Genomic DNA, 280,396 nt, shown 5'->3' with positions numbered 1-280,396 from the left:
TGATTTTTACCTCTGAAATGCTTTTTGACCCAGGTGCTGTAGTATATTATTGTGATGTTCCTAAGGGTAAAGATCACAAGGTGAAAAATTCTTCAAATTACAGCTCTCCCCATCAATTCACAGGTGGAAAATTTTGTTTTGTTGTAACAAATCTCAGTGCTGTATTAGTACCTTGACCAAATTGATAAAAAGCAGATTTAGTGTGGTTTTCTTAAAAAACCAAAAAAGGCTCTTTCAAGGTGTATCAGTTGTACTAATTAAGGGGATAATTTCTGTGCCATGATGAACAGAATGCTCAGCAGAAGCAAATTCATTTATCTGCAGCACCTACTTTGCAGTGGAATTGGTGGTGACACTTTTTTTGTGCCCTTTCTGCTGAGCTTTGCAAACTCTCTGTAAAGCCAAGCAGGACATGACAGAGTTTGTGCTCTGACTCTCCTTAAGAAAGACCAGCCCTAGCTGATTTGGGAGACTGCTAACAGCATTATAAAGCATTTTGGAGGTTGTTGTGGTGTACAAAAGCTGCAGATAGAGGTGATTTCCACTTTATCCTTTTTCCTTCTGTTTCAGAGTTGGCCAAAGAGGGGCTGGCCTTTCAGCAACCATTGCCAGAAGTGAGCACGAGATTTCAGAAATCATCGATGGGCTCTCTGAGCAGGAGGTGAGCCTGGTGCCTGTGCTTTGCTGTAGAAGCACAGCCAATAGATCTCCTCTCACTGGCAGTGCAAGGTGTCTTGTAGAGGGTTTGTTTCATTGAGAAGAGAAAGTTCTTCTCTCTTTAAGAGAATCTGTGTGAAGTGTGGCTTGAAGCAGATCTTACAAACACTTTTCTTTTGAGGGTTTTGCTTTCTAATTGTATCTGCCCTAGATTTTTCTCATGTGGCTGTTCATTGCAGGCTTGCTGCAACCTAGTTTTTAACAGCTGTAACAAACATGTGAAAACTCTTCCTTTTCTCAACCCCTCCATCATTTTGGTGTTTCACCAGTTGTGACACTATTTCCTTTAGCTGCCCATAAGCGTTTATTGCAATAGTGACAACTTCTGCAAGAGTGGTGTACAAAAAGAACTTCCAAGCTGCCTGTGAACGTGGAGCTTTAAGAGCTGTGTAATTCAAGAACTGTAAACATCAGTAGCAGCATTTTGGGTGTTCTTTACTTTGTCTTTTGTTCTGCAGAATAATGAGAAGCAAATGCGGCAGCTCTCTGTCATCCCTCCCATGATGTTCGATGCAGAGCAGAGAAGGGTGAAGTTCATCAACATGAACGGGCTCATGGAGGATCCCATGAAGGTTTATAAGGACAGGCAGTTCATGAATGTCTGGACAGACCATGAGAAGGAGATTTTTAAGGAAAAGTAATGGCCTTTCTTATCTTTTCTTTTTATTGCATTGAAATGACAGAATAACAGTTAAATGCCCAACCCCATAAAGCTAAATCAGGAATGCTGAAGCTTTTGTGCAATAATATTTGAAAATGTTCTTAATTGGCTATCATGAATATGGCAAAAGTTTTAGACTATTTTTCATCTGGGTGTGCTCACATGCATTTAGTCCTTAAATACAAAATTTTCTCAAAAGTACTTTAGTTCTGTGCTAAGATTAAAATGAGAACTGTAGGTAAGGAATTTCATTTTATCATTTTAAGTGCTGAGTTCTAAATTTGCACAATCTGAAAACTGGGCTTTTTAGGCAAATTTCATTTGTGTAAATGAAGGGCTTGCTGATGGAACAGATTGTTTGCAAGATGGTTTTTGCTTGTTGGATCATGGATTATGTTGTTAAACTGAAATAATTTCTGATTTGTTAAAGGTTTGTCCAACATCCCAAGAACTTTGGTCTAATTGCTTCCTACTTGGAACGAAAGGTAAGACATTTTTTGATATAAACATAGGATGAGATCCCTAACTTTCCAATATAATAATAAATTCTATTATAATAGATATATATAATATATAGAAACTTTTCTACTTTAGTCTGAGGGCTAAATAGTTTTAAGTGTTTGGAGAAATTAAAAACTAAAATCTTTTCATTAGTAAACCCTACTTTCTCCTGTTTTTTTCACTTTAGAATGTTCCTGACTGTGTATTATATTATTATTTGACCAAGAAAAATGAAAATTATAAAGCCCTTGTGCGAAGGAATTATGGCAAACGCAGAGGAAGAAACCAGGTACATTGAATTTATTCATCACTTGGGTATTGTTATTTTATTGCTTCATATTTACAACTGTTTCATTATCTGAGATAGCAACATATTTTAACCATTGAGGGGAAATAATTGTTTTTCCTTTATTATATTGTTGCCCTTTTAAAATTTAAGTGATCCTGACCTCAAGGGTGTTGTTGATTATTTTGGTTTTAATTCTCTGAAATATCTTCTTCCTTTGCACATTTCTTACTTGGTTTAATATGACATTTCATTTTCTTTGAGGAGTCTGCCACAGATATTGAGGTTGAATCCATCCCTAAATCCTCTGTTGGAGCCAAGAGAAATTAGGTTTAGCATGTGACTTGCAGTGGAAAATATATAATCAGTTCATAATGTCAGTGTTTGTCAAAAAGCAGAAATTAATAGTGGTCTTTATTTGGTGGTCAGGCTGAAAGTCAAAGTGGAACTTCAGAGCCAGAAGAGACCAATTTAATGCATGTGAATAAAAAATTCTGCTGATTCAGGAAGTGTTCCTTTGGATGTCTTCAGAGATGAAAATAACAGCATTTTATGTAGCAAAAGCTTATAAATACATGTGCTGGGCTAGCAGGGTTAATGTGGGTATTGAGAAACCTGAAAAAAATACCCCTGAAACTCTGGGGCTGCACAAATCTGCTCTGCAAGCCAGTAAATATTGCACTGAAATACACAATGAGCGTTCTCTAGGAGTCCCAGTAAAAGAATATTTTTAATATAAAATTGTTGCAAACAGCTTCAGCTGAGGAGTGGATCCTGTTCAGTAGAAATGACCACGGGCTTGTGCTTCTGTGGTGCTGTTGTACTTAAACCTTTGGAATGATGGGCTGGTGTTCCACCAGGGGAGTCCTGTCATGGCAGAGCACCTTGGCTGTACCCCACAAAGGATGGATTGCTTAGGATAAGGGCATTGTCATTGTGCACAGGATTTCACAGAGCTTCTGCTCTGATGGGGGAAATCACTGGAAATAATTTCAATTTTGCCAGGACTTCTGTTAGAATTTCTAAGTCTTATAATCCTTTTTAATAGGAAGGGTTATTGCTGTTGGAGTAGTGGCTGGGGAAGGATTGCAGTTAAAGTCTGGGTGTGTGGCAAATGAAAAGAAGATGGAAATAACTGTGGACAGTCTCTGTGGACACTTGGCAGAGGTAGTGCTGCCATTTGGAGTGGCTCAGCTCCCTGTGCCACTGTAAGATGAGGTTGGTGTGGCCATGGAAGTGTCACATGTTGAGGGGTGCCTTTGCTGGGTGCTCTTCTGAGGGGTGAGGAGACAGAACTGGCTCAGCCTAGTGCAGTGGAACTGGAGATTCTGAGATATTTAGAAAATCATTACTGTATATTTAAATGTCTTTTCCACATTGTTAAATTTCAGAATATTGGAAATGTTAGAATTCAAAATTTATATGGACTTTTCTATCCATAAATGCTTGCTTACCTTGGATAATGTATATAGACCAGAAAGATTTTAATTCCAGCTTTAGACACAAGGGCATGGATTTGCTTGGTGAGCTCAGCTCAAGGTGCTCTGCCTGACTTTGTGACTGCTCCTGTGAGTGCTGGTTTATATGTGAGTAACTGAATACATCAGCTGGAGCACTGAAGGTTTGTTCAGCTCAGATTACTTGCTCTTGGAATTGAAGCAGAATTGTACTCTGTAATTGCTGGTTGTTGATCCACTCTAAGTGCTACAGCAGATCCCTAAACTTTTGGCAAGGCTGGCCAGGCTTCATGTGTGCTCTGGGAAGGATGCAAGAAAGTGCCAGGATTTTAGCTCTGGAGAGGGTTGAGCTGGACTTGCCAGCTCAAGGAAATACTCTCAGCACTCTGAAAGGGAAATTGTACCACTTCTGGAAGTTTGAATTCAGAAGTATTGCAGTTAGCATGTTAATAGTAAAGAACTACATGGTGCAAAAAAAAAAATTTGTATTTATAATTTTATTAATGATTAATTAGCAACATCTATAACAGCTAGTAAAAAAGAACTTGAGAGGGTTGAACTGCCTGGCTTGCCAGAACTTTTATCTTCCAGTTGCAGAAAGCAGCTCACCCCTTCCCCCTCCCGTGCCCCAGCTTTGTTTGAAGCTGATATTTTTCATATCTCTCAGTAGCAACTTGAAACTTTCTTGCTGATTGGCAAACACAAGTCATGTAAGATTTATGAGGTGCTCCAGGATGGGCTTAGGCCAATAACAGGTGCTTCAGCTTAAACTCTTAATAGTTCATATATTTTTGTAAATTAGAAGGCAAGCAAGTGGAATATTGCAGTGGAGGAGATATTAATCATGGTAAGGACGTTGAAGTCCTTCAGAGAATGCAGTGAGCACAGCTTGGCTCAGGTTTCAGTGTGGGGGGTTCCACATGACAGAAACTGAGTCCTGGATCAAGGATGTGAAGAGGTGCAAGGCTAATAAAATTGTGATGTGTGTTTGTCCTCAAATAGGTCTAGAAAGGGCTTTTTATAAAATGCTGCCTGAACTGTTCTAGTGTCACAGAGGCAACTGAACAAATGTGTCTTAAACCAAAGCTTGTCAATTGTAGAGCAAGTTTTTAACATAGAATTGAGAGAAAGCCATGGCTGTATGGTGCTTTAAATTGCCTATCCCTGGAAATGTTCAGGACAGGACTTGGAGCAGCCTGGTCTGGTGGGAGATGTCCCTGCCCATGGCAGGGGTTTGGAATTGGATGATCTTTAAGGTCCCTTCAAACCCAAACCACCCAGTGATTCTATGATTACAGAGAATTCCTTAAACAACTCATTGGAAGAAGGTTTCTTTAAGTGAAGTTTTAAGTGACTGTGGTGGCCCAGCAGCACTCAGCGCTGGCTGTGTCCCTGCAGGGTGTGTGGCTGGCAGCAGGTGGGAGGCAGTGATGTGAGCAGACAGAAATTCAGGGCTGTGTGTGACGGGGATCACCTCTGGTGACTCCGGGGAGATTAGAAGGTGCTGTGTGAGAGGGGCAGCACTGCTGCAGGAGCTTAAGTGGCAGAATGACACCATTTCCTGGAATAAACACGTTGCTGGGTCAGGCAGCCTCTGCTAAGGAGCTCTGGGATGTTGCTGCTGGGTGGGTTTTGCCCTTTTGAGCCGTGCCCTGAGCTCAAGCCCATCCCCTTGTGCGGACAGTAAAAGTTTCGATCAGCAGATGAATGTGCAGGAACGTCGCTGACCGAGGCTTCGACTCCTTCAAGGTTTGTGTTTATGCATTGATTATGCAGCTTAAATAAAGTTACTGGGTAACAGAGAACCAACCAAGTGATGTTAACTTGTCCTATTAAGAACAGGATTGTCAACAACTATTTTCTCAATAGATTATATACAAAATAATTTTCTTTAATTTTTTAAATGCAGTTTTAACTCCTTGTTTTCAGGTCAGTCTCTCTAGCAAGGTGGAAATAATTTATCTTAGCACGTCTCTGACATCTTGCTTGAAGGAAGTCTTTGCATAATCAATAACCAGCACCTTAATTGCTAATAATTTGCAGCAAGATGATAGTGGTTAGTGTTTAGGGTTTCTGATCCAGTTCACATTATAAAATGTCAAAACCAAGTCAGTTTGTGACTATTTCGAGCCTCAGTTTAGTTAGTGAAACAGTGACACCTGCTGCTGCACTCATAGGGAGGTTGCTTCCTCTGTGAAAAAGAAAAGCCTATTTTGGGAAATTTTTTAGTAGACTGTAAAATCTGAGTTCATGAAGTGCTAGAACAGCAATCTTGTAATTCTCTGTCCTTGTCTTGTCGTTCTCTGTCCTTGTGTTTCCATGAATTGCCAAATGTACTCTGGGTATCTGAGACAAGCACTGTGCTTGTAAAACTGTCATCTCAGCAGAGAAAAGAGTTTTTGTTAGTTCTTTTAATAATTCTTTCTGTAAACTCACTGGAAATGTAAGTCTAAAATTCCCAACCCAATTTTTTAACAATTATATTTTTTAAATATTAGTGACAGTTCTGACAAAGCCACTTGGAGTTGCTGATAACTTTCATGCTACAAGACCTTCTGCTCCCCAGTTGTAAGATCATGTTTCACTATAAAATGCACAAAGTTAAAAATAAAACTTGAGAGGAGAAACACCCTCTCACTACACGGGTCAAACCTCCCTAAGCACTTTTAAAATTCAGCTGTTCATTTTTAGTGGGACACACAGCAGCCAGTGTGTGATTGTACACAACCACCTCCATACTCATGCTGCAGAAAACTCCTGTACTTCCATGGAATTTATATGATATAAAGCAGAGTTATTCTGTTCTTATGCTGACCCCTGTGCAGTGCCAGTAACTTAAAATATTACCAAGTGGGAAGTAAGGCAGCATCAGTTTTTGTGCTGCTCTGAGGACAAGATGCTGCACTTTTGTGTGATCAAATGTTCATCTAAATCCTATTTCATTTCAGCAACAGATTGCTCGTCCTTCTCAAGAAGAAAAGGTAGAAGAAAAAGTAGAAGAGGAAAAATCAGACAAATCAGAAAAAAAAGAGGAGGAAAAGAAAGATGAGGAGGAGAAGGATGAGAAGGAGGAATCTAAGTAAGTGTGTATGTGCTGAAATGCATTAATTCACCCTAGATTGCTGGTTTTGGCAAAGATCAGAATAGGATTTGCATTAGCCTGCCAGTGAAATCTGAACTGAAAACTATTCCTTTTGTGTATGAAACAATTTTTTTTTTGGACATACAAATTTCTCTGTCTTGTTGAGCTAATGAGATCAGTGGAAAAAGTAATGGAATTATTATTTTGCACATGTAATAATTTCCATGTCTTGTTGATTTGGGCTTTTCTCATGTTCTATCACACATGGAGTATTCATCTTTTCTTTGAAGTTGACAAAATCTGTGTCACTGTCTGGCAGCTGGAAGTTGTGGGCAATAAGTGAATTCTGTTTCACTAAAGGCATCCTTTGGGTTTGTGGAGTTTTGTTTGTGTCTGTTGATATTCAGGAATATTTGCTCACAATGGCTCTCTGAATGTGACTGAATTATATTTTACCTATTCCCAGAGAAAATACCAAAGAAAAGGACAAAACTGAAGCTGCACCAGAGGAAACAGAGGAGAGGGAACAGGCAGCTCCTCGGGGCCGAAAAACCGCCAACAGCCAAGGGCGGCGTAAGGGCAGAATCACCAGGTCAATGACAAATGAGGCTGCACAGGCAAATGCTGCAGCAGCTGCAGCCACTGAAGAGCCACCACCACCTCTGCCACCCCCACCAGAACCTTGTGAGTAGCATTTACAGCACTCCCAGCTGGTGTAGGCTCCTCACTGACACGGGCATGCAGTGCACTTCTGTTTTCCTGGTTAATATTCCAGCTTTATTCTTAGCCCTGCTTATAATTTTGTGACTGTGTGGAACTGCTAAACTTCACAAGTGTAACTTCATGAATAGTGCATGTGCAATCAGCTGACTGTTAGAATGATGTGAGGGGAGAAAAGGCAGTTCAGCCCTTGTGTGGTAACACCTTGTCTCCCTGGGCAGGTTCGTGATGGGGCTGCAGAGATCCAGGTGACACAGATTCACTTACAGGCTGCAGCTCACTGAGGATGCTGTTAAATAATTGGCCTGATATTTGAGTACTTCAGGGAGTTTCATAAGCTGAAATAGATCTTGGCAAGTTGTTGTTTCTGCATTAGATGGCAAGAGGCTTTTTAAAATGAAATGTTACTTTCTTGGCTGGTATGATTAAAAAAGACGATGCAGTCTCTGAGTGTATTTTGGAAAAGGCTGACCTACTTTGTGTTGATGCAGAAATACCAGAATATCTTGTGGCTGGTAAATAATTATCCAGGATGGCTGGGCAGGTTGTGGTTTTTTCTTGTGGTGCTCTGCAGTGGCAAAATTTGTTATTCCTCATGCTTCAGCTGGGTAGTTACAGGCAGCTGCTATTCTAGAGCTTGTAACTACTCTTCTGTTACTCAGATGTTCTGCCTATAAAGAACAAAGTGAGCACATCAGGTCTTGTATAGCTGTAAACAACAGAGATTGTGAGAAACATTCTTGCTCCATTGATACAGTGGGGTTTTATAAGTCTGAAGCAATAGTGGGTTTTGCTTTTTTTTTATTTTTAAACCATTTTTGCAGGGTTTTCTGAAAAACCCAAAATAGTTTTTCAGTGGATCAGATACTTTACAGTGTCCTATTTTTGTGGTTTGTTAATGGAAGCTGTTGCAGGGTCTTTGTTACATGCTGTGTGTAATGGCAGATTTTATAGAAAGGAAATGGAGGCTGGTGCAGCTCAGTGCTGTTCAGAAATTTAAACAGAATTATACGAAATCCAGAGGAGTGAATGAAAAGCACTAAAAGCACTTTGTATTGAATCATACTTCGTTTCCTGCTTACTTTTACTGGTTTTTTTTGTTTTCTTTTCTTTTTGTCCATTTATCCAGTTGGAGACTCAGTTAATACAGGAAGAGTAGATTCCTTGACACTACTAACCAATAAATAACCATTCCAGCAGTGAGACAGCACTGAACTAGCTTAGAGCATGTTGGATTGCTGCTTTTACTAGCTGATGGTAATTACTGACATTTTAAATAAAATTTTAGTGATAAATGCATCTAAGTTACTTACAAATCTTCCTTGACAGAGAATTAATCCCAGTTTTGCAGGCAGAATAGTTTTGAAGAGTTTTCTCTGCTGAGCTTTTGGTGGTTCCTTCTCTACCTCTGACTTGGTTTAATGGAGATTGACTGTTTCCCTCTGACAAGAGAGCTTTCCGCAGTGGCCTGAGCAAGCCATAATGTAAATAGATTTCTGGACTATGGGATGCATAATTGGTGTCATGATAATGAATCCTGGTCTTTTCTCTGCTCAGTGTCTTTGTTTCTCTTTCAGCTTCTACAGAGCCTGTGGAGACATCCCGCTGGACAGAAGAAGAAATGGAAGTTGCTAAGAAAGGTAAACCTTGTAAAGCCTTTGATTTCCTTCTGGATACTTGCATTTACAAAATTTCAAGGATTCACTGAATCACTGAATATATTTGCTGGGACTTTTGCCAACGCTATGCTGATTTGAAAATTGCTGTTGGTTTTTTTGGAAAAAAAGAAAAAGCAAGCAGCTTTAAGAGACAAAATCATCTTTTGAGACTTATGTTGACTCTTTTCCTGTGGGTTACTTAGAACTGTTTGGACATCTTGCCTTCCTGTAGGCATTGTTGTTCCATTTATTGAGGTTTGGATAGCTGAGTTATTGATCACGTAAATATTGCTTCCTTTATGTCTGACCAGGTCTGGTGGAACACGGGCGAAACTGGGCAGCGATTGCCAAAATGGTTGGGACGAAAAGTGAAGCTCAGTGTAAGAACTTCTACTTCAACTACAAAAGGAGACACAACCTGGACAGTCTCCTCCAACAGCACAAACAGAAGGTGAGTGCTGTGGACATTGAGTTTTTTGCAGGGAAAAACTTGGATCTTTCTGAAGTCATTCATCACACTTCATTAAGGCTGTTTTGCAATCTCCACTCATTTCCTTTTCTACTTGTTTTTGTGTTGTGACATAAATCTCCTACAAAGGGTGGCCAAGGCTCACTGACCTGTGACAGTAACCACTTCTTGCTTTAAAATGCAAGAGAAGGTTTTGTACTAGGTAAAACACTTGAGCCTGAAGAGTTCTTCAGTGCTCTGGAAGCCCCGTTCCTCACCAGTGCATGAGCAGCTGTAGATGTACAACAGCTCCTTGAGACACAGCAGGCACTGACCTTACCAACCAGAGCAGGACAGGTGGCAGAAGTCCAGGAACTGAAGGTTTGGGGGCATTGAAAGTAGAATGTTGTGTGTTGGAATCCTCTAAGCTGCAGTGCTGCCTTGGTCTTCTCTCACTGAGGTGAAGAACATCAGGGTCTGTTTGCTGCAATTGTTTTGTTGTCCCCCAAACTTGCTGTGAGACCATGGTTGATTGCCAAACTTGGTTTTGGTCAGGAGCAGCAAAAGTTGGTCTGAAGTTGGAAAAGTGTCTCTTTGTGAATGACGATGCTAAACAGAGATTCTCTGTCCTTCATTTCAACCTCAGATTGGTAAATGGGAATGTGTAAAAGGCAATAATTGTGAATTTTCAGTACATTGTCAATGCTGTGTCTTCCTCAGTCTTCGCGAAGGCCCCGAGAGGAGCGAGATGTGTCCCAGTGTGAGAGTGTGGCTTCCACTGTGTCAGCTCAGGAGGATGAAGACATTGAAGCATCTAATGAAGAAGAGAACCCAGAAGACAGTGAAGGTAACTTTTCTGGGAAGGAAACTGGTGTGTGCACAGAAAGGGGCCCATGGTTTGTGCTAATCATATGCTCAGAAAGCTGTGTTCCACTTGATGGTGTTGTTGTTGTTGTTGTTCAAATGCTCTTTCAGTTGAGTTTGAGTGACTTGAACTCACTCAAGGGGATGCAGCATTTTTAGAATTTAGCAGCCTAAAGATGTTTACTGCTTAGTATTTTGAGATGCTTTGATTATGCTGTCATCTGGAGTGCTGAAACAAGTTGAATCAAATAAATGTAACCTTTGGTAGTCAGTAGTCTCAGTAAAGCTTCAGACAAGCAAATTCAAGTGTTTTTTTTGTTGTTGTTGTTGTGGTTTTTTTAATATATATTTTTTGGTTGCAACTGCTTATTTATAGACACTCAATATCAGTCAATCTTGGCTGGCCTTTTGTAGAGCAAAAGCCAATAGAATTCATAAACAATGAATGAGAGAAGATGACTAAGGGTTGGTTTTGAATAGTTGGTATTTTTTAGTTGCAGTGTTTCTGTAATTCAGCCAATTGTCCATTTCTATAATAAGTCAAAATTGTTGTTGCAGATGAATTGGTTAAAATTGATGGATCCTTACTGCACCCAATTTTTCAGATTTCATTGATTCAACCTTCCATGGCAAAACATTTTTTCCCCAGGTGCTGAAAATAGTTCTGATACAGAAAGTGCTCCATCTCCAACTCCAGCAGAACCTGCTAAACCGACTGAAGAAACTCCATCTGAGCCTGCTGCTCCAAAAGTAACCACTGAGGCCCCAGCAGAGCAGGAATCTGCCATTAAACCTGCAGCCAGCACATCTCCCTCCTTACCAGCCCAAAGTGTAACAACAACTGAAACTCAGAACCCTGAGCCCCAGGTCAAGGAAGAAATAAACACTGAGGCTGAGGAGCCTATGGAGGTGGACAGTAGGAGCCATTCAGCTGAAGCTAAGCCTGTGATTACTCTTCCAGTTCATACCAAAGTAGAACCTGTAGAGACTGAAATGAGGCTACCAGAGAATATTCAAGTGAAAATAGAGAGTGATACCAAAGAGAGAGAGATGGAGAAACCCAAGGAAAAGTCAGAACCAGAGGAAATGGACTACAGCCTGTCCCAGCCAGTGACTGCAGCCAGACCAGAATCCCATTCAGATAATGACTCCAGTGCCACCTGCAGTGCTGATGAGGAAGTTGATGGAGAACCTGACAGGCAGGGGTGAGTAGAGCTTTGGATGGACAATCTCTGGAGCTGGTTCTCTTTTGGGAGTGGCTGACACCACTGAGGGTATTTGAAGTCCTTTCAGTGTTCTGTTGGTGCAGTTCCTGTGTCACCCCAGTGTGGCTCTGGAGCCAGTGCCCCCCTCCCTCTCAGTGATTTAATATACACACAGTGCCAGGGATAGATGTTTAAATGTCAAAAGTATCCAGTGTCATGGAGTGCATGTGGGCTTTGGAAGAGTGCAGTGATGGTGTTTGTGCATTCCCTTGCCTCTTCAAACATCATTTTTCCACAAATGTCTTAGCCCTCCATGTGAAATCATTTTATTGTAGACTACTGTTAATTTTCTGTGCACTAGATACATGTAGTCCTTCCTACCTTTTGTGTTTTTCCAAAGCACTCTCTAGAAAGAAGGTTGCATTGATGTAAGTACTGCACACATAAATTTCTGATGTGGGAGATTCTGAGCTCATATTTTGGTATTTCTGTGTATTATGAAAATGTAGCAGCATCTGTTGCCTCTTCTACCGTATGTGCTGTGGGACAAAACACAACATGGTTGTGACTTTTCAGCTCTTTGTCCACTTTGATAATTTTGTTGGTTTTTTGAATTTAAGAGTTGTGGCTGTACATTTTTTAAGATGTATAATCTTGCTCCTTTTGGTAATATTTTTCCCTTCTATCTCTTTTTCCAGTATCTTCAGCAGGGAGTCAAAGCCCTCACTGTTAAATCCCACTGGGTCAATCCTGGTATCATCCACAATAAAGCAAGGGCAGATGGACCTGCAACAGCTTCACCACCGAGCTGCTGTCATCCCACCTATGGTATGGGCACTTTTCATTGATGTTTGAAGGAGTGTTTGTTACCCCTATATCTAGTCAGGAAAAAAAAATGTTAAACAAATGAAGAAAAATATGATTTGCTTTATTATTGTATTGTTCATGGGGAAAGTAAGTTAAGTAGCTTAAAACCAGGTGTGAACCTTTTGAAACACCCAGACTGCAGGGGTGAGGGTGTCCCTGGCATTGTCCCCTTGCTGTCCCCAGGTTTCCTGCAGCCCCTGCTCTGTCCCTGTGGGCACCCCAGTCAGTGGTTATGCCCTGTACCAGAGGCACATCAAGGCCATGCACGAGTCAGCCCTGCTGGAGGAGCAGCGGCAGCGCCAGGAGCAGCTGGACATGGAGTATCGGAGTGCTGTGAGCCCCTGTGGCACCTCCAAGAGCCCCAGTGTGGAGTGGGAAGGTTGGTGTTCCCTCAGCTGTGCTTGGTGTCTGTGTGTTACACTGCTGCCTTGTTGGAGAGTGGCAGTTTAGTGTGACAAGGAACTGATAATGAACTTGCTGGAAGGGACCTGCCCCCTATGCTGCACTTACTGTTGAACAGCTGCCTTGTTGCCCCTTTCTGTAAAGGCAGAAAACTGGTTCTGTTTGGGTCAAACCCAGAAATGCGTTGTTCCTACAGAGAAAGATGGAGCATGAGGGTGAGAAGAGCAGATGATTCTGTTCTAGGGGAGGCCTTTCCAGAAGCTTAAGGTATAGGTGGGAGAGTGCACTCCATGCAGTAAAACATTCATCTTAACTGTGCTCATACATGAACACTGAGCGCTGAAATAGGGCACAAAAGTTTGCTGGAACACAGTAATACTTCTTTTTAATCGCATTGTTTGTACCTGCTGGGTGTGTCTAACATTGGAGTAGTCCCTTCTTTAAAACTGTGCTGTGAATTGGACTTTTTGACTCCAGTTTCTAACCCAGGCTTCTTCTCTTTCTGATTACTTCACCCCTCCCAGGAAAACCAGTGGCCTATATGCCTTATGCTGAGGTCAAGAGAATAGAACAGGAAGCACAAGTGCAAAATGCAGCCACAAGGTCAGCATCACCCTACAGGTTATCTCCAAGAGAAGTCAATAAAGCCTCTCCCCAGCCTGAGATGAATGCAGCTCGCTACAGTGTCCCTCCAGGTAAAGATCTGGAGCACCAAATTATTCTCTAAACACTTTGAGTTAATAGAAGAAAGATAATTTTCTGTGTGTGTATGTGAATAGGTGCTCAGTGTTCCTCTAGCCCAGTGAGGCTGTACTGTGCTATTTCTGTTCACACTGCAGTGTTTAATGTACAATTTTTCCCCTCAAGTTCTCCAGCCAGCCCCTCACCAGGTGATAACCAATATTCCTGAAGGAGTTCGCCTGCCCACAACCAGACCCACCAGACCACCACCACCTCTCATTCCATCCTCCAAAACCAGTGTGCCATCAGAAAAACCTTCCTTCATCATGGGAGGCTCGATCTCACAAGTAAGAGAATTATTATTTGAAAATCTGTCTTGTGTCAATTTTTTTTGCCCTTTCTCCAATCTTCAGCTTTTTGTACTCATTTATGGAATCACAGCATTAACCCTTAAGACCTATCTGTACATATAATTCTAAAAGTCCAAAGGAGCTTTAGAAATGAAACATTTACCCACATTTAATGGCATGAATATCCAGTTTAGGTGATCTGCATCTCCAGACTACCAGTGACACTCCACTCCTGCTGTTGTGTGCTCTACAGTGAGGCACTGTAGCATTTCCAGATAGGATCACAGTAGTTTTAGCATTCTCCTTTAAAGAGAGATGTGACTCCTCATTCCAGAAACAAGAATTAACATCTATTTGTTGTTTCAGGGAACACCTGGCACTTATTTAACATCCCACAGTCAAGCTTCCTATGCCCAAGAAACTGCAAAGCCATCAGTGGGTTCAATATCCCTTGGGCTGCCAAGGCAGCAAGAGTCAGCCAAATCTGGTAAGGAAAGAAAAGCTGACATGTTTTATACAGACTATTTAATGATCCATAATTAAAGAAAATTTTAAAACCTCAACCTTTTTCTTCTTTTCAATAGCTTCTCTGCCCTATATCAAGCAAGAAGAATTCTCACCCAGAAGCCAGAATTCCCAGCCCGAGGGACTCCTAGTCAGGGCACAGCATGAAAGTGTGGTGAGAGGTAAAGAAAGTCACACAGATTAAAAAACTCTTGTCAGAGCCTGAGAAAACCAAGAGAATTAACTGCTGAAGTGTTATTTTAAAGTATTCTATGATTATATAAGAATCATAAGATTACAGGGTTAATTTGTTCCCTGTTTTCCAAGGCATGTGTATTTGTAGCTGGCTCCTCCTGTCTGCATGGCTCACTTCAAAATATTTGTTATGAGCCATGCCATTTTTGAAGTAAAACTGCTCACTATAGCAAATTCATCAAAAGAAAATAAATTAACTGCTGTGAGTTAATGCTGTAAAATACTTATGGTCTGTAAAAGGCTGTGTTAAAAGAGGAAATAGCCTAACTGCCTCATATGCCAGCTGTTAAATTGAAATTTCCCCTGTATTTTAATGTAAACTAACAGTTCTCAATAGAATTTTTGATTATTTCAAATTGAGTGGATATTTTTTTATTCTCTGATTTATCAGGATGTCTTTATTTCAAATCAGGTACCACAACAATACAGGAGGGGAGCATAACACGAGGAACTCCAACCAATAAAGTTTCAGTTGAGACCATTCCTTCTTTGAGAGGCTCCATAACTCAGGTATTTTACCTTTCACTGCTGGGAAGGCTGTAGCAAAACAGATCATCTTCAGACTATCACTGTGAATGTATTTGCATGTCTGAAAAAGTAAATTATTATCACAGGATAAGAACTGCCTTGGGAAAAGAACTTTCAATCCAATCAGATGTTCAAACCCCACTACTGCTGAAGTCAGCATTACCATGATTTCATCTTCATATATATGAGTTTTCAAATAAATAATACCAGAGCCTTTGATAAACCTAACTGAGGGCAACTTTCCTGAAAATTGCATCACACCTGAGTTCAAATATTCAAACCAAATGTAACCAATCTTGTGCAGATTCTATTTAAATCCAAGAAGGGAAATTCAGGCCTTTTGTCTTATTTCAAATGCTGTTGTTTTGGTTGGTTTGGCATCCCTTTGTAACCAGTCTTGTGTAGATTCTATTTAAATTCAAGAAGGGAAAATCAAGCCTTTTGTTCCTACCATTTTAAATGCTGCTGTTTTGGTTTGTTTGGCATCCCTTTGTACAAAGAACAATCTGCTTTGAGATGAGAGGAGGAGGTTTCATTGTTTGGACAGAAATAAAACCTAATGGCACCATGTGGTATATGTTATCCTCCCCCCAAATGGTATTTATAGGTTAAATGTTCTAGGTTGTAAATACACTGGTAATATTGTTTAACAAGATAACCTAAATACGAGTGAGATTATTTCTGCTAAGTGTCTATAATAGAGGCAGAAGTTTAAGCCGTACTTGATAAATTAGTTGGTATTATAGACCCAAGAATTTTTTTTGTTTTGTTGTGTTTCCCCTTCACTCCCCCTGTTCTGTGAAGCCTCAGAGGCTGTAAATTGATTGCTGTGCTGGCTTTGCTCTCAGGGTACCCCAGCTCTGGCCCAGCCCGGCATCGCCGCCGATGCGCTGCTCAAGGGAACCATCACCCGCCTGGCCACCGAGGACAGCAGCCCTGAGAAGTGCAGGGAGGAGGCCTCAGCCAAGGGCCATGTCATTTATGAAGGCAAAAGTGGGCATATTCTATCTTATGATGGTGAGTATTTGTGTATTCTACCTGATCAAAGTCAGGGTCTTCTTTGATAACCCACAGCTGAAGTGTTTCTACTTCCAAGCAGATGGGTGTTTAAAATACAGGTCAGCTATTCCTTTGCCATTTATTTCCTATCTGTCATTAAATTGTATTGTGAAAGGGTAAATAACCAGGTTTAAAATGACCTCCATTAAAATAAAAATAAATGTATCATGTAACGTTAAACTTCAATGAAATATTGATAAATGAGTAACTTAACAAGTACCTTTTTGACAAACTATAAAGTATCTTTCTAAGATTGGTATTTAATGTTATAATATTATATTGAAGATGTGTTGTTTAAATATTAATGACCTGTGGTCTCATTAATGTAATATTCATGTGTCCTTTTTTGTTGTCCACATTTCCTGACCACACTCTTGTATATTTTGCCAGCTATTAAAAATGTCCGTGAAGGAACAAGGAGTCCCAGAACTGCTCATGAAATTGGTTTAAAGAGAACCTATGATACAATGGAAGGAAATATAAAGCAGGGGATGTCTCTGAGGGAGTCTCCAGGGTCTGCACCACTGGAAGGTAAAAAAAGCTGCTTGCAAGATGTTTTATCTTTTATCCATTGATGCAAGAGCATTTAGAGTTTTCTTAGGGTGCAGACTAACAGGGAAGTTAAATTTAAATTACACTAATGACTAAATCCATGCAATAACATTGCAGTTAGAGCACTGCAGTTGGAAGCAGGACTGGAGTAGATCCCAGTTTTCTGTTTTATCACAGCTGCTGCTACTGCAGGTGGCATTTCCAGCTCTTAGCACATCTGACAGATGTCCCTGGCTCTGCACAATCCCAGTGGTCCTGTGGAGCTCAAACACTGGGTCACACCAGCACAGCCTCTGACACACCCATTAGTTAAATATTAATATCACACTGCCCCGACCTTTTGCATTCCTGCAAAAAACCTCTCTGAACTGCAGGATCCTGCTTCAGGGCATCCCTAGTGCTGTGGTGTTTTAATAAACTGTAATCAAACAGAGCCTGCAGAGGCCAAGGCAGGTCATTACATAACTTTGCTGATGTTTTGTAAAAATACAAACACAAGAAAATATTTCCTACCTCAACCATGGAGCCTGGCTCCTTAAACATTTTGTCCCATTTTTTTGGATAGCCCTTGGAGACTATTTTGTGGACATGTCCATCCAATGGAACAAGGTGTATGTGAGGTTTGTAGGCTGCACACAGAAATTCAGTGTTGCCTCTAAGTTGCTGCTCTGATACTTCCATACTTTGTCTCATCAGTGACACATTTTCTGTCTTTGAACTGTGAAAAATTTTGAGTGTTTTAAGCGCTTTTAGATTCTTGCTGTAGGCGCGGTAAATTCATCTCTTCCCCAATGATTCAGTATGAACTTTGATAATTTGGAGCATGCTGAGACATATTTTGAAATTTTTTTCTCTTGGTTCCACTTCCTACCATGAACACCTTTCTTTCTAGGCAAGGAAAGTGGAGTGTGAGAAAAGCAGTGATTGCTTTTGAAACAAAGGTTAAGCTTAATTATAAAAAAACACCTCCTGTTTTCTAAATATGTTAAAACTTGCAACTATGCAATAGCACAAATACTTGAACTGAAAGATTATTTTTTTAGGGCAGGAGGTGTTTATAACATGTTGCTGCAATGCCTGGCATACTGAGGCCTGGCCCTCTGGGCACTGCCAGGGTACAGATATCATCTCTCATGTGTGAGAAGGAGGGGGTTTGTTGGTTTGGAGGTTGAATTTTTTTTAACACTTGTTTAATTCCCTAAATTATTTTCATTTTAATTTTAGGTTTAATCTGCCGAGCGCTGCCTCGGGGTAGCCCACACGCTGAACTAAAGGAGAGAACAGTCTTGTCTGGCTCTATAATGCAAGGTGAGATATTGCAGGCTAAGAAAGGGGAGCATTAATTAATCCTCAAAAATCTGGATTTCTGAACCTTAAAGTTCTTATTAACTGTGGGAGCCGTGTTAAAGGTGGAGCTTATTTTATGAAAAGTTTTCAGAGCATAAATCAGCAGCTTTTTGATATGCTGTGTTCAAAGCTAGTGTGTAAACATAGATTTTATTTCTTATTGGAAAATAGAGTTTTTAATATGAATACTTGGTAATCAGCACTTTTGAAGAAAAGAACACATTTATTTCTTTTGTTTCAGCACCTGAAATAACAGGAGGTTTTCTGTAGTTTATTTTTCAGTATTATTTTTGTGATGATTTTTTTAGACTTTGAGTATCTTACCACAGACTACAGCAAACCAAAGCTTCACTGTTATATATAATTAATTACTCTGCTTATGAAGAAAAAGACTTAGTAGCTATTATTACCATTCATGTGACCCTTTCTTTCTATAAAAGGCACACCAAGGGCAACAGCTGAAAGTTTTGAAGAAGGTTTGAAGTACCCCAAGCAGATCAAGAGGGAGTCACCTCCCATCAGGACATTTGAAGGAGCCATCACCAAGGGCAAGCCCTACGATGGGGTCACCACCATAAAGGAGATGGGTCGCTCCATCCACGAGATCCCCAGGCAGGACCTCCTAAGCCAAGAGAGTCGCAAGACTCCCGAAATGGTGCAGACAAGCAGGCCAATCATAGAAGGCTCCATATCTCAGGTAAATACAGAAGGAACTGTTACACTCACACAGGAGTCAATCAGCTCAGGCTGTGCGAGTTTTTTCCACTACATGACCTTAACCTGAACTTTTCCTCCTCTTCAGGGCACACCCATAAAATATGAAAGCAACTCTGGCCAGTCTGCCATCAAACACAATGTAAAATCTTTAATCACTGGACCGAGCAAGCTGCCCCGGGGAATGCCTCAGCTGGAAATGGTGCCAGAAAACGTGAAGGTGGTGGAGCGAGGAAAATACGAAGATGTGAAGACCGGGGATGCCGTGCGGTCCCGTCACACGTCCGTAGTCAGCTCTGGTCCCTCTGTTCTCAGGTCAACCCTTCATGAAACTCCCAAATCACAGCTGAGCCCTGGGATTTATGATGATACAAATGCTCGGAGGACACCTGTGAACTATCAGAGTCCCATGTCCAGGAGTTCACCCATGATGAATAGAGTTAGTGAGGGTATGTCATTCCTGTCCACAGTAAGACAAATGGTTTTATTATTTGATTGTTTTATTTACTCCATTCTTCTTTATTTTATTCTAGTGGCTTGTCTCAATTTGGAAGTTGGCTAGAATGAATTTTAGAAAGCTGTAAGCTGTTAATTGAAATAAGGAAATGAAAATCTGCCACAATAGAAGAGGGAAGTGGGAATGCAATTCTGTCTCAATTTGCATTTGATTATGGATCATATTGAAAATTGTACCTACAAGGATAATGTTTTAAGGGCAGAAGCTATTCCTGATTTTAAAATGTCTAGATGAGGAAGATGCTTTAGTGAAGTGTAAACAATCTTAGTTTTAAAGTACAGTTCTTTCAGCAGAAGTGTTTTGTGATATAAAATATTCTCTGTGCTTTGTTGTATTGCAGTCATTAGAAATGTTCCTTGGGAGCCAATGTATTTTTACAGTTAAATTTTCAGTAGAGAAATAAGCATTTTATTAACTTGGGTTTTTCATTGCTTTTAGCTGGAGTATCTTCTGGGAAGTCAACAAATCATGAAAGGAAGAACACACTCACTCCAACACAGAGAGAGAGTGTGCCAGCAAAATCTCCCGTGCCAGGGGTTGATCCTGTAGTGGCTCACAGCCCTTTTGACCCTCACCACAGAGGAGCAACTCCTGAAGTCTACAGGGGTCACCTCCCTCCCCATTTAGATCCTGCTATGCCATTTCACAGGGCTCTGGATCCTGGTAAATACATTTGTGTTGGCTTTTTTTAGTTTTAGAAATACTGTGAGCTTTGATGCACAGAAAGGATACCTTTATAAGGCAGTTGTTAATGGCCAGATATCATTTATAAAGATGTATTTACTGCTATGATTTGATATCAGTCTAGTGGTGATTTAATATCTAACCAAGATACTTAAATTAGTATTGTATAATGTTGTAACTTCCCTTCAGAGCTGCCAACTTAACTTCTGTTTGGTTAAAAAGTTCACAGTATTTATAGAAAAGCATTTATGGAATGTATTAAAAGCCTTCAGGAAAGCTTTACAAAGAAGGATGTGGAAGAGGCTAGAGAATTAAAGTGCAATTCTGTATAATTATATATAGACTTATATATTCTATATAAATCCTCTGTTCAAGACTGATTATTTTCACTGAAGGATTATCAGGTGATATTAAATCCAGTGACTTCCTTTTAACCTATCCCTCAGATAACTTCTGTAAAGTATTTTCTAAGTTCTTTGGGTATTTCAGCCTTTTACATTTTCGGAATTTCAGGATTTACAGTTCTATTAAAGTCATCTCTCTAATCTGGATTGTTTAGCACTTTCAGTGTGCATGCAGTGCAGAAATTCAATAAAACACCAGTATTAAAATGCTATTTTCACTCATTTACCACCAACTAGAGAGACTTGATAGCACCTCTTATTGAAGCTTTACAAACACCTTGTGGTGGTGTTCACAGGGGTCTCAGGACAAGGGAAGAGATGAGAATCTTGATTCCATGTTTCAGAAGGCTGATTTATTATTTTATGATATATATTATATTAAAATTATATATTAAAACTATGCTAAAATAATAGAAGAAAGGATTTCATCAGAAGGCCAGCAAGGATAGAAAAGGAATGATAATAAAATCTTGTGACTGACCAGAGAGTCCAAGACAGCTGGACTGTAATTGGCCATTAATTAAAAACAACCACATGAGACCAATCACAGATGCACCTGTTGCATTCCACAGCAGCAGGTAATCAATGTTTACATTTCCTTTCTGAAGCCTCTCAGCCTCTCAGGAGAAAAGATCCCAATGAAAGGATTTTTCATAAAATATGTCCGTGACAACAGCTGAATGTTTTACTTAATCCAGAATCATCCTGCTTCCTAAATGCCTCTTTTTCCCTTCTTTCACCCTCAGCTGCTGCTGCTTACCTGTTCCAAAGGCAGCTGTCCCCCACGCCGGGGTACCCCAGCCAGTACCAGCTGTACGCCATGGAGAACACGCGCCAGACCATCCTCAACGACTACATCACCTCCCAGCAGATGCAAGTCAACCTCCGGCCCGATGTCACCAGGGGCTTGTCCCCCAGGGAGCAAACTCTGGCACTGCCTTATGCAGGAGCACGAGGTGGGCCTGCCTCTCTTTCTGTAATCCTCTCAAAAGTGTGTTTTGGCTGTGCCAGCTGTGGTTTGGATGCACTGATTCAAGGCTGTGTGGATAAATGTGTGTGTGATCTTGGATGTCTCACAGCTCATTTGGAAACTGCCTTTTGTGGAAAGGAAAACCACCTCTATAATCAATATTTTTAAGGAGAAGTCTCTGAGAGTTACTGGTGTTCAAGAGACAGGTTGTTTTCTGCTTGTTTAAATTGGTGATTGGAACCATATTTAGCTCACCATCAAACCTCAGAAAAGAAAATTATATCAAAATGATAACTTCTTCAAAAAGAATATAAAAGCAACAACCAGAAGTGTAATGTTTGTGATAATGTTGATTGTTTTATTTTTTGGGTAATACCCAAAATTGCTAAAAGATGGGATTATTGAATAGAAGTGGAGTGCATTTTTTCAAAGGGCAATTAAAGGGAGTGCTACAAATGCAGTTTCTGATATTTTATGTTCCTAAATTGCTGATTGGCAGATGTAAGAGAGTATAAGCAGCTAGAATATAGCTCTACACTTGCCTTATTCTTGTATTTTCTCCACCAAACATTCATTGCTGACTGTGTAGACCATGTCCTGGAGTGGCCATTCTCATGTGTGTCATCTCCTGACAGGAATCATTGACCTGAACAATATGGCCCCCACTATCTTAGTGCCTCATCCTGGAGGAACCAGCACCCCACCCATGGAGAGAATCACATATATCCCCGGCACCCAGCTTACCTTCCCTCCCAGGCCTTACAACCCTGCTTCTCTGTCACCAGGTAAGAGCTCTCATGGCTTGGTGATGGCTTTCATTGTCTGACATGTTGAGGGAATTGACCATCTTTATTCACCTTTCATTAATGCCATCTTTTGATGTTTTCTCAGGAGATGCTTTTTGTATGCACCTCTCACTTGGATAGCAAAGGGGTTTTGATGATATCCTGTGTAGTTACAGTAGAAGCACTGTCAAATTCTGAATTTGCCTCATTCTGTCAGGTCTTTATTTGTAGTAATTTGATTATAATTCACTAACCCCGCTTTACATCTGTTGAAGGGTAGAATTGGGGTCTAGAAGCTCTAACTTTATAGAACCACTTAAGTAAAAGGCTTTGGAGCCTTCCACTGTCACTGTTAAGCCTTGATCTTCCTAAATAAGTGAATAGTCTTGAGTGGAATTAAAATGTATTTGGGAAATTTTGCTGTAAGTGTATGGCAAAATATATAGGCAAGTGTTTACATCGCATGCTTCACTTAAGTAAATTTTTTTGCTCCTTCATTTTACCTTGTGGACCTTCCAGGACATCCCACACACCTGGCAGCTTCTGCAGCTGCAAATGCTGAAAGGGAACGGGAAAGGGAGAGGGAGAAGGAGCGGGAAAGGGAGAGGGAACGTGAACGAGAGCGGGAAAGAGAACGGGAACGAGAGAGGGAGAGAATCACCTCAGTCCCTGCTGAACTTTATCTCCGACCAGGTGAGGGCACATGGACACACTTGGATCACTTGTCTTGTACACTGTAACTGCTCATTTTCTGCAGTCACTGTTAGTAAATACCATTTACAGTGTGCTTTTACTCTGCACTTTAGGCAGGTTCCTGTTGCCCAGCAGTTCTGGTCATAATTGCAACTTCTGCAACTTTCTCTCAAAGCAATGTAGCACCCAAAGAGGAGTGAATCCTCATTGTCACTGGCACAGCTTGTATGTCATTTAGAGCACTGTGAACAGATTTAAATCTCATCCAGAGTGGTGGAGACAGCTGGGAAGGGATGTGGAGGAGGCAGCATTGATACATAGTCCTGCATTGTTATAAGAGTATCCAGAGTGGTGGAGACAGCTGGGAAGGGATGTGGGAACATTGATTCACAGTGCTACACTGTTGTAAGAGTAATAATTTCTTTTGGTTTGTTCCCCTCCACTCTGTCCTGCAGGTGCAGAGCAGCCTGGCAGACCCGGCAGCCACGGATACGTCCGGTCCCCATCCCCCTCTGTGAGAAGCCAGGAAAACATTCTGCAGCAAAGGCCAAGTATATTCCAAGGAACCAATGGGACAAGTGTAATCACACCTTTGGATCCTGCTGCTCAGCTACGTATCATGTATGTGTTAGAAGTTAATGTGGCACAGATATATATTCTAATATTTCAGCTTATTAAAAAGTGCGTTTAGGCTTAAGGATATTTCACTACATGAAATATAGTGGATTATTTGATATATCAAAGCATTTTCATCAGTGCATTTTGGGTAGAAATTAGTGTCAGAAAAGCTTTGCTTTATTGTGTTCATGGCTCTAGTTCTTTCCATGTGATGTAATTGAGGCTATTCAATGTTTGGCCACAGGCAGCTCACCCCTGGCGCTCCCTCTATCACTCAAGGCTTGCCAGCTTCCCGTTACAACACTGCTGCTGATGCCCTGGCAGCCCTCGTGGATGCTGCAGCCTCTGCTCCTCAGATGGAAGTTGCCAAAGCAAAGGAGAGCAAGCACGAAGGAACCAGGATAGAAGAGAACATGGGCCGCAGGTCAGCTGTGGTGACTGACCAGCAGCAGATGGAGCAGAAGACCCTGGAGGTAGAAAAGAGGCCTGTGCAGTGCCCCTATACATCTGCCAATTACTCTGGTGGCAAGTCCCAGGGACAGACTTCATCAGTAGTCTATTCAGAGGCTGGTAAAGAGAAAGGACCTCCTCCTAAATCCAGGTACGAGGAAGAGCTGAGAACTCGAGGAAAGACCACAATTACTGCTGCTAACTTCATAGATGTGATCATCACTCGCCAGATTGCTTCAGACAAGGATGCTCGAGATAGGGGCTCTCAAAGTTCAGATTCTTCCAGTAGTTGTACGTATCTTAGTCACTCTCTACTTCTTTGCTGTCTGTCTTAGCCTTTAGGGAAATGATGTGAAATGATTCAGATGTTTAATGATAAAATATTCAGCTCTGCAAAGCAGAAACACTTGATAGACAAATACAGTTATTGCATATAGTTACTCTTGCAAAATCAGAGTTGTTTGCTTTATTCAGATTCCATGCTACAGCAGGAATGCAGGATCATAAGAGTAACATTTTCAGAATTCAGGAAACTGAAAATTACTTTGTTTATGTTGGAACACTGTTTCATGGAAGTATTTGTATCACCATGGTTATTGTGAGAAGGCAACAGTGTTTTGACTTTCATTCACTGATGCCATTTTACTGGTGTTGCTAAGTATAGACAACAAAAATTTTCTGTTGTATTTACATCTTATTCCACAACCTTTGCTTGATATTCAGTGTCCTCACACCGGTATGAAGCTCCTGGAGATGCCATTGAGGTGATCAGCCCTGCAAATTCACCTGTACCTGCTCAAGAAAAGCTGCAGCCCTATCAACAAGAGACACCCAAACCAAGCCAGGCAGAGAGTAAGTTCATCTACATATGGAAATATTCTCACAGTCACCTTTCTTAGATTTGTAAGCACAGAAGTTTCAAGCCTTGAAGCTTAACAGAGTGACCTTTTCTGTTTCAAGCAGCTGACCCCAACAGGCCGTACGAGGGCCCCATTCACCGCTACAGGACACAGCAGGAGCCCCCCTCACCCCAGCAACCTCCACCTCCCTCTTCCCAGGCTGAGGGGATGGCACACGTGCCCAGGACCCATCGGCTCATCACCCTTGCTGATCACATCTGTGTAGGTTTTATAATTATGCCTTTTATTTGGGAGTATTACAAAACATTGTATCTGAATTTATAACCTCATTTGTTGCCATTAGTCTTGTCTAGTTCATGAATACCTACACTGTGGCCAGTGCCTAATCAAAATATCTTTTCTATTTCTTTTGGTGACATCCAGCAAATTATCACACAAGACTTTGCTAGAAACCAAGCAGCTTCTCAGGCCTCTTTGCAGCCTCCCACCACTACATTCCAGAATTCCAGCCCTGCTCCAACTCCTGCTTCTGGCCGGGCAAAGACCTCGAGCCGCTACAGCCCCGAGGCGCAGCCACAGCCCGTGCACCACCAGCGGCCAGGGGCCAGAGTGTCCCCTGAGAACCTCTCTGACAAGGCCAGGGGAAGGTAATCCAGGGATTCAGTCTAACTGCAGCTTTAATTGATGCCCAGATATGATAGAGTGCAGTAATCTTGGTGGAGATTGGAAGTAAAGGTGCCTTTTGATCTTATTTTTAGGCAAAGTCTGTCTCCTACTCTTTCACCAATTGCTTGGCTCCATAACATAATTTATAACTGTTTTCCCTTTGCTACTTCTCCTAATATCCAGTCTTTAGACAGCTGAAAACATGTAATAACTTAAAACATCCAGAGTTGTTATGGACAATGCATTGTCATCTTTTTAAGCTCACTAAAGCATGTAACATGTAACTACACATAAGCAGTTTTGTAGGAACTGTAAAATTACATGAGTTAACTACTGCTGTACATGCATTGAGAGTAATTATCTGTCTCTGAATCATGGATGTAGGCCTGGAAAATCTCCAGAGAGGAGTCATGTCCCCTCAGAGCCCTACGAGCCAATCTCGCCACCTCAGGTCCCGGTTGTACATGAGAAACAGGAAAATGTTCTTTTGCTTTCCCAAAGAACTGAGCCTACTGAACAGAGGTAGGTGTAAAACTGACTTTTAAAGACATAATTCTGAATATTTGTGCTGCAAACTGTGCCTTTATTAAAGAGCAATTCAACTGACCTTCCTCTGGTGCCACAGGCAAGTTGTTAATCACTGTCAATCCTTCTGCACTAACATCCAAAACTTGCAATTTGGGAAGTGCTTTGGGAATGCTGAGGGAAAGGTCACATGTTGGTGCTCTGTCTTAAGTTTCTTGGTGCAAGCAGAGTGTTCTGTGTCACATCTGAGAGAATGTTAGAGTGAAACTCCTCGTGGTTGCCAGTTCTGTAAAACTGAAGTGAGTTTTGAGAAAGGTTTTTATTAAATCATTCACTCTTTTCCTGCCTGGTTGGATTCCTGGTTACTGTCCTGGTGGAGAGGGGAGGAACCACTTGAAATATCACTAAGCTAAGGAGGTTCCAGGAGGAGTGAAGTGGGGTGTCCATGCATGGGGCAGCCCTGTCCCAGTCTGTCAGATCTGCACCCCAAAATTGCACAGAACCTTCACAGGGTTCCTGGCAGTGCTGGTGTCTGCAAACGTGTGGGAGATGCACACTGGAGTGGGAGCTCCTGTATCTGCCCTGCTGAGCAAGGAAGAGCACACCAAAGTACTTAAACCAAAGATTTAAGCCTCATGCTGATAAAACTGATTCTAATTTCCATGGGGTTTTTCAACTGTGCAGTTGCTGCAGGGCTGTCACGGTCCATGATGGATGTTAGGTAGATGCAAAGGGATTTTCAGAAGCATGGCTGGGGATATTGCACATTTTAGAAATGTAAGGATCTTGGGCTAGGAGATCTAGATTATTTTTTTCTTCATTTTTAGATTATTTTTTAATTTACGTACGCGTTGTTTGGTTTTTTAATTGAAGCTTATTTGTCAGATTGCTGCTGCTTAAGCAAACTCAGTTATTATTGAGCGCCCCAGTGTTCATATGACTGTTGGTGATTTCTGCCTGAGTACTTTGGGGAAGATTTAAATGTGCATCTTACAAGTTCTGTCTCTTTGACACGTGTTGGTCTTGGCAGGACTGACTCTCGCTCTCCAGGCAGTATCAGTTACCTGCCTTCGTTTTTCACCAAACTTGAGAACACTTCACCAATGGTAAAATCCAAGAAACAGGAGATATTTCGAAAGCTGAACTCATCTGGTGGAGGTGACTCTGACATGGGTATGCAGGACTTGCCTTTTCACTCAATTTTTCCAGCTTAAGCTTCATGTGACTTTCACCTGCAGATGTCCTGACCTGAATATGATCAAATTATACAAATTAATAGAAATCTATTAATATAAAACACATATAATAATTTATGACCATAGAACTAGAAGGCTGGATTTTTTTTATATACTGTTGTATGTAGGACTGTCACATCATTTTAACACTTAATTTAAGAGGTTGAAAACCACATAATTAATGAGAGAGTTGTTAAAACATGACATTATTCTAACTAACTGTGTCTGTAATTTGCTTTGTATCAATTCCTACACATTTTCCTATTTGGAAACGTGTCTTGAAATGAAATAGTTTGTGTTTTCTTGGCCCTTATGATTATGTCTTTTAAACAGCATTTTAATATAATTCCAGTAATGAACACTGACATTATGCAATATGATACTAGAACTATATTTTTGCTTTTTTTTTGTGCAGTAGGGCTACTGCTGATCACTTAGTGATCATCACTACTGAAAAATTCAGTGAAATGTTTTGTTTTAATTGCAGCAACTGCTCAGCCAGGGACTGAAATATTCAATTTGCCAGCAGTCACTACCTCAGGTAAGTTCTTCAATAAAAGAAACATCATATGTTCCAGAAAAATGTCATGTCTTTAATACCTTCAATTTATACTCTTTGGGGAGTTCAGTAAAAGAGGAAAATGGTGCAAATTTAAAAGCTAATATTCTACATGAAAACTTATTTCCTGCACCATAAGGAAAAGCAAAATGGCCAAATCTTTCCCCACACCCCTTTGTAATTTCTCCGAGATACACTTTCTGCCTCCATTCCCACTTTTCCCTGTGTTTTTTCTTCTATCCCAGGTGCAGTCAGTTCTAGGGGTCACTCCTTTGCAGATCCTGCCAGTAATCTGGGTCTGGAGGACATTATTAGGAAAGCACTGATGGGGAACTTTGATGACAAGAGTGAGGAGCACGGGGTTGTCATGTCCCAGCCTCTCGCCGTGGCCCCGGGCAGCTCCGGCGCCGCGGTGCCGGCGACTAACGAGACACGGAGGGAAGAAGCCAATCCATCTCCAAATTCAGGTATTGCAGCTCCCAAACATCCCAGGGCCTTAAAGAAAATAAATAAATCAAGGGCTTGAATAACGTGGGATCACTGAAAATCACTGTCTTTCCTCTGTAACTGGCAGAGGTGGTGTTTGCATTTATCATCCTGGCTTTTCCAACAACACTGATGGAACAGGAAAAGAAGAACAGGGTGTATTGGATACCTAAAACTTCTCAGTGCTACTTGATCATTTCTAGAAACAAACCACTAAAATGTGGTTGGTGAAATCTGTCCCTTGTGTTGCCAGGTGGGGCAGTCAGCAAGCAGAAGCTCATCGGCAAGTCAAACAGTAGGAAGTCAAAGTCTCCAATTCCTGGGCAGGGATATTTGGGAACTGAAAGACCTTCTTCTGTCTCATCTGTACATTCAGAAGGGGACTACCACAGACAGACTCCAGTGTGGGCCTGGGAAGACAGGCCTTCATCAACAGGTGAGGAAGGGGCTTCTTTCAGAGGTGTTTGCAGTCTCAGATGTTGTACTGGATATTGGCCAGAAGCTCCCAGCATTGGGGCTTTTCTGCAGTGGATTTTCTGCTAATTGTCACAACCCAGGCCAACATCAGATCTCTCAGAACAGCTCATGTTTTTGCCTTCTGATGCAGGTTCCACCCAGTTTCCATACAACCCTCTGACCATGAGGATGCTGAGCAGCACCCCCCCGACCTCCATCGCCTGTGCCCCCCCATCCATGAGCCAAGCAACCACTCACCCACAGAACAGGATCTGGGAGCGAGAGCCTGCACCACTGCTTTCAGCACAATATGAGACTCTGTCTGACAGTGATGACTGAACTATGCAGATTATTTTTTTTTTTAATTTGCGGGTCAAAAAAAAGAAATCTATTTTTGACTTGTGCCCACAGAGACTTTCCAAGAGAGCAAGGGCCACACAATGAAGAATTGCTGGAGAGTCCGTGAAATGCCTTCTGCACAGGCTGTGTGTGTTGGAGGATTGTGGTCGAGAAGGTTGACTTAGTAAAGATAAATATGTAAAGAGTTTTTAAAAATGTGGACTATTCCTGCTCTACATCTATTTGTAAAGAAAACCATAATGTCTTTTAAATCATTCTTCTGTAAATAGAGAGTACTTTTTGCAGTGTTTTTTCCCTTGCTATAGTATCTGGTGTACTTATGTTCAAATCATTGCCTAAACTTTGGGGGTCATTTTGTAATTTTTTTTAAGCATTTTCTCCAGTGTAGAATACTCTTCATAACCCTAGCCTCCCTTTCAGCCTAACCTAACCAGAACCCCAATCTCCCAACCATCATTGCCCATTTAATGCCGTGCCACTTCCTGCAGGCATTGTGCTTTTATATAATTTTTTCATGCCTAGACACACTTTCTCAGTGGTGTTCAAGCTCTTGTGAAAATGTTGATTTTTAAGACTGACCCCTTAGTGAATTCTGTACATTAACATAACTCCAGTTCGCTGGAATAAGATGATATATTTCTTTGGAATTTGAAATTCTGCCACATTGTAAATTTTTGGTGCAGTTGGTTTTATTTAGCAACACTGCAGAAATATTATTGCATGGGTATGTTATGGTTCATTTTTAAAAGGTTAAAGAAACAAAAAAAGAACAGCTTCTGGAGGCATACCTCACTGTTATGCACACTGGGAATTTTAACTGTGCCCTAAAAGCCTATTCTTAGTGTTCTCTGTTTCTGCATTGTATGCAGTCAAAACAGGCTACTAAATTTTACTGTCATATTTAACCACAGCAAATGGCTTTTCTGAACAGAGGCTCTGGGTGGGTTGATAAATCCTTTAAGAAGAAAAAGCTCCACATCCCAAGTTTAAATAAAACAAAGTGCTTTTATAGAATAATTGAGCAACACACGAGTCAACTACTTGGCTTCTGTTACAACCAGTTTGAAATAGGTACTGTGATTTTTTTCCTTCCTCCAATCTGGTTTTAAAATCTTTATGTAATAATTATTTTGAAGTTTGCGTCCCAGTCCCTGTCCCTCTAAGCAAGCCTTTGGTGGAAGTCCTTACAAATGCTTGGCTTAACTCCTGAAGTGTGCAATACTTGTTAGGGTGATTTTTATTTTTAAATTGTATATGGTACTAGGAGAGTCTCCTGAATCATTCATCTATCAATGCTTGCTATGATGTGCTTGTAGCTCATGTACACATCCATCCATCTGGGCAGTGATGGCACAGGCTGTCCTGACATCCATCTCCAAAAGCATCTTCATTTTATGCTGCACTGACCTCAGGAAGTGAATTCAAATCTTCTGGGGTAGAAGGACTGATTCACAGATAGCACTGAGCTGGGGGGTGGCGTGGTCTGTCAGATTCCAAACTGCGTTTGCATCTCATTCATCAACAGGGTCTTTGCCTTGGAGTTATTTCCAGTGAGAAATATTTTGGGATTTGCTGTATTTGTGATGCGTTGTATGGAAGGTGTAATGCAGTGTGTAACCTCGAGTCCTGTGAGCTCTGCAGCCCAGGGACTGCCATGGTCCACTTACAAACAGGAAGAAGCACAGAACTATTTATCAATAGCAAATTTATTTTCAGTCCTTTAAGGAAAGCCTTTTTGCCCCAAGTGTGGGAAACAAAATTCCAAAGGAACTCATTTGGAAACTTGACACTGTTGAAAATACAGAACTATTTTGCTACTTTTTGTAAACACTGCATCATAATAGATCCGTTGGCAGTCTTAAATCTCCTTGCAGTCTTTCTCTGAGAAAGATTTCTCTCATCCTCCCTTCCTTTACCCTTCTGGCTTGAAGCAGTGAAGTTTTCATCCTGTTTGTAGACCTGTGCTCTTTTTTTAACTTTCTTTTTTGGTTCCCACAGCAACATATACTGGAAAATGATCTGCCCTTTTTGTAGATTTAAATTTGGAGTGGAGAGTTAAGTTCCATTCTTAAACTCACTTGTTCTCACTTTCTTAGTGTAACAAATACAATGTGAAAGAGGCATGTACAGACAAATGTCTTTGCTACCTGTACAGTAAGTATAGCATGTTCATTGCAAAGCTTCATGTTACTGCTGCAGCAGCAGCAAGATATCCAAAGTAGGATAGTCACAATCTCCTAAGATACAGTTTGAGTGGCATTTGCACATAAAATGTTGCTGCTTTTTATTTGTTTGTTATCCGAGTTTTAACTTCTCCAGTGTAAAAACCTCTCCAGAGCCTAAGTTAGGGTTTACCACAATTCCAGTAATCTTCAAGTATGGAATTACATCTGCCCTGTTTCAGACAGGAAGGTGTTTGTAAGTCATGTTTACAAAGTGTAGTTTACTACAAATTTTTACCTGATTTCTGATCAGCGCTTTCACAATGCTTTCATCTTGATATGGTTCGTGATTCTGATATGAAATCATTTAAGACTTGAAAAACCCATGCATCATAATTTCCACACAATGTCTTCACTAGACAGTGACTTCTGGATTCAGACCAATCAATAAAGGGGATCAGTTCTCCACTTGCTTTTCCTGTGTCTCCCTTTGTTTTGCAGCAACAGGCAAGAGCCTGCTCCCAGGGTGCTGCAGGTGACACTGCTGCCCTCCAAGCTCTGCTGCTTCAAACCCCAAACCCAGCACTTGAGAGAAGGTTGGCTCTAATGTGCCAGAGCCTTTCTGTCAGTACAGCCCTGTTTTTATTTCCTAGCTTGCTGAGAACAAGTATGTATGTGACTGAAGTTTTCCAGTTCCCATGAACTTCTGCTCTAGAAAAACTGTGTGCCTCCTCCTTTTAGCTCAGAGTTCAGAGGTGAAGCTGCTACTGTAAGTAAATTAATAATGATGTAATTACATTGAGGGTTGTACCAACCAGCGGCAGTTCTGACAGCTGAGAGGTTAAAATAGTGACAGAATTAGTTCTACTATCCTAACTAAATAAGGATTTGGTAATTTCTGGTTTAATTATCTTCTTTTTTTAACATCAGGCTTCCTGGCAGGGCAGGACTGAGAAATTCTGTTATCTAAAGCAGCTGTTGACGCTTGATTCACATGAAGGCAGTAGCTGACAAAGCTGGGTTTGTACACAGCATCTTTTCCAACAGGAAGCCTCAGCATTCAAGCACTGACCTATCCAAGGGAGAAGACAACTCTGGCACTCCATGTGCTCTCCACTGCAGCCAAGTGTTTTATTTCTGACAGCAGCTCTGTGTGCTAACAGCCTCACCCCTCCTCTGAGAGGACAACTTCTATCTTTGGATAAAAGAAGAAATGAAAAGAAATTAAGAAATTTGTTGATCTTCAGGCAAGCTGTTGGCCCAGGACAAGGAGCTGCAGCTGTTACAGGACAGGTACAGCCTGGGAGATGCTCTGCTGCAGTTCAAACACACTGAACTGCAGCACTGATAAAAGTACAGCCCCTGCTGTGCTGTGCAACATGTAAAGAGTGAGACAATTCCTTCCTTGCAACATGTAAATTGTGAGACAATTGTTGATCAATGTTCCTTTTCCAGACTTGCTCCAGGACAGCCATGTTTTGAACCTGAACACTTGTGTGGGCAGGCAGGAGTAGCAAACTGACTCTAACACAGTGTTAATACCAGACCAAACTTGCACTTAGGCAGCCAAAATTAAATCACTTAGCACAGCAGGTCAGTCAAACCACAGACTACACCACAAATTCACACAGTTAAGATTTCACACCTTTATTTTGGGCTGTTAGGCAGTGGCAGCCCTTCCTCTTACACATTGCTTTTTCTCTGGAGAATTGCACCAAGCTGCTCCCAGGCTGCCTGTGCTGAGCAACCCTCGCTGCCTTCAGTCACCTCAAGCTTGGACTCTGTGCCCAAACTTATTTGGACCCCTTTCTCCTCTTGGCCAGCTCAGCTAGTTCCTCCTGGATATGCTGGACAGAAGCAGCATCTCCCTTCTCCTGTGCCTGCTTGAGAGCTTCTTTGTACAGTTGTTTTGCTTGCAGGAAATCTTCTGTAGCAAGAGGGAAAAGAGGCTTGGCTACCCAGTTCCATCACCCATTTTCAGAGCCCCCTCCTCATGCAGATCACATGCAAAGGACAAGGACTACTGGGAACACATCAAGATCTAGGGAGGCTCAGAAAACATCCTGCAGATTGCCAACTCTGAGAGCTGGAGAGCAGCAGTGATGATGGGATGTGATTCTGCTTAAACTGTCACAGAAACAAATCTCATGCATGTCTTCTGTCCTTTTGGAAAAGTTACTGGACACAAAGGACATGGGAAACAAGATGTCCTGGCAACCTTTTGGGTCAGTTTATGAAGTCAGACCTACTGTTTAAACCAAAACTAACTACCCCAAACCAGCACTGTAGCTCAGCCCTACAACACAGATCCAGATCTCTGCAGCCAGCACCAGCTCAGTGCCAGGCTGGGTGTGTATGCACTGACCTTTGTGCATGAGGATTGCTGCCAGGTTGCTGAGCACCATGTGCTCCTCGGGGTGCTGTGTGTCCCGTGCCAGCTGAGCTGCCCTCCTGCTGAGGGCCAGAGCCTCCTCGTAGCATCCCTGAGCGTCCAGCACCGTGGCCAGGTCACTCAGCAGCACCACACTCTGCACCAGGAGGGAAAAGGGAAGCTTGTGGAGCACTCTGGGCAGCACAAGCACCACATTCATCCCCTGCCACACCAGTTAAAGAAGTATCTCCCAGAGAAGCGTTCAGTAAGGAAGTGTCCTGTTATTTCCGTATTTGCAGGCTCGTCCTTCCTGGCAGGAAAACAGCCTCAGGTAGTGCTGATGTCTGACGGCAGCAGAGCTGCTCCAAGGCTGCCTCATTCCCTCCAGATCAGCCTTTCCTTCCCTGGAGCCCTACTGCTGTACAAATCACCTGTGGATGAGTCTCTCCCTGAACATCACTGGATATCTGCAGAGCCTTCTCATACATTTTCTGTGCTGCTGAGAGCTCGTTGATGTTCAGGAGGTAGCGGCCGTAGGAGTCCAGGCTCATCCCAAGCAGGAGCTGGGTGTTGGCCTTTTCTTCAGCTGCAAACAGAGAGGAGTGAGGTGAGCACTGCCTCAGGATCCAGCATCCATCCTGCCACAGCAGAAACTCAGGCAGTGGGAAGAGAATGGATTGACATGAAGATGGTGCTTAGGAATACAGAAACAACATCAAGGACAGGGAAATGGAGAAAATATGAGAAACCTTTGGCAGACAAGGCTGCCCACCTGATAAGACATCCTCAGGCAAGTCCTTCTGCTTGGCAATCTTCTCCTCTAAGGTCAGGATGCAGAACTGGTAGCCAGCTACAGCTAATTTGTGCCTGCAAAGTGCAAAGCAAAGCTCCTATTCTTGAAGGATCCCTCATTGAAAATCCTCTGCTTGGCCACCCCACCAGCCCTGCAAGGCTGAGGTGAAGGCAGGTGACACCTGCAGCTGGGAACTCACTGTTTCTGAGCAGCGTAGATACTGGCCAGCTTGAGGGACACCTCAAGGACCGCGTTGTCATCCTGCCAGGAGGACACACAATGCAACTGTTACTCTTCTTGTACCTCCTCAAGAGAAACATTACTTTGTCAGAGAGTTTAGACCTTAAAAATCCCCATCTTGTTGCCTCCAGTGCTAGCATCCATGAAACATTGCCAATTTCCAGTAAGAGGCATTACAGCACAAGAAATAAGGTAAAGAGAAGGGCACCACTGGGAGCCTGTCTCAGAACATACCTCCTTTGTGTCCCCTGCAAGCATGTAGCTCATCGTTGCTTTGTAGAGCTTTTCTGCCTGCAACAAGAGTTTTGAAGAGGATACTTAGAAATTGTGGCATTTAAAACAATACAGAGGCAAACTACATAGAGGGACCTGGCTCAAACTTGTTGCATTTACACTACACCAAGAGCAGTTTGGAGAGAAAGGCTGAGCAGAGCCCAAGTGGGACTGAACCAGTGGCTCCTTTCAGTTTCAACTGCAGTGCTGAACTGTAGCATTTCACAGAAAGAAGCATTCCTTCTCCTGCACACCATGTTGGAGCTCAACATTTACCTGTGAGAGCATCTTTCTTAACCTGCTGTGCTCATGGGACAGCAGTCCTGAGTTAGATCACTCTGATTTGCACTGGGACATCTCTGCCCCACAGCTCCGAGTCTGCAGCTTGTGCCAGCACCCCACACCTTTGACATCATGGACAAGATGTCAACATCTAAAAATTCATTGGGAAAACCCAGAGTTGCTCACATTGTCCAGCTGTCCCTGCATGTAGGCCACGTTCCCCATCTGGAAAAGACAGACAACGCTCAAGCTCTACCGAGGCGACACGGACGAGCCTCAGCCGCTTTTCCTTCTGTGCCCCGAGCCCAGCTCTCACCATGCTGTACGTGTAGATGATGGCCTGCCTGTTCTCCTGCTGGTGTGCCCGCCGCAGGGCCTGGTGCAGGAGCTGCTCGGCCTCCGCCAGCTCCCCCTTCATGGTGCTGAGCTGCGGGGGCAGCGGGATCGGTCAGTGCCGGGCAGTGCCGGCAGAGCCCAAGTGCCCGCAGCGCCCGCACAGCGCCTGCACAGCGTCTGTAGAGTCCGCACAGCGCCCGCAGCGCCGACAGTGCCCGCAGCGCCCGCACAGCGTCTATAGAGTCTGCACAGCGCCCGCAGAGCCGACAGTGCCCGCACAGTGCCCGTAGAGCCCGCACAGCTCCGGCAGTGCCCGCAGCGCCCGCAGAGTGCCCACACAGCGCCCGTAGAGCCCGCACAGGGCCCGCAGAGTGCCCGCACAGCGCCCGTAGAGCCCGCACAGCGCCCGCAGAGTGCCCGCACAGTGCCCGCAGAGCCCGCACAGTGTCCGCAGAGCCCGCACAGCGCCCGCACAGCGCCCGCAGAGTCCGCACAGCGCCCGCAGAGTCCGCACAGTGCCCGCAGAGCCCGCACAGCGCCCGTAGAGCCCGCACAGCGCCCGTAGCGCCCGCACAGTGCCCGCACATTGCCCGCAGAGCCCGCAGCACTGGCAGTGCCCGCAGCGCCCGCGCCTCACCTTGGCTCTCTTCAGCAGCAGGATGATGGCATCCTCGCCGTCCTCCTCGGCGTCCCGAGGGAACAGGGAGAGCCCTGCGGGGACAGCGCGGTGGGTGCCCGGTGCCGGTTCCGCGCCGCCCGTGCCCGCCGCCCAGCTCACCTCCCAGGAAGGCCAGCGCAGCGCCGGCGGGCCGTGCCCATCGCGGCCGCGCCCGCCCCGCGGTGCCGGTGCCGCTGTCCCCGCGGTGTCCCCGGTGTGCCGCTGTCCAGGCGGGCCGGGGCAGGGCGGGGCGGCGCCGGGGGCACAACCGAGACAGCGCCCGCGGCAGCGCGCCCGCCACCGCCGCCATCCCCTGCGGGCCCTTTAAGAGCGCGCGTGACGTCAGCAAGGGCACGGGGCGGTGTCATGACGTCACTCCCGGAGCGGGAACTGGAGCTGGAGCTGGATCGGGATCGAGACCGGGATCGGGCCGTGCTCAGGAACAGCCCCGGGAGTGGGGCGGGAGCGGGTCCCGCCGCTCTGCCCTCCCTGGTGAGCAGCGCCCCCGCCACGCCCGGCTCCTCAGGACACGGAGCGGGAGACAGAGATGGGGAAGGGGCGGGAGCAGCATCCGGGAAGGGCTGAGGGAGCCGGGGGGCAGAAGCCGATCTGATCCGTGTGTGTGAATGCCTGCGGAGGGCGCCGGGGGCTGCCCCGCGCTCTGCTCGTCCCGAGGAACGTGAGGAACATCCTGTGGGCAGCGAGCCGTGCTTCCCACAGGACCTGTCCGTGTGGGGACATCCCGGAGACACCCGTGTGTCTGTGGGGAATCCCCTTCCCAGAACGTGTAAAAAGAACATTTTAGGAGTTGTTTTAAAGCATCTTAAAGGATGCCGTTCCTTGGTCGGGATGGGGTGCCCAGCTAACCCCCTGATGCTCAGTGTCCATGGTGACCCCAAGGATTTCCCACTGTCTCGTTTGCAGGGATGAGCCCGTGCCTGAGGGATGGACGGCAGCACCTTGCCCGCAGTGGCAGAAGAGCTCCTGAGAGAGATCAGAAAGGCTTTTCAGGAGACCTCGCAGGGTATGTGGGGGATGCCAGCAGGAGGGGCCAGGCACTGTCACTGTCACAGGGCCTGTCACACCCCGGGCCTCACAGCTGGCCTGCAATAGAAGAAATAACAGTTAACAGAAGGAATTACAATTCTTGATTTTCGAGTTTATCAATAACAAAAAAGAAGACAAAGCCATTAGTATAAAAACAGATTTTAAAAGACACATGAAAATTTTTGTAACCTAACCTGCCTTCATAAGTAAATGTGTATACGTGCCTTATTAAATTTCTGTAAAACTTTTGGTAATTATATTAACACTAATTACTTTGCACTAATGAAAATAAGGTATTTTAATGTAGTTAATGACTTAAAATTATGCTTTGTTAAGAATATATAAGCTAGAGAACACGCAGAATAAAACCTTTTTATTTTAAACTCACGTAGCACCTGCACCTCACGCAGCGCTGATGAGGGCTCTGTGCCTCCCCTTTCCCGCCTGACTCTGCTGTCTCAGGGACCTCGATGTCCCTTTTTGTGACAACAGAAGCACAGATAATGAGGAGCAGCCCCTCCTCCAAGTCAAATTCAAAAATCACTGCACTTTGGACTCTTTATAATGTGACTTATGGGTTCTGCTGCTTCTTAGAGCTCCTGGTGCCCGTGGTCACACCTGAGGGATGATAAATTAATGCTCCGGGCAGGAATTCTGCTGTGCCTCTACCCTGCTGGTTCTACAGACTCACCAATCCCAAAACTGGGCTTGGGAAGGGGAATTTCCCAAAGCCGTGTCCCGGCTGACCGGCAGAGGGAGTGTGCTGCTGCTGCTCCCAGGGACAGGAACAACTTCCCATGGCTTCAGTGCAAGGAGCACCAGCCAGCGCTGAAATCCTGGCCAATTCCAGCAGCTAGTTAAGGATAATTACCTTTGCTGGATCTGTGCTGAGAGAATATCAGTGTTTGTGTTTGCTGGATGAGCTGCACAGAATGGCTCTTCCCAAGGAAAGGATGTGCTGAAGGAATATTTTTAACTGCACAAAACCCAAACAAATAAGAATTCAGATAAATCTGTCTTGAGCACTACGTGGGAGTGAGGAATGGGCAGAGAATTCATGTCTAAACTGTCAGAGTGACCCCAGTGACAGCTTTTTGGCACACTTACTTTATGGCTCCTGTCAGGTTAGGGTAGATCCAAAATCTACATGTGACTTTTAAAAGGGCTTTATAAATCCTGTTGTAAACTAAGCAAAAAGAGAAGTTCACATCCCTTTAAAAATGTCCTTCTTACAGCAGCAGAGTGGTACTAAAGCACACATTGAAGCAGACTGGAGACAAACTGATTGATCCCTTTGCAGAATTAAATTCAAATAAAGCTGGAAAATTCAAAGCAACAGTGCAGGTCATAGAGAGTGTTTTGAATTGTCGGAAGAAAATTATTTTAAAGTCAAAAATCCAGATCTTCCAGTGGGATATGGAGACAGAGTACACTGTGTCCCCTGAGTGATAACAGAAAGATCAGAGTGGACAAGCAGAGCCTGAGCTGTCAGCTCCAACAAACACAATTTGTGGAGTCTAACTTTCCATCTTGAGGAGAAGTTCCAATAAATGGAGACACAATGTTTCAGTGGGCTGCAGTAAAAGCCATAAACCAGTGGCGCCCTGCAAGACTGTGCTGGGAAAGGAACAACATTTCTAAAGTTGTGAGGCCTGAGTTCTCAGCTCATGCCAGGAGAGTTTCAGGGAAAACAATGTATATTTTTTTTTTTTAACCAGCTTCTTAAAGTGACAGAGTAAGATGCTGAGGCCTCCTGGGTGCTTTTAAAATAGGATGTCATAAAAGAAAGTGCATTTGGGCTTCTGCTCTTCTTTTTAAAATGAATCCCTGTGGTTGTGATTGCTGTGCTTGAAAAGTGCCTCAGCACTGGCACCATGGATCATTTCCCTGCTCCTTGTTGCTTTTTTGGTGGCTAGAGAGGGTGTTGAGAGCTCTGCAGTCCTGTGTGGCCTCTGGGGGTACCTTGGGGGACAGTGAGCCCCCTGTGATGTGAAATTCTGCAAAATCACCTTTCCTTTTCTTTCTGTTGCAGTCCCTGATGACCTGCTGCTGGGGTGAGTGTCTTCTGCTCCAGTTCCTGCCCCTGTCCTGCTGAAGGGCAGCTGGTGGTCAGCTCAGCTCTCATCCTGGCTTTCCCAGTGCAGCTGAAACACAGAAATGCTGGTGCCTTTGGTGGTACTGAAAATGAAGGTTCTGAAGGAGTTTTTTTCCAGAGATTAACAAAATTATCTCTGTATCACTGCATGTCCTGTGATTACTTGCTGTAATTTAAACCCAGGATAGTTAACCTGAGCTCTGGGTCCAGCCTCAGCTCTGGAAGGAGTTTGCTGTGGGAATGTTCCAGGGTGATTCATCCCTCTGTGAGCCCCCTGAGCTCACTCCTGCTCTTTGAGTCATGGGCACGTGTGGTGGAGAGGGAGAGGTGTCCTGAGCATCACCCTGCTCCAGGGAAATGTTAACTTGGAGACTGAGAGTTTTCTTCTGTTTGGGGGCGGTCTCAGGTCAGCTTTGTCACCCTGTGAATGCTTTAATCATTCCCAGCAGTGACCTAAGAGATCCAAGTTTCACAACTGCAGCCCTCCCCAGTTGGTGTTGAAGGTGGAGAAGGGGCATTGTCACAGTGAAAGAAACTTTCAGATTAATCTGAAAAAAAAATGTGTTCCTGCCTGCTGGGGCATGAGATCACCAGGAACCCTCCAGGCCTTGGTGCCTTTGTGTTAAAGTTATCTTTAACATAAAGTTATCACACACCACCTGTGACAGGTGTGCTGCCTCCCTCTCCTGGGACCACAGTGGCCTTTGAAAGGTGGGATCAGATTTGAAAGCTTTTGTTTCCTTCTCCTCAGAAAATAAAAGAGGGGACAAATTCCCTTGTTAAGTTTAATAATGGTGGTAACTCTTGGCAGCCAGATTTCCATCAATTCCCTGCATCCAGCAGCTCAGAAGTATTCTGATTTAATTTCCCAATCTCTTCCAAATCTCCAAAGTCCTTGAATTTCCTGTGGGCATTTCCTGTTGAAGTGATCAAATTATATACACAAGAAAAGAATTCCCTAGATTTGAAAAGAGTTCCTGAAACTCACTGAACTCAGCCCCCTTCTGGTCCCAAACCTAATCATGAAGGAATGTCTTACTTAAATGTTCCCCACCCACCTCCTCAGATGGAGCCAGCCCTTCTTGCCTTGAGTTTGTGCAAGTTTTGGTCTTCCTGGAATCTGTCTGTCTGTTTGGCTGCTTATCAGTCAGCTTGACTCAGCCTTGCTGGGGCTCTGCCTTGCTCTGTCCTCCCTGGACTTGGAAACTTTCCCCTTTCTCTTGAGCCCCTGCTCATGTTTGGTGCTATCTCTTCATCACTGCTGATTTCCTTGTTGTTTACCCTTGGAACCAATCTAGACTACACAGATTTTTCTCAGCTGGTGAAAGGTCTGTGAAGTTAACTGAGTTGCCCCTGAGCTCTTTGGAAACACTCAGAACAGCTGGATTTACTGGTCTAGAATGACTTTGGAGCCCCTGAGCTGTCTGGACAATGGGCTGAAGGTGCAGATGTCCATATTTAACACACACCTTATCCAAAACCCCCCTTTGGGATGTACAGTGATCCCCATCCCATAAATGCTGTGCATCCCTGAAAGGGAAAGGGGTTTTAGGGAGAGTGGAGGGACATCAGGCATGTGCTGCCCCTGGGTGTTTATCTGGAATAACTTGGCTGTCTCTGAGCCCTGCCCCTAGCTGGGTCACAGATGTAAAACTGATGCTCTCTGGTGTCTCCATGTGTCTCCATGTCTCTAGAGTAATTCCCTGATGTTCTCCAGCTTCCTCCTGATGCAGTTTGGTGGGTAGAGAAAGGATCATTTACCCCTCAGTTGTGACTGTGATGGAGGAGATGTGATCACTTCTAAATGATTCACTCATTCCCCAGGGTCTGAACTGATCTCCAGGGGATGAGGAAGGAACCCCAGTTCCTGTTGCTCTAAGAACTGTGGATCATCCTTGCACTCCCCTTTCTCCAGGGAGCTCCATGTGTGCTCCATGCCTGGAGGGGGGATCCAGGACCAACTGATCAATCCAGGGCAGAGATTGAGGGAGAATCCAGGGCAGCACATCCAGGACAGCCTGGCTGTAGGGTTGAGGTGTCCCAGAGCCCCTTTTGCCCTGAGCACCCCAAGTCTGGCTCTGTGTGCTTCACTGAAATCCCTAGTTGTTCCTTTGTGCTTGTGGGACATTTCCAGTTGCTGCAGCAAGGAAAAATGTCATTCCTTTGCAATGGGCTCCTTCAGGGCTGCCTCTGTCCCTGAGCTGAGCCAGGGGCTCTCCCTTTGTGCTCTGACCTAACCAGAGACACTTCTCTTGCAGGCTGAAGTTCATTTTTGGCCCATCTGCAGTGCCAGCTCTGGATTTGGTGGATCAGCGTTCTGTCACCCGGCTCAGGTCCCCCAGTGGGAGGATTCTCTACCAGGTACAGCTTCTCTTTGCTTTTCCTTTCTGATGGTTTCCAGCTGCCCTCTGAGACAATGTTTTCCTGACTTGCAGAGCATGGATAAACACAGGGAGGGCACCAGTGCTTTACAAACTCCTGAGGTGACACTGCAGAGCAGCAGCCACAGGCTGGAATTAGAGCAGCACAGTTCAGAACCATTTTCCCTGTGGCTCCCAGGCAGCCAGAGACGATTTATGTGTTTGTGGGCATCACAGTCAGGAGGAAGTTTTCCAGGGATTGCTAATTTTGCTTTATTACTCCCATCCTATCCAGCAGAGGAAGTTCTTCCTCTTGACCAGTTGTACACAACTCATCATTATCTGCCTTCACTCTGTTTCTTTCCTGTCATGACCTCTGCTTGGCAGGAGATCTCTGCTGCCTGGGAGGGAGCAGTGCTGGCCAAACCCGTGGGTTTCACTCTGGTTCAGTGTAGCCAAGGCTGTGAATCACAGAAACATCCCCATGAAATGGCATTTTGGGGAGAAGAGCTCACCTCAGCCCTGAGATCAGTTACAGCACAGGGTGGGAGTGAGGTGAGGAGCCGTTGGTGCTTCATTCTCACCTTCCTGTACTGTGCACAATTCCTTGTTCTGTGGTCCCCAGCACTGGTGGTGTCTCTTTTGGGACAATCTGTCCATGCTGTGAGCCATTGACCATCTGCATCCAGCCCATGGCTGAGCATTAGGACCCTGTGTCCCAAAGATTTTTGTCAAAAAGCACCAATTCCTTCTCCTTAGCACTCCCAACCCTCAGGTAGCACAGCTGGGCCTGGTTCTGTGCTGTTCACACACCAGAGAAAGGGAAATGTCTTTGCTCAGTGCTGCAGCACCCAAGAGGAACATTTCCAAGTGCCCCCTCTGCCAAGGACCTTTTCTCCTCCCCTGGAGGTGCTTTGGGGTCCTGTAGGGTGAGAAAAGGGCTGTGAAGTCAGGCCTGGTGCTGGCACAAACCCTTCCCACATGCTGAGCTTGCCCTGCTTGGTTTGCATGTGGAGCCTTTATCACTTCTGGGGCCATGGAGAGGACACAGCTCCTCCAGAGGGACATGAATCATAATCAGGGCTCCAGCACAGCCTTGGATTGCAGCTGAGGGCTTGCCTGTGGATGTTTGGTAAAGTCTAGGAAGCTTCCAGCACCCTTAGACAGCAGCTGCCTCCCTGATTAACTGAATGCTCAAAGGCTTTCCCTTTTTTACTGTTGCTTGTTTGAAAATGCCACTGGGCAGAGAATGGTCACATTCCCTTTGTCAGGCCCTGCAGGCTAAGGCAGAGCTTTGCTGGGCATCCATTATTAATCTGATATTAATAAAGGGCTCAGTTGGTGCACACTGAAAAGGAGCAAGTGTCAGAACTGCTCTCCTGCCTCTGCAGGGAGAGGGAGCCTCTGGTTTCCCTTGGAGAAGGAAGCCCTGGCCAGGGGGGTCAGGGAGTTAATGCAGGACAAAGCTCCAGGAAGGAGATTCCTGTGTGCCTCCAGATGCATTCCTCTCCTGTGGAGCTTGATTGCTGATTAAGGCCACGCTGATGAGTTCATTAACAGAGGAATCTGAAGAGATATTTTCTCTGGGGGTGTGAGGTTGGTGCCATTGTGAAATTCTCCCTCATCACAGCTGTCTGAGATGCAGAAATAAAGAGCAGAGTCTGCCCTGGGGCTGGAGCAGTGACAGGAACACATCTGGGGTCATAGAAACTCAGCCCTGGGTGGGACAGGGCACTGCAGCCACTGGCTCTTCATTCCTGTGCAGGAATGTGTGGGAATGTCCCCCAGCCTGCTCCTGGAGAGAGGGACATCCCTGGACACTGCACAACCATCCCTGCTATTATCCCCCACAGTCAGCCCTGCCATTGGCACCCAGATGTGGTTCAGCTGGAATGTGAGGTGCTGCTTCCACTTGCAGCTGCCTTGGAGAGCTCTTTGAGGCCTTGGGCAGGTTCTGTTGTGAAACTCCTCTGGGTCATTACAGCCAAATCTGAGCTGCTGATAACTCCCTATCAGCCAGCACATCTCAGGTCCTGCCTCAGGGGAGGAAGGCTCTGCTCAGACAGGCCCTGTGGTGTGGGCAGCCCTTGCCCTGAGGAGCTGAGATGGGAGAAGGAGGAGCCCTCAGTCAAATGAGAGCTGTGACGTGTCCCTTAATGCCCTTCTGATGGAGTGTCCCAGGGCTGGGTGCCTCAGAGCTGAAATCATCCCAGGAGAGCTTGGATGGCACCTGCCTGTGAGCTCAGGGTAAATCCCTGCCCTTGGATGGCACCTGCCCTGTGAGCTCAGGGTAAATCCCTGCCCTTGGATGGCACCTGCCCTGTGAGCTCAGGGTAAATCCCTGCCCTTGGATGGCACCTGCCCTGTGAGCTCAGGGTAAATCCCACCTGCTGCAGGGATGGTGGCTCTGGCTGTGCTGGATGTGGCAGTGTTGGCCTGGCAGCATTTGGGGCAGAGATGCTGAACTGTGGCAGTGGAGGAGGGCAGAGCTTCAGCCCTGCCAGCTCCTGCCCTGCTCACATCCTGCCCTGCTCACATCCTGCCCTGCTCACATCCTGCACTTTCACTTCTTTTTTATTTTGTCTTTTTTCATCCATTTCCCAGAACTGTGTGGCAGATGCCCCACAGTGAAGGGTTTGAGCAGCAGGCCCTGGCACAGGCTGTGGTGCTGTCTGTCTGTCTGTCTGTCTGTCCCTGTGCTGGTGCCTCAGCTGACCCTCCTGTGCCCCCACACACTGACAGGGACACTTCCAGGAGGATTTTTCCTCCTTGAGGCCCAGGGATGAGGACAGCAGAAGGAAATCTCAGCTCAGGGCCAGGGGAGCACCCAGTGCTTGGCAGGGCTGCAGCTGGCCAGGAACAGAGGCACCTTTTTCTCTGTCTTTGGATTGTAGATTTTGCTTTATTAGGCAGAGACTGTGTTCTTGCCATCTAGGTCAGGACTGGGAACGCTGAGCTCAGCCCAAATCTGGCACTGTCTGTGGCTCCCCCCCTCCCCAAAGAAAACACTTCTGAAGGAAAGGCACCATCAGAATCCTTCATCTTGGAAAAAGCAATCAAAGGGGCTGCAGGAAAACAAACTTATCACAAGTGAAACAAACTCAGCCTGCTGTAAAAGGAGGACCCAGGGTAAAGGCCAGACTGAAAAAGAAAAAAAAAAAAAGTTTACTCTGAAATGGAAATGTGAATTTTTTGTCCTGGATCTGGGAGTGAGGGGCACTTTGAGGCATTGGCATTTCTGGATGTTCCCTGTTGGGCAGAGGGTGCAGGGAGAGCTCCAGAGGGGGACAGGGCAGAGGGGGGACAGGGGAAGGCTCCCTTTGGACAGGGAGGGACAATGTTCCTCTGGAGGAGCTTGGGATGCCAGGGATGTTCTGGAGGGGAACAGCACTCTGCAGAGCTCCTCTGCCTTTTCACTTTTTGTGTTTATCTTTGGGTTTGGGGGTGTGTGTGCCACAAACCCAGCCAGATGGAGAGGGCTGGGCCCTGGGCCCTGTGCAAGTGTGTTCTGCTCCTGCAGATCCTTCCCTTCTCATAGGTTGGGCCCCTAAAGTCGTTTCCTAAAAGCGATTTTCCAGTCTTGAAGAGACCAAAAGAGAGCTAATAATCCACAGGCTGGCTTTCCTATATCCTGCAGTCAGCTCCAGCAGCTCACAGGTTGCTCCATGCTAGAAAAAATGCTTCCCTCACCTGTTTGCTCAGCCTTGTGCCTCAGCACCAGCCTTGCAGGGAACAGCATGTGGGAAAAGCAGGCAGTGCTGTTCCCAAAGCAGAGATGGAGCAGGGAGCTTCTCTGGAGACTTCAGCTTTGTTTATTCAGGCAGATCTGGATTCCAGTAGCTGCAGCTGGTTCTGAGAGCAGAACAGCTTCAGTGGCTGGGAAAGGAGAGGCCTCCCTGCAAGGGCTCAATGCTGCTCCCTCCTGTCCCCAGCCCGTGGTGGCCCTGGGCTCACACCTGTGACAAGAGTCTCTGTCATTTCCACCTGTGAGCCTGCAGGGCTGGGGGGAGCTCACGGGAGGGGCTGGCACTCGATGGCAGCTCAGGGAGTGGAGCCACCACCCCTGTCCTGGTCCCTGGGGCTGGGATCTGCTGCAGGCACTGCTACAGGACAGCCTCGCCTGCAGGGAGAGGAGCTTGTGGAGACCCTGAGAAACCTGAGCAGCTTCAAGTGCTTGGGGACACTTCTGTGCTGTGACATCTCCCCTCTCTGCTGGGGCAGTGCACACCCAACCTGAGTCACAGAAATTAAAGTGAATCCTGCCCTGACTCCTCCTCTGCCTCTGTTTCAGGTCCTTGGCAGCTCAGGCAAACTCTACACCTGCTACAGCTCCTGCCACTTCTGCACCTGCCCTGCCTTTGGCTTTTCTGTGCTGCAGAAGAGTGAGAGCCTTCTGGTGAGTTCTGTGCCTCAGCCTGGGGCTGCCATGGGCAGGGGACAAGGCTTTGCCCTGCCCCTTGAACCCCAAATTCCCCCCAGACACGAGTGGAGCTGGCCATGCAGGTTGAGCCTGACCCCTGTGTGGCCTCTGGGAGCCCCAGATTTTGGGTGCTGGGTGCAGGGAGGGATTTAGATGGTCAGCAGTGGTGGGGAGGGTGCCAGGGGCTGTGTGCCAGCTCCCTGCATGGTGCTGTGCTGGTGGCAGAGCTGGGGACACTGAGCCCCACCTGTGCCAGGAGGAACCACGTTCCTGGGGGGCTGAGCACTGCACTGAGCACATTTTGGCCAGGATGGGTTCCTGAGCCTGGCACCCCAGCCTTGCTCCTGCTCTTAACTTTGCAGTGCAAACACATCCTGGCTGTCTACCTCAGCCAGGCCTTGGGAGCCTGCCAGGAGCTGCCTGTGTCTGAGGAGCAGCTCACAAACATCCTCCTGGCTGAGGAAGAGGATGAAGGATGAAGGAGGAAGAATTTGGATCACTCCTGGATGTGTAACTGGCATTTTTAATATCTGTAAGGCTGTCAAATGCTCATTGAGGCTGGCAGATTTCTTCCTGTGCTGCAGCCAAGTGTGACATTAATTAGCAGCCTGGCACTGATAAATTAATTAATTAGGCCTGTGTTGACTTCAGTTTTATTTATTTATGCTGTTTTTGGGATTTCTGAAGATGTTTGAGCTAATCTGCAATGATTGTGATGTGAGGATGCAAACAGTCCTGCAGGTCTCAGTGATGCACAGATTAAAGAGCTGCTGTGGCTCTTTGCAGGTGGCAGCTCAGAGCAATTTCTGATTTTTCAGTGGCAAACCTGGTCCAGGGGAACCCCTCAACACCCTGAAACTCTGTGCCTCCACTGGAACAGGATCTTTGGAAGCATCAATGTGGTTGCTGTGCTTTAAATCAAACATTTTCAGACACACTGAGCAGCTCAAGGCTGCTGCCCTGGGAGCCAGCTGGGATTCCCTGTCCATGCTCTGTGCTCCCTGAGGGCAGTGTGGCCTCTCCTGCTGCATCAGCCACCAGAAATAATGGGGCACAGGCTGTGCCAGGTGCTGTGGGTGGTAAATGAAGCATTTTGGATGAAAATAACAGTTCCTGCAAATACAGAATCTCAGCAACATGAGAACACTTCATCCATGTACAGCAGAGCAGGGACAGCTTAATGGCCACAGCTGCACTGGCTACAAAAGTTCCTCTGCTGTTTTTCCTTCACATTTTTATGAGAAATGAGCTTTTTATTGAGGAGGGCAAGGGAGGTGTCCTATTTTTATTTTGCCTGGAAATATGTTTGGCTCAGATCCACAAAGGCACTTCCTGTGCCCAGGGACCATGGCCTGGCCAGAGTTCATGCCTGACAGCCCAAAGGCACAGCTGGACTAAGGATGCTCCAATCCAGCTCCAGGAATTCTGGCTCATGGGAAGGGAGCACTGGTGGATGCTGAGCTGCACTGGAAGCTCTGACATGTGCACAAATGTTCTGGGACCTTCTCTCTGGGTGTTACAGCACTGAGAGTTTCACTCTGCTGCTGCTGTGAGAGTTTGGGTTGGTTTCAGGCAGCCAAAGGCAGAGATTCCATCCTTTGTTGTGAGGATAAATGGGGCTTGCAACCACTTGGCAACCCTGCCAGGGCTGCAGGTGAAGCCCTGATGGTTTCCAGCCCTGATTAACAGCAGGAACAGGGCCAAAGATAACGCAGAAGGGAAGAGAAGGGATGCAGGGAGGACAGCCAGGCCCTGCCCTGGTGGCAGGAGGTGGCCCTGGCCAAGGCAGGGTCACAAAGCTGAGTGGGGTTGGTAAAGGAGGAGCACCTGGGACAGGGACTGGAACTGCTCAGACTCGTGCTGGAAGTGCCCAGATCTGAGACACTGAGCTGTAGCTAAATCTGGACATTGTATAAACACTGCAAAGCCCTTCAGAGCTCTCTGGTGATTTCACCCAGCTCTGGGGCTGAGCTGCTCCAGTGGCAGTGAAATCCAGCACTCCCAGGGAACCATTCCCTGTGCATGGTGGGCCCAGAGTCATTCCTACAGCTGCTGCCTGCAGCTCCTGCCAGCTGGCACAGGACATGCTGAAGGAACAAGATTTCTTCAGCTTTTCAATTGATTTTACACCATATTTGTCATTATATATGCCAGAGAAATGAAACTCTTGGGGTCTCATACCCCCCTTTTAGTGCAACAGAATTTTAAAAAATATAGAGTTGATTTCTGTGTGATTCAAGTACAATTTTTCAGGGATAAAAATATGAAAATTACTATTGGGGGGGAAAAAAAGCATTCACAGCTTCTGGGGGTTACAGGGCTGCAGAGATGTCCCAGCCAGACCAAGCTTTAGGAGTCAGGGAGCTGCAGCATCCACCTCTCACAGCTAAAACCTGCCCTTGTGGAGGCTCTGCAAGGGTGGCAGAGCAAAAACCCAACTGTGGGGCTCATGTCCCCAAGGCAGAGTGACACTGGCCTTGGTGGCTCTGGTTCAGAGCAGCCAGGACCATTGGGGCACTTCCTGCACTTTGGTAGCTGCAAACAGATCTGGAAGCAAACCTGGGCTGCACAGCCCTGTGAACCAAAGTGATTTAAAGGCAGTAAAACCTCTGCTCTAAAACCTTGGTGAAGTCTTTTCTCAAACCTTTCAATAAATGGGATTTCCATGCTGGGCTGGCCAGTCCTGACCTGGTTTTCCCATCCTCACAATCCCTCCCCTCAGTGCCTGGAACACAGATTGAGTTTCACACCAGCAACTGGGCTAAGTAAGACTTTTTCCCATCAGAGAATACAAGCTGCATCAAACAATTGATGGAATAATTAGGGTATTACCAAAGTGCTGTCAAGTATGAACTTGGAGAACAACTCAAAAAACAGACACAAAATTATTACTCCTAAATGAATCCAAATATTAAAAAATAATAATAATAATAATAATTAAAATAAAGATCCTATGACTTGACATGAGCAGCACAATTGGGGAAACACCCCCCCAGCAGGTGAGTCTTCCCCAGTCAGTGTCCAACGTGGAAAGGGAACACCTGGAAAGGGAACACAACGGGATCACAGCCCCAGGGGCTGCAGAGGAGGGCGAGCTGCACTCAGTGTCCCTGCTCAGGTCACTCCTCCACCAGGCACGACGTTAATTACAAAAATAAAAATAAACCCAGAGCTGCACGAGTCCATAGTGGTCATGTGTGAGCTCCTGGCAGGGCAGGGCAGTGCCAGGGCAGTGCCAGGGCAGCAGGGCCGGGCTCACACGGTCACTGAGGCTGCAGGAGAGCTGATGTTGATGGCAGTCAGGTGCTGGTTGTGCTCCGAGGGACACTTGGGGAGCTCCTGGGCCTTGCAGAGGATCTTGGAGAGGATCTTGCGGAAGGTGCAGCGGAATTCCCGGATCCTGTAGGCGTAGATGATGGGGTTGATGACGGAGTTGGCGTGGGACAGGATGATGGCCACGTACATCACCCACTCGGGCTTGGAGCGCGAGAAGCCCTCGTGGAAGTGCGTGATGCAGTTCAGGATGTGCAGGGGCAGCCAGCAGAAGGCAAAAAGGCCCACGATGATGGCCAGAGACTTGGCTGCGTGCACCTCCTTCTGCAGGGTGGTCCTGGAGTTGCCCATCAGCTCGATCTGGTGCAGCTGCTTGCAGGCCACCATGAATATCTTGATGTAGATCCCCAGCATGATGACGAGCGGGAGCAGCACGCAGCCGAAGAAGTTGAAGTAGACCATGTAGCTCATGGTCACCACGTTCTCAAAGAGGCACGAGATGAAGCAGCCCTGGGGCTCCGTCCCTGTCTCGTTGGTGGCGTTGGGACAGCCACTCATGGCTTTATGCCAGCCCATCAGAGGGGTCAGTCCAATCCCAAAGGACAGCAGCCACAGCACTGCGATGAGTCCCCTCGCCCGCTTGCCGGTCACCAGGCTGTTGTACCTGCAGCCCCCCCGGGACAAAACCACAGCAAATGTTACATAAACCAGCACTGGTGACTTCTCTGCAGTTAAAGGCATCGTGTTTTGGTTAATGAGACAAAAACCACACCCACGAGGGGGCCTCACCTCTCTGATCGCCTGAGGGGCAAAACCTCTCCCCTGTGTCTCCACCCACCCGCCGTGGTTTGGGGAGCTGACTCATTTACTATTCCTGAGAGGCACCAGCACTGCCCCAGCCCACAAACCCCCTGCAAGGGGAGGGAAGGGACTTGGAGGCTTAAAAAAACCTTTATCATTAGGTGATCCTAAACCACCAACGGCCAGCAGGGCACGGACAGGGAGGCTCCCTGGTGCTCTCTGGCTCTGAGCAGCCCCTGCTGGGCACGCTGGGGCAGCTGCTGGGCAGTTCCTGGGCTGACCCCGTCCAGCTGGGGCAGTGCTGGTGCCCAGCTCTCCATTGCAGTCCCACGTGGGTTATGAAGAAGCTCTGCTGTGGCCCAGGGACAGGTTGGTGCAGAGCTGAGCCTGGAGCTGCCCCACACCTTCCTCATGCCAGAGTCCCTTCGTGGCCCCTCCAGCCTTCAGATGCTCAGACACACAAGCAGAGCTGGAACCTGAAGCAGCAAAAGTCAAAAGTCTGCTTTGGGAGCAACCAGAGCAGCTGCCAAAATCAAAGCATCCATCAGATCCCTGTCTGGAGATAGGAAGAACCTGCAGGTGCCAGAAGAGAACATGAGAAACCCATTGCTGTCCTCTCCAGAGCCAGGCAGAGCCTGCTGGCTGCCACACGTCCCCTCCTTCCCACACCCTTCTCTCAGTGCTTGTTTACTCTGGCTGGGCTGCCCTGCTCCTCCTTCCCTAAGAACGTTTGTTCTGATTTTCTTCCGGCCGTGAGCAGGGGAGGGTTTTATTCCCACAGAACTGCAGCTGTGCTGTGAATCACTGTGTGAGTGAGCTCCTGCTCCTCTGCAAGGATGGGGGACACTGGGGGTCCAAGAGGGGCTGGGGGAGCCCTCAGCTCCTTCAGGCTGGGCTGGCTGGGAGGATGCAGGAGCAGCAGCCACATTTAGGTGCTGCTGAATTGTGGACACAGACCATGGGTTGGTGTCTGAAGGGTAGATCCAGTCACTGAGGGGCTTCTCCTGCATTTTTCTCTCATTATTAATAAGTTCCAATACTTAGAAGATGAGAGGTTCTTAAATAGGTCATCAGTGAGGCCAAGCCTGTTGCTTTGAGACCCCACATTAAGTTTTCAGAAGCTGGAGCTGGTCTGGGCTTGTGGGACCTGAAATCATTGAGATTTGAGAAGTTGACAGAAATCCAATCTCTTGGCAAAGTCTGAGTCTTGAGCTGCAGCCCTGGCCCAGCTCAGTCAGTGCTGCAGAGGCACCAGGAGCTGCTGCTCCCTCAGCTCTGCAGTGGGAAGGGAACACTGGCACTCTCCAGGTGCTCCATCCCAAACACTGCCATGGTGAGACTGGAAAATGCCAAGGGGCCATTGCTTAGAATCAGAAACTGAAGGAACAGAGGGGTTTTTGTGCTCAGGGACAGGAGGAGCCATCTTGGCCATGCTGAGGTCCCAGGCTGGTGACATTTGGTGCCTCTTGCTGGAAACATTCGGCCCCAAATGAGGCTTCTTCCATCTGCTTTTCTCCTGAACTCTGCTAAGATAAGGCCTGGCTTGAAGGCTCACAGGACCAGTCAAGGAGCCACTTGGTGTTCCAGGGGCTGTCCTGGTGTCCTGTTTATTTTGGAGCTGCTGGCTCCTCCCAGCAGAGCTGCACAGGGACCATGGCACGTGCGTTTTTATATCCCTCAAGGGAAGATGTGAAAACATCCCGGGCTGCAAAAACCAGAGCTGAGCAGTGGGGAGGGCTGGAGGCCCAGGACAGAGGTGGAGATGTTTTTTCACAGGGCACAACTGCCCTGCTCAGATTAGCTCTTCATTTCCCCAGAATTCGCATGGCAAAGCCCTCCCACCATCTCTGCATCCAGCTGGTGGTCACTGCTATGGGCAGCCCAAAGAGCCCAAGGTGAAACTGAGAATAGCCTGATGTCCTGGAGTTGTTAATTAATTACCTTCACGTACTTATTTGGTGGGACCCTGCCTGTATTGCCCTTAAGTCAACACAAGTTAAGCACAAGCTTAAAAAAATAAATTAATGAATGTTACCAGATCCAGGTATGAGGAGTCTCACAAGCTCTTCCCTAAGCTCCATAAAACAGGGTCAGACAGTGAGGAATCCACAGATTTCCACAGCTCAGAATCCTCCAAACCCCTCCTTCATTCTCTTTTAGGCTTAATATTATTAGACAAAAAAAGCCCATTAAAGTAAATTTACTCACCTAAGTCTGCTCAACTAATGTATAACAAATATTGAATCACCTCTATGCTTCCCCCTGGAGGCATCAAATGTTGCCTTAATGTAAACAACAGCTGAATATTCTCAAATGATTTATTGGAATTAAATAACCTGGCAATGTGTTAGTTCCTTCTGAAGTCTCTTTGCTGGTGCAATCAGCATGAAGGCTTTAATTACCCCAGCTCCCACCCCGAGGCCATGGTGGGAGGGGTCAGGCTCCTGTCCTGAGGCAGAAGCTGAGCATTGGCCACCAGTGTCACTGCAGGAGGACAAGGGGCTGCCTGAGGGACAGCCCAGCCCTGCAGTGTCCCATGGGCAGCTGGGGCTGTCCCTGCTGTGTCCTCACCCACACAGCCACAGCTCCACGAGGTGTCCCCTGCTCTGGTGGCCTTCCCACAGCAGCACCCCATGGCCCCTCCAAACCCCAGGGCTTTCCTGGAGGAGCTCACAGCAAACACCAAAGGAGTGAATTCTGGTCAGAACTCTTGCTCTGTGTGTTGGAGGATGGTTGGGGTTGGGTTTTTGCATTTCTGCTGCCACTTCCTGGGGCTGGGGAGCAGCCAAGGTGCCCAGGCTGGTGCTGAGCACAGCTGGCACAGAGCAGGACACGCTGCCAGCCCGGCCTGGCAGGAACTGAGTCATGTCCTGCACGTCCCTGGCAGCTGCCACCAGCCCCTGCTGGACCCTGGGGAGCCCAGCCCAGCCCTGCTGCCCCTGAGCTCGGTCAGACAAGGAAAGCACAGCAGGAGAAATTCAGCATTTGGGGTGATGGACTTGGGGCAGCCGGAGGAAACACTGGAACGGGGTTATGGCCACATGATTTATGTCAGAGAGCAGGAGCAGGAGAGCCCTGCCTGTCCCACATCACAGCCTGGGGGTGCCACACAGCCCTGGCCTGTCCCTGCTGTCCCTGGGCCACAGCAGAGGCTGCTCAGGGACTTTGGGCTCTCCCACTGCCTCCAGAGCAGGATCAGCCTCCAATGAACAATTCCAGAGCTTCAACTCCAAACCCAGCCAAGGTTTGTGCTCCCCAGCCCCCTCCCCACCCTGCCCCTGCCCAGGCTGTTGGATGCAGGAGAGGAGCAGATGGAATTTGCAGGGCTGGGACCAGGCAGGTGCTCTGGCATATATTTCTATTTTAAGTGTGAAGGGAAATGCACGGACACCTCCATTCACAACGGGTGAGAGCAGCTCGGCTGCCAAGCATTGTGTCCTTGTCACCTCCTCGCAGCTGTACTTTGCATCTTGCTCTTTTTAAAATTTATTTAATTTTTTTTAGCTATAACAAAATAAGCACCATTTCTGCCTCTGTGCTCCATGCACAGCCACGAAATGGAGATCACACAGCAGCTGAAATGTCCTGGCAGGACACTTTAAATGAATCATAAATTGCACCTTAGAGAGGAGGGGGGAGAAGAAAAAGAAATAAAAAGAAAAAGAAAGAAAAAGAAAGGAAAAAAAAGGAAAAAAAATGAAAAGAAAAAGCTGTGCTGTTGAGGCAGGAAGGAGTTGGCGGCCAGAGCTGTGCTCAGTGGTGACGCTGTCAGCTGGGGAAGTGGGACATCTGTGAGTGTCCCTGTCCTGGGCAGACAAATCACTTCCTCCTGCATCTGTCCCCATTGTGAGGGACAGCAGCAGCACTGCCGGCCTTCCGCTGGGCAGGACTGCCACGCTGCCACTGCCACAGTGTCACAATCACAGTGTCACAGTCACAGTGTCACTGTCACAGTCACACTGTCACAATATCACAGTCACACTGTCACAGTGTCACTGTCACACTGTTACAGTCTCAGTGTCATAGTGTCACATTGTCACAGTGTTACAGTGTCACACTGCCACACTGTCCCAGTGTCTGTCACCTGCCAACCCGGCTCAGGTGAGCTCAGGGGTCAGGAGCAGGAGGAGCAGAGGAGGGGGCACCCCCAGAGGAACGGGCACCCCCAGCCCTCCCGAGGGGAAGGCAGTGTCCCCTCCCTTGTCCCCGTGTCCCCAGCCACGAGCCGGGGCTGTCAAACACCTGCAGGTTTAAAACCTGCCCGGGATATTCTCATCCATGCCCTCATCCCTGCTGTGAGCCCTTCCTGCCTGGGTGATGACAGAACCGGCAGAGGGACAGAGGGACAGCCCCCGGCTGGGGACAGGGGACAGCCACGGGGCTGTGCAGCGATGTGGGAGGCAGGAACACGAAAGATGTAAAACCTGCAAATGGCACACGGCTGGGAATCTGGGGGTTCGCACGGGCTCTGCAGCCGGGGACTGCGGGGGCTCGCAGGGCCGGGCAGGCGCCTCTCGCCTCTCGGGGTTTGCAGGTGAGAGCTGCCCGCGATCGCTGCTCGGCAGGGTGAGAAAACGCGGCTGAAAGCCGAGCTCAGACACCGGGGGTGTCAGCGGGCTGGGCCAAGCGGGGCTGGGGCAAACGGAGGCCAAAGAGCCCCGGAGCACAGGAAGGAAATGAGCTCAGCCCCTCGCCCTGCTGCTGCTCCCACGCTCCGGCAGCCCCCGGCAGCCGAACAGCAGCAGCAGCAGCTGCCCCGAAACGGTGCTGTGCCTGCAGGGGAATGGGGGACTGGCGTGATACTGGTGTGGAACCAGTGTGTGATACTGGTGTGATACTGGGGTGGAACAAGTGTGTACTGGTGTGATACTTGTGTGGTAGTGGTGAGTAATCGGTGTGATCCTGGTGTGAAATCAGCATGATCCCGGTGCTTTCTGTTCCCGGGTCAGCCCTAGAGCACAGCCCCGCAGTTCTCCCCTGTTTAAGGCCTGAGCTCCTCCTCAGCACCCCGGGCTCTGCAGCCCAGCCTTATCAGCTCTATCAGCCTGCTGGGGCCTGGGGCTGGGGGTTTCTGTCCTCCCGAGGCTCCCCGAGGGCCAGGCCTGGCTGTGCAGAGTTTAAGGTGCCTGGCAGAGGGGAGATAGGGGCTGGGTCAGGGGCAGCTGCCCCTCCCAGCGCCGGCTCAAGCGATAGCAGATAAGGGGGGATGGCAGATCCCTGCTGGATCCTCCTTCTGCAATGAAAGGGGTGGAACCCCCTTCCCAAAGTTTCCAAAGTGCTGCCTTTGCCCCCAGCAAGGGGCTGCTCAACTGCGCTCAGAGTTGAGGGGCTGGGACGTGGGGCAGGGTCAGCCCCGAGCCCTCCCAGCCTCATCCCAGCAGCTCCAGGAGCCCATCCTGTCCTTCCTCCATGCCTGGACAGAGCCCCCAGCCCATTCTCATCCTCTCCTCCCTGCCTGGGCACTGCCAGGCTGGACAGAGCCCCCAGCCTGTGCCAGCACAAGGGGCACAACCCCATGCAAGGTTTGAGCAAAAGGGGGACATGGCCAAGAGCTGCTCCTGCGGGGACTGTGCTCTGTCCCCTGTCCCAGTGACACCAGAGCCCAGAGGGCACTGCAGGGTGGCAGAGCAGGGACACCCACAGGGACAGACCCCCACTGAGGCACTCCCAGGTTATTTGTGGCTCCTGCCCAGGCCTGATGTCATCCATTGGATTAGGAGTTAATACTCTCCTTGGATTGCACAAATTCCCTAAACTCAGTTCCTTCTGCAAGCCTGAGAGCCTGAGGACTGACACATCTGTAGGCACAGCTGGAGTCACCAATTCCTGGCATCTTGTGGATCAAATACAGTAAGAGGAGTCCCCAAACCCTGTGTGGTCACTGCCTGGGGCAGCCCAGGGCCAGGGCAGACTCTCATTGCTCTGGCAAACAGCAAATTTCATAAAAATCCCAAGCAGCATCTTGATAATTAACAAAGCAAAAACTTGCAACTTGAAGATAAAACAGTTTCTGCCAAAACATTTTGGTTTCATGTACTTTTTGCAGGGAGAGGTCAAAAGATCTTCTGTAGCAAAATTCTGCTGGATTTCAAAAGTTCCTTTTAAAAAAAAAAATATCTTAAAATTAACCTGTATTTTTTTACAGATTGAGCTGGCCAAAACAGAATAAAAACTTTCTAAATTCAAAAATCTGGGTTCTGACTCAACCCACTGGAGATCTGAGTGCCCTCAGCCAAGAGCCTGGAGCCAGCCCTGACTTCCCTGATGCTCCCTGGCATCCCTGCTGTCCCCCAGCTGCTGCAGAGGGGGCAGAGGTCCCAAAGAGGCCCCAATTCCTTTTCCTGTCAGGACTTTTGTTTTTTTGGGAAGTGGCCTCGGAGGTGCGGAAAAGATATAAAAACCTGGGATGTGCATTTTAAGGAAACCAGGCTGCTCACAGCTAAAAATAGCTGTGATTTCCCCTCTCTACTTTATTGCCATGAGGGCACGTGTGGTTATTCCTGATTTTGTTGTTGTGTTTTGGCTGCACCCAAAGGCTGGAGCAGCCTCACACATCCTTGGGCCCAGCTTGGCTGCCACAAACTTCCCCAAGATTGCTCAAGGGAACACCCCAGCCCTCCTGCCCCTGCTGGGTGTGTAACTCAGAGATAACCAAGGCCAGGCACAGCAGCTCTGGCAGCAGAATTGGGGTGCTCAGGAGTGGGCACAGCACAGGAGCCACAGGGGAGCAGCAGAACTGCCCAGGGGTTCAGATGGAGAGCAGTGCAAGGACAGAGGGAAATGAGGCAAGGGCACAGGGCACGGGGAGGAAGAGCAGCTCTGTGTGCTGGTGGCACTCACAGGGTGCCAGGTGAACACCAGGAGGATTTTCTCTGCTCCCCAGTGGCTCCTGACATCAAACCCCAGCAGTTTGCTTTGCTGAGCAAAGCTGGGATTTGACAGGGATCTGGGAACCTGCAGGGGAACATCTCAGAGGGAGCCCTTCCTCTGCAGCACAGAGCCTCAGCATCAGCCAGGCCACCTCTGGAAAGGATGAGGAAAAAGCAAAGCCCAAATTTAATGTGTCCCACAAGGCCAGCAGGAAGGAGCTGCACTCCTGCCTTCCTATGTCAGAGCCAAGGGAGCAGCAGCTCCTGTAGGACACTGGCAGGAGCAGAGGCAGCTCAGGGCAGCCATTAACAGATCCTGATCCCATTAACTGATTGGGAATCCACGGGAGCATCCTCTGGCTGCAGGGGGGCAGCAAGGGCTCAAAGATGTGCAGACAGGGAGAGGATGTGGCTGGGATTCCAGATCAGCAAACCTTCCCTGGAACATCAGCCCTGCACATCTGCAAGGGGTGAAGCTGAAGATGGGAGAGAACCAAACCCAGGACAAGCAGCAGATCAGCTCAGATCCCAGGGAACTGGGGATGATTTTCCCAGGGCAGGTCCCAGCTGGTGTTTGCCAGGCAGCAGCAGCACAGTCACTGTCCTGCAGGAGGTACCCGTGCACAGGGGCACACACTGGGCTGCTACTCAGTGCTTCACTCTCCTTTGGCTCTCTAAACACAGATTCTCTTCTCCCTCCCTAATTCCTGACACGTTTGTTCCAGGCATCCGTCCCTACCTACAATTCTTCTCCATGCCAAAGGATTTGGGTTAATGCAAATAAAAGGAAACTGTTTTATTCCACCTACAAATCTTCTTTGGCTCCCAGCTACGGGACTGTGGGGTGAAATCCAGCCCTGGAGGAATCCAGAGAGCAAAAAAAGCCTCTGTGCCAAGTGCTGTGTGCAGGATGGATTTGCTGCTGCTGAGAGATGCTGGATTCCCTGGCTGGGATGGAGCTGGGCACAGGATGGGCACTCAGGGGTGGCAGCAGCCAGGAGGGGGCAGGAAAAGGGGACAAGGACAAGGAGCTGCATCCTGGGATGGCCAAGGGAAGGGCTGGGAGATGCAGCTGCACAGAATGTGCAATGTGGGTGGGGGCTTCTCCACAAACAGAAAATTCATCAAAAGCAAACAAGCGAAATATGAGTTTCGAGGGACACAAAGAATTCATGGCTTTGGGTCAAATTCAGCAAATATTTTTAGCCAGAAGAGGGAGGGCTCTAAACCACCATTTTTAAAATCAGACTTTTTTTTGTTCTGTAGTTCTCCAGATAAGAAGTTGTCAGTTCCTTCCGCAGTGAGGAGGTCCTGACCTCAAAGAGCAGCACAGCCACATCGGAAGGGTTGGGAAACTCAACCCAAAATCTGCCAGGTTGGTCAGGATCACTTTGCTTCACTGAAACCTCCCAACATCCCAGTTTCACTGAAACAATTTTCAGTGAAAAAAAATGTTCCAGTTTCACTGGAAATTTTCCTCTTCCCCATGGGATTTCTTGGTTCAGCCACAGAGCTGAAAAATCCATTATTAGCCTGGCTGTAATGCAAAGTTCTGCTGTGCACCCCAGCCCACAGGCCTGCCCAGCCTCTCAAGCAGCTCTGAAAGGGTATTAAATAATGTGGCACAGCCAGTCCTTAATGTCCCTGCTGAGCTTTCCACAGGGAGCTGATGGAGCACTGGATGTGACAAGGACACTCATCTGCTCTGCAGCGACCACATTATTTATGGTAATCGCTGGGCAGGGCTGGGCACAAATCATTTTCTTAAACATTTAATACTTCATGGCCTGGTATCAGCCTCAGCACTGGCCTCCAGAACTGGTGTTTAAATGAGAAAAGCTTTTCCTACAGTCTCCATTCCTAGAAATTGATGATCACCTTCCTGCTGTGTTCCCACAGCACAGCCCAGAAATGGCACATGCTCCTGCCCAGAGAGGGTGGTGGGAGAGGTTCCTGCCCCCTCCCTGCCAGCAGCATTGTGGAATAATGATGCTGAAGAGCAAACTCCAACCAAGCCTTGCTGGGAAAGCCCTGCTGCAGTCCAGAAGGGTTTTGCCTGTGTAGATTTATAACCTCCTCTGCCCCCTTTTGATCTTGGTGCACAACTAAAAAAAGCCTTTCAGTATCAGTCCCTAAATCTCCTGTCCATTGTCCTGCTCCTCACAGGGAGAGCCCCCTCCTGTGGAAGGAGATTTTTGCTTGCTGGTCCCTCCTGAGAGCACTGAAAGAGGCCTCAATGCCAAGATGGAGTTAAATCCAAATTTCACACTTTAGCCAGCCTAGGATGGGACTCCTTGGTCTCCACTTGTGTCCAGCCTGAAAGGACTCATAGGAATTAAGATGTTTGTGCAAATGGAATAAAAGGTTTGGCGGGAGATGGGGTGAGGAAAGCAAAGCTGGGAAAGAATCCCAAAGCAAGGCAAAACTGCCCTGGGGTGAACTGCCCTGATGGAGAGTGGAGCAAACCTGCTCGAGAGCAGGACTAGGGGAAAAGGAGTGCAGGAAACATTGGCAGATTCGGCAGCTGGCAAAGGCGCCCTCTGCGAGCACAGGAACGATCCCTCAGGGCATTTCTGATCCTCTGCCTGCCCCCGGCTCCAGCAGAGCACAGACCCCTCACCACAGCTCCCTCAGCTGCAGAAAGTGCTTGTGGAACAAAAACAGAGTTATTGCCTGACAGCTTGTGGCTAGGGGTGTGATTAAACGGAAACTCAAAAATCTGACCTGCTTCTGTAGCTGCCGCTGCCCCAGCAGCCCGGGGAAACCCCGAGCGAGCGATGGAAAAGACACGGCAGCGTTTTCCGGGGCCGGGGTGGCTCTGGGAGGGTCAGAAACAGGGTCAGGGGTGCTGGAAACAGCCTGTCCCTGTCCCTGTCCCTGTCCCTGTGTGCTGCAGGTCCGCTCCCGCTGGCGCGACATCCCCCGGGATTTCCGTGCGCCGCGCTCGCATGACACACAGACAGACACACGGACACACAGACACACGGACACACAGACAGACAGACACACGGACACACAGACAGACAGACAGACACACGGACACACGGACACACAGACAGACACACAGACGGACACACGGACACACAGACAGACGGACACACGGACACACAGCCGCGCTTCTCCTCCTCGGCCCGATGACTAATTCATATTTGCTCAACCTCTGCGAGGCGTCAGATGCAAGGTGCCAGAACAGGGTGAAAGGGTTTTCTCTCGTTTGAAGCCGTTTCAGGGTGACTTCATTGCCGTGCACGGGGACGAGCGGAGTCCAGGGAAGCTGCGGCTTTGCGGGGTTCAGCTGAGGTCCCTGTTCCACATCTGCCCTCCTTCCCCACAGCCCCTGGAGCTGTCCTGCACTCCATCAATGTCCAATTCCCAGGGAAGGACAACCGAGACACGGAGGAGACTGAGATGAACAAACTCAGGTGGTTCACAATGCAAACCCGGAGTTTGGTGCACTTCAGCTTAAGGAAGCTGCTGCACCAGCCCACTGGAGAGGCGCCTGTAACTTCTACTCCATACATTTCCCCCCATTTTAATTCAATTCCCATGAATTAGAAGGAAAACAATTCATGTCTTGGATGAGACTGAACTATAAAACTCTTAAAATCTGCCGTGTGAACCTTTCTGCTCCCCTTTTCTCTTTTCACAGTAGGAAATAGGAAAAAGAGTGACTGCTCCTCTATTTAATCTATTTAATCACCTGGGAGATGCCGGGACACCGCAATAAAGGGGCTGTATAAATAAATACCTGCACAGATGAGCCACAACCATCCCAAACACAGCCATACACCGCTGCGGGCCCGCCCGGAAACCTCTGACCCTCCCAAGGCAAACATCCTCAAGAAACTGAACCTCCAGGTGTGTTCCGAAGCAAAAGTGGGACACTGATCCCATTCCTGCAGCGAGCCAGTGACAAACCTCTGCTATTCCCACCCCCTGTCAGCAGTGAAACTTTCGGGGCAGCACCAGGGATTGGAAGCGCCAAGAGAAGGAGGATCGGCCCCGGGCTGTCAGGGAATGCCGCTGCCCGCTCCCACTGCAGCTCTTACCTCAGGGGGATCTTGATAGCCAGGTACCTGTCGATGGCCACCGCCAGCAAGCTGAAAATGGAGCTCTGGGTCAGCACCAGCACGAAGCAGGCGAAGAAGAGGCAGCTGTGAAAATCCACCTGGAAGCCGATGCTGATGGTGATGGCGAAGGGGATGGCCAACAACCCCACGGCGATATCGGCCACGGCCAGCGACACCAGGAAATAGTTGGTGGCGTTCTTCAAGGTGCTGTTGATGGCCACGGCCCAGCAGACCAGCACGTTGCCAGCGATGGAGAGCACGGCGATGATGAGCTCCAGCACGATGTAGGTGGTTTTCACAGTGTCCATGGCGAGCGCCCCGCGCCGGGAGCAGGCGCTGCTCATGGGAAGAAGGGACTTTCCTCCGGGCGCCCTCCCGCAGGCACCAGCACGCCCCGGGGCAGCCGAACGCCCATGTCCGGGCTCCCCGCGGCCCTGGGGGGCCGGAGGGGCGCGGCGAGCCCCGGGTGGCGGCTCCCCGCTGCCCGCACCGCCCGGCCCCCGCCCGGCATCCGCGGGTCCGCTCAGCGCCCGCCCGCAGCCACCGCCACCCGCGGGGCCATCGGGGCTGCTCCGCCCGGGATGCTCCGCCGCTGCCGCCGCTGCCCGCGGAAAAGGCGCTGCCGGGGCGGCGGGGCTATTTCTGCTCGGGGCGAGCGGGGCGGGGAGTGCGCGGCGCGGAGCCATTGGCCGGGACCCGGCGGCACCGGCACCGCGCCCCCGCAGCGCCCGGCCCCGGTCCCGCACCCCCGACACCGGCACGGCTCCCCCGGCCCCGAACCCCCCAACCCCGCTCCTGCACCCCCGACACCGGCACGGCTCCCCCGGCCCCGCTCCTGAACTCCCCAGTGCTGCTCCCGCTCCCCCGGCCCCGGTGTGAGGCTCCCCCGAGGTTTTGGGCACCGCTTTGCACAATTCGGAGTAAAAAGTTGCCCTCAAAAAGTTGCCCTCGCTGTCCCCAAAGTCGAGGACTCCGGGTGCTGCTGCTGCTGCTCAGGGAGAGCGGAGTTGCAGCACCGAAAATAAAATTTGCCACCAGCAGAGCGCTGACCCAAAGTAGGAGATTTCACAAAATCCTGGCAGCGCTCGGTCTCTGTATGGTTGTGGCACAGCGGGGCATTTCCTGATGTAAGAAATGGCAAAATAGCACGGATTAGCAAATGCTGTTACTCACAGGGCTGAAGTGGTTGAGTTTCAGTCTAAGGAGCTTAAAAAAAGTTCAACCTGAAGGGGTTGTGTGCTCTGGTGGATCTTAAACCAGCAGGGGAGGTGAAAGTAATTTAATAACTGGTTACCTTTTCATTGCAGGTTTCATGCTTTATATTGTGTTCACCATCAAAACACAGAACAGGGATTGAACTTCACACCACTGCTGAGGCATCCAGCAGCACTGAATAGCTCAGGGTAGAAAGTGGAAAAAATTCAAACAATTAAAGAAAATAAACCTTCCTGTAGCAAACAGAAAGTAAAAGATATTGACATTGATTTCCTTTTTTTTAAAACAAAGTTGTAAACTAAATCCTGTGGAAGGGAATGCTTTCTGAGGATCCAGAGTTAAATCAGAGTAAAAAACATGGGAAAAATAGGATTGAAATTATTTCTTTGGGTGTAGTGCAAATGAAAACCCTCCTGTTGACCAGCAATTCTTTGGGTCAGACAGATACAAAGGGGGACTCTTAATTTATATTGAACAAAGTCATTTTTATCAAGTTGGGCATCTCAGGATGCTGAAAGAAAGCTGAGCCAGGAGTACATTTAATTTGATGGGATCTGCACACAGGAGCATCGCTGCCCCTTGCACTCCCACCTGGACCTTTGCACTTTGCATTCAGGCACTCTGCTGTCACAGGGAAGAACCAAACCACGATGGCATTAACAGGGAAGCCCCTAAATCCCGGGATTCAAACCTCACTTTTTGCCTGAAGTGCCCTGAAAGGAGCAGCAGAGTTTGAGGTGAGCTCAAGGTTCACAGCCCCAGCTCTGGCTGCTCCATCAGAGCTGGCTGGATCCTGAACTTGCCCACACTGGTTTGGTTTATTTATTGTTTTGGGATGAGTGCAGCTTCCCTCGTTCAGAGCCTGTTATAACCATGTGAACTATCACAGAGAAGCACTTTTCCCCCCAGAGGGATGGATTTACATCAGGGTTTTTACACACATTGTTTTCCTAGTGCAGGAACATGTGCCAACAGCCACCTTCTGCTGCTTTACAGCACCTCAGCAAAACCAGAATTAACTTTCTGCACTGGACACATTTTATTAGAGAAAGATCTGCTTTTGTGATCATGGAAGCACTTATTACAGACTGAGCCCAGGGAAATTGTGGTTTGTCAAGTCAGACATGAACAGAAAAACCATTATTTCAGGTTCTGATGAATAGGTTGTTTGGGCAAGGTCTCTGTGAGACAGGTAGTGAGGCAGTGAAAATTGTGGATTTTGCATTACAGGGAGATTCATGGCTCTCCAAAGCAGCAGAAGCTGTGCCAAGGTCCAGTGGTTTATTCTGGCAGGAACTGGTGCAACTGAGCTGACTCCCAATACAACTCCTGCAAGGGGAGCCAAGGACAAGTGTGCTCAGCTCTGTTCTACCAAACCTGGGTAAATCCTGCTGGCAGGAAAACCAGGATGAGTCCATTCCCAGATCCTGCCCTCCAGCTGTGCTCTTTGAGCCCCCTTTAAATACCTGGCACCACAAACCCTCCATGAAACACCAACTGAACTCTGCTGCCCTTGGAGAACGAGCTGAGCACTGAGAATCCCTGCAGCTCCCGGGGCTCCACAGGTGAGAGGCTGCAAACTGATCTTCTGGAATCTGTAAAGGAGCAAGGAAACCACAGAACCATCGAGGCAAACACAGCTCGGAGCCGGCAGCTGATGGGTGATGAACCCATTCAAGAATCGGAGTGCAGCAGCACCACGGCAGCCCCGGAGCCCCGCTGGATGCTCAGATGTCAGACGCAGATGAATCACCACTACTATTATTTTCCTGGATTCCACTTCCCTCCAGGGATTCGCCTCCCAAGCCTCACGTAGGGAACAGCAGCAGCCCCGATCTGCTGCTTTCAAGTGCAAGAGCTGCCCGGGCTCCTTTGTTCGAGAGAAGGCGATTGAGAGGGATCGCACGTTGTGCTGGAGCCGCGCTGGGAGAAGCGAGCGGCGCCCTGGGGCCGCTGTCCCGGCCTCGGCAGGAGCCCTCCAGCCTCGTACGTGCTGTTCCCTCTGTCGCTGCCGCTTCGCAGGCCGAGCTCTTCCTGCAGCCCCTGTGATCTCTCCTGAGCAGGCTCCGAGGGCTTCCCGAGCGAGCGGTGCCTTCGCACCTCCAGCGCTGTTGGCCCAAGCACAAAGAGCTGGGGAGGAGCCCCAGTAACACATCCCTGCACACACACCCGGCCCGGGGACAAGGCTCTGAGCACAAAAATCTCCCGAGCCAGGGACAGCTGAGATGTTCTTGCTGGTCCCGCAGCCAGATCTGCCAGCTCAGACACTCCTCAGCAGCCTCGACAACAGATTTTCCTCTCTAAGCCCACAGAGTTAAAGAACAAACATTGAAGTGGGAGAATCTCTGCTGCAAAGGGACACAGATATTGTCTGGCTATCAAAAATAAAGATAGATGCCATATAAGAAGTCCATCTGTTTTGCTGATTTAGGCACATCATCACAGTGGCTTTGGCAGCCCTGCACCGACCTGTGAGTGCTACAGCCGTGGGCAGAGCTGCCTCTGGGGTGTGCAGGGCATCAAACCCAGCACTGGTGGCTGTGCAAGCAGAGGAACTGCCACCCATCCCTTCCCGTGGAGGGCAGCTCCACCCCAAAACTGCTGCGACACGGGGGAATGGAGAGACAGAGACACTGCCACCAGCCTGGCACTGCCACCCAAACCCAAACCCATCCCCACTCAAGCCTCCACTGGTTCTTCTGAGCTGTTTTCCTGGACAAGACAGAGCCTGTCCGGAGCCTGACTCCAAGAAAGGATTCCCAAGGCACAACGCAACCCCTAAACCACAGAGCAGGTACAAAAACCGCCTTTGAAATGGTGCTGCCAGCGTCAGGCTGAACTGCCCCGTCTGCCCGAGCCAGCTGAAAGGAATGGATGGGGTTGGATAACTTGCAGGCACCCCTGCATGTTTATTGCCCACATTGTGTTGAGCATTAGCACATCAAAGGCTCCTGATGAGCCCTGAATTAAATGATGAGGAGAGAAATGGCCCAAGGTGAGGTTGGTAACTGTAGGGCTGCAGGCATTTTGCTGGAAGAGATGGAAAGCAAAGAGTGAAATTCCAGGGAAAGCTATTTCCATACTGGAGATTTCAATCGTTCGGCAAAACCCTTGGAAAACCAAACAGAAAAACTTGGTTAAGATCGTAAACTGTGGATGAACAAACTTGGATTTTCCTAGTCCCCAGGGTCATTGCCAGATAATAAATGTGTATTATCCTGGAATCTCAAACCGATGCTTTAAATTATCTGCAAGAACTCATCTCACAACAATGCAGGTGTGTGAATTCTTTAGAAATTGTTTCATTAGAAAACAAAGAAGTCACCACAGGACTGAAAAAAAAAAAAAAAAAACAAAACAGAAACCATAAACGGCTCCACCAAAGCAGTTGAATTAAAAAGGAAGGATTTTGGCTGAGTGGAATCCAAGGTATGAGAACATAATTTTGAAGAAACTTTTAATTTTTTTTCTCTGTGTTTGGTTTGTGTACTAACCAGCCTCTGGGGTGGAAAGCCAAGTGCCTGTTCCAGCAGGATTTGTGAAGTAAAGCTGCTGCTCAATGCCCACGGTGCTGAGCCCTGCACGGGGCTCCCGGTGGGTACCGGGCCCAGTGTCCCCTTTGTGCTGGTGGAGCTGGTCCAGCCAATCTCCCCAAGAAATCCATGGGAACTGTTGTGTTCCCAGGCCAACATCAGCTCCGGAGAAGCTGGACAGGCACTGATGCCCTTTGCAATTCAAACAACCTGTGATTGCCTCATTCAGAGCTGAGCTGCTTCCTGGGCAGAACCTTCACGAGTTCCTACGCCCAGAGCTTGCTGAGTGTCCTCTTCACTCCCAATCAACACTGCACAGCAAAAGGAGAAGTGGTTCTGCTCCCTGACATCGGGGAAATGAGTCCTCAGCCCCAGCCTTTAAAGCAATTCAGGTTTATGTACAGATGTGACATTTGGAGCTCCAAATAAATGCAGTGAAAGGTCTTGAACGGGTGCAACACAACTGCTCTGAATAAGGAATTATGCTCAAATACTAGAGAAAAGCAAGATTTGGTTCAAATCCCTCAGCTGGCTTTCTCTGCAAGATGAGCTCATGATTTATAAGAATCTGTTATTATTATTATTGAGATTATCTGTGGCTGTCAGAGGACTTAGAAACCTCTAGTGTTCATGTCCCAGCCAGAGCTCTGAAAATCACTTCTGATCCCCAAAAATCAGGCTCCTTTTCACAGGCAAGGCCAGGCAGGTCACCCAGGGGTTAAAGAGCAGCTTAGCTGTGGCGGGAAGCTGCAGAATGCACACAAAAATACAAATGAGCAAATGCAGGGGCAGGACCAACCCTCCTGTGCACAGGCAGCTGAATCTGCACTCAAAGCCTGTCTGAACCCCAAGGTCGGTATTGCACAGCCCCTGCTGGATTGCTCCATCAGAGATGAGGGTTTTGTTCCATCCACGCTCCAGCCACTGGCAAAAGGAAACCTGGTGCTGTTGAAGCCCAAGAATTTGGTTAATGTGGATTCCATCCTTGCAGGACTCCATCAGAAACCCTCTGAAAGCAATGCCCAATCACAGCTGAAAGGGAGAACTGCTCTGCACTATCCCATGGCACATTATTTATTATTAACATTATTAACCCCTCTGCAAGCCTCAGACAGAACTCTCCCTTCCCTGAAGGGCTCTCCAGGGCTGAGCTGTGCAGAGATTATTATTTATGAATAAATTATTTTTATTCAGACACATTCAGGTTGCCTGGGCTGAACACTTTCATTCATGGCTTTCACTGGACCTGTCCTGGTTGTAGCTCAAATTTGGGTAAGGAAAGTAACAAATGTTCTCTAACTGAAAAAAACCCAAGAGTCATGGTTGCAGCCTCACTTCCCAGGAATTTCATCCTGTTGGGAGAATGCTGGGAATGTCCTGAGGAATCGCTCACCTGGGGAGCTCCTTTGTCTCCATGATTAGAGCCTGGGAGTGGCTTCCTGTGAGACAAAGGATGAGCTGAGCGAGGAGGCAAAAGTTACAGCCATCAAGGTGGAACAAAGGTTTGAACTGCTATAAATTCTTTTTTTTTAAGCCGAGAGAAGTTTTAACGGGGGGGTTTGCACAGAAAGTGTGCAGCTGGGTGGAGCAGGTTAAGAAAGGCATTTGCTCCCACGTTAATTCTCTTAATCTTGTTACTTTTTCTTTAACCAGCTTAAACTCTTGCTGAGGGGCTGAGGATGAAGCCTCAGTCACTGCTGTGTATTTAAGAGGGGAAAGCAGCTCACTTTCTGGATGTGTGAATAATATTTACCCACGCTGACATTTTACAGCCTCATTTTCTTCCTGTTAAGCTCAATAAAACCAGTGACTCCCCCAGCACCTGACTCTCCTGGGTGACATTTACTCCAGAGCCCTCCAGTATTAAACTGGATAATTCTGTGAGGCTTCAACCACCTGCTTCTGACCTTTGCAGCCCATCTGGAAGACTCTTTATTCTACTCACATTTCTTATGCTTCTCTTCCATCTGCTCTGGCTTCCATCTTTCACCAGTCAGGAAGGGAATTCTTCTTTCCACACCAATCCACGTTCTCCAAGCACCAGGAGTCACTGAAAGCACACTGAGCAGCCCTGGATCTTGTCCTCCCACCCCACCTACAACCACCCACAAATGCCCCCAGGAAATTATTGGCTTTAGATTTCAGTCTCTTGCCGAACCAAACCTGTCCATGGCTCTCCCTCACTGGCCATGCCCACAGAGAATCCAGCTTTGCCCATAAATGACTCAAAGCACCAGGAGTGTACTCTGAAAAGAGACAGCAGAGCCTGGGAGCATCACTTCAGGCCCAGCAATAAAAATCCAGGTCTGAAACACAATACTTAGGTGGGGAAAAGCAAAGTAGCTTGGGTTATGTAAATGACAACTTTTCCCACAGGGCTTCACCTGCTCAGCTGGACACAAACACACCTGAGAGGCCTGAGGAGCTTTAAATGCCCATTTCTTTTATCATCTCAGTTTTCTTTGCTTACTTGGCAGCTGGATTGTTCTGGTATTGCTGTCACCACCTTGGTGAGACAAAAGCAGCCTCTGTGAAATTGTTCTGGAATTTGATCTCAGCACCTCTGAAAGCTCTGTGGGTAGAGGGGATGGTGGCTGCAGAAGACTCCAAGAGATGTTTCTGGCACTGTGCACACACTGCTCACCCTCTGCAATGTTCTGGCACTGCCTCCCAGGTGCTTTGAGCTCTGGGATCTGTCATCTCACCTTCCAGACTGCCTCCAAACTGGCCTTGAACACCTCCAGGGATGGGAGATACTTTTGGATTTTGTATTGTGTGTAGGTAACTGAAACATTTCAACAAACCTCAGAAACAAAAAAAGATTTATTAGAAATATTACACAGATTTTGCATCATACATTTTAATAATGTTAATATTTAAATATTAGCATGTCCAAATCTGCAATGCTTAGTATGTACATTCTAATGTGCTCTTTGTATAAATTAGATTACGATGGAACACCTGTACCCAACAGGGAAAGCTAAAACTGTCAGAGGTGATCATCCCGTATGACAAACTCAAGCCTGGACCAACAGTCAATAAAAACATTGTGTCCAGCACTGCCCAATGGGACTTGGCACACGTGCAAGTCAAAAATGGAGAGACCATCAGTTGAGAAAATAAAGTTACTTGCAGTTCAGTGAGAAGCTGCTTCTGCACCGTGTCGGTGAGCGAGCGTCGATGGCACTGCAGTTGGTACAAACCAACACAGCTGAGCATAGTAGAACTTATTGCTGGGTTTAAAAATGTCTTAATGCTCCATGCCCTGAGTCTTTTTAGGCAAAAAGCCCTCTTGTGACAGGAAAATGCATAATCTCATCCCATACAGCCCCTGCCTGTGATCAGATGCACAAGGCTCAGCTTTGCCAAGAGCTGGCCCAGTCAGATCCTTGCTGCTGGTACCCCCAGCACAGCAGGATGAGGGAGGTATGAACAAACCAACAAGCCTGGGCTCGTGTGGTCACTGCCAAGGAAGGGGGAAAGTCAGGGAAGACAAAAGGTGGATTTTTGAAGAGTTCCAGGTCAGGAATCAAACTGGGAAGAACCAATCATTCTGCCTGTGTGCACTTGGTTTGGACAGAAAACTTGCACAGAACTGGTTCCACGTCCAAAACAAGAGAGAAAACCTGTCAAAACCAACTTCCAATCACAGAAAGAAAACTGCCAGACCTCAAAGGGACCCTGCATAAGCCCCAAATCCCTCTGCTTAGCACAGCTGCCTTGCTGCAGAGCAGCAAGAACAGAAGTCTTTGTCCCCTTCGTGTTACCAGGACTGGCATGGGAAGGGGAGCCTGGCAAGGGCAGCCAGCTGTGCTGGGTCCTCTCCTCACCTGCTGAGACCCCCTGGCTGCTCTCTTAGGAGGAATGCCCCTCCAGCTGACAGCCCACACAGACCCTCTGATGTCCTTCGTGACAAAGAGCCCCAGGTGTGGCTGTGCCCTGTCCCTCTCCTCACACTCTGGGCTCTCCCTCAGCCTCACCAGGAACTTTCAGAAAAAGCTCCTCAGCCCTTCTAGAAAAGCTCCTCACAGGGCTGACTCTGGGCTCACCCCTCACTCCTCTGTACCTTCCCAAGCCATGAAACAATTTGTACCTTCTCTGTCTCACCTGAAATCCCAGGAGCAGGACTGCACCCCCCACACTCCAATCTCCTTTCCTCTCCTACACTACAGTACAACACACTGCCACATCCCTCCCTGGAATGTCACTGGCACCCCCTTCCTAACCCTTCTGCTCACCTGCTCATCCCAAATCAGCTGTTTGCTCCCCTGCAGTCCCAGACTCCCCAGGTGGTGCCTGGGAGTGACAATTCAAGGAGCAAGGGACAAGACAAGATTTATCTGCCTGCACACCAGGGAAAGAGCCATTACTCCTAAGAGGCAAAGTCAGAAAGCATTTAGGAGGTTCAGGCAAACCTCCTGCTCAACACCATCCCTGTCACATCATCACATTCAGGACATTTTCAGAGAATTCTCAGAACTTCTATAAAGACTACCGACATACTCTCTTGCTTAGCTTAATTAAATTCCCTAACCTTAAAGGCAGCTGGAACTTAAATTTTGCAGCTCCAATCTGAGATGTCTCACAAGGGCCTGAAGAGTCTCTGAAAACCAGGCCTGCAGCATCTCATATAGGATAAATTTAAATTCATATTGAAATTTTAAGGCAGCGTGAAAAAACAAGAGCAACTTGTGAAAATCAAAGTCTAGAAATGTAACTGTGCAATGTTTAAAAGGAAGAAACCCCCCAATATTGTAACAGTTAAATGAACAAATAAACAATATTCTTAATTTTAAAAAATAATCTGGAAAACCATCTCTCAAAGTATCAAAATAAGATGTTTTGCAGGTTTGAGGACAGAACAGTAACATTGAAGAAAAGATAAAATCAAGTATCTTCTTCCCTACTACAACTCTGTGTTGTAATTCCTACCTAAGTAAAAAAATTAGGAATACACCACTAGAACTAGGTAGAATTAGTGTTTGGACTATGCTGCTGGGAGTGGCATAGGAGAGGAAGCAGCAAAGAGATGACAGAAACATTGCAGAAACATTGCTTTGCACAAATCATTTGGGAAAAAAAAAAAAAAAAAAAAAAAAGAAAAAGCAGCTGGACCCCACAGAATGGTCTGCAAGGGTAAAGTGAGCCTTGAGAGCCAGAGCAGTGTCAGAGGAGCCCTGGGAGCAGAGGATGCTCACACAGGAGGTGACACACACCCCATGGACGCTGAGCCACACTGCAAACCCTTCCAGTGACCACAGGGTTAAAATTCCCTTTTTTACATCATTTACTCTGACTTTGAGATGTTTACCACACACTGGGAATTAAAAGTGTTTTTCTCATCCCTCCAAGTGCCCAATCCAAAGCCCATTGAGGAATATGGAATTTTCTGTGCTGACTTCACTCCAGCTTTGAACTCCAGCCCGTTGGAGAGAATTGGGATCCCTGCCAGGGGACACCTCCAGGGAAAAGAGCTGCTGATCCACAGGCAATGGGGCCCTGCAGTGCAAGTGCCTCAAGGAACTCTGCTCAGCACAGTTTTCCTCTTCCATCTCATCCTGTATTTTAGAGCAACTCATCTTGGGTTCTCCATGGACAGCAGGGTGTCCTGAGAAGTCCCAGAGTGAATTCCACCAAGAAAGGGTTCCCCTACGAGGAGCTGCCTTGGCAGCACTCAGCTGCTTGCTCACAGGGCAGGGTGGCAGCCAGCATCAGGGGCACTGCCTGTGCTCTCCCCTGGCCATTTTTACCACACAGCCTCTCCAAAGACTGCAACTGGACTTTCCCAGAGGCAATGGAGTAGAATAAATTTCAGACTAAAACCAAGAGCAAGAGATGGTTTTGTCCTCCCCCAGAACAGGCACTGCCTTCCTCCACGATCCTCTTTGTTCAAAGCACTCCCTGGCCTCTTCCATCTATTCCTGAATCCTTTATTCTGCTGTGAGAACACCAAGTCTGAAATACATTGTTTATTAATTAAATAGCATTACAAAGTAAAATCAAATCAAACAACAAAGCACTATGGGGAACCAGAGGCTGAGATCAGCCACCTGCAAAGCCCTTGAAAGCCTGAATCCAATTTTGTTCTGTGAAATCTCTTGTTTCCATTTCATGAGCTTTTTTCCAGGAGGCAGGAGCAGTGAGCACTAGTATTTTTTGCAAGAGAGAAATGATGCCTAGCTCCCTAGGACTAATGTCCACAAAGCATCAGGGTTAAGCACAGTAACTAAACACCAACTTTCTCCTACCAGCGTGCCCTGAAGCAGCCAGGCAGCCTTTACATGCTCTCCCAGACCTGCTCCTAGAACAAATCCAGCAGCCTGTTGGATGCTTCCATCCTTGGAGACAAACACAAAAATTAATTTCATCAGGTGAAATGAGAGACACAGAATAATGGACACTTCACACTGTCTATCAGGCATTTTCCTAACAGTGTTTCTGGTGGGAAGCTGCTCCCTGGCGCCTGATCTCCCTGGCACAGACGGGTTCCAGTTACATTGTTTGTCATCTGTGGAGTGAGGCTGCACCTTCCATTGGTGTTGATGTATGACTGTGTTCCTTCACAGCATGACATCACTTCCAAGCATGTCCCAGTGCCCCATGGGCTGTATTTCAAGGCACAGGGCACAGGCTGTCTCCAGATTCCTGCCTCTAGGCAGCAATGACACAGCTGTGCTGACCAGACAGGAGCAACACAGAGGGAAGAAGTTACTCCACTCAATCCACAAAAAATATGAGATGTCACTGTACTGCTCACCTGATTACTGGCACCTTTCAAGCTAAAGCTGTTAAATTGCATTTGCAATGTTCCTGTGATAACTGTGCCTGCACAGTCAGCCAGGAAACCAAGCTCTGGCTTCCCAGAGTAATCAAGTAATGAAGTTGGAGTAATAAACCTATTTTTCCTCAAAGACATTATTTCTGTTTGAGATGAAATGAAGTCCCAGCACCTAACAGGATCTTTCAGACTTATTTCACTAGCTGGTGATCAACAGAGGGTGGTTTCTGAGTTACAAATGATCCTGTTACCATCCTGCTGGTTATGCTATGAGTAAATTAGTGCAGTTATTGGGTGAGATCTGCAAGAGTAACTCATGTTAAGGTTCTACAACTTAAGTGCATCTGTCAAAGGTGTTTTATAAAATACATGGAGGCAAGAAAACAACATGTACTTGGGATGAATTAAGCATCTTTTGGCAAGAAGAGCATTTTTATGAGCTTTTGTATGAACATTAATCTCTCAGCCTCCCTTGAGTGCCAGCATAGTCCACATTGACTTAAAACTTCATTGTGTAGCAGGTCTCCTGTCAAGGCAAACGTTGTTAGCCCAAGGGATCCTCTTCAGAAATATCCCATGTGTGCTTGAGAACGCTTTGCAATTTCCATGTGGGAGCAAACTTACCAATGGATTTGGTTTGCAAAGGTGGACAACAGGGAATTATTTGGTTGCAGTCCCAGATGGAATCAAACCTACGGAAGAGCCTCCTTTCACACTAAGAGCTTCAGTTGGTTGTGGAAGAGGAGCAAGCAGGTTTTTAAAGTGATCGAGTGCATCTGTAGCATTCTTTGTTCTCTTCCCCACTCGTGTCCACCTCTTGCTCTGCAGCTCAGGTCTCAAAGTATTTGTAGATCTGGGCCACGTACTGCATGACGCTCTGCCAGTCGGGCCGGTCCGTGTACAGCATCTCGCTGAGCTCCTGCCAGACACAGCACCACGCTCAGGCAGCCCCACACGGCTCCCCTGAGCCCCTCAGCACTTCTGCTCCCACTCCTGAGCCCCTCACAGCCATCAGGACCACTGGGATGATCCACTGGCCAAGTGCAATTCTGAAATCTCTTCATGCATTCTACCTAAAGTATTTCTTCCATCTGCAATCAAAGATCAGTTCTCTATACAACTTCATTTAAGCTGATGCTCCTTTTCTTCTGAATCTAGCTCATGAACCCCATAATAGTTTTCCCTTCATATTAAACTTATATCTCCCTTGTCAGATAGTTAATTTTGGAAAAGTTTTTTTGAACAGTTTAACGTCTTTCTGTTTCTTAAAGCACTAAAAAAACAGGAAACAAAATGGTGCAACCATTAATGTAATGGTGTAATATGGCAAATCTGTCCATAAAATTATGAATAATCTGCAGCTGGCATCTAAAATAAGAACATAATCCATTCCCTCATTTCAATACTGGATGACTTTCAGCAGCTTCTCCAAATTATATTTATTCTGTGCTTCTACAGATTCTTTCTGGAAGTTCTCCTAACAGCATCCTGATGGTGGTGCAGCCCTCCCCAGCCCTGTGTGACACTCTGAGTGCAAGGTCACTGACTGGTCACATGGCAAGAAGGAAAGGTGTTGGAATGGTGGTTGCAGCAAATGTCCCCTTGCTCAAAGGTTACTCACCAGACTGGGTTTGATGCCCACACTTTCAGCAGCTTGAAATGCCAACAGCAGATTTCTCTTCTGTAAAAATAAAGTTCAAAAGGATTAACATCAAAGCACTGCTCCTGAACCTCTCCTTGCATCTGGTTACCCAGTAAGTTTAAATGAGCAGGTGTATTTGAAAACTAAACCCCTGGACTCCATACTTGCCGGCAGACTCTTTTTTGAGTCTCACTCTTTTTTGATCTTACTCACTCACAAGTTCTTTGCCTTTGAACAGCTCATCTACTTGTGCTTGAGTGACACCCTCTGTTTTTGACAAATAGGTTGTTGTGAAACTGGTTACAACTGGGAAAAAAAACCACTAAAGTTCTGTCTTTACTATGAGTGAAAGGTTTCTGCAGAGGTTTTAATTAATATAAGGCATTTTTGTAGATAATATAATTGTTACTGTGATAGATACTGTCTTTGTGTTTATTTGCAGCACTTGCTGGATTTAGCCAACTTGTCACTGTTTTATCACCCAGCAGTCCCTGCATTTCTCTCTGGGAGTTCACTGTTGGTTTCCTTCCCCTTTTCATCCATTCTGTTCACTGTGAATTCTGCAAATGTACAACACAACTTACTTTGTCCTGGCTGTTGAGCTCCTGGTAAGGAATATGTGCAGGCAAATATGTGTGCAGGAGAGCACAGAAGGCCAGCCCATCACTCCAGCTGCTGCTGAAATTGGTAATATCAATATTCTGTAAGAGAAAACATGAGTCATCCTTGAACAGTGCTACACAACAACAACAAAAATCTTCAAACAACAGTTTTTATGCAGCCATTGAGCAAAAACCCCAGAGCTGAGCTAGAAATATCTGTGGTGACACTCCCACCACTGTCACCTCCAAAAGGAGGGAGGTGAAGAAGAAAAATTTAGAAAGAGATAGTCTAATAGAGCTGGCAGTTTATATGGACAAATATAAACTTCCTTCCCTTGTTTCTACACACTTGGATTGTTCTGTGCCAGCCTCTTACTACGAGGCTGCATTCAGGTGCACGGAGCAAGCCCAGTTTCCCTGTTCATGACACCTGAGGTCCGGAACCATGGGGGTTGCAGTGACTACAGAAACAGAAAATGGTATTTTAAAGTCAGCCCATCTGCAGAGAACTCCTTTAAACCACAGGATTTCTGGGGATACAGAGTGCACAGGGGGTTCTTCCCTGGATGCTCTCACGAGGCACAGCTGCAGTTAAAACAGGCCCATGGCCCAGTTCTGCCCCTGTGAACAAGGTGACCTTTCTGATGCTCCTGTCTGCACTGCCTGGCCATACCAGCACACTCAGGAATTCCCATGGCCAAGTCTTGCAGCTAAAAACAGAGCAGTGAACTGCTACAGAGCAAGAGCTGCTGGAGCAGGGGGCTCTGGGACACGGTGGAGCTGCACCCTCTCCCCCACACTCCTGCAGGTGTGGAGTCACCTCCAACCCCCCTCAGCAGCCACATCCTCCCCTGTGCTCAGCTGCAGTTCACACTCCCCACCCCTGCATTCTCTTTTGTTAGCTGTTTTCTGGTTTCTTTCAAGACTCCCCCAAAGACAAGGCTTTTACTGCATCTCTCATACAACAGCTGATGCAGACACTAAAACCCAGACAGGAATTATTTCAGCATGTGCTCCTTGCTCCTGATACCTCACTGATTAGTTATCCAGCCTGGACTTGGTCCAGTCAGACAGGATTTCCAGTTAGTAATAAATGTCCATAACCAAACATGACTCAAATTGAAGCAGTAGTGAATATCTCAGGTTAAAATACTTTGTAATAAATCTACACTTCTAATGGGCTCAGAAAGCAGCTGACATCCCCACACTGCCCCAGCCACCACGTTGTAGGGCTCTATGAACATCTGTCAGTGGAGACAATACAAAAATGAGGCACTGCCTGAACACTGTCACAAGAAAAAAAAATTGCTTTGAAAGCTGCCTTGGCATTGCCTATTCCATAAAGTTGCAACTTTTTAGTTGGAAGTCCAACCTTGTGTGTATGGAATTGGCTGAGCTGGATTATTCTGCTTTCTTGAAGTTTCAGACAAACAAGTTCCTTTCTATTTATCAATCTGCAGTTAGTGGGAAAGGAGTGACTGCCAAGTTACAGAAGTGTTTTTACTGAGGCCAATATGTTTTATCAGCAAATAGCTTATCAGCAAATGCCAATATTCTCATTTTATACTGTAGGATGGAAATGGAAAATGGAGGTTGTTCCTCCTCTTTCCCAAAGGCCATGGAAACAGGAACAAACAGAGCCTTAGTTATGCAACAAGATTAGACAAAAAGGGAAAGCTTGTTTGTGTAGGAACGTTGTATCCATCCTCATTTTCATGATGCTACTATGAGACATGTGAGATACAAAACTGCTCCTTCACACAGTATTTCACTATCCCAAGATCAGCTTAATAATTTTACTTACCTTTGCAATTTTAAATACACCTAAAGCTCTTCTCCTCTTCCCAAATCACAATATCTACACATAAGAAGTGCTCACGTCTACCAAAACTAGGTTCAAAAATCCTCACCTCCCCAACAGCATTGTCCAGCCAGTCATCCTCAGTAACTTCTGGATCTAAATCTTACAAACAAGCAAAAGTTCAAGGATGGGATTCTGCTGACCATGTTTGAACCACAGATGAAATCTGCTGCAAAGTGGTTTGCCACAATCAACGCCCAAAACGAACTCAATTCTGAATTTTTGTCCTAAATGCAACCCCAAAAAGAACATTCAAAGGTTCAGCTCAACTGTTTAGTTCACAGTACAATAAAAAATACTCAAGGCCATCTAGTTCCATTTTTACATCTAACAAGAATCAATGAATTTTGGTTTCTTTTCTCTAAACAAATGCATTTCCATTTCATACACAGTACAAACTCCTCTCCCTGGCACTTCATCTTGGCTTCTGTGTTACATACTTTTCAGTTTGGGATATAAGGACATGGTAAATGAAAAGTGATCTGTGTTTTGCTACACTGCAGCTTTATTTGTAGTTCCTCCCCACTCCACCACACCAAGAGGAATTAAGTCAAAATAGAGACAACTCTGATTTCTCGGAAGATCTCTGGCTCCCCTGAAGCCATTAAAAAAAAATAAAAAAAAGGAAAACAATTTAGGGAATGAACACCTCGGAAACTATTCCCTTCTCTTGATTATTTTGGCAGCAGAGCCTGTCTCAGTCTTGCTGCCACACCTCTCTCCCTATTCAGTCCCTGAATATATGGGAGCTATTTGTGTCCATGCTGGTTGTTAATGCACAACCCCAAGCTGCATTTCTATGTCCCGTTTCTGGGTTCTGCTCACAGCAGAACCCTCACCCCAAGCTCTGAAAAACTGCATGTGGCTTCTCATGAGACACCCAGAAAGGATGGCAACACTCTGAGCCATCAGAATGAGTGCAGGGAGAAGTGGGAAAATGGAGCAGAGATTCAGATCAAACTGAGTTGCAGCATTTATCAGGAAAGGAGGAAAAATTTGCTGTCAAATGGCCACAGCACATCCTGTGGTCAGTGGCAGCCCAGGCTCTGTCCTCAGCACTCCTACAGGGTCACCAATCAGTAGAAACACTAAATTCTCTTCAAGCTTACAAGTGAATTCCTCTACATCACATTGTTCAGACACTGGGATCTGGAGGCACACCAGGGAGCACAGCTATCAGAGTACCAAAGTGCCCAGAAGGGTCTGTTTCTATGAACATTAAAGTAATTAAAAAAAAAAAAATATCCAGGCAATGCTATTTGGATAACAAATGTAAATCTAAGATATCAAGTGTCAGGTCAAGCCTAAAAGGCACAAACCACCTGGAAGTGATTGACCTTAGCCCCCCATTCCAGGAACAGGACCTTTCCTGCAGATATCAGAGCCCTTGGAGAGCCCTGCTAAAGACACCCAGGGAAATCTGTGTGATCTGTTCTCACTAAAAACAATTCTTTGTTTGTCTGAGGAAAAAACCACCACCCCATTAGATTTCACTCAATCTTTGACTCCAAGCAAAAAGCAACAATGACATCATGCACTCTTCATTGCAGTCTGAGTAGGTTAAAATCCTGATACAAGATATTCCCACTATGCACGTGTTACTGTGCCCACAGCAATGGCTCTGAGTCATAATTTTCTCCCTGAGAGCCAGAATTATCAATTACAGACATGAATCAGCTTGAAGCTAGCCTGGAATCTGAGGAAGAAGGCCTGCAAGAAATACAAGCTGAACATCATTATTCCATCCAGCATCCCTTCCTGCCTCTCCCAAGTTATTGGGATGGAATGGCACACCAGGAACCTGCCAGAGTGGCTGATCATGGAGGTTCAGCCCATGCAGAATATAAAATTAAATACCTGAAAATAAATCCACTGAGTAAATAGATTCAATTTATTGAATCTATTCAATTGCCTTGTTTTTAATAGCAGCTTCCCTCAAGTGGTCCATCGCTACCCAGGCCCCCACAGCTCCTCCTGAGCAGCTCAGTGGTTTTATTGGATATATTTAAACACAGGTCTGAACAGAAGCCACAGCTCTGCACTTCTGAACTCTGACCTTTCTAAAGCAAAATGGATCAAGGTACCTCAACAGGCAACTTCCAAAGAGGACTCAAACCTACCCATCTTTAACAACAGCTGCACAAAACTGCAGCTCTAATTTGATTTATTACATCCTAACTGGCTGGGCCAGGTTAACAGGGTTCAGCCAAAGAGGTTTTATTCAAAGCAATCTTCAGGCTCTCACTGGGCAAGTTTTGAACAGTTCCTAAGAAGCAACATGAGGAAAGGATGGCTCCTTTCAGCCTTCCAAACAAACAAAACACTCCAGTTCATCTGAAATGCTCCAGCAAAGATATGAAACATCTGGGCAATCTACTGGAACTATGGGTGAATGAGAAGTGTGGTCAGGTCCAGTTAACAGGGATGAAAGGCATGAATGCCTGAAATTAAAGGCTGCCTGGATTCTTCTGTAATTGCAGGGTACACCCAGATGACAACTGCACACAGCTATTTTCAATGGGAAGCTGCAAGTCTGAAGTGATTTGAACATCACATTTAGTCCATCTACTACCAGGAAGCTTTCTCAATTCTCTCACCAATCTTTTTCTCTTAAATGGAATCCAAAATGAAGTAATGCCTTGTGATTAAAAGAAATCAAACCAGCAATGTATTGCATAGAGATTAAGTGAGTAGCCAGGGCTGGGAAGGAAGCCAGGTGACCTCCTATCCTCCAGCCTGTATTAATATTAATATCCCTGCTTCAAATGGCCCAGCCAACTGCAGTCCCCATAAGAATTGCTTTAAATTTCTTTAAAATGTTGTGGTTTTATCTCATAATCCATATTTCTAATGCTTCTCTCAGCATGTCAGTTAGCCATGTATCTTGTTGCTGATTACACATGCATGGAACAGCAGAGCTCAGATCACAAAATGCTCTCTGAAAATGCAGTTAAATCATGTCATAGCAGCACTATGAACTGAAAAGGAACTGATGCCAGCTCTTTAAAAGTCATGCCATTTACTGCATTTCTTTTTATAAAGAATCCCTGCTTCCCATCACATTTTTAGGTTCTGTTTGCTCCTTTCTCCACTGCTGCCACAGGTGCTGCTTTGGGTTTACCATTTATCATTTGCTTCAGTAAGTGTGAATTAATGAGCCCTTTGGCAAAGACAAGATATTAGAGGATCTATGGCTGCATTTTTTTTTTGCAAAAGCATCAAACACCAATTTGCTATAGAATTCACATAGAGCAGAGACATTTAAATAGATGAAATTAAAAAAATTTAAAAGGATATTATGCATCCTACACAAAGACGTTTCAGCTCCCAACTATTTCCATCTCAAAAACCAGAGAAGACCCCAAAAATCAGGCAGATCTAATTTTCTTATATCAACTTTCCTACCCATGGCAGATTAGCAAGAATAGGTGGAATGATGCTGTCTAAAATTCTGTGTTTAAAACAAGCTCATCTGGACAGGGTTTGTCCTACAGACATTGTTCAGAGTAAATTCTAAAGCCATTCTAAAACAATCCTGCACTCTTCAAACTCAGCTCTTTGCTCCTGTGGTTCAGGATCTCTTCAAGGCAGCTTAGTTCTGATACTGTGGTTAAAAGGGAGAGGTGGTGCTGAAATGGCTGAAGTTTTCATGACAATAAAAAATGAAAGTTGTAGCAAATGGGAGACAGCTAAGGTAATAAAGTAATTATGTAGCCACCTATTTCCTTTGCTTGCAAGGCAAGATTCTACTGATACTGAAACCATCCCTGCAACCACGCAGTGAGCAATCAACCTGCCTAAGGAGCCAAACAGCTCTACTGGTGCCTTTTACTGCTCCTTTTGTTTGCTCCTTTTATACATAAAGACTGAGTTTTTATAAAGAAAACAAGTCCTAATGAACACAGGCTGAGAGTAGCTGCTGGCACAGCATATAACACACAGTGGATGAATTTGAAGCTTTCCTAGCAAATAATCTGAGTTGTTTTGAATGCAAATAAACCCATGACAGCATCCTCATTACTAAAAGTCACCTACTTCAAAGGTCTCACTAAAGGTTAGTAAAGTTACAGGGGTTTGTACATATTCCTCAGTTTGGGTCTTAATTTATTGCTGTGCACAAGAGAGACAGAAAATGTATAAAACCAAGTTCACAAGGAGCTGGTTGGTTGTTAAACATACAGGACCAAATGAGAGCTGGTCTAGGCAGAAGCAATTTTATGGATGTGTCTGGGTCATTTCAGAGATGAGGTAATGGTGACAAGAGGTATTTATCAAGTGTGAGTGGTATTTCTGTACTTTCCACCAGTCACACTCCGTGAGAAGGCAGAGCAGGAGTCACTTCTGTCTGCAGAGGTAGATTACACACCAAAAGCAGGGACTAAGGAGTCCTCCCTCTTGTAATAATCCAATTAGACATTGATCAGTCCTGGGTTTTGCTCTGCATGTCTCTTTTCAGCCTGAATTCCCCTTGTTATGCTCCCTTGCTGAAAGGCAACTCCCTGCTTGCCACACAACTGCCACTTCCATCAGTTTTCCCAGCAGCTCCAACAAATGGCACCAGGGCTGAATGCCACAGAGGAGAAACAGACTGGGCTGGGTCCCCTCGTTCCCAAGGCTGCAGCAGTGAGGATGCAGCAGCACAGCTCAGGGACCACACAGATACTCTGGGGAAGAGGGGAGGGAGAGAGGAGGGGAGGAATTAGCTCCACTCTGTGTCCAAGACAGCAGCACAGCTACTTCCTGCCTGGAGCCCTGGTGCAGAATTGTTAATGACCACACTGCCTGCTCCCACAGCTCTTTCTAATTATCTGTCTTGAGAATTCAGAGATTAGGCATGCCTTGGAATTCCTGGGTGGAGGGGCAGGCTGCAGACTGCAGCAGGCTCAGGGTGGAGGATGGAAACAAGGTGGGCAGAGGTCCCACCAGCAAAGGTCACTGGTGGACCAGCAGCAGGTCCCAGCTCCCTCCCAGTTCAACTCCCAGTTTGGAGCTGTTTCAGCTGGTGACCAATCAATTCAGTGTTTTCACTGATTGTCAGTGCATCCAGGCAACACATGGGAAGTGTCTTGGACTTTGGGATGGACAGAATGTAAATGCTATTTTTAAAATGACCCAGCAGGATAGAAAGCTACGCTTGAGAGAGCTGCATTTATTTTATCCCTCCAATCAAGAGACTTGTGTTTGTTTAAAGCATAAAGCCCTCTATGTGAAAAAAAGGTAGAGCTTGGCTCAAGTTATTTGGTTCCACTGGGGAAGCACATTTGTGCAGTAGCATTATTGAGAAGGGGTGATTACATTGGTAATCAACCTGGTTATTCCTCACATGCCGTGATTTGCCTACTGCATTTTAATTCCAGACACCAATCCTGGGTCTGGGCAGGGCACATCTGGTGATTAAGAAACCACTAGGTTCTCTCCTCAGGACAAGGCACAGCTGTGCTGCGATCCTCAAGGCTTTAAAACTAAGAATCAGCTCTGCTGGAACTGCCAGCTTGAGTACCAACCCTGAGGACTGTGGCAGCATTTATATTTTTTTTATATATATATATATTATTTTTTAACATTATTTACACAGCTCTGCAGTCCCAGATGATGCCAGTGAGGTAAAGTGCTCAGCTGACAATTAGAAAAGATTAATGCTTCAGTAGACAGAAAATGCCAACTACTCACACTAATGACATACTAAGAAGTAACAGACTTCTTGTTTCTAATAATAGCCCTTATTTTCCAGAATAAAGAAGAAGAAACTTTCAAACATGGATGTGTTAAAAGTACAACTGGCCATGAAGGAGCTTTGGGATATCCTATAAAGCAGATCCTCACAAACTGTGACCCCAGGAATGCACCTGGTTAATGCATCAGCAGTCCAAAAATGCCATCCTGGCACCGTGTCCCAGCAGAGTCCCTCTCCCAAAGGAGAATGATCCCATGACCATCTCACCAAAGGGAATATGTCATGTCCATCTTTGTGCATCTTTGGGTCACACTTAATCCATGCTGGATTTCATCCAGTCAGCAAAACAGGCAAAAAAAGCATCAGAAAAAGCAGGGGCTAACAGCATGGCATAGGGCTTGAGAACAAGGAGGACTTGGAGGAAATACTGCCTAGCACAACGAGAAAAGAAATACAAATTCCTGTGAGAAAAAGAAAGCCACAAATTCGTAAACAAAAAGCTGGTATTAGTCTGAGTTTAAATTGAACACAAAGGATAAAGAGCTTTATATTACATCCACTGCCAAACCACCAACAGAGCAGTCTCTTGCTATGATTACTTGACAAACAGCAAATACTGCAACAGCTTTATTTTTCTCCCTAAGCTTTTGTATCTCTGCTCCATGAAGAGCTGCCTTGATCCACAGCTGATGCACTGACACCGCCATAGGGAGGTGATTCCATTGAAAACACAGATCAAGAATACACGAAATACAAACATTTCCAGAGGTACAGCTGCCATTTCCCTTTATCACTTCTAGGACATTCCCTGTCTGCTCCTATTTAGCATTTTTCTGTTTAAAACAACCATAGAGCTTTACTGTAAGAGATGGCGGATCTTCAACAAGTGGTGGGTGTAAAATAGGTCCTGTTAAACCCAACATCACTTGGAACAAAGAACAACTATGAAAATGTATTGGAGGGAAGAGCCACTCTCAGATCCTCTTTTCCTCTGGGCCACAGGAAGGGTGTGTAGTGGTTGAAAAGAGCATTAAAATAGTTCCATATTCATTAACATGGTGGCAGTTCCTTCTCCTCTCTGGAGAGAGCATGTGTGGCAGAAACAATAATCCTCAATTCTAATGATCATGGGTTAAGTGCCTCTTAAAGTTCTGTGTTTTCACAATACATCTGTGAATAGCAAGAGAGTTTAATCTAGAGAGGTTTGGCCCCTTGACAAATGGTCTCCACAGAGAGCAAAGAGAATCAGGGCACTTAAACGACACCACAGTCACTAATGACATGATTATGGGAGGTGATAATGCAACAAGAATGACTCTCAGCAGCTTCCAGGAGTTCCAGCTCACAGGAACCCAGCCTGTTAGAAAAGAGGCACCCAGTTCCTGCTTCACAATGCTCCTAGGATGTATCATCTTTTTAAATAGATGGAAAAAAGCCACAAGACAACAGAGAAAAGGCTATTTTAACACAAATAGCTTACTCTCAGCAGGCTTTGTGGTTTAAAGTATTTGTGGTAAATGAGTTTCAGAGCCACAAAAGCATTTCTCAAGCCTGGTCACCTCATGGCCCTACATTACACACCATGATGTCAACGAGCTTGGAGAGGCAGAAGCAACACAGAATTGTGTATCTGGCAGCACAGAGCCCGTGCCACTGCACAGTTCCTATAGGGAACCATACACTAGATGTGGTTTTTAAGGTGGAGATTTTCCACCAAAGTTTTGCACAAAGACACTGAGTCCAAAGCCTGATTTCACCACAATTCTTGCTCCTACTGAGATTTTTTGCACCTCCCCTGCATAGTTATTCAGAATCAATGGCCAAAATGCCACATAGCATTCATCTGGGCACCAAAACATGACAATTGAAATAACATGATCTATCGTGTCACAATTTATGCAATCTCATTTTCATATGCTTTTCTCCTAGTCCTTAAACTGAACTCTCACTTTATTTTCACTCCAGTGATTCTGTTTTCATGTTCTCAATATTTTTTCTCAGTATGCATATCTTTCTGATATCAAATCACTATTTAAATAGGGATCTTAGAATTGACATAGCCAATTACAGAAACATAGATGCTTTCATGCTTCCCTTCAGTTACTGTAAACTCATGCAATTTCTTTTTTTAAAAAGCAAACAAAACCCTCCAGGCCACTGCTAATTTGTGTTGCACTTCCCCCAACTCCCCTCAGTGTTCCTGGTTTATTTTATGAGATTGCCTCCTGGGTAACATGCTGAAGTTCAAGGCCAGGGAATGTTCCCACTGTAGTCCATGCAAGGAGAGTTTATGGCTGGACTTGATCTTAAACTAAATTAAACTAAGTGAGTCTACATTTGCCAGGAGCAGGATGAAAATTTCTATATATAACATAAGTTTTGTATGAATTAAAGCATTTAAAAAGTAGAATCCTGTGTGCTGATCCCTTGGTCTCATCCCCAGATACCTTCCCAGGTCACTCATCTAGCTTTCCTCAGGGAACCTGGGACATGGGGAGTAGCTGCTACTGAGAATATCAAATATTCTAATCCATTCTGCCCATACTGCTAAATGAAATCATAATTTAAACAGAAAGGAATCCCCTCTTCCCCCCCAGCTCAGATGAGGAATCGCTATCACACATTTTGCCACCAAAAAGAGAAGTTGGGCAGCCAAGCAGCAAGTTTTTAATGCTCTCATTCTGCTGTGTCACAGGGCTGAGAAGAGTTTGCAACCCAACTTCCCCCTGGTTCTGGCTCCATGTGAGGAATGACATGACAGATCACCCTGGAACTTGCACAGATGATGCCTCACAGACAGGGCTGTTATCTCTGGAAAAGAAGTCACCAGGGCTCTGCTCTGAGGAGCTCATTACCTCATCCCACCCTTGCAGAGGCTGAGGCAGGAAGGAGGATGACGTTCTTCACTCCATTTCTTGTACTCAAGAATGATAAAAACTCCCTGTGGAGCTCAACATCAGCCTTACCATGGGAGTGCAAGGGGCTGGGAAAAGCAAGTTCAGGATGAGTTAGTGAATGCACAGCAGAGAGTGCAACGGGAATGAGAGGCTGAGGAAGAATGTCCAAGAGAGAATTCCTCTAAACAAAGCAGTGAAGATAGAGAAGCAAAATTCTCACCATAAATCAATATTGTGATTGTGCTTTGGTTCTTCTGACTTTAATATCTACCCTGAGATCTCACACAGGCCTCTATATTTGCAAAGCCGCATCCTTTTTTCTAAAATCAGTATATTTAGTTCAACTTGGGTGTAAATCAGAGAAAAAACCTACAGGCTGATGCTCAGAGAACACTTCTAACAGTGAAAAGGGCAACACTGCCAGGAGAATCTGACTGAGGAGGATGGAAACAGCCCATAAAAGTAAACATGCAAAAATCAACATACAATATTATTCACATTTCTTTGAAGTGACTGCTTACTGCATACTTTAGGAAAGTGATTAAAGTAAAAAGGTACCTACTCTCTTACCTGGTAACCTTCAGTCTTCTTTTGGCACCATTTCAACAAGGCATTCCTCTTGGAACCCCCATACTCCCGGGCCAGGGCTGCCAGGGGGTCCTTCCTCTCCACACTAAACCAGGGAAGAAGGGAGAAGACAATAAATACTCTTGAAATCTCTTCTTTTTAATTTTTTCATCTCTTTAATATCTGTATGACAAAGAATGGCAGCACAGAACATGAACATACACCAAACTGAATTAGGTTTTGGAGCTTGCAATGAGTGTTTTCCTTTACACAAGGTGGTGTCACTACACATGAAGAGCTGAAAAAACAGAACCTGTGCATAGGCAGTGGTGTGTGTTAACCAAACATTTCTGCTACTATTGTCATCAGCTTTGCTTATGCAATTTTCAAGTAATTTCTTTATTTTATATATTGAAAACTAGGATTTAGATGTAAAATGGAAAAAAAAAAGCTTAAAGAATCTGTAACAGTAAATTCACACCCAGCTGAGGTGCTGCAAAACAAGTTCTTGAATAAAATGAAAAGTGTGAAAGCTGAGGACATTTAAAGGCCAGCAATCAAAACACCCACATTGTCTCCACTCTACAGCTTCTACTGGTGGAAATAATGGTGGACATCAGAGGAAAATATATGCTTTTTCTCAAGAGTGAAGAAAATTATGTGTCCAATTTCCTTCATCCCTCAGAGCCTCTGGCTTTTAGCTCACCACAACATGGAAAATGACAGTAAGATAAAGAGGGTTGACCACATGTACACATGATGGAATTCTTGTGCACAACTCAGTGGCTCCTGAAAGCTTGCTATCCTCATTTCCCTTTTTAAAGATCATTACAATCTGAATTTTCATATCCGGATCTAACAGAGCCTGGTAATTCCCAAAGACCAGCCAGCAGAGTCTGCTCTGGAGACAAGAGATCCTCCAGATTAAAACATCCAGATTAAAACATTTATCTTGGTTCCAGGTAATGCTGTTGGGCTGCCCTGTTTTTCCCAGGAAATTGGGCTGATACCTGAGTTTGCTTTGGGGTTTCAAGCAGCTGGGGGTGGAGGAAAGCATCCTGCTGCTGAAGGCCATGGGGGGTTTGCTCAGGGATTCCAGGGAGGGGCTTTTGCGGAGGTAATGGTCTGGTTTCAGCTCTTCATTCCTCCCCTTCAGAAGGTCTGTGGGAATTCACAAAAAGCTGTCAAGTTTGCAGCCTGAAGAATTTCATTAATCACTGTCCTGCCACCCCAGCACACAATATGCAGTCTGTTGTTTTGATTCTAAACAAATGTACTCATTTGTTCATTAAACACACATGGGGCTAGGAAACCTTGAGCAGATTAGAGGTGACCACAGCAAGGAATGGCTTTGATGATTTCAACAGTACAGGCTGCCTGGTTTCCTGTGATTGATACTCCTGCTGGGGGGGTAGGGGCCTCAGGTGAATGAAGGGAAATACCAACATCTACAGTCTCCAAGGTTCAAAAGCTGAGCACAGATATCTTCACCAGATGACTGAGCAGCCCTAGTACAAGGATTTCTTTTCTGCCATTAGCAGACTTGTAGTAAGAAAGCCTCTTGTGTCCTGAACACAGCCAGAGAAAGGAACTTCTTGCCCCTCATGATGTCTGACATCCACTCTGACATAACTTGGAGAAGGCTCAATATATTCACAGCAGATACATCTGTATTTTTCTTACACACATTATGTAATTTATATAATGAATTTGTTATATATATATTGTTATATAGTCAAAGGAAAATCACTGCATATCAATATATATTAAATAATGAAATAATAATAAATAATAAAAAGTGATGTAACAAGCCAGGACTGCACATCATGTTATCAGAAATTACTGAATGTGGAACTCAACTTTTCTACCTCCTTTTCAGTTTCATCCCTATGATAATTACCAATTAATGCCAATCACTGAGGTGTGAATTCCTTATCTCAGCTTCAGGTCCCTTTAACTTATTTCTGGGTGTTTGGAAGTCCAGATGGAGCCAGGAAATCTCTGACTCTCAAAGATCACAGCCAAAACCAGCTCTGGGTGAAGTAATCCATGCTCCTCTCCAACTATGTAACATTTGGGTCACATTAGGGACATTACAGAACCCTGCTGTGACACTGGTCAGATGGAATCAGCCAGAAGATTTTTATTATGGAGACTACTTCACTCTGAATTTCCTTGGGGATAATTTTTGATTCAGTGTTGTTTGCATAGGATCAACTGCCTTCTAGGATTATTTAGATTGGAACCAGAGCTGTTACAACTTTACAGTGAGTAAGCCTTTGCTATGGATTATTGGAACTAAATTAAATCCAGGTACAAAGAGAAGCTGTAAATATAGAAACTTGCTAGATAAGCAACCATAAATTTTTACCATACAATGGCTTATAAAATATCTGTTGATTTTAACAGATTTTCACAGAACTGTCTATGGGTAATAACAGAAATTATCCATTGCCCAGAGTGGGATATTTATTTTTAAGGACTGGTATCATATTACATAGCTGATAGATTATTTCACTCTACAGTAAACTGGTAGAGATTAAAAAGGTCTTACATTGTGTTTGGGATCTACACACTCACGCAAGACTTCCTGGAAACCAAGTGATACAAGTAAATAAACCCTGTCAGACAGAAGCAGACACTTCTGCTTGCTTAGCCATGTTCTAATTTCTATTCTGTATTAGCAAACTATTGCAGAAAATCCAGTCTAGCCATCAAGAACTTGTGACTGATTACTGGGGCTTTTTTTGTCCCTTCCTGCAGTTTCACTACAGGAATATAACATTTCATCTTAAAAATTCAAGAATCTGTTGTTACTAACTTTGATTACAATGCAAGAACTACATTCAGGACCAGATAATCAAAATAAAGGGCCTAGAGAAAATGAGAAACAAACACTGGTAGGAAAGAATATTAAATGACAAGAGAACAAAAGCAAAGTGTGAAATCAAAACAAACTCATCTCTTGAGAGCTCTCAAAACAAACTATTTCCAGCCCAAATATGACTGTTCCTAAAACAGTCACATCAGTATCTGAAATGTTTGATGTATTTCAAATGACGCTCAATTTAAAAACAAATAAACCCTCAGAAGACAGTGCTTTGGGCAAATTCCAGAGACATACATGTTGAACAAAATCCAGCCCTCTCCAGTTCCACAGTGTGGATTAGAGAGGTGCCATGGATCCTTCAGAACAAAGAAGGGGAGTTTGTGTTGGCAAACCACAATAAATCAGCTATATTTTAGTTATGATCAAGATGGGAATAGAAGCACAACCAAATTAATAAGCTCTGTAAAACAAAGATATTGGAGGCACTTTCCAGGTTTCCTTTGACCATGTAAGAAGAGGAAAAATGGCTCAGGCTGAGGCCAACAGTTAATAACAAGTTTAGTTAACAGAAAGAGGCAGTGTCTGTGCATTGATCACAACTTACCTGCCAGAGGGAGGTCTGACAGGTCTGCATGTCTGGCAATGCCCTTGCTGGCTGGCTTGGCATTGTTGTACACAGAATGTCTCTGTCAAACAAAGGTGCAAAAGGTAACTGAAGAAGTATTGGCCATCATGCTTACATAGGTGAGCAAAAAGAAGTTGTTTCTGCTATCTCAAGAGCACAAAGCATGTAGAGGGATACAGAAACCTTTCAGCAGTATCAGCTGCACCTAGAGTTGGGTGAGTAACTGTGAAAAATAGAAGGACAAAGCGACAATATTTTATCTGGTAATACATTGGCTCCTGAACTACTTCACACTTCTATTTGTATGATTTTTCTCTTGCCAAACACAATTTAGAGTCACAAACCAAAAGTAAGGATGTCTGTTCTCAGCCTGATTCAGCTCTCAACACTCTGAGTCATATGTCAGGAGGATTCTTGTCTCTGCAGCCCCAGCAGCAGTTTTCAATGAACACCCCACCATCACCAGGCATGAATACAAATTCCCAGACCTCACTGGATAACTGGGAGCACACATCTTGGAAACTTCAATCCCTTGTGTCCCAGCTCACGTGCCAGCTCTCTAGTTCAGTGTGATGTTTCTTCTATCTTACTCCCAATAATTGAAGCCTCTTTTCTGGTCCATGGTGATAAAAGCTCAGAACTTCCAGAGTTCACATCCGTCCACCAAGACCTCTAAGCTCAAGTCCAGACAAACTCACTTTGATCCTTTTTGTTAGGACCACAGCATTTGATGTTTCACAGCAAACAAACAGATGAGTTTCCCCTTCCCCCTTGTCAGCAGATGCTGGAGCCAGCACTGTGTCCACCCATTTTGAATCTCCAAGGACAGAAGAGCTCCTTGTACCTGCATTGGGGAAACTGCAGCTGCTGGGGCTGTCCTCACTGGAATTCCACTGAGAGGGCTCCTGGGCACCTTGTGAACTGGGATATTTTGTCCACTGCTACCTGCAAGGAAAAACCATGGAAACATCTGGATTTCAAACTCAAGTGACATTCCATCTTTATGCACCAATGACAGAAAACACCCATCCAGAAGCAAGAAGCAGATCCTGCTCACTGCTAGAATTTTTTAAGTACAACGTCCAAATACCTGAGCATCCCAAGTCAAAGGACTTTATCAGTGACTTCACAGTGGCTGCAGACTCTGGAGGTGTGGGAGATGCTCTGCTGAGGCAGACCCCCTGCCAGCGGCTGGCTGTGTCTGACTCCACAGAATCCACCTCTTCAGCTGCCAGCCTGCAAGGCACAAACCAGGCAAAGTCAGGGCCAGCAGGGAGTGCAAGCACAGATTAAAGGTCTTCACTGATAGTGAGGTAAATCCAACAATGAGAAGGTTTTACTGCATTGCCCAGAACATGGACCTCTCTTAGAATATTCAGGTACTTTTTCTGCAGTGCCTGGCAAACATGAAATCCCTGAGTCTAACAAACTTTTCTGCATTGTTTACCATTTCATCCCCCTTCCCAAGCCTCACACAGGAAAGAGGATTTTCATAGGAAAAACAAAGCAGTTTGATGAGACTTTTGAGTAATTACCAATAATTACCTGAAGATGGGCTTTCAATAGAGCACAGGTGCCAAGGGGCTGCTGTGGCTCTCAGTTTATAGCGAGGAAATAACCAAAAGGCAAGTACACTTCAGAGTAAAAACTCAACACTTAAAGCTTATCAACAGACACATCTGCTAAATAAGTGAACCCTCAATCACAATTCATAAGCACTTATATAGGGAATAAACTCTTAAATGCTTCATCCTAGCAGACACAGGAAGGCCAAAATCCAATGCTAGAACGAAGACAGACAAAGCAAATAGAAAATGTTTCATATTTTAACAGGAAGGATAAAGATGTTACTCCTTTGAAAAGAAATTCTGAAGTCAAGATCAGGGGCTGGACTTACAGGAGTTCATACAGGAAGGCCCAGAGCTGTGTTAAACATCAAATATAATCCCACAGTGAAAGTTGCTTCTAGTCAAGTGTTTTACATTATATTGCTCAGTGACTTACCTGCATTTCTCAGGTAGACTTGGAGTGCAATTATCTAGCTTTAGTTTAGGAAAGCTGCAAGCAAATAAAGTCTAGTCATGTAAAAAGAGACTATTTGTGCCTCTCCTACCTGCTCAGAACCTGCACATGAGCTGCTGAGCAGCAGGTCCCGAGCTATCACCACTCCTCCGTGTACTTACAGTGTTTGATACACACCAAGAGCTCCATGAACACAAAACCAGAAATTATTTTATAAGGTTCCTGAAGGACTCCATCCAGAAAGTGCCTGTGGGGCTGAACAACTTCTGTGAGCCAAAAATAGAAGTCACAGCCTTTCCCTTTAGCCATCAGAAAATGAAAAAGGCCAAAGGGTGTCAGTGAATAAGAGAATAAGAGTGACTCAAGTTTCTATTTCTGGCAGGGCTTAAGGAGGTGCTGTCTTTAGCAGACTTTGCTATTTCTTTAATTCCTTGAAGCTCCTTGTGTGCCAGGGGAGGCTGCAGAGGCAGATGGCTGGAGAAAAAGCCATTTCAGTTCCATTCTCCTTTAATCCAATAAGGAGGAAAGGCAGATTGGATGAGATTCACTGAGCTCTGAGGGAGCCAGTGTTTTGCTAGCCTTAAGATCCAGCCTTGACTTCTTGTTCTGTGGTTCATAAAGGATGAACAACAAATGAGCACATGACAGCATCTGCACCTGAGCTACACAAACCACAAAAGCTAAAAGAGCCCTGCAAAGTGTGGAGGAAGGACAAATTTCTGCCTCAAGACCCCAAACCACCCAGTGCAATCTATTTCACTTTCAGTATGGCCTTTGACTGCAGAAGGATGCAAACTAGACCAGTCCCTGTGCCACAGAAGAGTCAATTGAGAATTTAGGAGCCATTATTCTGTCAGGATTCAAGTGCTGCAGTTACAACCAGTTTGTTTTTTTTTTAGGATGTTTCCTGTAATCTTCCATCTGTATATTTGTAATAGGCAGCCTGAAACAACCTCCTTGATTAAACACAATCACAAGAGAAAACCAAGGCCTGCCTTGCTGCAAACCTTGGCATAAAAGGTAAGAACAACAGTCCTGAGAGCCACTTGCTTCAACTAAAACAACACATGCCAGCCAAAAAGCAATGGAGAGATGAAACTGGTGAGCACTTAACCTTAAAAAGAAAAATCTGTATGATAGGGGGATGTGTGTACAGAGATGGGTTTCTTAAGAGAGAAGCAGAACAGCAAGAGCTTAACTTGCAGTAGCTAATTCAGGAGGACAGTAGAGAGCACAAACTAGAAAGATTAATGATCAGCCACAACTTCAAATCCAAAATGACACCTCCTCATGCACAGAATTTCTTCAGCTTAGCACATCCTAGGCCATCCAAGAGACTACACAAGTTCTGCTACAAAAATGAGGGATCTGAACAAAATGTCACCAAGTGCAGTATGCTTTCCTGGAAACAGGAATGAATGAATGGTTCACACAGATAAATGCTGCACGTGCAGCTGCCTGAAGTGGAGCAGCTCCAGGAGGAAGCAGAGCACTAGAGCCACAAAGGAATTAAAACATGCAGTCCCTTTCACAAAACCACTGCTGAGTTTCATTCATTCACTGGTGAGAGAAATAGATGCAGAGAGCTTTTCTCTAACAGCAAGAGTGAGCCTCCTTGGTTTCTAGGTGGGTAACTGACTGGTAAAAAGGTGCAAGTCTTTCAGATTTTTGGCAAACTCAGCTTTCTCATGGTAATAAAATTTCTAATCTGCTCTGATGACTCTTACAGGAGGCCTAAGACCACAGGACCATATTTTCAGAAATGATGACTCCCCAACCTCATCTTTGACACAGTTCCTGTCATTGTGACTCATCCTGAACTCCAATGCACACCAAGAAGAGACACAGAGCTACTGCTGCATAGAACAGAAGAGAGGCCAAAGGCAGGCAGCAGACAATTCCAAACACTTAAAACATTTATTTGGCACTTCAATGTATATTTCTTAAACATAAAAACCAACATTCAACAGCTGCCAACACAGCAGAGAAAGGCAACACAAGTGTTGATATAGGCAAATGCTCCAGTAGCACGGCACAAAGGTGGGGCCATGCCAAAGCCAGGACATCCTGTGGAATTCTCCACTAGCTCAGCCTGCTCCCACACCAGGCCCTTGCTAGGTCTTCACATCCAGAAGAAAAGGACAGAAATCCCACAGCCAAAACACAGAATTCCAGTCCTGGAACAAAGAGTGAGAATCTCCTGGTAGAGGTGGTGATCTCTGAGTTTTTCCTCCGCATCCATGGAAGGCTCTCTCCAGGTGTTTCCGGCTGCAGAGCTGAACTTCAAGTTCTCCCTGATCATCAAAAACTTCACCTGAGTTAAAGGCATGAGAACAACTCCTTTCTGGGAGGGTGTTTACAAGGGGCTTGATATGTTCATTTCTGTTCCTTCTGCTCTCTCCATCTGCAGTTCTTGCAGGAGGACAAAGCTCGCAGGGAACTGTCCCCGGGAAGGTCACAGCAGGACACGCTCGTGGTTGTCCCTTCCCAGCAGCACCGGGTCGGCTGTGCCACCCAGTGGCGAGTGCCTCGTCAATGCAGGGGTGGAAATCAAACCAGCAGAGCAGCTGAGAATGACTAAATCCGTGTTTGCTGCTGGATTTTAGTGACCTATCCCCTCGTCTGTGTGTCTGTATAAACCATCTGTTCTCTTACATGTATTTAGACACACAGAGATAGATCAAAGAATACAATATTATGTGGAGTATTTATGTATATGCCATTAAATTTTACAAATCAGACATACACGCTCAGTGTAATTTTTGCTTTAGGTTAAAATGGTACGTTGGAGTGCCTGTTTTGAGGAAAATAGCCCCATCCCTCTAAAAAAAAGCTTTCAGTTATTTCAGATCCCCGGATCTCTGTGATTACTTCTTATGGCTTAGCTGGCTTTGGAGTAATTCAGAACTTCTTCTGCCTCCCAGTGTCTTCTGAAGAGAGAAGCCTTCTGAAACAAAGAGAGAGGCTCTTGCCCATGGGGAAGAGGTGGACCTGAGCATTCACACTTTGCAATACACTTGAATTTTGCAGGGTAATAAAAAAAACCAGAGGTTCCTTCTTGTATTGAAACTTCCCTTTTCCAGCTGGGAGTTGAAGGCAAGTCCTGCAGTGTCTCACAGGCCTGGCTGTGCCTCCTTTCAGGGCTGTGTTAGCTGGCAGAGATCAGGCACCTGTGGAGAGACACAGCAGTTGGGGAAGTTATGGAAAGCCACACCATGCCCACCCTGAGGTACAGCTCTCTATTTTACATCATCCCATCATCTCTAAATTAGGGGGAGCCAGGGAAACACAAGTGGGTGGGTGGCTAGGACAGGTAAAGGAGCACCTTAACACTCCACTAATTGGGCTTTGAGACGTGATGAGCAACAACAGTACAAAACACAGAATAAATCTGTGTTGCCCAGATAGGAAGAAATTAATTATTTACAGCCAGGGAATCAGTGTAGGACAGGGATGGTTCCTGGCTTTCCTTCCTCTGCTCATTTCAGAATATTTATTCAAAAGGGGTACAGGGACCCAGCCAGGCAGCTGAGCTGCTCTAGCTCAGCCAGAGTTGCACTCGAGGGGATGGAATAACCTCATCCAAAGTAAAAAACACCCACCAGGAACTCCTTAACAAACCCAAACCCCCACCCTAAACAACTCTGAGGAGCACACAAACACTGCTTTGAGAGCCCTGCTCTGCCATCCTCCTTTGCTTGCTGTGAGAGCAGAGTGAACTCTCAAAGCTCTGTGAGACAGAACAGCTGCAAACACAGGCACAAATGAGCAGCACATCAGCACATACAGACTGACAGCAGGGTTTAATACACACACTACAAGCTCATTTCCAGGAGAAAAGCATGTGGCACTGCCATGCTGTGGCATTGGAGACTTTAGGAGGAAAACCAGAAGCAAATTAGTGGGATGCATCACAATCTTCAGTTTAGGCTTCCATTTGAAGATCTGGTTAATTTTTTTATTATTCTACAAAGTCGCTCATTTAATTACAGATTTAATTTCTCTATGTACTACTCCTGGCCCAACTGTCTTCCCTCCATGTTCTTATATCAAGGCATAAAATGCTTTAGTGCCAAAATAATTTTGACAATTTGAAGCCAAAGAGTCAAAGCAAAACCTTGAGAGTTTTTCTCAGGATCTTATCCTGCCTGGTCTTGAAAACCTCCAAGGATGGAGAATATTTAACTTCTATTTCCACTACCTGTGAGGAGAAAGCTAACAACAATGGATTTTAAGCTTCTGCATTTTACTGCAGAGAAATAACATTAATTAGGATGTAAAATATCATAGAAGAATGCCTGAAGCATGGGTTAATCAATTTGTAGTTTCACCAGTACTAACTTGGGACAAGTTAACTCCTTTTTCCCTTATTCCATTTGCTTGATGCTTGTCCAACCTCCCCCCCAACATTCTCAGTCATAGAATTAGACATTTAATCTGTGTTAAAGATGCCCTTGGGAGGCTCTTACCTTCATTCAGTTGAACTCTGATGACCTCATCAGGATTTTTTCTGCAAGTTCTTGGGCTGTTCCTAAACCAAAAATGACTTTTTGTCTGATTAGAAGAATGTAACGGCGAAATCAAACTTGGAGGCAGGAACTCAGGCAGCCACAGGCAAACATTAAAATGGCAGGATGTTGTAGGAGATAAATTGGCTTCAAGATGAATTTATGAGGTGGAGTCTAATGACCCTCAAGAGATGGCTGAGATTTTGCCAAAAACCTTTGAGTAGCAAGCTCTTTGGAAGGTATATTTTCCAATAAGAGCTTAAAAATCAGACAAGAAACTTTCACTAGGGACTGTCAGACATTCAGCTGAGCGTGCAGCTGCTCAGCATTAGCAAACATGAGGAATACTTTATAGGCTCTGTTAAAGTATCATGCTACAAACTGCTTCCACCAGTGCTGAGCACACATCAAAATCTCCACAGGCACCAGAATCCATTGCTGATTCTGAGCAGTGGCTTCGTGAAAGCTGACAAAGTGATGATGAGAATACCCCCAGAACTTCCTGGGTGAAAGAAGCCAAGGTGCTGGGGGAGACAGAGACCTCAGGAATGGAAAAATATCTGGAATTGTAGAACTGGCTCTCAGCAGGAGCTTTGGCAGCTTCAGGAATTTGTTTCATAGGTCAGTAGAGCTTTAAAGTTGCAGTGTTTAGATGCTGATCATTGGTGTGTTTAAACAGGGATTTCCATAGGCTTCACTATGTTCCCCATACCACTCAGTACACACATTTTGACACTCTGAGAGTCAAATTAATTATCCTGACAGATGCAAAATTTGGTTTCATTACCTGTCTTTGAAAGAGAATCAATACTGCCCACTGCAGACAGCACATCTGGCTCCATGACCAAGGCAATACTCAAATCAAGCTACACAGAGTCAACATGACACAGAGACAGACACATCCGTGTGTGTGTGACACAGAGGGAGACACAAAAGCCAAAACTGACTTCATTAAATACATGTCTGAACAATTCCTCCTGGAACTACAGCTGTATGGATTCTGGGGTTCCAATTTAAAAAGGAGTATTTGTAGCTCAGGCTTCTTATACCAAAGAGCTGATCATGTTCCTTATAGATGGAAGAAAAATTTCCAGTTTGCAAATTAGCAGGTCATCTTCTATTCATGTGAAGTACTATTAAATATATCATAAAAGCCAAAATAATACAGAGGGGAAACTATGAGAATATGATTCCCCACCCTCATATAGGAACTCTGCTTTCAACAAGAGAAATTTCATTAAGAACAAATTAGAAATGGAAACAGAGCCCAGAACCTTAAGTACTGTCTGGTAATCATTTTGTCTGAGTACATGGTCTGTAACAGCTTTTCTTTGCATCCACTTGGGACTCTGCTAATGAAAATGGAGCCTAAAAACATTCCTTTATTTTCTGAAAAGAAGTTTTTCTGTCTGTTCAATCCAGGCATTCTGATCCTACACCTCCACAAAAAAGCTCTCCCATGTTTTTAGTCCCATCTACTGTACAGCTGCTGTGGAAAATCTTGAATGGAAAACAGTGAGCAATAAGTGCAATGTAGAGCTGGACTGTTACTTCACGTGAAAGAAATGACAGGATTCACCCTGTTCCTGTGACCATTCTGCCAATGGCCGTGAATTTACCAGGAGAGAGATTAAAAGGCAAAATCTAGAGGAGAAAAAATAATTTACACATATTTCTGATGAACAGATGACTGCTTGTGTTACTTTGTCTTCCTTCATTCACTTCCCTCAGGTTAAGAAGTTGTCTTCTGGAATATCTGTACCCAGCCAATCCTTCCACAGATGGTTTAATACAGCTGCACAGACTTATAAAGGCATGACCATATTGAGAGCAAAGCTATTAGAAGATATTGGCAATTGTTATTACTTAATATTTGCTTATTAAAACCTTCATGGCTTAGTTGACAGAACTAGACTGCCAAAAAGAAAAAGAACAGAAACATCTTAGAATAAGAGACAACAAAATCTGCCAGAAGAGTTACAAACAGACGAGATGCACATCCAAGCCAGCAGATAGTTACTGACAAAGCACTGTTTGCATGCGTGTTAGCAGGCACACAGAGCAAGTCCCGGCCTTGGGAAATGGTAAACAACCAACCTGTTGCTGCCCTTCACTTCATCCAGCTCCTTCTGCAGCCTGGCACTCTTCTCCTCCTCCTCCTGCAGCTTCCTCTTCACCACACGGAGCTCCTGCTGAGCTTCACACTTAATGTCATTGGCCACAACCACTGCAGTCTGCAGGTCAGCCTGGAAACGCCTCCACTCCTCTGTGTCCTCCTGCCAAGAGCAATGAGAACCCCAAACTGCTGTGAAAATGCACCCACCCAAGCTGAGCACTGAGTTATTGATCTCTATTGCAGTGATCACAAGCAACAGGATTTTCTCCCCAGTTTTAAGGTGGTGCTGGGCCAAACTGAACACCTGCCTCTTTATGCTACTAAAATTATTGCCAAAGAAACTCATGCTAATCTTTCCACTCAAATATTGCCTAGAAGTCCACAGTGAAGAGAATGAAAACTTAAAGGGTGCAGAAAGAATTTCTGCTCTTGTTCTAAGAAAATACAGTGCCAGTATTGCAAGAAAAGCTCAGCTTAGCTTTGTCTTGGAGCTTAAACCTTACCTTCATCTGCTTAGTGAGAGCTTTCAGCTGCCTCTCTGTATCTTGTTTTTGTTCTTCCAGCTTCATTGCTTTACCTAGGAATGATAAAAAATGTGAAAAGTTCATTAAATACATAAGGGCAACAGTGAAGGTGAGAATGGTAGGGCAGAGCAGCTGATTTGATTTTGCTTCTGGTAATGCCACTAAAATAGACTAAACTGAATTAAGGCACTGCCAATGATCAGGAATGGAACCAACAGTAGATCTGGTACTCAAATATCTCTACAATATGCCATTATTTTCAGGTATTAAACCAGACTGAAATTTAAACAATCCCACGTGGATTCACTTGCTCAGCACACAGATCCCAGGGGATCATGATGTGAGGAACAGCCACTGCTTCCACCAGGTGGCAGCTCCTCATCCTCAGCAACCTCAACTTTACTGCTCTTCCCAGTGCTCTGCCCTAAAAACTCTTTAATAGAAATCCAGAAATTCCAATTCTGGAATGGGTAATACTTCCTTCACTGAAGAATTAGGCTTGGAAACTGTCTCTAATGTCCCATGTACAGCACTCTGTTAAAATAGTACTTTTATGCATGAATAGAAGGGAATATCCAAAACTGGAATATTTGCAAAGATCAGATCTCCTCCTCCCTGTTGCAGCCCTAACTGAGCCCCCCACATAAGCTCACTTCAATCCTTTTTTTCCAGCTCCACCTACTTTCCAGGTCACTGATGAGCTGGTTATTGTGCAGTTTTATAGCACGATGCTGTTCCACCTGGTCTTCCAACTCAAAAATGGTCTCCTTCAGGTTTTTGATATCTGCTTCATTCTCTGATGTCTTCTCCTGCAGCTTCTGGCTGGCTCTGCTCAGTTGCTCAGCCTGTCGGTCACACATCTCCTTCAGCTGACCATACTCATTCTCAGCCTGGGAGGGAAGAAAAAAGCTGAAAGTTTGTCCTTATTTCTTAGGAGATCTCACTCATTAGAGACTTCACACGTAGATTTAAGCATTGTGTGCACCCAGTTTTTAATGAAAATGAAAGTCTCAGGAAGCAGAGATGAGAGATGAATGTCAGTTTTCTTTCCTAGCAATAAAGACAATACAAGATGCTGCAAAGGAAATGACATTTTCTATATGATGACCACAATTCCAAACCAATCTCTGCAGTTAATGAAGGGAGAGGAATTATATTCCCAGAAATCTCCACTTCTATTTCTGTAGAACATTATGAAAGTGATCTCACTGCCTTAGGGCCAGGCTGACGATCAGTTCATCCACATTAACAATTTGCTGCTTTTACCATGTGCATTTTCAATGGGCTGTGAAAACACACACAGCAGAGCCAGCTACTGCAGATAAGTGTATTTCTGAATATGGGACATCTGGAATTACTGAAGAGGGAATCTGCTGCACTTCAGTTTGCTGGCTCAGCCCACTGATCAATGCTTCCAGGTTTGGGGGGAGCTCTCTGACTGGGAACAAGTTATGGAAAAGGTGCAGGCTGCCAATTCAGTGAGCAGCACTGGCACAGCCTCACTGCAGGGCAGCCTTACAGAAGCCTGTGGTCTTGCTTGGGTGTCACAAATAGCCAGTGATTCAAAACAGCTTAATTCGAGGGAAGAGTAAAAAGAGGGAAATCTGTGGTTTCCAAACCAAGCAATAAAAAGTTTGGTACAGAGTCTGAGCACTCAGCAGTTTTTCATTTATTCTTCATGACCTGCAGCTCCAGAAAGCACTTGGGAAAAGTGGAGAAAAGCTTCCTCTACTAACTCCACTTGCTGTGGTCACCTACTCTAGCTGAAAGGACATCTGGATTTTCTAAATCACTCAAACCATGGAGGTGCTTTTTGGCAATGCTCTCTTCCTCTGCAGCCAATTTTATCATTCTCCTCATGCTCCCTTCCCCATAGAGGAAAGGCTGCACACTTTCACTCCTCCTGCAGCACTGGGACACAATCATTGCTTGTGCTTTATTAACACTTGCTGAATGATGGCTCACGCTGCAGCTCCTCTGAGCAGCCAGGATCACACAGAACACAGCGACACTAACTTGCTTAACCTTGTTTGGAGCAAAGCTGTGAACTCACTAATGAGGTAAATTGTTCTAAAAATATTTTTTTATGTTACTTTACCTATCTCAAAACAGAGAATTTCTTTTTTTCTGTAAAAATATTTGTTTTAGGAAAATTATCTCATCTGGAGCTTGACTGTGCTGTGACTTGTTGCTGCCCCTATCAGCTTCCCTGAGCATTAATTCATGTCCTTGTGTTCTCATGACCAATGACACCTATACTTCACTGCTAATTAATTGTGATTCATTATGCAGAATTTAATATTCACAGCTAACTATTTATGCCCTTCTCTTCATCTGATTAGCAAGTGATTTCCACTATTTGTTCACAACATATCAAAGTGCTTTTTTATTGATCTGCTCTTTGCTCCAATTCTGACAGGCACAATTCTATTTGCTGAAAGAGTAAATTCTATACAAGGTATTAGGACAAAATAGTTATCAATTTATAAATATAGATATGCCAATAGTTATTTCTGAGAAAATATGGGTAGTGCAGCAGAAATTGAGAAAATATCATATAATCCCAGCTTCTACTAAGAATTAATCATACAATTTAAATCCTGGAAACTTACAATTAATGTAAAGATCAACCTATTTGTGAAAGGACAGAAACAACCACTTTATTTTAGAGCTGTTATTGTTTTACCTTAGACAGCAGCCCCTGAATGTGCTTCAGTTCGCTGTTTGCCTTCAGCAGCTCTTGTTTCAGCTCAGTGCAAGAGGCTTCTAACTGGGCCTTTTCTGCATGGGCTACTTTGAGCATCTCCTGCACCTCAGAGTTGTCAGAGGTGCAGCCCATCACGTTGATTTCTGCAGCCTTTTGTTTCTCATTCTCCAGCTGAGTTTTGAGAGAGCCATTCTCAATTTTCAGACCTTCCAAGGCAATTTTGCAGTCCTCCAGACTTTTTGTCACTGCGCTGTTGCTCTGCTGTTCCACTTCTAGAAGTTTAAGCAGCTTCTCATTTTCTTCTCTCAGGCTTTTTATCACCTGCTGGGCATCCTGATGCTCCATTTCTAAGCTTCTCAGGCTGCTGGTTAACTGTTGCTGAATGTTGAGCAATTTCTCTCTTTCAAATTGTGCTTTTTCAAGAACTTCTGCACATTTCTGTTCCAGTTCAAGGACCTTCTCCTCTTGAGCTTCATTCTTGGATCGCTCTTGGAGGAGAGTCATGAGCTTCTCATTTTCCTGGCTCAGCTGCTCAGCTCTGTCTCTGTGCTGACGGAACGAGGTCTCCAGGAGAGCTTTCTCTTCCACCAGCTTCTCATTTTCTGTGGTCAGCTCCTGCACCATTTGCTGCTGATCAGACAACTCCTGCAAAGTGGCCTGCAGCTCTTCTGCTGTGCTGTGGTGATTCTCCTCCATCTTTTGTATTCTCTCCGTAAGGGACGCCACAGAGAGGTCGCTAATATTGTTTGGAGAACTTCCTGCAGTGGAGCACTTGGAGCCTTTGAAGTGGTTGCTGCTGGCAGATGCTGGCCTGGAAGGCACATCTGCAATGTGCTCAAAGTCAGATGCATCAGGTGACAGGGAGGCCTTGGTGACATCGCTGCTGGAGGAGCCGGAATTGCGCAGGGCAGCCCCGTTCAGGTGGGGCCTGTGCTCCTCTGCCTCACCCCTGGACACACTCTTGGATGGGCTTCCAAAACTTGACTCTTGGGTGGTTGGGGTTGGGAGGCTGCTGTCACCTCCACTGCTTGTGGTTGTGTCTGAGAGAGGGGAGTTCTCCAGGTAAAGCAATTTCTCTTTCAAAGCACGGTTTTCTTCTCCCAGGCTAGCAAGCTCTTTTTGGAAAGTCCTGTTTTTCTCCTGAAGGGTTCTTATTAATGGATCTATGTCAACAGGTGATACTGTTTCTAAATTTTGGTTGGAAGCCCCCATTCCTTCAGCGTTGAGTGACCCTTTCTCTTTGCATTTCTTCAACTCACAACGAAGTTTGGTAATTTCCGAATCTTTCGTCTTTGCTTCTGCCAGGAGCTCTTTAACCTGAGATTCCAGAACAGCCTTGTCACCAGCTTCATTCTCTTGCTTGGACTTGCTGGTGGGGCGCACGTGTTTGGTCGGAGTTGGTGCAGCAGAAGAGGTGGGGCTGGGCTGTGTTTTCCTGGGGTTGGCCTGAGCACGCAGCACAGCTCTCTCCCTGGACACGGACGAGGACAGTTCCCGGGGCGCCGGGATCCCCGTGCGCTTCGCAGCCGAAACCGCTCCTTGAGGAACGGGGGATGAAGGAAATTGGAGTTAGTGCATGGAGAAAACAAGTTTCACAACAACAATGCTGGAATCTAGAGCAGCCCTGGGAAAAAACACCTGAGTGTTTGAATAGGTTTAGTCATGACTGATTGTGCGGATTCATGTTTCAAAGGCTTGTATTATTCTGCATTTCTTCCTTTCCCATCCCCTGCAAAGGAACACAGCCTGGTAAACTTTTCCCCAGTGTGGTAATATAATATGTAAATGCTGCAATACGTGAGCCACAACCCCCTATTAATTGTATTAATGTAAAGATATAAGGATATTAATTATTTGAAAGTAAAAGTTCTTCACACTACTGTAAAACAGTGTAAATGCTGCATCTAATCTTAATGTAAAATGCTCGATCTAATCCTAATAATTTCTGAAGAAATGTTCAGTAACTTAAGAAAAGATACAAATGTATTTTTATCACACATAAAACTATTTGCATTATACTCTATTCAAGCAGATCATCACAAAAAAAAGAACTGAAACACTTATGCTGAGCACAGATTCAGTGAAATATAAAACTCTTCTGGCACTTCCAACACTAAGACAATTGTGTGGCTGCAGCTTCTTGCAGAGATGGATGAGAGATTTTCCATGTTCTAAATTCCCATCCTCTTATGGAAGAAGAGCAAAAGGAGCTTAGAGAGTTGATGCTGTTCTGTTCAGTTGTTGGTTGGGTTTTTTCCCCACCAACCAACAATGCAAAGCATTATGTGACTACAAGGGAAATTAAGTTTATGAGTTGCTGATTTTCATCTTTCAAAGCTCTCTTGAAATACAGGACCCCAGGCACTGAAGAAACAACAAAAGCCATCTGAACCATGGAAGTTGTAACAAGCTGGTTAAAAAGAAGCTGGTTCAAAGGGCAGGTATGACATGGCACTGTAACTGAAACACCGTGAACTTAAGAAAATCCTGCTGAAAATTCAGGACCTTATTCAAAAGGAGAAGCCCTAAAGTACAGGACCACAAAGTGTGGGGATAGGGCACAATGAGAAGATGTTGTCCAATGTAGCCACATAAACAGGATGCAAGAGCAAATTATGCAAACAGAAAGGGCTAGAGCCAGTGTTTGCAATAAAAACAACTTCCAGAAGGACTCTGGGCGGGAAATCCTAGAATGAATTCCATCTCCCCACATTTGGGAGTCTCTTTGCTGACACACATGTGCAGCATCCACAGAAAATCAAAGAGCATTAGGAGCAAAGGGGGGCAGACTCCCTTCCTTTCACAGCAACCTCATCACCCTCCCACAGCAGAGCAGGGCATGGAAGGGTTAACATTAACACCACCCCGTTTGCTCAGCATCTCTTTTGAAGAATGCACTGGGTTTATAAAGCCCACACAAACAGGAGCCCCTCCTCTCCCCCCCAAACACACACACTCTGCAGCAGCAGCAGCACAATAAACACCCCAGACAAAGAGCAGCTGAAGAAAAGCCCCCTGAAGCCGGCGCAGCGCTGGCAGGAGAGCACAGAGAGCCTCTGTCATGGCAGGGGCACGGTGAGGCCAGACACAAAGGCTCCAGTGTTTTTGGGAAGAGATACAGGGACAGCCAGGCCCACACAGCTTCATTCAGTCACCTACAGCTGGAGGGGACAGCACAGCTCCAGGGTCTCCGGTGGAAAGCACTATGAAAGCAGAGCCGGGAATTCTCCTTGTCAGAGCCCTGGCTCATGGATCATCCCACTCCCAACCCAACCACCACAACCTGGCACCCATAAAACCTTCTCAGAGTGAGCTCAGCACACGAGCAAAGCTTGTGGTGTCCATGCAGCCAGCATCAGGAGATGAAGGACAGGAGGAAAATTGAAAGGACCATGATGTGATGTGACTGCCAGCAGAGAATCCCAGCTCAGCACAGCCCCTCCCTGCTCAGAGAGAGGCACAGGTGAACCCCAGGTGGGAAAGCACTTGAATGCATCCTGACCATTGAGAAGGACAAGTGTCTAGTATACAGAAGCAGTTTTCACACTGTAAAATCCATGTTACAAATGATCAGAGATGTTCAGAGATGTTCTAAGGGGTGATTTAAAGCCTTCTGTGTGTTCTGGGCTTTTATTCAACCTGAAAGGGTTTTCTGCCTTTCACACAAAATTTTATGACAAAATCAAGTCCTCTGAAAAACTTTTAATGCCCAACCAGTTCAATAACATGACTGTCAACTGGTCAGTACATGACTAAGCAGTATTCCATAAATAGTGGGTGGTATTCTGTACATTGCAATAAATAATGAGGCAATTACACATTAGTACAAATTGCTTGGCACCAGGGAAACCACCTTTTCCTAGGAGATGTGCTGCACCTGTAGTGATGCCAGCATGTTTCTAATCACCACCAGATGACAACTGCAACATGATCCTGAGCAGTGGAAGACATATACATAAGGATAACAATTAATGATATTTAACTGGGATTATCTGTACTCCACCAGCTTGCCAACCTGTGCAGGCTTTGAGCTTACTCAATGTGCCTCCTGTGTTTTGCAAGACTCCACGCTCTGCTGACTTGTTCTGTCATAAATCACAAGGCATTTGCTATCCATCAATAACCATTAACCAACTTGGTTTTTTTAACATAGACAGACTTACATGCTTTCCTCATTCCACTCCCCACAGGCACCACATGATACTAAAAAGTCACAAAAAAAACTTCTAAGCGCATATGTTGATCACAAAACACCAAATCAAGTATAAACACCACTTTAAAGTCTATTTTATGGGCAAGCCCCCTGTGAATGACCTTGGAATTGAGCAGTGCAGTGGTTGCCAATGACTGCCAAGCCACAGCCCGAGGCTCCAGAGGCAGGAGCTGCACTGAGGGCTGTGCAAGTCCCCCTGGTGATCTGATTGAGCGGCCCCAGTCTGTGATGGGCTGTGGGACACTCCAGACAGACACGTGCCTCCCACTGCTGCATCCAACACAGCCCTGATTTATGCTGCTGCTTTCAGGGGCTGGAAGCACACACAGCTTCACTGCCTGGCCAGTGCTGCTGGTTTTGAGCAGGGAAGAGAAAAACACTCAGCCCTGAACCTCAGTGGAGGTCACCTCACACTGTGCTCCTCACCTGGGTGCCCAGTCAGAACTTCTCCATTTTCAGTCGTGAGGCATTAACCCATAACAATACACAGAGCTATAATTCCCCAAGTGCTTTAAAATTACCAGAAATTTAACTCAAATCCTCTAAAACACATAATTAAGTTTAAGCTACAGAACAGGGAAGCAGAGAGAAATGAGACACCTCACCCAAGGTCACACTAAACCAGGATCAGGACCAGGGTTTGTGCCCTGCTGTGCAGCTTTCCATGCACCACTTGCTGCCAGGGAGCACTCCCTGACTTCCCACCGGTGTCAAAAGCCAAAGTATCACTTTAATGAGATAAAAGTTGACCCCTTGAGATGATCTTTTGGCTTTTTAATCCCATTCTCAACACAACTACAATGTTTCTCACAGAAGCATCAGGATTACTCCTCAGTTTTTTCCACATCATGATCCATTTCTGATCTGAGCTCTCAGCAGCTTCCACAGGGACATCCATAACCAGGAGAAAATGGACTATGGAATAGAGGAAAACATTTCCCAATCCTCCAAGGTGAAGCACACAGGATTGTTGCTCAGAGGTAACATCCAATGTAATTACAGTGGTAGCAGGGTAAGGGGATGTAGGAGACAAACATTTTACCAGTCACAGGGGACACGTGTGACATTATGGAATGAAGATTCAATACATTTATCTGGTTTTACATTTCATGTGCTCTGAGATAACACATATCACTGCAGTAAAGCACCAGCCCTGAATTTACATTTATTTTACTTGACCCTTAATTATACTAACAGTTCAAACACCTGCTTCCCCAGTCCCAGAGCAGAAGAATAATCTCACTTGGGAAGTGACAACATTTGACTACTAAACACCTTTGAAAATGTTCTAATTTCTGCCTTGAATCTATTTTTTAGAACTGGAGTCAATACAAAATTATTTGCCTCTGGCCTTTGTCCCATTTGTCTCCCACAACCTGCCCTTTTCTTAATCCTTCCTTCCATCAAATATTAATAACCCAAAGGTTAATGCCATGGCCTTCTGCTGTTCCACAGTGGAGTTAACAGGGAATGTTCCATTTAGTACCTTATTTCTCAATTTTAATCCTGTCATCTCTTAAGCAAACAACAATAAAAACACATTGTTTCCTTCAACATATTCAAAATTCCACATCAGTAATTCACTGTTCCATGGTGGCAGTAGGTACCAAGCCTCCTGCACCATCGATGTAATTTAAGCACTGATCACCCACAAAGCATTTCAGTCATGTAGGACTAAAGCACGGAGACAGATGCAGCTTTGGTGTGATGTTTTGAAACAATGGATACCTTATTTGAATTGCAAGGGCAGGATAACCAACAAGAACTAAAAGAAAGCTATTCATAGCACGCTGCAATGTTCCAGTCATACATTTCAGAAAGGCAAACTGTTGCCTGCAGACAAGTTTGTCCTCTCACGAGGGATGGTAAAGCTCTCTCATTCCAGCTCCTGCTTTTGCAACAGATCAGCAATTTCACTGTCCCGTGTCTGTCATCCCTAAATCCTCCTCAGAAAGGACAGTGCAACAAGAGATTACAAAAAGAAATTAAGGACTAACTACTCAAAGCCCTCCTGACAGAGGTGGTTCTGTCATTCTGGAATTCTGTTCTCACATGCCAGGATGTCTTAATAAAATTTCCCATCTGAACAGAACTCCTGAGCCTCAGATAGAACAGGTTCCTTGAGGGAAAGGTCAGTATAAATCAAATGGGCTGGAAATCTTTAGCACCATGGCTAAGTAAAGGAATATTAACAGCCCACTCTTGTACACCTAATAAAAAGAATTATTAAACCACCCCACACAATTTCACTGTGCTCTAGCACTTGTGGTTTACTTGAAATATGTCCTTCTTATCAATTCTGGCTTTCAGCTCATCCTCTGGCTGTGACTTCAGAGAGCACTTCCTGAGGCTTTGCCAGGATGTGCTGAGGATCCAGAGCAGCACCAGGAACACACAGCAACAGCCAGGCAAGGCAGGCAGGTACCCTGGGAAAGGTCCTGGCACCACTTTCAGTTTCTCAGTAAAACAAACCTGCCTCACAGGAGTATCTTGATTTCACCTCGTTTATGACACCAAACCACAGCTGTCTAGTGCCATTTCAGATGACCTTTAGGTATATTTAAAATACCTTCACTGCACTCTAAGATTTGGCAGCACCTGTAGGAGACTGGTCCCTTGCTCCAGAGGCAGACAGAGTAACTGGGATGTCTGAAGACACCTGGAGTGCCACCAGATATTGAACTGAACAGTCAGACTTTCTTCACAGATTTACAAACCAATGTTAGAAGGCAGATAACAGCAGCTTTTTTGTGCTACATTCAGAATTCCTCCAGCACCCTAGTAACTACCTTTAGCTAATTTCCAGCTACACAATAAATGATTTAACACAATGGATTAATATAGGATTCATGACATCATTAATGTGAATTTAGTCACAGCCAAGTCACAAAAGATGGCATTAGCTTGGAGTCACCAACCACACTCTCGGCTGACTCACTGATAAACCAGCACGTTACAGGGAGCCTGGACGTGTTCTCTGACTTCTTTTGTCAACTCAGAGTAAAGTTTTAAAGAATCTAATTAACTTGGTGCTCAAAATCCATTTTTCAAAAGCAGATAAGCCACTAAGACCTGAAAGCTTAAGTGAAAGCCCCGGGGACTTGGCAGATCCCTTTCACCCTGTCCCAGCATTGATCCTGAGATTGATACTGAGACTGATTAGGAGCCAGTGAGGGATGTCCTTGGGGAAATGGTGACTGTACAGCACAGAGGAAGGATTGCTGTACACTTGACTCCTTTAAAGTACTTTTTCATTAAAAGGTTTCAGTACACATCTGTTTCATTGAATCGCCCTATTTTTTCCTGCCTTTTTCCCCCTCCTTTGTTTAAAGCAAATTAAACAGTTAAAAAACAACTTCCCTGCTGACCAGAGATCTTCTGATATCTAAATTAACAGGAAACACACTGACACATTTCACAGTGGCATGAGGAAAAGCAAACATTGAGAAGTAGGGCAGATAGAACAGCAGCCTTTACCTGCACTGCTGGGCTACTTCACACAACACCTACAGACAAAATCCCTGCACGTTCTGCCACACTGCTTAACCCCCCATCCCTAAACCTCTGGGAATGGTAGGACAGCTTGGTAACAAATACTGAAGGGATGCACACAAGTAAATCAAGCCATGAGGAAGATTTGAATCTTCTTGGGAGCTGAAATGTGAGTGGGACTGGATGCAAAAGGCTGGAATTTCAAAGAGATGCAGGTGGCAAGAGACATCACCCAGCACTTAGTGATATTTTCAAAACTGCTTGAGCTGATTAGAACTTCATATTTGAGAGTGAAATGGCTGAAACTTCTGCTCCACCACCAGCTTAGGCAAAAGTCAGGATAAAGAATGGCACTATTGTACTGTGCAAAGTATCATGGCTTGATCTGCTTGGTACACAAAGGGAATGAGCTGAAGGGGTTCCATTATTCCATAACAACAGCACTGGATACTACTTTGAATAAATCTCAAAAACTCAGAGGAGCACACCATTTTCCATCTCTTTCAGGGTAGTCCTAGAGAAAGACAGTGCTCTCTGCTACCTGGTCTTTATGCAGCAGCAAACAAAGCAAAGCAAGGCTTGGCCAGTCGTGGCTTTTCCGAATTAATCAGTCTGTTTGCAGAGTGTTAGTCACAGAGCCAACACCTTCACAGGTCAGCACCTCCTTGGGAAGGTTCACTTGTACTCCACCTAGCTTTACAAAAACACAAGGAGATGGCCCCAGAACAACAAATGTGGTTTTGATAATCCAGCACTAATTATATATTGAAGCTTCAGCTCCAATAAGGCCTTTTACTCACTTACCAAATGCAGACTAGGAGTAATTAAAACATTAGCTTTTTTCCTGAATAATTTAATGGCCTGTTGGTCTGTCTGGCCTCCCTGATTGTATTGTCTGTGGAACAGGCACAATATGCAACAGCAGGAAAGAGCTAAAAGGCTTAATGCAAAGATTTTGATCTATGTAATCATGGTGGAGAGTGTAGGAAAGCAACTCAGGTACTGATATTTGAGATGGAGGATAAGAGTAAGACCAAAGAGAAATAAAAATTACAAAGTACTAGGGAACAACAGATGTCTGTACTGAAAAAGCTACACTAGAAAAGAAAAAGCAGCAACAAGCATCTTGATCTGAGTAATTCCTAATTTAAGACTACAGACCCCTGACATTTGAGCTGACTACTTGGTAAAGATTGGCTGATTTTTTTACTTATAAATACTAGTCTAGAGATCTAGAGTGCAAAAAGCACCCAAGAAAAAGTACTTTTGGTAATTTAAAGACAAAGTCATGACACAACTACTTGCCAGTGGTTTAAATCTGCAGATCAACTATTGGTAGGACATTCTTTTCAAGGGTGGCCACCAGCAGAGACTCTCCCATGGCAGGAATGTAACCCAATAGTAGAGATGACCTTATAGTTGAACACCACCATTTAGTTCAAATTTTAGCATCTAAACAAGTACTAAGAATCCAGAAAAGGCCCCAGTAAGTTTTATAGTGGTTTTAAAAGAGAAAAATGTCTGCTGCACAATTAAGGAATGATCACACACATTTTATTTTCAGCTTGTTGGATTCACCTGATCAATAGCTCTGTCGTTTTCTCCTTGCAGAGAAAGTCACATTTAATTCTTCCAGAAAAGTGTTAAAATGAAAATAGAAAAAAATCAACTCTACGCAGTATCTGGGGGTTCCAAGCTCAGCACAGCCACAAGAAATGAATTTCAATTTCACTTTGTCACAGCTCAGTTCTATTACAGTGGAAACAAGGTCGCATTCAGAAGGTAAATGAGAGGAGATCTGATCAAAACCCTGTTCACAAAGTCTCATTGTGAATTTCAGCTGACTTTTTCTGCTCTTTATGGGCCTGTTCACAGACAATTCCTCTCTGAATAACAGCAAGAGTAGTTAAAATCTCTTTACCCTGAGAGACTTGCCAGTGTCCAACAAAAGAGTCCCTCTGAACATTTCTGATGCTGTTTACTTGAGTTTCATGAAAGTTTTTAAACTGAAAATGAAAACTCAAGCTTGGATATCCCTGCTTTGAGTAAAAGTGCAGAAGTACAAAAGCAGAGCAGGCTCTACTGTAAGAGGCCACTTTTCCTCCCAAAGATCCATCAGAAAAGTGAATTGGCTGAGCTGAGGGACAGGAACTGCTCTGTGCGTGCCCAGTCTTTGCTGCCACAAACACAAACTTCTCTTTCTGATCTGCTCAAGAGCCAAAGAGCACCCAAGGGGCTCCACTGCTCCATGAGGCTCTGGCACAAAGATAATCATGAGGTGCTGCTGTGCTCACCCCCAAAACGAGGGACACAAACCCCACGGAATTACCAACACTGGTGCAGATCAGAATTGGGGTGGAATCTACCCCTGAGCTGCTTTGGATTTCTGGAGTACCCAGCAACCTGGCATAACAAACACTGAGCCATCCAAAGCAAATGTTCAGGGAAATTCTATATCCTGCACTTGCTGGAATATCCCTATGGTAAACTCAACATTACTTTTTTTGGAACTGTTAATTCCACTGGGCCTGCCAAAAACTTTAGTCACCTCCAAGTTATACCCCTTGCCTAACCCCCACAAAAGAATGAGTAAAACTTTCAATTAATGTGTAGCATTATCTCAAAATTAATCTGGTAAAAGTTACAGAAATAGAGAATTCTCCCTTTTTAAAATGAAGTACCCCTACCTGCTGGTTTTAATGTGAATTTGTAATTTCCACAACCATCATAGCTCATTATTAAAAAAAATACATAATTTTTATATTCCTTAAAGGGGGCTTGACTCTATATACTTCTGACATAAGCACACCAAAATTATTGGGATTTCTGTGTACTATGACACTTCCTGATTTTGTTTGTTCTGGAACATTTCCTGCCTATGCACCTGTAAAAACAAGATAGGATCAGGTATAATCATCTCATATCTACAGCTAAATCAATTTTAAGCCAAACTGTATTCTGGTAGTTTTTTAGACAGCTGTTAAAAAAGAAAATCCATAAATATTAATTTTTCTGTGAAGAGGGACAAAATCACTGATGTTTCACTGAAACAAAGGATTTTTTGTTTGATATGGTTGGTAAGTCTGGAGTTTCCTTTGTTTTCCTACCTCTTAGATCTGAGGCTTCTGCTTTCCAGAAGGCTTTTATAACAAATGCTGTGGGGAACATCCTTGGAGTTAATAACACATCCCCCAGAATGTGCTGTTCAGAAAAAGCAGGGATTTCCTTGAAGTTAAAGCAGAGAAATAATTTTTCAACTTCTATGGCTGTACTAGGAATATTCCTGAGATAAATGACCATTGGCTACACTAAGAATCCCAGGGTTTTCCTTGATTCTAGCTTGCAGACAAGGAGATGATTCTCCTCAGCCCAGAAAGCAGCTTCCAGCTAATCTAGCCCAGAAGTCCTTCACTCAGCCATTGCTGGGTTAACATGGTGATAAAACAGCTGTTCTTCCACTTCTGGAAAATACAATTATAATGGATAAAATACCAGTGCTGAGTGTTTTGAGAAGTACAGGAAATTAAAAAGCAAACAAAACTAACCAACCCTAAATCCAACCATACCAACTCACTTAGCAGTGGCTGTCAGTACTTGTGCTCCTCCATGCACAGTGGTTGTCACAACTGAATGTGATCTGTGGCTCCAGTTAATGAAGGACTGTTCTAAAACCTCCTGGTCCAAGAATCCAGCTGGAGGGAACAGTGAGAACCCTGCTCCTGCTCCTTCCAGACAAGTCAGGTGTTGTGGATCACTCTAAGCATCAAAATCTGATATTTCCCCACAAGCACAAAGGATAACCAAACATTGTAAGAGGGGAAATGTTTAATATCCAACACTTTCACAATTAGCAGGTAATTTACTCAACCTGTGTAATTGTTCAGGAGACCATGCTATGGACTGAACCTGGAACTGACAGAGATACCTGCATGGGGCTTCATCACACTTCTATTTCTTTGTAAAGAATGCTCTAATTCCTTGTCCTTCCCATTGAGCAGAGCCATCACAGAGGAAAAGAAGCTGAAAATGCCTCTCCAAGCACTGGTGTGGGGTGGTCTGGGTCAGGAATCCATGATCCCAACCCTCTAGCTCAGGAATGCTGCCCCACACTTGGCCAAAAGAACTTCTGTCCTCATGAATTCCCAAATCCTGCTAATCCAGAAAGACAGGGGAAAGGGATCACAAATGGAAACATGAAAGGAGGCTTCTCTTCCTTCCCTGAAAGGGCAGAACTTGAAAGCTAGAAGCTTATTTTTTAAAATTGTTTGCTTAATGCTTAATAACCAGTTCGCATTGCACTGGTGTTACAACTGCCTTTTGTTTACTGAAACGTGATGGCCACATAATAAACCCAGTTTTATTGTCATTTCCAGCTTGCTTCTGTGAGGGGGTGGGGAAAGGACTCCAGTTTAGTCTCCACAGCTCATCCAGAGCTTTAGCTCAGCCCAGCACAGAGCTAAGAACAGCCAATACTGGGAGCTGGGCTGAAATCATCAGAACTATCAACACAGGATGAGACACATCAGGAAAAGAAATGAGACACAAGGGGAGAGGAGAAAGCTCATAACATAATGAGATATTTATCTATAAAACATTGCCCACTTCAAAGCAGGAAGAGCTTGAACTCCTTGGTTTAAAAAAAGAGAGCTTTTAATTAAAAGATCAGTCAAAGATTTTCCACAGTCAAGCAGCCTCAAAGAAACTATGTGTGGAGGAGGCTGAGAGTAATTCTTAACATGATTACTCCATTCTTCAAACTCAACAAGGTTTTATGAAAGCATTTCTCAAGACCTAGAAGATAAGGATTGTGGAAATATCGTCAGCCTCTCAAAGAGAGGCTCTTCCCTTCTGACACCTCCATCCTGATCAGCTTTTGCCCTGAAAAGCCTTGAAAAACATATTTAGAGCTCTCTGCCTCTCACCTTGCGGCAAAATAAATTGTAATCCTAGGATCCATGGCTTTGGGTTAAGCAAAGTTACTGCCATGGACTTGAGGAGGCCTGGCTTGAAATATTTCTGTGCATTGCTCTAGTCAGCTAAAAACTGAGGCTGTATGAGCACGCAGCCCTCCATTAGACAGAGGACTAAAAGCCTTTGAAGGTTTAAATGAATTGCACCACTTTTCTGGAACACTCTTTCCATCCAAGGAATGTTTCCAAACTGGGATGGACATGACACCACCACCTTATCCCCTCCCAGCATTACAGCTGACACCACAGGCTCTGGGGAACAAGACTTTGAACCACTTCCCTTTGGTCAAAGAATTTCAAATTCTTTTTCTTTTCTGAAAAAAAAACCCCAGAATTTTGACAATTTAGCCTTAAATAAGAAAAAAAAAATGCAAGGTTTTCTACAGGCTGCAATTTAGCAACTATTGCACATTCTTGCAGAGACAACAGCAGGGCTATTGCACTCTGAGGGAGCTTTCCCAGCAGAGAATTACCAGTCCTGGAATGACTCCTATTCATGGAACCTCATCCCCTCTTACCAGCTGTTAATTATGACTAATGAACCTCATGCTGAGGTGGTTCTGTTCTGCACAAGCACAGGGCATTACCTCTGTTTTATTTCAGGAATCATAAGCATTTTTGTCTATGAGAATAAGTATTCAGTTATACTTTTGAAGGTCTTTCCTGTATTGCAGAGAACACAGCTCCTGCCAACAAATTTATCATTATCCACACCCTTGTGGAAACAACTCCTATAAAAGGGATTATATGAACATAATTATTTGGTATCACAAGGATTTCTACATCTTCAGTATAAATGCTGCAATGGCAAAATGCAGAAGACCTTTAGGGTGTGAAAAATACAGAAGAATATCCTCCAGATGCAGGGAAGAAGCCACCTTTGCATTCTACATATTTCAGACTAATTAAAACAGATTTCTATCCTGAATACAGGATGGGATTTCTTAATTCAGTTGGGGAAGAAATAAAAGTCATCCAACATAAGTAAAATGTGTCAGAGGATTAACTGCACCCTGCCCCTAAAGCCACTTTCATTCCATACATTAATAAATATGATTTCATTGAGGCTGCTGGTAAAATTCTTATTGCCTGAGTAGCAATGATTTTTAACACTTAGCACCAAAGCATCCATCAGGGTAGGAATGTGAGAGGAACACAACTCTGCTCATGGGATGTGGACATATTTGCTTTGTTCCTAACATTTTTCCTAAGCAACTGAATAAATTTCAACCAAGATACAAAACCTACAGAGCTGGTGACAAATGAAAAATATTTGTCCTTGTTTCAGCCAACACATCCCTTACACATGCTCATGCTCCCTGAAAACTCAAGTTAGCCCTTTGCTTTCCCAAGAGTGCATTTTTCCAGTGATGAATATGAAATTTGCCTGTAAGAACTTCAAATGTAAATTTTGCTGCTGATAAAAATACAGAGCTTGTTAGCTGTGTGCTCCAGAGCCTGATGAGAAGGGCAGGAAGCTGCAGCTCTGATGTAATTTATAGCCTGAGAGAACCAACCCATGACCACACAGCACACAAGGGCAGAGTGCTCTGCCTCAGAACATGCAATCCATACCTATTGATGCTTGTGGAAAAACAATTCATGAAATATAATAGATGGAACATTCCAAAGAGATCTGTGAACACAAGCCTGCTTTGGATTACAGGAAGAAAAACGTTGATGCATGGAAAATCTAACAGCATCTATTACCATCATCATAGATCTCAGTTTTAGATCATCTTCAATCATCATGTTCAAATTGCTTGGAGATGGGAAAGTAATAGAAAATAATGAAAATATCAATATTTGTCTTTCTTCTACTGTCAGTCTGCAAGAATCACAGCAAAATCAAATTAAGTTCTCCTCAAGCAGTGCAGTACAAACAAAATCAGAGAAGTACTCTTGCCTCAGTTTTAGAATCTCATGTTGTTTTGAAAGCTACATTCCCTGTGGAAATCAGATTTTATGAAGAGTAAATTAGTAAAATTGGGGAGGAATTGAAAAGAGAAAAAAATAAGACAGATTACTTTGCTGAAATACTGGTAGAAGGGCCAGAACACAGGACTGCTTCCAAATAAACTCCTCAGTACCTCCAGGGCTCTGGCAGCTCTCAGTGGGAACAACAAGGGGCAATACATGCTCAGGTTTCTTTGGCCAGCTTTACAACTTCAAGATCTTGAGGAGCCAAACATATCCCAAAGAAAAAGAAGTAAACTTCTCTTTCTCCAAGGCCAGCATTATTCCCTTCTCCTTCCACCCTTTTCCCTCTTTCAAGTAATTTAATGCTGTGTCAGAGCCACAACCATCCCCTGGCTGTTCCCTTGTCACTCTGCAGCTGTCAAGCACGTTAACTAAACTAATGAAACAATCATCACGAAAATTAGCTTTTACATTTATTATCATATTAGATCTATCACTGGTAGGTCCTAAACCACCACCAGCACTGGGGCAAAAACACAATGCAGAGCTCTGGACCTACAGGACAAGTTCTTGCTGACCAGCTCATTCAACAGGATTCCCAGAAACTCCCTCCTTTATCCAAAAATGGCTTTGTTTTGCCGATGGAAATTAATCTGACACAAAATGCATAAACCACATCCTGCTGCCTGCCATGCCCTAAAAGTTGTTCTTCTAAAAGTTGTCATCCTGCCCATGGAGAAAGCACTCCCACTCAGACATCCTCCCAGCCAGGGCAGAAAACTGCTGGGAAGGCCCTGTGGTGTAGGAGAGCTTATTGATGATCTTTTGCACTAATTTAGTTCTCATTAGCCCTCCAACCTGGAATCAGGGGACCTCAAATTATCACTGAGCAGTGCCTCAGATAATTCCAGAGGTAAGTTACTCACACTCATGACTAAATAAATTCCTCTAGGAGGTCACTCCAGACTGTGACAGTGGTTGTTCCCATTTCACTGCTCTGGGAGCAGAGGGGACACTGCCACTGACTGATGTGTCTGTCAGTCCTCCTGAAATGATTTCATCATGTCAGCCCTGTCAAGTCACCTCACGAGACCCATCAACAGAGCTGGCCCTCACTGGCCTTGAAGAAAAAGCTTAAGTCAAGTAAAAATTACTCTCCAGGGAGAAATAAAGTTCTTCAATACCAGTTTAATCAGCAGTGTGTTACTACTCTGAAAAATGAGAGCATTTGTAAACCCCCCATGCAAGAATGACTTGTGGGAGGAAGAGGTGACTAAGGAATTAAACTATCCAGTGGAGAGCAAATTGTGGTTTGTTGGCTCCACTGGGAACAAAAGGTCTGTGGCTGGCTGCCCGAGCTGCAAGAGGACATGACTTGCAGTCGGTATTTCCATGAAAGCTGTTATGTGATTCATTAGCTTTGCTGGCCCCTCTCCCCTCCCTCCCTTCCCCCCACACCATCATTAAACTCATCTGGTCTCTCGAGCTCTTGCTTGGCAGAAATGGTGTTCTGACATCCAGCAGAGTTAAAATGAACGGCTCCCATGTTTGGGAGAAAAAGGAGGGAGACTAAAGAGGAGCACCCAGGAAAGATCTGACTACACACCCTGAAAACAAGGAACAGAAATGACAAGAACATGTATTCCTACAAAAGCGTTTATCTTGAAAGTCTCCTGTGTTTTACACTGAAAAATCCCTTCCTCAAACTCAAATGAAGCCAGCCCTGGGCCAGGACAAAACAGACAAAAGAAAACAGATCAATACTGACTCAGTGCACGCACTGACACTTGATATTCTCATCCAAGCCATGTAAGCATGTTTTACAAATAAACACAATCCCAAAAAAAGCCTAACCCTTGGATAACCCCACCCGTCACCTTGTTCCAACAGGAGAAGTTAACATTTCCCATTCAAGCGATTCTTTCAGGAAAGCTTTTGTGGGTATTGAGTCATTTTTTTCCACCTCTTCCCCAAGATATTCATCATCCATCACCTGCAGATGTTTGGAGGATAAACAACCCCCCCATCACCGTGTCAACCAGTGTCAAAGAACATCAGTGCTCCTGTTCAGAAATAACAGGAGGCCTCCCTGTTTCCAAGGCAAACTATGTTTGAAAGGCTTTCTCCCAATAAATACTGTGCACTGGATAATTCTGGATTCTTCCATAGCTCCCAGGAAATGTTCCAGCTATTCCACAGGTGCTCTGGCCTCTGTTTGTATACACTGTTTCCTTTAGCTTGGGCAGTCAGTTTCAAAAGCAGAAAACCGATTCTGCTGACAAACTGCTGCAATATTCACTCGCCTTTCACATAATTTTCTGTATTACTTTAGAGGTGTTTTCGTTCTAAAACCTCCGCTGGTTTTAAAAATATGAATATTCAGAGTACTGGGGAAGCCAGTGACTTGCAAGGAGCAGAGTTTTGGCAAAGAAGTGATGCAAACTTGGGTCACTCACCACAAAGTTCTCACAAATGATTGTAAAGCTGTTTAAAGTAAGTTTTAAATTAGAAGCTAGGAAAAGCCTATAGAATTTAATGTTATTACAAGCAATCCTCTCAAATCCTTGTTAGACACTGTTAGGAAGATGGGGATTAATTTGAGATGATACTGGGCTGTTAGGGTCTTGTCTTCTGTTCCAAACATTCCCATCAGACACCAGCAGTGGATTTTATTTCCTGTCTTCTCCTCACCACAGTCCTTTGCCCTGTCAGTCCCAGTTCTTTGATTTTCCTGTATTAATGTGTTAACCTTCAACTGCTCAGCTTGGAGGCAATAATTTCCTTCCTGTTCCTGGACAGCACTGCGCAGCCCACCCACAATTTACACTTAATCGGAAAACCCATTAAAGTTCATAATACTCTTGTAAATATATGAAAATCAGTATTTTACTTGAAATGATAACCTATATCATAACAGGATCAGATTTTTAAAGGCTTCGGTGCCCACTGACACCAAGAGGAGGAACAGAGCTGCCCCCAGCACCCCAAGATGGTAAGTTTGGGGTGAAAGACTTAGAGATGAGCCATAAGATGTCCATAAAGTTTCCTAAGAAGGTAGAAAAGGTAACCCTGAATGTCATGCTCAGGGAACAGTCAAATGGGTTGTCTGTCACTAAAGCTGGCTCATGAGCTAGATCTATAAAAGCAACTCATTCCTGGGGTTTAGGCTGGTTTTTCCAAACACAAGCTTAAAAATACCACAGTTGTTCAAGGAGTTGGTGCTCCTGAATGAGAGCTAAGTTCACTCAAGCAGAAACAGAGCTCAGAGATACTACGAGTATCACTTTCTGATGTGAGAAGCAGGTTTTTGCATCCAGCTGTCAAAAACACAAACTCTGAGCTCCAAAGCCAGAGCTCTCACACACAATAAGGACTATCTTGTCAGATTTTTTTCTTTTTGTCAGCAGGAATGGTCCTCTTTCATGGTTAAACATTGGCGTTGTGAACACATAGTTCAAGACAAAACACTGGTTTTCAGCTTTACTCATACCTTATGTACAGTGAGGACTTTCAAACAAGACCTAGTACAGCCTACACTTAAAAACTGAGAACAGTTTAAAAACTGCTTAGGTGCAACACAAGCATAACTCTTTCCTCTTCAATAAAAAAATAAATCAAGAGAAAACAAAGGATGAAAGAGATTTTTCAAACCCACAAGGGGTCTGCACACTCATTTATCATCTGTGTTAACAGCAATAAGCTGTTCAAAATGGCCCTGCAAAATCAGAGTCCGTTTGCTCCAACTGATCAGAAGTCAGCAGTGTGTCTCCCCGGGCCATTATCCAGCTCTCCCTTAGTTTATTATCAGTACAACCCCTCTTAAATCACACTTTTAGCTCCAGCAAAACTTCGCTGGCTGGCAGCGGCCAGAGGATTTCAGGGGCTGGGGATGTCGGCAGCCACATTCTCCAGCCTAAAGTTTAACTTTCCCTTAGGGCAGCATTTCTTCTGGTGACTGGGTACTGGCAGCTTTTGTGTTCTTCATTAGCCCGGTGATTAACATAGTGCTAGAGAGTTCTCACTACACCTCGCTGCTGTTCCAGCACTCGCTGGCAGATCGGTCGTGAGATCCCCGAGCAGCAATGCAGCCCTGGCTGACAATTCCAGAGATCAGGTACATTTGTACTTGCTCTTAGAACAATACCTACGTATCGACCCGAAGTCATAGAAACCCCTGCTCAAGCAATAAATACTTTACTGGGATTTTGTGAATGAAATTCCCATGGCAACAGCAAGAAACAGAGTGCCAGGAAATACAACTGATTGTGGTTTTATGTGTGTTAGAGGGTTCTAAATTCGGAAAGAAACTGAGAAATAAGCAGTAGAAAATAGTGGACCTACGGGTTTTCCACCTCACTCAGCATTTGAGAAACAAGCAAAATAAATCAGAAGGCGAGCGAAGCAGCTCTACGGCATCAGGAACAAATTAGCAGCGGTGCTGGTGTACGGGGCAGACATTTGGCACACGGGAATGCGATCTACCTGATACCAGCTCTCAGCTTTCTATGAAATCTGCTCCTGATTAACATGCAGAGCACTACACTTCTGAAAGGACAATGGTGGGAGACCTTCCACAAAGGCATCATTTTAAATTCTAAGGCCTGGAAAATTTCAGGCCTCAGGCCACGAACAATGGTGAAGGCTAACACAGCCAAGCTGCAGATCCTGACAAGTTCTATGCACATCACTACATTGGCTTTGGAACTTTTTAGCTGCATCATGCAGACCATGCCAAGAAAAAGAAAAAAATCTGTCAGCGAACACGGTCCCACCCTTGCAGGCATTCGGCTCTAAAGGATTCCTTTGAGAAGAGCTCCCGTGAGGACGGTGCTGGGATCTCAGGTACGGAAGGGCAATAAAGCGCATTTACAAGGCAAACATCAGCAGTGTCCCCGGCAGGTTGGAAGCCACCGGCATTCCCTGTGACAACAGCCCCGAGCCGCCTCAGCCCCGAGAACAAAACGCCATCCCCGCGGTGCCGCCGCCCCGCCGCTCGCACACACCTTGCTCGTGCTCCTCCGCCCTGCCCGGCTGGTTCCCCATCTCCTCCGGCCGCCCGGCTCCTCCGGAGCCCCCTCAGGCCGCCGCAGCCCCGCTCATGCCCGGTGCGGGCGCGGAGGCGCCTCTGGCCGTGCCCGGCTCGGGCAGCCCCGGCGGGGAGCGCGTCCCGAGCTGCTGCTGGCGGCCGAGCCGCGCTGCGGCCCCGCCGAGGCGGCTGCGGCGCCGCCTCCTCCCTCAGCCGGCCCCGCTCCGGGCCGGGCTGGGCGGCAGCGAGCGGGGCAGCGCCGGGGGACACCCAGCGGCGGCCGCGGGAGCTGCAGCTCCGGCCGGGCCGCGGCTCCGGGAGGGAGCGACGCCCCAGCACCGCCTCGATGCCCCCCGGCACCGCCTGGAGCGGAGCCTCCCTGTCCCGGATCAGCCGTGGCGGAAAGGGGAACACCATGGAGCCCGTCCCGTATCGATATTTCTGAGCGAAACGCGGCTGCAGGTGAAGGAGGGCAGAAGGACCCTCAGCAGAGACCTGAGGAGACAAATGTCTCCAAAGCAAAGCCAACATTAATTTTTAGCCAGTTCCATCATGCTTAGCATGGAGCAAACAGACCCTGCCCACAGATCTAACTACACTGCTGAGCACAGCACTGACATGTCTGGGCAAGGGCAGCTCCAAACTGTCATAAAAATGAGGGGACCCAATTTCAGAGATGCTCAGCGTCTTGTGAAAACATAGATACCCAAGGGATGCTGAAATGGAGACTGGGCTCCTATGAAAACCTGACTGTGGTTGTGAGCATGAGCCCTTTCTGACAAGTGCCATCCATCAGATCTGCTCTGATATCCTCTGGGGCTATTCCTGGGTCAGCCAAACACCCTCAGCTGCTCTCAGCCTCCACTGGTGCTGAGAACAGCACAGCAGGCTCACATCCCTATTATATTAAACAATATACAGCGTTCAATGAATACTGTTGAAATCTATTTCTCTTTATTGATGTAAGGATGTGGTATTTTATTCCTAAAAGTCTATTACAGTGATTTCCAAATTTCCCTTTAATTTCCCAATAAAACAACAATCAAACCTGACAGCCACTAGCACATCTAGACTTGCAGCCACAAACTGGAGCAGATTTCACACCACATCTCTATCATCAATAATTTTGCCTGTGACTGGCACTGCAGGAGCAGCTGCATAGGACAGGCCCACCCAGAGGCTCACCAACAGCACATCTTTCCAAAAAATCAAGATGCTCCACACTCATGGAACCTGATGTACATGGGAAACAAGGATCCTGAATGACTCCAGTGATCAGTTTCCATTACGTGGATAATTAACAGAATCCTCTTGAGTGTTGGTTTCAACAAGAGGGTTAAAAACAAATTCAGAAATAATAAACTAGTGTGTCTCCTAGGCTCAAAACAGCCTGAAAAATAAAACATGGAGAATTAATCTATCCAGCTGTGAATCCATCACTTCAGATAAAGTATCTGGAGACCATTCAATATAATAGAAGCAGAATTTTGCTAATATTTCAGTACAATAGGATGAGTTCATTGTCAGTCTTCAGCTTTCCATTGTTCTTCCTCTGACACTTTATAGATGAAGTGAAAAGTTTTCATACAGCTGTCTTTATCTGGATGACATTAAACAACTCCTGTCTACTTCTGTCTCGTGACATGTCAAACACAAAACGCTTTGTTTAATGAATAAGCCATCAAAAAGGAATCAGTGACAGTACATTCTTTCTCTAAAAGTCATCTTATGATCTCTTAAGTCTGGTATCTTACTGTGGTGGGTGCTCAGCCTGCCCTTTCCAAGGTACAGATGCAATCTTCCTCCAAATGCAGTTAGAATGTATCTCCCACAGAGATTTTCTTCCACTATAGACTACAGTGTGACTTCTGCTTTCCTTCAACAGGACTCACCTGAGGGGCTGCATGAGCTGTGAGAGTCTGTTGGCGTGATAAATCCTGAAGCTGAGCATTTATTACTTCATCACCTGCTTTCTATTTCTGTAATCACAAAAGGGAATAGCGTAACAAGGTCCCAGTGCAGCGTTGGTGCAAGCCTGGAGCAATTATAAAATGTAATCACTGACTCAGAGCACACACCTGAAATCTGAGCACTGGAGGAGAGTCAGGACTGGAAGAACCAATCTGTTCTTTTTGACAGTGGCACGAAATATAAATCAGAACATTCTAACACCATGATAAGGAGAATGATGTCAGGCCAAAGACTTCTAGCCTAGTCCAAAATGAAAGGTAAAGCACAAATTTTTAAATACAGCTACAGCCTGAGCAGGAGGTGTAGATAAGAGATTACTGCTTATGGAGCTTGCAGCTCAAGCTGAGGAAAAAGGAGTAGCAGCAAGCATGAGATGGGGACCAGGTAACAAATCACAACAGATGCATCTTTAGGCAACTATTTGTTATCTGAACATTTTGCATTACTTTCCCTTCCTCTTCAGTAATAAAGGTACAAAAACAAATGAGTGCATTTCAACTCTACAAAGTCTCTTCCTAAGCATGAAGCTTGACTCATCCCCTTGCTCTTTGTAGAAATGCCAATAAAACTTCACAAACACTCCTTTCCTATATAGTGAGAATGGGAGTTAATTACTGAAGGTGTGATGTACATAATTCTTTCCACTCCCTAGTCAAATGACAGGACTTGCTTGCCAGGCGTAACTTTCTTTGCATCCTACTCACAACACAGCAAATGAACGAGTGGAATTTCTGTTCAAATTGTAATCCATGCTCATGAGAACGAGTGTGAAGGTGCCACCAAATCTCAGATTTGCAGTGGCCAGGTAGGTGACAGTCTCTCCAGAAGGCTGAATTCTAAGTTGCAGATATTAAACTGAATGGGCCCTAAGTGTGGACATCAGAACCATCAGAGTTCACACTATTACACTCTTCTCTTCCATTAATGCTGAAGATTTTACGAGCACCGAGTACATAAGTAGCAGGGAAATAATTCTTCAGAATCTGTGCATCATTCCCAATAGTGGACCTCAAAGGATTAGAAATATAACATCTAGAGCTGAACTCCAGATGAACAAAAGCTTTTTCTAACCATGCTAGAAACAATTTTTTTGTAACGAAGATACTTGGTGAGGTCACAGTTCATGGCACAGAAGCACAGCCTTCCAGGAACCCATCTGAGATGGAGCTGTCAATCCCTCCCCTCTTGTTCTACACTACTAAAATCTAATATAATCCAAAAGCTGCTGAAAAAAAAAACAGTGGAAAAAAAATACTACAAGGAATGCCAAGCCCTCCCCTGATCTGCATACTTGTCAGACCAGGCCAGCTTTGCGTTCCTTTCCTTCTCCCTCCCATTCTTTAAGTGCAAACACAATGGCCCTGTGCCAAGGCATTCTGGCTGCAAGAGATTTAGGCCCAGAGAATTTGTGTTAAGGATCATTTCTCTTCAAACCAGCTGAAGGAAAGCTGATAATTAACCCAGGGCAGGTAGTCAGAGCAGGGTTGTGTTGACTTTGCTGAACAACTTCAGTAAAGAAGCCTGGAAAGAAATGAAAACAAGCTGGGAGATTCGAGATTTGTGCTATTCCTGGAGCATCCAGACATGCTCCCCTCTCTGTTCAGGTGTCCCTAGAAAAGCTTTTGGGATCACCACAGCTCCCTTATAGCTGTAATGAATCCTCCCTATACATGTTGCCTTGAGCCAATTAACTGTCAACAATTTAATGAGTTAAGTCATTGCAGCCTTCAGGACTCAGCATTTCAGTGTCCCTGCCACACACTGAGTCCTCTGAGCTGGCTCAGCTCCCAGAGGGGCTCACGTGTGCCAACAAAGTCATTCTCAGGGAACAGCCACAGAAAAGGGGGTTTTTCACAGGTGGTTTTAACAAGAGGCTGAATGCAGAATCTCAGAATGTGTTAACAGAGATTCATCACAGGACATGTAAATTCTGCAGTAGATTAGGACAGCAAGAAAGCTTGGAAAAGGTACATTTTGCAGACAGTGTTGTCAGCAGAAGTTAATTCCTACTTGTTTAATAATGCAAGATGACTGCAGCCAGCCTGTGAATGCCTCTCAAAAAGCCTGTTATCCATAACAGGATCAGGTATCAGAAATCCTACCAGAGAGCCTCTAAATGCATTGGTCTCACTATACTGCCAGTTATCAAAGAGGAAAAAGATGCCTGGAGAACAATCATGTGAAGCAGCCCCCATTCCCAGCCATTCCAGAATGCACAACTGCCCATGGCTTACAGAGGGAAAGAGCAAAGCTTCAAAGAACATGAAAAACAACACAGCAATAAATATAATACAAGAATATTTTCAGCAAAGGCATCAGCAATCAACAACTGTGTTTGCAAGCTGTGCCAAGAAAAAAAAATCCTTGTTAGAAGCAGTAAGAGAAACTTGACAAGTAGCAGCCATAACCTAAATCTGGAATGCCAAATTTGATCTGCCTCAAATCTTTAGCTTTCCCTTCAGAGGACAGTGGGTGAAATCTTCTAAACTGGTGCTGAAACTCAGTCTGACTACTTGACACCTGGGGAAATCACACACAGAGGAAACATTTTGCTAAGGGATGCCAGGAGGGTTCAGGTTCATGGTTGTAGCAATATGTTAAACATCCTAGCAGATATTTATAGATGTGTGTAGATGTCAATATGCATAGCCAGCTGCATGCAGAGCTCTGGATGTAAATGCAGACACATTTCCACTGCTTTGCATGCTAAATTCCTGCAGCACTTCTTGCCAATTTGAATGACAGCCTGACAAAGCAATATCTTGAGTCCTCTTTTCCTTTTTATACCACTTTTGGATATAGAATAATCATGCAAGAGCTGTGTCTTGTACCTGGAAGGGGGAGCAAAATGCAAGTGGCTTTCCAGATGAGGTTTTGAAGCATATTTAGAGCTCCTGGGAAAGCCCAGATGAGCTCAGCCATTTGCAGTGGAGCCTGGTGGAACAGAACATACCGATCTCATTAGTGTCCCTCACACTTGGCACCATCGTTCACAAGGAAAATGAGACAGTAACGAGCCTGAATGCAAAGTGCAGCCACCTCTCCCAGACCTATAGCAGTGCTTTGATGTGGCAGATCACAAAAAGCAGGCGCTGTCAAAAGCTGATGTATGGCAGAGTAAAAGGGCCCCAAGGTCAGAGAGCTGTCCTTCAACAGAAATCACTTTCCTTTTTCCTGTCCTAATTGGGGTGCATTAGCATCTTATGAACTGCTAAACTGTCAGATTATTTTTTTTTTCACAAGGATTTTTTCTTTTTTAAAGAAAGCTTTTAAATAAAAAGATACTTCCTTGAATTTTCTGGCCATGGAGGGAAAGCTTCTGGTCTGGATTAGCTTCACATTAACCTAAATTTTTACCCCACATCACAAGCAGAGAAGTTGGCTGAGAGAAGACAAATTTGATAGAGTCCCTATATTACTATCAAATAGCAAGCTGAAAATGGCAATTCTCTGAACATGCAGGAATCTCTGAAATCTGTAGCATGGCCCATTTTCAATTTTGCTGGGAAAGAAGCATATCTAATGAGTGCTATGTGCAATAAAACCACACACCAGCCTCCCCTCTGGAATCAGCCACAGGTGAACAAGTCTCACCAGGGATATTCAAACTTTCCCAGCTCTAACAGAGCTGGCAGGGACCAGTTGGCCTAATTTAGTTAAAGCCTTTCTTTTCTGAATACCAGCACTATCTACACAGAAAAGCTGCAGGCAGCTGTTTCAGAGAGAAATTAAGACTTTTCTTTTCACATAAACTGCATGAAAAAACAATGATGGACAAATGGAGGAATGGTATGTGCTCTACCAGCACTAGGAAGGAATTGAAGATACACAGGTATCACATTTAGTCACTGGGACATTAACTGGCAGGAATGTGAATGACAAATCACAGAAAAACTCATCAAAGCAGAGCCCCTCCTTACTGAAGATTGTTCAACCCAAACTGTGCCACAACAGAACATAAGCCTCAGGCCCTTCTATAGTTTTCCCTGATTATGCCAAATCTCTTGGTATTTTTGTTTCCCTATTTAATTTGCAGGGTTTATTACAGCAGCCTGTGTTGCAGAGCAGCTTCATTTCCAATGCTGGCAATGTTCCATTCTGGGATTAGCAGCTTTTGTCCAGGTAACCTGCAGAGTTCAGAGCCTCGACATGAGATGCTGAGGAGATAATTGAAACTCTTAATATCTTTGAGCTTCCCTCCTCTGTGCTCCTGGATTGGCACCATCTCCAGCCTTGGATGTGAATCAACTCAGCATGAACACACAGAAAGCAACAGGTTTTTGTTATTTTGGCTGAAAATTCAGGCCAAGTATTGACTTTCCCATTTTATGCATAGTAATAAATGGTAATTTCTGATGGAGCAGGGGGTGACACAGCAGGCCATTCCTCACAGTCCTGCTGGCATCTTGGCTTCTCCCAGCCCCCAAAGATGTAGCACCTGTCTCCTGCTTTGGCCTTTAGAGAAAACTTGAGCTTGTCAGTAAAATAGCCAGAATTTCTATAAGTGCTAAGGTAGGTGATAATAACATTGTTATTGACAGTTTCCTATTGTTTCTGAGGCAAATCATGTCTAAAGAGATTTAGCCTTTATTTAGCTATAAAAAATAAGCTGATGAAGCAGCCTGAGAAAAAGTACAGCTATCTCTTAATTACATTTCAGGGATAACTGATACCTCATACTGGAGCTGGCAGCACTTGATATAAAAATCAATATATTTGTGAGAAATGGGAAGGGCTGAAATAGTCTCAGTGCTTTTGGATGATGTGTGACTGGACTGTGCCATGCCCACATCCTGGCTATGTCCAGACTCTTTTTGGTTCCTGTCCAACCTGACAGATAATAGCAGCTGCCACTGAAATCACATCAAAGCAGCACAGGAACATGATTAACCCAGACAGCCTCCAGGGAAGACTCAGAAAGTGCTTGAACTGGGATTTTGTATGGACTGAATGACAGAACTCAGAGCAAGGATTTGGAATGACTTCCAGGCTCTATTGAGAAAGTAATTTCATCTGCCTGAACCTCAAAATTTTTATTTGCATACCAGTCCTGCCATGCAATGCTCTTCCTGAGAGGTATGTGATCACATAAGAAGCTTTGAAATTCTCTGTGAAATTGCTTTTTTAAGGTTATTTGGCTTGCAGACCTCAAAGGAGCAGAATCTGAAGTCATTGATTTCCTACAATCCTGAACCTTAGGGGAAGACAGTCCTAGTTTCTCATGAATACACAAACTTCTCTATTAATATATTTTACAATCATTTCTTTGGTATATGGCTTCAAAGACTGGATGGCTTTATAAGTACATGCATTAACATCAATATATTCCAAGATTAGTGAACTCTTGCTCATGTTTTACAATTTTCCAGCCCTTTTTCATCTACTGAGACATTAAAAACAATGCCAGAGTTCTGTAAGCCTGGCTTTAACAAACCCAAACAACCACTTCAGGACAGCACATGGGAAGACATCACACTGTGGATAAGGAATACAAGACATTTCTTTTTCTCTGTGTGTCATTTCCCACTGCCTGGGATTTCAAAACTGCCAAGGAGTTACAAAACCAAACAGCACAGCTCAGAACTTCCAGCCAGAATCAGTCTCCAGCTCCATTCGCTCAACTGCACTTGCCAAGGATGGATCCATGGGCTTGGCCTCATCCCCCTTTAAGTTGTTTATGATTTACTGTGTCAGCTCCCAGCAGGGCAGGCAGGGGTAGTTCCATCAATAAAAGACTGGAATAAATAACTGAAACTCCACCAAGGGCAGCACAGAAACAATCTTATTTAAACAACCAACCTTTAGGTCAATTATTTATTATCTGCAGCATTTGGAACATGTCTTCCTGCTCAAGGTCAACACACAAATGGTGGACAGTCACACCCAAAGAAGAAAGAAACCTAAGCTTTTTGTATTTCCATTCCTTTTTCACTTTAAATTCTCTCACACAGGACTATTATACCGACAGTGTACCATCAGAGTGTGGCTGGAGCTAATAGAATATCATTTCAGTAAAATACTCAAATCACTCACTTGAGTAACAGAGAAAAAAGCCCAACCAAGGGGGAGAGATAATGCCTACAGTCAAGACATTAAAGGAAAACACAGAACAGATGAAGGCCATCAAAGAAACAAAAGAAAGTGATTTTGGAATAAATTTCTAGATTTACACATTTGGCTACCTACACAAACATCTGCATTCCCCAGCTACTGGAACCTTCTCACTTGGATTAGCTCCATAGTCAGCTTTGCATCTTGATCACAATCAGACTCTTTGGGAAGCCATTGCAATAAAACACAGCAGCTGAAAACGTTCTCTCCTTTCCTACTTCTGTTCCCTAGAACATGCTGTGCCCTCTGCCATGCTCACTGTTAGTTCTCTTAGCAACAATGCACCATTTTAGTGGGACTATTGGTATTTTCCAGTGTGACAAAGCATTCATCTCTGTAACCTTCCTCAATAAGATCGAGCACCTTCCAGTGGCCCTGACAATGACACCTCAGCATACAGCTGGGTTTTCAAACACTCTTTCAGATTATGGAACCACTGTAAAAACAGACATGTAAGAAGACACTGTATACACACTTAAAACAGTTCTCTCTAGGTTAAAAACCATTTTAGAGTGGTAACACATACATTCTTAGTGTTTATCTATACAATTGTTCTCTTTTCATTTAGCATTAATATTCCCATTCATGCTTCTACAAATGCAGATGCAAAGCAATATATGAGGTTATATCCAATGATGTGATTTAAAGTGGCCAAGCAATACCCAGATGTAACCTGACCTCCATAAACCATTCCAGCCTTTGTATTTAAAGCAGTCCTCATCATAAATCTCCCTCTTCCAGTCCCAGTTATTATAGCTGCATGCAGAAGAGGGCTCTCTATTCCATGCTTGTGTTTTGGTGTCTGACAGACATATTCCACTCTGGACTCCCTGCAGTGCTGTTTCCCTGGCTGCATTCCCAGGATCCTGTGCTGCATCATCTGTACAGGTTTTCATCTCCCTGCCTGGCTCCTCCCAAGCATCATGCCTCTTTATTGGCTTGTGAATCCCAAATTCCTTTGGATACAGCTAGTCACTATTAAATTTGAGGATTTACACACTGATTAACAGCAGAATTGGATCTGTCTTTGGGTTCCTATGAAACATTTGTGCAGTTACAAGGCACATAATTTTCTTCCAAGGGTATATAAAGGTTTTTATATTTCATTTTTTAAAAACAGAAATCTCTCTCTGGTTAGTAACATTGTTCTGTCACACAGTCAAAACCTGCAGAGGCTGTGACAAATAGGGAGGTCATGGTCAAATTTAATAAGAGCTCACATTCCCTTGGAAATGCCACCAGGGAGCAGACAAAAGCAAGCATTTGCTGAGCTCCTGGGGGAAAGCAGAGCGCTTGCACCGAAGCCCTTGGTATGCAGATGGTGTCGCTGCCTTTGGAAACAGGCTTAGGTTTGAAACCTATGGGAACAAGCGGATGGGGTGAGGCTGCTGGGGAGAGCGTGCCCCGGGCTAGCTCAGGAGCAGCACAGGCTGCACAGAGGATGCCCAGGGCTGCTCTTTGTTCTCACACCTCTGCGAGTCCCAGGAGCAGCGGGGAAGCAGCTCTGCTCACTCGGTAGAGAGAGAAGAGAGATTGCTGTTGATAAATGGGGAAACCCTCAGACAGCGATGCTGTCCTGCCCTGGAGCCGGGTCCATCCTGCCCGGAGCCGCGGGGCACCGGCGCCACCGCCCGGCTGCTGGGGCTGCCTCGGCTCCTAAACCCACCCGGTGCATCACTTTTCACTTCGTATCCCTGGCTCCTGGGGTGCGGGATGCAAAGCACAGCGTCCTGCGACTGCCACACGGCTGTGCCGCAAGGGGGACAGGGGACACTGCTGGAACCTTGGCAAAGCGAGTGACACTCACAGCACCTTTGGCTCACAGCATCTTTGTGCCTACCTGTGCTGGGCTTCAGCCGGCTCTCGGCAAGCTCTGAGATGGCTCCTGCTGTGATTGTCTTCTTCAGCCTGGACACTCCCGAAGCTGCTGCTGGCCCGGGTTTGGTGAGCATGTCCTCGCTGCTTGCCCGCTTCAGCTGTGACACAGAGGGGGAACAGGTCAGGACTCTGAATATTCCCCTTAGTTAGTTCAAAATGCAAGATTCTTTGGGGAAAAAATTAACAGTTCCATAAAGTAGCCCCATGGGAATATTGCCTTGATAACTGGAGTACATAATTTTTGTATTTGCATTCCATTCTAGGTTTTTGTGAAGTGGGTTAAGGGATAAAGCACTGTTCCAAGAATGAGGAACGAAAATGGGAAAGACTGTTCAAAAAGGCAAATAATTGAAAGGCAATGAGAAAACAGTTTACAGGAATGGTCTACTGGCAACTTTTTGGGAGGGAATCTGGTGACACAAGTCTGCTCTAAGTGCCAACTCAAGAAACCCATGGAACACAAGGACAAGGTAAGATTCAAAGAGAAACATTGAAATGATCTTGCTTCAGCAAGCAGGAGTTACAGTTTATCCCAGAACTTTGGTCAGCTGATTTCCCATTCGTGTGCCTCTAGTAACAGTTTCTAATTAATTTCAGGAAAAATACTTTAAGTATTTTAAGACCAAAGCTTAGGAGAGTCTCCCTAGAGCAGAAGTTTTCCTATACTTTTGAGTTTGTGGACACCAAAAGTGTTTTCTCAAAAGAAAATCCACTTCCTTTGAAGTTGTCCAGTGCCACTGGGGGTCCCTGAAGCTCAGGCTGAACCCCACTGCTGGGTTAAGAGAAAAGAGAGCACACAACAAGCACTGCCCCTATTTAGTAGTTCCTGAATCTGAAACATTCAAGCAAAATGAAATCTTTCAACTCTAATTCCTTCTCCCTTTAATCTCCTCCTCTGACTCAGAGTCTGTGGTTTCCTGGACCCTGTGAGCCCATAAGTTTCAATAGCTGAAGTGTTGATGGTGCTCCAGGATACCAAACAACGAACATTTTTCCTTCTGGCAGAGGTTTTGTCAGCTCACTCTCAGGAGGAGAATGGAACAACCTGACTTTCTGACCTTCGGAGAGTTCTGCAGTCTCTCTGAAGTAATTTCTTCAATGTGTTCTTCCCTACAGCAGCAACTGCAGTGCCTTTTCAACTCCCTTTCTTCAAGCAAGCCACTTTGATGACTTTGCATTTGCAGCTGGATACAATTTGAAGTCATTAGCTGTCATTAGGAAGAAATCTCTCCACAATTAACACTAAATTTAACAAATCAATCGTATCAGATTTCCTGGTCAGTGTCCTCAGTAGCATTCCTTCAGAGATGCTGCCTCAACCACACAGCATAACCTGCCTGGAGCACTGAAGTACCCTATTGGTAACTGCATCTTGGAGTCTGCACAGCAAGTTCAATAAATTAATCCTTTCCTTGAAAAACTGTGACAATTAATGAAGTCTTAATCAAGAGAAGATCTAAATACTGTACGCTGCTATGTACTGTTCATTAAACTTTATTGCTGGAAAGTTACAACCTTGGCCTGGGTTTGGATGACCAGGTTATTTCTGTTTGCTGGCTGCAAGGGTGCAGATGCAGCAGCATTTCAGGTGTATTATTCCATTTTCTTAAAAACAGTACTTGGACAGAAGTTTCTGTTATTTTTTAAAATATATCTGTATAAAAAAAATAGGATTCATAAAATGCATTTGTTACATTGCAATGTCTTCTGTTAAGATATTTTGCCTTGAAGGGAGAGGCACAGGTTTTTAGGAATGGTGGAAATTCATTAATAAATCTTTTTGAATTTCTTTACACGTGTAACTATCAGCTGAACTAGAAATTTGCCATTTGTTTTTCCCCAACTTCAAAGTTTAGCCAATTCCCTCACACACAGAGTGTACAGATTCAGTACATGCAAAATACTTTGAGAAATGTGTATTAATTTAATATACAACAAAATTTAAATCTCTCCAACACAGTGGGTGTGGTAGTTTGAGGACTAAACCAAAGCTTTAACCTGGATCAAGACTGGAATACTTGAACAGTCTCCAAGGATTTGTACCTTGCTGAGCCGGGATTCAAAGGCCAGGGAAGTGGAGGACTTTGATGTCTTCATTCCTGTGGAGGTGGTGGGAAGAGGTTTCCCTCTGTCAACTCCATGGCTCCCTTGCTTTGCTATTGCACTCCAAGGCCTGGCACTACTCTTCATTTTCTTCCCAAGTAATTCAGTCTACAGACTCTAAAAAAGAAAAAAAAAATTAAAAGTTTATATGTATTTATGCACTTATACAAAAATATAACTTATCTTTTTGTGACCTGAAAGGCAAGAGTGATATCTGGCATGAGTTTAAAGGGCTGAAAAGGCCATGATAATCTTGATGCCCTCTCTCACAAACATCAACACTGAGCCTAGAGTAACCTTCAGAGCAGGCCACAGCCACTTTTACTTTTCATACCAACCACAGAAGGAACATTAACTTTTTGGGGGACTATTTAAGTCCCAAAATCTCCCTCAGGCACAGCAGAACACCTGTGAATACTGAAGCACAATGGAAGAGCAACTGAGAACATTGAAGCCCACAGCAGTTTAAAGCAACCTTGGGATAAAAGGAAGAATACTTATTTTACCATTAGGTCCAGCATCTTCAACTGAAATAACATTCACTTTTAGAAAGTCATATGAGAAGCAAGTTTCCTCAGATGGGTGGAAAATATATCTTTACCTTATCAGAGTCTTCTAGAGGAGCAGCAGTTGATGTTGCCACAGTGATAAAAACACGTTCCACAATACCACGACTCACAAAACATAGTGAAAAAAAACCCCAACTTCTTTGCAAACAAAGATCCAGATCCACTGTTCCTCAGAGATAAGCTTATGCAAGAGAGAAATCCTGCCAGGAACCAGCAAACAGACATGGTTTCCTTTTTTTGGATGTAGCTGAAGACGTTTCAGCTGCCAGCAGGAACAAGCAGCCTGTTTCCCTCAGCAGGCTGACAGCTGCCAGTTAAACAGCTCCCTGCACTCCTGGAGATCTAAACCCATTCATTTCCACCAGCCACTGCCCAATCCACACCATGAGCAGAATAAAAGAATTATTTGGATGTTTTTTCCAAGTCCCGCGAGCCTGCTGGGCTGGGAATGTGAGGGAGGGGAGGTGGCCTGATATCTCCTGTCCTCCCCCACTTCGTATGAGCAACATTTTTCTTCATTTTCCAAAATAGACACAGGATGTAGCTATGGCTCAGCCTTGTGTAGGCAGAGGGTAACTTGTCTGTTAAGCAGGTAACCAGAATATCCACAGGCACAGGATGGAACGCTGGAAATTCATTAATAAATCTCTTTGAATTTCTTTACATGTGTAACTATCAGCTAAACTAAGAATTTGCCATTTGTTTTTCTTCATATTCAAAGTTTGGGCAATTCCCTCACCCACAGAGTGCCCAGTGCCCAGCAAGGTGCTCAGAGGGACAGTGAGCTTGGGCAGCAACACCTTGACAGAGACACTGAAACAATTTATTCCTGGCTGAGTCAGGAGGGGCTCTGGTCACGTTTTACATCCCAGATTTGCTTTGTACCTGATTTCACATTCATAAATGAGAGCATTCACTGAACTCCCAGGACACAGCTCTGTCAGGGCCCAGGGTGGATGTGACAGTGACAGCACCTTGCAGGTGCCACCTCGGTCTGTTCAGGGAGTGCTTCTGCACTGAGGTGAAGGAATGTCAAGTGCTCAGCTGCTGTTCACAGAGAACAAAGCCAGCAAGTGACACTCCCTCTATTTGTCCTTGCTGCCTCTTGCAGGGGGGGCTGTCTGCTCTCTCCATAGCACTTCCCTATCAGCTCCTAAATAAAGGAATTAAAAAGTTAGTAGTTGTTGCTCAGTATAGGCATTACCCCATTAAAATTCTTCACACATCCAGTGAGGAGCCATCCACTGATCTCATTAAGAGCCTTTGGTGATGATTATGCTGATCACTGGTTTAAAGCCCTGACAGATATGTAAACTATATTACAATAGATGATATAATTTAGCATTCCCACAGTTCATGATCCACCTTAGCAAGCTTTGGTGCTTACAATATTTAAAAACTTATCTTTTAACAGGCTCTTAATCCTTTTAACATTCACTGTATTTATATGGGTGAACAGGCAACTACACATGCAAACTCTCTTGCTGATTACATCTCCAAATTATGCAGATTTAGGTTTTTTGCAGATCCAGTGGTTGCACATACACTGCTTTTTTATACCCTCTGGTTTTCTTCATAACTGTACCTCATATTTTCCTGCCTTAAGCTGTACAGATGCTGTCTTGATACCCAAAGGAATTTAATTTTGAGTCATCCATGACATTTTCAAGTTGCAGTGGAGTGATATGCTCATTAGAGCATGATGTTAGGAGTAAAAGGAAGAGGTACTTAAAGAAAAAAACCCAAACCACAATTCAAGAAATCCAGTCAGTAGCCTAAGGCAAACTGGCTCCTTCATGTAAAGAGAGCTGAATTATTTGCCATGTGGATTCAATAACATTTTACTGCACCAAGCAGATGAAACTAAAATTGAGAAGAAATACCTGGATTTATTAGTGTTTATTATTAGTTTTCCCATGTATTTATAGGAGAACTGGCATTTGTAAAAGATGGAGTTAAGACTTCTCAGGTATTTGGCTAACCTGAATTTGCCTTGTAGATAAAGATTTCCATCTCTGAAGTGGGATTCCAGGACTTTCCACAAGCCTTATATGTACTTCAAAGCATCAAGCCAGGTTGCACATCCTAAGCTGCTTTCATTCCTAAGTAGGTGACACATATTTGAGTTATTAGAAGCACTGCTTCAGTAGTGCAAAATAAAAGTACTTCAAGAAAAAAAAAGTGAAAAAAAAAGTCCTGCTGTTCTTTGATGAGAGCAGAAAATCCATTCTCAGAGTCACCATCAGCTTTCCCCCGCCTCCAAAAGCAATTTATTGCATTACAATGAAACAAGCAAAACAAAAAGCTCCATGGAAGGGGTGAGCAGGGGGGACAATGGAAAACCCTGGAGTTCAGGACCAATCAGGATACCCAGCACTGGCAAGGAGGTTTTTCTTATCCTGGTGTAAATACAGCACATTTATTAAAAACATCCAATCCAGCTCTTATCTACTTGTGTCTTAGAAGTAACTCTGCCGAATTTTCACTAAATATCAGCCTTCCACAAGGACCCCAGAGAGACTGGTTTGATCTCTAGGCTATCCCCAGGGAAACTTTAAAGAGAAGGAGCTTTCCACAAGAGACTCAACCAAGCTGTTCCTGCAAACACAGGGACAAAAATCACCTGTTTTACATCCACTCTATGTCAATACATTTCAAATGAGAGCTGATTCTCATGGGAAAATGACTTGCTTTAAGCAATGCCTCAAGCTCTGTGGTTTTAGTTTTCATTTTTGCACCTTTCACAGGGAATTTTCCTTAGGAAGCAAACAGAATTACTGCCAGCCTGAAATTCAAACTCCTTCTTGGGCATCAGCCAGAGCAGGGCACTCAGCTGGCCAGACTAAATCCCTGTAGCATACCCTGCTTGGAGCTGGACTCTGAAACTGAGGAAACAACCCCATGCTGAAATAAATGAGGACTCAGCAAAACAACTTAGCAAAATTGGTTCTATTGCCAGGCACTTCCAGACTGCAGGGGCTTGGGGCTGGGTTTTTAAAATCTTTTACACCCAAAAGTGGTGTCTGAATACACTCCTCCTCTGAAACAGGTACTGCAAATGATAATCAGGTTTACCAAAAATGTAAAGCTGGTCCTGACAGAGCTTCTTGTCCTCAGAATTCCCTGCAGGCATCAGCCTTTAAAGATTCAGGCCATGCTATACAGTTCATCCTTTTTTACTGGTATTTTAAAGGATGTTTGGAATATGTTGATGAGGACTACTTTGGCAGTTGGCAGAAGTTCTGCAGTCCATTTTACTTGAAATTTTACTGTTTTATTAAAGGCTGAGAACCCAGACATTTCTTTATTAGTCAGTCCACATGCATTTATTAATAAAAGTCTTTAGAACTAGCCTAGAATGATTCCCATTTTATGGCTAGAAAAACTGGATTAAGAATTTATCCTAACTCACAGGCAGTCAGCATCAGCAGAAGCAACACCAGGGCTCCAGGATCTTTAGACTTGGCTGTGGATCAAAAGAGGAGTTCACCAGTTCTGGGGAATAAACTTCTAGGACACACATTCTGCTGACTATTAAAGGCTATTGTATTCTGAAGAACTAAAGAAAATGGATAGGTTGATTCGAGTGATAAGCAATATTATTTCACAGTCAAGAAACCTAGGATTTGCACTATTAAATAAATAAAAATTATTAGCATATCTGCAGAAATTAAATTACCCAGGAAAATCCCTGTTGGGGGATGGAAAGCATCTGTACCCCATATATAATTGTTATACAATTTAGGTTTTGGTGCACATGTCTGTGTGTCAGGACTCAGCAGGACACTCAAATTAAAGCAGAGTCATGCACAAGTTGCTTTGGGAAAAGGAAAGAAATAAAGAATTATAAAAGCTCATTACTGAATCTGGAGAGGAATGTGCCAGATGGCAGCTTCACCAGGACCTGGGAATGCCCAGCAGTCCTGAAGGATGAGGCCACAGTCCCAGCTCTGCACCTAAGGCCCTCAAAGGACACGTGTGACTTTGGTGGGTCAAACCCCACAGTCCCCAGCGCCATTTTCCTGTAATTCAGTTACTTGTCATTACATCCCAAGGTCAGACTATTCCAGAAGCTTTGTAACACACACTCATGAATTCAAAGCACGATTTTCTTTTTATTTTTTGTAAAATCTGCATCATGCTTCTACTATTTTCCCTCTAATCAACTTCTGCTATTTTCAGAGAAACTATCAACTAGAACATAGAAATATCTAACAAGTTCAGTAAACTGTAAAGCATTTTCTAGTGGCACGTAGGAAGCTGCATGGCAGGATAGACAGCTGGGCTAAAATAGAATTCTTTTCTGCCTTTCACATCAATTAACTTTAAACAACAATTTTTAGGCTTGACAGATGCTTCCATATGACTCATCTTGATTTCTTAACTGATATTAGGAATCAAACCAGGGAAGCTGATAGTCCAAATACAGTAATTGGTGATGTGGAGATAGATGGCATAGAGAAAACTCCATTTAGAAATAAGATCAGGCTAAAAAATAAAAACAAACTGTTAATTCTTTGGTCACCCTTAACAGATTTCCTCAGGCATCTGCTCCTTTAACCTCAGCAGAATTTCTGTATCTATCCAGTCTCTCTTTGCTTTAACTCCTATTACCTTGTTTTGGTGTATTTGAGGCTCTCAGTGCAACCTTCCTCCATCATTCCTCCAAGCAGTCACTTGCTGGATTCTTGCTTGTACAAAGCTTAGCTTTAATTAGGATTGGATGAAAAAGCCCAGCAAAAAAAAAAAAAAAAAAAAAAAGCAAAACAAAACAAAACAAAAAACCCCAAAAAAAACAAACAAAAAAACCAAAACAAAAACAAAAACAACCCCACCAAGCCAGACCACTTGCTTCCACCCAAACACAACTCAGACAAAAAAAAATACCCATTTCCCAAAACCTCATCTCTAATGCTCCTCTTGCTTTTGCTGTCCAAGAAGAATCAATTATAAACCCCCCCCAGAACTTCACAGTTTCCTCTGGTCTACCTCAGCAGACTCTCTTTCCAATCTCATTTGCAGCTGAATTTTCGTGGTTTGCTGGTAGAGGACCAGGACACAAGACATCACTTGGAAATTTTCAGGTCCAGACAGCAGGGCAAATTCTGCTGGTTTTATTCATGCCTCAAGAAAGATGGTTTTAGTGCTATTATTATTATTTTTCAACTTTAAACAATGAAGAAGATTGTGCTATAATTAAAACAGCTAGGCAGCTGTAGAATTGAAGTGATCTTGCAAGGAGTTAAAAATGCTGTTAAATTTTAGCCACAGAACTACACAGAAATGAGGATACAGACATTGCCAAGGTCACCCATTTAGTCACTCATGGGTTGAAGCTTGCTTTGCATTTTTGCTTTAATGATTCTTCTGCAGAACTCTTCAATATCAAAAGAGCACTTTCAATGTGGCATCAGATGAGAATTTTCTTTCCAGAGGATACAGCTCTACCTCTCCTCTAGAAGCAACTATTGCAGAGCCAGTTGCTTTCCTTCCCCCCATGGTGTCAGATGCAAACAGATAATGGAAACTCCCTTCAACTTCCCAAAGACAAAGTTTATCTGTGGTCACAGTGGTAAGGGAGCAATTCACATTTTTGTGTTAAGGCTTTTTTTGCTTATTTCCTTTGTGTGTTCTCAAGAATTCCCTACAATTGGTGTTTATTGAGTAGCACACAAATGTACTGAAGGGTTCCAAAGATGTCCAAAGATCAGAGGTGGCCCAGGCAAGGACAGGTCCAGGCAGCCACATGTGACAGATTTCCAGCCATCAACTCAGCCTCCAAAACCATCCCCAAAAGGCTGCCAGAGGCCAGGCCAGCAACTGCAAAACTTCATGTTTCAGTATCATTCAAAATAAAATCCTCTTCCCACGGTAGCCTTTAGAGTCATTGATGACGTTTTCAGGCATGGAGAGCACTGTAAATGTGCGACTGTTTTAAAGTGTCATAAAAGGTGCCGTAAAGCGAGATGTCATAAAAGTGTCATAAAAGGTGCTGTAAAGTGCAACTGTCGCAATATGTGTCATAAAGCACGACTGCTGCAAAATGTGCTGTAAAGCGCGACAGTCATAAAAGGTGCCGTAAAAGCGCGACTGTCGTAAAAGGTGCCGTAAAAGCGCGACTGTCGTAAAAGGTGCCGTAAAGTGCAAACTGTTGTAAAAGGTGCTGTCAAGTGTAACTGTCGCAAAAAGTGCCGTAAAAGGTGCCATAAAGTGCGACTGTCAGAATGTGTGTCGTAAAGCGCGACTGTTGTAAAGGTGCCATAAAGCGCGACTGTCGTAAAAGTGTTGCAAAAGATGCCGTAAAGCGCGACTGTCATAAAAGGCTGTGCCGTTCAGCCATGTATACCAGACTTTAGGACACAGGTGGGAGAAGCCCTTTATTGTATCTCCCGCCGGGCCGTGGCGGCAGTGGAGCTGCTCCCAGCCTGCAGGGCGCTTGGTGTTTTTTGAGTAGCACACAAATGTACTGAAGGGTTCCAAGGATGTCCAAAGATTAGAGATGGCCCAGGCAAGGACAGGTCCAAGCAGCCACATATGACAGATTTCCAGCCATCAACTCAGCCTCCAAAACCATCCCCAAAAGGCTGCCAGAGGCCAGGCCAGCAACTGCAAAACTTCATGTTTCAGTATCATTCAAAATAAAATCCTCTTCCCACAGCAGCCATTAGAGTCATTGATGACTTTTTCAGGCATGGACAGCACTGCAAAACCTTCTGCCCACCCTCCTCCACAGAAGCTCTCCCTGGAGTTTTGGATTTGTCAGCCTTTCACTCATCCTTAGATCACATGAGAAAAATGCAGAAATCACAACAAAATCTTCACGTGGACAAGGAATTGGTTCAGCTGCATTTCCCTTGTCCTTGTTCCATGCTGCTGGCCATTTATGAGACAGGAAAATACAGAGATCTTTGCTGTCATCCAGCACAGTGACTGATGCTGGCAAACTGAGCCAAAGCTGTACTGGGAGATGCCTGGGAACATGCCTGTCCTGTATTTGAATCACACTGTTTGTCCATGGATTCTCCATCTCCTCCTCTTCCTCACACTGATTATCTAACCAGTTACCATTACACAGCTCAGGAGAGAAATGCTACCTCCCTATGACCCCTGATCTTATAAATGAGAGGATAAAAACAAAACTCCCAACCCAGCTGTAATTTTCTACATGATGTGGCAATTCTGAATCACAAACACCACGTTACTGAGGGATGCACAGGAAGATTCAGGAAGGTTAAAAATGATGCATTGACTCCAAACTCCCTTTTTGAAGTTATAGCCATGTTATAATCGTGAGGAATTAGGTCACTCTGGGCTTTCCCCAATATGACTCTGTCCTGAATAGATGGGTTTAATTCATGTTCAGTACATTCAAGTTGAGAACAAAAATGTTTTAGAGTCATTTCAAGGCAGCTATTGCTCATTAATCCACGTTCTTTCAACTGCTGTCCCAGTGAATACAGCACAAAGCAAGTGACACATTTGGCCACTTCATGTTTTGCCAACCCACAAGAAGGAAGAGAAGAAGGTTTCATTTCAGATAGAGCAAGAGCTATATAATTGCTGAAGACATTAAGAATAATTACAAGTGGTTTGCCTGATAATTACCTGCCATTACGTTTTTTGGTAGCATAGAAGGTAAACACAACTACTAGAAAGAAAAGGAATGATGATGTTTTTTTGGAACAACAGAGATGAACAGCATGTGACTACATGGTCATCCTGACTGGAACAGAGAGTGGCAGCTTCCCTGTCCCCTCTGAGCATGGAAGGATGATACCAGAGGCAATGCATTCCATGGAATTCCACCTGGTTCCATCCTCAGCTTCAGCACAGAATCATCATACCCCCTCAGCCATGCAATCTTCCCATGCCTTAGTTTTTCCGTTTGTAAAATAATTGCTCACTAAGTAGGATATTTATGAAGATGGACTCATTCGTTTGCCTTGGAAAGGAACCCCACAGAAAAAAAAGCAAAAATTAGATAAATCAACATCTGTCACACAGCACGCAAGTGAGCAGCCTCACAGATTGCCACATGCTGGGATGTTTCCCTGACTCCCGTTTTCCATCCATCACAGTGCAGAGAAATAACTGAGATCTGGAAGCTATCCCTTAAGGAGATATTTATCTCCCATTAAAGAGCAAAATAGCTCACTTGAAGTTCATAAACTGGGAACTTTTGAGTGTTTATGAGAGACAGTTTTAACTTCTGACAGAAAGGGCTCCTTGCAAAGATGAGGACATAACTCCAAAGCTGCAGGAGAAACCAGAGGACTTCTGCATTTTAAAGATATTCATAACGAACAGGAACAGAACAGACCTAAGCAGCAGTTTGCAGCTGTGACTGGGGGCCACTGATGGACTGAATGAGCCACCTTGGTGGGCTTCACAATGAAATTAAATTGGTTTAGAACTGCACAAGAAATGGAAGGGGTAGCACATAGCCAAGTGCATGTTAGGATGAGGAATTTCTGTGGTAGTTACAGAAATTCTGCAGAAAAAACACTGAGCAAATGAGGTATTCTCTCTCCTGCCAAGGTTACAGCAGCAAAGAACACTTGAATTTAGAAAGAAACATGCAAACCAGAAAGGATCAGTAGGGGATTTCTAGAACTGTACAGAAGAGAAAAGGTAGAGAATCCCTGTTTTCAAACCAGTTCTACCACTAATCCTTTACTGCTACACACACAGGGCTTAATTAACATCTCTACAACTTTGCCATATTACCTGCTCTATAAATGCTGTTATTATTGCAATTGTTTCTATGACCAATCTTCATCCCCAGCACAATTTTAAAGACGACAGTGGAGGTGCAGTAATGAAAGGGTCCTGCTGAGAACCTGACCAGCCCTGGCTGCCAGGGGTGCCTGCTGGATTGCCCCAGCACTGTCCCTGCTCCCACAGATATGAGCTGCCAAAGCTCCTGGCTCAGCAGCCCCTTCCCTTCTGCCCTTCCTTCACTGGACTGTGTGCACATGCAGCAGCAGAGGAAACTCTGCTCGTGCTCCTGCTTCGATTCACTGTCAGGGAAGAACTGTAAATTGCCAGAGGAAAAAGTAGGAACAGGAACAGCTTCACCCCTTCTGTCACTAAATCAATGTAGCTGAGCAGGAGGAAAATACAGTAGCCAGCTCTCCTGAGGGGATTTTTTTCTGTGGTTGTAATGGCTTTTAGACCACCCCACCCAGCCCATTTTCAGCTAACACAGCTGTGTTTACCCTATTTTTGATTAATTCAATTTAGTTTTACATTGAGATGCTATGAAAAAACTGTTGTTGAGCAAAGCCGGGTCATTCACTCTACAAATACATTACTGACCCAAGAATCCTTCTAGAGATAATACAGTTCCCATAAAAGAAATAAAAGATAATAAAATACTTACAGTAAAAAGCTCGTCCTCTTTTCTACGTTAAAAAGAAAAGTGTCTCCCACCAGCTTCTGACAGCATGTGCAAACCAGACTGAAAATTCAGGGCTTGAGTGCTTCCCTGAGAGGAAAACCACATTGCAGAGAGACACAGAGAGCTGCTTGAGAAATGATTCACACACGGAAGCGAGCTGGCTCCACCGGCGCCTCGGCATTCAGCACACACACAGCACTCGCTTACTCAGGGGAATGACAAATATTATATTTTCATCAAAGCAAGGAGGATTTATGCAAGAAAGCAATTTGAAGCCTAGGTCCAGAGCAGTGAGATGCTTCAATCCTTAAAGCAGATGAAGAGTTTATTTCAGGGTCCCATCAGCCCCAGCTGCAGGACTGGACACTGAGCAGAGCACAAACCACAAACTGGTCTGGATGATCCAATTAAGCAAAAACATGCAGCACATACCACAGAGAAAGGGCAAGGAGGTGGCACAGAAAAAGGCATTTTCAGAGGAAAACACAGAAGCAGCTTTCAGAAGCTTTTCTATTCCATAAGAATACATCCCACAGAGCGCCAGCAATCACAGCCAGGACACCTGATGGCATTTCCCTTGCCTCCATCATTGCTTCAACAAAGTGGAAAAATGGGTGTAGGGAAGGAAGGTGCACTAAGACAGAAGCTTTTACAAAAGTAACCAGAATCAGTCCTGGGTGACTTGAGCTGCCCAAGAAGGGTCAATCTGTTCTTTATTTAGAAAAGAGCAAATAAAGGACAAGAGCGAACAAATGCTTGAGAACGTTAACCTCTTCCTTAAGATTTTTGAAAAGAATTTCATGATTGAAAACAGGAAGACAAAGGCTGGAGGTCTTAACAGAGTTACAGCAAGCAGAGATAGTATCAAGTTGAAGGAGACAGAGAGGATGAAAAGACATCAAATCCAAATTTCAAACAGAAAACTAACATGTTTTAAACAGGGCTTTTTGTCCAATTCTGTCTAGAGAGGGTCTGATCACCCTCTGGTCTCTCTGACCAAAGAATTCCTACAGATCAGGAATTCTCCCTCTCAACAGTGTGAAGCTGGTATTTAAGTAAAGTTGATACTACAGTAGATATTTCTAGTAGATGTTGATGGATCTGAATACTCCAACCTTGTTGCACCCTCCTTACTCGAGGTGCCAAAGGGGCCTGAAGGAAGCTGATGTTATGCCAAGAGTAAATTTATGTTTTAGCTCAGTGTTGGCAGCGCTACTGCTATCATAGAGTAACCAAACCCTAAAAACAGACTGAGTCAAGCCAAATCTCCTCTGAAGATTATGGATTTGGGATCCAACTTTCTGATATTCTTGAGTAACAAGCTCTTGCCTTATCTTAAAATGCCAGAACAAGACAAAAGAGCACACCATGACTTATTTGGCACAGGATAAAGCTCTGTGCTTGGCAGGTCTCAAGCAGACATTAGTTCTAAGTCCCTACATTCAGGCAGGTGCTGTTCCAGCTTTGCCAACAGCCACAATGTACCAATCCTTCTACCCAGCCCATTTTGACAGCTCCTTCAATGTCCAAGGTCAGGCGGTGTGAGCACAGGTAGAACTTACCCATTCTGTATTTTCACAGAACATTCAGAGCTCTTGAGATGAATCACAGCTCAGATAAGGAGGAAGTTGCTGTAGATACTTGGTCTGAGTGCAGAGTTCCTCCTCCCCAAGGAAGTGACCCCACATGTGATGCAGGCACAGGCAATGAGGTCACCTGGTACCAGGGGAGGGACTGCAGCTCACCCCTCTGCTCATGGAGCACCTTCACAACTTGAACAGATGCCGCTCAAAAATACCAGCTCAGGGACCCTGAGCTCACCAAGGAGAGGGACATCAGGTGCAGACAGGAATCTGAGAAGATTCTTTGGCTGAAGAAACCAAACCCTTTTTGGAGAGCAGCATTCTGCCCCTCTGCCACTGCTGATGAGTTTGTTTGGGCTCAGAGGGAGAGCAGTGTTGGCAGCTTGAGAGGTTTTCCTATCCTCCAGCCAAGAGAAATACAGAACTGAGATGAGGGAGTGGGGAGGCAAGATGAGCTCCTGTATTGTACTCTCAAATATCTTTGGGATGCATTTGATAAATATAACTTGACCAAAACCTAAAAATGAAAATCTTGGCTGTAAGGAGACAGTCACAACATTTACATACTTCAGCTTGGGGAGACAGCCTGGAATAGTGGTGGAGAATTTCCCCAAACCCAAGGAGACCAGACAGTATATTTGTTTATTTAGAGGTTTTCTGGTAGCCTTTATGGCTATAATTACCTGATCTCTTTACTTAGACCAAAGAGTTATTCAGCATAAAACTTTCTGAATTGATAAATTGCCTTTCTGTTAAATGAAAAAACAGCCCAGAAACAAACAGCTCAAATGAGCTGGCCAGGCTGAAAGAAAGCCAGGGCCTTAACCATAATTACTTTCACACAGCCAGGGTGAGAAAACAATTTCAAGTAGCAATATAAACTTTTTTCGAGTATCTGCCAGGTTCTTACCCAGCTGGTAAAATTGGTTGACAGACAAAATAACACTGAACATATTGCCTGCATTCTGCTCAATGCACTTGCTCCCACAACTTCCCTACAAGGTATGAGAGAATAAGATCAAACCTCACCATTAATACACCTTAAAAATACTGCATTTGAGGAATTTTAAGGTTTTATGCTGCATTAATGGTACAATTCCTCAAGAACAAGTGTGGATGAGAACTTAATGAAATGAACAAAGGGCAGAATTTTGGGTGGCACAGCTCATTTGAGAAGCAAACACAGTGTGGAAAAAAGGCTCACATAAGCAACAAAGTTTAAAATATCTTTGCATTTACAGATATTTAACTGCTTTTGTGCATGAAACAATCTTAATTACAAAGGAGAGAAATTCCATAAACAAGGCTATTATGTCAATAACAATATCTTTTTAAAGCAAGTCTCTAATTCAGCTCTAAGGCTCGGGACGTTGCTGTCTGGAGTTGGAAAACCAAAAGCAATTACAAAGGCACGCCTGCATCAGACAGTGGATATTAGTGGAGTCAGGCCATGGCTCTGGGACAGCATTTACTCTGTGCTTTTTCCCTTTTGGACATAACTGATCCAAACTCCTTTATTTTCTCAGTTGCAGTGCAGATGTCAGGAAGTTCACGCTGCTGGTGGACGTTTGCAGAGTGAATCATGGGGCACCACTTTCCATTTTGACAAAAACAACTGCTGCTCAGTCAACAAGATGCTGCTGCTGATCAAATGGGTGGCTGGAACTCCTGCAACTGCTGCCAAAAAGGCTCCACCAGCACAAGAAAGCTGTGTGAGCTGCCTTGGAGAACTGGGATTTATTTTTCCTTCCCTGTTCTTAAGGGACTACTCAGAGTTTCATGTTCCTACCCAACACCTGAAGGTCTCAGCCTGTGGCTACCAGCTTTGACCTGCAAGTGAAGAAAATGCTTGTTGCTGGGAGAGACTAGAATAATTCGATTTGGGTGAAAAAAGGCAGATAATGTTTTATGGAACATGGAGTGCTACAGGAGACAAGAAAAACAGCTTCCTCTGGTGCCTATTGCCAAAATTTCAGAAGACCAGACAACAACTTGAGAATTTCCAAGGGAACAGCCACTGAGTCAGTCAAGAATAGAATTAGGAAACTGCCTGTTTCAAAAGTAACGCTGTAAGATGTGCCAGCATTTTTCAGTGTTTCTGTAATTTCCAAGTAGAACACTCAAGAGTTAACACACATTTATCTACTAAAAAAAAAAAAAAGCCAACCCGCAGAAAAAGTCAAAATGAGAAAGAAAATCTATGTAGCAAAGAAACACTCATCATATTTCATATACTTAAAATTAAAATTGCTGATCACTTTTGCACACATTTCTGCAAAGTTTATTATTCTTGCAATTTTCAAACATCTCTACTTCCTTAGGCATCATCTACAACCAAGGACAGCTTTCCTGCCGTCACTCTGTTATTCAAAATGTGGATAAATCTGAACATGCAAAAAAGGCAACACTGAGTGCTCTTCCCTGAAAGAGGATCATAAGACTTAGACTGTTCTTTTTTACTAACTAATTTTCTTTATAATTCCAATGATTAAAAGGAAGAAAGGCTTAAGGGAAAGGGACTAACTTTCTATTTTATTACTCCTCGCTGTTAGTTTTCTGCTATATAGGTTATAATGTGGCACTCATTAACAATTCATAGAGAATTACCATATTCAAGTAGCACAGCAAGTTTTTACTACCTACCCAGGCAAAATCCTGCACAGCCCTGCTTGCTGCCTTTACTTATTGTCCCAGAGGGATCTCATGCTGGAAGAGCTGGCATTCTATCACCTAACGGGAGAGGAATTCCAACAGGTTGGAAACTCCAAGGAGCCCGGAACAGAAGAACATTCCATTAAATCCCCGGCAGTGCAGAGCTGCGCAGCAACACGAAGCTCTGGAGATGTGTGCTGGAGGCTGCCTTGGAATTAAGAACCCCGACGGGATTCTGGAGCAATGTCCCACTGCTTTGAACTTCTCGGTGCTTTTCAGGGGGATGCAAATGGGAGGTGGGAGGTGCCGGCTTTGTCTCGGAGGGATTCCCGCTGGAAGCGCCGACAGCCGGAACGGGAGCGGGGCTCTGGGATCCCCCCGACCCACGGGAGCATCAGCGGGAACCGAACCAGGACAAACCCACAGAGGGAACTCAGGAAGCACCAGGAGCTCAGGATCCAGGAGAGGAACGAGCCCTCTAATGCAGATCAGAATTACAGAAAAAAGGTTCTTGGCAAGATCTGATTCCCCACACAGCAGCGCCCTGGAGTGCCCACCTCGGGTTTCCTCTCTGCATCTTTTACAGACACTCGATTAGTGTTGGTTCATCATTGCAGTAGCTTAATAACTCATCTATTTTACAGGTCAGGAAAGCACCTAAATTACTGAATAAATATCACAAATTAGCAAGAATCTACAGTGCTCATCGATTTTAGCTCCCATCTAAATCAGCAGTTTTGACAGACATGCACACAGAGGCACCCAGAAATTCACCAAAGCCAAATTTCTATGCTGATGTAATCAAATACAGAAAAAAGGGAGAATCTAAATTAAAGCTCAACAATTCCTTTCTTCTAGACAGCTTGTAGGAACAAACATGTTTGCTACTGCTTAAACTTTTAAATCAGCTTAGCAGGCTTGAGAAATGGAACCAAGCTGAAATTTGAAGTGCCCAAACACTGAGACCCTCCCAGCATTAACCACAACGCTACAGAGGAACCATTAAGAAACAAGTAGTGGTATAAAGCAGGCAATTTCCATTCTGAGAGCCAGGTTCTGCTTTCAAGACTTCCTGCAACATTATTTCCTTGGATCTCTTGGTTGGTGATCATAATCCCTTCAGATTTTAAACCCTTGGTGCGAATCTGGCACTCAAAAAACCTCATAACTAAAATGAATTAGAAGCATCCTTAAACTCAACAAAAAAAGATTTTGGCATGTGGCTCACGTTGCCTCCAGGGCAGGTAAGGACAAATATCAACACTTCACCAGCATGAGCTCATCCTGCAGGCACAATCTTCCCATCAAACGTGCTCAGCGCCACTCGTGCTGCCTCTGCTGTGCCAGAGTTCCCCCCACACACAAGGTGGAAGCAAACTGCTCCGCTCCTCAAGGTCTCATTTTCTCATGCACCAAACAGCTCACACCAGGGCAGAACCCCCCTTACCAAAAGCCCTAAATGCCCAGAAGCAGGAGGCACAGGGAAAGCAGCAGGATTAGGTGCTCAGTTTTCCATGTTTCTATAAAAGCAAGTGATAATTTAAAATCTCCAGCAGATCCTATAGTAGGAGGGCAATGAAGCAAGAGAACGGATTGCATGCAAAAGAAGAAGTGCCCTATGGAGTTTGTGACCTGTTTACCATAAGTAAATAAATAAATGAAAGCAAAACAACCCCCTGAGGTGACAGTTTGCATGAGGGACATTAGTGACTCTGTCATGTGGAAGCCTATAGAAACAACTGTCATTACAGAGCAAGGGATTGATTTGCCACACAACAGGAACTCGGGAGAGAAAGCAGATGTGAAAGAAGGGAAGAGGAAGATTTGGAAATGAGGACAGCAGGGAAGTCACTCTGAATATTGCCCAACTAACACCACTGCCCTGGTACCGAGCAGCTGAAGGCCAAGAGGAAAATGGAGCAGTTTGAGAACACCATGAAATGAACAGAGAACACACAAGGCAGGTCAATTCTTTCTACTCCCCGCCGAATCACTCAGCAGCCCTTCCTGCTCCTGTGGCAGGTGGAATATCACCATTTTGCATCCTTCATTAGGGTTAATTAGTTCACTTGCTGACAGTGCTGAAATAAAGGCCAAGTGTTGGCTCAGCCAGAGGGAGTGACATCTCCCGTTCCTGCAGGAGCCTGCTGCCCAAGGAAAGCCTGGGCTGTCCCTGCCCCTGGAACTGCCCTCTATTCCCTGATCTGAGGGCAGGCTCCAGAATAAATCTTATTCCTTTCAGTTCCACTACCATCCACTGCTATCAGAAATCAGGAATATGTTATTCTGTCCCCTTTGATCTCATTCAAACCGTGAAAACAACAGCCTAAGCATTTTGCCCTGCCGTATCTCGGGGAGCTGGAAACCTTTTACCAGCAAGAAATTCTTCCAGCAGTTACCATGGCGACTCTGGTAATAGATATTTAAAGGCAGCTCGCTCATAATCACATTCATTAGATATCAGGAGGCTTTAGTAAGAAAGGCACAAAAAGCTTGAAGCCAGGGAGCCAACCAGGCTTGGTGATGGTAAAAGAAATTTCTGGGGAGGGATCTGCTTATCCCATCATTTAGCTGGACACAAAGGGCTCCCGTCCAAATCTGGAATGGCACTGAAGCTTGCAGAATAAACTATTTTTAGTTTGTCAATTAAAAAATTGGTTCTGAAAGCCTCATTTCAATGGTGGTACTTCCATTAATCCTTTCAGAGTGGGCATTACCAGAAATATAAGAAACAGCTGTGCCACAGCTCCATCTCCAGTTAGGGCCAGGCTGCTGGCAATCTCCTGGTCTGCCATCACCTGGAAACTCCAATCTGAATAAAGCTCTCTGAGTTGAAGAGGTATGTTTGGTTATAGAAATGCTAAATCATTTATTTCTTTAGGTTTGAGCCCACAGCTTTCCAACCCACTGGAACACAACCCAGAGAATCTGCAGAAGCAGATCTCCAGCCAGGGAGCCACTTCTCCAGGCTGGCTGAGCCTGTGTAACAGTCATCAAACTGAGATTTCCTTTCTCTTTTTGCTGCATATTTCCATGACAACTTTCCTGCAGTGTCAACTTCTTTCTCTTGGAAAGGTCTCTCAAAGAGAACTCAGGCTTCTATAGCAACAGCTGAAAGCCCTGGGAGATAATGATGCCTGGAACTTTTTTTAGACCACGCAAGTGTGTTTTAAACTTTATAGGTGAAAACAAAAATATGTGTAATATTGGGCAAACTGTGAAGAGGAGAAGGAGTACCTTGCTGAAGTGGAACAAACACAAAGAAACCACCTTATTTTCAAAAGGGATGCAGACTTTGAGATCTAAAACGTTAGGGAGAGCAGACAGGATCAAAGACTCATCTTGAAAAGCCACATCCTGTTCCTTCTCTCTGAGTTACAGAGCTCAGTCACAAGGAACGAGTCTGCTGATCCTAAAGGGAGATTTTAGTCCAAGATCTCTCTCTGCAGCCTATTTTATATTGACTTAAAGCAAAAAAAAAAAAAGAAAGTCAGTCAGGATACCTTTTGAGTTTTAACTCCAATATACCTGCCACCTATATATAATCTAACTTTTTTCTTAGTACTTTAGCTGTTTGCCATGGTAGCGACACAGTATTCTCCAACACTGAGAGCTACTTTAGAAGGAAAAAAAACCAACTCAGCTGCACTCTCAACCAAATAAATTTGCTAAACTCATAAGCCAAGGAAAGTACAGAAGCTGAAGCAGCTTTCCTTCACTGAAATTAAATCTATTTCACAAAGCACTTCACTTCTCCAGTGCCCTTTCCAACCTAAAGTCTTTTAAAGAAAAAAAATGACAAAACACTTTAACCTACATTCACAAGGTCAATGAGAGGTAGGAAAGGATTTAATTTATTGTATAGATGAGAACACCACAGAGTGGAAACAAAGCCCAGCAGGTCCCAGCACCTTCCTTTTGCAGCCACTGGAAACCTCTTTGTTCCCAACAGGTGAGATCAGCATGTGACCACCTGCAAAGCAGCCCCACTTTCTTCTGCTTGTGGTGATTAAAAGCCTTTCATTTTTTTCATTTAAATACTCATTAATTTATCTCCTCTTCTTCTCATTCACCCCTACATCAGGACAGTTCTGATAAGGAAAAGAAAGTGCCCAATGAGTGAAAAAGAATGGATTTGATCTAATTCTTGTTGACTTCCACCTTCAGTCACTTCTTGCCCAGCTGAACGACTTCAGAAAACACTCTGGAGCTGGCATTTTGACAAAATAAAACTGAGAACTGTGAAAACTTATTTTAATTTTTTTAATAGCACTGCTAGAGTCTATTCAAAACCTGGGAACCCTACCACCAAGACACATATGCAAAACCAGGATTTCTGAAAAACACCTCATTATTTCCAAGATTTATCCTGTCTGGAGAAGACTGAAGCGTGGGAGTCACTGAGTCACTGCAAAGGTCAAGTGAGACGCAATGATTCGGCGTCTCCGTGTGCTGCCCTCTGCTGAAACAGACACCGAGCTCGGGATCATCTGTGCCCGCTGCTGCCGTCACACTCACCCGAATTCACAGTGTTTCATTTCCTGGGACCATGAAATAAATGAAATAAAAATAACCTGAGCTCTTGCACTGGACCGAACAGCTCCAGGATAAAGACGTGGATGGAAAAGGAACAGGGTCGGATGGTCAGGTTCACAGGCTTGGAAATAAGAAACAGCTGAAAGTTTCATTTAAACATCTTGTTTATCAAAGATGTTGAACCCTCATAGTCCCTCTCAAATCCCTAATCCTCCATCTGATTTCACCCACACGAAAAATCTGTTCAGGCAGATGAGATTATTCAAATACCCAGGCACCGGAATTTGTTCGTATGTAGAACAGAATGGGGAAAGGAGAAAACTATTAAATATCTAAGAGGAAAAATAGCCTCTAATTACACATTAATATCCATAAATAAATATATTTTATAGAACCATGTTTACAAAATTTTTGCTTAAATATTTTATTTACAAACAAAAACCTAGCATTTACTCCTAAACTCAGGGAAAGAGGAAAGAAAGTCAAAGCAATATTTCAACTATACATTAAACTCTCAGTGCTGAAAATCCCAGCCCAACATACATGTTTTTTCCCTTTAGGCCTTTGGAAATTAGGCTTTGCTATGAGACTTCAGCAAGGTTATTTTGGTTCAAGAAGATTGAAATCTTAAGTTGAGGTTTCCTTAGGGAGACCATCCTGCCAGCAACCTCAAGATCCTGCTGTAGTAGATTTTAACCACGTGCTTTTGCATGCGATTTGACCTTAAAAATGAAAAGAAGCGGGGCAAATACCCCCAGCAAACAAACAACAAAAAAACCGTATTTTAAAAAAACACAAGGACAAAAAAAAAAAAAAAAAAAAAAAAAAAAAAAAAAAAAAAAAAAAAAAAAAAAAAAAAAAGAGGGAAAGAGGGAATAGCAGCGGGCAGGTGGTGCAGCCAGTAGAGGGCAGTGGGATTTAGAGGAAAGTTGTTGAACTTCGTCTAATGAAGTATTTGAAGTGATAAAATTATCCATTTAAATCGTTATTTGAACCTACCTACACTAAGACATAGATAGGAGAGAGAAAAAAAGAACCAAAATAGAAACGAAATTTTATTACTTTAAGACCTCTAAAAAGTCGTATTTCAGGGTAGGAAGATTTCATACTAAATGCATCATTTACTTAATTTTGAAATTAGTTTTCAATTACTGAAATACAATAATTCCATGCATCCTATTGGAACCAAGACAACTATTTCTCATAGATTTTAAGACCTATGGGTTACTTCAAATAGAAAAATATCAAATAAGAAGAAAGGTACTTTTAAGGCACACCTATTGTTATTTGTGAAGATGAAAACAGGTTCTAATCAACAAGAAAGTAAAACAGGTGAAGAAAAAGCAACACAAGCAGGAAACATAGATTTTTTTTTTTTTTAAATGCTTCTTATTTACCAAAAGGAAAAGCAACATTCTCACCTTATCACCCAACAGAACAGCTCCCCAGAGCTAAGGTTCGTGCATTATTTGACACCAGCCCAGTTTGCATTTTGCGACGGAATTTTGTGGATATTCTCAGAGCCCCTTTGAGCTGCCCAAGTCCTGAAGCAACACCGCTGCCCCACGCCGGAGGGGACCGAGCTGTCCCCGGGGCGCAGCCGGGGATGTCCCGGTGCTCCGTGACACCGTGGGGACACCATTGCCAGGCTCGGGTGCCTCGGGCCGTGCCATGAGGGAGCCCCGATGCCCTCCGAGCCTCGCCAGAGCTGCGGGAGCCCCGCTGTCCTCCGAGCCCCTCATGGGCTGCAGGAGCCGCTCTGCCCCCCAAGCCCCGCCGGAGCTGCGGGAGCGCCGCTGCCCCTCAGAGCCCCGCTGCCCTCAGAGCCCCCCGGGCGGATGCGGGAGCCCCGCTGCCCTCCGAGCCCCCCTGAGCTGCGAGAGCCCCGCTGCCCTCAGAGCCCCCCGGGGGCTGCAGGAACCCCGCTGCCCTCCGAGCCCCGGCTGGGCTCCGGCGGGACGCTGCGAGGACAGGCAGCGCCCGCCCCGTGCGGGACCTGTTGCCCCCAGACACCGGCGCGGGGCTGGAGTCAGCGGCGGGGAGGATACGGGGACACGGCGGCGACACCGCGACACCTCACCCGCTGCCCGCACCTCAGCCACTGAGGGCACAGTGGTCCCGCACTGCGGCACCTCAGCGCTCCCCCAGCAGCGGGATGCCCGGCGCGAGGCTGCCGGTTCTGCTCAGCCCAACCGGTGCCCCCGCTCTGCCCGCATCTCCCCGCGCTCACCTGCAGCCGCCGCCGCCGCGCTCGGGGATGCTCCGCAGCCGGAGCCCTCACCTCTCCTGCACCGGCCGCACCGGCCACCAGGGGGCTGGCCTGCGGCATGCCGGGTAATGTAGTCCCCTGGCTGCCTGGGACGGCCAATCCCCGCTGCGCGCCGCGGAGCGTGCCGGGAGTGGTAGTTCTTCCCGGAGGCGTCGGCGCGGGGCAGACTGGGAGTTGTAGTCAAAAAGCTGCGGCGCGCAGCGGCTTCTCCCAGCTGTGGAACTACAACTCCCGTGCGCCCCCGCTGCGGTGTCTCGAGCGGGCCCGGACGCGGCGCCGAGCGGCCGTGGGTGTGCAAGGCCATCATGGCGGCCCCGCCGCCCTCAGCGCCGGGAGAGCCGGCGCCGCCGCCGCAGCCGCAGCCGCTGCAGTACAGCCTCCTGCTGCAGCACCTCGTGGGCGACAAGCGGCAGCCCCGCGTCTGGGACCCCGCCGTCTTCGGCGGAATCCCCTGCCCGCCCAAGAGCGAGGAGCAGAAGATGGTGGAGCGGGTCATGGAGAGCTGCCCCTTCAAGGCGGCGCTGGCTTGTGTGGGAGGTGCGGCGGCTCTGGGGTCGTTCGGGGGTCCCTGTGGCGTCGGGAGAGGGGCGGATGGAGAAAAGGCTGCAGTGCCCTTGTTTGATTTCCCTCCTAAGCCTCCTCCAGTGCCTGTCGCATGTCGCAGGCAGCGATCTGTGTCTGCCTTCCTTGGAGATGCTCATGGCCTTTCCTCACACAGCACGGGCTGTCACAGGTGTCCACAGCACCGAGGGATTCCTGCCCTGTCATAGACAGCAGGGGCAGAGCCGCTTCATTGCCTGCGGGAATGCGCTGCTCCAGCCCAGCCAAGTTAATTTCATTGTTTATCTCTCACAGGGTTTGTTCTGGGAGGTGCGTTTGGTATCTTCACAGCTGGCATCGACACCAACGTGGGGTTTGATCCCAAGGATCCCTACCGCATGCCCACGGCCAAAGAGGTGCTCAAGGACATGGGGCAGCGAGGCATCTCCTACGCCAAGAACTTCGCCATCGTGGGTGCCATGTTCTCCTGCACGGAATGCGTGGTGGAATCTGTGAGTAAGAGCCTCTCAACCATTAATAAATGTTTTCTGGTACCCTTTAGAATCCTCTACTAGGTCCAAATAAGTACATATATGCTCTTTGTAATAGGGCAGTGGAGTAGGCTGCTTTGTTCTTTCTTGGCCAGCAAAGCTTTTCAGCTTTGAGATCTGTCTTCAGAGCTGCTGTTCTCTGACAGAATGAAGAACTCTTCTGCAGTAGCAACATCCTTTAAGTCCTAAATGTATTGGCAAGCATAGGCATTACTTTTTAAAACCCTAGCTACAAGTGCTTGTGTAAAATGTCAGACTGTGAGTTGCAAGATGGTAATTTGAGTGTCTAAAAATTCCATATGCAGAAAGGGATTTGATGAAAGTTCTTGAGTAACAGGCTGGTTTTCATCTGGCCCCTACAGTCAGAAATTACCTTTTGCAGCTCAGTGGTAAATCTGTCATCTGTTTTTTTTAATAGGAAAATTACCCTGTTATGAATTTGAGTCCTGCATTTTAATTGAAAGGCACAATGAGTTAAGAAGTTTAACTCATCCAGAAGAAAAGTGTATCTGCTTGCACAACAGAGCAGAACAAAGATATCTCTGCACTGGTGAAAATCCAGCATGTCCTGGCTATGGCAATAGTCCATCTTTGTCAGCAAGTGCTGTGACTCTCACTGTGCAAAGGACCAGGCTCAGGGCTGCTCTCATGTGGCTGTTGCACTTTTAGACTCAGGGCTGTGTTCTGTCCTGCCTCACCTGAGGATCCTTCCCACAGCACTGCATTGCACCACATGGATTTGTCTCACCTCTGCCAGTTCCCTTCTCCTTCCTCCCTTCCCTGCCCTGCGAGTCTGGGAGTGCAGGGCCATCTGCTGAGAGCAGAGGGAAGAACACCCTCAGCTGAGAAGGGGATGGAAGGGCATTTAACCTTTCTTGCTGTTAGCACAGATGCTGAGTGTTATTCCATATTTCCTTGTTGGCTGTGATTTGTAACTCCACAGTATCGTGGGAAGTCGGACTGGAAGAACAGCGTTATCAGCGGCTGCATCACGGGAGGAGCCATCGGCTTCAGAGGTTGGTGATGCCTGCTGGGAGCTGTTTCTGTGATAAGAGTGGATTTGGTTATGCAGCACACGATGTTTTCAGTGCAGCACACACACCACAAACCTCCTTGCGTGGGGATATGGTGAGGCCAGCGTGAGAGTGTGCTCCGGACTGGCAGAGCTGTCAGCTCCAAGAATAAGTGGGGATAAGGAAGGGTTGGTCATAGAGGAAAATCAACAAAATTCACTTGAAAGAAAAGTCAGGAGGTGGTGGTGGCTGTCCACACTCTTCTGTGGTGTCATGGGAGAGAGCCAAAAATACAAACAGAAGCTGTTAACTGAGCTTTACACATCTGCCATTTCACTGTCTCCGCTACTCTTCTTTGAAATTAGAACTAAAGAGCTCTCTTCATTTGTACCATGTGTAAAATGCTTTTCTCCTTTCTCATGTATCAGTTCAAACAGACAATTCTACTTACATGTGAATGAGGAGTGGGGTTTTAGTCCAGCAGCACTAGTGGAGATTTTCCTTTAGTGGTAACATTTGGGAAAATGCCCAAGTAGGAGAGAGCTGCTCTGCTCATCAGAAATATGAAACTTCTCTCTCTCTCCTTAAGAAAAATAACAGTCCTGTTTTAAGAAGCACAAACAAAAAGAAAGCTCTTGAAAGTGCTTCTAATTGAGCTTGTTAAGTTGTGTTTGTCCTAGACCTAATCCTCTTAGAGCTGTCAGAGCAGTGGCTGCTCTTCCTCTCCCTCCTGACCCCACCAAGGCACTTGCAGGGCTCAGATGAGAGCACAGTAAAGTCAGCAGTGGCCACGGGAGGGTTTGTACATCAGGCAGTGTCACTGTCCCCTGGGAGGGCACTGCCAGGTTCCTGCTGCTGTGAGCACAAGTTACTGGGCATAGGAATATTTCCCCTGCTTTGTCTCATGGTTCCCACCCTTGCCTTGCAGCGGGGCTGAAGGCCGGCGTGATCGGCTGCGGAGGATTCGCCGCTTTCTCCGCCGCAGTCGATTACTACCTGCGGTAACAGCCAGGAGCAACAGTCCCTGTCCAGTGCTGCTGCTGAGAGCCTGCACCACGGCACAAGCACCAGGCTTACCTTTCCACTGCCTCTGGAGTCGGGGTGGCGCTGGCCACTGTGTGAATGACTAACAGCGACCTGGCCGCGAGCCCTGGCGAGCTGCTGCGGGCAGGCTTGCGGGAGCAGGGGAGCATGGAGCCAGGCACAGAGCAGCATCTCCAGGACACATCAGCTGACTGTCAGTTTCCAGGAAACATGCCTGGACTCTGAGCTCTTTCGATCCTTTGGGGCTGATTTTGATTAAGTCTGTTGCTGGCATCAAAAGAAGGCAGGAGGACAGTCTTCGAAGAGAAATGCGGCGATTTAGGTTGTCACGTATTTGAAGGTGCTGCAAGTGTTTTAACAGTCACCAGTTTGCAGCTTGCTACTCTGTTGGGGAGAGGTAAGATCCTGTGAAGAAATAAGCTTGTTCCAGGCTTTTCTTAAAATATCATCTGAACACAAACCACCATCTGTACAACTTGTCTTATTTCAAGTACAGAGATGAGCGCCAGATTTCTTTACCATGTTTTAAAGGGAAAAGCAGAAAGGAATCCTTACCCTTAGAGCTGTGGTTACTGGCAGATGAACAGAACAGTTTAAGGGAAAAAAAGAGGTTGTTGCTGAAGTATAATTCTCTGTAGCCACTTGGCCAGCCTGATTTAACCTCACTGTGGGAGTGCAATCTTGCTACTGCTTTAATTGCCCCAGGCTCACCCCATTAGTTCCAGCAGTTTGATAGTGAGACTTAGAAAGCAGAGCTGTGAGAATAAACCAGTGTTTGACAGATAACTGGGCACCCACTCAGCACACAGCCTGCTTCCCATCACATCCCTGTGCCACCTCCAAGTGCCCCAGTGTTACTTACACAGGGAGAAGTGAGTGGTTTTTCTCAGCTCAGTTTTTTCTGAGCCCAAAATTGGTGCTGAAATCAAAACATCTGTTTGTTAGCTCAAGGAGCTGCCGCCTCTCTGATTGGTGTTCTCTCTGCCCTCCTCCTCTTCTAACCAAGCTCTGTTCTCAGACCTCAGAGGGTCATTTTTAACCTTCACTGAGCCACTCCATAAAGGCAAACACTCCCTCTGATCTTTTTGAGGCAGTGGCAATTCAGATGCAGTGCACACAACTAATAGGGATTCTCCCACTCACCTCCCCTCCTTTGCATCCACAGTTGGATATCCCAGAACAGTGACAGCCCTTGTTGACCTGGAAGAGCAGCACTAGCAGTGTGTTTTGGCTGGTACAGTGGTCAGTTTGGAGGCACATTGGCTCCCATTCCCACATGGAAAGAAGTGGGGAGACAGCAAGCACCATGTGATCTATCAGATGAGGTTTCCAGATCTCCTGATGTCCCTTGCTGTGCCTGTTCAATATCCTCAGGCCAGAAGCTGTGCAAGTCAGCTGAATTTTAAGCTTGAGTAATTCTAGGCTGATTAAACAGCCTGGCTCCAGACAGTCCTGGGTTTTTTCCTCCAAAATGCAAGGATGTAGCCCAAACCATAAGAAGTCTCTTCAAAGATTGCCTGGCACAATGCCTGTGCTTATACCACTGGCTTGAAGTGCAACTAGCAAGAATTCCACGACAGAAAGAAGAAGCTGTGATGCCAAAGAGATCAGTTAGTGCAAACAGCAACACCACAGGGCTTCTTTTGTGCAAATATCGGGGCTTTGCATTTTTATTAACATTTTTTTTTCTCCTCACGAGGTTTTACAGCCATTTAAAGTTTATAATCTACAGAAATTGAAACAGAACACAAACAAAAATATATCCTTAACAACTTTTGAAAGTCAAATATTAATTAACAGTTCTATTCTACCTGTAGCTGCAAGAGTCCACCCCCCTCTTTTCCTTCCTGTAGGGACAAGCAAAAGCCAATCATGGGGACAGCCACAGCCTGTTGTGCTGGGCTGTGGGGACCGGGCCTCCAGCCACTGTCACAGGGGGAGATTTGGCTGTACAGAGTCTCCATCTGGAATGACAGAGAGTGGACAGAGACTTGGACACATGTAACAAATCAGACACACACAGGGATCTGTTGTGCAGTCAGATCTAAAGCTCGGCCTCCTTACTGGGTCCAGGGCCAAGACAGACGCCTGGTTATTTTCTGCAATGCTGTTTCCCTTCTGTTGAGCTGGTAGTCAAGAGGAGCAGGGTCTGGAGTGTGAGCCCTTTGGAGGGGGACTGAGACCTCCCCTCCTTGGTTGCTTTGCTGGTGCAGGGCTGGCAGGTGCTGCCTTCCCCAGGGAGGGGGCTGAGGACATACCTGATGCTCTCGGTGGCTGGGCTCTACCTGGAACAGTCCAATAGCTGGGAGGGTAAAGGCAACGCTGCTGTGGGGGACAGGCTTGGTCACTTCTCATCCATCTCCATTTGGCACAGGAGAGCACAGGGCCAACGCAGTCGGGGACATGGGGGGGCTTTTCCCACAAGAACACGGACTCAGCTCACAGAGCGAAAGGTTTTGTGTCCCAACAGGTACCAACACCTACATGGGAGCGTGGGGGGCATCCCAGGAGCCAAGCACTGGGGCAGCCTGTCCTGCCCTGGGACATGGCCTGACAGCTCTAGCCATCAGCTTGGGAGGGAGGGGTCACTGGAGCCACTAACAAACAAACCTGAGCTGGCTGGGCACGGCTAATCCAGCAGCAACCACTTTGGGAGCAAGACAGAACAAAGCACTTCTGCCTTCAGTCACGAGGGCCATGAAGGCTTTCCTCCCCCCATCCTTCTGTGCTGGTTCCCAGGCTGGGTGACCATCCAGCTGCTGCAGAGCACTTGCCTCTGGCAGCCAGGCTGCCACCGAGGCAGGGCCATGTGCTGCCATGTGCTCAGTGCAGCAGGGAAGGCCAAGGAAGGGATAAAACATCTCCTTGTCCCCGTGGCCACGGGAGGGATGCTGTGCCACGGGGTGCATGCAGTGCTCATGGCAGTGCTGGGCTGGCAGGGGCGTGAGTGCCTCACTATGGCAGAGACAGAACTGTACAGCAGATACCCTGTTCCCCACCAAACTTCCAAACTGGGGAAATTTGCGACCACATCAGTGCCAGAGCAGACGTGGGGTCAGCCCATGGTGCAGAAAGCAAACATGCCTCTGGCTGGCCATCCTTTCAGCCTGCTGTGGATCCAGACCAGCACAGCACCTCTGGCTCCAGCCTTGTGTGAGGGGTTACCCCATAACTACTCAGAGGCGAAATCCAGCGAGGGGAGGAACCGCCACGCCACACACACACAGGCAAAGCACAGGGCTAGAGAGGGGACTGGCCTGAAACACCCAGAGGAGCTGTGGCAGGCAGGAAGCAGCACTCTGCTCCTCTGCCCTCGGGGTCGCAGTTTGCTCAGAGCAGAGCAGGATCCAGGCACAGGGTCCGACGTTTGCGCAGGCAGCGAAGCCAAAGCGGGGCTGGTGTCACCGTCACCAGGGAGGGAGGGAGGGAGGCCCGTGAGCTCCCGGCCTCGGAGCGAGCCAGTGCTGCACATGCAGGCGTGGGCAGGGAGCTGGGCAGCAAACAGGCACTCATGGGGCACTGCAGGCTTCAGGCAGGGGGTGCCTGGTAGGAGTGAGCGGAGTCCAGAAGAAAACTAGCCAAGGGGGAAGCCTGTGTCCACAGCCCTTGTCAGTCACTACCTCTTCCATTGAGCAAATATACATAAAAACAATCCTTGAACACAAGAAGGGACATAAGACACGACTACTTTACAGAGAGGGCCTGGCACCTGCTGGGACCCGGCCACTGGAACATGATTGTACAGGAGCTGCAGGCAGCACCGTCCTGGGTGTGGGCTGGTCTCCCTTGGGGGCTGTGGTCCAGTCCGTGTCCCCCAGCAGGGAGCTGGAGTGTTTGCAGCTGGTGCCTTCTGCCTGCAGGCTACACGTCCGTGGAGAAGTAAAGTGTGTTGCGTTTGAGCTCGCTGAAGGAGATGGGAGGATGCTGCAGGTAGTAGAGAAGGACCTGGACCTGTAGAAGGTAAATGGGCGGTGTTACTACAGAAGGGGAAAGAGCTGCCACCTCCCAGCTTGTCCCATCCAGCAAAAAGTAACAAATCTACCCAGACAGGCAGGTGAACCCCTCCAGTACCCAGCTCTTACCTGGGCCATCACATCGTGGGACCAGATGTCAGAGGCCAAGGTGAGGTGCGCCTTGCTTTCCCCCTCTGAGGGTCTCAGAAGTGTCGGCCCAAAAACCGTGGCCAGATTGTGGAGAGACATTTTGTTGATAGGTTCCTTTTCAGCCACCCTGTGGGGTGAAAAGGAGAGAGGCAGTGTCAGCCCCTAACGATGCTCAGGAGTGGGGATCCATGGGGTGATGTGGAGGCCGAGGGCTGCTCTCCCTTCTCCCAGCAGAAGTGGGGCACCTCCAGCTTTCCACTGCCCTCTGCAGCCCTCAGAAAAGCCAGGTGCAGGGCAGGGAGCTCTGCCCCCTTCACGGCCTCTGCTGGAGCTGCTGGGCCTGGCTGGGAGCCCTGGGTGTGATGTGGCAGCAACCAAGCCCTGACTCCTGCACTGTGGGGCCTCCACCCTTCCCCAGCCCGCAGGGCATGGGAGCCCTGCACAGCCCCTGCCCCCTGCACCCACTCCCCTTGAGGCTCCCTGCCCCAACAGCCCCGTGGGAGCCCTGCCAGCACGGAGGAAAGCAGGACCACAACATTGCCATGTTAGGAGGCAGCTGTGCTCCCCGGCACAGGCTGCTCGCTTGAGCCCCGGCCAGGGGAGCAGATGTGGGAACTGGCTGTGCCCGGTTCTCAGGATGGAAATGGATTTTTCCTTCTCCATCCCCCAGCATCAATCACTTTTTCTGTTTGGTTTTAGCCAAACCAGAGGAACAGAAAAAAAAATTTAATGATGCAAGTAACATGAGCCATGAGCCCCAGCTCTGGCCAGGCTCTGTTCTGCTCTGCTGCCCTTCCACAGCCCTGTACCTTCCCTGGGTTTTGGGGCCCTAGGGACCCCCAGTCCCTGAGTCCCCAGGTTTGGATGCACCTCATCTGGGCCAAGAAGCCTGTCAAACCACAAACTGCTGCACTCAGCCTGGGATAGCTGATATGAGGTGTCACCTGCAGTTCTGGGACATTTCCACAGAGCTGAGTGTCCTTGTTTCTTGGCCACCCGCTGCTGACAGGTGACAAGGATTGCTGCATCTTGTTTTGCAAGGACTACTGCTGGACTGGTGGGAAGGGACACAGAGCTGTTTTCCTGCTAAGGGGGACACTGCAGAGCTCCCAACTGATTCCTGCCCTGTGCTGAGGCCAGCTGCTCCCTGCAGAGCTCATCCAAGCAGCTGCACGCCGGCTGCAGCAGCCAAGTGTTCCTTGTTTGCAGAGGCCGTGTGCTCCCTGCAGAGCTGACCTGGATCACTGGCCAGGCACAGCCCAGACCCTGCTGGCACCACAGCCGGTGGTTCTGAGACACCAGGGCTGCTCTGGAGGGGCAGAACAGCTCCAGGACCCCCTCAGCATCCTACAGGGCCCAAGGAGAGATGTGGAAAGCCAACTGATATCAAAGAAGGGTCTGAGCAAGCTGCAGCCTTGGGAATATGCCAGAGCCCAGAGAGATGGGGTGGGTGGGGCACACCTGGAGCTGTACCCTCTTGGAAGGGCTGGGAAAGGACCACCAAGGGCTGGGAAAGGACCACCAAGCTGCTTTTGCTGGCCCTGGCTGCTGCCCTGCTCTGCACCAGCACAGCCTCCAGTCTGGGATCAGCCATGTAGGCACCACAGGAATCAAACAGCAGCTCTGACTCTGTTCATGTCCCATCCCCACAGCAAAGCAGTGAGACAGACCCATCCTGCACCTCCCACCCATCCCAGGCAGCCCCTGGGCCTTTACCTTTTCAAGTGCTCCAGCAGGAAGAGGAAGGTGATGAGGTTGGGGTCAGGCAGCGAGCGGAGAAGGTGCATCATGCAGTTCTCCTTGGCAGCAGGATCTGAGAGAGCTGGAGGCACAGAGGGAGAGGGCTCAGGACAGGGTCTGCTGCAGCAGCAGGACCCACCACAGCCAGACACCTCCCAGCAGCCACTGTGTGAGCACTGGGGAGCAGAGCTTGCCTGGAACCAGGAAAAACAGCCAGGACCAAGTGGGAACGACCCTTGGGAGTGCCCCATCCCAGAGCAAGCAATGCCAAACTGAATTTGTGCATCATCCCCTTCCCATCCCATCCCTTACCGATGCCCTCCATGAAGGCAGGGTAGAGCCTGTCAGTGAGGAGGGGCTCGGGCAGCTCTCGGAAGTACAGCTTCAGCGTGCCAGCGATGGCATTGATGTCCATGTCACTCAGCATCACCAGGATGTCCTTGTTATCTGTCCAGAGAGCACCCACATGTGACTCCTGCCCTCCTGATCCCCTCTGTGTCACTGCAGCCAGCCAGACAGGCTGCCAGCTGCAGGGCAGGGACAGCACTGCTGGGTTCACAGCCCCATCAGCCAGGCTGAGCCTGGGAAAAGCCCAGTGGTTCCCGCCTGGCTGGGCAACAGGACACACAACGATTTGCAAATCCATTTGCAACGTTTCCCTGACTCAGTGTCTGCCAGGAGCCAGCCCAGAGGCACAAACAGGCTGGGATCCCTGGGTGGTTTTGCCCCTCCTCACCCCCAGCCCCTTCCTGTGCAGAGTGGCACACCTGGCACAAGTGCAGCACAATAACCAAACCCAGGCTTGGGGGGATCTCAGAACACCAAGCTCCCCCAGGACACTCACTCGCATCAAAGACAGCTTTCAATGCCTGGATGTCAGTGGCCACTCCAGAGATCCTGTAGATGCCAACCTCTTCAATGCCCCTCTTCTCCACCTCCTCCACGCACTGGCGCACGATGTAAGGCACCTTGGAGCGCTCGCGCCTGGCTCGGGAGGCACAGCTGTCACCAGAGACTCCCAGGGGAACCCTGGCAGCCAGCCCAGCCCTGCCCTGCCAACCCAGTGCCCAGCCCTGCCAACCCAGTGCCCAGCCCTGCGTGCACGAGGGGAGGATGGGCATGGCAAAGGGAACAGGAAAATCCCCCCCCAGCAGAGAGCAAAGGCCGAGCTCCCCGTGCTGGGGAAGCAAGGGGACACAGGGCAGCCCCAGAGCAAGGGGACACAGGGCAGCCCCACACCCAGAGCAGATCAGATCAGCCCCACAGCCCTGCATCATTTACTTTGTCACAACACTGATTTTCACCCCGAAGACACCGGTCTGCTTTTTGGACGGGGTCCTCTTCAGGCTCATGTCCCTGCTTGTGAACTTCATGGAGAACTCCACCTTGATCTGTGGGAGACAGGGGGTGAGTGCTGGCTGCCCTGAAAGCGAGAAGGGGCTGCATGCACAGCGAGGGGCTGTGGGTCCCCCACCCCACTTACTCCGTTCATCTCTATCACATCCATGTGCCAGTTCTTGGTCTGCACGGCCTGTGGGTCCAGCTGTGGGGAGAGAAGCTCTGTGAGTTCTGTGGGGACACAGCCTCGTGCCAGCCCTGCTGCCATCCCAACCTGGTGGCCCCAAAGCCCCTGATCTGCAGATGGTGTAGGGCACAGGATATGCTTTTCCATGAGCAGAGGATGGAGAGGTTCCCATCCCTTTGTGGTCTGGGGTCCCTCTGGCCGTGCCCTGAAGCCAGGTGGGCCCAGCCCCCCTGTCCTGCCCTAACCCCAGAGCCCCTGCAAGGCAGTGCTATAACCCACACCCACGAAGCAAGAAACTTCCAAGAAATTAGGCCTATTTCTGGCGGCAGATTGATGAAACAGAACTAGGACAGCGTTTTCCATGCAGAAAAACAACATCTCCCCATAGCCAAGGCTATTTATAACCCCTGGGAATGACAGGCTCTGCTATTTCTGGCTTTGGGGCTAGCGGGGGACTCGGTGACGCTGCCCCGGGTGCAGTGAGAGGTGCTGGCATTCCCAAGGCCCTGGCACGTGCCCTGGTGGGTTCCAGGCCCCAGGGCTGTGCAGAGCTGGGTGCAGTTGCCTCTTGGGGCTCTCTGGTCCCCAGCTGGTGGTATTGATCCAGCCCCATCGATCCCTGTAATGCACGGGGCGGGCAGCCCAGCCCTAATGTCCCCTTGGGGAAGGGGATGGGATCTGGGAGCTGGGGGGGGGCTCCCAGGGCTGGGGACACGTAGCTGCCAGGCCACACTGGCACCAGGCACGTGGGGTCACCCTGCAAGGACACGGGAGCTCCCTGCAGCTGCTGGGTCAGGAGATGCTCTGGGCAAGTGTAAAGATGTCCAGAGCTGCTGCTCCAGCCACGGAGCTGCTGCTCCCCTGCCCATAAACTCCCTGCATGTCGTGATGGGGGGAACTGTGGGGTCCCTCATGTCCCTTCCTGCACACCAAGACCCCACAGTCTCAAGGACAAGCTGGAGCTGCCCTGGCTCTTGGCACAGACCCAGCACAGTGGCATTGCCACATGCCCAGCTCTGTGTCACTGTGAGCCCAAACAGCTCCTCAGCCATGGGAAAAATGTGATTCCCCAGCAAGGCAGAAATGCTGCTGTCTCCAGCATGGCTCAGGAATGGCTCCTGACATTCCTGCTCCAGCCCAGCACATGGAAGAGCCCAGAGAGAGCCACGCTGCTCCCTCTGTGCCAGCCCTGCGGCTGCTGGGGAGCAGCAGGAGGAGCAAGAGGAGAAGGAGGAGGAAAGCTGCAGCTGCCCTGGGCTCCCATGGGACCCTGCAGCAGGTCTGGACACTGGGATCACGAGACTGCAGCCAGAGCACAGCCAAGCCCAGCCCTGCTGCCCCAGCTCCTCTGTGCTCCCCTGCAGGGCTGCATCCCCCTCAGCACTGCCATGGAGCCACCACAGCCAACACCGTGTCCCAGGCACTTCCACCCTTTCCCCACTCATGGCAGGGAAGCCCCTTCATCCCCCAGCCAGGCCAGGAGCCCCCCTGCTCTGCAACACAATTTTATCTGCAGCCACCATGCCTGCCTTCCCTTCCCCAGCCCTCAGGTCCCTCTGGCCCCGATGGCCCTGGCAGCTCACATCTGGAAGGGCTTTAGCAGAGCTCTGAAGAAAGCTTTTATTAAAGCCAGGTTGGCTGCTGCCAGTGCTGCAGACCTTTCCCTGAGCACGTCACTCCCCTGCAGCCCCTGCATGGGCACAATCAGCCCACAACAGCCAGCAGGGCCCAAATTTGGGCCAGTTCTGCTGGCACCATGGGCCTGAGCCCCTCTGCAGCTAAGGCAGGTCCCTGTGCACTGCAGTGGCCTGGCCCTGGTGCTCTCTAACCCTCCTGCAGCAGCAGCAGCACACGATGCTGCCACTCCCCAGTTTAAGCAAAGCCACGTCCAACCCTTCATCTCCAGGCGTGGGAGGATGGACAGGAGCATCCACCCACAGAGCCAGAGGCAGCTCCTGCCCACACAGCGCTGGCAAACACCCTGTCCAGCTCCCAGCACCATCTCCCTGTCCTCTGAAGGGAGCTGCCTCGCTCCAGCAGGATCAGGGACATCCCAGGTCAGTGGGGAACTCCTGGAAAACAGCTAGCATTGTGCAGGATGAGATGTCAGCTCCTATCTGGAAGATCAGACGGCTTCAAACACCCCTCTGTGCCTGGGGAAACATCTCAGCCAGGTCACCAGCACATCTCCAGGCTGCTCCCTCCTGCATCCCAGGGACTCCCAGCCATGGTGGTATCCATGCCCAGGTCAGCATTCCCTGTGGTGCTGCTCTCATCCACGGTGAGGTGAAACACCCTCTGTTTGTTGCCATCATCCTGGCTTCCCAAGTTATCCAAAGCTGTTTGTTTGTTGGACAAGGCCCCAGGTTGTGGAGGAACAGGCAATGAGCATCCTGGCAGTCCTGCAGCACTTTGTGTGTTCTGGAGAGGTCCTGCTGGTGCTGGTGCCTCCCCTCCTTCTGCTTGTCTTGCCCATGGGACAGCTCCAGACTTGCGGTGATGAGGCCACATCCTGGAATTTTGTCCTCAAGGCACCTCCAGGTCATGGCACTGTGACAGACCCAGTGCACAGAGCTCCAAGGTGAGGAGCAGGGCTCCAAATCCTCAGGGTGGTTCCCCAGGGATGCTGTGGTGGGGCAGGGACTGTCAGGCTGGGCATGTCCCCTCCTCACATCCCAGGCCCATGAGGTCACCCCACCTCAGCCTGGGGTGAAGCAATTGGGAGCAAATTGGTGACTCAGCCTTTGAGGTCATCTCTGCCAGGGCCCTGGGGAGGGGGATCCCAGAGGAGCTGCTGCAGCCAGCGCTGCTTCCCATCAGCGTGGCACCCACAGCTTCCCCAGCCTGGCCTCCTGTGGCTGCCCTGGCAAGCAGATCCCTCACAGATCCCTCAGCAGACCTACAGACAGTCCCTGACCCCCCAGCAGCGTGGGACGAGCAGCCACCACACCAGCAAACGCTGCCAGTGGCCAAGCACAGCCAAAAAATCAGCAATCCACAGCCCTGACAGAGTGACCCGAGCAGCAGCAGCACCCACAGCCCAGCAGGACCCCGGGGCCACATCCAGCCCTGCAGCCCCGGGGAAGCCAGAGTCAGGGAAATGAAACCCCTCCATGCTGTGAGCCAGCAGCAGCGGCCGGGCAGCCTCCCCAGAGAGCCCTGCTGCCCCTTAATCCCCTGGGCTCGGCACTGAATCGAGGTTAATGCAGCTGCGTCATACACACACACACACACAGAGCCAAACCAGGCTGGGCAGGGGGACTGCACCGAGGGAAACCCCCAGAGTGCCCCGTGGGGCTTTTGGGACAGCCTGCAAGGGCGCTGTCCCCCTCCTCTGTCGCACATCCCCGCACTCTGTGTTTCTGGCTGATGTGGCTGCGACACAGCTGGGAAAGCCTGGATGGACCCGGGCTGCAGGAGGGGGACGCAGGCAGTGTCCCCAGCCAGCCCAGGAGCATCGCTGCCCCCTGGAAAAGCTCCGGGGCCGGGCAGGGGCTCCCCGGGGCTCTGCAGGACCCCCGGTGCAAACAGCTCAGCCTGCGGGAGCCCGCCAGCACACACAGGGAGAGGGAAGAGCAAAACAAACACCTCACAGGCTGCCAAGAGCATCCGAGAGCTCCCAAAGCACCCAAACATCTCCCTGCTCCGCGCACAGACCCCGCAGCGCTCACTCTGCACACAAACAACGCAGCCCCCCGTATCAGCGCCCCCCGCCCCACAAACCCAGCGGTCACAGCACGGAGCAGAGCCCGGCAGAGCCATCCCAGCGCCCAGCACTGCCCCCCGCACCCGGAGCACCTTCTGCCGGAGCAGCTTGCTGCGCACCCTGCCCCAGAGCCGGGCGCCCGTGTTCGGGGCTCGCTTCCCCTCGGGCTCCTCCACGCCGCGCTCGCCCCCGGTACCGGTACCGATACCGGGGCTTCCCTCGGGCTGCACCAACACCTCCGTCATCGCTTCGGCTCCGGGCAGGCGACACGAGGGTGCCCGCGGGTGGCTCAGCGCAGCATCGGCATCCGAGCGGTCAGCGGGGCCGGGCCAGGGGAGCCCGGCTGGGGCGGCGAGCGGCCGGGGCTCATCCTCAGGCTGCGCGCCGGGCTGGCGAGGCAGCCCCAAAACCTCCCTCCCTCCCTCCCTCCCTCCCTCCCCTTGCGAGGAAGTGACTCAAAGGCAGCCACCCCCCGGCGGCCCCCACGCGTTTAACCCTCGCCCTGCCGCTCGGGAGCGCTGGGGGGGCTGCCCGGGCACCGCCGCCGGGATCCGCTGTTATCCGCTGTTGTTATCCCCCTGCCGTTCTCCCGCTGCCGTTATCCGCTGCTTTTATCCCTCTGCCGTTATCCGCTGTTGTTATCCCCTCCCGTTATCCCCTTGCCGTTCTCCCTTTGCTGCCCGGGCTCCCCGCCGCCGGGATCCTCTGTTTTCATCCCTCTGCCGTTTTCCTCTGTTTTTATCCCCTCCCGTTATCCCTCTCCCGTTCTCCACTGTTGTTATCCCCCTGCCGTTATCCCCCTGCCGTTATCCTCTGTTTTTATCCCCTCCCGTTATCCCCCTGCCGTTCTCCGCTGTTTTTATCCCCCTGCCGTTCTCCCTCTCTCGGTTCTCCGCCCCGCAGCCCCAGTGGCAGCCGCGGCCCCCGAGGCACAGCCGCTGGCGGCTGCAGCGTTCCCGGCTCCCCGCAGGAGCCAGGCTGGCTCTGCTGCTCCTCCTGAGGCTTTTGGGGTCTGTTGTCATGCCCGGGTACCCCCATGTCCCCTCTCTGTGTACCCTGACCCTTGTCAGCCCCACTGCCAGCAGAGCAGGGAAGCCCTGGAGGGTCCCTGCCTGCTGAGGGACAGGCTGAGGTGCAGCTTGGGGGGATTTGAGTGTCCCCCAGTCCATCCCTCAGCAGCCCCTGGGGTCCCTTCAGGTCACTATGGCTCCCTGCAGGTCAGGGGTGCCTCAGCATCACAAATCTCCCCTGCCAGAGACTCTGCCAGCCCAGGGAAGACGACAGACAGACAGACAGACAGACAGCTATTCCCTGAGGGCACAGCAGGCACCGTGCCCATGACAACACAGGCTCTGCTCCAGCAGCCAAATCTCCCCGTGCATCAAATGGGCTGAGGAAGGGGGTCCTGAGCCCCCCTTCATGCACCCACTGCCTTCTCCTCCAGGGCATGGGGGGCACATCCAGCCTCTGTCCCCTGCAATGTGGGCACGAGCACTCACAGCCCGTTTTGCCCACGACAACACCCGTCTGCCACCCTGGCACAGCAGCACACACCCCTGCCAGCACCCAGCACACACAGCCCAGCTGCTGGGAGCAACTGGGACAGCTCAGAGCAGGGCCGCAGGGGACACAGGACCCTCATGGGGACACGAGCCAAACAGGGCAGCCCTGCCCCGACCACAGCATATTCCAGCTTTGGAAAATGGGGTTAATAACAACAAAACAGGGTTAGTGCCAGCCAGGAGTCACAGCTTTCCACTGAGCAGCCAGTGCTGCTATGTGGAACCAGCAGCAGCCCATGATGAGCCCAGGGATCAGCCAGGGTGAGGAACATCCAGGGCAGCATTTCTGCCCGAATGCCTCAGGGCCAAGGCAGGGGGGCAGCTCTGGGACTTGACTACAGCCCACAGCCCCAGCAGCAGCACTGCCCATGCTGCTCACAGCTGTCCTGCCCTGCCACCAAGCCCACCCCTGGGGCTCGGGTGACACCAGGACAGCCCCAGCCCTGTGGCTCTTCCATCCACCCATCCAGACCCTGCTTGGGATAAGCAGCCCCAGGGCCTTCTCTCTTTCCTGCTCTTCCCCCAGCGCTCTTGCACAGTGCACAGCGGGTACGGGCTGTGCTGTCCCTGTCCCGACCCCCGCATCTCCCAGCATGACTCATGTTTGTTGATCCAGGCTATTTCCGAGAGCGCAGCTGGACTGATCCCCGCGGGACACGAGCCCCTTCCCTGCCCTGGCCGTCCCCCTTGGCCCAGTGCCACCCCCACAGCGCTGCTGCCTGGGGGAGAAGGCAACAGAGGGCTGATCTCAGGTATGGACAAGCCACTGGTGGAGCTGAGCCCTCTCCTCCCACCCTGTGTCCCCTCCAGTGCTGTTTCCCCACAGCATCTCCATTCCCTGCAGCCTTTCCCTGCTGCTCTCTGCTCCCCTGGGACCTGCCCTCAGCTGCTTTCCCACGGAGCAGGCAGCCACGAGGGGCCCTTTGAAGTGTCCCAGGCGTGACCCTGTCCCCAGCACAGCCAGGAACACACAGAGACACCCCCAGCCCCAATTGTGCTCCCCTGCCCTGGGCTTCCCTGCAGCCTGGCCAAGGTGGCTGCAGGGGCAATGGGAGGTCTGGGGGTCTGCCTGCCCTCCACTCCATGCTCCTGGTCCTGCTCACCTGGGAGCATCTCAGGGCAGCCCAGGCCTCCATCCTGCCTGCCTGGCAACCACCAATCAGAGGAGCTCAGCCATTGCCCTGGAAACCCCCGTTGCCATAACAGCAGCTGATGGAGGCACAGACAAGGCAGATGGTGGCAGAGGGAGACACAGGAGGGACGGGGGCTGCACATGCAGAGCCCTCCCCAGGGCAGCTGCCAACCCTTCCCTGCAGCCCCCCGGGGCCACAGCACAGAGAACAGCAGAACAGAAACACTTCCAGCCCAGCTGGGGCTGGATGCACCTCTGCAGGAAGGTCTGGCTTTGCCACCTCCACAAAGGCCCTTCTCACTTTGTCCCACCTTCTCCTGCAGCCACTGTGCCCCAAGACCATCATCCCCATGCCTGATGCCCACCCACCTCACTGCCTTCAACCCCACAATTGCTGTACCGTGCTCCCAAATGCAGAGCTGCCCACCCCAGGCATCACCCCAGGACAACCCTCCCAGCCCAGATGCCAGGCCCTAGGGAGTCCCCCTTTGGGTGAGAGGATGCCCAAGAGCCCCAGAGCATACCTGGATCTGCCCCTTGCCCATGATCTTGTCCACAATTTCGTTGTTGTCCTTGTTGAGTTTGGTCTTGTCGTAGCACTTCTCGTAGCAGAGGATGCGCAGGGACTGGGAGCCCTCCAGCTCAATCTCAAACTCCTGGGGTGTAGAGGGAGGGTGGCTCAACCCCAGCACCCCAGAGCAGCTCCAGAACTGGGGAAATGGGGAAATGGGGAGCACAGCCCCTCCCTGCAGGCCACCCTCCCTCACCTCGTTCCACTGCGGCTCCGTGGTGTCCCGGAACACCCTGGTCTTGGCTTTGCTGACAAAGTAGCCAAAGGAGTCCACCTCCAGTGTGCAGTAGAGATCTGGGGGAGCAGACATAGCTCAGCACCCCAGAACACCCCCACCATCTGCCAGGGCACCACGGTGGGCAGAGCAGGGCCACGTGCTGGACCCCAACTCTTCTGAGCCCCTCCAAGCTGGGTGGGCACCACACTTACTGGCTGACTGCTTGAAGCCCTTGGCAGAGTGGACGATGACGTGCAGGAACCCATAAAGCCCTGGGGACTCGTCATCTGTGGCAGGAGAGCAGGGGCTGTGTCAGGGCCTGAGGCTGGCCAACCCCAAGGCAGCCTTTGCCACCTTTGCCACAGCAAGCAGAGTGCCTGCAGTGATACCCAAATCACCCAATCCCTTGCAGGGACATCCCTAAGTGCTGTATCCCCCACTGACACACACCCCAAGCTCTCCTGCTCTGAACAGCCCTGGGGATGTTCCCAGTGGGGCTGGCTGGGTCTCACCCTGGGCACACTGCCCCTGCCCAGCCCATGGTGTGGGATGGCGAGAGCCCAAAAGCTGCAGCTGGGATTGCTCAGCCTGGCAGCCCGACGCTGCTCCAGCAGTGCCACCTGGTGGGAAGCTGTCCCCGGCACAGCAGAGTCCCCGCTCCAGCTCAGGGACCCCGCAGTGCTGCCAGCATCACCCCGAGCACAGCAGGACCCAGCGGCCGCTCACCGTCCTTGTTGCTGGTGACGGGGATGTTGTGGACGGTGCGCAGCTTGAAGCAGGATCCCGTGAGCACCTGCAGCTCCACTGAGCTCAGGACAAAGGCCTGGAGGTCTGGGAGAGGACAGAATCTTCAGAGGGACGCAGCCAGTGCTGGTCATAGAGACTGGAGATCCCATAGAGGCTGGGATCCTATAGGGTTTCTGGGGTGACCAGGAGCCCCAGGAGGGCCAGCAGCCCCAAACTCACCCTTTTTCTGCAGTCTCTGGATGGCCTCCCTCCACTCGGACCGCTCGTAGTCGGAGGAGAGCAGGAAGAGGTAGCTCTGTAAGAGAGGAGATGTGGCAGGCTGCGTGCAGGCAGGGCTGAGCCCAGCCCCAGCCCCAGCCCCAGCCCGCCCTCCTCACCTTCCCGTTGCGGTTGTGGATGCGGAAGGGAATGGCAGGGGAGTTGAGCAGCAGCCAGAATTCGTTCTCAAACATCTTCTTCTTGAGGCGCTCGATGGCGCGGCTCTGCCCCTTGTTGGCTTTCTGCAGATGGGGAGCAGAGGGGACCTTCCAGAGGTGCCCCATCCCTGACCCAGAGCAAGGCACCCACCCCAAGAACAAGTCCCACACCTGTCACAGACGTCTTTTATGAAAAATCCTTTCCTTAGTATTTTTCCTCCTGAGAAGCTGAGAGGCCTCAGGAACAAAATGTAAACAATGGTTATCTGCTGCTGTGAAATGCAACAGGTGCATCTGTGATTGGTCTCATGTGGATGTTGCTAATTAATGGCCAATCAAAGTGAGCTGGCTTGGACTCTCTGTCTGAGCCACAAGCCTTTGTTATCATTCCTTCTTTTTCTATTCTTAGCTAGCCTTCTGATGAAATCTTTCTATTCTTTTAGTATCATTTTAATATAATATATACCATAAAATAATAAATCAAGCCTTCTGAAACATGGAGTCAGATCCTCATCTCTTCCCTCATCCTCGGACCCCTGTGAACACCGTCTCTCACCTCCTTCTGCACCTCGCTCTTGATGGCTGAGATCTTCATCTTCATGTCCTCCAGCTCGTGGTCGGGGATGACGTGCACCTGCGGGCAGTGCTCCGACTCCTCCGGCGAGGGGAACACCAGGTCGGCCAGGGGCACGTACCACTTGCAGTCGTACTGCTGGTGCTTCCTGCAGCCAGGGCACGGTGCTGACTGACACCTGACCCCTCCCAGGCACACCTCCCACCCCAATGAGGGGCAGGGGGTTGTGGCACAGTGCCCAGTGCCCCCCTTACCCCACTGCTGTCTTCTTCAGCTTGGCACAGAGCAGCACGTCGGTGAAGAGGAAGACGTGCCGCAGCTTCCTTGAGCCCTCCGACAGCTCCACCAGGAAGCCATCCTTGACAAGCTGCCGGGTCTGTGGGACAGAGGGGCTGCCATGAGAGCAGGCAGGGAGCAAAGGGCAGCAATCCATGGGGAAAGGCTGACAATCCTGTCCCTCTCTGTGGCTCAGCCACCAGGAGCATGGGGAGGTCCATGTCCTCTATGTCCAGCAAGGACTAGGTAGAGCCCTAATCTTGTACCTGGAACTGTATCTGGAGGAGCCCCTCCAACTCCTACCCAGGCACTAAGGAGCTCTTCAGGGCAGGGGTCTGGCAGAGGGCTCAGGCCTCACCCTGTGCCCAGGCACTGGCCACCCCACAGGCTCACCTCGCCCTTGGGGGTGGTGACCGCTGTCCTCCGGGGGTCGATGTCCTCATTGATGCTGGAGAGGAAGTTCTGGGAGATGCGCAGGGCGTCCTGGAGCAGTGGGTAGTCAGGGTGGTCAGCTGGGGTGTGCTTGAGGAGATCCTGGAAGGAGACAGGCACAGGTGAGCAGTTCAAAATCACCCAGCCTGGAGACCCCTCATCAGCACTCCCCAGGAGCAGCAGAGACAGAAGCCACCACCACCCCTGTGGTGGCCCTGGTGTCACACTCACGTGCAGGACGAGGGTGCTCCGTGTCACCCGGTCGATGGGTTTGTACAGCAGCGCTGAGGGGAGAGACAAAGTGTCAGCAGCCACCTGTGACACACAGAGGAGCCCTGGCCCCTCTCCCACCTGCCACAGACAGCACAGGGGCAAGGAGGGGAGCCCAGGTGCTCAGGGCAAGCATCTGAGCTCTGTCCTGCACAGCTGGACAATGGTGGTAGTGCTAGGAGCAGGGGGGAGCCAGCACTGCCACAGCCCCGTGTCCTGGCACTGCCACAGCCCCATGTCCTGGCACTGCCACAGCCCCGCGTCCTGGCACTGCCACAGCCCCACGTCGTGGCACTGCCACAGCCCCGCGTCCTGGCACTGCCACAGCCCCCTGTCCTGGCACTGCCACAGCCCCGCGTCCTGGCACTGCCACAGCCCCACGTCGTGGCACTGCCACAGCCCCGTGTCCTGCTGTGCTGGGGGCACCAGGAGCCCCAGCCAGGCCGGTGTGCGGTCCTGGGCGGTGGGTTCAGGATGTCCCACTCCACCTGTGGCACACAGGGCTGGGACAGCCCTCTGAGGGCAGGGCCTCCCCCCGGAGGGCTGCACCCACACTCGCTGTGCTGTGCGGTGGCTGGGGAGCGGAAGAGCCGTTCCTCACCCTCAGCAGCTTTTTCAGTTTCCCTTTTTGCTCAGAGCTGGGTCCCGTCTCTCACCAAGCTCTGCCACCCCACAGGACACGCTGTACCCATCCCTCTGCACCACCCCAGGCAGCCCTGGGTGCAAAGGGGGCCCCGGCTGCTCCAGCAGCAGCAAAATCCCCACCTACAGAGAACACTGAGGCTTCAGCCCCACAGCCCTGCCCCGTGTCCCTGCCTGCAGCCCCCCTGACTGCCTGTGGGGCTCCAGCCAGGGCAGAGCTGCCTCACACACAACCACGCAACACACACAGGGGGTACAGACACCCCCTTTCTCCTGCCACACGCCCTCCCAGTAGGAAACAGCCCCAGAGGCTCTTCAGAGGCACATTTCAGTGGAAGCAGACAGACCCTTCTCCTCCTGCCCACCTCTCTGGGCAGGCAAAGGCACAGAGCCCACTCACAGTGCTGCTCCCCGTGCCTGGCCACATTCATGTCTCCTCAGGCTGCTGATGCCTCTGGGGTTTCCCTTCCCTTTGGAGCACTTCCCCAAACTGCCAGGGCCGAGAGCAGACAGATTTGGGCCATGGCAGAGGAGGGAAAGCTGCCACCTCCTCACCCTGGGCTGACTCATGGGGGGCTCCCATCCCTGTGATCCCAGAGGGGGCTGGCTCGTGGCCCCCAGCACTGAGACAGGGTGGGCAGGGGGTCTCTGTTCAGGAGGTGACAATGCCAGGCTGAACCCCTGGCCATCCCCAAGGCAGCCTTTGCCACAGCAAGCACAGTGCCTGCAGTGACACCCAAATCCCCCAAGCCCCTGCAGGGACATCCCTAAGCCCTGTATCCCCCACAGGCAGACATCCAGAGGCTGCACCCCACAGCTCCATGCCAGAGGGTGAAACAAGAGCCTGGTCCCCGTGACAGGCAGCCAGAACCCTGCTCTGGGATAGAGGTGACAGGCAGGGTGCCCCCCATTTTCCACCATCAGGAAGGATGGACCCTCCTGCTACAATCACTACGGACACACACAGAGCTCCGGGGAGCCGCTGGAGGGGTGGTCCCAGCACAGCAGAGGAGCAAGGGGCTCCCTGTGCCCACAGCCCTGCCATCCTGGGACCCACAGGCAGCAGAGGCAGTGCGTCTCCTCCCAGCCACGGAGAGCTGGACATTCCACCCCACGATGCCGGGGCAAACGGAGACCCCTCCCCATCACCATCCCCACAGCACAGCCCGGCACGGGAGGGGGCTCCCCCAGCCCAGCACCCCCCGCCCACCGCAGCTCCCTGTGTCCCATCAGCGGCACCATCCATATCCATGCCCGGCGGGGACAGCGAGCGCGTGGCTGCGTGTGCCGGAGCCAAGAATGATTCAACCGAGCCTGGAACAAAGACGCTCCCAACTTCATCCTGCAGAGCACGACCGCAGCCTCCACCCCCCGACGGCACCGCTCCTTACCGACCCCCCAAAACGGAGCCGCCCCCCCGGGCTCACCGTAGGTGCAGTTACAGCAGAGCCGGACAATGAGGAGGATTTCCATGGCAGCCCCGGCCCCGCGCAGCCATCGCAGCAGCTCAGCCCGGCTGCGGCACCGCTCCGGCCGCTCCGCACGGGGAGGAGCGCTGGGCAGGGGCTGGGGGCTGCCGCACGCCCCCCGCATCCCAAAGAGCCGCCTGTGACCCCCTCCCTCCCCTCCCCTTCCTGCCGGCTCCAGGCACACAAAGGGCTCGGAAATTCACCCGCGCACACAAAAGGCTGCGTCCCCCTCCCCGAATCCCTCTCCCCGCGTCCCCCGTACCCTCCATGGTGACGGACGTGTGGCTCTCCTTGGAGTCCTTGGGGCCCTTCACCTTCAGCTCCTAGGGAGGGAAAGCCCCATCAGCAGAGCCCGTGGGAGCTGGGGTGGGGGCAAGGTCGTGGCTCAAGGTCATGGGGACCCCCCAACCCCTCCTGCACCCCCTGGCCCCAGCCTGGCCGTGCTGGAGGGCACACACGGGTGCTGGGTGAAGGAGGGTGGGTCCCTGCCTGGCTGGGAGCAGCTCAGGCTGTGCCCAGCAGCTGGGACATGGTGGTGAGGCCACGGAGCTGAACAGGAGCAGGGAGCCCAGGTTGTAGCCATGGAGGTCCCAATTTCTAAAGAGGATCCAGGCATGGAGCTCCAGGCAGCAGGAAGGAGCCACAGGTGCTCAGCACTGATGACAGCACAGGCTGAGCCCAACCTGAGCTTGCACAAGGTGGGGACAACCTCCTGCAATGCCCAAAAGAGCAGAGCCCCCAGTGGCCCAGCCCTCGGGGACAGTCCCTGCAAGTCCCCAGGGCAGGGAGAGCATCTCCAAAGGGCAGACACAGTCAGCTCAGTGTTCTCTGCCCTGTGCAGGGACAGCCCTGTCCCAGCCCTGTCCCACTGGCACAGCCCCATCCCAGCTCACCTCTGAGATCTTCTGGAACTGGTAGTTGCTCTGGCTGCACTTCTCTGCCGTCTCCAAAGCGATTTTGTAGTTATCCACAAAGGCCTTGTAGACGCCCAGCTGGCTGGCCTGTGGGGAGTGGGGGTTAGCCAGGCACCAGCAGGGAGCTGAAGCCCCCCACAGCACCCAAGGCAGCCCTTGAGGTGACACTGCCCAGAGCTGTCCCCTCCTGGCAGGACACTCAGACAGCTTGGCTCCTGCTCAGGGCAGGACGGTGGAGCTCCTGCCCAGCCTGTGCCTCCAAAAAACCTCCAAAATCCAGCAGGGAGATAACAAGTGCCCGGACAGCAGAAGCTGAAGCTACAGCCCTTCAACCTGGCCTCTCCTTCTCCTCTCCCCAGCACGGTCATGGCATCCATGGGCACAGCCCCTGTGGGCATCACAACTCCAGCCCTGCTCCTCTTCCCAGTGGAGCAAGACCCAGGGAAGGTGCGTACCAGCTTCTGGAAGAGGTGGCCCATGGTGACATTGCTGTCCCACTGCTGCACCTTCGGGCACAGGCTGTCGTAGAACTCCTTGTGGATCTCATAGATATCCTGGATCTTGTAGAAAATGGTCTCGATCTGCTGGAGGGTGAGGACAGGCTGCGACGTGGTGGCCGTGGCCTTCAGTGGCTTCATGGGCTGCCAAAGGAGGGAGAGCCTGAGATGAGGGCTAAGAAGAGAACACTGGGGGTGAGGAGGATCTGAGCTGGCAGCGAGGGCTGCCCAGGACAGAGGGACCAAGGCTGGCAGCTGGACCGGGGCACTCCAGGCTGGTGCATCCTCGGGCTTCCCCGCAGTGGCAGTGACCCCGTGTTGTGCAACAGCGTCTCGCCATGAAGGTCAGCAAGGCCACAGGAGGAAACAGGCTACAAATATGTCCCCAAAAGGGACATGGGCAGCAGGGGAGGTGAGATGGGGGTAGCCAGAGCAAAGCTGGGCCTGGTGTGACTCCTGGAGCTTTGCTCCCACTCAGGCTGATGTGGCTGGGGGAAGGCACCCAGGAAAAAATGACTCCATCCATCCATCCATCCATCCATCCATCCATCCATCCATCCATCCATCCATCCATCCATCCATCCCTGGAGGGGCTGTGCTCACCAACAAGAGGGCCTCCAGCTGGTTGATGTAGATCTCCTCGCTGGCCAGGAAACCGGAGAGCACCAACTTCCGCATCTCCAGGCCTTTGCCAGCATCCCGCTCGCCCTGCATAACACAGCAAGGAGCCTGGCTGAGCCAGCAAGTGGCACAGGAGGAGACCCCTCATCCCACCAGGTTGGGCACAAATCCCTGCCAGTGCCGGGGGAGCTCCGTGGCAAGGCCTGGGCTGTGCCCGGTGGGCAGCAGAGCCCGTCTGGAGCCAGCTGGGAAAGCCACGAGCTGTGCTGGCTGCTGTCCCCTCCCTGCTCCGGGCTGGCCACAGGCCCGGTGCCGCTGGCAGCGCTCCAGGATGGCGCACGGCATGGCAGGACTCTCCCAGGGCAGAGTCCAGAGACGCCCAGTGAAATCATGCTTGGCACTGGATGGGCTCCCACGTGACGTGGCACCACCCTTTCCCTCGGCTGAGGTTTCCCTTGGGAAGTGCCACCCCAGCAGGCACTGCCCAGGGGCACCGGGGCACGGCCCAGCACCCAAGTCTGCTGCAGCACTGATGTTCCTGTGGTGTGACCCTCATGGCAGGGCTGGGGGGGCTCTGGGACCCTCAGCGAGGCTCTGCCAGTGCCCAGGCATGGACACCCCAGCCCCTGGACCATCCTTGGTCACGTCTTGGCATCTCCTCCTAAAAATCACACTTGAGACCAGGCTTTGCCTCCCAGACAGGGGCCAAGCAGAGCCATGGGGGCATCACTCTGGGCCCTTCAGGATGGTTTGGGGGGGACATTGGTCATGTCTCACCTCTGCCCATGCCAGCCCTGGCTGTTGTGCACAGCCCCGAGGTGGGCATGGATCAGGATCAGCATCTCTCTGCCCCACTCCAGTGCCCATCAGCCAGCCCTGGGGGCTGCTGTGACAACAGAGTGTCCCCCCTGCCAGGCTGCCCCACTGAGGCTGGGCCACGGTGACAGAGCAGCAGGAGGGTGAGCGGGGGGGCCACTTTTATTCACCAGGAGCTCGTGGGCTCTTTGCCACAGATTAGTCACGGGCTCTTCCTGCTTCCCCAGCCTGGGCCCTGCGCAGGAGCTCAGCAGATAAGGGGCCCACCCACGCTCGGGGCCCACGCACCCCACGGGGACAATGTCAACCCCCGTGACCCAGAGGAGCGACACAAGCCAGGGCCTTGTGGCTGCCCCATGCAGGAGACCCCAGGAAGAGCAGGGCCAGAGCCCTCTTCCAGCACCCAGGCACCCTGGCATGAGGGTGGGCATGAGAGGGATGCTGAGCTGCACCTGCCAGCACAGGGGTCGCCCCCCGGCTCTGTTTTGGGGCTGTTTAGGGGTTTCTGGTGGCCGAGTGGGGGAATCGGCCAATAGCCGAGCAGCGGTCAGAGTGTAAAACCAGCCCCTTCCTGAGCATCCGGTGCCGCTCTGCTGAGCCCCTCAGCTCCCACCCCGCAGCACGTGTGGCTCTGCTCCCCCTGGAAGCACAGCTGGGTGCTCACCCCACGCTGAGCCCCCCACACCTGGAGCCTGGCACAGCCGTGTCCCGTGCCCTGGCACAGGCAGCCCTGGGGCTGTGGTGGGGCCGCAGTGATGCTCCCGCCGCTGCCAGCTCTGCCCCCCGCCAGCACCCACCGCATCGCCCCAGGGGCCGTGCCAACATCACCAGCACCAGCGAAATGCCCCTCGTCCCCACACCCAGTGCCCAGCACGGGCAGGGTCCCCCCGCTGCCCACCTTGTCGCCAGCCGAAAACGGAGACACGGGGCTGGTGGGGGTTCCCGGCTCAGAGTCATCTTCATCCTCCAGCACTTTATCCAGGTACCCTATGGCCTCCTCTTCCTCCTCCATGGCCGGCCGGGCAGCGGGGCGCACAGGGCACCCCACAAGGCTCCGGGCAAGGCGCTCAGGCGGCCGGGCTGTCCCAGCCTGACTCAGCCCTGGACGCCGGCCACCAGCGCGGGATGAAAGGAGCCATTATGGGATCCCCGGTGCTGCTCCAGCCTGACCCAGCTCCGGCCTCCCCGTCCAGTCCCGGCCGGCCCGGGCGCTCACGGCGGCGGCTGCGGGCTCGGCAGCGCTGCGAGCGCAGGGCCGGCCCCGCTCCCGGCTCGGCTCCGCTCGGCCCCGGGGCCGCGGGCGCTGCAGGGGCCGCTGCCCCAGCCCCAGAGCCCCAGAGCCCCAGCCCCAGCCCCAGCCGGCCCCGCCGCTCCGCCCTGCGCTCCTACAGGAAATGCTCTCCCGGCTACGGAGGTGGGGCCGCTCCGCCGCCCCGTGGGCAAGGCTGGGGCGAGCGCTGAGCCGTCCCCGTGGGCTCCGCCAAGGTGGCTCCGGCAGGAGCCGCGTGGAGGGGACCCCTGCCAGCCCCACCCCGGCAGAGGGAGAGCATCCCCCTCTGGACCCCCGAGTCCCGTGGGAAGGAGCAGCAGAACCTCGCCGCCAGCGAGAAGTGAGCTTGGAGGGGGCAGCATCACCCAGTGCCACACGGGGACCCGGCTGGGCACCTCCAGAAGGGATCAGAGCTCTCCGTGCCCCAGAGGGGACTCGGGGCAGTGTCACCGAGCCGAGCCGGGTGCGTTCACACAGACCTGCCACACCGGCTGGCACCTCAGCGCTGAGCCCCGGGGCAGCGGGACACGGGGACAGCAGCGGGACACGGGGACAGCAGCGCTGCTGTGACGCTTGTGAGGGACACTGAGGGCCTCGGCGAACAAGGCAAGAGCAGGCTGGAGGAGGGGACACTCATGCAAGAGCTGCTTCAGCAGTTTCCCCCGGGCTCCTGAGAAGCAAAAGGGGAACCGGTGGCTGCATGTGCTCTGCCCACAGGAGCCATCTCTTCTCCCTGCACCCATCTGAGCCTGCAACAAACTCCTGCTGTGAGATGTGGGGACACAGGGACTTTCCAGAGTCCGTGTCCAGCCCTGTGTCCATGCCACAGCTCAGGCTTTGCACCACAACCCTGCCCAACATGGCCAGGTCCCAGAGTGGGGAATGGTCCCTGTCCAGGGGAATGCTGCCCACAGTGCCAAACCCAGCAGCACCCAAGCAGGGGCTGGGACACCAACTCCACACCACAACCGCATCCCACAGTGGGATGGGGAGGGTTAAGATGCGTCTGCACGCAGCAGTCACAGGCCCCAGACATGGTTACAGCTGGCCCAGGAGCCTGCAGGACGAGATGCCCCAGCAGAAACCTCCTCAAACCAGCCCTCACAAAGGCAGTGCCACCAGTCCTGCCTCCCTGCAGGAGAGCAGTGGGCTGAACCTGGCACCCTGTGCCACACAAGCACAAGCCTGTGCCCCTCGCAGGGCTGCACACACTGTGCCGGCATTGGAGGGAGCTCTGCCAAGCCCCAGCACGAGCAGCTCCAGATAAAGAGAGGGAGGCAGAGCTGGCACCGGCCTCCACCACTTCCCAATCCTGTTTGTCACAACCAAGTCAATGTCCCTGCCTGTGCCCAGACCCACCGTGCCCTCAAGGACACCTCTCTGCAGCATCTCCCCCCAGCCCTGTCCCCAGAGCCAGCCTCTGCTGTCCCTGCCGGCCTCGGGGCCAGAGCCCAGCACCGAGTGCCAGCGTGGGCTCCAAGGGCTGTGCTGGGGGCTCAGGGAGCCCGAGTGGTTCAGAGCCAGCCCGGGAGGCGGTGGCAGAGGGCAGCACCCTCCTCTCCCTCCCCAGGGGCGCTGGGACGGCGATGCTGCGCAGGGCGACCCTGGGGAGGAAGCCACACCTCTCCCTCTTCTGTCTCAGCATCCGGGTCAGGAGCTTAACTCTTTCCTTGACAAAAACAAAACTTCACTTTTCCCGGCGCGGGCAGCGGCAGCGCCCGGGGATCCCCCAGCCCGGGGCCGTGCGGTTGCTCCCCGCATTAACCCCGAGGGGCCAAAGCTCCTGCCTGGACCCCACCGCTCCCGAGCTTTATGGAAACTTTCATTCTGGATAAAAAACAAACACTTTTTTTCCCTTTGGATCCCGCCCCGCGCAGCTCTCCGGGCATTCCTCCTCTTTCGGAAAACCAGAGCGCTTCCCGAGGATGCGCTGCGAACAGCAGGAGTTACATTTAAGCGAGGGGGGCACCTTGTGTCCCCAGCCCTGCTGGTGCCTGGTCCCCGAGTGCCACTAGATGGAGCCGGCAGCCCGGCGGAGCCGCTGGCCCTGTCCCCAAGGGCTCCGGGAGATGGGGACCCGGCAATTCCTGTCCCCAAGGGCTCCCGGGGATGGGGACCCGGCAATTCCTGTCCCCAAGGGCTCCAGGAGATGGGGACCCGGCAATTCCTGTCCCCAAGGGCTCCCGGGGATGGGGACCCGGCAATTCCTGTCCCCAAGGGCTCCGGGAGATGGGGACCCGGCAATTCCTGCTCCCTGTCCCCAAGGGCTCCTAGGGATGGGGACCCGGCAATTCCTGTGCCCTGTCCCCAAGGGCTCCGAGAGATGAGGACCCGGCAATTCCTGCTCCCTGTCCCCAAGGGCTCCCGGGGATGGGGACCCGGCACTCCCCATTTCCAGCACGCCCATCCCAGAACCCGCTCCCCGGCCAGCGCATCCCATCCCGGCTCTGTCTCGGCGGGACAGGGACACAGCCTGTCCCACGGGCACGGCATCCCCCGAACTGCCGCTCCCCGGAGCCCAGACTGCCCCGGCCGGCAGAAACTGGGCTGTTGGGCACAGTGCCCAGGTCAGAGCAGCAACAGAGACCACAAACACCGCTGGCACCGAGACCCCCGAGCCCCCAGCACCTACCCCTGTGCCGAGGCCATCGGCGGGCGTGGGTGACACACCGTCCCCGCTGTCCTGGCCGCGGGCGCTGAGCTGGGGGGACATGGTGGGCGACTCATCGATGTAGGGCATGGTTTCCGAGCCCTCCGGCAGCGCCTTGGGCTCCTCGTTGCCCTCGGCGTCGTACTCGTCCGCGCCATAGTTGAAGTCTGCCGGGGTGAGAGAGGGCGGCCGTGAGATCCGGGCACGGCTCGGGGACACCGGGTGGCACCGCGGCCACCCAGCCCAGGCTGTGCTGACCCACGGGCAGCTGACCCCGAGCCCCAGGGCCGCTCAGGGCCAGCCCGGGCCAGCCCCGCCGCCTGCTCAGCCGAGCAGGCACGGAGACATCAGAGATCACAGCGAGCATCCCCGGCCCCGCAGGCATCCTCTGCTCGACACACTTCCCTATATTTGAATAATTAACTGAACCGAGAGGCCCGGCGGCCCCGTCTGCGCAGGGACAGCTGCTCTGCCAGACGCTGCGGCCCCGTGCAAGTGGCTGTGCCCTGCCTGCCCGCCGGCCACATCCCTGTGCCATCCCTGTGCCATCCCCGGGGACAGACGAGCTGGGCTGGCACCCACGGCCGCATCCTCCTCGTTTGACCATGCCCACACTCCTCGGGGCTGGAAATGCCAGGATGCCCAGCTCGGGGGGCAGTGCCACCCCCGCGGGGTGAATTGGGCATTCCCACCCCGATGGGGGACAGAGTGGGGGAAATGAATCCTGCACTGGAAATGAGGCCCCCCGCCAGAACAGCACCCATTTGTGGGTGCCCCACGCTGCCCCACAGCCCCCCATCACCCAAGGCCTGGGGGAGGCATTTTGGGGACACAGAGCCCCAAGGGGGAGGCGAGGGGGGGATGTCTGCAGAGGGGCCCTGGGGCCGGGGTACATCCGAACCCGTTTCCATGGGAACGGCAGCGGCTCGGTGGCGGCTGCAGCAGCCCCGAGATGCCGACAAAGGGGAGGGGGAAGGGAGCCCGGCTGCGGCAGGGCCGGCCGGGGGTGCACCCGGCACCCCCCACCCCAAGGCAGCGGCCAGGAGCCCCTCGGCAGCCCCCAGAGAGGGAGGGCGCCCGTCCAACACCGCCCCCTTGCTCCCCTCCCATCCAGCAGCCCCATGGAAGCCACATCCCCACAGGGTTCCTGGGCACAGACACTGGGGAGAGCCCAGATAAGAGCCCAGCTGATAACCTGGGCACAGCGGGGTGTGCTGGGGTCAGAGCAGCCAGCCCAGACCAAACCCCACACCGCTGCCACTCCATGTCCCCAGGGCCATGCTGGACAAGGACTCCCCTGGCTCCCACCAACACCACTCAGCACATTAATATTACATCCTGCTTCCTGGGGAAAGTGGATAAATCTTTAAATCAAAGAGTGCTCAGGCCAGGAGCCAGTGCCAGTGGGGAGGGATGGATGGAGAGTCCCATCCTGCACCTGAGAGGGGTTGGAGGAGAGCTGTGACATGGGCCAGATGCACCCCATCTCTGCCAGCACACCGGAGCCCCTCTTAGACATTATTTCTTTAGCAATCAGCTGATGACAATCCCTCAGTGGGGCACCACAGCCCACCTCCAACCCAGGAGCTGAGCGGATTGCACCCTCCTGGTCCTCAGCTTCCAGGAAAAAAGGATCCCTGGCTCTAACCTGCCCTGCCTCCTCATGGTGGGCTGTCCATCATCTCTCCTGTCCTGGACAGTCCCAGCTGTGATGCTGCATGAGGCTCACCAGCACTGCTGTCCCCCATGGTGGCCACTCCCCAGGACACAACCCCACAGAGCTGCCCTCACCCAGGGACTGTCCCCAGGCTGGGAATGCCCCACAGAAACCCAAAACTCTCCCCCAAGCTCCTTTCCTAAGGGGGAGCCAAGGCAGCAGAGAGGGCCCAAAGCTGATGGTCACCATCAGATGCCACCACCTTCCCTCCACCACAGCCAAGGTGTGCAGCTCCAGGCTGCACCACAGGGACACCCAGAGTGGCACTGTCACCGTGGCAGTGCTGGCAGCCCAGGTGGGGCTCATCAGCATCCAAGTAATGAGGAACAGAGTGTTAATGAGGCAGCTGGGGACCTGGGAGGTGACACCTGCAGCAGTGCAGGGAAGGAGGTGCCATGGAGAGGGAAGGGCCTGCAGGGATGCAGGAATGTCCTGGCTCTGCTGGTAGCTGCTGGAGCTGATCTACATCCCAGACCAGAGCTGGGGATGGGATCTACAGGCAGTGCCCAACAGGCACAAATGGAGAGGGACCCTGAGCTGTCCCCAGGACACAGCCATGACGTCCCCACAGCTCCAGCTGTGCCACTCGAGGCTGTGCAGGATTTGAGGGGCCTCACGTGGGGAGCCTGGGCACAGGAACCCCCCCAGCAACCCCAAAAGCTGCTACAGGGAGGGGACCAAGCACCACCAACCATCCAGGACAGGCAAGGGAGTCACTGATGGGCGAGGGGACACAGAGGGGTTGTCCCCTGGGGTGCTTGTGGCACCCAGGCAGCCCAAACCCAGCATCTCCCTCCCTCCTCCCCCACAGCTGCATTGCCCCTGCAGCCTGCTCTGTGCCTGTGCCAAAACCCAGAGTTATTTTTGCTCCTGATTTTTAGCAGCAGTTGAAATCCTCCTGCTGCACCCCAGGCGTGGAGATGGAGGGCAGGGAGGGAGCCTGGCCCAGGGGAGCCACTCTGGGGGACAAGGACACCCTGATCTGAAACAGCCCTGTGGCCCCAAGCCCACAGACAGCCCCAGGGCCCTGAGCTGCACCAAGGGACGCTGACACCACCAGGGCAGAGGCCCTGTGAGCTGGCACACGGCCCCAGCAGGGTGACAGGGCCAGGAACACATCCCCATGAGGGATTATTTTCCCCAGGAAAATGGTTTTGCTCTGCCACATCTTCCCAGGCTGCTGGCAGCAGGATGTTCCCCATGAGGGAGCTCAGCCAAGGGCAGCAGCTGCTCCTGCCCTGCCCAGACAGAGCACAGCCACAGCAGCTCAGGGTGGCACTCCCAGCTGTTCCCTGACACCCTGTCAGCGTGTGGGCACAGCCCAACGCTCACCCCATCCATCCCACTTCCAAGAAAAGCCCAACATCCACACAGAGCCTGTGAGATTTTGGGGGAACGCCACGGTTTGCCTGTGCCTGGGTGAAAATGCACCATGACAACACAGATGTGTGAGCTGCCTTTGGACCTGGGCCTCTGCTGAAGGGTGGCTCAACACAACAGCATCTCCTCCACACCACCATTGCCTTGCCCAGAGTGATGATGATGAAGGCTGGACCCTGCCCTGCATCCCCCAAAGCACGGGCATGCCAAGCAGCCTCCCCCACGGCTTGGGGATTTGGGATGCAGAGCCGTGGGAAGGAGGGTGCCATGGGTGGCTGGGAAGGAGGGTGCAGAGACTGGGGCTGGATGGAAATTCACCCAGCTGGCCCCAGGGCTCCAGCCCAAACCCCTGCACAGCCACCCCAGCTCCCATCCCTGCTGGATGTGGCCTCTGGCTGTGGACACCAGAGGTTTTGGGCTGGCAAACCTGGGGAGGGGGCTCAGCCCTGCCCACCGTGCCCCTTGGCGGCCCCGCTCCCTCCAGGGCACGGCAGATGCCAGCTCCATGCATGGAGCATGCTCCGGAGCATCCCACCTTCCCACGCACCCGGCCAAACCCCAGCAGCGCCGGGCTCCGAGCCCAGCACTGCGCCCCAAGCCCCAAACCCCACCCCGGGGTGCCCACGCAGCCCCAAAATAACCACGGGGACCCTGTGACCGAGCCCCTCATGCCCTGGATCAGCCCTGAGAGCAGGACCGGCTCAGGGCTCCCTCCTCCCTGCCGCCCGGCCGTGGGATGCGATGGGATGGGATGGGATGGGATGGGATGGGATGGGATGGGATGGGATGGGATGGGATGGGATGGGATGGGATGGGATGGGATGGAGGGGTTCGCACCCCCGGGATGCTGCAGGACGCCCCCGGCCCCGCCGGCTGCCAGCCCCCGGTACCGACAGCGCGTTGCCACAGCACCGGCACCGCGCCTGGAGCTCGCTGCGAGCGCCGCGGCTGAGGGAGGCAGGGAGGGACGCAGGGAGAGAGGGAGAGGTGCCCTCCCACCGCCGCGATGGCACCTGCGGCCAAGAACCATCTCCATCCTCATCCCCAAACCCCTCACGGGCAGTGCCAGCTGTGGGGAATAACCCGCTCCAACCTCAGCGACCCCCGAGCCGAGACCACCGCCACCCACCCTGCCCATGCAGCCCCCAGAGCCTGGGGGACGCCGGCCAGACCCCGGCCAGGCCCCCAGGACATGCGGGATGCTCGCGGAGCGGAGCACAACCCCCAGCCAGCACCACCACCCCTGGCCCGGCTCGGCTCCGCCCGGGACAGCGCAGCGGCATCGCTGCCCAGGCGCCGCAGCGTTACACAACAGGTAGCGGGCAGGCAGCCCCCGGCCCCCCGCGCCCCCGCGGCCGCCCCGGGCACGTACTGCTGTAGAGGGTGTCGATCCAGGAGAGGCGCGGCAGGCCGCGGTGGCTCAGCGGCTCCATCCTCCCGGCGCTGCGCCGCCTCAGCCCGCTCGCATCGCACAACAAAGGCGGCGGGCGGGAGGCGGGGGCCGGGCGGGGGCTGAGGGTGGCAGAGCCGGGCACGGGCACACGGCCGCGCTCCCGCCAAGGGTGCCCGGCGAAGGAGGTGCCGCCTGGCAATGGCAGCGCGTCCCGCCTCCCGCCCCTGCCTCGCCTCGCCGGGGGGAGCCGAGCTCGGCGTCCCCCCGCACGCAGAAGCCGCGCCGACCCTCCGCAGGGGTCTGGGCACCGGCCAGGAGGAGGAGGAGGATGAGGAGGATGAAGAGGGGATGGGGGTGGCACAGCGGCGTGTGCGGCTGCACCCCCAAGGAGAGCGGGGGGGAAAAGGGGGAGCTGGCTCCATCACCCCCTCCAGCACAGCCTCACCTCCTCGCTGTGACCTGGGGATGCTGGGTCAAATTCACAGCAAAACCTCCCCTCAAATACCTGAGGCTGAAGGACACAGGCTCTTCCCAGCCCTGCTCCGCTGGTTCTGGGAACCAGGGCCTGCAGGAGCCGGGAGCAGCCCTGCCCCACACACACCTGGGGCTGGCAGAGAGGGACGCGGGCAGGCAGGGGTTAAACCGCCCTCCCCGGCCGCGTGTAGCCAAAGGAAACACGGAGTGCCAGAGTCATCAACCCCAATATGTCAGGGCGCCAGCCAAGCGTTCAAGTGCAAAGAGTGCCCTGGTTCAGGCTGTGCCCGGCAGGGCGGGCACCACCCCCGGGCACCATGGTGCCACCCTCGGGCAGCGCCCCCGGCCCGTCCTGCCCGCGGGGCTCGGGGTGGGCACGGACCGGGAGCGGCCAGATGGAGCCGGGCAGGAGGGACAATGCTCTGCCGGGCACACGGGGCAGGAGGGACAATGCTCTGCCGGGCACACGGGGAAGGCAGAGCGTGAAGTGCCAGGACGCAGCGGGGAGACCTGAGGGGACCCTGCACTGCCACCGCCTGATTGTCACTGCCAGGGATGACCACGACAGGCTCGGTGCAGCATTTTGGGGGAGCACAGCAATGCCAGAGCTGTGGCTCAGCATGGCTGGAGCACAGGGAGCCACTGGCACCTGGCATCCAGGATGAGGAGGCACTGCTGCCCCAGCACAGCCCTGCCTGCCCGGGGGCTGCATCCAGCCCTGGCATGGCAAGGACAGCCAGAACCTGCTGCACCCACGGGCTGTGGGTCAGGGTGCAGCCCTACAGCTGCCATTTGCCTTCCCCTGCCCCATCCCAGCTGCTCTGGGGAGCTGAGACTCCCCTTGTCCCCAAGACATCAGCACAGGCAGTGCCCAAGGGTGGCCAGGATGTGACAGCCTTTGCTGCTGTTCATCCCCCACTCACTCCTGCTTTGGCTCAAGCTGAGCTCGTCCTCACTTTGCCCCTTAATGGATGGAGAGCTTCCTGCACACTCCACAGCAAACCCCACACCCAGCCCTGCACCCCCAGAGCCCGAGGCTCAGCCAGGAAGGTGGTGGTGGTTCAGCTGAGAGCATCAACCTTGCTCATGGCAGGAAACCACACAGTCCGCTGGTGCCCTGGGGAGCCCTGCAGCAGCACCAGATGCAGCTGCTCATCCTCAGCACGACGGCTGCAGAGCCGTGGGGGCAGCTGCTTTTCCATGCACACAGGCAGGGAGGGGCTTTTCCACATCTTTCCCTCAGCCAGACACATTTCCTGGCCACTCCTGCCCACCTCTCCACGCCCCCTTTGCACATCTGCTCCTTTATCCAACACAGGCCATGAGTGAGCACTTGGATGAGCTGCCAGAGCTCCTGGAGCCCTCCCCAGGCTGGCCACCCCCAGCCTGGCACCACCCAGCAGGTCCTGGCAGTGCCACGGCCAGGAGGACCAGGCAGGCAATTCCCCACAGCTGGGTGAGTGTCCTGGGAAGTGTCTTTGGAGAAAGCCAAGCATGCTGTCTTCATAACAAATAGGAAGGCTCAAATACATCAACAATCCAATCAGAAAGAGGCAGATAATACATTCACTTTGGGAGACAGAAAAAAAAGAAATAATTATGACCCAGGCAGGTGGCCTTGCACAGCCCACAACAAACTCCTTGGCTGTATTTTATAATTTCATATTCTTTTCACCTTTGCAAAAACAACAACAACAACAAAACCTCAAAACCTGCATAGCAGCCGAACCTCCCTGCTCTCCCTGTGGCTTGGGGGGAGCACCCACCCCAGCCTGGCACCCACCAGCCCTGGGTGACAGAGTTTAGTCCTGGGTTCTGGGTGAGGAGATGCTGCCATCCCTGTTCTCAGCCCCCAGCCCTGGGTGACAGAGCCCATCCTGGGTTCTGGGTGAGGAGATGCTGCCATCCCTGTTCTCAGCCCCCGTCACCGCCCCCAGCTCCAGCTGGGAGCATCCCTGCGGCAAGAGCCGGGAGAAGCAGAGCTCCAGCATCCCTCCCCAGCAGCAGCCAGCCCTGCACAGCCTGCCTGGTGTCTGGCTGTCTGCCTGGCATCTGCCCAGCCCCTGCCCGCCTGCCCACGCCGTGCTATTCCTGGGCTCTTGTGCAAGAGCCCTCCAGTCACAGCCACGGGAGCTGCAGGAGCCCCAGGGCTGGCCCAGAGCTGGGCAAGGGCTGGTGCTGGGCACCAGGGCTGGTGGTGGCAACCAGAGAGCAGCTCCAGAGCCACCTGGAGCCACCCACCCACACACACAGACACACTCTGTGTGGTTTTGTCCTCGCCTGAGCAGTCAAAATTAAACACTGAGACTCTGCCTGGCCTGCCCCGGCCAGAGGAGGAACTCCCAGCCCCTTCAGAGCCAAACAAACACTTTCTAACAATGGGGAAATACAACAAAGTAAAAATTTACAAACAGCTCCAGCACTGGGGGTGTTTTCCCACAGGAAGAGTGGAATGGGAGACTGAGGTTGGGGAGCTAAAGTGGCTAAAGAAGGACTGGAAGAGCAGCCAGAGTGCTTTGGTTTGGGAGAGGGAGAACCTCTGTGAGCTGGAGCCATGGCAGGAGCACAGGCAGACTCCAGGAGATGCCAGAGCACAGCCTGGCTCCCCCAGCTCCCCCAGTGCTGCTCTGCTGGGCTCCCAGCAGGTCCAGACTCACCCTGCAGCTCTCCCCTTGCCAGAGGCTGCAGAGAGGAATAAATGGAAATGTTTCCAGCCTCCCTGCCAAGGAGCACAGCGGGCCCTCAGTCCAGCACTGAGCTTCTCTTCCAGCATCACTTCCCAGTGGAATTGAAACCCTGAGGTCTGTGCTCACTGGGGCACAGCTGAGAGGTGCCTGGGGAGCAGGGAGGTTACTCAGAGCATCCTGCCCTCAGGGCAGTGCCAGGCAGGGTGCCAGGGCCAAGCAAGCATGGGGAGGAGGGCAGAAACCCCAGCCTCCCAAAAACCTTTTAGTTCAGGTGGAGGCCTGGGCTGGCTATTGCATGAGAGGGAGGCAGCTGTGGCTGTGTCTGCCAAAATCCCCAGCTGCTCCTCTGCCCCCAGCCCTGGTGCTGAGCTGGCTGGGCCAGGTTTGCTCCCCGGCACAGGAGCTGTGGAGGAAGAGGAGGAGGAGGAGGTGCTGGTTCACAGCCACGGAACAAAAATCACCCGTGGAACAAAAGCTGTCCATGGCAGAAAGCCCCATCCCAGCACAAAGGTCTCCCTATCTGCCAGATCTCCAAACAATCCCTGAACTTTACAGCTGGGATTTATCTGGGGGCAGATCTGCAGGAGAATCCTCTGGGATTCTGCTTGGGCTGGCCAGGGAGTCAGCTACAGCCAAGGGAGACAAGAGGGGCTGCTGCTCCTGATCCACACACAGCATTTATCCTGATCCACACACAGCATTTATCCTGATCCACACACAGCAGCTATCCTGCTCCTGATCCACACACAGCAGCTATCCTGATCCTGATCCACACACAGCAGCTATCCTGCTCAGCAAACACTGACCAAGCCATTTGGGGTGGGACAGCCAAGCCTGCTCCAAGGTGTCCCTTGGGGATGGGCTGAGTTCTCCGTGTTCCCTCGGGCTGGCTCCCGGCCACTGCTCCAGGTGACCTCAGTGGGAGGAAAATCCAGCAATGCCACCAACCAAGGGGGCTCAGGTGCCACTTTCTGGGCTGGATGGACACTCAGTGAGCTGCCCTGCCCAGCACAGGCTCCTTCCTCTAACCCAGGGGAATATGAATTCCCTGCTAGCACAGAGCAAAGCTTCTCCCTGTGATCAGCGCCACAGCAGAAGACAGAGCAGAGCATCCTCTGGGATCCCAGCTGTGGGCAGGAGGGGAGGAGGAACCCGAGGAACAAAGAGCCTCCACGCACAGAAGTGTCTTCCCAGGGAAACAGAAAGAAAACAAACCCCAACCAGATTTCAATGGCCTTACAATGCAAATGTATGCAGGCCCCGCAGGGCACTGCTGGCTCTATCCAGCCACCTAATGAGGATTTCTTGCCTGCCCTGCTGCTGCCATTGCTTCTTCCTGGGGCTGCTGATCATCCACAGCCAGCCCCTGTGAGCCTGGGGCCATCTCTGTGCTGCCCATGGTGGGCACAGCCCGTGGCACTGCTGGCACTGAAGGGCAAACCCCATCCCCAGCCCCACTGCCCAGCCCTGAGTGCTGCCAAGCTGGGGGAGCTCAGGGCTCTGCCCCAAATTCTGGGGGCCAAAACCCATTCAGTGGGGCTGTGCCCAGCTGGCAGAACACAGGGATGCTGCATCCAGACCCAGCTACTCCAGGGGGATGTTGGCATCTCTGTGTTAATGATTGAACCACTGCCATGCTAGGGGAGTACCAATGAGACAGACAGGGATCCCAGCCCTCTGTGCACCCATCCTGCTCCTCTGCAGGGCCTGGCACCTGAAGGGCTGCTCCCCCAGCCAGGAGATGCAGCTGCTGCCACGGTGGCACCCACGGGCAGAGCTGATCACAGATCTCCCCTTTGCTCTTGCAGCTCCTTTACAAACCCCTCACTATTTGCCCAAGCAGCACTTGCTGCTCTCACCTACAGCTTTAAACTTCAACTCTTCTACTCAAAGGCTTTTCAGCCTCATAAACTTTACATTTATTTATGATCTAAACAAGACAGCATGTTCCAGAGTTAACCCTGCAGTCCCCATCTCTGGCAGCATCACTCGCAGCCTGCCAGCACTCAGGGGCTGCTGTCACAATGCCACCAGGGGCTTTGTGGGCAGAAATCACCTCCCCAAATGCTGCCGGGCCCCAGAGCAGATGGAGACAGTTCAAAGGTCCCCAGCAGGCACAGACACACACACAGAGACACACACACAGAGACACACACACAGAGACACACACACAGAGACACACACACAGAGACACAGACACAGAGACACACACACAGAGACACACACACAGAGACACGCACACAGAGACACGCACACAGAGACACGCACACAGAGACACGCACACAGAGACACGCACACAGAGACACGCACACAGAGACACGCACACAGAGACACGCACACAGAGACACGCACACAGAGACACGCACAGACAGACACGCACAGACAGACACGCACAGACAGACACGCACAGACAGACACACACAGACAGACACACACAGACAGACACACACACTCTCTGTGGTTTTGTCCTGGCCTGAACAGCTAAAATTAAACACTGAGACTCTGCCTGCTCTGCCCTGGCCAGAAGAAGAACTTCCAGCCTCTTCAGAGCCAAACAAGCACTTTCTAACAATGGGGAAATACAACAAAGTAAAAATTTAGAAACTAAATACAAGGACACAGAGGTGGTAGATGGGCTCTTGGGGAGACACAGCTGCCCCCACTGCACCTCCCTGATTTGGCACCAAGATCCCACCCAGGTGCTGAAGGAGGGGAGGTGGATGCACAGGCCATGCAATATTTCACCCTCCTTGGGCTGTGGAATCACCATTCCTTCCCCTCCTGCCCCAGGCAGAATGAGATGCACCAGGACAAACCCTGGACTTTGCTCACTATTTTCCATTCTGCTTCTGCAGAATATTCCAAGAAAGGGATCAGGAACAAGCAGGGTCTAAGCAGGACAGAGCTGCCCCATCACCTCCACAGCTGCAGGGAGTTTTTCTGGGACAGACAGAGGTGCCACTTTTGCAGCAGCAGCAGAAGCAGGGATGGAGTGACAAGAACAAGCCTTGACTTTACTCAAGTCGTGCCAGGAGCCCCCAGCATGACATCCATGCCAATCCAGCCCCCATCTGGGCATTCCAATGCCACAGGAACTCCAGATGCCCCTTTCCCCCTTCTGTGCTCACCACCCTCCAAGGCAGGACCTGCTGCTCCTGGCAGCTCCCTTGCCCTTCCCAAGGTACCAGTGAAGGCAGTGCAGCAGAGTGGGGAGAAGAGCCCACGTGACTCCAGAATCTTTCCTTGAGAGAAACTGTAATTCCAGCTAAACAGAGGGCTGGGGATTCACTTACAGCACATCTCACAGCCCCAGCATCCTGCTGCAACCAGATCCACCAGCTCACGCCATCACGGGCTATTCCAGCTATGCCAACGTTCCCCACCCTACAGCTCATATTTGTGGGGTGTAGAGCATTGCACAGGGCAGCTCAGGGGCTCCCAAACCCCACAGCCTTCCAGAGGAGCTTCAGCTCCATGGCAAAGCCAGCCTCTTTCTCTGCTTCCCAAGGACAAAGTGAGGAAACCCAGCACCAAGTCACTTCCACCTCTGCGCTACCTGGCTGCGGGCACAAAGCATCTCCAGTGAGCATCACCTCATCCTCCTCTGGGCCACCAGCACCTCCTCCTGCTCAGCTCACCCTCTCCAGGCTGCCACCACCCCACAGCCCTCCATCCCTCCGTGGCAAACAGGAGATGGGAGCAGCAGCCAGCCCGAGCCCGCACTGCACACTCAGCTGTGTGCTCAGCCACAGGGACAGGTAACGGCCAAGACGAGGGGAATTTCAGCCCTCTCCACGCCTCATTCTGAGCCATCTGCTCGCTGAGGCTCAGATTTTGCTGGTCCCAGGAGAGCTGGCACAGGCGCTATCTCAGATGCCAGGATGGTGTATCTGGCTGCCGCACGCGCCGCTCTGGTGCGACAGCCCCAGACGGGCATCTTGCAGATTTCCTCCCTTCAAATCAAATTAATCACAAGCTACTTAAAGGAAAGCACTGTGTTTCCCTGGTAATTCCCATAAAGATGATATTCAACACTCCTTCACTGGCTGTCCAGAGGGTGCTTCCCAAGGTTGATGCAGCTGGGGATTGACTGTGTTCAGCCACAGCCACAGCAGCGCTGAGCTCCAAAATTCACATTAAATACTGAGGGACCCAGGCAGAGCAGCACTAACCGGGTTACACACCACCTGAGTGCTGGCAGGAAAAGCAAACAGCACCACAATCATGAATTTTCAATTGCATCTGAAACATAGAGAAGTGAGAAGAAAACAACAGGAGCACCGGGTTAACCAGCTGTCCATGAAAGGGGGATCCAGGCAATGACTGCACACCTCTACTGCACTCTCAAACTCTGCTCTTAAATGTCAGCCCAGGCAGAGCACACAGGGGCCCTTAGAATGCCCAACAAAGAAAATGCTGATGCCTGGGAAAGGCTCAGGACAGGCTCAGGACAGGCTGGGGAGGGCAGAGCCCAGCCCTGTCACGGGGCAGGGGGATGCTTCCTCCTCTGATGAGTGCTGGAGCTGCTGACCCTGAGGAAGATCCATTTAGGGGAGGAGGAAGAGGAGGAGGAGGAAGAGGCCTCATTCAACCACAGCTGATGCAACTTAGGACTTCAAACTCTTGCCAAAAGACTGCAAAGGGCTGGACCCCTCCAAGCTGTGAAGTCAGGACCCTCAGGGGCTTGTGCTGTGCTTCAGGGAAGCCCCTTTAACCTGAGAGCAGCCTTGCACCATCCTGGCTTTGGAAACATCCAGGAGCATAACCCAGACATAACAAAACACAGGTCTGAGTGTAAATCACAAGGATTTGTGCTTGGCCGCTCTGATGCACTCAAGCCACTTCAGCCACAGAGCAGCTCCCCAAGAATCACAGCCTGTGCCTGCTGCTGGGAGCTGGAGAGGGGCTTGGAGCAGCCCTTTGGAGGCAGCATTCCCAAGGTCCTTGTTCCTGGGCACAGGCTCCCACAGCACACTGGAGAGCAGGACAAACACACGTGCACAGCACGGTGACAACACCGAGAGCAGCCACATACTTTGGACATTTCACCTCCAGGCAGCTCAGGAAGGTGAAGTGGAAACTTCCTCCAGCACTGCAGACTAATGAAATAAATAGAAATGAACTAAATATTAAGCATAATTTGACATCAGAGCACTTGCTCTCCAGGCAATCTCGAACCAGCACGATACGGCCTCAGGGGGAAACCACCACCCCACACAATCGAGCGAGAACAAAATTAACTCAAGTCAGCTGTGGAATTAACAGCATTAAAAGTGACATTCCCTAGCTGCCAGGACTGTGTTTGAACCGGGTTTAATGCTGATGCAATAACAACTTCCAGGCCGCGGGAAGTAGGACAGTGTGACGGCTGACAGTGCCTCCAGTGCCACCACACAGCCAGGCACTTGTGAAACAGCACTGTCCTCAATCCACCTGGAAAAACACCCCGGGACATGTCACCACCCCGGCAAGGCTCTGCTTTGGAGCCTCCAGGATTTTCCCGCGGGAGGTCACAGGGTGTCACCTGAGCAGAGGTGTTCCCTGAGCCAGGAAATGACTCCTGAGCAATGTGCCAGCCCCAGCGGTGGCTCGTTGGACACTGGGCCACCACACCGAGAGCTGCAGGGGACCGGCCAGAGCCACCCTCCCTCCTGGCACACCCAAGGACGGGGCCTTGGCGTGGGATGACAGGGAGGAGCAGGGGCTTGGGGTGACCTTAGTGGCTGGTCAGGGGGTGCACAAGGCTGGCATTATCTGTTCCATGGGGATGGCAGAAGGACTTTGGGCATCCTCTAGCATGGGGTGCTCCTGGGACACGCTGGGGCTCCCGTGCCGAGTCACAGCTCGGGCCGCACCAGCCGGGTGGCACGGATGGCACAGGGGCTTGGGATTGCCTTTAGCCTGGCTCGGGAGGAGCGCAGGAGCGGGGATGCCCTCGGCCGCGCACATTCGCCCTTGAGCGTGCGGCGGGGCCGGCTGGGGACACGCTGGGGACACGCTGGGGACACGCTGGGCTGGGGACGGCTCCCCCTCACCCACCTGCCGAGGAAGCGTCCTCCGCGTCCGAGCTGCCGGCGCTGCCGCCCTCCGGGGAGCTGCCCGCGGGCCGGGGGACGGCGGGGGGCGGCGGGGCCCGGGCCAGCGCCGCCTCCAGGTAGCCCACCTTGAAGCGCTCCTCGGCCAGCGCCCGCTGCAGGCGGCGCAGGTGGCGGCGGCAGCGCTCCAGCTCCCGCTCCATGGCCCGCACCGAGCCCAGCTCCATGCGGGGCGCCGGCTCCCCCGGGAACTGCGCCTGCCAGTGCCGAGCGAAGTCCGCCCGGGCCGCCTCGCCCGCCGCCATCCCCCGCCCCGAGCCGGGCTTCCCCCACCCACCCCCGGCACCGCCGCCTTCCGCCCCCCGGAGCCGCCGCCGCCGCGGGGACTGACGTCGGTGCCCGCCCCCGGCCCGCCCCGCCTCGGCTCGGCTCGGCTCGGCCCCGCCGGGGCGGGGGCAGCGCTGCCGCCGCCCCCCGGCTCGGGCCCGGCTGCGGGAGCGGGCAGGGAGGGGATGGGGACGGGATGGGGACACCACGGGGACACCACGGGGACACCACGGGGACACCAGCGGGGCGCGGGTGCTGCGCTCCTGCAGCTCACACATTCCCGGTGCCCTCTCCGGGTCTCCCCGAGGAGCTGCGGGCACGGGGATGTAGGTAAGGGAATGCCCGGTGCCTGCAGCTCAGGGCAGTAACGAGGTGATAATTAATGCCAGAATCCATCCCACGTGCTCCAGGACATCTCCGAGCTAGGAATGACCGAGCCTTAAAGGTTCCTGTGACATGGAGTGGCTCCTGTGTCTTCCACAGCTGCCATGTGCCCCGGCCTTCACTGCAGAGCTCTGTGTGTCCCATCCTCATCCTCTGGCCGGGGAAACTCAGCCAGGCCTGCTGGTGTCAGGATGGATGAGCCATTCCTGGCACATGGAGCAGCAGGCACAGGCTCCTGTGATGGGCAAGGAAGGCCTCCAACTCCCTGAAAGGAGTGAGAAACCTGGTGGGGGTTTGTCTCTGCTCCCAAGGAACAAGGGACAGGACAAGAGGAAATGGCCTCAAGGTTAAATTGGATATTAGGAAAAGTGGATGGTCAGACTTTGGAACAGGCTGCTCGGGAAAGTGATGGAAATGTTCAAAAAACATGGATGTGGCATTTAGTGATTTAATGGTAACAAGGCAGTGCTGGGTTAACATTTGGGTTTGATTAAAGGGCTTTTCCACTTGGAGCGACTTTGGGATTCTGTGAAGCCTTTTGCCACATGTGTTTCAGCCCGTGCCCGTGGCTCACTCCTGCCCCACAGGATGTGGCTTTCTGCCCTGTGCCAGGGCTGTTCCCTGGTGCTGGCGCAGGGATCTCACCCACAGGCGCCTCCAGGCCCTGCAGCGTGGCTGCCTGGCCGTGGATGAGTCACCAGCCCGTGTCCCATGTGCCACCTGGCCGTGCCCCAGCAGGAACAGAGCACCCTATTTATCTACCCGCGGGCAGTGTCGCAAGAGCCGCCTCCTCCTTCCCCTGTCACCAGGAATGGGCACCTCCCCGCCTGCCCCGCCTCTCATCCTTCCCCTGCCTTGCTCTGGCACATCCATTCCTGCTGGTGCAGCCTTCCCAAGGAGGATGGAGGGTGCTGGGACAGTGCCAGGAGCTGGGCAGCCCCCCAGCCCATCAGGGTGTGACCTCCAGTGCTCCCAGGTGGCTCCAGCAGCTCCCACATGGAAGCATCAGCAGTTTGGGGGTGCTGGGTGGATGTGGCAGCCAGCCCAGGGCTCCTTGCAGGAGCTCAGCAGCAATGTCAGGGATGCACACCCAAAATACACTTCTGAGCTGGGACAACGGGCAGGTGCCCAGCACTCAGCAGTGCTCCAGAGTGACACAGGCTGGGAGCTGGGGAGTCCCCGAGGGCCAAACCCCTTCCTGGAGGCTGGGGAGGGCCATGAAAGGCCTGATCTATGTGTGGCGACAGATAATTACTGCTCTTTCCTCATCTGTCAGGCAGGCGGGCCCGGCAGAGCCTCACAACACGTTTCTGCTCCCCATCTCAGCCCATAAATCTCTGCAGCACACGGTGATAAATCAGCAGGGGCCGGGGGAGCAGGGCTGGGGGCGTTCCTGTTGACCTCCCAGCCTGGAATGGGCACCTGGGTCGGAAGCGCCCAGGACGAGGTGGGGATGGCCCAGGGATGTGCTAATTACAGGTGGCATCAGACACTCTGTGATTTATGGTCTGGCCTTGCTCCCTTCTGAGAGCTGGGGCTGCATCCCTGCAGCCAGGGCTGCCCAGAGAGCCATAAAGCCTGGCAGTGCTTCCCAAGGAGCTCCCAGGGGCTGTGGGTGGGATGGGGACAGCTTTGGGACTGGTTTTGTGCCAGCTCAGCCAGCTCTGTGTCTGCTTGGACTGCCCCTCCTGACCTCAAACAAACCAGCAACACCAGCAAAAACACCCCCATGGCAGGGATCTGTCCTGCTCAGCAGGGTTTTAGACAGGCATGTCTCTAGGTGGCTCTGACATCCATGTCCTGCTGGCACTCAAGCGTTCCAAACACCCCCTGGCTGCTGAGCTGAGCTCACTGGGTAAATCAGTGGTTGGGGAGCCCCCATTCCTGGGAGGTGAGATGGATACTGGGGAGAACAAGGGACTCACAGTGAGCACAGGTGAGTGCTCAAAGATATTTGCAAGCTTCACCTGCCTTTGAAGTCCTGCTGCCTCATCCTCCCCATCCCCGAGGCCCTGGCTCCTGATTTATTTGGCTCCTGGAGCAGAGGCGCCTAAATCAGCTCCAGCTTCAAAGAGCCAGGAGAGGAGAGGGGCAATAGACAAATAACCCCCCACTAAGTGTGGCTATTGATCAAACATGAGCCGGGATGATCAGATAGGAAGGGATGGATCAAGAAGGGAGGGCCACGTTCTCCCAGGGCTCTGCTTTTGCACCAGACTCCCCAACAATTTGTCAGAACCGCTCCCGGGCCATTTTTCAAAGCATCACCCCTGGCACAGGAAGGCATTTAGCAACTGCTGGCTAATGGGATGATGTGCAAACACACGTGGCTGTCCCCCACCGCTCAGGGGTTGGGGACCCGGCCCTGCCCATGGCCTCCGGACCTGCTGCACCTGGCCAGCCCCTCATCCCACCAGCTCGGGGTGCAGGAAACAAGGAGCTGCTTTCAGCACCGCCATCCCCAAGTTAAGCACCGGGCAGGGCCGGGAGCGCCGGCCCAGACAGCTCTGCCCCCAGGCTGCGGGAAGGGACAGGGAGGCTCGGGAGGAGGCAGCACTTCAGCTCTTTTATCACTGCCCTGATCCCCCTGCCACATCCCTGCTTCCTGCTCCGCGGGGCAGAGGCGTTCCAGGCCCTGCACATTCCTGCGGGGCTCTGCTCCTGCTCAGGACCCACCTCAGAGCTCTGCTCCTGCTCAGGACCCACCTCAGACCTTCTCTAATCCTGCTCAGGACCCACCTCAGACCTTCTCTAATCCTGCCCAGGACCCACCTCAGAGCTCTGCTCCTGCCCAGGACCCACCTCAGAGCTCTATTCCTGCCCAGGACCCACCTCAGAGCTCCTGCTCCTGCCCAGGACCCACCTCACACCTCCTGCTCCTGCCCAGGACCCACTTCAGACCCCTCTGCTCAGGACCCACCTCCCCCTGTCCCCACGGATGCTCCCAGCTCACCAGCACTGTGTCTTCTGTACCAAGCACAAGACTTGCTGCTTTCCTTATCAATGGCACCATTTCGTGCTTCAGTTCCCCTCATCTGAGAAACACCAGAGGTGCTCAGACCCGTGAGCAGGGGGAAGGGAGAGCCAGGCTGGTGATGCCCCTCAGGGCTCTCTCTGCCTCACAGCACCATGAGAGCCCTGGCATGGCCTGTCCCAGGGTGAGCCACCTCTGGCCAGCAGAGGAGAGGGCAGAGCAGCACGGGGGAGCTCCTGCAGTGCCCAAATTCTCAGCAGACACTAAAGCAACGTGTGGAGGTGCTTTCCCCAGGGACGTGTGAGCACCCCACTACCCCAGCCCTGGAACAGGGGGCAGGCAGGGCTCTCCCTGTGCCTCACCTGCGGCAGGTGAGGAGGGTCGGGGCAGACACGTGACGAGCCCCGCTGAAGGCTTTAGAGGCGGATTCCCGTCCCTGCAGGAGTGTCACCCACACCCTCGGGAGGCAGCAGCACAGCAGCGCCTCTCCCGCTGCCCTCGCCGCTGCCATGGCCGGAGCAGACGCGGGGAAAGGGGGGCCCGAGAGCTCCGAGGAGGAGCTGGACGCGAGGGACGCGCCCCAGGCGTGCTACAGGCCGGGTTTGTGGGTGTCCCAAGGCAGGGGAGCAGACTCCAGCCCGGGGGACGCGGACGGGATGAAGGCGAGGAAGAGGAGCCGGCCGGTGCGCTCCAAGGCCAGGAGGATGGCTGCCAACGTCAGGGAGCGTAAGAGGATCCTGGACTACAACCAAGCCTTCAACGCCCTGCGCCTGGCCCTCAAGCACGACCTCGGCGGCAAAAGGCTCTCCAAAATCGCGACCCTCCGGCGGGCCATCAACCGGATCGCGGCTCTGTCGCTGTCCCTGCGCGGCGCCGGCTGCTGCTGGCCCTGCGGCCACCCCGAGTGCCGCGCCCGGGCCGGGGTCCCCGCGCAGGAGCCGGGGCCGAGGGGCAGCCGCCCCCAGCTGTCCTGGGAGCCCGTTCCTGCCGGGACACGCTGCCCTCCGTCCCCTCTCAGCGCGGCGTTCTCCCCTCAGCGGCAGCTCCATCACTACGAGAGCCCCAAGGAGAACCGCGCCTGTGGCTCCGGCGGGACCCCGCACCCCGGCCAGCAGCGATTCACGGGTTCAGCGATTCAGGGCAGCCTGCAAGAGCCCCTGGCCGGGAATGTCCCCTGGCAGCCGGGCTACTGCCAGGGCTGGGGACAGCAGCAGCGCCTCCCCACGCAGTGACCCGCAGGGCCGTGCCTGGATTGGTAACGGAGCCTTGGGACACTTGGGGGGAACGGGAGGGACTGCAGGGTGAGGGAGGGAAGCGCTGCTGGATGTGCAGCCCAGCTGCGGTGCTGGCGGGCTCCGAGACCCCCCCACACGCTGTACAGGACCCTGCTGAGTGTCTCCCCTCTGCGGGAAGGTGGGAATTCCTCTGGAAGTGCCAGATCCGTGTTCCTTACAGCGAGGTCTCGCTGCTGCTGATCGCCGCTGTTATTTATTCCCTGTGGCTTGCTCTGCGAGAAAACACGAGTTGCAAACCCGGCAGCAGGGCAGCGGCTGTTAATGTGTGTGGGATGGACAGATGGGCCGTGGGATGACGCTAAAGCCCCGGCTGGCGGTGGCTCTGCTGCCGCCGGTGAAGGAGGGGAGCAGGAGCAGGCAGAGGTTATTGCCCTCCCTGCCACTTTTGACGCTAAGCTCATTGGTACAGACGTTTGTGCCCGGCAGATTTGCGAGGCCGGGAGGGGAGACAGATGTCGGCTTTCATAAACCCACCCATCCAACTGGGGTTTCCTTCTGGTGCCAGGGAAGTGGCTCTGTTGGGACAGGCCAACTGCAGGATGGAGGGGAGAAGGGGGAATTTTACTGAAAAGGTCCCTTTTGGTTCCATTCCTCTGGCTTGGAGAGCTTGGAGCAGCTGCGAGGGCTCCCTCCTGCCCGAGGCTCAGCAAACTGGAATTGCTGCAGGAATCGGGCAGGGATTTACAGCCACACACACCACAGCTGGCAGCGTTTTGGACAGGACATTTTGCACCGTGGGATTCCCGCAGTGCTGAGCCCTGCAGAGCTCCCCCAGCCCCTCTGCTCCCGCCATTCCAGGGGCAGCCTGAGCTCTCTCCCTGCCCGGGAACACGTGCTGGAACAACCACCCCAACCTCCTGCTGCTGAGTACCTGGATCTCCTCCTCCTTCCTTAATCCCTGGTGGGACAGGGGAGCTGGTCCGGGAGCAGAGGAAAACTGGTGGCAGCCAGGAGAGAGAGCTCTTTGCTCAGCAAAGGAGCCTCTTGGAAGTGCTGATGGCGTGAGGCATCCTGGCTCTCACAGGTGCTCCCCTGGCCAGAGGAAGGCCTGCAGCCACATCCCCTGAAGGAATCCTGCTTCTCCCTGCAGCTCTGGGTGAATCTCCCTGCTCGGGCTCTTCCATGGCCCTGCCCTGCCCTGTCAGCAGCCTTCCCACGGGGAGTGAGAGCCCAGCAAGAGCAGCGTGCAAAGAATGTTTCAGTGACTCCCTGACTCAGGAAGGAACCCTCCTCCTGAATTTGCATCTCCCTGTTTTTCCCACCCCAGCTTTGGTGGTCAGCCCAAGCGAGGCAGATGGAAACAGATGGTCCCAGAGGCAGGAGTGGAAGGGAACCAAAACCCCGTGAGACCCCCCCGAGCAGGGTCACTCCACTGCTCTCGGATCCACACTCACACACCGCAGCTCCTCATTCTGTTTGGAGGCTGTGGGATGGGAAAAGGCTCCGGGGAGGGGTGGGCAGCAGGTCCCGAATGGCAGGAGGCTCTTGGGCACCTCTCGGGGAGGCAGAAGGTGCTGGGTGTGCCCCGTAGATGGCACTCACTGCCAGGGAAACCCCTGGCAAATTTGGAACTGAAACATAATACACAATGGATGGAAAACATCCATTATTTCCAGGCATCCAGGCTCTGAGGGTTGTTTTAGCCCTCCCTCCTGTCCCTCACATCATCCCTGCTCCCAAGGGTGGAGAAGATGTAACTCACACTGCACAGGCACCCTTTCTGCTCTGCAGGTCCTGTGTAGGGCCGTGGTGTGGCACTGATCTGGTGTCCCTGTCCCCAGCTGTGGTGTCACCACGGTCACCCACACACAGCGAGGGCAGGGCGAGCTCAGCACGGCGTGCCCAGAGCCTCTCCCAACCCTGTGCCTGGGATGATGCTTTCCCAGAGCGGCTGGAGCCAGAGGGCTCCCACACCCTGCCCAGACCCCTCTGGGCAGCCCTGCCCTGCCCGGGGCAGCTCCAGCCCCTCTCCGCAGCGATGAGGGGCTCTGCTCCGTGTCGCATGTCCCCCACCTGCCTGGGGAAAGGCTGGCAGCCAGCGGGGACAGCGGGGACAGCAGGGAGAGCAAGGCTGTGTGCGCCCCGCACGGCGCTGCTCTCGGCATCCCCCGCGCCTCCGGGGCTGGAGGCGGCCCCGAGCCCCGCGGGCACGGGCGGGGCCCGCTCGGGCTGGGCTCTCACGTCCCGCTGCAGCGGAGCAGAGCCCGTGCGAGCCCCGGGGACGAGCCGGGGGTCGGTGGGGCTGGGCCGAGCTGAAGGCGGCGGGGACTCCCCGGCTCCGCCCCGCCGCATCCCCGGGGGCCGCACGCACCGGGGCGGGCGGGGGCCGAGCGCGGGAAGGCGGCGCGGGCAGGGGGGGCCGGGGACACCCCGGGGGCGGTGCGCGGCCCCGATCCTGCCCCGGGGGCCGAGCCGGAGGAGGGGCCAGCCCGGCTCGGCCTCCCGCGGGGCGGCGGGCCCCGAGCGCAGAGCGGCGGCGGCGGCGGGGCGCTGCCCGAGCCCGCTCCGCTCCGCCGGGCCATGGCCAGCACCGGCTCCGCGCCCGGGGGCCCGGGCCCGGGCTCGGGCACGGCGCTGCCCACCCGCTTCCAGGAGACGGAGAAGCTGCTGTCGGCGACGGAGGGCCGGGAGGAGAAGGGCCTCCGCGGCTCCAAATCCTTCACGGCAGCCCTGCCCGGCGAGACGGAGCGCAACGGGCACGGGCTCGGCTACAAGTCGGTGTCGGTCGGGCACCTGGAGGCGCCGCCGCTGTCGCCGTCCCGGCTGAGCCTGGGCAGAGCCTCGTCCACGGCCACCAGCACGGCGGCGCCGGAGCAGGGCCGCCCTCGGGACTACCTGGTGCTCGCCATCTTCTCCTGCTTCTGCCCCGTCTGGCCCATCAACATCGTGGCCCTCGTCTTCTCCATCATGGTGAGTGCGGGACCCGCCGGGCGCGCTCGGACCCGCCCGGTTCGCTCCGGCTTCCCCCGCCCCGACGGGCGCCCCGGAGCTGTCCGCGGTGCTGCAGCCCCGGGAGGAGCCGCTCGGCTCCCGCAGCGCTCGGCCGGGCTGGGCCGCCCCGCTCGGCTCCCGCAGCGCGCTCCGGTGCGGGGCCGGGGGGCGCGGGCGGGCGGAGGCGGGCGGGGAGCGGCGCCGAGCCCGGGGCAGCGCTCGGGGAGGCGGCGGGATGGAGATGGAGATGGAGAAGGAGATGGAGAAGGAGGCGGCGGGATGGAGATGCAGAGGGGGTGGGATTCCAGGGCAGAGCTCCGGGAAGCGCGGTCCCCGTCCCCCGGCAGCGCTCCAGCACTCGGCGGGATTCCCCGGGAAGGAGCTGCGGGCAAAGCGCTGACCAGGGACCTCCCTACGAGCCCAGCCCAGCCCTGCAGCACCGGGGAGACCCTGGCTGGAGGCTCCTGCCTGGCCTCAGGCACTTCAAAGGGACAGGCTGCACCTGCGGCTGCTTTAGCCGCCCCGGAGAAGCAATTTTCCTCCATTAAACATCCCCCAGAGCTCAGCAAATACACCAAGAGCCGAGCAGGGGAGAATGAAGGCAGCCTGGCCTCCCACCCATCTCGGGTACAGGTGGCTCAGCCAGCACAGCCCTACAAGCACAGCCACCCCCTTCCCCAGCAGATGCTGCTCTCTTGTACACACCCAGCACCTCCCATGCCTTTGATTTGCAACAAAGGCAAACCTTTTCTTTGACAATCAGTTCCGTTACCTGCTCACCACACAGAAATACACCGAGGGGCACACGCAGCCAGCACTTCCCCCCAAAAACCACCAACAACTTGAAGGCAGGCACGGGCACTTGCCACAAAAAGCCCTCCAGGGAGACCAATTTCCATTTTGAGGAGGAATCATCGTTCCTGCCAGTGCCAGCTGTCATCTGCGTAGTACAGTTGTGTGGCACAGCCTGTTTAGGCAGCAGCCAGGGAAGCCAGCCAGCCTTGTCTGGCTTTGCACTGCAAGGAGAGGGAAAGCAGCTGGGTGTTGCATATCCGTGGTAATAAACAAGGGCTCTCACGGGGATTTGCCAGCCACATTGGCCTCCATGCAGAACAGATCCTCACACTGTCCCTTGCAGGCGTGGGGATGTGCCTTGGGCCACACCAGGAGAGTTAACAGTGGCAAAAGAGCAGGAGCTGGTTCTCCTGCCAGGCTGAGAGGGCGTGGTGGCTGTCACAGCCCGGGGAGGCAGGAGCAGCAAGGCAATGGGATTATTGGGCTGCCCTCTGCTTCCAAGGCAGCCCTGCCCAGGGCTCAGCCAGAGCTGGGGAAGGGGGACAGAAGGTGCATTCAGCTGAGGACAAGGTTCATGGCACACACAGCACACCAGCAGCCAGTGCACATCCTCTGGCCCCTGCACAGCCACCCCTGCACTCTCTGTGCTGTGCTTTAATTAATGATTCCAGCCCTCTCTAGTCCTGCACCATCACCTGCTCCACACACCCACCTGGCAGCCATGCTGAGGATGAGGAGTGATCCATCCATCCATCCATCCATCCATCCATCCATCCATCCATCCATCCATCCATCCATCCATCCATCCATCCATCCATCCATCCATCCATCCATCCATCCATCCATCCCCCTTCTCTCCCTGAGGAACCAGGGAACATCTGGAGCAGCTCCCAGGGCAGGGGTTGATGTTTCACCTGCTCACAGCAGCGAGGAGCTGAGCTCCCAGTGCCCCCCGGGCTCAGCTTTTCTCTCAGAGCAAAGCCCAGGTGTGCCTGATCATGCCCAGGTCTGAGCAGGAACCAGGTTTTTGTGATTCCCATTGCCTGGGGAACCAGGAGCACCTTTCCACAATGTGCTGACATTCCTTTGGCTCTGCAATTGTGCTTTTCTTTCCTCAGTGAAAGCTTTTGCACATGAAAGCTTTTTCTTTTTTTTTTTTTTTTTTCTTTCCTGGGTAATAAGCAGCATCCAGAGAGGAAAGTAAATGAACGCTTTTGAGCTTAGTGTCTCATAAATCATTTTTCAAAAGCTGCTCTCAGATCCCAACAGGGCCTATGGCCAGAGGTGGAAAAAACCCTGCTCTAGCCATCCCCAGCCCATTCCTGCTAACACTGATTTCATGGAAATTAATTACCTGGAGGCTTCTCCACGGCCTCTTGGATGTGTTTTGTCACCAAGTGATGATCTGGCTGTTCTGAAGGGTTCAGGTCACTCCCCAAGAGAGGGAGTGGGACTGGTGGACAAGGACATTCCATCTCCTAGAATTGCAGGGCAATGCTGGCTACCACACACCCACCCTGCACTCCTGCTCTGAATCCTTTCCCCTTCCCACCAAAGTGCAGCCACTTCGGGGAAAGAAGCAGAGCAGCCACATCCCAGAGCCCAAAACTCCAAATAAATGAAAGAAAATTAAAAAATCCATCCAGAACCACCACGTAGTAACATCAAGGGCACTTCTGCACAGCACTTGGTATCCAAAATAAATTCTGTCATTGCCAGAAGATGTGGGAGAAGTCAGGCTGTCCTCACCCATCATCTGCCTCACTCTGGAGTTGACTGATGCCTCTCTTGGAATGTTTCCCTCAACAAAAACCCCAAGTGTCCAGGATTAATGATTTATTCTGGGTAGTTGGTGGACGGCAGCAGAGAGCATCCAAAGCCAGTTCATCAGCTGGGAGGGATTGCAGGGAAGAGGATGGGATGATTTGTCTTCCCCATCCCTGGGACCAGCACAGCAAAGTAATTGCCTTCATTTGCACAAGGCCACTTAGGGGAAAAAACCCATTTTGGGCAGTAAGAGGAGCAGACAGCAGTGGGAAAGAGGTAAAATTAATAATCCCTGAGTCACCCAGGCTCACCTGGCCCTGGGGGCTGCAGAACAGCACCCACTGCCCAGGCCCTGCAGATTTCCTGGAGCAGGGAGTCCCCTGGCACTCTCACAGTGACTCACTCCCTCAGAGCCCTCGAGCTTTTTGGAGATGTTCTGCCTTGGTGAGCCTCGATTAATAAACAAGATGTTAATGTTTTTATGTGGAAAGCAAAACAGGGGATTAGTGGTACTAGAGAGCTATAATCAAACTGTTCCACTCTGATTAATAATATATGTACAGTACCAAGTTCTTGCTAAACACCCCATGCCAATGCTGATGTGTTTCTCATAATTGTGGAGGATAAATGAGCAGTAAACACTTCCAGAAGCTGTCGTGATAAATATATACATTGAATTTTGCCTGGAAGACAGCTAAAGCTGCATATTTCTCTGCAATCTAACCCACACCCCGCCAAAATATTGTTGCAAAATTTGTTACAAAAACCAGAGCCTGAAAATCGAAATCCCCATAGCTGGAGCTGTCGGTGAGCAGGGCAGGGATCCTGTGGATCCCCGGGCTCCTGCATCCTCCCCATCTCTCACCACCAACCCATGAGGCTTCATTTTGTCACCTCCTGTTCTGGGATGAAAATAGCTCTTGGCTGCATCCCTTTGCTTTCAGAGTGGGTCTGGCAGAGCTGCTGGTGAGAGCAGGAGCAGCGAGGTCCTGAGCACTCCCGTGTCCCTGCTGGGGGCAGCCATGCCCAGGGAGGCTCCTGAGCGGGGCAGGACGTGGGCAGGGGGCAGAGGCAGCAGCCACCCCCTGTTTGGGGCTCTGCTGGGTAATTTTCGTGGTGATACAAACTCAAAGGAGCGCATGGAAACCTCCAAAGCTGTGTTTTTCCTACGGAGCAGCTGCCCATACACAGCCTGGGATGTTTTGGTGCTGCCAAGAGGCAGAGGAATTAAAGCAGGGTGAATGGGAAATGGGGCAATAACATCAATTATTGGTTCAGAATCTCTGTGATGTTTCATTATTATTCCTAGAGCTTCCCTGCTCTTATTATTTTATTTTTTTTAACATGAGGAAGGAGATCCTTTCCATCACAGCTGTTTCTGAGATTCACATTTTTTGAAAGGAAACTGGGGGTGCTTTAATCCACTTCCACCTTTAACCCATTTTAACTAGTACACTTGTTTTTTTAAACAGAGAATTTCCCCAGTTTTAGCAGCCATGCTCCGAAGGAAAGAGCTGTCACACAGCACAGGGCTTTGGGGGCTGCTGCCCCACAGTTTGCCCCAGACCCCTCTGTTCTCCTCCAAGGCAGCTTGGCTGGGGATGGATGGGGCCAGGGGAAGAAGCCTTTAACCCATATAAAAGTGTTAAATACATAAATGCAACCCCAAAGGAGGAATATCTGCTTCAAAGCAGTTAAATCATCAATAAAACCCCACTCCCAGTGAAGTTCAGGGTTTTTTTTTCCCAACTCCTCCACTGGACCAAGGATGCTGGGCTCCCTTCTCCCCCTATCCCACCTTGCTTCCCTTCCCTTCACTCCAAGCTTTCCCAACCAGATGAAAATGTCACCAAGAGGCCTTAAACCCCCTCACCCACTTTTCCTCCCTCCAAACCCCCTTCCCAATGGGTTTTGGGGGTGGCAGAAGGGCACTGCACAAACCTGGGGAGGATTTTTGGTGCCAGGGGCCGGGCTGGCAGCAAATGCTGATGCACGGTGAGTAATTCCACCACAAACCCTCTCACAGCTGCCCTGTGCTGAGTGCTGGGTGCTTGCCCCAGCCAAGGGCAGGATGCCCAGGAGATCCTTTCCAGCAGGACCAGGATCAGGAGGTCCTGTCCCCAGCAGTGACGCTGCTCCCTCACCAGGAATCCTCATTTTTTACTTAGGAACCAAGAGATTGCCAATTAAAGGAGCAGGAAAGGAAACGGGGCTCAGTTTGGGGTTCTGCAGCCAGGGAGTCGCCCCTGGAGCTGCTGCCCCTCTCAAGGGACTCTTTTTGTGTCTCCCCAGTCGAGGAACAGCGGCCAGCAGGGGGACACGGACGGCGCCCGGCGGCTGGGACGCATGGCCAGGCTGCTCAGCATCGTCTCCATCGTGCTGGGGACCATCATCATCGTGCTCTACATTTCACTCAGCATCGGAGGTAACCCTTCCCTCTCCTTCCCTCAGCCCAGCTCCTGCAGGAGCCTCACCTGGCTCGAGCTCCAGGGCGTAGGACAGACCTGCCCCTCATTCCCAGCTCAGTGCAGTGGGAGGGCGCTGACTCCAGCTTGGTTTGGCCATCACCAGCTGCTCAAACACGTGAAAAACACCTCAGACAGAGAATGGGCTCCTTCCAGTAGAAACACGCTTTTCTACTGGAAAAATTGCCCAGTAGGATTTTTGCCCAAATGGCCAGCATGGAAAGCCTTCCTCTGCTGTCCAAAGTGCCCTGGGGACCACACAAGCTCTCCCTCGTGAAAGGCAAAGCCTGTGGTTGGGTTTAGAAGAGTGGAGTGCTGTGAAAACAGAAAGGTTTCAGGACACAAATCAACCTGCCCAGAAATACAATCCCAAAATATCTTGGGAATCTCCCAAAATCAGCCCAGCTCAGGCAAACAGGGACCTCAGAACCACCCAAAAGGAGAGTAAGGGGAGCATCTGCTGCCTGCTGGGAGCTGCCCTAAGCCACTCTTTCTTTTGCAGCTTCCTAGAAGACGTTTCAGCATGCAAATACCTTGAAGAGGAGGAAGACAACTTTCCTTTTGGGGTTTTTACTTTCAGCCTTGCAACAAAACAAAACAAAAATTGTCACAGTGTAGGTGGGCAGCCCTAGACAGTCTGCTCTGGAGCGCCGTCGGGAGGAACGCATGCGTCAATTCACCGCCTCCTGGGAATGAGCCTGGGCCAGGGACGGGATAAAAATCACCCTGAGGAGCAATGGGAGAGGCCACTGAGGAGAGGAGAGGAGAAGGGGGAAATCCACTACCTCATTCGTGCAAGAGGAGGAGAGAGTCTCCAGAAGGAAGCTGGTTGTTGAAGGAAAACACAAGGCGAGAACGGGACGTTTCTGAGGAGTCCTCCTGAGAATTCTGGCACAAGTCACTGGATTTTTTGGGGGGTTGTTGGTTTTTAAATCGTCAAATTCTCTGTCTCTACAAAAAAAAAAACAAAACAAAACAACAAAAAACAAAGCTCAAACTGCCATCAGGAGCTGAGAGCTGTTCCAGGGAGGAGGAGGAGGGAGAGCAGAGCTGCAGCAGGACCACGGCTCTGCTCCGAGCGAAACGCAGCCGCCAAAGCTGGAGGATGTGGTGGGTGCTTTTGTATTTTTGATGAAAAAAAAAGAAAAAAAAAAAAAGAAAAAAAAAAGAGACAATGACCATTTGCATGCCTTTGGGAATGTTCTCCATGTCTGTTCCTACGAGCTCTTTTATCACTTAGGGCAGATCTCAGAGCTGGCAGAGGAGGATGTTGCTGCATGAGAACCCTGGATTCCTCCTCACCCCCATCCCAAGGTGGGCTTTTTAAAGGAAGGCAAAATCAGGCGATCCCTGTGAACCCCCGCATTTCTCTGTGCACCCAGAGGGAGGTTGGCACCCCTGGCACTGAGACAATGAGACAAGAGCCTGGTTGATGCCCAGCAGCAGCACCAGGGCATGGAGAGCCCCCTCCACCCACTCACACCCGATGCCACGGCACGCAGAGGCTTCAGCGTGATCCAGCCCCCAGCACTGCCAGTGCTCACCCCAAAACCCTCTGGGGCTTCAGCTTAGGGCCTTCCAGGAGATTTCCAGGGGCATGGAGCAGTTTTAGACTCCTGCTCCTCTCCTTGCACCCCTCACACAGCGTTTCTCACACAGCTCTGAAAATCTCCGGCGCCCCCGGAGCTGCCTGGGGGCAGTTCCAGGAGCTGTTGTATTATTTTTTAATGTTTTGTATTTACCACAACAAGAAAACAGACTCTGCTCCTCCCACTCTGTCTGTAGGCACCACAGGCCCTGCCATGTCTTCCACAGCCCCTGGCTCCCCCAGCCCATCCCTGTGGCACCCAATGCCCCTGGAGGCTCCATCCAGCCCCAGCCCTTCTCCTCGCTGCTGTGGGGCCTCCCTGGGGTTGTTTCTCTACCCACCCACCCAGACTATGCAAAACTCCATTGCCTGTTGTTTCAGCCAGGCTTTGTGACTTCTGGCCACGTCCATCGGCTCCCTGAGGCTCTTTGATCCAAACTTTGGGGACACACGACCAAGAGCTGCACTGCCTGACCCTTCTGTTGTGTCACAACCTGAGAGCATGGACTGACTCAGAAATGCTGCCCTGCAGGGCATTTCTGCTCCCTAACACTCCAAATTTAGAGCAAATTCAATGCTTCCCTGGCTTGTCTACATGGAGAATCCACCAAAAGAACCCTCCCAACATGGGAACTGCTTGGCACTGCCCCCTGCCCTGGGCTCTGAGTGGGCACCTGGCTTAGCACAGGGCAGGGGTGGGTGTAAATCCACCCTGTAGTTACTCTGTAGTAACTAATGTGCAAAGCCACAGGCGTCTCTGTGAAAATTCTCCCGTCACCTTTTCGATTGCTCCTCTTTCAAGTGTTTTTTCCCTCTAGATGTTGTTTGAATCCAGGGGGTGAGGAAGCCAAATCCCCCAGACATGCTGTCAACGTTTTCCTCTCCACTGCAAGGGATGCCAGGGGCTCACAGCAATAGCACATCACTACAGCACCTTCTTGGGCTCCATTCCCATCCACCCCTTTGCCAGCACTCCATCACAAACTGCTGGCACCTAAAATGGACCAAATCTGCAACTTTTCCTTGTGCAATTTATCTTTTGTGAGTTCAGCAAACAGGGAGTGCTGAGCATTGCTGGGTGGGAGCTCCCTCCTCCATCCTCTGCCCAGGAACTGCCTCTTTTCCTCCTGAGCCCTTCAGAAACCCTCCCTTGGATGGTCTAAATTCGTTTTATGGCTATTGAAACCCCATCAAACCCCCAAATAGTTCCTTCTTTATCTCTTGGACTCAAAAGCTGCTTGCTGGGGAACATGAGGGGGTTTTTTTGGAGTTACATAAGGGCAGTGCTGCCTGTCCCTGATTCCCTGCCCTCTGCCCCTGGAGCTGCTGGGATTCAGCTGATGGGAAGAGCCCAGGAAGCAGGAAGGGCCCTTTTTTCAGGGAAAAGTGCTGGAGGCAGTTCTAGGACTTGAGAGTGCTGAGCGTTTATTAAGTAAGGGTTTAAATGCTCTTTTATCATTTTATAAAGCCTTTCATCTAAAGTGCTTCCCTGCATCCAAAGGATCAAACCCTGGCACCCCCCACGAGGGGGGTTCACATTACTGCTCTAATTGCAGGGATGGCAGAAACTCAGGCTCTGAGCAGCTCCCAAACCAACCCCATTTTCTTCTCTTTTCATCCTCCTCCTTAGCAGAACCATCTTGAGCACAGATTTCCTTGGAACCTGGTTTTTTTTTTTTTTTTTTTCAGTGGGATCCAAACAAATTGTGGTTCCAAATGGGATTCCTGCAGCCAGATCAGGGATGGGGTTTGGGAGGCAGCTGCAGTGCTCCAGGCCAGGGCAGCACAGAGCAGTGGAGGCACCAGGATCCCCCTGGACGCAGGAGGAGGCAGAAGATTTCCCCAAAAACCCCAGGGTGATGATTTGTTTGTGCCTCCTGTCTCGTTGGACAGCTCAGGTGATGCTTCCCACCTCACTGTCAAGTCTAACAAAAGAGAAGAACTATGACACTTAAATCCATTTCATTCTAAAATCTTCCTGAATAGATACAACTGTATTACACCCTTAACTCAGCTTTTTTTTTTTTCCTTCTTCTTATCCTGCATTTAAATCCAGAGGAAAGCCCCCTGACAAAATATTTACTCTGTTTGTAACCTGCCTCTGCAGTGCTGGAGGAACAAACTCTCCAGGGACACCCCAAAATCCCTTTCCCTGCTCCCCCACCAACTTCTCCACACATTTTGCTGCCTCTTTTGCAAAGTTTTGCCACTTTGCTCTCCCCATCCCCCAGCCCAGTTCCCTCTTGGCTCTTTTTGGGTGGAATTTGCTCATATTGGTGAAGGAGGAGCCTGCAGAGCCCCCAACCCTCAGCACTCACCTGAGCAGGGTTACAGCTGAAACAGGCACAAAATCCTGGCCAAATTCTCCCCCCCTGGTGAAGGAAAGGTGAGAGCAGGGGGACAACCCAGCCCAGGGCAGCTGAGCTGGTAGGAGGAGAGCTCTGAGGGGATGGAGAAGGAGGGAAATGTCTCTAAATGTGAGCTGGAGTGGGAGCCACCATCGAGTGTCAGCTCCTGGTGGGATGGAAATCCAGGGGAAGGGCTGGAAAAAATGGAAATCCAGGGGAAGGATTGTTAAAAATGGAGATCCAGGGGAAGGATTGGAAAGAATGGAGATCCAGGGGAAGGATTCTCCCAATGGAGCTGGTGCTGCTGGCACCTCCCTGGGCTTCTGTGCCAGGATTTGGGGCAGAGCTGGGCTCATGGGGTGCCACAGAAGGGCTGCTGGCTGCATCAAGGCTGGGTTGAAGCTTTAAGCTGAACCAGCAATAAACTTTTCTTGGTTTTGTAGCAGCCTCAGTGACCCAGGGTCAGGGAAGGTCTGGCCTGAGCCAGTGGGGTCACAGCAGCACCAAAGGGATCTGAACACCACCAGGGGAAACAAAGCCACCAAAGGACTTCAAAGTTGGATGGATTTGCTTTTTCTGGCTGGTATTTCACCCTGTTCCAGTTTCCTGCTCTTTGCTGGTTTTATCACACTGTCCCCTCAGCATCCCACCCCCAAATTTGCTGTGTTAAGGAGGGATTTTCCTTTTCTGGCTGGTGTTTGACCCTGTTCCAGTTTCCCCTCATGATTTTATCACCCTGTCCCCTCAGCATCCCCATCCCAGAGCTCTCCTGAGCCCCTCAGCTCTTCCTGCCCCTGCTGTCACTGGGACAGGTCCTGCTGCAATGGGATCCCATCTCTGGGTTCATCTCTGGGCTCAGGGAGCTCTGATCCCCTCCAGCCCACACAGATTTCTCCACGCAGACAAGGGGAGCAGATCCTGCCTTTTCTATAAAACAGAATCTCAATTTCTGTTCCCTCCAAGCCCAGGGAGAGGCTGCACCCACCCTTGCCCTGCATTGTTACCACAGCCAGGGTTGCCCTTCAAGCTGAAATTATTCAGATTTAAGCTCGTTCTCCTTTCAGTACACAGCCTTTAATTTTTGGCAAAAACCAGTTAGGTTTGGACAGAAGCACTCCCCTGCTTGGGCCCAGTCCCAGGGGGTGTGGGGGGACAGCAGCCTTTTCAAAGTGGGAATATTTGTAAAGCATTTGCTGACACCAGTAGGTAGCAAAAAATCCCAAGCTATAAACACCCATCCAGGATAAGAAACATCAGAAAGGGAACGTGTGCAGGGTTCACCAAGGCAGCCCTGGCACCACCTGGGAGCCCTTGGAAGGTGCCAGGGTTCGATCCTTGGCATGGGAATTGCAGGGTCCATCCCCCCACTGGGAGAGCCACAGCTCACACACAGCATGAACACACCAGGAATTGCAGCTGGGTGCTTCTCTTTGCTGACAAATGTTTCTTTTTCTGCAGGATGGTATGGTATATCTTATATACTTTCTTTGTATTTCTTGGCATGAGAAAAAAAAAAATTAAAATGTAACATGCATGGTCAAAGCTGAACTGGTTTCTTCTGTCTAAATGAGGAGAAAAAAAATAATCCAAGCTAAAAAAAAATAATCCAATTCATTCAGTGATTGCTTCACACTCTGAGAGCAACCAGTTGGTGTTTTGGGTGCAGTGGGTTGCTAATAATATGTAAAGACATCCTCCCATTATAACAGCCCCTAAACCTAAAAGTGCTCTTGGTGTTCAGCTTCACAGCTGCTCAAACCTCCCCTAAGTTCATTACTCACCCATGCAGGTCCAAGCTGACACCACACTGCAGCTACTCCTGCTTTACACCAAGGCTGGCTTTGCACAAAGCCTCTGCTGCTCAGCCCAGCATCTCCCCACCCAGAGCCAGCACTGTGGGCACAGCTGGGACTGCAAAGCCACATTCATCTGTCCTAATGGAGGCACAAAATGTAGATGTTTAGAAAATCCAGTGTAAGTTACTCCCCATGATTCAGCAAAGCCAAGAGGGTTTGGGGTGGTGGCACCTGTGAGCAAGGAAAGGCACAGAGGGCTCTCGGTGGGGAGAGCTTTGAAGGAACAGATGCTGAGTCTGAGGCTGCTTTAAACCATCTTCAGCCTTCTTTGTGCATTGCTGAAAGCATCCAGCAAGCCAGAAGACTGAGCAGGAAAAAAAAAAAAATTAAAAAAAAGAAAAAAAAAAAAAAAAAAAAAAAAAAGAATGGCTTTGTCCTGGAGGATTTGAATCCCACAGAACCCCCCAGGCTGTGCAGAGATTCCCCTCCAGTGCTGAGATTCCCACCCTGACCATGTCACCAGCTGCAGCCCCAGACATCAAAGGGCAGCCCAGGCTCTGATGTTTCCCTGGAACAAGGCAGGGCTGAGTTCCTCAGCTCCTGTTTTATTAATACCCTGCTCTGATGGGCTCATGTATAATAGATCCACACAGGAACAGCAGGAGGTTCACGTCCAATTTCCACGTTCCACGTTCTCTGCTGAGCACTCTGGGCTCTCCCTTCCCCTCCCTGGGTTTCTCTTCTCTGATAAATTTGAATGAATTTGGGGTTCAGGCAGAGGACAGAAAATTGGCCACCAGCTCCTCAACTGGTTTCCATGACTTTGTTCCAGCCAGGAATTAAAAACCCAGGGAGAACATTTCCATTTTCTCTCTGGCTCCTAATGCTGCTGCTGTTGGGAATGAGCAGCTCAGGGACTCCTTGGGCTCTCCAAAGCCTCTCAGGAATCACTGGGGAGGTGATGGAGCCCCGGGCTGCAGAGATGAGCAGCACATGAACATCCTGGCCCTGGTGTGCAGAGGAGAAACCCCCAGCATGGCCCAAAATGAAAAATTGCAACCCAAATTCTCCCTGCTCATAGAGCAAGAGCAGCTTCTTAGCTGCAGAGATTTGAAAAAAAGATTAAATTTGGGTGTATTGTGGACATCTTCAATATTTGAAGCAGCTCACCAAACACACTCCTGATGGAGAACAACAAAAGAGTTTAGAAAAAATGAATGAAATTAATTTGTCTTTGTGAGGGTGCTGAAAGGCTCCATCTCCCCATTTCCCTACCCAGATCCAGCCTCCCCTCTGCAGACAGGAGCTGTTCTGCAGCTCTGCACCTTGCACCCAGTCCAAAGCTGTCTCTGCTCCTCTGTAAACAGAGTGGGAGTGACACAGCCACAGCTCCACATCCCCACAGAGCCCTTGGACCAGCTCAGCATGGAATCAGTGGGGCTGGAAAACTCCTCTGAGATCATCCAACCCTTCTGGGATCATCCAACCCCTCTGAGATCATCCAACCCAACACCTCTGAGATCCTCCAATCCCTCTGAGATCATCAAACCCCTCTGAGATCATCCAACTTCATCCAAACCCTCTGAGACCATCCAACCCCTCTGAGACCATCAAACCACTCTGGGATCATCCAAACCCTCTGAGATCCTCCAATCCAACCCCTCTGAGATGACCCAACCTCATCCAACCCCTCTGAGATCCTCCAGCCCAGCCCTGCCACGCTCACCACGTCCCCAGGTGCCACCTCCTTGTGCCTCTGAGCCTCCCAGGGATGGGGGTTCCACAAGATCCCACATGGTGGCTGTTTCTGTCACATCTCAGAGGAATTCTTCAGGAATTGACAAATTTGGTAGACTTTGCACAAGCCTGGGTTAGGTGGTGAGGATTTAGGGTTTGTGTGTTGGAGGAGAGCCTGGCGTGCCCAGGTGAGTGGGAATTGCAGCAGCAGATCTGTTTTAAATCAGGACTTTTGCTCAATTCTGGATCCTTCAGAAAATGAAACATCTCAGAACACCCAAAATAGAGAAATGGGGATTTCTCCATGAGCTCAGCTACCTTGTTTATGGGCTAAAAAAGCCCAACCAACCGACAACTGCTGGCCCCCATTGTCTCCAGCTTTGCTGTGATGTGAGATGCTATTCTTGGTCAAGAGCTGCCAGTGCTTCTGAAGCTTGTGAAGTTGTTTGCTTTAATAGCACACAGCATGAAGCAAAGCAAAGACTTCCCAGCAAAATGCTCCTTCTGCTGAGCTCACTGCACCTCGCTGCCTCCTGGAAATCTTTAATTACAGCCTGAGGATTCCAAAGCCTTTTCTTCCAATTATTTGATATCAGGTACAATTTCACAAAACCTTTGCTTTATCCTCCTTCCCAGCAAGGGTCAATGCAGATGGATCGTTTCATCAACTCCAGATGGGCAGGAAAATAAGCCAGTCCCTGACACCCTGTGCTGTAATTCCTCACTGGTCTGGAGCAGCTGGCCCGGGTATGCAGCAAACAGCAGGAAAACAAAAGGAGCCCCTGTCTTAAAGCAATGCTCTATTTCTACTTTGATTTTTGACTGCAAAAAAGAGTGGGTATTAGCTAAATTGTCCTAAAAAATGAGTTAACAGCTGAATGTTCCTAAAAAATGAGTTAACAGCTCTTCTTCCCCTGCCCAGAACCCCCAGCCCAGCAGCACTCACCTGCCAGGGGCTGCAGAGGGATCTTGGCTGCTGGGTTAAGGAGCCCCATTCCCTCAGGAGGAGTGGGACAGGCTCATTCCCCTGGGATGTGGCTGTGGTCAGACCTGAGGGATGCTGGTGGTGCTGCAGGACGGCCAACCCTGCCTGCCTGCCATGGCAAAGCTGACTGCAGGAACTCAGGTTTTCCAAGACCAAACACACACCCGAGTGAATGGAAAAGATCCAAATTCCAAAATCCCCACAGCAGAATCCCTCCTTTGCCTTCCCAGGGTGGCACAACTTGAGCTGAAATCACCCTGAACTTACAATAACTTCTCATCCCACCGTGCTTGTTGGTTTTCATTTTAAAACAATTTCACCTAAGCCAGAGCGTAGGCTTGGGAATTATTTACATTTGCTGAAATGTTTGCAAACACAGGAAGAGCTGGCCAGCAGATCCTGCTGTAAGGAACACACAGCCTGGAGGTGCAGTTGCTGCCAGTACAAAGATCTGTTTGTGCAGAGAGGGCAGACACACACCAGGAATGGTCCCTGCTGGAGCCAGAGCCCCCTCCTGCCTCCTTCCAAACTTATTTCTTTACATAAGCACTGCATGCCTTTATAGGCCTGAGTCACAAACCTCCCCACCTCAGTAATATTTTGAAGTAAATTTAGCCCTGGTGATACATGCCTGACCTAGAGGGAGCTGCATTTCCAGCACAGCAGGGAAATATCCCCATGTGCCCCCTCCTGCACTGGGTGTTGTCCCACATCAAGGCTGACCAAGCCCCAGGGTCACTCCAGCCTCCCCTGACACTGAAATTGGGGCACACACAAAGGATCCCATCAATTTCCAATGGGGACAAGGTCCTTGCAGGGTCCTGTCACTTTTTAAAGCGATAAATTGTGGTTTGTGTGTTAAACCTGGACCTGCCAGGGCCACCCGATCAGCACTTTCCCAGCTACTCACGATTTCTTTTTACACCTGCAACATTCCCGAGCATCCTGCAGCGTCTTTAGAAAAGGCTCCCTTTAAAAAGCTGAGGTTTCAGCAGCATTTCACCCCGAAGGAGCCAGCTCAGCACAGCTTGGAGCAGGAGGCTCTGTAGCAGATGACATGCCCAGGCACAGGCACCACGAACATCTTGGGGAAGTTTCCACTGTACAGCTGGCAGCTCAATGGGGCTTTGCAACCTGCAGAGAGCAGCTTCTATTTTCAGTGCAGCTTTAGAAACACAAAGGATGAAGAATACTGTCCCCACTTCCAAGAACCCTGCATCAGACGGAGGGGTATGGGCAAGGGAGATAAGAAAAGAAATAAAACATTGAAACCCTCCCTGCTTGCAGCATTTGTGGGAGAGCCCCGTGCTGGGCTTGTGCACCTCAGGGGTTATCAGTGAATTTCCTTCAGGTTTGCCTTTGATTGATAAGCTCCAATCACCCTGGACAACCCTTCTGGAGTTCAAAGGATGCATTTTTAAGAAAGAAATGAAAATTATGAAACAAAAAAAAAAAAAAAAAAAATCCATGTGTTTGAAATGTCTGGACAGGAATGAAAGAATTGGACAGGCAGTGCAGATAAAGCAGCACAAGATGTAAGATGTGAACAGCCCCGATGGCAGGCGACCTCTCCAAACCCACAGGGTGCCAAAACCGAGAGAACCAGAGCACAACCCGCGAGGAGAGGATGGCAAACGCTGCTCCAGGGGTGCTGGGGCTCTGATTTCCAGCCAGGCTCCTCCCGCCTGGCTCTGGAATCTGGGTTAGCAAAGCCTCAGGGTCCCATTAGGAACAAAGAACAGGGGAAGGGCTGCGGATGGAGCGGGGCAGAGCTGCAGCCAGGGGAAGGTGAAGGCGACAGCGTTAATGAGCACAGCCCAGCTGCCAAGGCACGGCGCTGGCAGCACGGATTTTCTACCTGGAGATGGTGCATGAAAGGCTGGCATTCGGGAAACGGCAACACCAACTGTAAACATTGAGGTTTTCTATTAAAACGCTCCAAAATCGAGTTCACGGCGCTGTACACCGCCCACGTTCGGTGAAAGGGAGGAAACAAAGGCACTGGTGTGAATTTCTGATGGAGGGCTCGGCTCCCTTTCAGCAGGAAAGCTGCTGGGGAAAGGCTCATCCATAATGCAGAACAGCCACTGCGCCCAGGCTGTCAGCAAGGACAGCGCTTCCCAACGCCAACAACGCTGCTCTGGGAGGGGGATGGTTAAAAATATATATCCTATGCCTGTGCCACTATAAATTATTGACTGTACAGGGAGCAGGAAAAAAGGATTCAGTGCCATTAATAATTAATTTTCTAATCCAAACGAAGATGGAATTTTATGCACCACTTATTACCAGCGCCGCAACTGGAAAAACTCACTGCACTCCCACTGTCTGGAACCAGAACTGCCTTTCCATTTTCAGAAGTTTTTTTGAAGTTTCTCCCTTTAGCTTGAGCCATACAGTCAAAGCTTTCCCTTGGGAGAGCATCTGGTCACTCTTGAATATTTAGCAGGCATTAAGGATACAGAGATGCATCCCTGCTTTAAGGCAGCGTTTACAGGCACAGCACGACAGCTCTGCAAGGAGAAATCCCTCTCTTCACTCCCAGGTACCACAACAGCAGGCAGCTCTGCTGCTCTGAGAATACAGATTTGGAGTGGCACTGAAAGATTTAGCATTGATTGCAAAAGCAGCAGGCACAAGGTGGATCCTTCAGGCACAATGCTGCCTGGCTGGAACAATGAGGGAGATAGACCAGAGCACAGTGGGGCTGGAAAACCACAGGGTCATAGAGTCCCTCCTGTCCTGAAAACAGAAATTCACAGAGAGAGATCTTCCTTTTAACACTTACCTCTAAAGGAAACCATCCCTGTCCCACCTGGTGAAGAAACCAAAAAAATAAATCCAGGGAAAACCACCACGAGTATAACCAGCCCCCTCCCAGGCAGGAGAAACACAGGCCCCAAATAATTTTGGGTCAGGAAAGGTTCCACCACGTCTGATATTTGACATAAAACCTGAGAACACAGGTTTTGTGTCAGAACACACTGATTTGTACGTCCAGAGACAATTCCAAAGGGTGAGATGAATCCCCTCTGCATCTTCCCTGAAGTTTAGGTAGGGAGAGATTGTCAAGGGGAGAAAGAAGCAAGCACCTTGCTTAGAATTCTAATTTATTATTAAATTACATATCAAAGCCTTTTTTTAAATTTAATACATACAGAGAATGCACAATAGGTGAGAACAAAAATAATTACAGTTACAATAGAAGTTTCAATAACGTGTATGAAAAAGAAAAAAAAATATCAGAAAGTGCAATCAGAAACTCATTTACAAGGTATGGGACGTTTTGTGAGAAAGGGCTTTGTTTTGGGTGAAGAGTGTTTATTGAACTGCTTTCCTCACTCAGTACCACACTGACCAACAGCTGCTTCTATACTCAGAATTCAAACATCACCACTCAAATGTGCAGTGCCAGGAGAGGTGCAGGGCACAGAGGGCACTGGAGATGTGACCTGGCTCAGCTGTGGCTCACTGTGCCTCTCACTGCATTCTCCTGTCCTGCACATTCCACAATCCATTCTGCTATAAGGAATTTCAGAACTTCCAGAATTTCCTCCTTCAGCAGTGACAGCTGTTACCCTCTCCTTCCTGTCTCAAATGAAAGCTTTGGGACAAAAACCAGTAAAAATAGGAAAAGGTTATGCCTCAGGTGATCTTGGGAAACAAGTTGCTACATTTAGAGAGTTAAAACTCTCATTTAGTCGTGACTAAATGAGCTGCACCATCAGAAGGGGTGGAGCAGCCCCAGCTCCCTGTGCAGCTCTGGGAAAGCAGCACCTCAGGGGACACAGCAGGACAGCAGTGAACATTGCACCTGACACCTGCACATCACCTAAAAATCTACTTCTGCTCTTTCATTGCCAACATCCAGCAAGGAACTGACTCTTCTCACATTTACCTTAATGCAATGAAAGGACTTGTGAGCTACGAATGAAAATTCTTGTCGATTACTCAGTAATCCAGCAGTAATTTATACCTAACTTTGATATGCAAAACTCCTGAAATCAATACTGGTTAAGAAAAAAGTGTTGCCCAGGAAGGTCAAAGCCCTGGCAGTGCCCTGGGGAGAAGCCACAGTTGTGGACACAGTTCTGGGTGTTGCCCAAATGCTCTGCTGCAGCACCAGAGACTGAGGATCTGGTGAACAGGTGAAAAATAACCTAAAGAACAGGGATAAAAATATTCCCACATGTGTGAAGTGTGGCACCAACATTACCAACACCATCCTTTGTGCTCCAGTGCCTGGCCAGGTTTGGAGAAGCTGCTTATCTGCTGGGAAGGATGAAGCAGAAACTGAAAAAGAGTGTCTGTGTGTGTGAAACACATCCTGTAAAATACCCTGGATTTCCCCCCTTCAATCCAGTGCTCAGCAATGATTTTCTTAGCACACTTCTGTTGGGCTGAGTTAGGAAACCGCCACTTTGGCAGGAATTGCAGGAATGAGGATTCTTTAACCACATCTTTTCTCCTCAGAGCAGGAGGAACCACACAGAATGAAAAACTCCAAGAACACATTTAGCAACAGGAGACACACAAACCTGTATTTTGGGATGTGAAGCAGAATGCTACCAATCCACTGTGTTCATTTTCCAGTCCATTGTCCTGACCAAGGTCCAGGCTGTTAGAGATGAATTGTGAGGCTGATTCTCCTGAATTTGGAAGCCTTTCCCTGGGCCAGATGCAAACACATCCCTCCAGGGAGCACAGCACAACACCCGCTCACTCTGCCAGATGATGATGAAGGGAAAACTCCAAAGATAATTAAATGTATTTTTCAACACAAAACTGACTCAAAACCAGCACAAACAAAAACCATGGAGGGGCTGCCAACACCGAAACCGTTTCCAGTAAAGCTTTATCAGAGATAATTCAGCATATTTCCATTATTTTATACTAAAATATATCAGTTCCTCCAGAACATTTTCATAACATGAAAAATCAATTATGTTTACATATTTATTATAATCTACATATTTTCCATAGCAGCTTTTTCACAATAAGATTAAATATATGCACCAAATAATCAGTTAAGTCCAATAAAAAGACTTGTTATAAGATTAAATAAATGAATTTATTTATGGTACTGAAGATCTTATATTGCCAACTATAGAGCAACCAAATCCTACAAATCCTAAACAGATGCACAAGTGCTGATCAGGGTCCCTCAGGGTGGAGGAGGAATCAAAGAAAAGGCAACAGGGAGAGTTTGATCTCCCAACACACAGACCCATGAATAACCCTCCTTTATCCATCAAGCTTTTTCATAAACCCCCTTAATAAACACTTCATTTCGAAATGAGAACGTTCCCAAATCAACCAAATAATCACCCTTTATTTCAAATTCAAGCCCCACAGTTTTACACATCTTAATTCCAAATGCTTCCAAATCCCAATGGCAGGATGGCTGATTAGAAGCCCTTGTTGACTTTTTAGCACAGGGTTATTAAGTCTGCAAAGAAGCCTTTAAATCCAGACATTTTGGGTGTAACAGCGTGGGTTTGCACACTACACAAGTCTCTATTCCCTCCAGCTCACAGGCACTATAAAATGAAGTAAAAAATTGTGTCCATCCCACTGGACTCTGCTCCAGAGGAGAACATGAGGACTGTGTGACATTTGTGGGAGATGGAACACATGGAATCTGTTAGGAGCACTCTAAGTGGATTGTGAAAAGAGTTAATCAAGTTCTTAGAAAGGTATTTCAGTGCCAAGGCTCGAATTTATTGGGTTATGATATGACAGATGGAAAAGTGTTGTTGAAAGAGCAGAAAAAGCTGTGATCTGGGAAGCTGCAGGACCAAAGCCACTGCAGATGTCAGCTTTGTTTACAGACAAACAACAGGGTTCTTTTTGCCTGTCCAGACCAAGAAAAAGTTTTTCCCCCCCAGAAAATGGTAAATAACACTTGTTTCACTATTCATACAGTCAGCTCTTTGCTAGGAGGAGTTATGTCCAAAACCTTTGTTATAACCATCATCATTTTCATTTCCAATCAACAGTTTAGATCATATCCTTCTTACCTGCACTATCAGAATAACTTCACCTAAATTACAGTATAGGCTTTGTAAACTGCTTATTGTGTCTTTATAAAGATCTTTTATGATGCCAGCCAAAATGAAAGCATTTGCACCCGAAAGATTCCTTCAGGTGAACTCATGTTTGGTCACTTTTCAGATGACTGAACACTTGAGTAAACAGCTGCTGGGACACTGTGCTCCCTTTTTACACAGTGGGACTTTGTCAGTCCCTTTAAAGCCACAAAAAATCTTATGATCTCCCTCAGAGGGTACTTTCATATTCAAGTTCTGTGCAAAAAGTGAACACAAACCCCCTTTTTTTTTTGTTAACTTTGAGGAATTTGTGTGAAGCACAGTTTTCACAGCATGAATTATGCAGAAATAACTAGAATCTCAACCAGGAGTTAAAAAGAATTACAGAACATGTATTTAGTAGTAAAGCAACCTGAAGGCTTAAAGCTGCAATATTCATCTCTCAGGGTAAAATTCAGTACTGGGCTGGGATTAGAGGGAAAAGCCTTCCTGCTGAGCTTCCACACAAGGAAAACTTAATCCTCTCCCACTCCCCAGCCAGCACCAAACCTCCCCAGCACTGCTGAGCACTGGAACTGCTGCCCCAGTCCTGGTTAAGCATCCCACGGGCACTTACCTTGCAGTGAGAAAGGGAATTAAAGACAAACAAATCCCACCAAATTTAACCCAAAGGAAGGTGAACAGGGGAGGAGAAACACTGCAGCTTCAGCCCGAGCCCAGTGCCAGTGGCTACCATCAGAAGCTCCAGACACCCATGCTGACAGCCCCAGCCAGGAGCAGGCTGTGCGAGTCTGATGCTTCCCCCAAGTCCCTTTTCCTTGGCTGGGAGAAGGGAAGGGTGTGATGAGGTTTGGCAGAGTCCAGGGGGGAGCAGCCATCAATGGAAGGCGTAGAGGAGCAGCAGGATGGTGCAGACGCCGATGACGCCGCCCAGGATGAGGGAATCGCGGCGCTTGCGCAGGTTGATCCTTTGGATCAGGCTGTTCACGGCTGGAAAACGGTCTGGGAGGGCTCTGAGTCAAGGGCACAGCACAAACAGGGATTCACCAACAAGCCCCAAAGGCTGGATGGGGCAATGCCAACACCGGGACCATTCCCAAGCTGGGAGAAGCTGGAGCAGTAAAGGCTGCTGGATGGAGAGCAGAATTACAACTGCACTCCACTGACTGCAGACCAGCAGAGAAAAGGGAACAGCCCAGAGCTCACAGTTACACATAATTCACCACCTGACCACCTCTGTCACTCTGAGTTTTTAAGATTTTCTAAGCCTTCTGATGTTTACATTCTTGTAGCAAACTTTCTCACACACTTTCTGTAAATAACTTATTGGTTTGCGTTCTTTTGTGGAGGAGGAGAATTTGATGGACTGTTGGTTTGTCCAGTGTCATTGGAGAGGTGGCACTTTCACCCTCCAATCCACTGTCACTTTTGGAAATCTATAAATGTTGGAGTCAGAAAATAAACTTGCCTTTTCTTTACCTTGAGAGCAACAGTGTGTGCTCGTGTTGTTTCATGTCCTACAGCAGCAACCTCAATCACCATTTTAATCTCCACTATGTGAGGCTTAGTTACTTTTATTAATCATGTTTAAATGAGAATGAAAAAAAACTGGGGTGGTTACATGAAACATCTGTGGAATTTCTTCAATGGGATTCTGTTACTGGTGAAGAGACAACCAAAGGAATTTCTTCAGTGGGATTCTGCTACTGGTGAAGAGAACAACCAAAGGCATTTGACTGAGAAAATCCTGCACATTGCATGACCCACACACTGTGCAAGCTCTGTAAAACCACCAGGGTGTAAATCTATCTCTTAATGTACAAAATACAACTGCCAACAGGACAATCAGAGCTTTGTGTCTTTGGAATTGAGAATCTTTTTAAGGTCAAAGCCTACTGAGATTTTATTGGAATGTTCTTGCCAGCTGCTAAGAAACGTAATGAAATTTCTGGGTTACCAAGATGCATCTTTCCAGGATGTCATGTGTCTGACCAAACAGTGCTGACATTGTCTATTGAAGAAGGGAAGGAATAAGTGGGAAAACCACAAACGTGCCTGACTTGACAACGTGGCACAATTTTCAGCCCTGAGACAGAACATGCACAGAAACCAACAAGCCAAAATCTCACAAAAGTGTGACAGACAAGAGGATGCTTAGGCCCTCACTTCTCTTAGCTGCAAACCACAGCAAGCAGTGAGGAACACCAAGCTTCAGCTGTTTTGAAAGCAAAAAGCAGGACCTGAAATGAAATTGCACTTCTAGAACAGCATACAGCAGGGAAGGAAGGCCAGGAAATGCTGTTGCAGGCCTCGACCTGAAATGAAATTCTGTTAATTTATATGCAATGCCCAAATTTGACCAAAACCAACTTACCACATTTCCCATTAAGATGCTTCAGTCAGGTTATCAGGTGAGCCTGATAAAAACCTGACCTGTTTGTCACTGCTGATGACAGAGTGAAACATTGTGCCACAACTCTTCTGAGGCACAGGCAGCACCAATACTCAGGAAAAAGGATACTTGCCAAGGTATTCATCTTGCTTTGTATTGACTTCAACATCCCTCTCTGAGAAGTCATATTTTCTTTTGTTGCCATGGCAATGCTGGGGAAAGAAAGAAGATCAAGTTGTTGGTGCTAAGAATAATCCACAGCTCCCACAAGAGGAGAACAAGCAGGGAATGCTTCTTCAGAGGCCAATGAATGGCATGAAGCAACATGAATGAAACCACAATTTTCCCATTAATCTCCCTCTTTTACAGTTAAATGATTTCAGTTTTATGTGAACTGTTAACAGTGTGAAACTCTGAGATTTCTTGAAACAGGCAGGGTTTGACTTTTCTCCTCCAGCCCCCATGAAAACTGGTATTACCTTACAAGCAACATAAGAATGATGCTCTCATGGCTTAAGCTTTAAATTTAGAAGTTTCTTTCATCCCAAATAATGCTTCCATCACAGCACAGAAAAAAATCAGTTTCTGAAATCTGGTCCTAATTAAGAATATCCCCCATGGTATATAAGTTTTCATTTTCTTTGTTTCTTTACCAATACAAAACTGAATTTCCCATTTCAAATTTAAACTGTTTTGAAGGTCAGAAAAAAAGCAACCCTGCTCTTAAAAACAAGATATTAAATGAAATTATAAAGAATTGTTCAGTTGACAAAGCTTGAAGACACAGTGCCTGAGAAAGAAAAATATGGCAAATACTGTTCTCCTTGCTGGCACGTGTTTCAAAAATACATAAAGCAGGACAGAAATACAACAAGGCTTCATAATAACTCAGAAAAGTCACCTCTGCTGCTATTGACTTCATCTACAGGAATAATAATGATTAAAATAAGTCCTTGGATGAGTTTATGAGCCTTAAATATGGAGGGGAAATGTTCTGGAGGAGTAAAAGTAAAGTGGAAAAACACAACAGAAAAATATAAAAGGAAACCAAAGCTGTCATTTCAGAGGGAGGAAAATGTGAAATGCTGCTTTTACCTGATACAAACATACAATTTTTCAATGCAGGTATTTTAGTCCTCTAAAGTAAAAAACAACAAACTCACAAAACCACTAAAAATTTGCTGTTAAGAAGAGCACTCAGGGAATTTTGAATTACTAAGAATCAAGTTAGGAAAAAAAAAATCCTATCTGCACACAGGAAAGTTTGTTCAGTAACCTACAGATTCCCATCTCCCACCCCCACACTGACTTGATATTTGTCCAGATGAGTTTTTAATACAGTGTCTCTCAAAGCACTTCTGAATTAAGTCCCATATTTTTGTAAGATGCATCCAATGACTCATTAAAACATCCATTCATTTACAGAAGTGAAAACACAAAATGATTTCCAGTATATAAAGTGCTCCTGAGCCACCTCCAAAATGCCTTTAGAAATAATTATTCAGGGAACACAAGGTTCCTACTTTAATATCTGGGGAGTGAAACTGTCCATTTCATATAAAAAGGCAGTATGTAAAGGGTTAAGAGATTGAAACCAATTTAATTTTTTTTAATCCAATATTTTCAAGATATATATCCAATTTTTTAGCTCAAAGGGCTAGGTTTTACTGGAGAGCTCTGAAGGAAAAAAACCTGGGGTAATTATAATTTTTAATATGATATGGTCTAGTAATGAAATGTAATTGTGATATTCATGAACAAGAGCTTAACTGGATTCCAGCTACTATTAACAAATCAAAATTCAAGCAAAAAGCAATGTTGTTCACGTATAATTTGATTATTCAACCCTTGAGCTGGTTTATCTAAGCCTTCAGATCTGTAAAGGAGATTATTAAATCTAAGAAGCAGCAGAAATCAGAGTTCCTGGGGACCAGTCCAGAGATTGGTTCTGTATCTTGAGCACTGCAGATTCCTCATATCCTCCATCAGACAGTTTTGGTTCCATTCCCATCCCTGACATATGTTCATTGACTTGCTGCTGCCATTGCCTCACTGACAAATGCAGATTTTAAAAAATGAATCCCATCCTTGCCATTCACAAGATTGGCCCCATTTAGTCACTCCCAGCCCAACCCCAGATCTCAGGACCTGGTTCTGCTGTTCCAGAACTCGTGTGGACCTTTCCCATCAAAAGATGAAACATTTCTGACTGGAACAGGGATGACCCCAATTCCACATTTCACTTGGAAGCCAGCAGGAACTATTCTCAGTGCTGCACTGGCTGGAACTACCAGAGCTGGGTGCAAACCAAGTTTCTAAAACCAGATGGTATCTGGCCTGCTCTCTATATTTAATATTAAAGCCCTGCTCAAGCACAATGCTCAGCATTGCTGCACTTCTGGAGAAATCTCTCCCAGCTAAGCCCAAGGTCACAGCCATAAAAACCCCACCTATCTCCTCCCCAGAGCAGCAGGAGAATCTCAAATTCCTGTGCTTGCAGTCATATTTCCCTCAAAAGTTCTGCCACATTCCAAGTTTGCCCTTGATTGTTCAGCAGTGCCGTGGGTATGAGAGCAGCCAAACCTCCCTCCAAAGCAAACTCAACTGATATTTGTACTCAGTCTGCTCTTTTCACTGGCATAAAACCCCTCAGGGTAATAAACACTTCCAGGCATTATCCCAGATGGACAAGTCTAACATGCAGAAATACACTTTTAATGCTGCCTGAGTTGGAAGCAAAGATTTTTGAGTTAAATTAATGTTTAAGCTGTTATTTCACCCCACGCTGCAGCCACATCCATCCAGCATCACTGAGGGAAATGTAGCAAAAAATCAACTCCTGGCTTCACCCATTGAGACACATCAGTCAAATCTACACTGCTGGAGAACTGAAACAAAAATCTAAAGAAAGAAGTTGTGTTATTAAAAATCAAATAATCCACGTATTACTAGAACTCCTGCTTCATTTTGCATGCCATGAATCATACTTGCTCATTGAAATTCATGACAAGGTCTATGATTAGGGAATGGACTCTGTGACTGTGCATAGAAATGAAAGCTCTAGGTTTAAATTGGTAAAAATTCTGATTGCATCACTTATTCTTTGTCTGGAGATACATTTCTATCTTTGTATCTCTAAATATACACATATGTGTATGCATCAATGCATACCTACACTCACACCCTGGCAAATTCCTTTATTCTTTTATTTATTCCATTGTTTCCTTTGATGAAGCCTAAGATAAAAACAGAAGAAACATTTCCCCAGGAATGCAAGTGATTTTGCCTGGACACTCTGGCAAGGTGGTTGTGAAATGAGAGAATTCTCCAAACGTGGCTCATGCCTTTAAGAAGTCAACACTCAGTGCTAGGCTTTTCCCTTTTATTAAATCCTAATTACTACCTAAAGAGATAGACCAAATACATAAGGAGACCATTTTAAAAAATGGAATTTATGGCTTTGGTCTGGCTTCAGTCCAATCTGCCAATATTCAAACATTGATGGATCAGGTCTCAGAAATAGAATTACAATAAAATCCTAAGAACTTGTCACACCGTACAGACAAAACTACAAAAAATATTCCAACTGAGCCAACATAAAAACAGAAATTGTTAGAAAACAATAAGTAAATGGTCTGCTATTTTGGAGGAGTGATAATGTTTGAAAATGAAAACCTGAGAACTCCAAACATATTAAGCAAAATCTCTGCTTATATTTAAATCTGGCCAAGGGAAGCGAAGGCTGCTCCAAAAGAACTGCAGTACAAAGTAGCACATCCCACTCGCTTCTGGAGAGAAATATGCTGCAGTAAGAACCCATGGCACATAATTCATTTAAAAATTGATTAAAAGTTTAGTAATAATGACACATCTGGAGTGACAGCCCTGCTCAGTGCTGTGGTTACTGAATCATTTCAGCTCAGGTGCCCATGCACTCCCTGGCACGGATGTTTGCTCCATGGAGAGCGAGAGTCAGACTCCTCACTTCTCTTAATGACAGAAAATCAGAGCAAGGGCTCACAATTAGTGGCTGCAGCTCGTCAACAAAAGCCTCTGCACACACAAAAATGTGCTTCTCAATGTTTGGAATCAGTGCTTAGTAACAAAGCCTAAGGAAATAAAAGTGTGAAGGAAATAAAACGTGATTTCCTGACTGGCTTAATTAAAAAATGAGTAATGAACTGCAGCAGATGTAAACCTTGAAGACAGAGCAGTAGCCAGAATAAGCTAATTACATCTCAAGGAATCTGTCCTCAAACAGCTTCTTCTGCACAATTCCCTCTTTTATTTGGGTTACAATAGATAAAAACAATTGGTGAATTGGGTAAACTCCCATCTGGTAAATTCACTTGGGAGGCAGCAGGATTTGCCATCAATTAATGTCACACCCAAACACTTGTCATTACTGGGGACCACAAGGAAAAAGAATTCAACAAAAAATTCACCCTGGTTTTAACAGAGGCAGAATTCAACTCAGATTTAAGTGGAATTACATTTCCTACTCCATGTCGTTACCAAACCAGCTCTTTTTGTACCAAAAAACTGTAAAACATTTCTGGCAACAACTCAAGCAAGAATTTACTTCAGATAACAAACTGTGCAAGGTTGAGAGCTCCGAACTCCTCTGATGACACAGAATCCAGAAGCCAGGCCAATGACATAATTACCAGTAATTACATGTAATTTTGCAGGATATTAAGAGTAATAAATCACCATATGCTGCTTAATGTTCTGCTTACTTGAAGTGGCAGCAAAAAAGAAATTCACCCAACACTGAGCATTTCTGAGATGGAAAAGTAAGATTACAAGCATGACAATAAAGGAGAGGAAAGGACTAGAACCCAAAACAAATACAGCTGGGCTAAGCTGGAGAAATATTTTTGTGAGGCTGTGCTGAAATTGCACCACATTTTCAGGTATTATTGCACTGATCTGGCTCATCACTGCACACTGATGTGGTTTAACACATTCTTCCTCCATGTTAATTATCCTGAGCCCACTGTGTGTACTTAAACCAGCCCTTAATGGACACAGCCCTGCTGCAGCTCTAATTATTCTTCTTGATCATTTATGTCAGTACATGCATTGTCTGAAAGCATATCTTACTTGACTTCTTACCTTTTTTTTCTTCTCTTTTGTTTTAAAGCAATAATCTAAAATTTAAAACCATTAAATTGGGCATTATTACAGTTTGAGTTATTGGTCTGCAAAAGGTTGGCTTGGAAAAGGCACAGATAATAAAATTTGTGTTGCTGCAGTTCTGTAATGTCTAGATTAGTTAGAGAAGGTATCATTTAAGTATCCAAACAATGTAAGAAAAGATAAATAAATGTACAACAGCAATAACCTCTCAAGCAGTTGTGGTAAAAGCCCTCACCTCTATCAGCTGCATACTGGGTGCTGCATATTCTGAATACATTGAAAGGCACAGAAATTTTTTTTACAGGAGTGTCACTGTGAGAAGGAACATCCTGATTACAGGAATAGCCCTCAGCAGCTCAGCCTGGGATTCACTCTGCTCCAAAGGTGATTCACCCAAATTTTCTAAGCTAGGGTGAATAAAATATTTAAGCAACATTCCTATGTCAATATTGAATAGAAAAAACCCAAACCAAGCCCAGCAGCAATTCATTGTAGTACTGCCAAGGAGCTGGAAACAATACAGTTACTCTATAAATATAGGGACTGATATATTTAGACACAATTTAATGGAAATGCTGATTGTATGGAAAATAATGAAAATTTTTACATTCATTCCTACCTTATTGTTTCTTCTATCAGTCGATCTGAGCTGAAAGCCAAAAGAAAAAAAACAAGTTAAAGAAAGTAACAAGCACTAAGTACTACTTTAGATCACTAATCAATGATCCCAATCATCATCCTAATAAATTTGCTCTTAGAATGTTTTATTTCTGGATGTTGTCATATTTTGCTGCTACACGGGTTTGGTTTATACAGAGTTTGGAGAAGATGCACTGGAGGAGTGTGACCATGCTCACAGGGGTCTGAGGATGAGGGAAGAGATGAGGATCTGACTCCATGTTTCAGAAAGCTTGATTTATTATTTTATGATATATATTACATTAAAACTATACTAAAATAATAGAAGAAAGGATTTCATCAGAAGGCTGGCTAAGAATAGGAAAAGAAGGAATGATAACAAAGGTTTGTGGCTCGGACACACTGTCCAAGCCAGCTGACTGTGATTGGCCATTAATTAGAAACAACCATGGGCCAATCACAGATGCACCTGTTGCATTCCACAGCAGCAGATAATCAATGTTTGCATTTTGTTCCTGAGGCGCCTCAGCTTCTCAGGAGGAAAAATCTTAAGGAAAGGATTTTTCATAAAAGATGTTTGCAACAGAGGAGCATTTCCTAAGTGTAGCAAGAGCAGCTGCTGAGGAGAACATAAAACACTGAGAAAACAAGAAAAGGGGAAATAGCTCTGTGATTTATGGAGGTCTGTTTAGAAAGGAGTATTAGAGAAAGGAGCAGCTAATTTTATTGCTTTTTAATCCTGCCCACCCCTTCAAAAAATATCATTAATGATGAAAAAGATGAGATTGGGTCCATCTCAGAGCCCTGCTCAGGATCAGCTCCCCAGACCCTGGTTCATGCTGGCAGAGCCCTTCTGTGGAACAGCAGCTGGATGAGAGCTGAGCTGATGGAACTCAGCACAGCCCATGTGTCACACTCAGCCCTGGTGACAGTGGCCCTGTCCTGCCTGTCACACATTGATCCAGCCCTGTGCAGAAAGGGCAGCCCCAAGCACAGCCCAGAAGGGACATTTCATTTAAAAACCCAACACACACCACTAAAGAGAGTAACAAGATCCTTGGAGGAGTGCAGCTATTTCCCCTTTTCTGTGCTCAGCTTTCACACAGGGTTTTCATCACTGCTTTGCAGGCAGTTGTGAAATGTCACAAAAACCCCTCTTGTCACAGCAATCAATATCTGCAATGTAACCCTGCCATGGAACAGGTGCCTGCATCATTCCCACAGTGCACCCCTACAACTGCTCTGTTTATCTCACAGATTCACACAAATTCTTGAAGGAAAATGGTAAAAAAAAATTCAGTTTGCAGTTTGAGGAGGAAATCAGCCGGACAGAAAAGCAGTTTGATGTTGTACTGGCTACTGCTTCCAGTAGTAAATCAGAATTGATTGCTTCCAAACTCCAAGATGCCAGCAGGGCATGGCCACCTCCATCCTGCACCCTCCTCATCCCAAGTGTTTTGCCAGCCCCCAGAGCAGCACAGCTCTGCCTCTGACTCAGCCTGAGCTGCCTGATTTGGAACTTTTCTCCTTCCCACAGGAATTCTGGAGATCCCCCCACAGCTCCAGCTGGAGGAACGTGCTGGGCCACGTGTGTGACCTGCTGGGGAGGGGGACAGGCAAACACAATGACTTTATTCCTCCGTGCAGAGATCTGAAAACACCAAGGTTGCTATTTCAGGCTGCCCATGGCTTGAAATACAGACACAGAACAGAGCACTAAAAATATTTTGCTCAATTTTAAGCTGCCAGGGACTTGACTGGGGCAGCAAACAGAGCTGCACTCTAAGATTCACATCAGCTGTGAGCACGCTGGTTTAAGCAAATAAAATCAGTTTTATTCACAGTGTGGTGTTTATTCCACTGGCACAGAGAAGGGAAACACCCTAGCTGTGTACACAGAGCAGTCTCACAGCATCTCCTCATGTCCCCAAGGCAGGCAGAACAGGAAAGCAATGCATTAAAGATTTCTGTAATCACTGAGACTCCCAGAGACACAATCCAGCTGAGAATGTGCCTTTCATAGATAGTCTCTAACAGACAAGTGTGTTATGTGGGCAGGGCATAATCAGAATAAACTGCAAAACCATTAGAAAACAGCCTCAAAAGCAAGAGCAGTGCACAAGAATGAATCAGTTTAGAAAAGGTTCAATTCTTTTTAAAAAATATCAATGAAAAGGTAATAAAAACCTTGCTGGTAACAGGTTACACTTAAAAAAATTCTGCGGAAGAAAATGTTACAACAGCCCTATTAAAAAACCTACCTTAGAAAAATCATTACCAGCTCTTTGTCCATTTAACTGATGAAATGATAGAATTTTTATGCTGATGAACTGAAGATGACAGAGAAGCTGAACACTTTTACAGACCTCAAGTGAACTAGGATGTCCTCCAAGGCTTTTAGAGCACCCAAATTAGGCTTGCCAGTGTGCAGCAGGGACACTCACTGCTTTTTATGCTAGAGAAAGCTGTAGATGGGCAGTTTTATTCCTTACTCAGACACATAAACACAAAAAGTGACTTAAAAGCTTCAGATGACATGACACTGCTTTATTTTTCTATGTGTATGTATGTTTATACACACACAAAAATAAACTCTGGGAATGTGGCTACCTGTAAAATGATGATAGAAAGTCACAAAATGTATAAACCAGTAAAAACCAGTTCTGAACACCAGCACAAACAGGCATGAGCTGCAAATGCCAACACAGGGCATTTAGCAGGCATCTGAAACCTCAGCATCAAATGTTTCTCAATTGATGTGGAGTGACCCCAAATATTTAAAAGGATGAGATGCACAGGAATTTTCCTCAGAATGAAGATGTGTAGGTGAGGGCAGACTAAAGGAAGCACAGATTTATTAGCACAGCTTTCAAGCACAAGAACAATCAGCTCTTGAGAGGATTTCCAAACTCATGCCTCCTTGCAATGTGAACAAAGCCCACAGGAATGGCCATGACAATCCCTGGTAAAGGCAGGCACCCTGAGCAGGAACATTGCAGGGATTCTGCTCTGCAGGTTTGGATTGCTTGGCAAATACAGATTGTAAAGTTCACTCACAGTGACACCCAAACAGAAGCATCTGTTTCATTCATTTCACAGCTCATAACCATAAAAATAAGTCAGATTTGAGGAAGATAAGGAACACAAAGTACAACAGGGCCCAGAGACACAAGGGAAGTTTGCAGATCTCTGACTATTAATAACCTGTTCTCCACAAATAGAAGCTGTTCTCACAATTAAAAATAATGTTCATTTCCCAGAATAAAAAACTAACATTGAACGAGGCAATTGTGCTTAACTTACATATTCAAAACACTACAAAAAAAAAAGCTCTTAAATTAAAATCTATTGACTTTGTTCTTCTGCTGTCCAAGCAAAGACAACAAATCCAGTGGACATTTCCTCATGAACATCCAAGCAAAAAATGGTTCTGGGCATTATTAATCTGACTTGCCATCTGTTTCAATAAACTCTGCATTTTCACCTGTGCAGACAGACAAAGGTTTTTAAAAATCCTACAGGAAAGAAAGGCTGGAAGCTGCTGAGGCAATCAGCTCCTGTAGGAATGGCACAAACCCAGCAGCAGCCATGCATATGGAATAGCCAGGCCCCTGTGCAACTGCTGTCTGCAGAGGGTGGCACAGCTTGTCCCTTAAATATGCAGACAGGTAAATTAATCAGAAGGAGAAATTAAGTGAAATATGCCCCTCATGATAGAAAAAAGCCCTGCTCACAATATCAGGCTTTTAGAATTAAAAGAAAGCATTTTATGTTGTTTGTAAGGCAAATCTGTGTGTCTGTACTTCAATAAAATTCATTAATGGAGATGAATACTTAGCTGAGTAAAACTCATCTGCACACAACTCCTCTCACAACATGCTTTAAACCCTTCAGATGAAATTAAGGGCAATATTATCATATAGACTAATTTAAAAGGGACAGGGAAAACCCTGTAGAATAAACTAATATAGCACCTGATAACTATTTTCGTCCTTTCAGAAAGAATAACTACAGAAATAATTTTACGTTGTTCTTTCTCCAACAGCAAGATAAATCACTAAGTCTCTGCTCTCTCAAACTGCCTCCAATAAATCTTTCGGATTTTCACAGTCCTGGATCACCAGGCAATGTGGAGCTTCCAGGAATGCAAATCCTGCAAAACACACTGTAATACAAATCTACAGGTATAAAGCAAATCTGATTTATACACTCAGTTATTTTCATCACCATAATAACAGAAAAATAATAAAAAACCACTGTGCACACATACACACCAAAAAAAAACCCCCATCTCCAACTCATTTTTTCTGCTTGCCATCAACATTCCTTATAATATTAAAAATTCATAAAGTCATTAAGCTCTTTAAAAACTTAAGTAGAAGAATGTAAAGCAGAACACTTTTTTTCCCCTCCCTGTGATATTCCAGATATTTTAAGACCTGTCCCAAGTTGCTAAAGAAGACAAGAATTGGTGTAAAGTGTATTTATTTATTAAGAGCAATATATCTGACCATGAAGCATACATCTTCCACTTCCAGCATAAGAAAACCTGGCTGGCCAAAAACAAAGGCATGAGGCATTTTCAGGGATGAACACTTTCCCCACAGAAACCACTCCAAAAGCAAAGAAAGGTTCCAATACTGACCCAAACTGCTCTCTTTTGTTGGTTTTCTTTGAGTGCTAATTCAAGCACAAATCAGGATGCTAAGGAAATGCAATTTTGTCACATTGTCTGTTGCAGAAGGCAACAATCAAACACAAAACCCAGCACAAATGTGAGCATTAATCAATGTATAAATTTGCTGAACATCATCACACCTACAATCTCTGAACAGCTCAGTGAGCTTATTTCTGCACATCTCAGAAATCACTTTCAGTAAGAATGAGGAATAGTTGCAAAATTGGAAAAGAAAAAAGCAAAATATCACGTTGCTTTTCATCAATGCAAGCAGTTTGTTAAATCTAGAATGAAAGGCACTGGAACAGAATCCATTGCTCTAGGCAAGAGTAAACCAACATTGGCTGGTGCTGAATTTCTTTCCAGATGGAAAGAAATTGTACATGAGGGCAGAAAATACACAGAAGGCATCTCTTTTCACTGTAGGGAAAAATCAGCCAAAGGATTTCCAGGAAAATAATCTGGTGAAACCTCCTCCAACTGCAACCCTGTAACACAAATTCAGCAAAAAATCCAACTTCTAGCTACATCACTAAGTAAATACCTCACCAGCTCATCAATTCCAGCCATTTGGAGTTTAGATACACTAAGAAAAGCATTTTCTTTGCAGCTAACACCTGTAAACACATAACCAATAAAAAAATTAGTTGTTCTAACTCAGTTTAAAGGAGGCAAACAGGTACCATGGGATTTTCTCCCTTAAAACAGTGATCCACCTTCACGACATCTGTTTCTCCTGGATGTCCAAAGGGTATAGCCTGGATGTCCAAAGGGTATAGCCTGCACCTCCACTGAACTGCATGGAGTTGTGTGGGAATGGTCAGAGTGGAAGAACTGTTTCTCTAAAAGAGGAGTTAGCCAAGAAAGCTCTTTGGCATGCAGACGACTGGGAAAGTGCCTGAGAGCCCCAAGAGGGTGACCAGCAGCAATACTCCTTCCCTTAGAGCAAATCTATAAGGGAATAAGAGCTTCTCAATAACCTGCAGGGTTCAGTTTACCCAAAGAAGTCAGGTAAAAACTTTAAAAATGAGAGCAGCTCCTGCTCTGCACATGAAGGGCACAAACCAGTGCCAGGGTGGCACCACCAGGGTGGTGGGAGAAGTTCTTGGAGAGCCTGACCCTCCCCTATAATTGCTCCATATTACCCATAGGAACAAAGTGAAATGAAGTGAGCATGGCAGGCCTTACTGTAAGTCATTATCAGCAACCACAACTGTCAGAACAATTCCAGTAACTTCCTAATGGACTCCATCGGCATTTCCTCAAATTTTACATCTGCACGCTCTGCCAGCAGCCAGGGCAGGGCTGCCTGCACCATTCCCCTGGTTTCAAACATGGAATTTGGATGGGACCTTGAACCAAAGGGAAAATCCCTCCAAAGGAAACAGCACAGGCTCTGCTGTCTGCCATGACCTGGGTGCAATGGAGCTCTCCCAGGATAACCTGGCACGGCTGATTTGTTGGGCACACACACACAGGAGATGCTCAGCTTACAACAAACACAAGCTGTTTGTAATCTGTGCTGTAACAAAATAGATGGGATCACTTTTCTAGCTCAGTGTTTTTTGACTAAAGCTTGGCAAGGCTAAAGAGCCATGCTAGTATTCACACATTCCTAAGTAACAGGAAAACACAAGGTGGAATGTCTTCTGCCAGAGACCCATCACATAAAAACCTTCATAATTAATATCTTTTTAATTTCCAGTCCAGCTAACACAGAAATGAAGTGAGAGTTATCCTTAGGATGACAACCCAACTTTAATGTAGGATGAAACCCTAAAATCCACACTGACAGACACGTGTTCTGCTCCCTAACTGCATTTCCTCCTGCTGTGGTTCTGAGGGTTTTTTTGGGAGAAGCTCTGTGGCTTTCATGCAGGACTTGGCTGAGGTACCTGATTTACAACTCTCTACCTGCCTGTTAATTAAAGCTGCAGAAAATGATTCTTAAAGCTGAATAGTTAACCATGTAACGTAACAAACACTTGTGGTTTAAAAATGTAAAGTGCACACTACATTTCAACCATCCACAAGCCAAACCCAGGATGCAATTCATTAATGGGTAAAGATCTCAGCATTTTTCTCCTGACCCAATTTCCCAGGGTTCTCAGGGCTTTTTATCTGAGACTGAACAAGATGCATTCTTCCAGAAGTGCAACTAGACTTGATATAAACAAGTCTCTCAAGTGAGAGGAAAACACTCAGCATCTTTCAAATTACAACAGGACTGAAGTCCTTGAAAAGTTCTAAACAGAACTCTATTATTAGGATAAAATAGGGATGCTTTAAGGGTAATTTGGATCTAGTTCTGCTTAGCATCATGGATTTGATGGAACACAAAGGAATCTGCACAGCAATCATTCAGCAGCCAAGAATGAGAACCTAATTCTGATGCATTAGGAGAGGTTGAAATTAAATAAAAATTCAAGAATGACATTTATGCAGCAGTGTGGTAACTTTCCAGAGATACACTCTGCATATGAGAAAATGGAAATAATCACTATTTAACATATCCATACACATCAAATTGAGTTCAACAGCTTGTTTTTACTGGAGGATCCAATAGCAAATAATGAGCAAGCACTTCTGGCCCTAAGGAATAATGAAGTGCACAGCCACACTGACAAAAAAATGACATGCTGCATTAGAATATAAAAGTGATTCTGAGATTGCACAAAAGGAATTCTATAAAACTCCACAATTGTTGATTCTGTTGAAAAGCTGCACCTGCTTTTCAGAACCATGCAGGAAGGATTTCAGCACTCCTGAAAGCCCTAATTTCAATACAGACCTTCGAGGGGGGAAGCTGTCCTAGTTAAGAAACAACATTGAAAGGAAAGCTAAAAACAAATATAACATGCATCAGTGACTTGTTTATTTCTGAAAGGAACAAAAAAACTTCAGAAGAAACCACAGAGCCCTGAAGTTTGAAGTGTGGTTTTATATCCTTCCCTTTCCCCAGATTAAGACCAAAGTGCTGTTTCTAAGGGGAAGCCCAGAATCAAGAACCAGAGCAGAGTTTTTGTCCCAGACACTTTTTTTTCCCCCATTATATATTCAGGCAATCTTTCACTCTGTGAGGGTTTGCTTTTTAGCTCCTGCAGACATTCATAAAGAGCTACAAGAGTTTCCACGGCCACTTTCCCTGGGTACATGGAATTTCATCCATAAACCTTCAATTTTTAAACAGATGAAAAGCAAACAATGAGCTTGAAGCTTTTAATGTCAATGTGGTCACATCCTTTGCCACCTGGATAATAATAAAATTCAGTTTTGTACTGGAAGTAACACAGGAAACTCCCAAACTAAGTTTTGTGCTGTGTCTGGAGGGTTTGATGGTTTTTTCTCCTCATTTGGTGTCCTAATCACTTTAGACATATTGAGGTATAAAAATGTCACAACAGTCATCAGTGTCAGGGAAATTACTGATTGTTAAAGCAATCCAACAATCAGGAAAGCATGCAAATAAACACTGAGCCACAGAAGCTTTGGTTTAGTGGTTTGGGGTAGAGGTTTTTTCTAAGTCCTAAATACAGCACAGGAAGATTAAAAGAAATAGTTGATTTTACCTTAATGAAGCCCAAACTATTTTTAGAGGAAAAAACCTCTTAAATCCTGAATTGCTTGGCTGATTTTCATGATCTTTTATTAAGTTATTTATAAATAATAATAATACCCAAGAGAGCATCTTCCTTCGTTGCCTGGAAGCTTTGAACCTCCCCAAATTCTCATTAAACTACTTCAATAACTTGCTCATAGAGTCATATAATTATATAGTGAAGTTTCTCCTTTCCCAGAAGACACAAACTGTCTCCCTCTCTGAGCATTATTTACTATTAAATAAGAAAACAGCAAATTATTCTCAGTCTGGGGCAGCAGTTGAGCAGATGCTGTGCCCAAATGTCATTTTCAGTCTGGACTGTGACAGGGGAAGCTGATCCAGCCACTTCCAGAGTGGCCTCTCCCTGTGCCAGGAGTTTTCAGGAGACAGAGGCTCTGCCAGCAGCCTGGGAGATAAAACCCATTCAAGCCCAGACAGAGATAAGGCTAAAGCAAAGAATCACTGATGCAATCAAGAAAACTCTGCAGCCACAGAATAGGAGACAGAGCAGAAAGACAGACTAGAATTGTATTTTGAAACAGGATTACTGGACAAGCTGTTGTGCATCCTTAAGTAAGCCTTTGCAACACCAAAAATCCTCCTTTGCTCAAATCCCTTCTTTGCAAAGCATTTTCTTTGTGCTGCTGCTCAGACAGAGCACAGAGCCCTGCCCCAGAGCTGAGTTATTCAGTGCTCAGGCAGGGAGGTGATTACCACAGCCAAACAGCACTGGCACAGCTTTTAATGCAGCAATTTCTCAAACTTCTTCCAGAAACAAAGAAAACAAGCCAAGAGTGTTTGGGAAAACAGCAGCACACCATTGCCAGAGCTCTTGCAATTAATGGCCAGCAGAGAGATGTTTTAACCTAGATTCCCCAATCCCTCCTTGCACTGTAAATTCCAGTTCAATGGGCAGAGTGCTGCAGCCCCAGATCCAAACCCTCCAAATCAGGGCCATCCAGAGCTCCTCTGTCCTCCCAGGGCAGAGCTGGTTGGGTTTTTTTCATCACAGAACAAAGATTATTCATTCCCAAGTGCTGCTTCAGTTAAAATCTGCATTCAAATTAACAGAATGGAACCACAAGAACACTGCATTCTGCTCTGACATGAACAAAAAATCAGTTTAATTAAGAGGCAAGTTTGGTAATTAAAAAAAAAAAAAATAAAACCCTTCCTAGGGCTGACTAAAGTGGAGCTCAGCAGTGCTGAGGCTGCAGAGCAGGCAGGCAGCAGCACCCAGGGAAGGGCTGATCACATTCCTCCCTCCCTGCTGCTTCCCCAAGCACCTTGGGATGGAAAAAGGAGCTGGTGAATGAGCTGGTTCTCCTGAACTCTCTGTTTCCAAGAGAAGATGAAGGAGATGCAGATGAACTGTGTCTCAGCTGGAGCAGTCACTGTGTGTGCTCTGCAACTGGAAATTGGGGAGGGGATGGGAAAGGAGGCAAGCACAGCTCTCTGGTCTGAATCCAACCCTGAAGTTCCACTGAAATCCACAGGAATCTGAGCAGCAACAGCACAGTGAATGGAAACCAGGGCATGCAGAGCAGAGAACAGGGAGAACAAAAGAAAAATAAATTCTATTAAGGTAGGAAACTGGCAGCTTCCTCCCAAAAGATCAAATCACCTGTAATCAAAAACCCTGCAAGGTGTCTCTGCATTTTGTTGAGCTGATTTCTCTCTGCAAATCAGTGCTGAAGTGAAAATTTGTCAGGAAACACAATATTTAGAGGAAAAACAGTCACTAATGCACTCCCCCCATTAAGATCTTGCCTGTACCACCACCAAAGTTTGGAAGCAGTTTTCCTGGTGATTATTCTCTAATCAATGTGCCCATTTCTGCCCAAACGACAGCAGGAAATTTGAAATAGCTCTGCTGATAACAAAATCCCATAATGAAAGCAATAAAAGTGTTTACTACTCCAGAGTACTCCACATACATGAAGCACTGCACAAACATTAATTTCTCCTCATCATCTCAGGTATGTATTATTAATCAGCACCATTACACAACTGCTGCAGGTTCCTGTTATTTCTTTTGCTCACTCCTCTTATTCCTCTCTTCTCTTTCCCATGCAGCACACGTCCCTCTGATTTGTTTACTCTCCTCTTTTTCCTCCTTCAAAAAAAGTTCCTCACCCACCTACTCTGGCACTTTGACCCTCTCTGTGCCAGTTTTGAATATTTTAAGACACACAGAGGTGTCTGAACTCTTGCAGCAGGTTCACCTCATCTACCTGCATCACTCACACACGAGACTCCAACTAAGAGGATTTATAAAAATTTTTACTGGATAGATTCACAGGCTGCATAGCAACACTCAGCAGAAACATGCAGTCACCTGACAACAATTAAAACCACAGCTAATGAGAACTGCACCACACAGGCACCTGCTTCACCACCAGCCACTGCTTTTAGAAAGGGATAAATGACTAATTTCTGAGTGCTGGAGCTGAGTAATAAAGCAATAATCACAGACTTGCCCCACAATGACAGAACTGGTGTGTTTTCACCCAGTTTTACAAGGAATTCATTATGGGTAGTAACACCTGTAATTTCAATCTAAACTTCTGAAGATTTCATCAATTTTTACACAAACTCATCAGTACCCCCTGCTATCACTCACCTACAACACAAGGGAGATTTTCACTTGCATACACACGCAATATTGCAAATTTAATCAAGGACATTAATTCCTTCTTTGCTGACTTAGACTATAACCCATCAATAACTGCAGAATTTCTCAGGGCAGACTCTAAGTTAACAGAATTGTTTCCTCTGAGGCAGCACTTTTCAGAGCAGTTTTCCAAATGCTAAGCTAGATCTATTCATCAAAATTGTTCTCTTTAGATGGAAAACAGCATTAGAAGAAAAAGGATGACTTGTTTGTACCCCTGGCCAAAAGCACACAAACAGAGAAGATAAAATACCTTTAGGGAATGGCACAGACCCAAGAAAACAGGATTTCAAAAATGATCAGCAAACATGACCACGCTAGATTGGGTATTTCTTTAAGCCAAGAAAATCTGAGGTATCAGGTAAAAATATTAACAGGCCATCAATACTCACCAACATCTGTCTGCCAACCTTATTTTAATTAATAGGAGTTTAAAAAATTACGTGTTATTGTTCACATCTCCAGTGGTTGGCAAAGCTATTCTGGAATTACCTGTCTAGAACTCAGAAACTGAGTGACTTGGACACTTCATGCCTCCTATCCACAGCCAGCAGAACTTGTGGACAAATCTCCTTTCCCAGCAAAAAGCTGATTTATAAAATGGACTGAGCAGCAGTGAAGCTTCTGAAGGGAGAAGAACATGATGTGTTTTGTGTCACCCTCCCTGGTGTGGGGAGCAGAGCACAGGGCCCCCTGTGCCCCCTGCCCAAGGGCTGCCCCAGCTCCAGGGGATTCCAGGGTGGAAATGGCACAGCTGCCAGCAGCACTGACACAGCAGCCAGCCCCTCCCTGGGAAAGGGAGGCCAAATGGATGCAGGATCCTCATGGCTTAATGGAGAGCCAGGCATCTGGCAGGGTTTCCTCAGTGCTTTTTGCCATTGCCTGCTGCCTAATGTGTGCTGGAACCTTTGATTCATCAGCATCTGGCACTCACAGATCTTTCACTTCCTCTCCTTTTTTAGGATTACCTACATGTGTAGCACTAAGAGGATCTTCTTTGTGGTGCTCACAACGTGACACAAAAATGAAAGAGGCAGATTTAGGCAAAAAGCAGAAGTTTCTTGTCTCTCCTGTTGCTCCCCAGTGAGACATCCCACAAACAATCCCAGCCTGCAGCTTTTTGAAGAGAATTCATGGAAAACACAGCCCAGGGCAAAGCCCAGTTTGTGTTTATCCTGTCTCACATGTTGTGCATGAAGGAAAAGGCTGACAGAATATCTGGCACTCAGCACTGGGGCAGCAGCTCACACATTCTGTTATCAGCTCATGCAATAAATATGTAATAGGTTGAAATACTTAATATAATAAATTAGGCAGGGTCAAGAACAAGTGAATTCTCCAATATCTGACATGAATATGTAATTCCTGTGGCATTACTACACTGCTTTGGAGAATATAATAATAATACATTGCAAAGTTTATATTCCTGTGTCTGTTTTTCAAGCTCTTTTCATCGATTTCACTCCACTGAAAACATTTGGATTTTTACTCCTGTCTCTTCATGTAAATATATTCATCATCTACTTCTGTCAATTAGTCTGGCACCAGGATTTACTGCACTACAAATATTCAGCATCATGACTCACACAAAGCTTGTCAATTTACCCTAGGAGCATGTTTGGTGTAATTTGCCAGCTCCTGGTGAATTCTTGAGACCTTTTCTTAGCTTTTTGGCATGAATAGCTCATTAACTGCTTCCTCTGAAGACAAATATGTTGAAACTCTCTAATAATTTCCTCTGCCAGTATCTTTTTCTGAGCTTACTGATTCTCAATTCAAAAGTTTTGCAAGCTTTGATTTCTTGCCAATGTTGTCTTCTGCTTTTACACTGGATTTCTTCACAGCCCTTACAGTTATCTCCACTTTGCAGAGCATTCCATGATTAATTTGGCCCTGTTTACTAAAGATCCTCAACTCACACTTATTTCTGGTTTTCTTTTCCTCAGTGTTGTGGTGGGTTTTTTTTCAAGTCTTAACATTTTCAAATAATCACCCAGGTGGTTTTAAACTATTTCTAAAACTGCCTTAACTTTATTTTTTCATGCATTTTAATCCTATAAACATACTGCAGAGCTTAGTGTATTTAAAAAAAAAAAATAATCAACGCTTCAATAAATGTTAGGCTCAAATTCTGAAGACATCTGCCAGAAAATGCTTACAAAATGCTGTAACTTTTCTGCTCTTAATTTTTGCAAGCTTTTCAAAGCAATGGACTCAGGACAATATCAGTCTCTTAGAAGGGTATTTTACAACTCCAGAAATATTTTACCATTCTATTTCAAGATCATGCTTAATAGAAGTCCTAATTCAAGCTTTCAGTCAATTAAGTTTTAAGTTTTAAATACATTACAGAAAACTGAGGATGAATTGGTGATAAGCCACAACTGAAAAAAAAATTGATTTAATTTCCTGTAGATGTTTCTTGTGCTGTTTTGGCTATAAACTTAAACATAAGAAAGCCACATGTAATTATTTATTTATTTGTTTTTTTAAATGCAAGCCTGCCCTCTCGTGTGAGCCTGGGATTTAGCACAACTACAGGCAAGGAGAGAGGCAGGAAGACCAGAGCTATCTCCTGACTCTCCAAAAACCACAAATCCTCCAGCTCTTTGCTCTCACCTGTGCTGTTTTTGCTGAACAAGGACACACAAAGCAGCTGCTCATAACTTAATGCCCTCTCTGCAACAGGAAGAACAACAAAGTGCTTTCTATTTGGCTTATCTGCTAACCTAGAATCAATTTGCAAATATTTAAGTGCATAGGTAATTTAGGAATTAATCTCTTCCTTCATTTTTTGTGTAGAGACAAAAGGAGAAAAGGTTTTTCTCTGTCTGACTGACAAAAAAAAAAAAAAAGGAGAGGGAAACCCAGCCAAATCATGAGAGTTTCTATTTAGTTTCTTAAGCTTTACCCCAGTCAGAAGGAAAGACATCCACTCCCTTGGGAGGAAGAGGTCTGAGTCACAAGTGACTTGCAAAAGCCCCTGAAGACAACACAAAACTGGCACTGACAAAATCCTAAAGCCCCAATCACTGACACTACCAAGCCATGAACATTTAACCAGCTGAGTGAAATTCAGGTGTTTCACCCCCAGAGAAGTCAGGCAGCAAAGAGGAAACAACACCTACTTGCGGAGGTGCTCGTGCTCCTTCAGGAACAGCTCTGTTCTCCTGTTGTTCACGCCAGAGCCGCTTTTATACGACCTGAAATCCAACAGAACAGAACCTCACTGAGAATTGTGACTTCAAGGAACTTCTGCTTTATTCAGAGCACAGACACATGAGCTATGCCAAGCATTCTCTGCACCTTCCCCCACCTTTGCTGTACCAACACAACTTACTCGATGTCTTTCCGTACTGATCCCAACAGGTTCTCCCTTTCTCGTATTGCCAAGAAGTTTGCTTTGGTTTTGTGGAATTCGTGTGTGTAATCCTGTAATGACAAACAGTTATCCCAAAATTAGGGTCCTGAGGTCAACTGAGCAACACAACACACCCACAGGAGATCCAGCCACCTTGAAAATTGTCAGGTGTTCTCTAATAAAAGGTGCAAGATCAACCCAGGAATTTAACAGCAAAATGCTGGGAGTTAATCCAAACTATTCTTAAAACTCACTGCTCTTAGAGTAGCTGCTAAATTGGATGGCTGCAGCTACAGTTGTGGAGGAAAATTCACTGCAATTCCTTCTCCCAGTTTCAGATATCCTCACCTTCCTGATTAATTGGTTTGTGCTGAAATTTCCCATCAGAATCCCTAACAAAATCTACTTCTTTGGTGTGGTGAAGATGTTCTTGAGTTTATTCTGTTGTTACACAAGATTGATAAAAAATAAAGATGACTGCTATTTTTAAGATGCAATTTTACATTTTAAACCATTTCAGGCAGGTGGTACTTCTCAAAACACAATTTAACTGGCAGCTGGTGTGCACTAAAACCACTGTAACCATCCATACAAATGCTATTGCTTTTCACACTGGGCATGGATTGCACAGATACCAAACAGAAATCAAACTGTACACAACCAGCCAAATAAAATATGCATTTTAAGAGTACTACACCATGAAAACATGGTTAATTTATAGCACTAACTGGTAGCTTTAATCATCACATTTCCTTCATCTCCCTTGAGAAGCTTAGGAGCTTTTACAATCATGTTTTCTGAAGTGGGACATTCCCTTGCACACTGTTACATGACAAGCCACACAGACAAGGTAATTCATTACATTTCCCCTTTTGCTATATAAAACCCACCCACACAAGGCAGCACCCTTTATTGTTCTCTCTCAGCTAAGTTCCAGTCACCAACATGACAAAAAAAGCACAATTTTCTTCAACTCAGAGGTCAGCGGGTGCCTGGAGAAAGCGAGATGGAATCAGTGGCATTCACAACTCCTGGTGAGACACTCTGTGATACCAGCAGAGATAATAATAATAATAATAATAATAATAATAATTTTAGCCAAAGAAAGAGCACAAAGGCAGGGAGGAGGCCCTTGGTTACCTGCAGGATGTCCCTGTGGCGCTGCAGCGTGTGCATCAGCGCCGCGTTCAGCGACGGCACGCCCGCGCTGTTGGTGTACTCTGCCATCTTGTCATTTATCCCAGTCAGCTGCAGGAGAAAAAGCACCCCAGAAAATGAGAAATGGCTTATTCTTGCAAGAAAACTACAATGCACAAGCTGAAGGAGGCAGCTAGACGTGCACAGCTTGTTTAATACCCACATTGGGATTTCCTAATATCCGTCACAGAATCTGGATTGTGATACTGCCTAAATGCTGAAATCAACCCAAAGTAACTCGAGTTACCTTTCCCAGAAGTTGCTCAATTTCCACAGCCATGGTCTCAAACATTCTGTCCTGGCTCGATCCATTTAGTAGAGGAGTTGTGTCAGAGCTAAGGAGAAGAGGAGGAGCAGTTACTGAAAAGTTGCATCATTTCATGAGCACCAGAAATAAGGAACCACCAGTGACAGGGGCTGGAAAGCTGCACTATACCCAGGTCTGCTAGAGATTAAATAAGCTCTGAAAAATTACATTTTCTTATTGTGCATGCCTTTAACTCTTATCTGAACAGATAACACAGTACCACGTGCAGAAAATAAATATCACTTCTCCTGGGAAGAAATTCCTGACAGCTGTCTGGTACCAGTGTCCTCTTCCCCCCAGCTTTTAATCTTGATTTATTTATTTACTGGCAGGAGAGAGCACTGCACTCTTAGCATGTTACTCCAGCAGCACAATCACAGCTTAATAACAGTGTTAGGACAACCTGTGACCTATTAAGCAATGACTGTCCCACAGAGCAACACACACCACACCATTTATCACAATTAGTTTCACACACCTTCCCTGCTTGCTTGTAAACTGAAACCACAAGGAAAAGTAACATCCCAGACCAGTGTGCAGATCTGTGATAACACCCCTCAGAGATTACTCATGGCTCTGGTAATCTGCCTTGAGTAAGAGAAGTAAATTTGGCACAGGACAGCAAAAATAATGAAAACAATTGGATTACATGGGAAGTAACAGCACAGACGCAGAAACAAAAGTGAAACTAGAGCTGTTCAAGATTATCATTGCTGAGATGCTCTCAGGCTTCCAGAACCGTAAATTGAGGGAGAGGTATAAAATGGATTCAGTTATTAAATTAAATAAAATAGAAAAATATCAACACACATACCTAAAGCAGCAACACCCACAACAGATATAGTTAATAAGCAAAGAAAAGTTTGCAAATGGACAGAGAGGTTGATAATTCCTGCTGTGGAATTGCAGGGAAGAACTCACCTCTGGCTCACAAGACACACCTGAAGAATTTTACCACATTAATTCTTCAGTCAAACATAAATGTAATTAAAGCAAACAGAAACCACCTCTGTATATACACAGAGACCACGTATATACACACACATCTAAAAACACATGTGCAGCTCTTATTATTCTCATTAACACTGTCCCTGTCCATGGCAGAGGGGTTGGAACAAAATGATCTTTGAGGTCCCTTCCAACTCAAGCTGTTCTGTGATTATTACTCACCTCAGCAGAAAGACAGGAAGAAATAGCCACTGGTTTTGAAGAGAGGGCTTGTTCCCTGCACAGCTGCTCAGTGCTCCAGTTCCCTTAAAACTGGGATTACCAACAGCACACCAGCCCACCAGGGAGGTATAAAGCTAAATTCCCCTAATACTGAACTCCCTGAAAACCTCCTGTTAGTTTAATACAAGAAAAACTCAGAATTAAGCCAGTGTAACAAGCATTAAAAAGCTCACTGATCCCACACAGACCAAAATCCAGCTTTCCCCAGTGACCTGTCACCCACAGCCTGACTCACACACCAACATCACATCCAGAGCAACACCAGCAGCGAGAAGCGCTGAAAGCTCCCCAGGAATTCAAGCCTTGAGAGCCACAGGTGGGACCAGCACTCAGCGAACGACAAAACCGCACCAAGCACCACAGGCAGCGTTTAAAACATAAAAGAAACATAAAGAAACGGGCTAGTACCTATACCTGTCGCGTCTTCCGTCTCGGGAGCTGCTGTAGCTGGTGCAGAGCTTGCTGAAGGAGACCAGCTTCAGGTCCAGCTCGTTCTCCAGCTGCCTCGCCTGCTTCCTGAGATCTGCAGGGCCCGGGGACAGTCACGGACCCGCCCGGGGACCCCGCACCTCCGCGCTCCCGTAAAGAAACCCACAGGGGAGAGGGGGCCCTCGAGGCCGGGGCAGCCCTCACGCCGACGGGAGGGCACGGCTGGGCGCCCCCAGCCCCTCACCCGCAGCCGCGGGCTTCATTCAGCAGACACCGGCGCCTTATGGCTGACAGGCCGGCACCGCCCGCGCCCGCCCCGGAGAGAGCAGAGGGGTCCCGGCGGCCGTCCCGCCCTGCCGTGCCCGGGCCGTGCCCCAGGGGCCCCGCAGCCGCCCCGTGCCCGCCGCCCCCCGCCCCACTCGCCTTCCCAGTAGTTGCTGCTCCCCGCCGCCATCTTTGTTGTCCAACGTCAGCGCGGGCCGGGCGGGGCACAGCGGCCGGGGGGAGCGGGGCGGGCCAAGCCGGGCGGGCCTCCCGCGGCAGCGCCGCGCAGCGGCCGGGCGGGGAAACACCGCTACCGGTCCCAGTCCCAATCCCGTTCTTCCAGCCCCAACGGCGACCGCGATCCCCATCCCAATCCCATTCTTCTAGCCCCGATCCTCATTCCAATGCCTCTCCTCCAGCCCCGACCGCGATCCTCATCCCAATCCCGCTCCTCCAGCCCCTATCCCCACCAAAATCCTGCTCCCCCAGCCCCGATCCCCATCCCAATCCCGCTCCCCCGGTCCCGCCCGCCCCGTTGTAAAGGAAGAACGAGAGAACGCACGTGGACATCAAAATAGTTTTATACAGATTATTGATCTCGGAATACAGGTAAAAAAACAGGCGGCGGCGGCCGAGGGCAGAGCCAGGCCCAGCCCCGCGCCGCCCCCTCCCCTCCCGCTGCCCGGAACGGCGATTCAAGTCCCTTTGAAAATTACATTTATTTATCTGAAGGCACAAGTGCACGGAGCCACAGCGACAGGGACGGTGCCTGCGGGGACCGGCTCCTCTCGGCCCGGGGCACGGCTGGATGGACGGACAGACGGACGGACCGAGGGCACGGGAGCCGCTCCTGCCTTCCCAAAGAGCCCAGAACAGCCCCAGGGCTGGGGCCAGAGCCAGGCACCTCCCTTGGTCCTGCTGCGTAGAAAAGTCTCACACGTTTGCAAAATATCTCAAATCCACTCACCTTAAATATACACACCTACTCCCACAGCTAATTCTGAATGCATTCTGAGGGAAAGGGCCAGTTCCTAACAGGATTTATTGCTACAGGGACAAAGCAGGGCCAGCTCTGTCCATTTCCTGCTGCCAGAGCAAAGAAAGCCCAAACACAGCCCCAAGAGCCATTTGCAAACTCGACTTTAAATAAAACCTACTGTGTCTCTTGTTAAAGGAGGAATAGGTCAGAGATGAGGCAGGATTAATGCTACTGTGTGCTGGTGTCCTGCAGCCCATTTCAGGTGGAAAAGGGACAAAAAGGGACGAAAACCCATTCCTTGCTCAGCACAGAGATGTTCATGGCTCCTGCACAAGGCAACCAGAGCAGTTCTGGCACAGCAGATGTGGGACAGGAGCAGGGGAGTGCTCAGCATCATCATCTCCCTGTTCCCAAAACACCTCCCCAGCCACACCTTGTGTTCCCTGCAATGGAATTCCCTGTGGAACAGGGAATGAGGTGCACTGGTGTCTCAGGGTTCTCTCTGTCCCTGCCCAGAACCAGATGAGATGATGACACAGCACAGCTGCAGCCACGTGGCTCTGGAAGGGCATTTCCACAGGTAGGGGAGAAGAACAGCTTGTGCCCCAGGTGACACAGCCCATGGGACTGCAGTGGGGCTGTTCCTCCAGAGGAGATCAGTCTGAGCCCTGCAGAGCAGACCCCATCAGATTTTTGGGTGCAACCCCTCCACCCACAGACACCACGTGCAGGTTTCACCCGTGGACAGCCCCAGAGCAGCTCAGGGCAAACTCGAGGCCTAAGGCTCCTGCACCCCAGAAACCAGGTCAGTGGGGCAAGAATTAAAGAAAATGAGCAAGAAAGTAAGTGCCTATTCTAACCCCAGCCTTCTGCTTCTGCAGAAAGCACAGGAACATCAAAGATACAGAAAGGCTTTGGAAATCAAACATTTCAACCATTCTTTCCTTCTGGACACCCCTTCTATTCCCCTCAAATGTCTTGGGGATGTGTGCTGCAGCTCCTCTTTCCAACCTCCTGCCAAGTGCTACTCAAGAGGATTTGGCTGCTTTTCCCTTCTCCCTCAGCACAGTTCAGCCCTTCCTCACTCCCTGCACCACAACTGCAGCCACACACACAGGTGGAGCTCCTGCTCCACACTCCAGGAGCAGAACAGAGCCAAGCCAGCAGAAAATCTGCTGCCTGCCATCACCAGAGCCTGGTGATTAGGTGGACAGTGGCAAATGGTGCAGGTTTTCTTCAGAATTTAGCACCAAAGTTGGGCCATGGATACTCCCATGACCTCTCCCTGCTGCTGCAGTAATGCTCAAATACAAAGCAGTGGTTCAGATTTCACTGTTCCCTCCTGAATAGCGGTGGATTTGAGCAAAATTGATCAAGTTTTCTACAGATCAGTGAATCAATTTGCTTAGAACAACCTTCCAGCTGCTCTCTCAGGCACTGAGCTATTGGAAGATGAACATCAGACCCCAAAGCCAAGCCTATGACACAAACAAAACACAACCAGGGTGATGGGGATAAAGTTTCTTTGCTCCCCAGAAGTGAGGAACAGCAGCATGGCAGAGCTGGCAGGCAGGGGAGCTCTGTCAGGCTCACTGGAGCTCTGACTCTCTCCAGCTCACATCAAGAGCAATGTCATCTCCCCCAGCCTTCAGGAGGGGGAAAGTAGTGACACATTAGAGGTGCTCCACAACCACTGCAGGCCACAGCAACCCATGGTGGGAAAAGCTCCAAGGGAAGAGCTGAGAATCAAAGGATTTTGGTTTTTTTGGGCTTTTTCTGAGGGCTGCTCTGCAGAATGTGGAGTCACGTGAAGGACCTGTGCTCCCCCAAGCATGTAGTGGAAAACATGAAATCAAAACAGGTAGAGAGACCTTTTTTGGAGTGTTATGACCATGACCCTGTGCAGGTCTTGGGGCACTTCCCCACCATCTGCTCCCTGTGCTGAGATGCTGGGGAAATGCTAAGAGCTCTGCCGGCCGCCCTATTGAAGCTGCCTTTCAAACCACATCATACAAACCTCCAGATCTTGACCCAAAAATGTAACAAACCACGTCCCTACCTCAGAAACAGCCTCCAACACCCACTGAGTGCCTGCACACAGGAACAGAGCAAACAGAGGGAAGCTGGGAGCTGCCACCCACCCCTCTGGAGGACACATCCTGAAGCTAACATTTCAAAACTGACCCACAGGGATCGCCCCCCACCACCAGGTCTGGTCCATGGGAACCTCCTCTCCTGCCCTGGAGGTGTCAGTGTTTGCTGGAGTACAGTGTTTCTTCCTCAGTGTCTGTTTCATCCTGGAACTCGTGGCTCAGAAGGGATTTCTTGGAGCCAGTGGACATCATGCGGATCTCGTCCTCGTAGTCGTCGTGGTGCTGCCGGAGGCGGTGGAAGCCATCCTTGTGCCTGTTGGACTTGATGGAGCACACACACCAGATGATGCAGGCTGTGAGCACCAGGGCAGACATGCTGGCACCTGCCAGAGAGAGGACACCAAAGTTAATGCCACCTTCCCCCTTCCTGTGGCATTCACATTCTCTGAAAAATTCCTTTGCCCAGGGTTTTTCTCCTGAGAAGCTGAAAGGCAGCAAGAGAGGCCTCAGAGAAAAGGGAAACAATTCTTATCTCATTTGCTTCTCCTGTGTTGTGCTCATGTAAAATGTGTTTAGAAATTGTTTACCCAAAGGTGATTGCCTGATTAGATTCCCCATGTGAGTTGTTTTGACTCATTGGCCAATTATGGCCAAGCTGTGTTGGGACTCTTTCTAGAGTCATGAGTTTCATTATTATCTTTCTAGCATTCAGTATCTTTTCTGTATTCTTTATATAGTATTCTTTAATATAATACAATACAGTTTAATAAAGTAATAAATTAGCCTTCTGAGAACATGGAGTCAGATGCATCATTCCTGCCTTCGTCAGGGCTCTTTAATTACAATACCAGGCCAGAGGCTCCCAGGCTGGCCAGCATCTCTCCTCCCTCCTGCAGTCACAACCACTTTCTTCACTTCATTGTGACCCTGCTCCTTCCTCCTAGGCCATGGAGGACAGGAGAGCTGCTCCCAGAACAGGACACACTCCATTTTCTGTTTGAAATCTAGGAGATTATCACCAAGCTGCACTACAGACCACTGGGTTAAACTCCCACACACCCCTCCCCAGCAGCTGACACCTTGAGAAAATAAAATAATCTCTTCATGCTTACCTGATGTCACCTAAACAAGCCTTGAAGAAGCAAGATCTCCCATGCACACAAGCTTTCCCTATTCCAGATATCTCAAAGTACAATTTGGACCTTACAAATCCCTGCAAAACATTTTATTTCCTCCCTCCCTCCTACCAAGCAGAACCAAGGGCTGTTGGATGAGTTTGCAAGGACAAGAGTGTGTTCAGAAGGGAAAGCAGGAGATGGCTTAAGCCTGCAGGCTGCTTTCCCAGTTCAGTGGAGAGTCTCTGTCAGCATGAGCTGGTACAGAAAGCAAAGCTCCAAGCTTTGATAAAAAAATGTCACTGTACCTGCCACAGTTATAACCAGCTCTCTTGGCAGTCCAAAAATTCTGTTTTCTGTGTCAAACACAATGAACACAGAGCTGGGTGCATCATCACGTACAAAGACCTGCAGAAAGACATGAGAGGTTAGATCATCATTGGGGATCCAGACAAGAGAGACATTTGTCATCTGCCTGGTCCTGCCCTGATCAAAGACAAGTGCCATGCAAAGAAAAGGCACTCCCAAAACCACCCTGCTGTGCTGGAAAGTCGTTCTCCATCCATTCTGTCAAGGCAGAAAACAGCTCCTGATGGCACCTAATTAGCAGCTAAACACAGGCACAGCCAGGCAGAGCCCAAACAGGGAAGATTTTATGTGAAAGGGAATGGGGAAACATCTCCAACATGGACATTCACATACCTTGACATGTTTCTGCTGGTACCCACTGGCTGTTGCATCAATGCTGTGAAACCCTGGAGCCAGGAGCACGTGGAAATAGCCACCTTCCTTAGTGTACACCCTCAGGCCTTCATTCAGAACAATGGCAGCTTTAGCAATTGCCCTGCCACTCTTGTCTTGGACAATGCCATGCACTCCCTTGTGGACCTGAAACAAAGCATTTCACACACTTCACATTCAGATCCAAACTTACAGTGCTTTTGTAACTAAAATGAGATCTCTAAAACACAGCCCACTTGCCATCCCTGACCCTCACAATAAATAACAGTGCAAGGCAACACAGCACAGATGTTTAAATCTTGTGCCCTGGTCACTTGCTGCCTTCCTCACACAGCCTAAGCCATGAACATCTGTATTTACACAGCACCAACCAAACCACAAAAACTCCCCATGCTGTTGTCTTCCTTTCCCCCTCCCCACCACTTCAGTCCCTGTCAGAACTTCCTCCCACAGCCTGCAGCTCACCTCCACAAGCATGCTAAGGAGAGATTTCCTGTGGTCTGCCCACAGGCTAGGAAGCTGTCCAGCACTGGGGAAGTAGCAGCAGCCGGTATAAACAGTGATCTCAGGACACTGACCAAACGTCACGCTGAAATCCTGCAAAAAACAAAACCACAGTTACGAGGAAAGAGGTAACAAAAAAAAGCTTTGCAAAGTGCAGCTGGAGGGGGAGAAGCTTTGCCCAGACATCAGGACAAACTGATGCTCTTTTATTAGCAGAGATGAGGAGCCATGTGCCATGCAGCAGTACCTTCATACTACCCAGGTGACTGTGCCATTCTGAGCCACGGATCACTCCACCAGGAATATTCTCATCTGTGAGAGCAAAAACACAGCTGTCAGCCAGAGCCTGCCCAGCAGAGTCTGCCACAAGCTGACAGGGGGTTAAAGGATTCAGCCAAACATACCTGACTTATTTGGACAGCCTGGCTGGCCCAAATGCATCACTGGGTGGTTGTTTGCATACACAGATGCCAAATGCTTTAGTGTTTCTTTGTTCTCCACTGCAACAGGAAAAGAGAGACTTTGAGCATGCAACTCTCGTTCCCTGCATGGGGAAGACTCCCATTTTAACCTCATGATCCTGTACTAAACAGAGACACATTGTTTCAGGAGCATTCCTATTTCCCCTAACAATAAGGGGCAGTATCAAAAGCAGATTTTATACTGGTTCTGCAAAAGGAATGGTTGAAATACTGCTGTAGGCATAGGAATTGTAAATCTTCTGATCCCTAGCTGAACCCTGTGAGGTTTTATAGGTTTACTTACAGACTGTCAACTGCACACACAAAGGGCTGAACACAAAGGAGGCTACAGAACACCACGAGCACAAAAAGCCCTTACAGCACATGGCCACATGAACCTCTGCAGAGCCAGCCTGAGGGGAACCAGGCAGCTGGTCACACCTGACTGTGTTGGCTTGTCATAGGGGTAAGTGACAAGCAGAGATCCTCCATCCAGAGCAACAGAGAGGCTGAAATCATGCTTCAGGATCAAGTTCTCCACGATGGCTTTGGTCTCAGGCTCCCGTGCCGCTGAGTACCGGGTGTAATTGCCTATAAATCAGAACAACAAATAGAAAAGGGAACTAAGAACAGTTTCCTCTGCTGTTTGAGAGGCCAGAAGTACACCCTTTATGTCAGAAATTAGGTCTGCTGCAGGTATGAAAAGGTCTTTGTTAGATCTCAGCAGATGCAGCTGAACAATCAAGTAAAGCACCCAGTCCACTCTGTGCATGGGGGGATTAATCTGCAAAGCTAAACAAATGTGCAGCACCACAAACTCCCCAAGCTATTTCCTTTTGTGTTGCAGAAGGTATTTCATGTGTGTTTGCTCACAACAATGTCACACAATTGACATTTTCTTAAGGAAGGAGTTAAGATGATCCCAGCCAAACTTGAGCAGAGAACACTTCCTGCCCAGGAAGGGTGGGCTGATACAGTGCTATGGATACAGTTACATGGAAACCAGAAAAACATGGAAAAAGGAGACTCTTTCTGGGCAGCATGAACAGAGGGCATTTTTTCAGAGATGAAAGAAATCCATTAAGAGTAAGAATACATCAGGTATTATCTGACCTCTCCTATTCCTAAATAACTCTGCTTTGTCTCCTGCACATAAGAGACTGCAAATTGCTGTCTGTAAAGAAGATCCAAGCTCTGGAAGCCTCCCAGCAGCTGTGCTGCCTGGAGCACTGCCTTGTTTACAGGCAGATCCTGTAACCCAAGGACTCCAGCCAACCATGGGGCAGTTATTTACTTGTGAAATCTGTGTCCAGATCTCTGCCATGAGCGTTGGTCTGGCCGATCTTGGAGGTGCAGCCTCTCTCCTGCGCGATCTCGCGCCCGTCGGGGTTCAGGGAAGGCACAATCACAATCCGGGTCCGGTCTATCAGCTGAGCAAAAGGAGAAACAGTACAAAGTGTAATTAGGAGGGTTCATTTCCCTGCATCTTAAGCTAGGAGCTGCAGTTTGAGGTTCTCATCCTGTGGATCACACACCTCCCCATTACACATGGAACCACAGCAAGCCCCACACCAGTTTTGGCAGAAGGAGTCTCCTCCAGTGAGCACTGTCATTTCAGGCTACAGCTGGAAGGCTCCAAGGAGGTCTTTGGATTGGCCTCTCACCTTTGTGATAGCATCATTCTTCTTGTAGTTCATGCAAAGAAATTCTGCCAGTGTCAGGAGCAGCTCTGTCCCAACGGGAGCGTTCCCGTGAATCCCAGCAACGAAGCGGATCTTGGGCTCCTCAGGCTCGGACTCGTTGGGCTTGTTGGAGATTTCAAGGGACCAGATCTGGCGGAACTCCACACTCTGCCCCAAGCTGCCAAGAGATGGGAAATGGGAGTGTCAGCTCAGCAAGAGAGCTGCAACTCCAGCCTGACCCCATGGAGAAATCCCAGTGTGGAAACAAAGTGCTGCCAGCCTCCAGCGGGAGGCCGCAAAGGCAAGAGAAACACAACCAGATCAGGGGCCAGATTTGCAGCAGCACTGAACAGAATTCACCCTGAACATCAGTTTGAGCACCAGCATCTGGGTATGGGTGTATCCAGGTCCAGACGCACACAATATCCAATGCTCCATACATCTCCATACAGCCTATGAGATCATAATAAATGTGGAATTGCTGGATCCTCTGTGCTGCCAGTGGTGGGTTTTGTTTTGTTTCTTTTTTCCCTTCAGAGCAGGACACATTTGGACATCAAACTAATTTACAAAGCAGGACAAAAGAGGCCTGTTCCCAGTAATGCAAGAGCTGTTGCTACAGCCATGCTGCTAAGTTGGCAAACTGAGTGCAGGGAAAGCAGGGAACAGGCTCAGGGCTGATGCAACTGCAGGGACAATAGAGGCTACAGATCAGCAAAGCAGCCTTGGCACCAGCAGGGACAGCACATGAGCACATTGTGCCTGGTTACAACAAGCAAATGAGGCCCTGGGACAAAGGGATTTGTGCTTTCTAAAGCTGACAGAGGGTGAGCGTTACAGGTCACAAAGGAAAGCAGAGGATGGCAGCAGCTGGTCTTCTGCAGGAGGGCACAGACCTTGCCCCAGGGCAAACTCACACAAAAGTGTCTTGCACTACTGAAATAAAATCTGGAGGCAGACAATGAAAAAAAGGCCATCTGAGATTTGTAAGTAAAAGCTGGTCATTTTTGCTGGGGACTCTTCAGCAGGGTGGATGTCAGAAAGGATTTAAAGAACAGACAAAATAGCAAGGAACACAGATATTTGCAGAAATCTGGGATATCAGTGCTGGGAATATCACCAGTCCCAAGCATCCCTGGGGAACTAAGTCAGGGAACAACACATGGATGCACCTGTGAGGCCCTGCAGCCATTGCTCTGCTACCATGTCCTTACACATGGGGCTCCCCCCTCCTCAGAGAGCACAGGGAAGGAAGGGGTGAGCTCCCCATCTCTGCACTGTGTTCATGACTAACAACTTCCCAACATCCCCAGCCCAGGCTGCTGCTCTGTGTTCACCTGGTGAGGTTTGTGATGTGGGGGTAGTTGAGGTAGAGGCCTCGGAGGAACTCGGAGAGGTCCTTGTAGGGCCGGTATCTGTAGGGAGTCACATCCCTGGAGGAGGTCAGCAGGAGCTGCTCCAGACCATTCTCAGCAGAGAGATCCTTGATCAGGGTCTCAAACTCCTTCTCGTTGGGGTTGCTGGTGTCTGGGGTGTTCAAGACCAGCCCTTTCCCCTCTTCCACTTTGCTGTCTGTCCGTGAAAGGGTGAAGTTTACCTGCACCCCACCTTTGCTGTCAACTTCCACCACCTTACTGAGTGGATCATACCTGCCCAGGGAAGAGAAGGCACAAGAAAACATCAGGCATTTGAAACCTTGGACAACAAGCCAGTCCTGTTCCTGATTACACACCCACATGGGACTGCTACTGCTGCCCTGTCCACAGTGAGAGGCACAGAAATGAAGAGCAAGAACAGCTCAAAGGGATGTGGGAACGGCAGGAGGACAGGGAACAACTCAGGCCCCAACATGGCATTCAGCTGCTTTTGGCTCAGGTGTTCAGGGTTACATGGCAGACTGGCAAGACAACAAGTCAGGCTGCTTTAACACAGAATTTTGGCAGCACTGAAGTGATCAAGTCACTTTTGTGGGCAGCTGCCTGGAAAAGAATTTCCCCCAAAGACACCAAGTTCTCCACTCCTAACCAGGGAGGATTGGGATTGTTGCCCAGTGCCAGGTGAGCAGTCTGACACCATGGCAGTCTCACACTGCTATCTCTGCACAGGCCTGGGGGCAGAGGAACACCCATGCCCACGTGTGCTGTAGGCAGGCAGAGGTGCTGGAATACTCCTGAGTGGGAAGGCAGTCATGCAGCTGTTTGCTCCTCCTCTGGGGCTTGCTCACCCTCGGGCAGACGCTGTGATTTTGTACGTCCCTGGGACCAGCAGGCGCCAGAAGTCTCCATCCTTGTAGGTGGTCACGGGGTGGTTGATGTCAGCCACGCTGATGGTGGCGTTGAGGATGCCCCTCTTGTCCACAGCATCCAGCACAAAGCCCCAGACACCCTGGTGAACCTGCACAAAGGAGCTCTGCTGAGTGCCAGCCCCAGCTCTGCCTCCCAACCCTCACGTTTTCAGCATTCCCAGAGGAGCAAGATGTTCCAAAAGGGCTCAGGTTGGACTGGCCAGCAGCTGGCGTGGACAAGGATCACCTGATGAGGACAATGAGCAATTGTTTGGCTCAGGGTGTCAGCATGGCACTCTCTACTCCACACCTTTGTTTGCACACCCCAGGTGTGCAGCACCAGCCCCACTTAGATAGGAAGAAAATATGAGGGACATTCCAGCCTCAGGAAACCCAAGGTAGTGGTACATAAAAAGCCCCCACCTGCATCATCTGGATGCTATTTCCATACAGATTTTTGGTATGTTGAGAAGAGAGAGTATTAATATAGGTTCTGATGGGGGTGATTTCTGTAGAGCAGGTAGCCAGGCTGGCCAGAAAGCAGCCAGGAGAGCTGGACTGACCACCCTGTTCATTCTCACTTGTCTAAAGCAAACCCCAGAGGGAGCTGGCCTGAGGTCAGGGCACCTCACCTGTTTGATGAACTGCAGCAGTGAGCGCCGGTTCTGGGCCCAGTACTTGGGCAGCTCCTCAGCCTTGGGGTATTTCACACAGCCCAGCTCAATGGTCACTTCAAAGCAGTTTGTATGTAAGTAATTCCAGTCTTGCATCCCACCTACAACAAGAATGTAAAAGCTTTGACTTCTGAAGTACCACAGCTCAAAAAAAAAAAAAAAAATCAGATATCAGAGAAAGATGAAGCACAGACTTGAAGGGAAAAGGCTTTTACACAGGGCAGGATTCAAGCTTCAAAGGGATGCCAAAAGAGCAGACAAATAACCTTCCTTCTTGTAAATACCTTTCATGCTAATAAAGTGCTGTAAAATTTTATGAAGCCGTTTTGCTAATAGTCAGAGAAACTACACTATAAATTCCTTCCCCTGGGAATAACTTTATTAGGGTACATTATTTAAGAGGTTATAAAAGAAACCTGAGTCCCATTAATCTGAGCTGACCAGTGCAGAGTTCCTGACTGAACAGACTAAATTATTTAAGCTGCACATGCATTAAGCTGAAGACAAACAGTGAGGAGATTTCAGGTGTGCTTTACCTGGAACATTGTACCACTGAGCCCCATTAGTGATGCCATGTGGGAAGTACTCAGTGGGGTACATATCCTTACAAGGGCTTCCTTGGTACATCTTTGCATTTTCCTATAAAACAAGATGCAACATTAGAAGGTGAGCCTGCACTCCACAACCACAGGAACTCTTGTTGTACCCTTAGTCACACATTCAGGGTTACCAAACACAGATGTGTGTCTATCACTGCAGCACTGGCTGCACCCACACCCAATCCCAGCCCAGATATCCTTGCTCTCTCCTCCCAGCCCATGAGCAGCATTTTCCACCCCCCTTCAAAGTGCCTGCACAGAGCTCTCCTCCCTCAGTGCCTGCAGACAGAGCAAGCCGGGCATCACTCAAGGAATGGGAGCCTCCTGTAGGATCCTCCCTCACCCACAGTGCCTGCACCCACCTCCACCAGCTGCTCAGGAGGCTCCCTGGGAGCTGAAAAGGAGTTTCCCAGAGGTCAACTTAGCAGGATGTGCCCATTTTCCTGTTAGAGCTTTACCTTGGAGTAGGCAAGTGCCAGCTTCTGGAACACAGCATCATCTGGGGATTTACTGTATATGGCTATTCCTTGTTCATCATCATCGAAGGGGTAATTAACCACCAGGGAACCTGCAGGCAAAGCAAGCTTTGGCTCATACTTGGGTGCTTGCCCAGTGATCCCTTAGCATAACAGTGGAAATTTTTCTCCAGCAAGTGCCAAGCCTTCTGTTTCTCAAGACTTGGCATTAAACAAAGCATTAAGCCCAGTGGATAGAAGAGACAGAAGCACAGGAAGAGATAACACCACACCTAGTCAGGAAGGAGAACCAAAGCCACAACAACATCAAAGCTTTGGCTCTTACATGAAGGAGGGCTGAACACAACCACATAATAATTGCTTTCACAGAAAAGTGGAAGCAAGGGGAAGAATTTCCCAGAATATGCATGGTGCTTTTGACCCAAATGATGCAGTTTTTCAGCTTTCTGGAGTTTATTGCTAAGGGTTTCCCCAAGAAAGCTGTACTAATAGCACCACAAAACCCCAGACACCACTGCAGCCGGAGACCTGCCAGCCCCCTCACACCCACACATGACACTTCTGCTCTACAAACCAAACACAATGGCAACAAAACATCCACCTGCAAGTTACCACAGCTACAAGCCAGCAGACAAACTGTCTAGGGAGTAAGCTATAATACACAGAGATTTAATTCAGAACACTCCAAAAGGATAATTTAATTACTGCCAATTTCGTAGTTCCGCCATGCGATTCAAGGCAGGGAACCCTCAGGATTGCATTCACTCCATAAATGCTGCAAAGCCCTTAACAGCCACAGCTCTATATCCCATTCCCAGACCATCTGCTGAGCAATTGCTGACAAGAGAGTCCATCCCCATCTCCCAGATGCTCCCTTCAGAGAAGTGGCTGGGATCTTCCCAGCAGCCGCCTCAACTCCCTACAAATATGTTTGGGCACACAATTTTCACCCTCTGTTTCCAGTTTCTGCCCTATCTTGCAGCATAAGAGCTCCCCAGCGCACACCTAGAACACCCTGGAGACCTCCCTGCAACTCCCACAGAGCCCAGCGCAGAGGAAGGAGCTTGGTTTGGATGTGGTACCTCCGTGCAGGTTTGCTGAGAGCACAAAGGGGTAAGACTGGAGCCAGGCCATGACAGCACGAGTTTCTGGCTGGGGAGGGTCTGTCACATGGAAAAACTGGTCTGGGAAGTTCCTGTTCAGGTCATAGTTGTTGCTGTTGTTTCTGCCAACGGTGCCTCCTTTGTCTCCTGAAAATGAAACACAAGTTCAAGCCCTGTGAAGAGGCTTCAACCTCTTATTATAGAGTTTACAAGTAGTTGTTGGTGAAGAGAGCAGAGAGCACAGCAGTGCTGGCCCCTTGCACCCAGGCCCTGCCCAACAAGTGGCCTGCTCTGTGCAGCAATGCCTGGGGACCCTTCCAGAGGGTGTTTGCTCAGGCTCTCAGGGCAGTCAGACCAGCAGCAAGGCACTGAACCATGAACAATCTCTGCAGCCGGATGTCACGACCACAGAAACCTCAGAGTTCACCTTCTCAAACCAGCCAGACAAGTTCTTTGTTAAACCCAAGCAGAGCTCTGCTTCCAGAACGTGATTCTGGACAGGCTCTGTTCTGCCAATCTGCAAGAGCCACGTAGCTCTAAGACTTCCCTGAAGGATGTTTTTGCCAGTTTCAGCCTCATGGTGAAAGTCTGTGTTATCCTTGGACAAGTGCTCTGCAGACAGCCTGGCTCCCACACTGCATTTACTAAGAGAATGGACCAAAGCACAGCAAGCAAGAGCTGTGTCAAAGAAATGTCTTTTTTCCAAAAAAGCCCTGGATTAGCCACAAACCATCAGGGGACCCAAACAGGGGCAGCTCACAGCACTGCTGAAGTATAAGAGCTCTCCCCAACAGCTTCCAGCATCCATCAATCACGATCCACCCACTCATCCCACAGCACACACCAAGTCCCTTCCCAGCCTCCCTGTCTGGAGAGCACTCCTGCTCCAGCAAGGCTTCCAGATTTCCCAGGGAGTCCATGAACCCAAAGGCTTGTTCTGAGAGCTAGGAACCCCACAGATTTTGGCACAGACAGCAGTACCTTCCTGGGACTTCTCGTAGCCATCAGGGTTCATGGATGGCATGATGTGGATCCGTGTGCTCTGCACCAAGTCAGTCACTTCAGGATCTGTGCCAAAGTTCTTGCAGAGGTACTCGATGAGGTTCAGGAGAAGCTCTCGCCCCACAACTTCATTCCCGTGCATGTTACCGATGTACTTGAACTCTGGCTCACCTGCAGACACATGGTTACACCACAGAAACAATTATAGCCACTATGTTACAGCTTGGAGCCACCTCACCACCCTGAGCATAGCTCTTGCAAGCTTGGCGGGAGGGCATGTACCTAAAACTCACATTTCTGCCCCCACAACCCCAAAAAGAACAATGCCTCATGGAAATCTCTTTGTCCTTCTTCCCCAGAGCTCCATGATCAGAAAAGATGTCCCCAGCCATGCTCTAACACCCCTGCACTCACACTTTTATAAAGGATACCAAAAGGAGCAGCTCAGTCTCTCAGGAGAGGCGCCAGCTCTGCCTCTCCCAAGGGCCACTTGCACTTGTGTCACAGACATCTTTTATGAAAAATCCTTTCCTTAGGATTTTTTCTCCTGAGAAGCTGAGAGGTCTCAGGAACAAAATGTAAACAATGATTATCTGCTGCTGTGGAATGCAACAGGTGCATCTGTGATTGGTGTCATAGAGTTGTTTCTAATTAATGGCCAATCACAGTCAGCTGGCTCGGACAGAGAGCCTGAGACACAAGCCTTTGTTATCATTCTTTCTTTTTCTATTCTTAGCTAACCTTCTGATGAAATCCTTTCTTCTATTCTTTCAGTATAGTTTTAATGTAATAAATATCATAAAATAATAAATCAAGCCTTCTGAAACATGGAGTCAGATCCTCGTCTCTTCCCTCATCCTAAGACCCCTGTGAACACCATCACACACTTGTGCCTTGCTCAGGAGGATTTCCCACATCACCTGCTTCGTGGACACCAGGGTTGTCAGAGATCTCCATGACATAGAGCTCCCTGAGCTCCACGGACTTGCCCACGGAATAGAGGCGGGTGATGCCCGGGTACTCGTTGGCGTAGCGCCGCAGGAAGATCTCCATGTCCGAGAAGTGGTGGTGCCTGAAGTCCACGGGCTGGATGGGCTCGTGGGCAGGGGTTGGGTTTGGGCCCTCAGCCTGCACAGGGGTGGGGGTGATGGCAGTGACAGGGGCAGGAGCTGCTGTGAGCTGGGTGACGTTAGGAGCTGGTGGCATCACAGCGGGCTGCAAGGAGAAGTTCACTTCTGTTGCATCTCCCTCCTTCACCTCGATGTTCTCTTTGGTCACTGGTGTGTAGCTGTGGAATAAACAACTGGTTTCAGCAAGGAGGCTCTGCAGAACAGAGGCCAAAACTCCCTGCAGTCCCTCCATCACCCCAGCCTGCTCCCCCCAGCCCAAATGCACTGGGATGTTAATGACTGAGAGATTCACAGGGACTCATCCCACTGCCACCAAACCCAGCTCCACTGCTGTCCTTGCAAGAGTCCACAGGCTCAGCAGGGAAAAAGCCCCAGGTGTATCTCAGAAGGCAAGTTACACATCCACACCCAGGCTTGGGACAACACAAACTCCTGTTGCGGTAACCCTACTCCACTTCCCTTTGCACAGAAGTTGCAATTTGATACAGGCAGTGAAACAGAAGTTGACAGGAACTCTGTGCACTCAACAGCACCCTGCTGCAGGAGCAAACACAGCTGCAGCTCTGAGCTGGAACCATTTACTGCTGCAGCTTCCAGCCGAGCCCCTTAAATTCATAAGGTGCTTTGAGGGGGGGGAATTCAAGAGAAGGAACAGGAGCAGCTGGCAGTGTGGGCACAGGCTGCCACAGAGACATTACCCCATCACAAAAGCAGTCACGTTGTAGGTCCCAGGCACCAGCAGCCGGTGGTAATCACCAAACCTCCCTGCTGTGATGTTGTGAGCAATACCAGCAACAGCAATGGTGGCATTTTCCAGGCCAGCTCCTGTGACTGCATCTCTCACAAAGCCCTTCACACCAATGTGCACCTGAGGAAAACAATGACAGGGCCTGGCTGAAGACAGGCAACATCAGGGGAACCTGAAAGGAAACATCCTAAGGCAGCAATACCCCCTCAAGCTTCCCCAAATGCAGTGCAGCAGGGCAGCTGCCAGGCAAAGGCACCCAAGGGCTCAGGACTCAGTGTTCAGCCAGACAGCAAAGACAGGAATTCCAGCATGGACTGGGAAGGCAGCGGGATCTCAGAATTTACCCTCCCTAACTCATCAACTCCTTAAGTCATCAACGTTGGCAAACTGCAACATGAACATAGCAGTGTTACAGGCCAAATTCAGCTGCCTCTGATCCCAGCCTAAACTGTCACCTACTCAACTCATACACAACATCTAGAGACAGCCTGGCAGAGGGCTCTGCAAGCCAGGCTCTCAGCAGTGAGGATGCTTGTGACCATCACTGGAGATTCATGGCACTGAGACCAGCCAGGACTTTGCATGACTTATGGAGACCTGCACCAATCAGTCCCTCTAACACTGCACCCCACAAGAGCAAAGCTCTGTCATTGTGGGGCATGTGGGAGCTGTGGCAGAACCACAGAGAAACACGGCAGCTTTGTAGCCACTGACCTCCAAACAAAGCTGCAGCACCTGCGCTACCTCACACAGCACACAAAGCCAGGAGGGCACCTGAACATGGAGCTCCCAGCCCAGGATGGGCTGCACAGGTTTCACAGCTGCCACCCCACACCCAGCCCAGCCCTCACTACCTTCTCAATGAAAGCCAGAAGAGACTCCCTGTTGTTCTCCCACTCCTTTGGAAGCTCAGAGGTCGGTGGGTATTTGCAGCAGGACAGCTCCAAAGTGATCTCAAAGCAGTTGGCCCACACGTAGTTGTAATCCTGCATCCCACCTGAGGAAAGGAGGCAGAGATGTCCCAAGAGCAATGCACACACGTCCCACCTCAGGATGCTCTTTCTCCTGTCCTTCAGCCCCACACAGCACCCCCCCAGGATGCTGCCTCAGCTCCAGAGACAGCAGCCTAAGGAGAAAAGTCAGGTCACATTATGATGACACCCTGTGCTGTAACTGGAACACTGGGCCATTCAAATCAGCCACAGGCAGCTCAAAGTGACAGTCCTTTTGTCCCACTGCTCCACCAGCTGAACTCACCAGCTCAGCTCTTGGGAATTCACACAGGTTCATTTTACATTTGCAGACATGACAAACCCCGTGTGCAAGGGCAGGCACACCAGATCCTGAGCATTCCAGCTGCCAAGTCCTTCCCTGAGCATTCTAAGCTACCTCAAGATTTGTGAGGTCTGCCTGCAAGAGAGGTTACTTCACTCAAAATGAGTTTGAGGCCTTTGATAGAAAAGAATAGCAGACTATCAACTTGGGAGCTGGCAGCTCAAATCTGCACACTGGAATCAGTTTCAAGGCCAACTGTTCTCCCAAAAGGCTCTTAGCAAAACCACAAGTCTGTGAAACAGGTGTCAGAATCACCCTGCTAAACCCCACCACATGACAGCAGCCAGATGACCACATGAAAGGATTGCTCCCACCACCCAACCAGGCAGTTGTGTCAGTGAGGAAAGACATCACACCGTGTTTATTGCATGCTGACAAACTCTTCTGGCTTACACAAACTTATTTGGTTATAACACAGGCAGACTGGTGGGTCACAGCCTTGGCCACCACTTCCCAGACAGCTCCAACCCAACCTGTACAGCAGCACCTGCAGCCTCCACACTGACAGTGACTCCTGCCAGGGTCACCTGGACACAGGGGCCCACAGGCTCTTCTGCATGAGCTGAGGGACCTCAACTGACCCTCAGAAGTCCCTCTCTCAGAGAACAGCAATGCATTTTCTGCACAGGAGGCAGATGTCAAGTCCAGGAGAAGGAAAGCAGAGAGCTGTGGCAGATATCACAGCAGCAGCCTGCAGAGCCCCAGCAGGAAGGTCTGTTAGAAATGCAGATTTTGTGCACCCCATCCTTTGCTTGGCCCACTGAAACACTGCATCAGTGCTCTGCCAATAGACCTCATTTCCTCTGAGCAGTTACCTAATCATCCACAAGCCCCTTGAAGTGAGGGACCCTCTGTGGCACTGGCCAATGAACAAGGCAGAACGGATCAATATCCTGATGCAAACACACTGCTTGGCACTGGCAGGGGCTGTGTTAATGCCTGGGCAGGAACAGCTGAAAACCAGCAGCACTGACCAAGCAGAGGAGGTTTCTAGCAGAAGTGGTGGCCCAGAAGGTCACAGTCCACTGCCCTGAATCCAACAGCCCCACTGCAGCTGGGTAAAGCAGGACTAACACCATAAAGTAGGATTTAGAACAGGCCCCTGGGCAGATGTGTGGGATGGGACCACAAAGATGTCCCAGTTCCTCTCAGTTCTCCTGGGAGTGTGCTGCTAAGGGAACACGGAGCTTTTATTGTAACAAACCAAATGTCCCTTGCAGCCAGAAGAGCACTGCAGCTTGTGCATGGCTGACATCAAAACAGGAAAGAGACTTTCCTGTCCAGCACAGGGGGTCACAACATGCTGGAAGACTTTCTAACTCTCAAACTCAGTTCAAGGGGTTAGAGAAACAAGGGCTGTGGGTCTGATCTACCCTCAGCTTCATTCAGCTCCTGTGAGCAGGCTTAGAACAGGCAGGCACAGCAGGCTGCTCTCTCACCAGTAAACACCACGCCGAGCCAAATGATTTGCCAGCCCATAACCATCTGCTCCTAGCAGGACGTTAATGCACTTGAAAACACCCAAAAACGTAAACCAGAGCCATTATGAAACATATTTAGTGCTTCATCTGCCATTCAAGCAAATTTAGGACAGATGCTCACCCATAATAGAGCAGCAACGGACTAAATTAGAGCTTGCTACATCAATTCTGGTAAAACTGTCTCTTGGAGAAAGTAGTACACTGCATTCTTGAAAATTTGGATTGTATCCACTGCACATATTTGGCCTTCACACAGCTCTGTTGCAGAGCAGGACAGTTATTTTTACAGCATGTGGAATTACGTATTTTCCCACATACCATCTGCACAGCCTCCCCTGACTATGCAGAGACCCAGAGGGGTAAAGAGAGCTCTGTACTCAGCCTGCCATGAGCAGGGCACTGCATTCATGGAGCAGAGCAGAAAACACACACCTGAGGGAGAAAACTGCCAGGCTACAGTGCTTCTACTCTGTTTGGGTAATGTCTGGGATAACCCCTTGGATTTACTTCAGCATTTTAACCACGGGGTGTCTTTCAGCCCACACTGTGAAAAGTTTCAGCCTCCCCATGAAGCACCACTGCCCTTTTTACCGGTTAGCAGCTTAGTGGCACAGCAAGTCAGCCCCTGGCTGGCAGCAGGTCACAGAAATGCTCAGAACAAATCTCTCTCCTGCTCAGATCCACTCCCTGAGCATCAGGGCTGCACTTCAGGCAGGGATTCCAGGCTCCAGCAGCACAAACACTGCAGAGCTCACGCTGACAGGAGGGCCTCTGCTCCCTGCCAAGCTCAAAGCAGCAGAATGCAGCTCTCCAGAGTCAAGCCTGAGGATCCAGATACCATAAATACTCCACGTGCCAGGAGAAGCCTGCCAGGCCAGCCAAGAAGGGCTCTATTTTCAAACTGCGCTATGGAGAAAACTGATTCCAGCTCTCACTGGAACAGACACCAGCAGATCAGGAACCTGCAGCTAAGTTAAAGCAGGGAAACAATAATGTCTGCTCTGCAGAGAGAGCAGATGGCACCAAGCAAGCTGGAGACATGATTCAATACATGACACAAGTTGCTGACTCTGCTCAGAACTGATTGTCTCATAGCGTGGGACTGAGTGAGCACCAGCAGCAGCACCAAGCAGGCAGAAGAAAGTTCTGGTCCATTAGTCTGCAATCATTAAAACCCAGAGGAGGTGAGGTTAGGGCCTCCAACTGCAGCAGCTGCATGACCCAGAGCAGCCCAGCCCAGCAGCCTTTTCTCAAAGACAAGGGCAAAGTCTCCCCAGGAGCTGCACCAGCACAGCCCTGCCCAGCACCTCATGACAGGTGTGAAAAGAGGCCTTAAGACATTCAACCCACCAAGCCAATACTTCTCTCAAGAAGAAAAATAACTGCAGAAAGACTTTCATAAAAATACAAACACAAATACAGCAAATTGTGAAGAAAGACGTGGCTGAGAGCTTCTGCAAGAGCTCACTCTGTGTGAGTGCCCTCTGCCATGCCCAGGAAACAGAGGCCACCACAGTGATGCCACCCTGTTCTCAGCACTTCTTTTAACTGCACTGAGCTGGATGCCTCTAAAAGCTGGTTGGAAGCTCAGTGTGGCTTGGCTGGTAACCACAATCAAAGCAACCCAGTAAGCACACAGGTAACCAAAACCCACTTTAAACCTGAGAAGTGTCTCCCAGTAGACACCAGAAACACCTCAAACACCTGGACATCACAGAGTCAAACTAGCAAGAAAATATATTTTAGGAAGGGACTGCATGTAAAAACAAACCTTCCAAGGCTGCCCACAAAATATGCTCAATGCTGAACTTAGTTTCTGATCTGGATCTCTGAACAACACAAAGGCAAAGCACATCTTGCCCACAGCTGAGAGTGGTTTCTCAACTGCTCTCCATACCCCAGCCCAACTCTGCATGCATTCCCTTGATCTGAACCAGCCACTTGGTAGTTAAAACCCTCAGAGGTTAAAAAGGAAGAGAAAGAGCATGCACACCAGAGATAGCCTCCAAAAACATCCCAGTCACCAATGTGCTTATCTACAGCAGCTGGAATGCAGGAGCCAAATTCAGCTGTCTGGCAGAGATCCATCTTCCTCTGTGCACACTTGACCTCAGCAATTACTCCCATGGTTTGTACTTGCCACCTCGGTCTGACACATGTAAGAGGCTGTTTGCAAACTCTAATGGAAGTTAATGGAGCCTGGCACCAGCATAAAACTGAGCTGGTAACTCTGGGACAATGAATCCCGTGGCAGTTTGCTCTCCAGCATGTTTGATTTCACATGATAAAATGTGGCAGGAAAATTTCCACCTGTTGAAACACTGTGTTCCCATTTCTTTGTTTTTCCTGGCTTTGGTTCACTTGGAACCTGCAGGAATCTCTCCTGGCACAACCTGATCTGGAGGCCTTGAGCACATGCCCTGCACAGCTCACAGAACCAGGAGCTCTGGTTATCCACCTCTAGAGCTCAGCTCAGGGACTGGGGTTTCCCCAGCCTCACTTCACCACACATTTCAATGCTGCAGTCCCTGGGAAAGGCCTCCTGATCCAAGCACGAGCCTCTGCAGTCCTTGGCACAGAGCTGAGCAACTCAGATGACTCAAAACAGCCTCTGATGGTTTTGGTGCTTCTGTCACAGCACTTACAACTGACTCCCCTCCGCCTGCTCCGTGTCCACTACTAAAAATAAACATTAAAACCTGCAGCCCCAAAGGGGTGAACTGACACAACATCAAATTACATGCATGGTATTGGTCAGCTCACCCATGCTCTCCCTAGGTTACATGTTACATGAATCCCTTGGCTCTGGGAGAACTCTGCTGTCACCCTGAGCAATGTTCCACTCTCAGAGCCCAGTCAGTGCATCCTCCCTGCAATCTCTGCCCCTGAGTGCCCTACAGCCATCAGTGCTGAGCCCCAGCCTGTGGCTTGTCACAGAGACAGGGTTTATTTCTGCAGATGCTGGGTGCTGGGGGCTATTGGATAGATGTAAACCACAGTGACAGCAGCACAGAGCAATCTGGTCTCCAGTTCACACCTTTTATTTCCTGTGAAAAGAAAATGATGCCATTTCTTTGTACTGATGGCAAAGCAAAGGCAGCCTGCAAGGTTCACACATCAGTGCCACAGCCACCAACCAGCCCCACAGCCACCCAGGAGGATGAAAAACTCATCCCTGCAGTGAAAAATGCAGCTCCTTGGGGTCAGGAGAACACAGACCCAAAGCTCTGGAATAAGTTTTCTTTCAGAGCACACCCACCCCACTTCATTACGAGGACAGAGCTGCAATAGAGAAACTTCCCATGCAAGGTGTTTGCCCAGAGCAGCCACCACAACAAGGCAGCACAGATCATCCAGGATATCCTGTTCCCTCACAAGCCAAGTCACCAGATTACACAAACTTTCCTCCTGCTGGACTTCTCACAGCAGCAGAATGAACCTTGAGCCTGCAAACAGCAGGGTAGAGGGAAGGAGACAGCTGGTAGAGAAAGAGATCAAACCACATCTTATTTGAACACAACATCTTAATTGCCCAGTGAAACCCTGGGGGATGACTCAATCACTGCTAAAATTCAAGCCTTCCTCTTCCAGCTGAGATGATGTGTTCAGGCCCTATAATGGATCCCTCTCCAGCCTCCCCGAGCAAGCTGGATGCAGAATGAACATAGGACTCTGCTGCAAAGCCATGTTCCAGAAACTCAGTGTCTTACCAGAAATCATTAAGCTGCAAGCTCTGAAGGATAAACAGCATTGCCTATCACTGCCTGCTCAGCACTTCTGCCACCACCCCTCAGCCACAGCAGAAGGGAAAAAAGCAGAGCAGCACAGCAACACAAATTCTGAGATCATTTCTGCAACTTTTTTGCTGTGCTCTCACCACAGAAGTTCCTGCCCTGCCTGTACAACATCCACCAAGGAGCCACAGCAATGGGGTAACCTGGGAGCTCTCCCATGAGGGCTTCTCCTCACATGAATTATTATTTAAATTTTCAACCAAACCACCACACACAGAGCAACTGTGTGGCTGAGCCAGGCCTGTCACCTCCACCTGCACAGGCAGAGTGGTGGCACCAGGAGGTTATTTGCTCCTGTTCAGCTCACTTCCATGTGCAGCTGCACCATGGAGGGATCAGGAGCTCTCCTAGAGGTCCCTGCAGGGCAAATCTCAGATCCCTTCTAGATCTCCCACACAGGTCATGCAGGCTGTCACCTCCCACACAGGTCTACGAGCAGAGCAGCCCATGGAAAAGCTGCCAAGAACTCCTTGGTTAGCTCAGAACACATCTAAATTTCACACAGTTTTACAGCAGGTTATTCTAGAATCACAAAATTACAAGCTCAGAGGTTAAAAGAGCTCACAGAACATTGGTATTGGTTTAATACCGTTAGGAATCATTTCCTCTTTCCTGTATCAAAATTTAGCAACTGTCGAGAGACCTACAAGAATTCATTTGGCACATGAAGCCTCCCACGTGCAGGACAACTCTCCACTACACAAGAGGGTCAGAAAGAACCCCTCAGTTTGCTGTGATCTCTTCCCTACAAACACCTCCCAGGCTGTTACTCATCAGCTGGTGTTCCCACAATGCCACCTCTTTCCATTTCAAGCCGCTAGAACACATTAAAATCTAAAAATACCACTTAACCCCCAGAGCTTTCCTCTGTGACAATCACCACTGGTGTGGATGGGAGTTCTGAGGTGAGCACAGCTTACCTTCCACGTCATACCACTGGGCACCATTTGTGATGCCATCTGGGAAGGTCTCTGCCTCCTCTCCAGGGCAGTTGGGTTTGCCAGTTCTCATGATGGGGTGGTGTGAAGCATAAGCTTTTGCCAGATATTTGAAGACTTCATCATCAGCTGATTTACTGTAAACTCCTGTGAGCCTGTGCGTGGGCGAGTCATCGTAGGGGTAGCTTGCCACCACAGAGCCCCCGTGGAGATTGCCAGAGAGCAGAAACCTGGGGTTGGGGAGGAAAGGGAAGGGAGAAAAAGTCAGACTGGAAATATTGCAACAGGAAGTTGGCTACAGCCACCCAACCAGTTATTCTGCTGCTTCCCCACCCAAATCACGCTCTCTGGAGCCCCCAAAGTCTGGTGTGGATTAATGAGGCAAGATGCACACACTGGGAGTGGAATCAGTTCTGAACAGGTTTTTTTCTGCAGCCTAAGACCAAGCCCCAAAACTCGGTGACAGACACAGCAATGCGCTCTTGTCAAGCTCTGAGGACACCTGGTATGTGCAGCAGAATTAACTCACAAATAAAATCTGGATGTGAAACAGAGTTGTTAAAATCTCAAGTCAGGAAATATAGCAGGGCATGGCCCACATTTCCCTTCAGTCTGATCACAGGCTGCACAAGCATTTCAGTGAATCCCAAAGGTAATTTTCTCTGTTCTCCTCTTCCCACCAAACACAGCACTGAGGGGAAAAAGAACTCTCCTGTGCATTTGCTCAAATGGGATTTGGTTTCCAAGCAGAGGTAATGTGACCAATACCTCTACCTTGCTTAAAATAGTGCACACAAATTGCATTACACCCACTATCTCTCTTTTTAATCAAACAGTTCTGTTTACTCATTCATTTTTCTATCAGCAGTTATGTTAGCCTAACAATTACACCAGTATTAGCTGGTGCTGCCAGGCAGAGGGACACACAAAGCACCACGTTCTTCCTGTTTCACCCTGGCTGAGGGTGATAGCAAATATAGATGGGAGAGCAAATCCCACCTCACATACTAAAAGAAAAAAAATTAAAAAGCTCAAGGAGTTTCCAAAATTATATACAGAATGCACATGAGTTTCTCCAGTACCTAATTTTGAGCTGAACCAACCCTGGAGGGATTTCAGTGCAAAGTGCTGCACCAGAGCTGTCCTAAAGGATTCTCAGGACAAGAGTTCTGAAGTTTCTGCAATTCCTCTGCAGCACCATCCCCATGGGCACTGCCATCCACCAGGCGTTACTGAAAATCATTTGTTCACATAAATTTTGTTTCTTAAACATGAGCAAACACTGCAGGATGCTGAATGTTTTGTGTGTTGGTTGGAGTCAACCAACAGCTCTAGAGTGCACTGTCACCCCTCTCTTCACCTCTTTCTATCCCTACTTTGGGAAGAGGGCCACAGTTTGCTGCAGTGCATTGCTGCTTTCTCTGCACAATTTCCCACAGTTGGCTGCATTGACCTTTGTAGTCTGGACCTTACAGAGCTCCCTGAAGAACACATGGCAAGTGAAGAGTCAGTGCCCAGCTTGGGCACTGCATTTTCTGGGGCTGCCCCAGACCCCCACACCAGAGCTGGGCGTTAAAGGCACCATCTCCTCTCCTGGGCTGCTGCACTCCAGGCACAGCAGCTTCTCCCTGGGGTACCCCTTAGGATGGAGAGAGACAAACAGGTCAGCAGGGATGCTCCAGGCTCAGCCCCACGTGCTTCAACTGAACTCATGGGGAAGGCAGCTGCAGAAACAGGGCCTGACTTTGGCAAAGCTGCTGCACAGAGCATTATTGCTAAATCCAGGGAATTTCCCATGCAACACAAAGATGAGGGGAAGAAGCCCTGTCCAACGCAATTTGTTAACATGGTCATATGTAAATGCTTAACCCCAAATATTTCCAGCATCCCACAGCTTGTGGAGTAAGCATTATTGGCCCTAAGAGCAAGACCCACTGACAAGCTCACAGCAAAGCAGGTGAGAAGTTTCCAGCCACAAACTCGGCGAGATGGGAGACCTGCAGATGGCCATGGAGGCCTGAACACCTGGGGGTGTGCAGGGCACACGGGCTGTGCCCCGCGGGGCTGCACAAAACCTGGGGCCACCAAATGCTCCCCCAGCGCAGGATGGTCCTGGCTGCAGGGGGACAGGCTGGGGATAACCAGGTGGGGATAAACAGGTAGGGAAATTACTCCTCCTTTTCTCCCCAGGCTTTGCTGGGAAGCACCGGGAAGGGCTGGAAGCTGGAAGACACCGTCGGGGAGTGAATCCGAGGGGAAGCGGGCACAGGGGACGGGGCAGAGGGGGAACCGGGGCAGAAGGGGCCGGGGAGCGCTCACCTGTTGCGGCGCATCCAGTCGATGAGCGCCTTCACCTCGGGCACGGGCTCCAGGTTGGGCTCGGCGTCCCCGAACTGGTCGGGGAAGCTGCGGTTGAGGTCGCGGCCGCGGCTGTTCTCCCGCCCGCTCTCGGCGCCGCCGCCGCGGCAATCGCCTTCGCGGGCGCGCTCGAAGCCGTCGGGGTTGAGGCTGGGCAGCAGGTACAGGTCGGTGGTGTTGAGCAGGCGGACGATGCGCTCGTCGCCGCCGGCCCAGCCCAGCACCAGCTCCCAGGCCAGGCGCAGCAGCAGCGGCCGTGCCAGCGGCTCGTCCCCGTGCATGTTCCCCACGAGCTTCACCTGCGGCCGCCCGGGCAGGGCCGCGCCGCCGGCCGGCTCGTCGGGCCGCTCGGGGCCCAGCCCGGCCGTGAGGCGCAGCACCCACAGCGGCCGCTTCTCCACCGACTGACCGATGCTGAAGAGCCGCACCAGGCCCGGCGGGGCCGTGGCCTCCAGCGCCCGCAGCGCCTCGCCCAGCTCGGCCGAGTGCAGGTACCGCAGCGCCTCGCCGGGCGCCGCCTCCGCGGCCTCCGCTTTCTTGATGTGGGGGGAGCGGGCCGGGCTCTGCAGCGAGGGCGGCAGCAGCAGCGCCCAGAGGAGCGGCAGCAGCCGCGGCATCGCCCGCAGCCCCCGCGCCGCGCTCGCCATGGCCCCGCGCACGCCCCGGTCCCGCGGCGCCGCTCCGGGTCCGGCCCGAGGGGGACGGTGGCGCTGCCCCGGGGGGGCAGGACCTGTCCCGGTGCTCACCAATCAGCGGCGCCCGCGGGGGCGGAGCCGTCCGGGCGGGGCGGTGAGGGACCAATGAGAAACGGCGGTGGCGTTACGTCACGGGGTGGGTGTTGCCGTGCGCTGCGGCGCCCCCTGCGGGCCCCGGGCCGGCCCCGGTGCGGGAGCGGAGCGGGAGCGGAGCGGGGGCACTCGGGCTCCGAGGGGCTCCCAGGGCACGGGGGGGTTCTGCCCTCCCTCAGGACAATGCGGCCTCTCGCTCTTCGCGCTCGCTGTTTACCCTCACGAACGCCCCTGCATGAGCGGTTCCATGGCGCTCACCGCTGCGGGACAGGCGGATCAGCCAGCACAGAGTTAGTGCTGCACAAACAGCAGCACCGGGCGATGCCCCGGTGCCTCCGAGGGGTCACGACAGGCCCCATGTCTCCAGCGGATAAAGCTGGAACACAAACCAGGAGCTGGAGAGGAAGGACGGGACATTGCCTGGGCACGGGGACAAGCTGTGGCTCACGGGGCACAAGGTGTTGCTGCTGGTGCCTCCGTCTTCCCCAGCCCTGAGCCAGCTGCCTGCTCAGATCGGACCTCTGGGGATTAAAGACATTCTAACAGTGCGATGTTTGCATTGCATGTGGCTGTGACTGCACAGCCATGAGTACTTTGGTACTTCTCCATCAAATTCTCTTTCAGAGGCAGGTGATCTGACAAGGACTAAAGGCAGGACACCTTACTCTGCTAGCATCACTTTGCAGTCCATAAAACAATGGAAATGTCCATCTCCAACAGCAGTTTCCTGCCAATTGCTGTTTAACTTTTCAGTAGTATCTCATGTACACATCTGCTTCACAGCTCTGGCATTTCCTGCTGCAGACACAAGCCCCAAGTCTAGCACATAAAACCGATTTTCAGGGGAACCATCAGTGGTGTGACTCCTTCATCTCATGGCATTCCAGCATCCTTTGTGCAAGAGATCAGATGATGCAAACTCATGTGTGAGCCAAGCATGGTACAGCGTCAGAAGGGCTCCCAGGAAAGGGAGAGTAAATTGGCTTTGCTTTCTTGGGGCTCATCTGGTCTGCACGATCATTAGGAGAGGAACAAGCAGGAAACAGGGGTTATTCATCCAAAAGATACCCCAGATAAAATTAAACTGGAAAAGCCAAAATACCTTGGTCAGCAGGATGTGCTTAAACCAAAAAGGAGAATGAATGCCAAGAGAGAACGTGGCTCTCTTGGAAGTGATCACCATGATATATATTTAAGTCCTCAGTCTACAAATGGATTGCTCTGGATTTACCCAGAGTAACTGAGCTCATTTCCCTTTTTAGCTGATAAAAGCCCAGTTGTCTGGAACTCCTGCAGGCCAATTGTAAAAGCAGCATGTGGCAGAGGCTGATGAGTCACCAGCTCATTTGCTCAGCAGCCAGTAACAGCAAACTCTCCATATTTCCTTGGGCCAGCCCAAGACTTCCACATCCCTGAGCGAGCAAATATCCAGGATCTGCCTCCTCCCTTTCCTCTTCCTCTCCCTCCTCCTCCTCCTCTGCCTTGTGCCAGTGCTGTGGCACTCAAAAGGTGGTTACTCAGGAGCTGGGGCTTTTGCCTCACCACACTCCATAGTGCTTCCAGCCATGGAGCAGGAATGTGATTTTCTCCTGAAGATCAGCAGCAGATTGTCCCCCATGAACTGCAAAGATGGAGCAGCTCAGTCCTGGCAGATTCCTCACAGAGGGAGCGAGGGATGACCCCACAGCAGGGAAGTTAAAGCTGCTAATATTGTTTGGCAGCACTTCACAAAATCAAATCACCACTTGGTTTTCCAGCAGAGAGCACTTCCAAGAAATCCCACTGGTGATGAAAGTTCCTAGGTACACAAAAATATCCGAGGTCCAGGCTGTAGAGCAGCCACAGCAGAAGAGGGTGTTGAAAGAGAAGCAGCTCTGGGAATTCTGCTCAGGAATGTCCTGTACTTGCCATCAGCATGAAGCCGGCACCAGGTTTAGCAGCCTCCCCAGTCATGAGTGTGGCTTCAGCTTTCTACAGGATTTCCTGCCTTTGAGCTCCTGCCAAGGTGATCCCAGGGATCTCAGCTGGTTTCCAGAGCTACCAGGTGATTTTGCTTCCCTTCCGTGGGTGGGTACCCAGCAGGTGGCATCCACGTCCAACACTTGTGCTGGAGCCTCACCTTCCTGAGGGCTTCTCTTCCACTTTCTGGATCCCAGGATCTGTTTCTTCATTAATGCTTATTTTCTATTTGAATTTATTTTAAAATTTCAAAATATTCACTGATTTAGTATTTCTTTAGTTATTCCTGTTCCTTCCCAAAAAGTTCACTCATAATTCCTCTGTGTTCAGTGGCATGGCACGTGAACTTTTATATAAAGATCATCAGGAAATAGATTTACTATCAAATTTATGAAAATATACTTGAGATCTCTCCATCTCACCAGTGAGAAATATGCTGGATCTAGGCTGGGAGAAATCAGGGCACATCACACCTCCATAATGTTTTTAAAAAACATTGGAAATATAGGTTTGTGGGAGGGAACAGGAGTGCTGAGTAAGTTCAAGCAGCATTCCCGGACAGCCTCAGTTTCCAGCCCAGTTATCTGGCAAGGAGAGGCCCTGGATTTGGTGTTACAGTCATCCTCCAACAATTGAAATGTTGCAAAATATGTATCACCACATATTAAGATGGGATTAGAAGTGGAGAACCACAAAGAGTAGGAAGACAGGAGCAGCCTTAGAGCAGAGCCTCAGGCACTATTGCAGAAATGTTTTCTGGAGCAGCATTACAGCCACGTTCCAGCCTTTGTTTGCTTGACAAAACCATAGATACAACCCTGGGTTTCCACACGTCTGTGCAGATCCTGCCATGCCCCTGACTCCAGGAGCAGCCACCAACCCCCACAACTGCTGAGGATAAATCAAGATCTCACCTGCCAGTGAGAGTGTGGAGGATTAGGAATTGTGCTTCCTGCTCCTGCAGGCACTGAGGAGATCCACACAGAACCCATAGAACTGCTGGGAAGTTTGGAGCTGGAGGTTAAGAGACCTGATGGAAAAAAAAAAAACCACTTCTGCTCAATCTCTATCATGTTCTAAATCTTCTCTGCTCAGGTTTCTAAGGCTTGGATTACACCCAGGAATAGACTGGTGCTTATTAATTAGGTCCTTTGAGGCTGTTCAGAGTCATATTTAACAACAGTCTTATTCTGGGTTTGTTGGTTGCCATAAGGATGATGAGCAGGAACCGGTGTGGTGGATTACTGACTCCAGCCCATGGTCTGTCTAATCCAGCCTTGGCTGTGCAGATCCAAGTACCCCAAATGTGAGGGTTGGACCCTTTGCTGTGGAGAGTTATGGAGTTCTTGCCTCCTTGAAGAGGTTCCTCCCAGTCTGAGTCATTAGTGGCTGCTTTGCATTCTGGAACATGAGGTTTGTGTCCCTCCAAAAAACGTAATGGAAAGGTGGAGAATGCAACCCACAAAACTCTAGAGCTCAGTAATTAGACACCCACAAGATTAATTACACCCTGTATGAAAAGAAAAGTGTAAAAAGCCATTGCGAAAGTAATTCTTACCTGGTCTAAACAGCTGCCTTCCAGTGCCTCTGGCCAGGCAACACCTTGATTTTCTAGTCCCTCTTCCTTCAGCAGATCCTGAGCCCATTGCAAATGAGGACAGTGCCGTTGCTCCAGATGAACCTCAGCTCACCTCAGTGCCTGTCATGGACCTGCTGGGACAGAATCTGACCCAGGTCCCAGCTGGTGCTGGGTCTCACATCATAACAAACCCCCCCAGAACAGCTGTGGTCTGCCAATCTTCTCCCCTACTGCAATTTCTACATTAAAACTCCCAAATTCCA

At 48.7% G+C, this 280,396-nt stretch overlaps 11 protein-coding genes across 18 annotated transcripts in view; 5 read left to right on the top strand and 6 right to left on the bottom strand.

Annotated features, from left to right (window-relative positions):
* Window positions 1-31,756, top strand: part of NCOR1 (nuclear receptor corepressor 1) — a 44,797-nt gene extending 13,041 nt beyond the window's left edge. The window contains exons 11-47 of one of the 2 annotated variants that reach the window (XM_059487047.1): window positions 571-661; window positions 1,176-1,354; window positions 1,809-1,863; window positions 2,067-2,168; window positions 6,571-6,701; window positions 7,171-7,388; window positions 9,002-9,064; window positions 9,394-9,533; window positions 10,251-10,377; window positions 11,044-11,599; window positions 12,298-12,427; window positions 12,650-12,845; window positions 13,393-13,563; window positions 13,736-13,896; window positions 14,266-14,386; window positions 14,484-14,585; window positions 15,071-15,168; window positions 16,035-16,203; window positions 16,636-16,776; window positions 18,022-18,105; window positions 18,585-18,841; window positions 18,947-19,307; window positions 19,814-20,038; window positions 21,210-21,419; window positions 22,069-22,218; window positions 22,738-22,911; window positions 23,367-23,532; window positions 23,774-24,270; window positions 24,703-24,831; window positions 24,943-25,100; window positions 25,263-25,486; window positions 25,890-26,027; window positions 27,061-27,203; window positions 27,753-27,806; window positions 28,070-28,291; window positions 28,564-28,746; window positions 28,918-31,756. In XM_059487047.1, coding sequence (XP_059343030.1) covers window positions 571-661; window positions 1,176-1,354; window positions 1,809-1,863; window positions 2,067-2,168; window positions 6,571-6,701; window positions 7,171-7,388; window positions 9,002-9,064; window positions 9,394-9,533; window positions 10,251-10,377; window positions 11,044-11,599; window positions 12,298-12,427; window positions 12,650-12,845; window positions 13,393-13,563; window positions 13,736-13,896; window positions 14,266-14,386; window positions 14,484-14,585; window positions 15,071-15,168; window positions 16,035-16,203; window positions 16,636-16,776; window positions 18,022-18,105; window positions 18,585-18,841; window positions 18,947-19,307; window positions 19,814-20,038; window positions 21,210-21,419; window positions 22,069-22,218; window positions 22,738-22,911; window positions 23,367-23,532; window positions 23,774-24,270; window positions 24,703-24,831; window positions 24,943-25,100; window positions 25,263-25,486; window positions 25,890-26,027; window positions 27,061-27,203; window positions 27,753-27,806; window positions 28,070-28,291; window positions 28,564-28,746; window positions 28,918-29,105 — 6,514 coding nt within the window. In that variant the 3' untranslated portion in view covers window positions 29,106-31,756. Of the gene's footprint in view, window positions 1-570; window positions 662-1,175; window positions 1,355-1,808; window positions 1,864-2,066; window positions 2,169-4,898; window positions 5,372-6,570; window positions 6,702-7,170; window positions 7,389-9,001; window positions 9,065-9,393; window positions 9,534-10,250; window positions 10,378-11,043; window positions 11,600-12,297; window positions 12,428-12,649; window positions 12,846-13,392; window positions 13,564-13,735; window positions 13,897-14,265; window positions 14,387-14,483; window positions 14,586-15,070; window positions 15,169-16,034; window positions 16,204-16,635; window positions 16,777-18,021; window positions 18,106-18,584; window positions 18,842-18,946; window positions 19,308-19,813; window positions 20,039-21,209; window positions 21,420-22,068; window positions 22,219-22,737; window positions 22,912-23,366; window positions 23,533-23,773; window positions 24,271-24,702; window positions 24,832-24,939; window positions 25,101-25,262; window positions 25,487-25,889; window positions 26,028-27,060; window positions 27,204-27,752; window positions 27,807-28,069; window positions 28,292-28,563; window positions 28,747-28,917 lie in introns of those variants that run through there. The other variant, XM_059487048.1, reaches the window with a different exon arrangement.
* A 1,163-nt stretch (window positions 31,757-32,919) lies between these two features.
* On the bottom strand, window positions 32,920-36,551 carry TTC19 (tetratricopeptide repeat domain 19). Its single transcript, XM_059487057.1, has 10 exons — window positions 36,362-36,551; window positions 36,221-36,294; window positions 35,564-35,674; window positions 35,434-35,472; window positions 34,927-34,983; window positions 34,652-34,713; window positions 34,432-34,526; window positions 34,091-34,245; window positions 33,654-33,816; window positions 32,920-33,215 (listed from the first exon to the last, which is right to left on the bottom strand). Exons 1-10 carry the CDS (start codon window positions 36,549-36,551, stop codon window positions 33,082-33,084), a joined length of 1,080 nt encoding a protein of 359 aa, XP_059343040.1. The 3' UTR covers window positions 32,920-33,081.
* Window positions 36,552-36,590: 39 nt separating this feature from the next.
* Window positions 36,591-46,798, top strand: ZSWIM7 (zinc finger SWIM-type containing 7). The gene is made up of 6 exons (XM_059487060.1): window positions 36,591-36,733; window positions 37,166-37,265; window positions 39,321-39,342; window positions 41,642-41,744; window positions 46,035-46,139; window positions 46,526-46,798. The coding sequence occupies exons 2-6, from the start codon at window positions 37,187-37,189 to the stop codon at window positions 46,640-46,642; spliced, it is 426 nt and encodes a 141-aa protein (XP_059343043.1). The 5' UTR covers window positions 36,591-36,733; window positions 37,166-37,186; the 3' UTR covers window positions 46,643-46,798.
* Window positions 46,799-48,934: 2,136 nt separating this feature from the next.
* On the bottom strand, window positions 48,935-61,527 carry ADORA2B (adenosine A2b receptor). Its single transcript, XM_059487058.1, has 2 exons — window positions 61,156-61,527; window positions 48,935-50,100 (listed from the first exon to the last, which is right to left on the bottom strand). Exons 1-2 carry the CDS (start codon window positions 61,518-61,520, stop codon window positions 49,419-49,421), a joined length of 1,047 nt encoding a protein of 348 aa, XP_059343041.1. The 5' UTR covers window positions 61,521-61,527; the 3' UTR covers window positions 48,935-49,418.
* A 7,202-nt stretch (window positions 61,528-68,729) lies between these two features.
* Window positions 68,730-133,702, bottom strand: SPECC1 (sperm antigen with calponin homology and coiled-coil domains 1). 4 transcript variants are annotated; one of them, XM_059487049.1, is made up of 15 exons: window positions 133,563-133,702; window positions 132,902-133,078; window positions 130,821-130,956; window positions 101,257-102,815; window positions 99,253-99,460; window positions 98,550-98,623; window positions 98,028-98,206; window positions 90,491-90,636; window positions 90,245-90,345; window positions 89,380-89,461; window positions 86,956-87,106; window positions 85,941-86,051; window positions 74,929-75,045; window positions 74,324-74,383; window positions 68,730-73,621 (listed from the first exon to the last, which is right to left on the bottom strand). In XM_059487049.1, the coding sequence occupies exons 2-15, from the start codon at window positions 133,046-133,048 to the stop codon at window positions 73,363-73,365; spliced, it is 3,330 nt and encodes a 1,109-aa protein (XP_059343032.1). In that variant the 5' UTR covers window positions 133,049-133,078; window positions 133,563-133,702; the 3' UTR covers window positions 68,730-73,362. The 4 variants fall into 4 exon arrangements, with proteins under 4 accessions (XP_059343032.1, XP_059343033.1, XP_059343034.1 ...); XM_059487050.1 differs by having other exon boundaries at window positions 85,949-86,051; window positions 133,563-133,701; XM_059487051.1 differs by lacking the exons at window positions 130,821-130,956; window positions 132,902-133,078; window positions 133,563-133,702 and adding an exon at window positions 120,876-121,101.
* A 20,561-nt stretch (window positions 133,703-154,263) lies between these two features.
* Window positions 154,264-157,581, top strand: TIMM22 (translocase of inner mitochondrial membrane 22). Its single transcript, XM_059487059.1, has 4 exons — window positions 154,264-154,507; window positions 154,826-155,022; window positions 156,005-156,077; window positions 157,003-157,581. Exons 1-4 carry the CDS (start codon window positions 154,276-154,278, stop codon window positions 157,077-157,079), a joined length of 579 nt encoding a protein of 192 aa, XP_059343042.1. The 5' UTR covers window positions 154,264-154,275; the 3' UTR covers window positions 157,080-157,581.
* A 1,175-nt stretch (window positions 157,582-158,756) lies between these two features.
* ABR (ABR activator of RhoGEF and GTPase) lies at window positions 158,757-187,918 on the bottom strand. Of its 3 annotated transcripts, XM_059487053.1 has the most exons (23): window positions 187,738-187,918; window positions 183,251-183,435; window positions 178,515-178,619; window positions 177,870-178,055; window positions 177,394-177,501; window positions 176,763-176,823; window positions 174,351-174,403; window positions 174,081-174,221; window positions 173,666-173,787; window positions 173,394-173,559; window positions 172,799-172,921; window positions 172,641-172,716; window positions 172,401-172,505; window positions 171,887-171,961; window positions 171,654-171,751; window positions 171,411-171,542; window positions 164,445-164,504; window positions 164,243-164,352; window positions 163,806-163,945; window positions 163,274-163,408; window positions 162,938-163,043; window positions 161,201-161,348; window positions 158,757-161,069 (listed from the first exon to the last, which is right to left on the bottom strand). In XM_059487053.1, exons 1-23 carry the CDS (start codon window positions 187,796-187,798, stop codon window positions 160,980-160,982), a joined length of 2,586 nt encoding a protein of 861 aa, XP_059343036.1. In that variant the 5' UTR covers window positions 187,799-187,918; the 3' UTR covers window positions 158,757-160,979. The 3 variants fall into 3 exon arrangements, with proteins under 3 accessions (XP_059343036.1, XP_059343037.1, XP_059343039.1); XM_059487054.1 differs by lacking the exons at window positions 183,251-183,435; window positions 187,738-187,918 and adding an exon at window positions 180,247-180,564; XM_059487056.1 differs by lacking the exons at window positions 171,411-171,542; window positions 171,654-171,751; window positions 171,887-171,961; ... (11 more) ...; window positions 183,251-183,435; window positions 187,738-187,918 and adding an exon at window positions 168,285-168,475.
* Window positions 187,919-201,148: 13,230 nt separating this feature from the next.
* BHLHA9 (basic helix-loop-helix family member a9) lies at window positions 201,149-201,871 on the top strand. The gene has a single exon (XM_059487246.1). It carries the CDS (start codon window positions 201,149-201,151, stop codon window positions 201,869-201,871), a length of 723 nt encoding a protein of 240 aa, XP_059343229.1.
* Window positions 201,872-204,426: 2,555 nt separating this feature from the next.
* On the top strand, window positions 204,427-215,370 carry TRARG1 (trafficking regulator of GLUT4 (SLC2A4) 1). The gene is made up of 3 exons (XM_059487104.1): window positions 204,427-204,844; window positions 209,720-209,852; window positions 210,395-215,370. The coding sequence occupies exons 1-3, from the start codon at window positions 204,455-204,457 to the stop codon at window positions 210,400-210,402; spliced, it is 531 nt and encodes a 176-aa protein (XP_059343087.1). The 5' UTR covers window positions 204,427-204,454; the 3' UTR covers window positions 210,403-215,370.
* A 6,069-nt stretch (window positions 215,371-221,439) lies between these two features.
* Window positions 221,440-250,242, bottom strand: GOSR1 (golgi SNAP receptor complex member 1). Of its 2 annotated transcripts, none has more exons than XM_059486910.1 (8): window positions 250,026-250,242; window positions 248,328-248,415; window positions 248,024-248,131; window positions 246,863-246,954; window positions 246,651-246,725; window positions 232,550-232,579; window positions 226,918-227,000; window positions 221,440-225,398 (listed from the first exon to the last, which is right to left on the bottom strand). In XM_059486910.1, exons 2-8 carry the CDS (start codon window positions 248,370-248,372, stop codon window positions 225,274-225,276), a joined length of 558 nt encoding a protein of 185 aa, XP_059342893.1. In that variant the 5' UTR covers window positions 248,373-248,415; window positions 250,026-250,242; the 3' UTR covers window positions 221,440-225,273. The 2 variants fall into 2 exon arrangements, with proteins under 2 accessions (XP_059342893.1, XP_059342894.1); XM_059486911.1 differs by having other exon boundaries at window positions 250,032-250,136.
* Window positions 250,243-250,873: 631 nt separating this feature from the next.
* Window positions 250,874-276,454, bottom strand: CPD (carboxypeptidase D). The gene is made up of 21 exons (XM_059486739.1): window positions 275,769-276,454; window positions 273,432-273,679; window positions 266,756-266,898; window positions 265,852-266,021; window positions 264,944-265,311; window positions 264,003-264,194; window positions 263,001-263,168; window positions 261,901-262,010; window positions 261,380-261,482; window positions 260,802-260,944; window positions 260,110-260,279; window positions 259,223-259,534; window positions 257,868-258,063; window positions 257,498-257,633; window positions 256,645-256,794; window positions 256,147-256,242; window positions 255,990-256,054; window positions 255,704-255,835; window positions 255,200-255,385; window positions 254,806-254,905; window positions 250,874-253,765 (listed from the first exon to the last, which is right to left on the bottom strand). Exons 1-21 carry the CDS (start codon window positions 276,452-276,454, stop codon window positions 253,539-253,541), a joined length of 4,101 nt encoding a protein of 1,366 aa, XP_059342722.1. The 3' UTR covers window positions 250,874-253,538.
* Between the last annotated feature and the right edge of the window lie 3,942 nt (window positions 276,455-280,396).

This window comes from Ammospiza nelsoni, chromosome 21 (assembly GCF_027579445.1).
Source record: "Ammospiza nelsoni isolate bAmmNel1 chromosome 21, bAmmNel1.pri, whole genome shotgun sequence".
NCBI lineage: Eukaryota > Metazoa > Chordata > Aves > Passeriformes > Passerellidae > Ammospiza > Ammospiza nelsoni.
This window is presented reverse-complemented; position numbering and strand designations above follow the sequence as displayed.

Bases quoted from the DNA above. Each gene is read 5' to 3' on its own strand.
- BHLHA9 (XM_059487246.1), top strand. From the start codon at position 201,149: ATGGCCGGAGCAGACGCGGGGAAAGGGGGGCCCGAGAGCTCCGAGGAG.
- TRARG1 (XM_059487104.1), top strand. From the start codon at position 204,455: ATGGCCAGCACCGGCTCCGCGCCCGGGGGCCCGGGCCCGGGCTCGGGC. The intron at 204,845-209,719 runs GTGAGTGCGGGA...GTGTCTCCCCAG, and splicing joins CCCTCGTCTTCTCCATCATG to TCGAGGAACAGCGGCCAGCA.
- GOSR1 (XM_059486910.1), bottom strand. From the start codon at position 248,372: ATGTTTGAGACCATGGCTGTGGAAATTGAGCAACTTCTGGGAAAG. The intron at 246,955-248,023 runs GTAACCAAGGGC...TTGTCATTACAG, and splicing joins GCCACAGGGACATCCTGCAG to GATTACACACACGAATTCCA. The intron at 225,399-226,917 runs GTATCCTTTTTC...GAGCCCTCCCAG, and splicing joins CAAGATGAATACCTTGGCAA to ACCGTTTTCCAGCCGTGAAC.
- ZSWIM7 (XM_059487060.1), top strand. From the start codon at position 37,187: ATGGACGGCAGCACCTTGCCCGCAGTGGCAGAAGAGCTCCTGAGAGAG. The intron at 41,745-46,034 runs GTACAGCTTCTC...CCTCTGTTTCAG, and splicing joins GTGGGAGGATTCTCTACCAG to GTCCTTGGCAGCTCAGGCAA. The intron at 46,140-46,525 runs GTGAGTTCTGTG...TTAACTTTGCAG, and splicing joins AGAAGAGTGAGAGCCTTCTG to TGCAAACACATCCTGGCTGT.
- SPECC1 (XM_059487049.1), bottom strand. From the start codon at position 133,048: ATGAAGAGTAGTGCCAGGCCTTGGAGTGCAATAGCAAAGCAAGGGAGC. The intron at 87,107-89,379 runs GTAAGTTGTGAT...GAATTCCCACAG, and splicing joins GTCAGACCTCCCTCTGGCAG to ACCTTCTGAAGGGGAGGAAT. The intron at 86,052-86,955 runs GTATCAGCCCAA...TCCCTGGTTTAG, and splicing joins AAACCCCAAAGCAAACTCAG to TGTGGAGAGGAAGGACCCCC.
- ABR (XM_059487053.1), bottom strand. From the start codon at position 187,798: ATGGAGCCGCTGAGCCACCGCGGCCTGCCGCGCCTCTCCTGGATCGAC. The intron at 171,752-171,886 runs GTAAGTGTGGTG...CTGCTCCCCCAG, and splicing joins GGGCTTCAAGCAGTCAGCCA to ATCTCTACTGCACACTGGAG. The intron at 161,070-161,200 runs GTAAGAGCTGGG...TACCTTCTACAG, and splicing joins CCCACGATGTGATGGCCCAG to GTCCAGGTCCTTCTCTACTA.
- TIMM22 (XM_059487059.1), top strand. From the start codon at position 154,276: ATGGCGGCCCCGCCGCCCTCAGCGCCGGGAGAGCCGGCGCCGCCGCCG. The intron at 154,508-154,825 runs GTGCGGCGGCTC...TATCTCTCACAG, and splicing joins GGCGCTGGCTTGTGTGGGAG to GGTTTGTTCTGGGAGGTGCG. The intron at 155,023-156,004 runs GTGAGTAAGAGC...GTAACTCCACAG, and splicing joins CGGAATGCGTGGTGGAATCT to TATCGTGGGAAGTCGGACTG.
- ADORA2B (XM_059487058.1), bottom strand. From the start codon at position 61,520: ATGAGCAGCGCCTGCTCCCGGCGCGGGGCGCTCGCCATGGACACTGTG. The intron at 50,101-61,155 runs GTAAGAGCTGCA...GGGGGGCTGCAG, and splicing joins GCTATCAAGATCCCCCTGAG to GTACAACAGCCTGGTGACCG.
- CPD (XM_059486739.1), bottom strand. From the start codon at position 276,454: ATGGCGAGCGCGGCGCGGGGGCTGCGGGCGATGCCGCGGCTGCTGCCG. The intron at 264,195-264,943 runs GTGATGTGGGAA...ATGTGTCTGCAG, and splicing joins CCCTGGTGTCCACGAAGCAG to GTGAGCCAGAGTTCAAGTAC. The intron at 255,386-255,703 runs GTGAGCTGCAGG...GCTTTGTTTCAG, and splicing joins TCCTTAGCATGCTTGTGGAG to GTCCACAAGGGAGTGCATGG.
- TTC19 (XM_059487057.1), bottom strand. From the start codon at position 36,551: ATGGCGGCGGTGGCGGGCGCGCTGCCGCGGGCGCTGTCTCGGTTGTGC. The intron at 34,984-35,433 runs GTGAGCAACTCT...CTCTTGTTGCAG, and splicing joins TGCAGGGACAGCTGGACAAT to GCAGAAAAGCTCTACAAAGC. The intron at 33,817-34,090 runs GTGATTTGTACA...CTCCTGGTGCAG, and splicing joins AGGGAGAGACTCATCCACAG to AGTGTGGTGCTGCTGAGTGA.